The 238,793-nt window shown below is 52.6% G+C and overlaps 4 protein-coding genes, 2 long non-coding RNA genes and 1 other non-coding gene across 11 annotated transcripts; 5 read left to right on the top strand and 2 right to left on the bottom strand.

Moving 5' to 3' along the window:
* Positions 1–7,315: 7,315 nt before the first annotated feature.
* On the bottom strand, positions 7,316–30,212 carry C37H17orf75 (chromosome 37 C17orf75 homolog). Its single transcript, XM_032967363.2, has 10 exons — positions 29,941–30,212; positions 25,492–25,560; positions 18,690–18,815; positions 17,887–18,120; positions 16,483–16,540; positions 15,861–15,980; positions 12,836–12,900; positions 11,646–11,770; positions 10,912–11,015; positions 7,316–9,768 (listed from the first exon to the last, which is right to left on the bottom strand). The coding sequence occupies exons 1-10, from the start codon at positions 30,126–30,128 to the stop codon at positions 9,544–9,546; spliced, it is 1,314 nt and encodes a 437-aa protein (XP_032823254.2). The 5' UTR covers positions 30,129–30,212; the 3' UTR covers positions 7,316–9,543.
* On the top strand, positions 30,189–47,904 carry LOC116949732 (uncharacterized). The gene is made up of 10 exons (XM_032967362.2): positions 30,189–30,385; positions 31,237–31,306; positions 33,464–33,798; positions 34,346–35,554; positions 36,347–36,614; positions 38,510–38,596; positions 43,649–43,696; positions 44,253–44,325; positions 45,425–45,525; positions 46,634–47,904. Exons 3-10 carry the CDS (start codon positions 33,515–33,517, stop codon positions 46,730–46,732), a joined length of 2,169 nt encoding a protein of 722 aa, XP_032823253.2. The 5' UTR covers positions 30,189–30,385; positions 31,237–31,306; positions 33,464–33,514; the 3' UTR covers positions 46,733–47,904.
* Positions 47,905–50,209: 2,305 nt separating this feature from the next.
* RAB11FIP4 (RAB11 family interacting protein 4) lies at positions 50,210–122,536 on the top strand. 4 transcript variants are annotated; one of them, XM_076072311.1, is made up of 14 exons: positions 50,210–51,427; positions 76,765–77,041; positions 86,294–89,665; positions 107,586–107,741; positions 108,330–108,470; positions 109,554–109,589; positions 111,015–111,114; positions 111,955–112,058; positions 113,172–113,312; positions 114,085–114,166; positions 114,804–114,941; positions 115,877–116,035; positions 116,433–116,576; positions 117,174–122,536. In XM_076072311.1, exons 3-14 carry the CDS (start codon positions 86,421–86,423, stop codon positions 117,288–117,290), a joined length of 4,563 nt encoding a protein of 1,520 aa, XP_075928426.1. In that variant the 5' UTR covers positions 50,210–51,427; positions 76,765–77,041; positions 86,294–86,420; the 3' UTR covers positions 117,291–122,536. The 4 variants fall into 4 exon arrangements, with proteins under 4 accessions (XP_075928426.1, XP_032823255.2, XP_032823257.2 ...); XM_032967364.2 differs by lacking the exon at positions 76,765–77,041; XM_076072312.1 differs by lacking the exons at positions 50,210–51,427; positions 76,765–77,041 and adding an exon at positions 77,137–77,227.
* Positions 122,537–126,053: 3,517 nt separating this feature from the next.
* TRNAT-CGU (transfer RNA threonine (anticodon CGU)) lies at positions 126,054–126,125 on the top strand. Its single transcript has one exon. It is a non-coding gene; the product is annotated as a tRNA-Thr (tRNA).
* A 14,132-nt stretch (positions 126,126–140,257) lies between these two features.
* On the top strand, positions 140,258–163,370 carry LOC142930170 (uncharacterized). Its single transcript, XR_012946228.1, has 3 exons — positions 140,258–140,656; positions 161,659–161,986; positions 162,279–163,370. It is a non-coding gene; the product is annotated as an uncharacterized LOC142930170 (long non-coding RNA).
* Positions 163,371–172,146: 8,776 nt separating this feature from the next.
* Positions 172,147–236,819, bottom strand: LOC116949737 (uncharacterized). 2 transcript variants are annotated; one of them, XM_032967367.2, is made up of 20 exons: positions 236,453–236,819; positions 211,135–211,247; positions 199,552–199,779; positions 198,544–198,758; positions 197,515–197,757; positions 196,195–196,824; positions 195,634–195,759; positions 192,626–192,719; positions 190,943–191,016; positions 190,350–190,444; positions 186,780–187,406; positions 186,532–186,597; positions 186,340–186,404; positions 184,735–184,906; positions 184,238–184,474; positions 183,840–183,924; positions 182,857–182,972; positions 181,465–181,632; positions 181,138–181,230; positions 172,147–180,121 (listed from the first exon to the last, which is right to left on the bottom strand). In XM_032967367.2, exons 1-20 carry the CDS (start codon positions 236,525–236,527, stop codon positions 180,002–180,004), a joined length of 3,642 nt encoding a protein of 1,213 aa, XP_032823258.2. In that variant the 5' UTR covers positions 236,528–236,819; the 3' UTR covers positions 172,147–180,001. The 2 variants fall into 2 exon arrangements, with proteins under 2 accessions (XP_032823258.2, XP_032823259.2); XM_032967368.2 differs by lacking the exon at positions 236,453–236,819 and adding an exon at positions 217,545–218,214.
* Positions 220,102–225,344, top strand: LOC142930171 (uncharacterized). The gene is made up of 2 exons (XR_012946229.1): positions 220,102–220,450; positions 221,256–225,344. It is a non-coding gene; the product is annotated as an uncharacterized LOC142930171 (long non-coding RNA).
* Positions 236,820–238,793: the final 1,974 nt, after the last annotated feature.

Genomic DNA, 238,793 nt, shown 5'->3' with positions numbered 1-238,793 from the left:
CAGGGTCTGGTCCGTCGTAGCTAATTCCCGTGTAGTGTAGATAGCCTGGTGGTCCACCACCATAAGTTGTTAATGTGTTAAGGGGTAGTCCCCTGTGTGTTCGTTTAATAAATGTGTTGCCTCCAAGAAGTGCGTCTGCGACTCAGTTGAACTCACTACACATATATAAGAGACCCAATCCATACTTAAAGATTAAGGAAAACCCCATTCATTTTTTCCATAGACCGTCTTTTTTTAGATCCACGCAAGTAGATAATGCTAACGTTGACATGCAAATTGTCGACAGCTCTTACAAGGTCCTTTTTTCTCCCTCCCCATCGATGGGGTGTGGCCTATGTGCATCGTCTCCACCAAGTCATTTCACTGACTTATCAGAAACTTTTGTGGTTGTTCAGCCAATTAAAAAAAAAGTTATCTTTTGAATTTCAAACAACAATTCTCTCTGTCAGGCAGATATATAAGACATTTCTTGGTAGGAAAAGCCACAGACAGACGCGTGTTTTCTTGCTTGGTGTACACCACAGTAGTATATTCAGTCTTTTTTCATCTTTTCTAAAACAACAGCCTTTTTAAAGGCCATTTCAACAATACCTCCTAAAAGCTATTTTCTAAAAGCCTTTTTAAAGAGTTAGGGTTATTTTATCTTACGTGCTTTTCTATGTTTTATTTTGTCTACTCAAAGCTGCCTTTAGGTATAAGTAGACTAAAATACTACCACTTGATTGTGTTTTCCAACAACAGTATTTGAAGGGTGTTGTCATTATTAATATATATTAATAAAAAAAGAAGTATTGAGATATACTATAAATATATTTATATAAATAGCATACTAGTTGACTTAAAACTTTTGGTTAAAAAAATTGATAAAAAAACTATGTTTCGATCGCAACACAAGTGATCGTCATCAGGTGGAAACCACTAAAGGCAAGCCGTTTTTAAAGGTTTAAAATGGGCGTAACCCAGGTGTCCTGGTATCAGAACAAAGTGGGCGGGGCACAAGTGCCCTGCAGCCTGCACAAGCGAAGATGGTTTTGTTCATGTGAAATCGGGATTAGGAGAGGAGGAGCCGCATGAGACGTGGAGAAACTAGCAACTTGTGATATGCCCAATGCATCATTGTTTTAATACGGTTGGCTCACACGAAATTGATTTCTCTAAGACCAGGGTATTTTGCAAGCCCACTGTCTATCAACAAATATTCATTCATGAAGCCATCCATATATACAGACAGAGACAATTTCAACCGAGAGGATGGATACAAACACGGCAATCATTGGAAGGACGTTATCAACCAGTTTAAGTCATAACTGGCTGTGATGTTTCCATCTTGTCACCTTCCGATGTTATTTTTATTTTACCAAAGATGGGTTAAGCAATTCCAGTTCCTGCGGTGTCGCCCCTGCACTGGGCGTACCACAAGTTGCTAGTTTCTCCACGTCTCATGCGGCTCCCCCTCTCCTAATCCCGATTTCACATTAACAAAACCATCTCCGTTTGCGCAGGCTGCAGGGCACTTGTGCCCCGCCCACTTCGTTCTGATACCAGGACGCCTGCGCTACGCCCATTTTACACCTTTAAAAACAGCTTGCCTTTAGTGGTTCCCCCCCCCCCTTTTTTCCACCTGATGACGATCGCTTGTGTTGCGATCAAAACGTCAGTTTTCTTTTAAACCTATTTACGTGACTTTACCGAAAGACCCAGAGAATAGCATACTAGTTCTGAAATATGGACCACAAACGTTGGATAGTGGTGCTTCCAAAAGGAAAGACAAAAAAGAAGAGGAAAGAGAGGCAGTTTTATTTCAAAGTGTTCCACTCATTGCCAACTTATTTCAAACACCCTCTGATAACTAATAATGATGACAGCAGCACTTGCCAGCTGTGAGGAAGGAACTAGCACTAGTTCAGTTTTTAGTAATGTTGTCACTCCCCCAGAGCCATCCTTTTAAGGCGAACCCTCAACAGCTAATGGTATACAAGAACCATCATTTCCACCTCAGGAGCAGTTGGGGCAGTTCACAATAATAAAATCAGCAACCAAAGCACTTCCAGTGACATTGTTAAGTCAGTGCTTATTGAACGAGCAGTCTCCTTCCAAAACCGCAGTGAAAAATACCCAGATTCAGTCCGAGATCGAGCACTTGGTGGAAAGACTAGAAGTTTCAACAATGATCTTTTGAACTGTAAATTGCCAAATGGGCAGGTTTCTAGACAGTGGCTACTGTAGTCACCCTCAACAGGTTGTGTGCATTGTTTTGCATGCGACTGTTCTCCAGCAAGCTCGGTGGCTTTAGTCAGGGGTTAGTTACTGGAACCACTGAAAGAACAGGGGAACACGAAAAGAGTGCAGAACGCAGATCATGCGTGCTTGCCTTGCACCAGCGGACAAAGGGCAGTGCCATAGATGCAGATGTTACGCAGCAACTTGATGGGGTACGTAAATACTATTATAATCTAAGGTATAGGGTAGTGTATAACAACGCAGTGTATTATTCCATGTTGGGGTGTGTGTATGGCAGTTTATAATAAAAAGATTAGTTGAAGGCATAACAAGTTTTTGCGACATAGAAGTGTAATGTATAATGACTTATTGTTCGTAGCTCAGTTTAGTGGAGAATATATTGAGTAAATTGATTATATTTACGTAGTTTATATTTAGTTCTTTCACATCGGTTTATTGTATGATAGTTGGGTAGTTACAGTTCTTTAGCGTCAATATACTAAATGCCTCTGTTGATATGTAAACTCTGACTTTAACATAGCTACTTCTGTGACCAGTAACAGTGAGGGAAATTAAGTATTTGATCCCCTGCTGATTTTGTACGTTTGCCCACTGACGAAGAAATGATCAGTCTATAATTTTAATGGTAGGTTTATTTGAACAGTGAGAGACAGAATAACAACGAAAAAATCCAGAAAAACGCATGTCAAAAATGTTATAAATTGATTTGCATTTTAATGAGGGAAATAAGTATTTGACCCCCTCTCAATCAGAAAGATTTCTGGCTCCCAGGTGTCTTTAATACAGGTAACGAGCTGAGATTAGGAGCACATTCTTAAAGGGAGTGCTCCTAATCTCAGCTTGTTACCTGTGTAAAAGACACCTGTCCACAGAAGCAATCAATCAGATTCCAAACTCTCCACCATGGCCAAGACCAAAGAGCTCTCCAAGGATGTCAGGGACAAGATTGTAGACCTACACAAGGCTGGAATGGGCTACAAGACCATTGCCAAGCAGCTTGGTGAGAAGGTGACAACAGTTGGTGCGATTATTCACAAATGGAAGAAACACAAAAGAACTGTCAATCTCCCTCGGCCTGGGGCTCCATGCAAGATCTCACCTTGTGGAGTTGCAATGATCATGAGAACGGTGAGGAATCAGCCCAGAACTACACGGGAGGATCTTGTCAACGATCTCAAGGCAGCTGGGACCATAGTCACCAAGAAAACAATTGGTAACACTACGCCGTGAAGGACTGAAATCCTGCAGCGCCCGCAAGGTCCCCCTGCTCAAGAAAGCACATATACATGCCCGTCTGAAGTTTGCCAATGAACATCTGAATGATTCAGAGGACAACTGTGTGAAAGTGTTGTGGTCAGATGAGACCAAAATGGAGCTCTTTGGCATCAACTCAACTCGCCGTGTTTGGAGGAGGAATGCTGCCTATGACCCCAAGAACACCATCCCCACCGTCAAACATGGAGGTGGAAAGATTATGCTTTGGGAGTGTTTTTCTGCTAAGGGGACAGGACAACTTCACCGCATCAAAGGGACGATGGACAGGGCCATGTACCTTCAAATCTTGGGTGAGAACCTCCTTCCCTCAGCCAGGGCATTGAAAATGGGTCGTGGATGGGTATTCCAGCATGACAATGACTCAAAACAGACGGCCAAGGCAACAAAGGAGTGGCTCAAGAAGAAGCACATTAAGGTCCTAGAGTGGCCTAGCCAGTCTCCAGACCTTAATCCCATAGAAAATCTGTGGACGGAGGTGAAGGTTCGAGTTGCCAAACGTCAGCCTCGAAACCTTAATGACTTGGAGAAGATCTGCACAGAGGAGTGGGACAAAATCCCTCCTGAGATGTGTGCAAACCTGGTGGCCAACTACAAGAAACGTCTGACCTCTGTGATTGCCAACAAGGGTTTTGCAACCAAGTACTAAGTCATGTTTTGCAGAGGGGTCAAATACTTATTTCCCTAATTAAAATCAATTTATAACATTTTTGACATGCGTTTTTCTGGATTTTTTTGTTGTTATTCTGTCCCTCACTGTTCAAATAAACCTACCATTAAAATTACAGACTGATCATTTCTTTGTCAGTGGGCAAATGTACAAAATCAGCAGGGAATCAAATGCTTTTTTCCCTCACTGTACATGCTAATTCCTCACATTAACATCATGCTAATCTCCCAGTTACATGATAATTTCTGACTTTAACATCCTGCTAATCTCTCACATTAATATAGCTACTTCAACGCTAAATTCTTCTGTTGATATGTAAACTCATTTGTCAAGGCGCTCAGCTCCTCCCACCCAGCTTAAAATACGCTGCCAAGCTTAGCAGTGTTCATTGGAGCGCTGTCTTTCCGACAGCTGTTTCTTCACCTGAGGACGGCTGCTTGTGTTGTGGCCGAAACGTCGTGATAATTTTATTCTATTGTTTTATTTTCATGATTTTCCTTCGACGTGACTTTACCGAAAGAACCAAGAAGATGAATCCCTGCAGTCGCGAAAAGCTTTAAATCCAGTCAACCAGGCGATAATGAGAAAAGAGATACTCAAATTGAGGCTGCAGGACTGTGCTAAATTGGACACCTTAGAGATGGTGTTCATGGCACATTTCTGGGATGTAATACTTGACCGGTTCCACGCTACAAGCATGCGCCTACAGAAAAGTGACATTGACATCTCTGTAGCAGCACAGATTTTGTCTTTGTTAAGGGATTTTGTGGCTGGACAGCGAGACCAGTTTGAGGCTTTTGAAAGGACAGCCTTAAATGTGACAGGTGGCTCTCAGTCATATAAGCACGATATTCAGTGAAAGAGGAAACGCAAAACATTTGCAGATGAGAGCTCAGAGCCAGGTGTGACACTTGAGGGGAGGGAGAAGTTCAAAATAGAAACATTTTGTGGCAATTGATAAACTAGTGGCATGCTTTGAACATTCGCTTGGACGCTTCCAAGCGTTTGACCAGTCACTTTGGAGTTCCATTTGTCAGAACAGGTGTCTAACAGTGATGTCATAGTGCAAAAGGTAAATGCACTCTCCGCTGCATATCCATCAGACCTGGACATGAACTATGGCAACGAACTCATCCAATTCAATATTTAATGTCTGACTCTGAGGGTGAGAAGTGCCCAACTAAATTGCTTGAGACGTTGCGGGGACTTAATTTGCAGTCAGTGTTCCCCAATGTTTTCGTGGCACTTCGGATTTTTCTAACTTTGCCAGTGACAAACTGCCAGGGTGAGCAGACATTTAGGCAGAATAAAAATGAGCTGCGGAGTAGCATGCTGCTAAACGCGTCCCAGCTCATTGTCACTAATGTCAATAGTCAGACCTTGTCAGACAGCGAGATTTTGACGATCCTAGTGGATGATTTTGCGAGGAGGAAGGCAAGACACCAATATAGGAAAGCAGGGGGGGGGCCTCCAAAAGACACGTGCCCAGGGGCCTCACGGCACCATGATCCAGCCCTGCAGGTACCCGGGAAGCAGTGGTAGTTCTGGTTGCTTCCTTTCGGGCTGTCTCCATAGCCAAAGGTGTTCAATGTTTGGGTCGTTGCGGTGGCTCGCCTAAAAAAAGTAAGAGGTCACCACATCTCTACCCCAACTAAAAAAAGCGAACGCGAAGCCAACTCGGAGGAGGAGTTGCCAATCTATGTAAGAGGTGTGGTCAGGATTGTGCAGAACAACTGCTTTCTTCTGAATGCGCCGAAGTGCAATTTGTGTCCAACGCAAGAATGAGACATCCTCAGTCAAATTTTCATGTCACCACCACCTCATCAGTTGTACACGGTTGCACACTTAACAGGCGAGGTCATTAACATCTCGCCACCGCACGGTGCTTATCCGAGGCCTTACTCCGCTTTACGTTCCCCTGTCGCTTGCTCCCCACACGGTGCCAACTTGCGACCTCTTTTAGACCTTGGGCTCCATCCTGGAGACTTCACTTGGGCTCGGCATCGTCTCCAGCCAACTCAGACCCTCCTTGGTGTCCTATCTCCGAACTCAGCGATACCCAAGTTTGCATCGGGGACGCGTTCCTGAAATGTGTGACGACGAATATTTAAATGATGCAAATCAAAGCAATTCATCCACGAGAGCTAAACAAAGACAACGGAGGGGTAACGGTGAAGCTGCGTGTTAATGTGCACATCTTCATCCTGGACGTACCCACAACGTTACAGCGCACCTCTGATTAGCACGGTTGGCTACGTACGGTGCGAAAGAAGTTCAACATACAAGCGTCAAATTACTTAAAATACTGTACTCCCACTCGTGTACAATAGTCAACCTTAACACAAATTATACGGGGTACAATAAGATAAGAGTTCACTATTTAAACAATCAAAATACCGCACGTAAATAATAGTGAACTCTCCAGCAGGGTCCACTTCTTTACGCGCGGCGCAAGTTAGTTTGTGTAGAGGGTCGGTGGTCTCGGGGAAGGCCGAGACGCGGTGGATACGAGAAAGGACGGCCGATGCTGGCGGTTGACAACTAAAATCGGGTGGCGGTATTAATGAGGTGACGACATATTTGCCGAATGACGTGAAAGGGGAAAGACTTAAATCGGGGTATTTTTTTTCGCATTCCCTTCTTACACGAACAATCGCATTCACTCACTGCACCCGTTTGACGCGAGTTGTCCTGCGGCGAGATGAGGTTGCGTCCGACCGACGCTTACCCGGCCCTCGCTTGACAAGAAGCTCGCAATTCTGCCAGCCGCCACGGACCAAGCACCGCTGTTCGCCGCCTTCTGTGAAGCTTTACACCTCTTGTAGCTTTGTCTGCAATTACCCACAACCCCGTCGTTACTTAGCGTTGACTGCCGATAGTTGTTTTGTTTTAAACATTATGGGGTTATCTGCGGTTCTAATCACTCAATTTCTCCCCCAGCAACAAGTGAAAAAAGTTATTCAACGTAAACGTCTCCTTTTAAGGCCGTGTTATTGCCAAATGTGTTTGAGATTATTTCTGCATCTTGCACCGCTGCCAACCCCGAAAGCACCAAACGATTTGTTTGAATGCGAGCAGAGTCCGACGCAAGCACACCAACTGGGGTCTCCACAAAGACGCACGCAGGCGCTGTTGTTATTCCACGGAATAAATTACTTTATTCGGAATGGTAGTTAAGACTACCAATTATTACATCGGCAAACAAAACCCATTGCTACAGCTGTGTGGACAGGGAGCTAATTAACAATTTACAGCGACATTCGCGCCGGCACTTTGACCTCAATTACAGCAAATAAAACAGCGTGGAGATTACCTTGAAATATAAAATCCTGGTAAAGTCAGTCGTCTAAAACAATGAAAAACAAAGTACACTCTAGTACATAAATTAACCAAACATTTCAATTTGTATTTAGTAATATCGATTTTACGCGGGTCATTATTTTAACCGTGCCGTGTAGCGTCTTTGTGTCCGTTGCGAACATTTCTGAAGGTCGGTGATCACGTTTAGTTACATTCCCACAACAAGCTCTGGGCAGTCGTCTTGGAAACGTGCACCAGGAAGATGTTTCTGTTTTGATTTTAAATTAATAAACAAAAACCCTCCCTTGGAAAATTAAAGCAGCGTGTTGACTTTTTGCCCAAACAGTTGAGTCGCGTGAACATACATTTTATCAGCATCATCTTTTCGTGCAAAGGAATGAACTCGACAACGTATACCACAATACACCCAGTTAACCAACCACACTTTTCACCACAGAATGGAATTTAAAAAACCAAAGCAAACGATAAGCATTTAAAAATCAAACGTGCCAAACGGAATCATTTCGTATGCTTGGCCAATGCTTTCTTAAATTTCTCCTCGGTACTACTCTCTGCCTTTCCCCATCTCGCCTCCGTCCAAACGGAATGCCGTGTTAGTGGTTACGTAACTTTCAAAGCGGGTTACCCCTATCCCGTTCCCGAGATGTCTGTAAAGTTGCAGGGTGGGTGTCCCGTTCACCGCTGCTGAATCTCAGAACGCGCGAGCGGCTGAGCGTTAATTTTATTAAGAGCGACGTTGTTTTTAAATACATTGTCCTCACCGCAGAGAACCGCAGTGACACCGCACTCTATGATAGCTGGCGCCAAACTCTGCCGCACGCCCTCCCCCACATCGCCTTGTGGGAGCCTCGGTACATCTTCCGACCTGAAGACGTACCGATAAGGTTATTTTATTTATTATTTTATAAATAATAGTTCAAGGGTTAACTCGGCAGCAGTGTTTCACTTGCATTCAATTAAATGACAACACCGGACGTGGTGAATCTGCCACAAGCTGGACCGAAATGTAGTGAGTGTAGCAGTGTCTACAAGGCACTGGTGCGCCCGTCGCAAACTCCCCAATGCCTCCGTGCCTCGAACGTAGTGCCGGGACACCGCCCAATGGGCCAAGCGCAGCCCAGTGTGGTGACCTCCAATCCTTGGGGCACAGCGGTGGTGAGATTTTTAACACCTTGTCAGGTTTACAGGAGTTCATGGGTTCAATTCCAACCCTGACACCTGTATATTTGGAGTTTGCGTGTCTCTTTCCCCAGTTTTACCCTCCACATTTAGAATCAATGCACGTTTAAGAGTATTTGGCTGCTCTAATTTTCCACATCATGATAAGCCACTTCGAGTATTTGCCTGCTGCTTTAAATGTCCACGCAATAAGCCACTTCGTTGAGCCATACTTTGTGGCCATATAAGAATGTAAACAACGAAATTATTTATTTTGTTTAATGTGCATCTATAGAGTATTTGGCTGCTATAAATTTCCACATGAGCCACTTTGCCGAGCTATCATTTGTGAGCAGAAATGGCAAGGGCCATGTCGATACCCGACTGCTTTAATCAGTCTGGTGAATTGAGAGGAGCATTTGATAACGGCTAATTAAATTAAGTTTTAGCCACAACATTTGACGTCCTGCGTTTGCGCCGAACATTATAACGGTGGTAATTAAAAAGAACCATCCGAATTAAACGCTGAACGTGTGTGGAGATGGGCAGAGCTCGGGATGCGCTTGACGTGGGATACGGAGTGCAGTCTGCTTCTGTTCCAGTTTGGTCGTTGTCCTCCTCGTCGGGGTCTCACAAAGGTCTTCACGAGGGTCTCACGGGGTCTCACGGGGTCTCACGGGGTTTCCACGGGGTCTCACGGAGTCTCACGGGGTCTCCACGGGGTCTCACGGGGTTCCCACGGGGGTATCGCCGGGGTCTCACGGGGTCTCTCCGAGGGCCCGCCGGGGTCTCACGGGGTATCGCCGGGGTCTCACGGGGTCTCACGGGGTCTCACAGGGTCTCACAGGGTCTCACAGGGTCTCACAGGGTCTCACAGGGTCTCACAGGGTCTCCCCATTCTCGCGCGTGAACTCGGCGAGCACGCACAGCACGCTGAGCGCCGCGGGCCGTGACGCCGGCACGAGGCCCGGCCCCAGCGCGGGACAGGACAGTAGCACCCCGCCGTTCCCGCACGCGCGCACAAACTGCAGGCAGCGGTAGAGCGCGTAGTGGTCGCTCTCCGCCTGATTCAGCAGCCGCTGGAAGCTGTTCATGTCCTGGATGGCCTGATCAGGTCAGCGGAGCCAGCAGTCATGGATGAATGAACGAAAGGATAAAAAAAATCGTTAATATGTGCCCCGGAACAAAGCACGTCCAGCCATCGAGTGACGTGCAGGTGAGGGTTGATGGATTGTAGAGAGACCATTGGTGTGACACGTGTGTCAGGTGCCTGAAGGAGGTAGTACAGCAGCGAGGTTGTATACAGATTATGTATGACAGATTGTATAGGTTTTATCTGCTCAAGTCGATTTTCAGCTAAAATCCAGGGCAATTTTTTTTTATAAAGTCCCGACTCAGTGCGGCTTCCCTGTGTAAAATTACGATCACTTGAAGAACTTCACTAATTACAATGCCTCCTCTGTGTTAGCTCACTGTTGACGTGGTACCAACCGCCATAATCCACACGACTGAACACAGCGGTCTACAGGTAATCCCCTCACCTTAGCGGCCCCACACATACCCTCTACATACCTAGAAATCTTTCTTTGCTAACGGCTGTCAGAATCAGAATATGTATTAATACTGGAAGATGTCCAGTAGGGGTGGGTCAGAACGTTAGAAAAAATAATACAAAAACATGATAGTGGTGCAAGTTATAAGAAAGCTAAACAAACCAACCAAACACATAAAAATAAAATGAAATCATCCCCATTCTACCAGGCAAAGCCCACTGAGGTATTAACTTATTTTTCAGAAGCGACCTAGCCACAAACGATAGCTCAATAAAGTGGCCCATCATTTTGACATTTATAGCACCAAAATCTAAATCATCTCAATGCATGTTTCTAAATGTGGAGGGAAAACCGGAGGACCCGGAGGAAAATCCACACGACCACAGGGAGAACATGCAAACTACAAATATAAAGGAGGCAGGGTCGGGATCGAACCCCCGACCTCCTACATAGCCAGGGTAGGAAGATAACATCACACCACCGTGGTGCCCCTTTAATAAATAAATATGAATGTTAAAATAAAAAATTGCATCATCAATTCCCAAGAATTAAATTTACAAATCACATTTGCCAATGTGGCTGTAATTCCAGCTCGCAGGCCGCCGCAGATACAAAGTGTGAACGCGAGTGCGCTGCGAGCGAAACGCTACGCAGGCGCGATCCCCACGCGTCGCCGCCGCATCCGTGGTCACGCACCTTGAGTTTGAAGTTCTCCAGGATCTGGCGCAGGACAAAGGCGCTGCCGGTCTCCGCTGCCCGCGTCAGGGCGTCTGCCCACGTGTTGCAGAACCTATTGCTGGCTTCGCAGTGTGGGGCAAAAGATACATGGGACCGGAGCGGCAGACTTCACAACACAATTCACTGACCGAACAAACAATGAAATTGATGTTGACACCCAAATAATCTACCAGAACAGCATTCTCTTCCCTTGCCACCTGCTGCCACAATGTAGGGCACCCGGGTGCCGAGATGTTAACTACTTTGCCAGGTATACAGGAGGTCGTGGGTTCGGTCCCGACCCTGACGCCTGTATATTTGGAGTTTGTATTTCTATCTCCCCATGGTCATGTGGATTTTTCTCCGGGTCCATCCGGTTTTCCCTCCGCATTTAGAATCAACATGCGTTCAGAGTATTTGGTTGCTTTAAATTTCAATATAAGTCACTTCATTGGGCTATCATTTGTGATGGGCAGGTCGCTTGTGAAAAAGAGCTATACAGCTCAGTGGGCCTTACCTGGTAAAAGTTCAATAGTTTTAAATAGCAAAATATATAAGGTGAGACCTCTTGGCAGGCATCTCCAGCCGAGATTCCAGCCCCCCACACAATGTTCAGTCTGCACGAGTCTCGGCAAAGTCGGTTTTGGGAATTGTTGAATCAGCCAGGGCGGAAGAGACGGGGGGTGGTGGTGAGGTGGGGGGAGCGCACTCACTGCCGTTCCTCACGCTCGGGGAGTCGCTGCTGCAGTCGACCGTCACCGTGCTGTTGCCCGCCGACTGGGGCCACGCAGAAGGGGACCCCGGCATCAGCCCTTCGAGCCGGCTTGTCTGCACAAACCTGGCGGAGAGCCGACGGAAAAAGAGAGGGAGTCTCCCTCGATTTCCTCCGTAACGAAGGATCCGTGGTGCAGCGGTGGCGCCGTGGTTTAGCATGCTGCGACACCTGGCGACCCCGAGTTTGATTCCTGGCCAGGGCTAACATCGGCGGCATGGTGGCGGGAGTTAACTACCTTGCCTGGTATGCAGGTCGTGGGTTCAATTCTGACCCTGACGCCTGCTGTATAATTGGAGTTTGCATGTTCTCTCCGTGGTTCCGTGGATTTTTGTCCAGGTCCTCTGATTTTTCCCTCCACATTCATAAGTCTGCGCTTAGAGAACTTAGCTGCTATAAATTTCCACATGATAAGCCCCTTCATTGAGCTATCATTTGTGGCCAGGTCGCTTCTGAAAAAGAGCTACATAGCTCAGTAGGCTTTACCTGGTAAAATAAAAAAGTTTAGTTTAGTTTTAGAGTGGCATCTGAACCAGTCCTGAGCAGTCCCCAACCCGCGCTGACCAGCGTGGTGAAGTATGGTTAAGCAACTGCCGTAGCCGATATGGAGTGAATTCACATTCGCTATAAAATATTTAATTAAAGTAACCAGCATAACATACCTGTCAACCCCTTATCAGTGCCTACTTTATTACAGACCAATTCAGACCTTATTGGTCACCCCGTGAACTTAAAAATCTCAACATTCATCCTACAAATTCCATCACAAGGGAGAAACACAAAAAAGAATAATTATTTTTTGCCTGTATTGAAACAGCTATACGCCGTATGGACCTGAAAAATCTATTTCGCTGTACAAGAATATGGGGTAAACCGTATGGGTTGACAAGTATGTAATAATTATTTGTGTTTTAAGCCCGGCTCGGGGTCAACTCGGCCCATCACCGCCTTTTCGTCAATTATGGCTATTCCATGCATAAACCGGCTTCTGCCACGGCAATGTGGAATTTCCACCACTGCCTCAGGCCCATCACGGGTGATAAGCGCCACCCGTGTGAGGGTGAGGAGCCAGCAGAACTTTTGAACGTTTGATGAAAATTGAATGGTCACATCTGCATCGACAGTGCCCACCTGGATATGTCTTGGCTGAGTTTTTCATTGGCTCCGACTACGTCCACTGGTGCGTGACTCAGAGCCTGTGGAACAGACGCCAGCGGACGGAGGCACCGAGTATTACAAATAAACATTCAGAAGCAACGAACACAATCAATACGCAAGCCGTTGGGAGACCTTTCTGTTTGACATCGAGTGAGGTCTCCATCTAATTCATTCTATTTGCTCAAAACAAATCTATTTTTACACATTTCTTGTGCTGTTTTGTCCAGCATCTTAAAAACATACCAACTGATATTAGTTTACAAATTGTTCAGCGTTCAATATTTCGTAGACTGTCATAGAGTGATGGATGACTGATTTTCATTTTCTCTCCAATTATATAAAATGTTGTCCTAAATAGCTTGTGCAACTTGGAAATGATCTTGAAGGAATTGTGCCATTGTATATTAAATTGAACATAGTAATCAGCAATGAGTGAATGATTAAAGAGGAAATAAACACGACAACCTCTGCAAATGCATAGAGATTTGGGCAGAAATAGATGTGGAATCGTAAAAGGTGTGAAGAATAACAATTGGAGTTTTGTCTTTTCACGACAAACACAGAGAGGTACAGTGAGGGAAAGAAGTATTTGATACCCTGCTGATTTTGTACGTTTGCCCACTGACAAATAAATGATCAGTCTATAATTTTAATGGTAGGTTTATTTGAACAGTGAGAGAGAATAACAACAAGAAAATCCAGAAGAACGCATGTAAAAAAAATTGTAAATTGATTTGCATTTTAATGAGGGAAATAAGTATTTGACACCCTCTCAATCAGAATGATTTCTGGCTCCCAGGTGTCTTTTATACAGGTAACGAGCTGAGATTAGGAGCACACTCTTAAAGGGAGTGCTCCTAATCTCAACTTGTTACCTGTATAAAAGACACCTGTCCACAGAAGCAATCAATCAATCAGGTTCCAAACTCTCCACCATGGCCAAGACCAAAGAGCTCTCCAAGGATGTCAGGGACAAGATTGTAGACCTACACAAGGCTGGAATGGGCTACAAGACCATTGACAAGCAGCTTGGTGAGAAGGTGAGTATTTGACCCCTCTGCAAAACATGACTTAGTACTTGGTGGCAAAACCCTTGTTGGCAATCACAGAAGTCAGACGTTTCTTGTAGTTGGCCACCAGGTTTGCACACATCTCAGGAGGGATTTTGTCCCACTCCTCTTTGCAGATCTTCTCTAAGTCATTCAGGTTTCGAGGCTGACGTTTGGAAACTCGAACCTTCAGCTCCCTCCACAGATTTTCTATGGGATTAAGGTCTGGAGACTGGCTAGGCCACTCCAGGATCTTAACGTGCTTCTTCTTGAGCCACTCCTTTGTTGCCTTGGCCGTGTGTTTTGGGTCATTGTCATGATGGAATACCCATCCACGACCCATTTTCAATGCCCTGGCTAAGGGAAGGAGGTTCTCACCCAAGATTTGACGGTACATGGCCCCGTCCATCGTCCCTTTGATGCGGTGAAGTTGTCCTGTCCCCTTAGCAGAAAAACACCCCCAAACCATAATCTTTCCACCTCCATGTTTGACGGTGGGGATGGTGTTCTTGGGGTCATAGGCAGCATTCCTCCTCCTCCAAACACGGCGAGTTGAGTTGATGCCAAAGAGCTCCATTTTGGTCTCATCTGACCACAACACTTTCACCCAGTTGTCCTCTGAATCATTCAGATGTTCATTGGCAAACTTCAGACGGGCATGTATATGTGCTTTCTTGAGCAGGGGGACCTTGCGGGCGCTGCAGGATTTCAGTCCTTCACGGCGTAGTGTGTTACCAATTGTTTTCTTGGTGACTATGGTCCCAGCTGCCTTGAGATTGTTGACAAGATCCTCCCGTGTAGTTCTGGGCTGATTCCTCACCGTTCTCATGATCATTGCAACTCCACAAGGTGAGATCTTGCATGGAGCCCCAGGCCGAGGGAGATTGACAGTTCTTTTGTGTTTCTTCCATTTGCGAATAATCGCACCAACTGTTGTCACCTTCTCACCAAGCTGCTTGGCAATGGTCTTGTAGCCCATTCCAGCCTTGTGTAGGTCTACAATCTTGTCCCTGACATCCTTGGAGAGCTCTTTGGTCTTGGCCATGGTGGAGAGTTTGGAATCTGATTGACTGATTGCTTCTGTGGACAGGTGCCTTTTATACAGGTAACAAGCTGAGACTAGGAGCACTCCCTTTAAGAGTGTGCTCCTAATCTCAGCTCGTTACCTGTATAAAAGACACCTGGGAGCCAGAAATCTTTCTGATTGAGAGGGGGTCAAATACTTATTTCCCTCATTAAAATGCAAATCAATTTATAACATTTTTCACATGCGTGTTTCTGGATTTTGTTGTTGTTATTCTCTCTCATTGTTCAAATAAACCTACCATTAAAATTATAGACTGTTCATTTCTTTGTCAGTGGGCAAACGTACAAAATCAGCAGGGGATCAAATACTTTTTTCCCGCACTGTACATTAGTGCAACTGCACACGTTTCTGACAAACGTCCTGTGCTTTTAGGCGTCATCGATTCGAAAGGCATTGCCCCAAATGCGTACGTAAAATATAAACAAAATGACACAGTCCAAACATCCAAGCAGAACCCTGTTAAAAAGTCTTGAGACTCATTGAAGAAGTCGTGAGTAAATCAATGTCTTGGATTTTTATAATCAACTGTGGTGTCCCCTGCCAGAGTAACGTGGAATTTCTACCACTGGGTCAGAGCCAGTGTGAGATTATGGCTGCCTGCGTGTGATCTATTTTTAGGCTGGTAAGGTGTGCGTATTGTATACGTGTGTTGAGATGATTATCGGTAACACTTGGTGTGCATGTGCGCTAACACAGTGTGTACGTGTGTTAAGATAATGATCAGTAAACACTGGGGGTGTGTGTTAAGACGTACGCTGTGTATGTGTTGCAACGATAGGTGACGCTGGATGTGTGTGTACGTTAAACGTATGTGTTGAGACGATGATTGGTAATGCCTGGGGTGTGTGTACGCAAGACGCACGGCATGTAGCAGCATGGCGATGTGCCCGTTGAGGGTGCGCAGCACGCGGTGGATGTAGAGAACCGCGTCCTCAAGCCAGCCGCCCAGGTATGCTGCTCCGCGCCAGCCTTCCGTGCCCACCTACAGAGAAAACAATCTCCGTGCGTGTCAAGCATCTCAATGCGACTGCACCTCGACACTCTCGCTACACAGGAGTGGGGGACACGTTGAGAGGGGACGATTGGTTGGGAAGGAGAGGGTAGAAATTACCAATCAGCACAGTTGTTTACGTACGGCGTGAAAGAAGTTCAACATACATACATGCATGTGACAATTCATAGATTGAATGATGTCGAATTAGTTCACATGAACCCTACCGACACTGGAGGAGCTACACCTCCGATGAGCACGGTTGGCTATGCATGGCGCAAAAGAAGTTCAACATACATTACCACAGTGTTAAAGGACTAATGGATTCCTGAGACGTGATCCAGAATCGTGACAATCCATCAACTTGCAAAGAGTGTGCATGCTTACACGCCGAGGTTGTGTGGGTATAACAGAGGCGTCATTAGTCGTCAATGGATGCTGTTCTACATAGGTGAACTACACACAAGTGGAGTTTGTGACTTGTAGCACCTACCTCGGCATCCAGGTACGCCAGCAATCCAGCCGCGTACTTGTCAAGCTCTGGCCTGAACGTAAGGGAGTGTTAAGGTCCTATAACATCGGTCTGGGGTTTATCCTAAACTATTTTTAATTTTACCAGATAAAGCCCACTGAGCTATGTAGCTCTTTTTCAGAAGCAACCTGGCCACAAATATCTTAATGAAGTGGCTTATCACGTGGAAATTTAAAGCAGCAAAATACTCGAAACGCGCGACGTTGTTTCTAAATGTGGAGGGCAAAACCGGAGGACCCGGAGAAGAATTCACGCGACCACAAGGAGAACACGCAAAATCCAAATACACAAGTGTCGGGGTCGGGAACCCATGACCTTCTGCGCACCAGGTGAGGGAGATAACATCTCCTCGCCACCGTGGTGCTCACACAGCCAACTTGGCTTGTTGTCAAGCCATGATAACTTCAAAAGTGCTTCTGTGGTGTCATTTACCAGGGTTGTTTGTGGACGGGACTCCTAAAGCGAACGGGATAAGTAGAGATTTGAAACGTAGAACTTTTTTGTTTATCTTTGTTTCACTCCCACCCCACCGCACCCCAGTGTTATATAAATTTGGTTTTCAGGATCATGGAATGTCAGGGAACGGCCGTTTGAAGTGGATATAGCAAAAGGACTTGAGATCCCTTAAAGTGATCTCTTGTCCACACGAGTGGTGCTGCACTTTGCCATATTTCGTGCTATGGAGATGTTTATTTGCAATCCAAAGCAAAAAGTTACACTTTTAATTATCAGAGATGGAATTTAGCTAAATTCTAACATTTAGCCAGAGTGGAAAAGTTATGACTTTTTTTTGTGTGTGCAGTCATTGCCACTGAGCTGAGACCATCAAGTCCCTACATTTTTTGCATTCTGACCACAAGTGGTTAATGCAGACATGATTCCTTGCAAAACGTTTCAGTTTGGTGTTGTAACATCTTAACACCTATTTGTTGCTATAAAAAAGGGGAAAACCTATTCTCATATTTTGGTACTGGCAAAGGAGGTCCCATGATGTAGCTGCTTGGCCCGAGCTCGCATATCTCTGATAGTGCATTGTCTTTGTGCTGTACGCTTTTTGGCGTCCTCTGGTCTAACACCGTTTTGAGATTTATCTCAAAAGAAAGCTGTCTCTGGTGTAGACCAATCAGTTTCAAAGACAATGCATATATTATCAGAGTATGTTTTTTGTTTGCATTCTGACCACAAGTATTGTGGTTAATGCAGACATGATTCTCATTTCAGAACCCGTTTTAATCAGTGGCATCTTAAACCAATATTCTTCAACCAAGATTTGAACCCAGGATTCTCAACGTGTCCGCTCGGCGTCTGTGATCCCCGAAACACTCTGCCGCCACTTAACAAAGTACACATTCTAGCGGAGGATATAACTCGAGGCCCTGCTCTGTCAGACCCAAAAAACAAATGACGTAATCAGCAGCCGTGGCTCCATTGGAGCCCTCCTCCCTGCCGCTTCCTCCATCCTCCCCGGGCTCCCCGGGCTCCACACTCTCTGCACTCTCCGCACTCTCCACACTCTCCACACTCTCCACACTCTCCGCCACCACCGGTAATGGTTGCTGCAGCAGGCAGTAGTAGCAGGCCGTGCTGTCGTCGGCTGACCTGCACAGGCAACAGGGTCACACACACGACTCGAATAATCCCATTTCCAAGATGTAATTGTTCCTTCAGCATATGTCTGTGTATGCTTCACGTTTGGTTTTGTATTCGCTTACAAACAGTGGCAGTGGAATGTGAGCCTGTTTGGTTGTTGCATTTGCAGTCGCTTTCCTCATTTAACAGCAGCTCAAATGTGTGTTGGGCACCCCGCGACACGTAGCATGGGAGTTAATAAGGGCACCACTGTGTTGAGATGTTAACTTCCTCGCCTGGTATGCAGGAGGTCGTGGGTTCGATACAGACCCTGTCACCTGTATATTTGGAGTCTGCATGTTCTCCCAGTGGCCCTCCGGTTTTTCCCTACACATTTAGAATCATAAATGTCCACGTGATGATAAGCCACTTCGTTGAGCTGTCATTTGTGGCCAGGTCACTTCTGAAAAAGAGCTAAATAGCTCAGTGGGTCTTACCGGGTAAAATGGAAAATTATAATATAATAGGTGTGTTGTGTTTTGGATTGAATATTCCTGTTTAAGGTTTAGATCTGTGCGTGTGGCTGCGGCTGGCCGTACGCGAGGTTGAGAGTGGCGACGCTGCCGATGCTGCCATAGAGAGCGCCCTTCTCCAGGCGCCTGGCGATGAAGCTGCGGAGCTCTGCCTCACGCTCAGCCGCCAGGTCGCTCGCGACCACCGTCAGCCTGTCCCACAGCCACGGTCACAACACAACTACTCACAACCACTGTCAACCTGTCCACAACCACTCACAGCCACTGTCAACCTGTCCACAACCACTCACAGCCACTGTCAACCTGTCCACAACCACTCACAACCACCTTCATCCTGCCCATAACTACTGTCAACCTGTCCACAACCACTCACAACCACTGTCAACCTGTCCACAACCACTCACAGCCACTGTCAACCTGTCCACAACCACTCACAACCACTGTCAACCTGTCCACAACCACTCACAACCACTGTCAACCTGTCCACAACCACGGTCACAACACAACTATTCACAGCCACTGTCAACCTGTCCACAACTACTCACAGCCACTGTCAACCTGTCCACAACTACTCACAACCACTGTCAACCTGTCCACAACTACTCACAACCACTGTCAACCTGGCCACAACCACTCACAGCCACTGTCAACCTGTCCACAACTACTCACAGCCACTGTCAACCTGTCCACAACTACTCACAACCACTGTCAACCTGTCCACAACCACTCACAGCCACTGTAAACCTGTCCACAACTACTCACAGCCACTGTCAACCTGTCCACAACTACTCACAGCCACTGTCAACCTATCCACAACTACTCACAACCACTGTCAACCTGTCCACAACCACTCACAGCCACTGTCAACCTGTCCACAACTACTCACAGCCACTGTCAACCTGTTCACAACTACTCACAACCACTGTCAACCTGTCCACAACCACGGTCACAACACAACTATTCACAGCCACTGTCAACCTGTCCACAACTACTCACAGCCACTGTCAACCTATCCACAACTACTCACAACCACTGTCAACCTGTCCACAACTACTCACAACCACTGTCAACCTGTCCACAACCACTCACAGCCACTGTCAACCTGTCCACAACTACTCACAGCCACTGTCAACCTGTCCACAACTACTCACAACCACTGTCAACCTGTCCACAACCACTCACAGCCACTGTAAACCTGTCCACAACTACTCACAACCACCTTCATCCTGTCCACAACTACTCACAACCACTGTCAACCTGTCCACAACCACTCACAACCACTGTCAACCTGTCCACAACCACTCACAACCACTGTCAACCGGTCCCACAACAACGGTCACAACACAACCACTCACAACCACTGTCAACCTGTCCACAACTACTCACAGCCACTGTCAACCTGTCCACAACCACTCACAACCACTGTCAACCTGTCCACAACCACTCACAGCCACTGTCAACCTGTCCACAACCACTCACAACCACCTTCATCCTGCCCATAACTACTGTCAACCTGTCCACAACCACTTACAACCACTGTCAACCTGTCCACAACCACTCACAGCCACTGTCAACCTGTCCACAACCACTCACAACCACTGTCAACCTGTCCACAACCACTCACAACCACTGTCAACCTGTCCACAACCACGGTCACAACACAACTATTCACAGCCACTGTCAACCTGTCCACAACTACTCACAGCCACTGTCAACCTGTCCACAACTACTCACAACCACTGTCAACCTGTCCACAACTACTCACAACCACTGTCAACCTGGCCACAACCACTCACAGCCACTGTCAACCTGTCCACAACTACTCACAGCCACTGTCAACCTGTCCACAACTACTCACAACCACTGTCAACCTGTCCACAACCACTCACAGCCACTGTAAACCTGTCCACAACTACTCACAGCCACTGTCAACCTGTCCACAACTACTCACAGCCACTGTCAACCTATCCACAACTACTCACAACCACTGTCAACCTGTCCACAACCACTCACAGCCACTGTCAACCTGTCCACAACTACTCACAGCCACTGTCAACCTGTTCACAACTACTCACAACCACTGTCAACCTGTCCACAACCACGGTCACAACACAACTATTCACAGCCACTGTCAACCTGTCCACAACTACTCACAGCCACTGTCAACCTATCCACAACTACTCACAACCACTGTCAACCTGTCCACAACTACTCACAACCACTGTCAACCTGTCCACAACCACTCACAGCCACTGTCAACCTGTCCACAACTACTCACAGCCACTGTCAACCTGTCCACAACTACTCACAACCACTGTCAACCTGTCCACAACCACTCACAGCCACTGTAAACCTGTCCACAACTACTCACAACCACCGTCATCCTGTCCACAACTACTCACAACCACTGTCAACCTGTCCACAACCACTCACAACCACTGTCAACCTGTCCACAACCACTCACAACCACTGTCAACCGGTCCCACAACAACGGTCACAACACAACCACTCACAACCACTGTCAACCTGTCCACAACTACTCACAGCCACTGTCAACCTGTCCACAACCACTCACAACCACTGTCAACCTGTCCACAACCACTCACAGCCACTGTCAACCTGTCCACAACCATTGTCAACCTGTCCACAACCACTCACAGCCACTGTCAGCCTATCCACAACAAAGGTCACAGCACAACCACTTACAACCACCGTTAGTCATCCTGTCCACAACCACCTTCAGTCAGCCTGTCCACAACCACGGTCACAGTACAACCACTCACAACCACCGTTAACCTGCCCACAACCACGGTTACAGCACAACCACTCACAACTACCTTCAGTCAGCCTGTCCACAACCACGGTCACAGCACAACCACTCATAACCACCGTCAGTCAGCCTGTCCACAACCACGGTCACAGCACAACCACTCATAACCACCGTCAGCCTATCCACAACCACGGTCACAGCACAACCACTCACAACCACCTTCAGTCAGCCTGTCCACAACAAAGGTCACAGCACAACCACTCACAACCACCTTCAGTCAGCCTGTCCACAACCACGATCACAGCACAACCACTCACAATCACCTTCAGTCAGCCTGTCCACAACCACGATCACAGCACAACCACTCACAACCACCTTCAGTCAGCCTGTCCACAACCACGATCACAGCACAACCACTCATAACCACCTTCAGTCAGCCTGTCCACAACCACGGTCACAACACAACTACTCACAACCACTGTCAACCTGTCCACAACCACTCACGGCCACTGTCAACCTGTCCACCACTCACAACCACCTTCATCCTGCCCATAACTATTGTCAACCTGTCCACAACCACTCACAACCACTGTCAACCTGTCCACAACCACTCACAGCCACTGTCAACCTGTCCACAACCACTCACAACCACTGTCAACCTGTCCACAACTACTGACAGCCACTGTCAACCTGTCCACAGCCACTCACAGCCACTGTCAACCTGTCCACAACCACTCACAACCACTGTCAACCTGTCCACAACCACTCACAACCACTGTCAACCTGTCCACAACCACTGTCAACCTGTCCACAACCACTCACAACCACTGTCAACCTGTCCACAACCACTCACAACCACTGTCAACCTGTCCACAACCACTCACAACCACTGTCAACCTGTCCACAACCACTCACAGCCACTGTCAACCTGTCCACAACCACTCACAACCACTGTCAACCTGTCCACAACCACTGTCAACCTGTCCACAACCACTCACAACCACTGTCAACCTGTCCACAACCACTCACAACCACTGTCAACCTGTCCACAACCACTCACAACCACTGTCAACCTGTCCACAACCACTCACAGCCACTGTCAACCTGTCCACAACTACTCACAACCACTGTCAACCTGTCCACAACCACGGTCACAACACAACTACTCACAGCCACTGTCAACCTGTCCACAACTACTCACAGCCACTGTCAACCTGTCCACAACCACTCACAGCCACTGTCAACCTGTCCACAACCACTCACAACCACTGTCAACCTGTCCACAACCACTCACAGCCACTGTCAACCTGTCCACAACTACTCACAACCACTGTCAACCTGTCCACAACCACTCACAACCACTGTCAACCTGTCCACAACCACTCACAACCACTGTCAACCTGTCCACAACCACTCACAACCACTGTCAACCTGTCCACAACCACTCACAACCACTGTCAACCTGTCCACAACCACTCACAACCACTGTCAACCTGTCCACAACTACTGACAGCCACTGTCAACCTGTCCACAGCCACTCACAGCCACTGTCAACCTGTCCACAACCACTCACAACCACTGTCAACCTGTCCACAACCACTCACAACCACTGTCAACCTGTCCACAACCACTCACAACCACTGTCAACCTGTCCACAACCACTCACAACCACTGTCAACCTGTCCACAACCACTCACAACCACTGTCAACCTGTCCACAACTACTCACAACCACTGTCAACCTGTCCACAACCACGGTCACAACACAACTACTCACAGCCACTGTCAACCTGTCCACAACTACTCACAGCCACTGTCAACCTGTCCACAACTACTCACAACCACTGTCAACCTGTCCACAACCACTCACAGCCACTGCCAACCTGTCCACAACTACTCACAGCCACTGTCAACCTGTCCACAACTACTCACAACCACTGTCAACCTGTCCACAACCACTCACAACCACTGTCAACCTGTCCACAACCACTCACAACCACTGTCAACCTGTCCACAACTACTCACAAACAATAAAGGAAGTATATGCCTCTCTCAGACTAGGTTATCCTATTATACATCTTGGAGTAATAAGATGGCCTGCGAGTCATAATCATCTCTACCGCCATCACTGCTCCATTATAACCATCGCTTAAAAATGTTAACTGTCATCCCTGCAAGACACAAGCCTCCGATTAGCACGGTTGGCTACGTACGGTGCGGAAGAAGTTCCACATACATATGCAGTGTCGGTGTGTGTCTCTTCTGCTCGTTCTATCTTCTCGACGCTCGAGGCTTGTGTGTGCGTGCGGGTGGCGTGCATCGCACACACACTCAGTCGGAGATGAGGTAGTCGCAGGAGGCACCGTCTTCCCCTTTTATTGTCGTTGAGTTGACGCCACCACTCGGTTCCCCCCCTCTCTCTCACGACCACGCTGCCGCACGACCCGTCCCAGACACGACCACGCTGCCGCACGACCCGTCCCACACACGACCACGCTGCCGCACGACCCGTCCCAGACACGACCCTGTCCGCGTTGCACTGACGGCGTCGACCGGGACAGCCAACCACTGTCCGGCCGCGCAATGATCGGGCGAAGGCAGCAGCGAAGAGGGCGGCGACGATGACAGCGACGAGTCCAATCCCAGAACCGGCAGCCCAGAGCTCTCGCTCTCTGCCGCTTTTATTCCCTTCGGCGCGGCTTGGCTCCGCCCTAGCCGCGCCTCCCTTCTGGAACCCTCCAGAGGGGTCCAGGGGCTTCCCCACAAGGTCTACCATGACCCTTGCCCCAGTTCCTCCACCCTGCCGGCACACCCGCATATATGCTCAGCGGGGTGTGCGCTAAGTGCTCACCTGTAGTTGCGGCTGCTGTACAACAGTCAGTGCTATGTTACTGCACATACAAGCTGAAGCAGATGCAATGTATTTCAATAACATTTAGAGATTAATGCAATTAATAGAGAGCTTAATAAATCAATTACTTTTTTGATTTAAAGCTTTCGTGACTGCAGGGATTCATATTCTTGGTTCTTTCGGTAAAGTCACGTAGAAGGGAAACAATAAAATAATAAAAATATAAAACAATAAAATTCTCACGACGTTTCGACTGCAACACAAGCAATAATCATCGGGTGTGAAAACCACGGCAAGAAAATTTCAAAAAAGTGGCTGTTATTTTTAACGTTAGCACCACGGAGAGCGATTTGGCAGTTATTCAGATGGACGAGTCCATCTATGGTCAGAAAAGAGGAGGGGGGAGACGAAAATAATGGATGTGGTCTGAAAGCCACCGTAAGCGTGAACAATCAATTAAGACCTGAAATGGTTTATCAAATCCTTCCAATGATTGCTAAGCCAGAATCCATCGTCTCGGTTGAAATTGTCTGTGTTTGTATATGTGGATAGCCTCATGAACAAATCTCTCATGATAGCCAGATGGCTTGCAAATAACCTCTGTCTTGAAGAAGTCAATGTCATGTGAGCCTACTGAATTATAACAGTGATCTGCCACGGCCGAGGTGTTGGTCCTACCGTGTTTCAGGTCTGCTTTGTGTTCTCGAATGCGGTCCGAAACATGTCGTTTGGTTTCTCCAATGTAACTACTACCATCTCTACCGCCATCAATGACTGTATACTTTATGGTTCTTTCGGTAAAGTCACCTAGAAAGAAAATAGATTAAATAATAGAACACGTTTCGATTGCAATACAAGCAATCATCATCAGGTACGAATGAATGAGAAAAAAACACACCTAGTAAACTCAAAAATATAATGCAATACAGCACAGAGAGTTGGCTGTCATAACAGTCAACACCCTACCTGGTTGATTACGTTCTTCCAAAGATTGCTAAATTTGAGAGAGACAAAAGACAGACACGGAGACACAATAGCAGAGGGAGACACATAAGCAGAGGGAGACACACAGAGAGAGACACACATACAGGCACACAGAGAAACAACGCCTCTGTGTCGAGGCCTTAAATAGAGAGAGAGGGGGGCAGAGAGAAAGTAATTCCTGCAGTCACGAAAGCTCCAAATCAAGTTTAATGACTGCATACTGAAGGAAACTCTTAGAAGAGGCAACTACGAAAACATTCTCACCGTAAGTCTTGGTTAGAAGCCTCCTGCTGCTGCAGTGTGTCCGTAATTGAGGCTTGTCGTGACTTGGCCCTGTTAGATACAGGGAGACACCACAAACACACACACACTTAGCATACTATATAAAACTATTTTTTTTATTTTAACCGGTAAAGCTCACTGAGCTGTGTAGCTCTTTGTCAGAAGCAACCTGGCCACATATAATAGCTCAACGCAGTGGTTTACCATGTGGAAATTTACATCAGCTAAATACTCTAAACACATATTTATAAATGTGGAGGGAAACACACTGGAAGAACCGGTTGAAACATCCACACGTCCACTGGAAGAGACATGCAAAGTCCAAATATACTGTAGAGGCGTCAGGGTCGGGTTTGAACCAACCCCTCCTGCATACCAGGCGAGGTAGTTAACATATCATCCCCGCAGCGCCATTACAATTATAACATCATTAACACATATTCTTGGTTCTTTCGGTAAAGTCACGTAGAAGAGAAACAATAAAATAATAAAAATATAAAACAATAAAATTCTCACGACGTTTCGACTGCAACACAAGCACTCATCATCAGGTGTGAAAACCACAGTAATAAAATTGGAAAAAAGTGGCGTTTTTTTTCTAAAATTTTGGGGTTTGCGTCTCTCTTTCTCTCATCATCACAGTGGCTATGAGATGTTAACTACCTCGCCTGGTATACAAGAGGTCCTGGGTTCGATCCCGACCTTGACAATGCCTGCTGTATACATGGAGTTTGCATGTCTCTCTTTCTCTCATCATCACGGTGGCTCGGAGATGTTAACTACTTCTCCTGGTATACAGGAGGTCGTGGGTCCGATCCCTACCCTGACACCTGCTGCTGTATTCGTGGAGTTTGCGTGTCTCTCTCTCATCATCATCACGGTGGCTATGAGATGTTAACTACCTCGCCTGGTACACAGGAGGTCGTGGGTCCGATTCCTACCCTGACACCTGCTGTATTTGTGGAGTTTGCGTGTCTCTCTCTCTCATCATCATCATCACGGTGGCTATGAGATGTTAACTACCTCGCCTGGTGTACAGGAGGTCGTGGATCCGACCCCTACCCTGACACCTGCTGCTGCTGTATATTTGGAGTTTCCGTGTCTCTCTCTCATCATCATCACGGTGGCTCGGAGATGTTAACTACCTCGCCTGGTGTACAGAAGGTCGTGGGTTCGATCCCTACCCTGACACCTGCTGTATATTTGGAGTGTGCGTGTCTCTCTTTCTCTCATCATCATCACGGTGGCTATGAGATGTTAACTACCTCGCCTGGTGTACAGGAGGTCGTGGGTCCGATCCCTACCCTGACACCTGCTGCTGCTGCTGTATTTGTGGAGTTTGCGTGTCTCTCTCTCTCTGTGGTCACGTGGATTTTTCTCCGGGTCGTTCGGTGTTCCCCTCCACGTTTAGGAACATGGGACGGGTGTTCGCAAGCTCACCCCCGTACAGCAATCGGCGTCAATGTGAACCCGGGAGAAGTTAAAACTTCAGTGCTGCGTCGTCTTCATCACAACCGAGCGCCGGTCTCGTGAACGCAGAGCCGGGCCGGGACCCCGCAGCCCAGCACGGGCAAAGGATTCAGGCAACACCGAAGGCTTCATTCCGACTGAACTCTCGGTCCCGTGTGGAGGCCCCAGGCGAGGGGCTACACTCTCCCTCTCGCCTCCCTGGCTCCCGGATCGTGTGCCGATCCTTCGCCCCCTGTCCCCCTCTGGGTCGCCGTGGATTTTCCAGACTCTCCCACTGCCCCTTCACATCCCCTGCGGTCTCCTCTCTGACTTCTCGGTACTTCTCTCTCGCTGCCCCCCCCCTCTTCTCCTCCTGCCCCCCTTCTCCTCCTGCCCCCCCTTCTCCTCCTGCCCCCCTCCTCTTCCTGCCCCCCCTCCTCCTCCTGCCCCTCCTCCTCCTGCCCCTCCTCCTCCTGCCCCTCCTCCTGCCCCTCCTTCTCCTCCTGCCCCCCCTTCTCCTGCCCCCCTTCTCCTCCTGGCCCCCCCTTCTCCTCCTGCCCCCCCTTCTCCTCCTGCCCCCCCTCCTCCTGCCCCCCCTTCTCCTCCTGCCCCCCCTTCTCCTCCTGCCCCCCCTCCTCCTGCCCCCCCTTCTCCTCCTGCCCCCCCTCCTCCTGCCCCCCCCCTCCTCCTGCCCCCCCTTCTCCTCCTGGCCCCCCCTTCTCCTCCTGCCCCCCCTTCTCCTCCTGGCCCCCCCTTCTCCTGCCCCCCTTCTCCTCCTGCCCCCCTTCTCCTCCTGCCCCCCTTCTCCTCCTGCCCCCCCTTCTCCTGCCCCCCCCGTCTCCTCCTGCCCCCCCTTCTCCTCCTGCCCCCCTTCTCCTCCTGCCCCCCCCCCGTCTCCTCCTGCCCCCCCTTCTCCTCCTGCCCCCCCTTCTCCTCCTGGTCCCCCTTCTCCTGCCCCCTCTTCTCCTCCTGCCCCCCCCTCTCCTCCTGCCCCCCTTCTCCTCCTGCCCCCCCCTCTCCTGCCCCCCCTTCTCCTGCCCCCCCCGTCTCCCCTTGGTCCTGTGACCTCCCCCCGTCTCTGTCCCCGTTCCGACCCCCGTGGTCTCCCTGAACTTCCCTCCCAGGCTCCGTCTGGTCTCCCGTCTCTCCCTGGTACCACCCCCCCCCCCCACCAATACCACTCGCCACTACGTGACGGTGGCGTCACCACGGCGCCTGTGCCAGGCTAGGTGCACTTTAAGGCCACGTGAAGTGTCGAAAGCTCGCTGACAGGTGTCGGGACAGACGCAACAGGTGTCATGGGTTGAATGACCGAGATGACCGATAGATGCACACCACCTGTGACCCCTACTGTGCCAACCTGCTGTGCTTTATCCACCCGGCGCTCCACTCGTTGTTGTGAGCGTCGCTCCTTCGCCCTCCGTTGTTGTTGGAGGGCGACTGCCTCCAACTGCCCAGTAGCCTCAAGGTGCACCTAGCCTGGCACTAGCCCAGTAGCGTCCTTCACGAGCCTCCTCCACGGAGGCCGATCTTGACACCGCTGGTACCAGTCATCGGCAAGTCCACTCAGCTCCACGTCCTCCTGTACCACATCACTCCATCTCTTCTCTATCCCGTGCCTCCTGTACCACATCACTCCATCTCTCCTCTAGCCCCGTGCCTCCTGTACCACATCACTCCATCTCTTCTCTAGCCCGTGCCTCCTGTACCACATCACTCCATCTCTTCTCTAGTCCGTGCCTCCTGTACCACATCACTCCATCTCTTCTCTATCCCGTGCCTCCTGTACCACATCACTCCATCTCTTCTCTAGCCCGTGCCTCCTGTATCACATCACTCCATATCTTCTCTAGCCCGTGCCTCCTGTATCACATCACTCCATCTCTACTCTAGCCCCGTGCCTCCTGTACCACATCACTCCATCTCTACTCTAGCCCCGTGCCTCCTGTACCACATCACTCCATCTCTACTCTAGCCCCGTGCGTCCTGTACCACATCACTCCATCTCTACTCTAGCCCCGTGCCTCCTGTACCACGTCATTCCATCTCTTCTCTAGCCCATGCCTCCTGTACCACATCATTCCATCTCTTCTCTAGCCCGTGCCTGGTGTACCACATCTACTCCATCTCTTCTCTAGCCCCGTGCCTCCTGTACCACATCACTCCATCTCTTCTCTAGCCACGTGCCTCCTGTACCACATCACTCCATCTCTTCTCTAGCCCGTGCCTCCTGTATCACATCACTCCATCTCTTCTCTAGCCCGTGCCTCCTGTACCACATCACTCCATCTCTTCTCTATCCCGTGCCTCCTGTACCACATCACTCCATCTCTTCTCTAGCCCGTGCCTCCTGTATCACATCACTCCATCTCTACTCTAGCCCCGTGCCTCCTGTACCACATCACTCCATCTCTACTCTAGCCCCGTGCCTCCTGTACCACGTCATTCCATCTCTTCTCTAGCCCATGCCTCCTGTACCACATCACTCCATCTCTTCTCTAGCCACGTGCCTCCTGTACCACATCACTCCATCTCTTCTCTAGCCCGTGCCTCCTGTATCACATCACTCCATCTCTTCTCTAGCCCGTGCCTCCTGTACCACATCAGCTCCATCTCTTCTCTAGCCCGTGCCGTTTAAGCCCCCCTCTATCCGGCCAAACAGAGAAGCTGCTTGGGCATGCGGTGGCTGGGCATGCCGTGGGTTGGCATGCGAGCCACCTGACCCTGCCAACGCAGCCTCGCCCTGCCGGAGGAGCTCACCGATGGGAATGTTGTCACAGATCTGTCTAAGGATTTGTGAGCTCCTCACACAATGCGACCTGCTGGTTAAACCCATGATGGATCGTAGGCAGGGCCAGCCTGAATGTTTCTAACCGGCGACGCTGTTCCTTGAGGGGGGTCCACCCCCACACGTACCCCCCCCACCCCCCCACGTACCCCCCCCACCCCCCCACGTACCCCCCCATGTACCCCCCCACGTACCCGCATCCCCGCGCCGCGTAGAGCGTGAAGGAGCGCGGCGAGGAGGAGGCGGCGGCGGCGGCCTCCCCCGCCGCCGCCTCCTCCGCCTCCTCCTCGTCGTCGTCGTAGTCCCGGGCCGCGCTGCCTTCGCCCTCCTTGAAGAACGACTCCTCTTCCGTGGACTCCGCGAACAGTGCCGCCGCCTCCATTGCTGCTGCTGCTGCTATCGTTGCTGTTATCTTCGGTGTTGTCTACGGAGAGATGCATAAAACCCGACGGCTCCGCGGGGCACGGCTGTGGCCGTGGTGGTGCCGGCCTGGGTGCTGCTGGGGGAGCTGAAGGCGCAGCCCTGCAACGTGCTCGCTCACGCCCCCTGCTGGCGCGGGGCCGCAGAGATTTCAAGCGACTCGTCTGGTCGACAAGGATTGGTCTATACTCTTTGGTTCTATGGGGTAAAGTCACGTAGGTAAAACAAAAAAAATAACAAAAATCACGACGTTTCGGCCACAACACAAGCGGCCTTCATCAGGTGAAGGGACGAGACTGTCTGGAGGACAGATCTAGAAAGGATTTGTCTGTCGGTGGGTGGGTGCGATCCCGACCCGCAGACGATGCCCACTCTAGTTATGGGTGTCAATACATAAGAGGAGGTGTTACCCTTTCTGGCAATAAAACAGTTGCGTTAAGATGTTAATAACACTAATCTGAAACCTTCTGCAAGGAATCGTGTCAGCATTGACCACAATACTTGTGGTGAACATGGAAACAAAAAACATAATCTTTGAAACGGATTGGTCCACACCAGAGACAGCGTTCTTTAGAATTTCCTTGCTGTGGGTTTCACACCTGATGATGATTGCTTGTGTTGCAGTCGAAACGGCGTGAGAATTTTATGGTTTTATATTTTTATTCTTTTATTGTTTCCCTTCTACGTGGTGACTTTACCGAAAGAACCAAGAATATGAATCCCTGCAGTCACGAAAGCTTTAAATAAAAATCTTAAACACCTGTTTTATTGCCAGAAATGGTAAAACCTCGTCTTATGTATTTGTGGAGTGGATTTTTCTCCGGGTCCGCTGGTTTTTACCCTCCACATTTAGAATCAACGTCACCGCGCGTTTTGAATGTTTGGCTGCTAGAAATGTCCACTTGATGATGAGCCACTGCGTTGAGCTATCATTTGTGGCCAGGTCACTTCTGAAAAAGAGCTCTATAGCTCAGTGGGCCCTTGGTAGAAAACGTTTAGAGTGGAGAGTTGGGGAAGCTTCTGCGGATTTCCTTTGTGGTTGACTGCCGCGGATTTCTCACCGGAAACAGCCTCGCGGACAGGAAGCTGCGAGGCCCACGTGGAGCTGGGGCCTGGCGAGGTAGCGACTACATCACAGAGGTAGCGACTACAACACAGACTAGAACACAGAGACTACATCACAGAGACTACAACACAGAGACTACAGCACAGATACTACATCACAGCGACTACAGCACAGAGACTACAGCACAGAGACTACATCACAGAGACAGAGACTACATCACAGAGACTACAGCACAGAGACAGCGACTTCATCACAGACTACAACACAGAGACTACATCACAGAGACTACATCACAGAGACTACATCACAGAGACTACAGCACAGAAACTACAGCACAGAGACTACAGCACAGAGACAGAGACTACATCACAGAGACTACAGCACAGATACAGAGACTACATCACAGCGACTACAGCACAGAGACTACAGCACAGAGACTACATCACAGAGACAGAGACTACATCACAGAGATTACAACACAGAGACTACATCACAGAGACAGAGACTACATCACAGAGACTACAGCACAGAAACTACAGCACAGAGACTACAGCACAGAGACAGAGACTACATCACAGAGACTACAGCACAGAGACTACAGCACAGAGACAGAGACTACAGCACAGAGACTACAACACAGACAGCGACTACAGCACAGAGACTACAGCACAGAGACTACAGCACAGAGACTACAACACAGAGACTACATCACAGAGACTACAGCACAGAGACAGAGACTACAGCACAGAGACTACAACACAGAGACTACAGCACAGAGACTGCAACACAGAGACTACAACACAGAGACAGAGACTACATCACAGAGACTACAGCACAGAGACTACAGCACAGAGACTACAACACAGAGACTACAACACAGAGACAGAGACTACATCACAGACAGAGACTACATCACAGAGACAGAGACTACAGCACAGAGACTACAACACAGAGACTACAGCACAGAGACTACAGCACAGAGACTACAGCACAGAGACAAAGACTACATCACAGAGACAAAGACTACATCACAGAGACTACAGCACAGAGACAAAGACTACATCACAGATACTACAGCACAGAGACTACAGCACAGAGACTACAGCACAGAGACTACATCACAGAGACTACAGCACAGAGACTACAACACAGAGACAGCGACTACAGCACAGAGACTACAACACAGAGGCTACATCACAGACAGAGACTACAGCACAGAGACAGTGACTACAGCACAGAGACTACAACACAGAGACTACATCACAGACAGAGACTATAGCACAGAGACAGAGACTACAGCACAGAGACAGAGACTACAACACAGAGACAGCGACTACAGCAAAGAGACAGAGACTACATCACTGAGACAGCGACTACAGCACAGAGACAGAGACTACAACACAGAGACAGCGACTACAGCACAGAGACAGCGGGGTCAGCAGCAGAAGTAATCAGGAGCTGCTGTATCATAGCAGTCACAGCAGCAATAGCATCAGCGAGATGATAATGATGTTACAGCCGGAGCTGTCACATTAACACCAGAAGCGGCAGTCGTTTCGAGGTCATGGTTCGAGTCTTCTAAGATCCCTGAAGACTGCGGCTCGCGACATCCCATTGCATCGCGTGAATCCGAATCGGAACTAATCGATGCGTACACGCGATCCTGCGAGTGGATCGATATCGATCGACGATCTTCCCCGTGCATCGTTCGTGACAGTGACCTGACAGCGCATGAGGCAGCTTCGTGCCCGGGGGCCTGCGGACTGCTTCGCGACTCTTATTTATTAAGGGCCGCCACCGCATCGCATTCACCACCGCAGTGCATCGCGGCTCTTGACAATACTGCGTTGTTTTTTTGTTACCGTATTCGACGAAAATAAACCCCCGGATCTTATTGTGGTTTGCTGACCCCTGCGGTAGCCTAAAGTAGCAAAATCAGCAGCAGTTGTATCGCCACCAAAACGACGGAAGATACCTCGTAGAACCTTAACAGACTGCAGGGGGCAAGTGTTGCTCGCGAGCACCTACGAAGGACGGAACAGTGCACGAAGGGGGGTGGGGTGATGTTTGCACATCGCACCAGGTACTCATTTGAGACGGAGTCGACCTAGGGGAGGCCCAGAACCGCTTCAGATAGTCGTCACAGGCGTTGGCCGTGAGCCGGAATCGAACTCGGGTATCTGAGTTCGTAGCGCTTGCGCACTTAACCACTGCACTACCGCCCCCCGCAGCAGCACCAGCATCATCATCATCAGCGTGATCGTCACCAGCAGGGCACCGTGATGTCGTGGGACTGCCCGCTGGACCCAGCTCTCGTCGGGACGTTCCCTCGGCCGCCGATCCGCCTCAAGATTTCCTTTGAGTACGCGCCGCCCGAGGCCGCGGGCGAGAGGCTGTGCTGGCTGGCGCTGGAGCCGGGCCGCTGCCGCGTGGTGGCCGACCTCGCGTGCCTCATCCGCCAGCGCTTCGGGCTCGGCGGGCGCGTGGGGCTGTCGCTGTTCGTGCAGGGCTGCCTGCTGCCGCCCGCCGAGCACGTGGGTCTCGTGCGCGACGGAGACACGGTCCAGTGAGTAGCCGCGGTGGCGTTCAACTCATTTGTCGAGCGTTGCGGGACACTTTGGCCGATAAGACATCATCGGTGTGAGAGGGGTTCCGCCAAACACACACACACCGCCTGCAAGGGGAGGCTGCTTAACACATTTGGTCTGCGGGCCCCTTGCAATGATAAACACTGGAGTAGTGGTTTGCATGCGTGTATGTATGCATGGGACCTTTTTGCCAGTATCAAAATTGATGGGGGGGGGGGGGGAAATAAGAATAGGCTTTAGCCCTTCTGGCAATAAAGCAGACGTGGAGATGTTCAAACAAAATAATTAGGTAATTAACAAGCTTTTCAATGTACACTTTTATTTGCACTCAAAAGTAGAAAATCTATTATTTTGACCACAGAATTAATCAAATTTGATGTGCTCAATAAAAGTGGGTGGCTTGCATAAAGGAGATTAAACATCCCAATACCGGCACCACCTCATATGTAGTATTCTGTTGCCACTGTTTTATTGGTGGGCTGCTTATCCTCGTTTCTGAGTTCGTGTGTGTTGTGTTTTTTCAAGTGTGCGGCAGACCGAACTTCTGGACTTGTGCCCATCTAGTGGTGAGAGCCAATCGCTGCCATTTTGCAAGAAAAGGAAGAGCTGCCACGGTGAAGGTGACAGCGATGGAAGCGGCTCTGTCCACAACAACGTCAGAAAGCGTAAACAGAGAAAGAAACAGGAAACGGAGTTTCCCACGGACCAAGAGGACCCACAAGAAAACCACGTGACTTCAATCACACCAGCAAAGAAGAGAAAGAAGAAGAAAGCTGAAGAAGTTAATGATGATGATACAGTCAATGCCAGAAAGGCATTTGAGACAAGTAAAGTCAAAGCGAAATTGGATAAATTGAAGAAAGGCCACGGGAAAGCTGTGAGTTCCAGCAGTGAGAAGGATGAGCATGAAGATGGTTCTGAGCACGAGAATTCAATGACGAAGGTTCGCCGGAAAAATAAAGTTTCCCGGAAATCTGAAACCAGAGTGCAGGCAAATGATCAAAAGGAGAAAAGGAAAGCATTTGATTCCCAACAAAACGGTTCTGCTTTGTTTACAAAGGAAAGAAAACGGACTTCCTCAAAATCTGCAGCAAGCACAAAATCCAAGGTTGCAGTAAGAGTGAACAAGCAGAAGTCGGACAGCAGCTTGTCTTTGAGCTCAGGTGATGATGGCGACGATGGTGTCCAAAGTGATAAATCAGGCAGTGGATCTAAAGCCGCAAAAAATAAAACGGTAGATGCTGGACGTGCAAGACAAGGCAAAGCGAAACGAAAGGTCACCGACGGTGGGACGCATGCAACTGTGCAGATTCCCCCTCAACAACGGGTGCCCGGGAAACCAGTGGAAGAAACTGACTCCAGCTCCGACAGTGATGAGAATGACAAGGGAAATAAACGAAACAGTCGTGCCGACAATGCGGTTCGCCCACATTCGGCACCAAAATCTGCAGCAGCTCCTTCGGCCGTCGCCAAGAGCAGCATTGCAGAGAAGTCCTCGAAGGGGGACGGCTCGGCCGAATCGGACAGCAGCAGCAGTGACGATGCGTCGAGTGGAAAGGAAGCTGAACCCGCAGTGGGGCCGACGCCCGTGAATGTGTCGGGGAGGAGAGAGGGGAAGAACACGCAGGGCGGAAATTCACCCTATGAAGTAGAGGATGATGCCCAGGGAGCCACGTCTGGACTGGGAAGGGGTCAGAGGAAGTGGAATGGAGCAGGGAACCGTGGAATTGGAAGGTGCCGTGGCTTTTTACTTAAAACAAAAACATCCTAATATTAACATATAACCTCTAAATACGAAGGGACTTTCTAGATGCTGTACAAAGCAACCCACAGAAGCAAATAGAAAGCAAAGACAATGTACGTGTTATGAGTCGCTAGAATAAGGCTAGTATTGCTTACTCTTAGTGTGCATTTTGTGGCTTTTTAAGTGTTTTTCTATTATTTGGTTCTTTCAGTAAAGTCACAGAGATAGAAAAATAATAATAATTATTATTATTTTGAACTCCTGCAGTCACGAAAGTTTTAAGTCAATATGTTTTTCTGCATAACTGTTTGCAGAGACACCAGCGTAGCCTCGAGTGTGGTACGTGTAGGTGTTTAATGTCCAGGCAGGTGGCACTGACTCAACGCTCGGCTCGCATTCACACGGCTGCGAGGTCACTTGCTGGTCGGGAATTAGTTTAGCTCTTGTACGCCCCTCTGCGTCAGTAAAATATGGATCACCTTATGAAAAGGCATCATTGTGATTCGGAGAGTGGCTCTCGCCTTGGGAATTTTGACTTTCCACCACTGGCTACCTAGTGAGAGAGAGTGCCATGTTAATACTTGTTTCAGAATCAGACTATTTATTTATACTGGAGGAATCCGATGAGTTAGAACGCTCTTTTTCTCAGATGTGCAGTAGGTCGACAGATTTCCAGTAGTTGGAGCATGCGTACACTTTGAAACGCGTACTTAACTGGACTGTATTCACTTTGAAACGCGTACTTAACTGGACTTAACTAGACTGTATTCTTTCGAATGCAGGAGTCATGGACCGTTTCCTGGCACTCCGTACCCGAGCCGGTATGAAGATGGGACATCTGGGGCGCCCAACGATGAGCCTCTCCGCGGGCGAGGGAGAGGCTGGAGGGGGAGTCGGGGCCGAGGGGCAGTGGGGGAGAGTGCTGCTCAGAGCCGCAGTCACTTGCGTTTCGACGAGTTTTCCCCAGAGCCGGAAGTGTTGCCCAGCGAGGAGCTGAGCAGAGAGAGTGGAGCTGGAGACACCTACACCAACGCCTCCACTGTAGTGCAGGTGCCGCCATAATTTACAAACACTGCATAACGTGGCCACTCTTTAACCTTCGTTGTTAAGGTTGCGGAAACACCGACCATCAACCAACAGCGAAATGCTGAAAACTCCGAAAAATTCAACAGAAGCATTGAAGCAATCCACCACCCAAGAACTAAATGTCCGGACTAACTACTTTGGATATAAATATATAAGTTCTTTATCGTCCAGCATTCAATGCAAGGATGAAAATAATTTCCTAGGTTCTTGATACATGCATCAAATCACACGTGTGAGAATTGATTATTAAAAAATAAATCATTTAAGATGATCGCAGATCATTTGATAATAGTAGTACAAACACAATGATACAAACTAGACAGGAAAAAACAAAACAACCCCAACGGGACAAGAAGCAAAAAACAAATTAATAGATGATTGAATAGAATTGCAAACCCCAATAATGTTAATTCATTTAGTCGGAGGTTGTATCCATTAGATGCCTATAGTATTAATAAATAACACAACTAAACTAAACAAAGCCACTGGAGGTTGTTTGGCATAGTTCAGGGGTCGGCAACCAAAATAACAAGCAGAGCAATTTTTTTTATTTGGTAAAAAAAAAGCTCAGTATATCAAGAGCCGCAATGCAATGTGAGTACCAGACGGTGGCCGTTCATAAATAACGTCACGAAACAGCAGTCCTTAAAGAGCCGCATGCGACTTTGGAGCTGCAGGTTGCCGACCCCTGGTACAGTGTGACGCACGGCATGATGATAAACAGACATGGGGGAGGTGTGCTTTGGAGGTCCAGAGGACCCAATGGAGCGAGCCATTAAAAGAGAGCTTAGCTCAATGGGCCTCGCCTGAGATATACTGACTGACTGTCATAGAGAGAAGGAGGTGGAGATGCCTGGGGATGCGAGTCAAGGATGGGCCAATAAAAAAAAACCCAGCTTTATGCGTATAGCTTGTTGTCCTTCCCCCACACCTCCAATTGGCACGGTTGGCTGCGTACGGTGCGAAAGAAGTTCAATATACAGTCTGTTCTCATGTAATGCGGTAGTTGTGTTCCTGAAGAACATACACTCATGCAAATGCTTTATTGGAAAGCTTGTGCTGATTTGGTGTTCCTGTTGCCAGGATGTTACAGGGAAGCTGAGGCATACATTCTGCCCAGCAAAGTGTGTTCATGATGGAGGTGTTTATTTTTTCCAGTTGTTATGGAGTTTGGCAGTCGTGCAAGGCTGCCCACTTTAATTGCAATGAAGCAAAACGTGCTGTACATACTATTAGTTGAATTGTTGCTGCCTTGGTATGATTTTCTTTGGTGAAGTATATAAATTGTTCACATTTTGATAGGCCAGCCTTGAAAATATATTTTGGTTATGAGCAGATCTGTTTCCTTTAGCTCTTAAAGTAACACTTAAGGCCATTTTTGGCACAGCTCTGGATTTTGTAATCATGCGGAGGGGATGGGTAAGGAAGGGTTGTGGTGGTAATGGGTTCGGGACCTAGCCCACCGGAAACCAGAGGCAGCAGTGGTGTAAATATAAATGTGCCGTTAAATCCGAGTTCAACCCACGACATTTACAATTCGAGTACTGTGATGTTTTGCCGGTAATTACAATCAGCCTCGTCAAGCGACATACAGAATTGTGGAGAATTCCTCCTGTTTTGGTGTTAGACTCACAAAGCGGTGTTAGACTCACAAATAGCAATTTAATAGTAGTCTAGCATGTTTGCAAATTCAAATATAAAGATTCTATATTAAAGTCCACACAGTTGTCCGTATTGACCGAGTCCTCCTGTTCGGAGATAACCTAAAGGTATTTGAGCTGCGTGTCAAAGCGGGTAGCAAGGTGCTTCGGGCCGTCGCGAGCACGGTCACCTCCGTGTGGTCTGTGTGCACCGTCCAGAATGCCGTGGAGGTGGTCAAGAGGGATTACTCTGCACTTCCTACCTTGGATGGACCTCCACGGGCAGGGGACCACATCGCTTTCAAGGTGATGGCAATAAATATACTTCAGTAAACCCTTGTTAATTTGACACATGGGGAGCTGGCCTTGCAGAATTATCCAATATTCCGAATTATGTACAATGGTACTCCCCAGTGCCTCTTGCCATAATACTTTTTTTTTCCAAATTCGTTTTCCCAAACTCTTCACACACGTTCTAGATTTAAAGCTTTCGTGACTGCAAGGATCCATACTCTTTGGTTCTATTCGGTAAAGTCACGTAAAAAAACAACAACAAAATTCACGACGTTTCGGCCACAACACAAGTGGCCTTCATCAGGTGAAGGGAGCAGACTGTCTAGAGGACAGCGCTGGAGTGAACACAGCCAAGCTCAGACCGCGACCTTTAAGCTGTGTGAGAGGAAGCAGAGCGCCTTGACAAAGGAATTAGCATAAAAATTAGCATTTAATTGGCGGACTTAGCATGATGAACGATGTAAAGGGGGGGAGCAAGTACAGACCGGCGAGGGGGGGAGGGGGAAGTTTACATATTGATGGTGTGAAAAGAGAATTTAAGCAGCTGCGAAAGTTTGGGATACCACTACTTGAAAAAAATATACTGTACCATTGAATATTAGTTTAATGTTTGGTTTGATTCAGAACATCTTTCCAATGGTTGCTTAATTTGAAAAGATGTTCTGAATCAAACCAAACATTAAACTAATTTTCAATGGTACAGTATATTTTTTCAAGTAGTGGTATCCCAAACTTTCGCAGCTGCTTAAATTCCCTTTTCACACCATCAATATGTAAACTCCCCCCCCTCCCCCCCTCGCCGGTCTGCACTTGCTCCCCCCCTATACATCGTTCATCATGCTAAGTCCGCCAATTAAATGCTAATTTTTATGCTAATTCCTTTGTCAAGGCGCTCTGCTTCCTCTCACACAGCTTAAAGGTCGCGGTCTGAGCTTGGCTGTGTTCACTCCAGCGCTGTCCTCTAGACAGTCTGCTCCCTTCACCTGATGAAGGCCACTTGTGTTGTGGCCGAAACGTCGTGAATGTTTTTGTTGTTGGTTTTTTTACGTGTATTCACACACCATACGCATTGACACACACCCTGCATCGATTCTATCAAAAACTTTGGATTTGTCTTGCAGACTAATGCATTTATACTTCAGTCCCTTTCTATTACTTCTTGATGTCGTATTCTATGGTTCTTTCGGTAAAGTCACGTAGGTAGAAAAAATAATAACAATAAAATAATAAAAATAAAGTGAATACAAATATCACGACGTTTCAATCGCAACGCAAGCGGTCGTCATCAGGAACAGGGAGGTTAGCCTCAGAGGGCAAGCTGTTTATAAAGGTTTAGAGGTGGGCGGGGCAGCTAATGTTAATGTAGGAGAGGGCTCCGACACCGGCAGTAGGTCTACACCAATGAAAGAGCTGTTTATAAAGGTTTGGAGAGGGCGGGGCAGTTAATGTTAATGTGGGAGAGGGCTCTGACACGGGCAGTAGGTCTACACCAATTAAAGCATTGCACCTCGCTTCAAACACCCACACTGCTGGTGGTGGAGGTTGACAAGAAAACACAAATCAAGTCATGACCCAAAGTGGTTGATGACATCTTTCTAATGATTGCTCTGGCTATATCCTTCCTCTCGGTTGAAATTGTCTCTGTGTCTGTATATATGTGTAGTGTCTTGGAGGTCGTGATTTCTCTCATCAGCTCCGCACTCGAGGCTCCGCACCCGGCAGCTCCCGCTCTCGTTAGCTCCGCACTCAGCAGCGCTCACACGGAGCTCGCACACAGCTTCCCTCAGAGGCTTGCACCCAGCAACGCTCACACAGAGGCTTGCACACAGCTTCCCTCAAACACAGAGGCTTGCACACAGCTGCGCTCACACAGAGGCTTGCACACAGTAGCGCTCACACAGAGGCTCGCACCCAGTAGCACTAACACAGAGGCTTGCACACAGCAGCGCTCACACAGAGGCTCGCACACACAAGCGCTCACACAGAGCTCGCACACAGCAGCGCTCACACAGAGGCTTCCACACCGCAGCGCTCACACAGAGGCTCGCACACAGCAACACTCACACAGAGCTTGCACCCAGCAGCACTCACACAGAGGTTTGCACCCAGCAGCACTCACACAGAGACTCGCACACAGCAGCACTCACACAGAGGCTCGCACAGCAGCGCTCACACAGAGGCTCGCACCCAGCAACACTCACACAGAGCTCGCACACAGCAACACTCACACAGAGCTTGCACCCAGCAGCACTCACACAGAGGTTTGCACCCAGCAGCACTCACACAGAGACTCGCACACAGCAGCGCTCACACAGAGGCTCGCACCCAGCAACACTCACACAGAGACTCGCACACGGCAGCGCTCACACAGAGGCTCGCACAGCAGCGCTCACACAGAGGCTCGCACCCAGCAACGCTCACACAGAGCTTGCACACAGCAGCACTCACACAGAGGTTTGCACCCAGCAGCGCTCATACAGAGACTCGCACACAGCAGCGCTCACACAGAGGCTCGCACAGCAGCGCTCACACAGAGGCTCGCACCCAGCAACGCTCACACAGAGGCTCGCACACAGCAACGCTCACACAGAGGTTTGCACACAGCAGCGCTCACACAGCTCGCACACAGCAGCGCTCACACAGAGGCTCGCACACAGCAGCGCTCACACAGAGGCTCGCACCCAGCAGCGCTAACACAGAGGCTCGCACACAGCAGCGCTCACACAGAGGCTCGCACATACAAGCGCTCACACAGAGGCTTCCACACCGCAGCGCTCACACAGAGGCTTGCACACAGCTGCGCTCACACAGAGGCTCGCAGACAGCTTCGCTCACTCTGCGCCGCTGCCCACGCCTCCGTTCCCTCAGACCCACTCGTCCGATCCTGGCGGGGGGATCAACCATTACCCGCCCGGTGACTCGTGAGGGTTGAGGTCCGTCCCTGGCTTGAGCGGCAGCGGCGAGATGTCTTCACCTTGGTCCCAGGAACCCGAACTCCCGCTCCGCTCTCACGTGCCTCCTTATATCCTCCTCCCAATTATCCAGGTCCTCCCTTGTGTCTCTTTAGGGCCAGGCAGGCTGGCGCCTGTCAGGCCATCAATCACTCCTTATCTCACGTCTCCCTGGCAACACCTCCGGTGTCAGCGTGCGACCCCGGGCCGACCCTGTCTGCCCCCGATTCTCCCCTTAATGAGGTGGAGGTTTGCTAGTGCAACCTCACGTTGCACACGCGCACCTGCCTGCCCTCGGTTGCCCTCGGCCAACAGTGTGCACCGCGTATTTTACCACACTACACATGGATGGCTTCATGAACTAATCTTTGTTGATAGCCAGTAGGCTTGCAAAGTACCAGATGACTTGATTTGTGTCATCAACCACTTTGGGTCATGACTTGATTTGTGTTTTCTTGTCAACCTCCACCACCAGCAGTGTGGGTGTGTGGAGTGAGGTGCAATGCTTTGATTGGTGTAGACCTACTGACGGTGTCGGAGCCCTCTCCCACACTAACATTAGCTGCCCCGCCCATCTCTAAACCTTTATAAACAGCTCTTTGATTGGTGTAGACCTACTGCCGGTGTCGGAGCCCTCTCCTACATTAACATTTGCTGCCCCGCCCTCTCCAAACCTTTATAAACAGCTCTTTGATTGGTGTAGACCTACTGACGGTGTCGGAGACCTCTCCTACATTAACATTAGCTGCCCCGCCCATCTCTAAACCTTTATAAACAGCTTGCCCTCTGAGGCTAACCTCCCTGTTCCTGATGACGGCCGCTTGTGTTGCGATCAAAACGTCGTGATATTTTTATTCACTTTATTTATTATTATTTTATTGTTATTATTTTTTCTATCTACGTGACTTTACCGAAAGAACCATAGAATATGAATTGATGTCGGTGTAGATGACCGAAGCGATGGGTCTGCGCTAACGCTCACCACGTGGGCCGCCACCAGACTGAGTCGTTGTTTTGGTCGTGGTGCACGGTGTCACTCCACGTGTATGCTGACATTGGACCATTCGGTACGGCAATTTGTCTCATGGCGAATTACTCATACTGTATATATGCCGAAAGAGCAGCCGTGCCATATTATCCCAAATTATGAATGATCAAATACCGAAATTACGAGGTTTTACTGTATGTAATACACACCGCAATAAAATTTGTGGAAGTATTCATTGGCTCCGTTCTACACTTATCTAAAAATCGGTTCGCCACGTCCGTCAATAGATGGTAACGATGTCTGCCCACCACAGGAGGTCAGAAATCTTGGTGTTCGGTTTGACCGGACACCGTCCTTTGAGGCAGGTGTACCTCGGCTGGTTAGAACTTTGTTCTTCCACCTTAGAAATATTTCCCACGCTGTGCCGATTCCTGTCACCGAATGGTTTGGAAAAGTCTCGTTCGTACTGTTGTGTTCGCCCAACTGGATAACTGCAACGCGTTACTGTTCGAGATTCCGAATTAGGTGGCGGGTAGACTCCAGCTCGTTCAGAACGCAGCTGCTAGAGTCCGTACGCGCACACCGTTTCGCGAGCAAATCATCACACACCTGCTCTCTTGTCTGTGCATTGGCTAGCAGTCAAGTATCGAGTGGACTGTAAGATCATGCTGCTGACATACAAGGCACTCAATGGGTTCGCCCCATAATATTTACAGCAACTGATCCATCTTTATACATCAGTGATGTGCCTGAGATCTTCGCATTGCCTTTTTCTAAGGTTAAGGCTCTGTCTCTGGGGTGATCGGGATTTTGCCAGTGCAGCTCCCAGGCTTTGGAACGCTTTTGCCTTTGCGATATGTTTAAGTCTGTCTTGAAAACTGGCCTCTTTAAACTGGTCTTTTACCCCCTTGTTCTGCCCATTCACCCTGCAGGTTCTGTTAATTTCCTGCTTTCCATATACTGCGCATTAGTTACAAATATATATAATTATTATTATGATTAAGTGCAACTGCAAATAAAGACGCAGTACAAAAGAGCGGGACATCAATTGAAATGAAAATGTCGTGAATGTTGAAGCCGATACATTCCTGTGATGTTTTTTTTAAACTTTGTATTCTCTTCTAGATGTTGGAAATGAATGAGAATTACTCCCCGGAAGTCTCTGACTACAAAGTGAGTTCCACTCCACGTTATCATGGTGTTATCACGGAGCCTGGCGATTTCATGGGACCCCCTGCCAGTGCAGTCCACAGTGTGTGAATGTGCAGGTGGCGGTGACTTTAGGTGGGATTGATTGTACCTTTAAAGTGGTCTGTGCAAATCAGTAGGCAAGTAGGTTGCTTCTGCGTGTACAATATAGGATATGCATTCATATACACGAGTTGAGTTTACTTTAAAGTTGTCTGTAGAAAGCAACACATCAAGTAGGTTCGCTTCTGTGCGTGCTTTTCAAAAATAAACCGTCAAAGTCATAGACGTGTGTTTAATTTGTCTACGCCAGCATTCACCCGCATGCAAAAGCAAAAAAAATATAGAACAGAACGGACCGAAATATTTGAAAGGGGGACCCCTCGTAAGGAGCCGTCTTGAAACTCCATGGGATGAGGCCTTTTTGAGCAGAGGGGTTTGGTGTTGCTGTGACGCCACCGCCGCCGCCATTCGTTTTAATTTCCACGTCGCGGCGACCGCGTTGTGTCTATTTTCACGTCACGTTTTGTGCCCCACGCAGGAGGGAGAGGTGCTGAGGTTCGACCCCATCTCCCGCGAATTGGAGATTATGGTCAAGTCGGACCCATCGACAGGTAAGGCCAGCGCTCCGCTACGTGAGGAGATGCCATCGCCACCGTCTCGCCACCTCGGCAACGGATGTGGCGATTTCGCTGGAAAAAACTCGCACGCCGAACATTGCGTGCAGTGGCACCTCTGCAGAGCAGAGAGAAGGCCGAGGGTCGTATCGGCATGGTATACTGACAGTTTCTGTCGGGATTTATTTGGTACAAAACGTTAGAGATGCAAATTGTATATGTGCACAATGCAAAGAGTAAATTCTAAAATAAGCTCGCTATAAATATAATGGTATTCCAGCAGCTATGGCATTGCCATCTCTCCACAATGATATGGGAAGGTGGCCACATATACAAGGGCTCATCCTTGTACTACTTTTGTTTCTCAGGTTAACGATTTAAATCCCTTATCCTCCCCCTCCACAAATATTAACACCGATTTGCCAGGTGAGACACACCTGATCGGCATCTCTTCGTGCCTCCCGGTGTAGCCAGATGGTAACTCGCATGCAGTGGCATTCTCTTAATCACTCCACTGGGGAGAACATACAAACTACAAATATACAGCAGGTGTCAGGGTCGGGATTGAACTCACGACCTGCTGTATAACAGGCGAGGTAGTTAACATCTCGTCACTGCGACGCTCAAACAAAGTGGTTTGGTACTTTGTAGTGACATAGAACCGGTCACGTAGCAGCATAGCGCTGGCTGCTGGCGGGGAAGGGGATCTGCAGCTTACAGCAGCCCTGACTGACAGCAGGGCCACGTGATAGACCAGAGAGGGATCTAGGGGAAAGGTTACGGAAGGCGCACATCGAGAGCCCGCTAGTAGGTTCCAGAAGGGGGCGTGGCCGGGGGCGGAGCCCCGGGAGGGGACCTCGGGGCTGTCGTCGTGTGGAGTGGGATCCCCGTCGCGCTGCTGCTGGAGCCTTCACCGTCTCGGCGTCGCCTGTCAGGCAGCCTACCAGCTGTCCTGACTGGGCACCGTAGTTACCAAGTGTTAACTGTTAGGCCGTGTTCATACACAGAGTGCCTCATACCCTTAGTGTCTCTGAGTCAGTCACTACAGTTTTACAAAGATGGTCCCATGTTTTGTTTTTACCGTATGAATTTCCAGGCAAGCGGATGGGTGGAAAATTCGAGTTGGTGTATGAGAGTGATGCCGAGGGCAACTCTCCAAGGGCGGAGGATGCACCCTGCCTCACGCAGGAAACAAGAGTGAGAAGCGCATTCCACTCAGAATATTTATTTATACTGGAGGAATCCGATGAGATATAAAGTTATTTTTCATAGATGTCCAGTACAACCTCACAAAGATGACGACGGCGGCAAAGAGAATGGGGAAATTGTTGGAAGAAAGTGGGAATTTTTACATCAAAAACTTGGCCACTGCAAAATTTGGGTTTCACAAAAACATTGCAATGTGAATGCAGTGTCACGTTGAAATTGTGGTGTCCCTCTTCCCCACCAGCTGTAAATGGGTTGATGTTTTACGCGTAATATAATTAACCATCCTCTTATCAATTCACGGTTCAATGAAGACCTCCAATCTGCAGTGTTAGTCATGCGTTTTGTTTGGCCATACTTCACCGTGCTGATCAATGCGGGTTGGTGAAGAGGTGGGGGGGAGGTACCTAGGACCGGTACAGATATCATTCACCACTGATGTTAGTCGTGACGAGAATTCAACTTGGTTCGCCAGGTTCATACCACAATGTGAAAAACACTTGCTCAGCAACTCTCCCTGTATTCATAAGAGGTTTTTGGATTAGATCGTGTAAATGTATGTCGTTACAAGCCGCCACCACCCGACGCAGTCAACTAGTAAGGGTTGTCACGTAAACAGAACATGCCAATTCGTCACTAGTACAGCACACCGGTGTGTTGTAGAGTCAAGCCAGAATATTTACAAACTGTTTCTTACTCAGTTTGTAAATGTTGTGGCTTGGCTCTTCAACACACCGGTGTGCTGTACACTAGTGACGAGTTGGCATGTTCTGTTTACGTGACAACCCTTACTAGTTGGCTGTGACGGGTTTTAACGACACATTGATATATTTACGCGATCTAACCCAAAAACCTCGATTATGGATGATATTGGTCGCGAAAGCCTACGTGTTAAATCTCCCTGTATTATGTATATAAGCAGCATTCTTGAATTATTGTACTGTGTCCTTCGGAAAGACTTGCCCCACCATAGAATTGTGTAATTTCCACTTGGTTTTGGGTTTCCAACGACGATGAATGCTGTCCCGATGCTTGCTTGAACGTGGAGAGATACTACCTGAGTTTTTTGTACCGTAATAGAACAATTTTTTTTCCACAGATTACCATTAAGTGGACGTCGCTGATTGATCCCAGGCTGATCGTGGAGATTGTGCCGCCCCCCTCCGTGGCCCTCCCCTCATCATCTCCACAGCTGTGACCGGCCAAGGAGTTGGCCAGAGGTAGCCGGAGCTCTGTGCGGCCTGGTAGTCCCCGAGAGGTCCTGCCTCCACCTCCCCCATGCTGGCGAGATGTAACTACCTCGCCTGGTAAATAGGAGGTCGTGGCTTCCATCCCGACCCTGTGACGCCTGCTGTTTATTTGGAGTCTGTATGTTATCTCTTCGTGTATTTTTCTCTGGGTCCTCTGTTTTTTTGCCCCACATTTAGAATCAACGTGTTTAGAGTATTTGGCTACTGCTATACATTTACACATAAGCCACTTTGTTGAGCTGTCGTTTGTGGCTAGGTCGCTTCTGAAAAAGAGCTCTGAAGCTCAGTGAGCCTCAGCTGGTCAAATAAAAAAAAATATCTGTAGGGGAGCAATAAATTTGTTTTAATTTAATATACGCTCGTATATATGTTGGACTTATTTCGCACCGCACGTAGCCAACCGTGCTAATCGAAGGTGCGGGGGAAGGACGACAAACTAAACACAAAAAGCAGCTTGGCTTAGCATATGCTAGTCCCCTGCTAAATCTGTTGTTGATATTTTAATCGAGGGACGATATCGACGGCGTGCGTGTCTTCCTTTTTGGCCGCGACGTCACGACCGTTTCTGAAGGCAGCCCGAGCGAAAGTGTGCAAACCCTCCCCCCACTCCCTTTTTGAAAAGCAAGCCCCCACTCGGCCCGCCGAAGGGGGCCAACGCAGAGCTGGCTTGCAACCCCCCCTCCTCCGCGTAAGAACGTCTGGAAGCTGGGGTTCATTCGCTCAGTTTTGCAGGCCACATCAGTGATTTGTTTTAAGCGGTCTCGTGGGAAACTGAAGTGAGTTGACGTTGATGTGTTCGTTCAGTTCTGTATCTCACAGGAGCCCAGCGATGGTCGCTGTAGTTTCGTGGCGAAGGCTTCGCCTGTCATTGCGTTCAGGATCCTTGTGAGATGTGCCATGGAAGATTTTACGCACTGCCTTTGGACGTGATCATTTCAACGTGAAAATATTCTACAGCTGTGGTAAATTGGCTACAAGCGCAGGTGTTGGAGCAACAGTGCCGTGTCATTAGAATTTTACATGTGTGCAAAAACCAGTGAAAAAGTCAAAGCAGCATCGTGTTCACCTGGAATACCGTTTAGAATTTTTATATTTGAATAAATAAAAAAACAAACCATCACCGACGTCTTCATAACTTGCACACATTGTTTCAGTTATTAACACCTAACATCACGAATACAATGAGACGCTCCATTTTAAACGACCGGTGTTCACAATTGGATTGTGCCATTAAGAAGAGGGGTCTGCTGTTATCTTTCAGGAGCCTACCATTTAGAAGAGGGGTAAGCTAATGCAGTATCTGGCAATGGTTGCATAAAGGCTTCAACCAGACATAAATCGTGCTTAATATATAATTTTAATGTCAACCTTACATTGGTTCAAGAAAAAATATATACAATATTTTAATTTAGCACGAAATGTAACTGCATCCCAAGGTTTTGTACAAAAGTGCTGCACAACTGATGTTCTGCGGAAAATTTCCAGCAGGTGCGCTGCGGTATTTTTGTAATTGGAGGAAAGAACCTCAATGTCTGCAAGCTGGGACGGACGAACTCTCCTCCGTGCCGTTCAGTGGCCGATCCCACCGCCACCACCCAACCCCCAGTGGTCGCGGTGCCAAACGGGAGACAGCCGTCAGCCCCCACCCCCACCCCCGACCCTCTCAACTCTCTCGGTTACGCTTGCGCATATTCTTTGGGTCTTTCGGTAAAGGCACGTAGATAGGTTAAAAGAAAATCACCAAAAAAACCTACTAAAACACGCAGTTGGGAACGCAGCTTCGAGAGCAGGGCTCGGCAACTTTTCAAAGATGAAGAGGAGGAGGCGTTTTGTTTTTGCCTTTGACCAAAATAGTTCTGAGTGCCCCATCACACGCGGGTATACAGGAGACAACACGTGATGGAATAAACTGCGTCTATTTAGTTTGTCCCCCCCCCCTTCGTTATTCTTTAACGACACAGTTCTACATTTTGTTGTCACTAAGACATTACATAGTGACCCATTCCCTGTCATTTAAACAATTATATTTACGTTAAATTATTCTTTTTTTAAAAGGATGCCTGCAAGGGGCAGCCAAAGAGTCGCCGTAGAGCCGCTGCTTTCTGACCCCTGCTCTCGACCCATCCGGACCCACAGTGAGGACCGAGCAAACTCGACAAGCGAGAGTCGTGGAATACAAAGAGGGCCGAGAAGTAGTGATGTACAAGATGCGTAACGTGTGCTAAACGGGGACGAAAGGGGAGTCGTTCATATTTATCAGTCGTAGGCAACGGAGAAAAGGAATATATTTAATCTTGGACTTTAATAGGGGCAGGGAATCGGCAGCACGGACGGATTGGGGTGGAGGTTAGAGACGGTGGCAGCAGGAGGGAAGCAGCGACCTCCCACCGATGGGATGCTGGTTGAGAGCTTTGCTCCAAGTGCTGAATTGTGCCGTTATACAAATGTGGCCATCTGCTCGCGAGCCCGGGCCAACCTTGCATCACAGCGCCACCGGTCCGGCTTGACGCCTTTGCATCGGTGCACATGTGCCAAACGTGACGCGCGCCATGCACTGTCAGGCGGCAAGTGGCAGTGGCGGTCTCGTTCACGCGTCAGCTGCTCTCGGCTCTTGGAAGCGCACCCTGAATGAACCACCCCACGCAGCCTCTTAAGAGTCGCGGATCTTCACCCGTTTATAAAACTTGGCAATAGTTGAGACATTCGGGTACCCCGTGTGTGATCCAGCACTTCGGAGGCGAGGGGTTTTTGGTGGCTCACGTAGAAATTTGTGGAGCTCCCTACCCAGCTGTGCTGCCAGGAGATGGTAGCACAGCAAGTGGATTGGGTCATTCGCGTGACCCCCTCATCTCCGTCTGGAATGCTCTTCTGATATTAGGGAGCTACTGGGAGCTATGCACTTTTAAATCATCTAGATCTCCTCTACACACTACATTGTACTCTACACTAGGATATACACTACACTAATCTGCACTACTACACTTCTATACACTACACTTTTGGCTAACCATCGAACAAAGACGGTGTCATCGCATCGCGTACTTTCAGATGCGCTTCTGCGGCCGTCTGGAACACTTCCGATATCAGGAAGCCACTGAGAGCTGTGCACTTTTAAGTATTCTAGATTGAAGACTAATTTCTTTATAACTGCTTTTTGTGTGTAGTCCTTCCCCCGCGCCTCCGATTAGCACGGTTGGCTACGTACGGTACGAAAGAAGTTGCCTCCGGCAGGAAGCCAAACTCTCATTCATGGGAATGGCGAAGCAAGCATCCCAATGTGGCAAGACCCTTCTGAAAAAAAATGTCTTGAGAATCAATGGGTCACCCCTGGATAATCGTGCAATGTTATAAATGTTACACGGAGTAGAGCGGTGGTGCATTGGTTAGCGCACCGTGCTGCGAACCGAGCCACCCGATCTCGATTCCCAGGCGGGGCTAACATATGAGAGGCGAGTGATGTCAGGACCGGTCCATCCCCCACCTTCACCAACCCCCGCACTCACCAGCGGTGCTGAAGTATGGTGAACAAACCTCCACACGACCGACATTGGGTGGGGCGAGAGCGAGGCCCTCGTCCATCGGTGGATTGCGACTTTATTGATATACATTGTCGGGAGTTTGACACGTGGATATGCGTCACACAACTCGACGTCTGCGCGTGATAAGTGGCAGCCAAGGGATGGAACGCGTCCGAGAGGACGTAAAGCAGGGAGATGGAGCAGTGAAATCGATCCGTGTGTAGGTGCTAAGTGGTGCATTCCATTGCCGCACGGTCAGAGGCGTTCGGAGCGAGGAGGCCTTCATCCAGCAGCGGATTGATCATGGCTTGCTGATGATCACGATGGTGGTGGTGCCTCGGTGCGGCTCAATGAGCGCGGTGACATCATAATGCTCGGCTCAGCGCAGTCTGCAGATCCTCCCCGGCTCGCTGATGGCGATGTCTCCCTCCTCCTCCGCCTGCTTCTGCTCGACCGCATCCCTCTGCTCAGCCACGAGCGCTCCGCGTTAAGCATCGACGGTGACGACAAAGGCAACGGAATCTGAAGGGCGCGAAGCGGCCGTGCGGACAGCGGAGCTGGTGGGAGAGAAGGAGGCTGCTCCTGCTAACAACGTGAAATGGGGATGTGGCAGCGCTGCTGCTGCTGCTTGTGATGTGGCGAGAGAGAGAACGCGCGATTTCGTGTAGATGGACGCAACGGGCAACAGCAGACATGGCAGCCGAGTCATTGCTGCGTTTTGGGCTATGGTAACGCCAAAGCAGGCAGGCCGCGCGTTAGTTCACCTACAACACACGTGAACTCGTGGTTACGTCCTCGGCATCATTGTTATTGCTGCTGTTGCATTGCACATGGAGGTGGGGAGGGAGAGGATGTGGGGCTGGCGGACATGGTGACCCGTGCTGTGCGGAGGAGCCCCTGCGTGTAGCAAACATCCTCATCATCATCCTCACCATCCTCACCATCATCATCACCATCCTCACCATCATCATCACCATCATCCTCCTCCCTGCGGCTGCGGCTGAGCCGTGTGCGTGACACGGTGGGACGTGCAAGGCAGCCCACGGCACTCTCTCTTCATCCTCTCCGTCTACAGCATTCACATCCAGCCGAGGAGGAATCGACAGCGGAGGAGGGGGAGCGGAGGTGGGTGTCATTTTATTATTCCCGGTTCGACAATGGCAGTGGCTGTAAACAATAGCATCCACTGGTATGTGTGTGATTGTGTGGTGGGTTGATGACTGCTGTTCGTTGTGTGTGGTCCTGTTTGTGTTGCCTGCGCTGCGCTACAAGCCCAGCGACTCGAGTTTGATTCCCGCTCACGGCCAACACCAAGTGACTGTTGTCTGAACCGGGCCTGGGCTTCCCACTAGGTCTACTCGGCCTCAAATGAGTACCTGGTGTGATGGGTAAATATCGCCACGAGGGAGACAAAGACGGCCGGGGGTGGTGCTAGCCACCCACCCTCTCGTGTGCCGGGCCGGCCTGCATAGGTGCTCGCTAACAGCGCTTGCCCTAACAGTGTGTTAGAGCTATATGGGGGATCTTTGCTCTGCACAATACAGCAGCAGGATTGCCTGTTGTGTGTGTACCTTCATATGCATCTGTCCGCCTATCCAAACAATACAAATTATGAATGCATCGTGTGTGTGTGTGCATGCCTGGTACTGTGATATACAAATTAGGTGAAACGGTGGTGTGCGCTGTTTGCAATGGTGTATGTATGGCTATATCTAGCCACACTTGCCTCAACAGCCTGTTCACGGCTGTACGGGAGGTCCTTGTTGTCTTTGTAAACGTTTGAATGCAAGCCTTGTATCGATGCGTATGTACTGCAGTAACGGAATGCCTATGCACTTCTGTACTCGATGGTAGATCATTCCTGGACGGTTATGTGGGCTCTGCACGTTGGTGTGAGTACCTCGACTGCCTGGGTATGCAAATGCCCGCATTCGTGCGTGCATGCATGTGTGGCTTATGTCTGGACCATAACACACACAAAACAAAGAATCCCCCGTATTGCCTTAACAGATTGTTGGGCAATTGCTGATAGCGAGTAGCACCTAATGAAGGCCGGTACTGCACACGAGGGGGTGGGTGGCCAGGACCACACCCGACCGCCTTTGTATCCCCAGTGGCAATGTTTACACACCGCACCAGGTGCTAATTTGAGGCTGAGTCGACCTAGGGGAGGCCCAGGACCGGTTGAGAAAATCGTCGCTGGTGTTAACTGTGAGTGGGAATCGAACTCGGGACACCGGGTTCATAGTGCAGCGCTAACCGCTACACTACCACTCCCCATAACACGCACAACAGTACACACAACAGCACACACATAATTCACACACACACACCGTAACGTTACGCACAGTGTTCTGCGCTCGTCCTGTCTTTGACTCTGTAACCCAGGTCCCTCTTGGACACGGGGGCGAGCAGTCCCTGTACGCTTTTACCTCTGAGTCCAATGGATCGCATTGGTATGGAGACTTCCCACCCACTCTGTACGGTACTGTTTGTGTGTGTGCCTCGTGTGCTAGTGGCATCTTGAGGTGCTTGCTCACAGCACTTGCCCCAATAGTCTGTTAAGGCTATACGAAGGATCTGTGTATTTTGTGTCACCTTTGTATTTACAAAACGCATTTGCAGGCGTGCGTCAGCTGTTATAAATTTCGTTCATCTTCTACCCCTATGACGTGTTTTCCTGCGAGGGGCATTCAAAGCAATTGTGTTGCTGATCCCAGGCGGTTTGCATGGCTGAGCCTCATTCCCTGTCAATTATATAGCCGGGACAGGGTTACTGTTTCTGCAGAAGCGTGGCAAGAAGAGTAGGCCTAGGTCCTGCTATCCGAAACCCCAACCCTGATCATAAACCCTTACCCAAACCATATATCCTAACCAGAACCCCAAATCCTTCATCTTAAACCCAACCCCTGACTCCAATCATAAGCCATATCCCTAAACTCTAACCCTAAATTCCAACCCCTGATCCAAATCCCCTAACCGCCACTCGATCCTCTAATTCCAACTGCTAAACCCTAACCCCTAAACTATCATTATAACTCTCTCCCTAAACCCTAAACTCTCATTATAACCCTATCCCTAAACCCTAACCCCTCAACGCTCACCATAACTCTCTCCATGAAGCCAACCCCTAAACCCTAACCCCTAAACTCTCATTATAACTCTATCCCTAAACCCTAACCCCTCAACCCTCACCATAACTCTCTCCATAAAGCCAACCCCTAAACCCTAACCGCAAAACCCTCGCCATTTCTCTAACCCTAAAGCCAACTCCTAAACCGGGCTGTGATCCACTGGCGCAAGTTTAGGGCGACCATTGCCGGCAACATAAGTTGCTGAGCGATGAGACCCGGTCCCACGGGGCCTCAGGGTCCAGGCCCGCACGCGTCCACCCGGGCCGCCCTGGCAACCAGCGATGATGTCACAAGGTCACCATGGAAACGAGACGAGTGGTCGAAGATGCCCCTCGCTTAGTTCAACTTCAAAGCCGCGTTTTTTTGTTTTGGGGAAAAACACAGTGGAATTTAGTTTTTACAAGAACGGTAAATGTATTAGCGTAGCCTTAGCTCACTCAAATCTATGTTAATCTTGTTTTAATTGCTTCTCTCTGGCCCTGGGTGGTAGAAATGAGGGGCGGCGGGGGGGGATGGAGGGGGAGGGGCCGAGGCCTCGTGGCTCATGGAGTGTGAGGGACCTGGACCTGTGCCCCACGCTGTTGATACTGGAACAGCCCAGGGGGGGCCACTTGCCAACGGTCATGGAAACGGCTTGGTACGAGCACTGCCCCCCCCCCCCCCCGTGCGTGTGTGTGGGATATAACCGAAGCAAAATTCACGTGATTTTACGTGGATCCCCTGAAATTTCCCTAAATCGTTGTGAGCGTCTACACACCCGTACGCTTTGAAGTAATGTTTAAGACTTGTGGATAGACAACATTGGAGGTAAATACTCCTCGATGACCCTTGACCTTTGGTGTTCAGGATGTTGACTCTGTGACATCCTGTCGTCTTTCAACTCTCGCGAATGCGACGGTGCAGTTGACGTTCGTGAAATCAGGTTTTGGCACGTGGAACCCCAGTGCTCTTGAATATCTCTGAACCTGTGCTTTGTTGATGATCATAGAATGTTCCACGCAGTTCAGAAACTAGCGTCGCTCTGCAGTGAATGACATTGTGGGGTCTCAAGGTGCTCGACTTTATTTCGACCGTTCAAGCTGCCATCCGTTACACACTGCACGGTGACATATTTCATACGACATGCTACACAGGAATCTGAAATTGGAGGAGCTATTCGTTTCTAAATGGCACTTGCTCACCTGCTACTTCAGAGCTGGGCGGTGGTGGGTATGCACGTTGCCTGTAATCCAGCGCTGTGGAGGCAGCAGCGAGGCTTGGTGGATGACACACAAGTTGTGACACTCCCTTCCCGTTGGCGTCGAGGTATCATACCCACAGTGGTGAGATGTTGACTACTTTGCGTGGTATACAGGAAGTCACGGGTTTGATCCCGACCCCGACACCTGTATATTTGGAGTTTGTTTTTCTCCCCATGGTTGCTTGGATTTTTCTCCGGGTCCTCTGGTTTTTCTCTCCATATTTAGAATCAACTTGCGTTTAGAGTATTTGGCTGCTATACATTTCTCCACAATAAGCCACTTCGTTGAGCTATCATTTGTATCCAGGTCGCTTCTGAAAAAGAGCTGTGTAGCTCCGTGGGCCTTACTTGTTAAAATAAAAGCGCATTCCCTCGCTCGCCAGGAGAAGGCAGTACAGCAAGTGAACTAATCACCATCTGTTTCCATCTGTACAGGGATGGAGCGTTTCCTCCGAGCGCTCCGGTTTCCTCCCACACGTATAAGTGCTCATTAATTGGCTGAAAACATCTTAAAAATAAACCAATGCAGGACCCTCCTGAAAACGGGTGCTACGACTCGCTGTGGCTCTCCTGGATAATCAGTAAATTCGTTTTATGATTCCTGTACGCTCAAGCACACAATTATCACTGCATACTGTTCGAGCAATGCGCTTTCCGATGATGTCGGCACGTACAAACCGTCGGCTGTTGGATGTTCTGGCGTGTTTTTTTTCTCTCGAAATTGCACGGTGGTCAAAATGTTGTAAATTCAGAAAGGCGAACATTTCCCGGGGACAGTCCACGGCCAAGAGAATCGGAACCAGTATCTTTAATTATCCTGGAGAAGTCTGATGAGCTATGAAGCTCTTTTTCACAGATGTCCAGTTTAAACGTCTGGTCACCTTAATTTGTTCCTCCGATGTAACGCGTGGGAGATACAGAGCGTGACGGACGGACACTTGTAAATTGTATGTATACAGTACAGTATATAGATATAGTACGTCAGCTGTCCAAACAGTTTTCATTTTACATTGCGTCTCGCGGAGTAGTTCACTGATGATGGTACAGTACGAGCACGAGTGTGTGTTTTTTTATTGTGCTCATATTTTCACCCATGTCGAGTGATTGATTGCACACGGGAACAGCGTTTGTGTGACCGTTCATTAGCGCTGCGTGCCGTGCAGATTGCCTGGTCTGGGTGGTGAATCCCGAATTACCGTGCGGTCATGGACTGGAGAGGCGGTCAAACATCCGCGCAATGTCAACGTGTTGCGGTGCTTTCAGGAAAGAGAGCGCGGTTATTTTTGTCGTTGCTAATTGGTGTGAAAAGACGCTCCGCCAAGAAAAGCAACAATCTTTTCTCTTGTCATGGGTTTCTCGTCACGTACAGATTAGATGTCTTGTCGTTGCCTCCAGGCAAGGCGCAAACGGGGTCCCCATAGCGTGAGGGCACAGGCCCTGTCCATACGTGGGCTCCAAAGAGGCATCTGGCAGCAGCGAAACATTCTGAACCAGAGTATTTATTTTCCTGCAGGAGGAATCCGATGAGCTATAAAGCTCTTCTCTCACAGATTTTCAGTAGGGGCGGGTCAGAACGTTACAACAACAAACCTTACAAAAACACGATGGGATGCAAAGTACAAAAAAGCTAAACAAATCACCCAAGAACATACGAGTACAACTCAACGATTCCCCCTCCTACCAGGGCAAAGCCCATTGAGGTATTAACTTATTTTTCAGAAGCGACCTGGCCACAAATTATCGCTCAATAAAGTGGCTTGTTACGTGTACATTTATAGCAGCAAAATAATCTAAATAATCTCCCAATTCATGACGGTGCTGAACTGATGAGGCCTAATGAGGGCGAAAGTGGTTTTACAGTTGTCGCTGCTTCTGCTGCCTGTTGTTGGTTGGCCACATTTTCCCAACTAAGTCAGTGGGTCTAACCCAATGCTTCCCAGCCACCGTCCCTCCATGGCACCGCACGCTGCCGGGGCCACAAGGGGGTATCGTAACAGGTAAAAACACTTCATGGGACCTCCCTTGCCAGTTCCAAAATATGATTATATGTTTTCCCCTTTTTTCTGGCAACAAAACAGCTGTGTTACGTTGTTAAAACACCAAACTGAAACCTTTTACAAGGAATCATGTCTGCATTAACCACAATACTTGTGGTCAGAATGCAAATATTTTGGTACTGGCAAAGGAGGTCCCATGATGTAGATGCTCACCCCGAGCTCTTATTAATTTGATAGTGGCATTGTCTTTGGGCTGTACGCCTTTTGGCATCCTCTGGTCTAACACCGTTTGAGATGAGGCTCAAAAGAAAGCTGTCTCTGGTGTGGACCAATCTGTTTCAAAGACAATGCATATGTTATCAGAGTGTTTTTGGTTTACATTCTTACCACAAGTATTGTGGTTAATGCAAACATGATTCCTTGTAAAAGGTTTCAGTTTGGTGTTTTAACAATTTAACACAGCTGTTTTGTTGCCAGAAAAAAGGGGAAAAAACCTATCATCAGGTAAGAACACCGTTTTAATGCCAGACCCAGGTCTGGGATTAAAACAGGTGTGAAGATGTTCAAACACCGAATAGATTGCTGATTCAAAGGCGTCAAGTTGGCATCAACCACACTTACTTGGGGTAAAACATGCAAATAAACATGCTCTGATAATTTAATGTATGGATTGTATTTGAAACTGATTGGCCTACACCTGAGACAGCCTTCGATACGGCCCTGTCTCAACCATCAATGACCAGAGTACGGCAAAAAGGCGAACAGTATAAAGGCAATGCAAGTATCAAAGTATGAATTGATAGATCTTGACTTAAAGCTTTCGTGACTGCACGAATTCATATTCTCTGGATCTTTCGGTAAAGCCACGTAGATAGATAAAATAAAAAATAAAAATAAAAAAAAACATACAATAAAAAATTATAAGAAAGAATATTGATAGCTCGGGGTGAGAAGTTATACACAGTCGCCCACCTGTGTGTGAAATGATCTGGAATCTGGGACCTCTTTAATGCTCCCGCTGAATGTCACCTCGCCCATGAGTGGTAGTTTTGCTGGTGGTGGTGTGGGTAACTGCAGTTCTTCTTAACCTCTTTCATGCCATGGCACCGCAACAATTCGAGCCGGCTCGTATTCGCGGCCACGCTGAACCTAAACACCGCTGTGGGCCTGGGTGGGTGGGTGAGTGGCGAATGTGTTGTAGCCAAGAGATTGATCCCAATCCCTCACTTCTACTGATCTCTATATCTCATCTGATTCCTCCAGTATAAATAAAGATTCTGAAGTGGCAGTCCCAAAATACGTGACGAGAATTCGCTCTAGCTGCACGAGTGTATTCATGTCTGTCTTTATACCAGTGTACATCTGTGTGCATGTCTCCGTGTCTGTCTCCATCTCTGTATCTCTACGAGTGTCTCCGTGTTTATGTGCCTCTGTGTATGTGGTGACAGGTACAGTAGAACCCCCTCTTAACGACCACCCCTGTTAACGACTAATCGCTTAACAACAGGCCTCCATAGAGCCCAATGTGTTCGCTTACCGACCATTCCTCTGTTAACGATGGGCTGTTGTAGGTAAAGTACATATGTGCAGAGAGTTCAACTGAGTTGCAGATGCACTTCGTAGAGGCAACACATTTATTAAAACCAACACACAGGGTACTACCCCTTAACACATTAACAACCTATAGTGGTGGACCACCAGGCTAACTGCTCTAATTACACTGGAGTTGGCTACGACGGATCGGAACTTGGCCTGGGTCCCGGTCTACGTGTTGGTGACTCTTGTAGGACATAGAACGTCAAACGTCGATTCTTCAGGATGAACAACAGCAGCCGGTCCCTCTCGGGGACCCGGCTTATATCCTCTGTGGCGGGGCTAGCTCCGCCCTTAGCCACGACCACCTTCTAGAATCTTCTAGCAGGTTCTCGGCCCTGACACGTGACCACCCCTAGCCCCCACCTGGGGGCCCTGTGTAGACTTTACCGGTCATGTGTCCTTCGGGGTCAACCAGAGTGCCATGGCCCTTAGCAACCCCATTCCCATGGCCGGCACTCTCACACCCTATCCTGTAGGGGTCGGCACTGCACGCAGAGCGTGGTGCCATCCAGCACTGCCAGTCAGTGCTCACCGAGCCCCTCTAGGGCCGGTACTGCACCCACATCGTAGTGGTGTCTGCGATGTCACTACATCCCACGCCGTGCCTATCTAGGGCCGGCATGACACAGTGACATCTGCGATGTCACTACCTATGCATTAATGCAGTGGTTAACCGTGTTTCTTTTAATATTATCTGTAAAACGTCTCCACTCGGGAGACAATGGCGGCCGAGTGTGGTGCTGGCCACCCACCCCTTGGTGTGCCGTGTCGACCTTCATAGGTGCTCGTGAACAGCACTTGCCCCAATAGTCTGTTAAGGCTATGTGGGGGGATCTTAGTCTTTGTATATCGTCACATCTCTTTGTCTATATATCTGTGTATCTCTGTGTGTGTCTCCGTGTTTCTGTGAGCTGCACTGTAATACCATCACTCTGTGAGCTGCATCAGCACCACCTTGTCAGCTGCACACTAACACCTCCATGCACGCCCCCTGATGCACACCGTTGTTGCTAACGTGACTCCCACAACGTGTAAGATTACCCCGTTTCTTGGCAAGGGTTTCGACTCGTTGCTCTTTAGAATTCGCGAGCCATCACTGTTTAACAACACAACCGGGCATGGGTACGATAAAACTACGTGGCTACTCAGGTGGGTCTTGAGTTTGGAAAGTTTCAGAACCCCGTCTTTCCTACGGCTGCTGATGTAGATGCAGAGCAACAACAACGATTTCACATTCAGGTGGTCAAGCCACAGATAACCGCGTCAGGAGCAAGCAAAGTGAATCATCACTGTGATGTCGCCATCGAAGATGTGGATCGCACCATTGTGTCGTTATGCGTTGTACGGTCTGTTCTGGATGACCACAGTCGCACACGACTATAGAGTTTGTGCGGCGAGGTTTCGGGTGAACCACGAGCTCCACAGAAGATCCAAACTAGGGATGTTCTACGTTGGCTCTTTCACAACAAGGTGTTGGTTTAGGAGTTCTATGGAACTCCATTCAGCTCTCCAAGCTTCATTGGAGTTGAACTCGCATTGTTGAAGGTGAAGTGCATGGGTCCAAAAGGGCCTGCGGCGTGACTTCAAGCGATGACGAGGAACGTAATTGAGGTCCTGGTGAATGCGAAGGGGCGACTGTTTTCCTCGATTTGCAGGACTTTCTGGAGGGTTGCAGCCTTGCAGTGGATGGGTGGGGGAGAGATGTGGAGACAGCATGGGCAGCCAGGGTGTTGGGGTCGACTTGAGGGTTCCAGTGATGCACCGCATTGCAGTGTTCGGTTGGACATCAACACGACGAGTGGTGACTACTTCTGGTCCATACTGGTGCACAGTACTCGGCTACAGAGTGCACAGGGGCCATCGTTAATGTCCCGAGCACTGGTGCTGATTTAGATGATAGGAAATATATATGTGATGTTGAAAGGAGAGGCTCCTCTCTGTTAACAAGTCAACACAATTGGATTTTTGTTGTCATACGTTGGCTCTTTTCTGGCACTAATCTGCCACCCAAAGCTTCATTGCATTAAAATGCAAGCTCAAGATAAAATTTTACAAACTATCTAAGGTGTAGATTGTATCTATAGTCGTAGATATATTAGCATTTTTGGCTATGTACGGTGTGAGAGAAGTTCTGCATACAAAAGCAAAGTTGTGGCTGTGAGTTAAGCTGTTGAATGCAAGTGCAAAGGGGAGGTGTTGTTGAGTTGTTACTTGAATGTAGTGATGATCGAGTCGAGTGTGCAGATTGCTTCGGGGACAATGAAAATAAGAATCAGTTTGACTCTTTCTGGCAATAAAACAGGTGTTAAGATGGTCAAACACCAAATAGATACCTTTGTCTAAAAGGTCCCACGATATGCTTCGGAGAGGTGGTCCCAGACGGTGTGGTGCTGCAAGTCAGGGTCTGGGTTGGAGCACGCGATGGAATTATTGCCGAGTGTTGGGTTTGAGAACAAAGGGACGGTGTGGACTCACACTCAGAGGGCGATGCGGTGGCGAGATTTGAGCGACCTCGCCTGGTATGCAGGAGGTCGTGGGTTCGATCCCGACCCAGATACCTGTTGTATATTTGGAGTTTGCTTGTTTTTCTCATTATCGTGTGGATTTTTCTCCAGGTCCTCTGGCTTTATTTATTTATAAACATGCGTTTAGAGTATTTGACTACTGCTATAAATGTCCACGTGATACAGTAAGCCACTTTGTTGAGCTATCAATCGTGGCCAGGTCGCTTCTGAAAAAGAGCTATATAGCTCAGCGGGCATTACCTGGTAAAAAAAATAAAAATGTAAAGGGATGTGATGAAGGTGCCGCTGCTCCTCATCACACACGTTGCGGTGCTGTCATTCACCCACACTGGGTCCCCTCCCCGCGACCATCTCCCCACGGTGCTTATTCCACCCGTGCCGACATCGGCTAGAATCCCGCGGACTTTGGGAATACCATGGCTACTTGGGCCCCCCAATTCATACGCGATCGTTTCACAGCGGAGTTCTGCGGTAAAGCAGCACGGACGGATCGATGGCACCATGGTTAATGCCGCATGGTGCCACGGATCCAGCGCCTCCTGTTTGATTCACGGTCACGGCTGACAACGGTGGTGAGCGATGATATAAATGGGTCCTGGGCTGCCACTCGTTCAACAACCCCTCCTGACCAGTGTGGTGAAGTATGAGAACAAGAAGATCCGCGAAACAGCAGCAGTGCGAGTTCGGTGTGATAGGTTCCCAATGAAGGGGGAGAATTGGTGTCACTGCCCCACCCAGATGGGGACCACGTGTGTGGACATGGAGGTTTTATATGGGGAGGGGAAAGGGGTAGGTAAGGGGGAAGATAACTGACACATTGGGGAAAGGAAAGGGACGGGAGGAGGTTCGTGCCAGTGTTTTCACGCAAATGCTCTCTCTCTCTCTCAGTCAGGATTTCTGCGTCGGTAAATGGTCTAAAATAAAATCTCAACGTTCAAGAAGATTGGAAGGCCTTTGGTGTCTCTTATTTCAGTCATATTGCGCTTTGGCGGGCATAACACAACAACAACAAAAAACCGCAATGTCCTGTAATGTATAAATAGCGATGCTTTACTCAGAAATTGATTACGATTGTGGATGCATCCGGGCACGTCGGCGTTTCACGACGAGCGAAGCCTCCTCGTCCCATTTCCCGTGTGCACCGCAGCACCGGCCGTGGGGAGAGTCGGCGCCGCTCGGCACGATCGCAAGGGGTGCTCGTGAAATGGTGAATTCACATCTAAGAAATTTTGATCCTTTTTGCAATGGCACTTCGGTTATCATCTTGGAAACCAAATTTCCTCCAGTAGCCGACTAATTGGACGTCGCCGTCATCAATAATAACAATGGTGGCAAGCCAGGTATGTAGCACGTCTGAGAGAACGTCAAATAAAGAGATGGAGTGATGAAATCGTTTTATGTGCAGGCGCCTTAGTGTATTTTTACATCGCAGGATCATGGATGCCGGCGGCGGCTTAGGGGGACCATCCTGCAGTGGAAGATGATGACGATGATGATCATCACCAGCCATGGGATCTTCACAGTGCTGCTTCTAACACAGGCCTGTGCAGTGGCGTTCAAGTGCATTTGGGTGCCGCGGTGGCGAGATGTTAACTGCCTCGCCTTGTATACAGGAGGTCGTGGGTTCCATGTCGACTCTGGCGCCTGTATATTTGGAGTTTGCGTGTTCTCCCCGTGATCACGTGGATTTTTCTCCGGGTCCTCCGGTTTTCCCCACCATATTTATAAACATGCGTTTAGAGCATTTGGCTGCCATAAATGTCCACGTGATAAGCCACTTCGTTGAGCTATCATTTGTGGCCAGGGCGTTTCTTAAAAATAGCTCTATAGCACGGTGAGCCTTACCTGGTAAAATAAAAAAAATAGTATTGCAGTGTAGACCTTTAGAATTTGGATTACAAAGCCAACAGATATCTAGAATCAGAATTGGAATTTGTAGCCAATGCTATAAAGCTATTTTTTCACAGATGTCCAGTAGGAGCACAGTGTCAGAATGTCACAACAACATTTCCAGTGATGGCTCTTAACCAGCGATGGGAATTCCCCACTCCAAAGTTTGTGCTTTTCTTTCCATAGGACGGACGCTGCACACTTCCCACAAGGTGGTACGAATTTTATAGACCCCCCCCCGCCCACCAAAAGATGATGGGCCGAGTTGATCCTGGACCTGGATAAAAACTTACGTCAGCCTTCCCTGTTGCGAGTTGGGCAGTCTGCCATAGCGCCGCCTGGCTGGGTGAAGTCTAAAGTGATTTCCTGCTGAAATGAGCATTGAGGCAACGATGCTCATGTCCTGTTCACAGCCCTGCAGATCCAGTGGTGGAAATTCCACATTCTGTGGTGGGGGCCAGTCTCCCTATTAGACAGCCGCCACCGTTGACTTCCCCACAAAGTGGTAGTCATTTTTTTTAATCAACCCTGGATAGACGATGTGCCGAGTCAACAACCGACCCAGAATGTGAGCTCGCAGCCTTCCGCTGCGCCACCTTAGCCAAACTGAAATAACTTCATAGGACGCTTGCCGAACGGGGGGGGGGGGGCAGCTTTGCTTTTTGTGGCCATTGTCACAGTCGCCTGATGAGGCTGGTTGTTGAAATTGCCGTCGAAACGTCGTTACTCGAATTGTAAATATTGTGGGTTTACTCACCAAAACACCGGTGCGCTGAAACAGTAACTAATTGGCACGTTTTGTTTACGTGACAAACCTGACGAATTGACTGTCAGGTGATGGCGGGTTTTAATGACACATTTATATTTTCGCGATCTAAAAAAAAAAACAACCTCTTATGGATAGTTAGAGGTTTACTTATTAAGCCTTAGAAGTCGACGTTATGACGAGGCGTGATTTCTCCGAGTCGTCGGGTTCATGATTTACGTGGTGACTCGTGACGGCTTTTGACTTTGCTCGCTAATTCGACGGCCCTCGTGCACCGTTCCAGTCACAGCTGTTCCTCGCTTCCCCGTGTGAGTCTCGGTGTCCGCTACGCGTAACTAGACTATATATTTAATTTAACCAGGTAAGGCGGCTCGCTGAGCTATATAGCTCTTTTTTTCAGAAACGGCCGGGCCAAATATGATTGCTCAACAAAGTGGCTTATTACGTGGAAATGTATAGCAGTAGTCAAATACTCTAAACGCGTGATGTTAATTCTAAATGTGAAGGGAAAAAACAGACAACCCGGAAAAAATCCACGAGACCACGGGGAAAGAGACACGCAAACTCCACAGATCCAGCAGGCGTCAGGGTCGGGATCAAACCCACGACCTCCTGTATACCAGGCGAGGTAGTTAACATCTCATAGCCACCGTGATGATGATGAGAGAGAGAGAGAGACACGCAAACTCCACAGATCCAGCAGGCTTCAGGGTCGGGATCAAACCCACGACCTCCTGTATACCAGGCGAGGTAGTTAACATCTCATAGCCACCGTGATGATGATGAGAGAGAGAGAGAGACGCAAACTCCACATATCCAGCAGGCTTCAGGGTCGGGATCAAACCCACGACCTCCTGTATACCAGGCGAGGTAGTTAACATCTCATAGCCACCGTGATGATGATGAGAGAGAGAGAGAGATACGCAAACTCCACAGATCCAGCAGGCTTCAGGGTCGGGATCAAACCCACGACCTCCTGTATACCAGGCGAGGTAGTTAACATATCATAGCCACCGTGATGATGATGAGAGAGAGAGAGAGACACGCAAACCCCACAGATCCAGCAGGCTTCAGGGTCGGGATCAAACCCACGACCTCCTGTATACCAGGCGAGGTAGTTAACATCTCAGCCACCGTGATGATGATGAGAGAGAGAGAGAGACACGCAAACTCCACAGATCCAGCAGGCTTCAGGGTCGGGATCGAACCCACGACCTCCTGTATACCAGGCGAGGTAGTTAACATTTCCTAGCCACTGATGATGATGAGAGAGAGAGAGACACGCAAACTCCACAGATCCAGCAGGCGTCAGGGTCGGGATCAAACCCACGACCTCCTGTATACCAAGCGAGGTAGTTAATATCTCCTAGCCACTGTGATGATGATGATGGTGAGAGAGAGAGACACGCAAACTCCACAGATCCAGCAGGCTTCAGGGTTGGGATCGAAGCCACGACCTCCTGTATACCAGGTGAGGTAATTAACATCTCCTAGCCACTGATGATGATGAGAGAGAGACACGCAAACTCCACAGATCCAGCAGGCTTCAGGGTCGGGATCGAACCCACGATCTCCTGTATACCGGGCGAGGTAGTTAACATCTCCTAGCCACCGGTAGCCCCCACACACAACCTGTGGGGCCGTCTGAGGGCGGTGCTGGTCTTGTCGTGCCCTCCAGTCAGAGAGCAAGAGGCTGCGCTCCCTATGACTGGACATGTACAGTACAGCTCTTTTGTCAATCCACTGCTGGATGACGGTCTCTGCACTTTGTGTGCGGTTGCGTGCGTGTGGTTTTTTGACCATACCTCACCATGCTGGTCAGTGTGTGTTTTTTTTTCTCGCGAAGGCAGGGAGCATGTACGTGGGTGGGACCACAGCCGTGCAGGATGATGAATGCTGCCCACCACGTAGTCACACAGCCTGTAACAACCCGTGACGCACAGCGGTCACCCATCCGTAGTTGTCTTTCTCCCCGCACCTCCGATTAGCTCGGTTGCCTATGTGCTGTGCGAAAGAAGTTCAACATACAGTGTGTTCTCCTTTTAACTTGGCGGTAGTTCCTGAAGAACACCTTTTTTGTGGAAAAATCGCGTTGTAATAAATTAATATATAATGTGGGGGTAAGGCACAGCCCGCGATAGCACGTGAGATGCGTACGCAGGCCGAACAAAGACCGAGGTGCTTGGGTAGCATCTAGAAGCATCCAGCAGCATCCCCCAGTGCCTTGTGTGATGCTACGCCGAGGCGGCCGTACGACCGCGCATTCCTACTCGCGCGACGTAGTTCTGTTCACTCAATTGCGTTATATCCAATTCGCATCCGTGTTATAAAAAAATGTGTTTCCCCATACATTAATCGCGCTATAACCAATTGGCGTTATGAAAATGCAGCGTTGAAGGAGAACAGACGCCAGCCACGTGCATCGGAGTGCTCCCCAGGCTCATCTCCCGCTTAGCTGCCAGAGAGCTGAAGAGACCGGCGCACTTCAGGTGGTTTGGCCATTGGCTGCAATGGAGTTACAATCTGGAGAATGCGGGCGCTGACAAGACGGATGGATGGTGTGTAGCTGCCGTCAGGCAGCAGCAGCAGCAGCGTCGTTATCGTCCTCGTTCACTCGTCGAGCGTGGCCTCGGTGACTCCAGGAGGAGGGCTCTGTACACGTTTGTTCTGTGCAATTCTAGAGCCGTGGGTGTCGTCTGATGAGGCTGCCACTCAGAAGTTGGTCTAGAGCGGTGCTTCTCCACCTCTCTCACTCCACGGCACCGCTCACTGTCGAGCGCTTCATCATGGCTGATGATGATGATGATGCGTGTGTTGGGAGCGGTAGTGTAGCGGTTAGCATGCTGCGCTATGAACACGGCCACCCGAATTAGATTCCTGATCGCGGCTAACACCAGTGACGATTATCTGAACCAGTCTTGGGCCTCCCAAAGTCGACTCAGCCTCAAATGGTTTCGATGTGTAAAAACATTGCCACTTAGGGAGACAAAGGCGGACGGGCGGGCGTGTTGTTGGACACCCACCCGCTCGTGTGCTCTTCTGGGCATTCATAGGTGCTCGCAAATAGCACTTGCCCCAACAATCTGTTAAGGCTATACGAGGGATATTTGTATTTGTGTTGGCACAGTAGGGAGCACAGATGGGTGCTCCCTCCTGGATCTGTTCCGTAACCTCCTGCCAGCAGCGAGCCGCCTTCCACACTTCACGTGATGCCATCCAGGTGCACCTAGCCTGGCACGAGCACCGCGGTGACGTCAGCGCCACTTGTTGTCGAACGGCACCCGTTGTTGTTGTTGTTGTTGTTGTTGTCGTCGTCGTCGCGTCACAGCCGTTGCGAGGCACTGACCTGGGGGAAGCTGAGGCCAGAAGCACATTGGTTGGGGTTTCTCACTGTCCTCGTTTCCCCCCCCCCCCCCCCAAGATCATTCTCGCTTTGAGATCGCGCCGTCTTGGGACAGTAACTGTCACGGTTGTCGTCAGTTGCATAATAACCCCTCCACCACCACCACCCGCACCGAGAACACTGCGTGGTCACCCACGCGTCTCCTCTCTTGCGGTGTTGAGAGATCGTCTTCTCCTTCTTCTTTGTCATCCCGAAGTAAGTCTCGTTTTTTTTTAACCTCAGATGACCAACCCTAAGAGTCCAAACATTACGCATTGGGGCGCCACGGTGGCTATGAGATGTTAACTACATCGCCTGGTACACAGGAGGTCGTGGGTTCGATCCCGACCCTAGCGCCTGCTGCTGTATATTTGGAGTCTGCGTGTCTCTCTCCCCCGTGGTCATGTGGATTTTTCCCCGAGTCCTCCGGTTTTTCCCTCCACATTTAGAAACACGCGTTTCGAGTATTTTGCTGCTATACATTTCCACTTGAAGCTAAGCCACTTCATTGGGCTGTCATTTGTGGCCAGGTCTCTTCTGAAAAGGAGCTACTTAGCTCAGTGGGCCTTACCTGGTAAAATAAAATAAATAAAAATCTAAATCCCCCTGATAATGCGCATGGCTATCATTTAGAATAAGGCCATTAAGCATTGTTTTAGAGGATTTGTAATTATCGACGTTTAGGGCTATTGCCTGAAAGCACATGCATTATGTATGTTGAACTCCTTTCGTACCATACGTAGCCGACCATGAATAATAATCGGAGGTGTGGGGAAGAAGGGTCATTGCCCGAAACGTCACTGATGTGAGTTTGTTGTCATTATTTATTGCTTGTGCGTCACTGCCAACGCAGCAACAGCATCACAACCACCACCAAATAATGGGTTTAGATGAATATGGAGTATTTATGGACTAAGTAACGGTTCGACTCGTAACACGGAACGCAACATCGCCATCCCGACAGTTTTGTTGAACCACCGGATGCTCGTCCACCCTGGGTCCACTTGTGGTGTGCCAGGCCCCCGGCTTAAAGTTGTGGGGAGGACGGAAGCCGGGTTCGGAACCGGCCGTGTCAGCCGGTTCTATTAATACTGCATGAGGAATCCAATGAGCTACAAAGTTATTTTTTTACAGACGTCCAATAGGGGCGGGTCAGAAAGTTACAACAACAAACAACACAAAAACACGATAGGAGAGTGCAAAGTCGAGGAAAAGGTATTGATGGTAAGGGATGCCATCCACTCCAGGATACCACCCACTGGTGGTATCCTGGAAACGGGGCCTGGCGTTCAGCAGCCGTAGGTGCGCAGTCCTGCCATTGTTACAGAGGCAACACGGTACGCCTCATGGATCTTACTCATTTGTAATAGCAATAGTAATGCCGTTTGGTTTTCTAGGCAGTGCGATCGTCGTTCATGCAATTGGCATCTCTCACAATCGCCGAGGAACCACAGGCAAGCTGGAAGGTCGTCGTCACGTGGTGAGCCGGCGCCATCAACAATATTTCCAGAGCTCTGCAGTCCACTATATGGTAAAGATATTTTCAGCCAATTTAATGAGTGTTTATGCATTAGTTACAAGCTGACAGTGGGGTATTAGACATTGAGCTGCGCAACGTGCAGAGATGTTTCACTCTCAATCATCACCGACTTGAACATAATTATTGATCGGGGTGACAAAACCGAGTCTCATTCAACAACAAAACCCCACTCGAAGATAATATCACAGAAGACAATTGCACAGTTTCACTTTCTCCCATCACGTTTAACAATGATATTGTTATCCATAATAAAAGAATACATCTGCTAGGCACAGCAATCTCCTCTGACCCATCGTGGAGTGGCTTCTGTTAGTGATCTGACTAAGGGGGCATCAGAGAAGTTTGGCTTTCTTTTCCGTGCCAAAACCTCATTCACTCTGAACAAAATAACGACTGCTGCCAAACAAAGCACAGCAAATTCTACCGGACGTAAACTTTAAAGGTGTTGGGAAATCGTCCTGTCCTACCCGGCGTGGAGCACCCCATTCCCACCTCATTGCACTCAGTTTAATTTAACGTGCCGTGGTGGCGCGATGTTTATTGCCCCGCCTGGTATATCGGATGTCGTGGATTCGATCCCGACCCTGACACCTGCATATTGGAGTTTGCGGTGTCTCTCTCCCCGTGGTTGCGTGGATTTTTCTCCGGGTCCTCCGATTTTTCCCTTCTACTCTTCAACACACCGGTGTGCTGAACTCGCAATGAATTGCCGTGTTTTGTTTACATGACAAATCTTAGTCATTGGCCGTGTCGGGTGGTGGCATATTTAATGAAACAATAATATTTACGTGATCTAATCCAAAAAAACCCCTCTACCTTGAAAGTGCTGTTGGTTTCTGGCCACTTGAATTTTCGGACCTTTGGGCTTGTGATTAAAAACCCCGCCACTGTAATGGCCCGACGTTTGCTAATGGCCTGGCATTTACTTTGTGGCTTGGCCACCTGATAATGGCTTTGGCATTTGCCTATGGGCGGCCAAACCACAGGCGTTTCGTTTTATCCGGTCTCAAGCAGCGATCCCAGAATCCCCCGTGCTGTGTGTCTGCGGTCAGTGCGCAGGCCTTGCATCAACTGAACGCACAATAATGTGCACGTGTACTATTGATTTAATGTTGCTCCTTTTTCCTGGCAAGAGACATCGATTGTAAATAGTTTTGAACAAGAGCTGCTATTGTAGGTGGCTCCTTAGTTATGGCAATGTCAGGTGGCTGTACACAATAGTAGGTATCAATAGCACAAGTGTAGGCTCCTCTATGCAGTCGTTGGTGCATCGGGGTTGTAGGCCGCCTGGTGTTGTATTTTTCCCGACTCTCACACCTTTATATTTGGAGTTTGTATATCTTCCTCTCTTCCCGTGGTTGCGTTAGAAACGTGCCTTGAGAGTATCTGGCTGCTCTAAATGTCCACTTGATGATACGCCACTTTGTTGAGCTATCATTTATGGCCAGGTCGCTTCTGAAGAAGAGCTACATCGCTTAATGGGCCTTGCCAACAAAATAAAAAAGTGTTGTTTTAATAAAATATTATATGGAAAGCGGTGTAGCATTGGTAATAGTGTTTTTGGATGATGCCTCTCTGTTTAACCCAGCAGCAGGGCAATAATTTTGGAAATTACAGTTTTATGGCAGGGCATACTGCATCCGTTGGGTGACTGCTCTTGAATGATAACAAAGTTGTACTACCTTTATCAACCCTGGAGGGATGATGAGCTGAATCGACCCCCAACGGAGATTTTAACTCGTTCATCTGTGATTGTGAATCTTGCACTCTAACCGAAGCGAAAACTGGAACAAATATTTAAATGGACCTTTGCAGGCTGAAATGAAGCCCTGTTTTAGGCTAATGGTGCGAACGCAACCTGCACAAATGAGACGATCAAGAAGGATACAAGAGAACACAGATTGTTTAATTGATATGAGCCATAACAATTTGTCAACTCGTTGAGGATTTAATGACACGCCAAATATAATACAGTGCACAATGGCTGTGTTACTTTTTTCCCCTCCCTTAAGAGCCATTGGCTAAAACCTTAAGCTTATTACGCTGGCTAGGTTTTAAAATTTTAATGGGTTGTATTCGCTGGAGAGAGATATCTGCGCGGCCTAGTATTTTGCAGGTTGACCTCGGCGGTTAATTTGCTCGACGTCGTCCGATTTACCCCGCGGCTCTGAGCGGTGCCATGCGCAGGCGCTCGCGCCGTGTCCGTGGGGCCCGGAGTGTCCGCGTGGGGACATCCGCCGCGTTCATGACGCTGTTCCTCTGCCCAGGGACCTCGATCTCTCCCTTTCGCAGTGTGCGCATCCTGAAATTACTGGCGAGTTTCTGAAGTGTAGCTCATTAAACTGGGCCGTGGTGATGAAGGGAAAGGGCAAAGGACGAGAGATTTATTTTCATTTCTATTTTAATGTCTAACGAGATGGCAATCGGTGATGCTGAAAGCCGGTAGTTGTAGTGTACACCGACAATTAGAATGAATCTCGTTTGTATTTCACGTTGCACAGAATAGGATCATAACTCATTCCCAAGGCACCTGACGATGAGCATCTTCTTAGTACATCATAACGCCACGCTCGATACTCAACACGACTTTCTGCCATCGATCACACGCATCTTCGTCTTCTCATCTGCTATGCTCATTTTTAGAACTCAGAATCAAAATATTTATTTACACTGCAAGAATCCGATGAGCTATAAAGCTCTTTTCCACAGAAGTCCAGTAGGGGCGGATCAGAAAGTTACTACAATAAGCAATACAAAACATGAGTGCAAAGTATAGGAAAGGTGAGCAAATCACTAAAAACATGTTTATATTACCAGGTAAAGCCCTCTGAGCGATCAGCTTCTGTTTCAGAAGCGACCTGGCCACAAATGATAGCTCAGCGAAGAGACTTACCACGTGGAAATTTCTCGGAGCCAAATACTCTAAATAATCTAAACGCACGTTTATAAATGTGGAGGTTAATATCCAGAGGACCCGGAGAATTAAGAAGAATTAGTTTAGAAGCGGCAATGTTTTGACGCCTGACATGAATACCAAAGAAGGGTGCACGACCGAAGTTGCGAGGGAAGACGTTCTGTGACGTTTGTGCTAATTTGGGAACATCTCCTCTTGGTGTCAGCCAGAATGGACTCGAGGCGACGAGAGTCCCGCCAATGGCAGCGTTTGGGCTGTGGTGTATGGGGTAATGTATTCAAATTGGATAAGCGAGGTTCAGGTCGACGGGTGACGATTATTGAAATTGATAACTCGTTGAGTTCGCCGGGAACCAAGCAATACAATGTTTCTATTGCAGTCGCGACGTGCTCCCAATCCCCTCGCTCTCTCTCTCTCTCTGCATTACCCCAGCGGCAGTGTTTTGAATAAGCTGCGATGCGTTAATGGGATGGATGGCCGTCGAGAATGGCGTTTGTTGCATTCGTCTGTCCGAGGGACAATTCTCGCCACACGCTTCTTTCTCAGTTCAACAATTTATCTTCATCCATGTCGAAATTACATTTGTTGCCGGCCGCGCACGCCTGATAATTGTGAAAAACATTCTGCGTGCCCGTCGGGAAATATAGGATCGTCTGTGTGTGGGTACATATGTGTTTTTGAGAGCGGTAGTGTAGCGGGATAGCGCGCTGCGCTACGAGCCTGGCGACCCAAGTTTGATTCCTGCTCACGGCCAACACCATTGACGATTATCTGAAGCGGTCCTGGGCCTCCTCTAGATCGACTCTGACTCAAATGAGTACCTGGTGCGGTGTGTAAACATCCACCGGGGAGAAGGCGGCCGGGCATCGTGCTGGCCACCCACCTCCTCGTGTGCTGTGCTGGCCTTCATAAGTGCTCGCTAATAGAACTTTGCCCCAACAGTCTGTGAAGGCTATACGGGGATATTTGTCTTTGGGTACGAGTGTGTTCCGCGTGACACCATAGAGCACTCTGGTTAAGAAGCGCTCTCTGCATCACGTGGTTCAATTGTTTGTTTGCAGTAGCGTGGCACATGAATAGCGTGAGGACTTGATCTGTATTTGAATTTAGAAGACTGCTGTCCAGGGTCCTGCCCTGTCCAGGGTCCGGCCCTGTCCCTCTCCCTGGTCCAGGCAGCTCTGGAAATTGGACTTCTGTAGGCAAAAGACGCTTCTGGTAGATTGGCAGGGATACAATAAATGATCCCACAGCATCTGAATCGTTCACGGCAAGATTGAGAGCAATCACGATCCAGTCTTGGTAGCAAGATGTTATCTCCCTCGCCTGGTATACAGGAGGTCGTGGGTTCGACCCTGACCAGTCATGCCTGTATATTTGGAGTTTGCGTGTCTCTCTCTCTCTCTCTCCCCCCCCCCATGGTAGCGTGGATTTTTTTTCCGGGTCCTCCGGTTTTTCCCTCCACATTTCGAATCCACATCACCCACGCGTTTAGAGTATTTGGCTGCTGCTATAAATTTCCACATGATGATAAGCAACTTGGTTGAGCTATCATTTGTGGTCAGGTCGCTTCTGGAAAAGAGCTGCATAGCTCAGTGGGCCTTACCTGGTACATAACAAAAATATTTTCAGTTGGTTCAGATAAGAAGCATTGCCATTACCCGCTGGCTGGAAAAACTCGTAAGTCGTCGGCGTCCTGTAGAAGGAAAGATATAGGTCATGCCGTCTGATTAGAATACCCAGGAGGAGTGTGCAGCTCATGAAGGATACATACAAAGGCCCTAGAAGGAGCAACGGTGTCGTGCCATGCGCTAGAGTCCAGGGGTCGGCGACCTGCGGCCCTGGAGCCGCGTGCGGTGACTCGTTATAGACCGAAGTGTGGCTTTTGAAATTCGAAAAAAAGTGTTTTTTCTTGAATTAAAGCTTTCGTGACTGCAGGAATTCATATTATTTGGGTCTTTCGGTAAAGTCACGTAGATAGGTTCAATTTAATAAAAATAAAATAAACAAAAAATTACGACGTTTCGATCGCAACACAAGCGGTCGTCAGGGCTCACATGAAATTGATTTCTATCAGACAAAGATACTTTGCAAGCCCACTGGCTATCTACAAAGATTCGTTCATGAAGCCATCCATCAAAACACTACACCATAGGGCCCATTGCATCTCCGACCAGCACCACCTAGCCAGTGAGCTGGAGCACGTACACCAAACCCTCAGGATGAATGGACATTCTGACCGTACAATCCACAAAGCTGTCTCCCCAGCCATGGGTAGACAACCATCTGAGGACCCAATCAAAACCATCACCTTTGCCATACATAGCAGGGGTTACCAAAAAGATTTCCAAAATCTTAAACAAACACAAGATCCAGGTTCGTTTCAACACAGTGCAAAAAATCCGTGATTTGATCCCATCTGTAATGGATGTGATTCCTGACATGCAATATCCTGGTGTCTACAGTGGATAGCGCACGCAGGGGATCTGACTGGAATGAGCTGCAGAGTAATCGCGCAGTGTTTAGCTTCGCTGCGGTCGGAGGCCTCGATGGGACCACGTATGAACGCACCGTACGTTGAACTGCCTTCGCACCGTACGTAGCCTACCGTGCTCATCGGAGGTGCGGGGACACAATAAGTTGAGGACCGTGGTGGAGGAGTGGGGGGGAGGAGATGGTGCCGGTGCTGGGTAAGAAATTGGATGTGGTGCCCTCGTGCAAATGTTTTCTCGAGAGCAAACAACGGCAGGTCGCAGCCAGAAAGCTCGTAGCGCAGCGTGCTAACCGTTGCACCACCGCTCCTCACGCATACACACATGCCCGTTCACAAACACACATGTCGCATACACCAACAGCACGCACGTATCCACGCACACGTACACACGTGCACGCTCGCATCCCTCGTTCAGTTGCTGACACGTGCTTTTAGCGCAATCCTCTCCTTATACAATTTACTTTCAAGTGCAAATCATAACGAGCCTAACGCAGCAGCACTCTCATCATTTGCTGCGGTCGAGCCAAGAATCGTCACGTGGCGGTGGAGCGTCCCCCCTCGCCTCTCGGCAGCCCCAGTTGTGAGCCACGGAGTGGTTTCGGCTGCAAAATATTCACAGCTCTGTGGCTCACAGTTCTCTGGGAATTTGAACGTGGTATTCAGAGCGAGTTTGCATCGGGAGTCATTAACGTCAGCGTTAGTATGATTAATGTTCTTATTTTTTGTTGTTAATATCACCAAGCCGTGCTTATTAAACGGAACATTAGAGGCGAGGCGTCCCATGAGAATTAAGTTGCGTTTGAACGATCGCCAATTAACAAATTATTATCTTGCCAGAGCAGTGGAGACATTGTAAAGGGGATGTGGGGGGGTAAACCCCGAGTTCAAGTCCCCGTCACGGTGGATAGCAGTGATGAATAGCTGACGTGGTCCTGGGCCTCCCCGAGGTCGACTCAGCCTGATGTGGTGCGGTGTGTGAAACATGAGCACTGGGGGGAGACAAAGGCGGTCGGGCGTGCTGCTGGCCACTCACCCCCTCATGTGCCGTGCCAGCTCTCATAGGTGCTTGCTAACAGCAGCACTTGCCCCAACTGCCTGATAAATACTATGCGGGGGATCTTTGTCTTTGTAGGGGTCATTGCCATCGTGGGTGGCGTGTATATACGTATGCCACTTATGTTATGGGTCACTGGTAGGCTGGAGCAGGCGGCACGTGACTCGTAGCCACATCCCATCGCGAGGGGTGGTATACTGGATGTGGTGTGCCAGGCTGCTCATCCGGAATAGGCCCGGCTGTTAATACAACCAAGCCCTGGCCATCGTAGTGGCTTCAGTGGGGGCCCTGCGGTCTGGTCTATGGGTGGACGATGCATCAAGCCACCGATTCTCTAGGCTCGCGATATGCGCTTCATATTGCTTGGGCAAGATTTTCCTTGTTCACATTCATATATGTTGTTTGTAAACTAAACAATTTTTTTTATTTTACCAAGTAAGTCCCACTGAGCTATGTAGCTCTTTTTCAGAAGCGACCTGGCCACAAATTATAGCTCAACAAAGTGGCTTGTCACCATCATCATGTGAGAAAGTAGAGCAGCCAAATACTCTAAACACACGTTGATTCTAAATGTGGAGGAAAAGACTGGAGGACCCGGAAAAGAATCCACACAACCACGGGGAGAGAGACACGCAAACTCCACAAATGCAGCAGGCGTCAGGGTCGGGATCGAGCCCACACCTCCTGTATACCAGGCAAGGTAGTTGACATCGCGCGATGCGAACTATGTGAACCCTGCAGTCACTAGAGACCGCTTTATTGAGAATTGTCAAAAAAAGATTCTGCAAAACTGCAATCCCAACAGCCAGGGTTAATTGTCAATTAGTAAGATATTTTGCTTTGTTTATTGGCCTTGCAGGCTGGCAATTAACCAGCAGCATGTGTTCGCCCGCGAGTGAACTCTGGACCGCTTTGAGCGGGCTTGCTAAACAAACACCGTACTTCACCAGATGTTATTGGTCAGAGCGCTCTCAGTCAACAATGGGAGCCCTGATCGAGGAAACACAAGTCGAGATCGAGTCTTCTACGCAGCCACTTGGGTTCCATCTTCAGACCCGTCACAACACAACATCAGTGGCGGCTGAAATAAAATATAGAGATCACATTGGTCTACCACACGCGATCTGAGTTTTGCGAGAGGACACCCAGAGAACTGAGGCTGGCCTGGGAATTCTCGAGGTCAACTCAGAACCTAAAGAGTACCCAACGGGGTGTTGTGACGTTGTGCAACGTCGTCGCTGGTGGTGGCTGTCAACCTCCTCTCTTGTGTACGCCGTCTTGTTCCGAAGCTAAACGGGGATCTTGCTCTTTGGTTCTGCTCGGGGCCAGAGTTCCACGAAAGGTTTAAACCTTCCACCACCCTCCCTCAGCGATTCCATGAGGCGGCTCATTTTTTTAGGTCACGAGTCAATTCTCAAGAAGTCGATGTTTACGGCTTGGTTATTCTCGATCCCTTGTCCCCGTGCCGTCCGTCTTGTTCCGTGGCGGAGCGATCTCGTGTGCAAGTGGTGCAACTACACCGGTGCCCCAGGGGGGAGGTGCAATATGGGGAGGGGGGGACATTGGACAGGGGGCCCCCGATTTAATTGCTTGCCCCGGGGCCCATGCCAACCCACGGTGCTATGCCACTCATCTCATTCGTAGAGTCTACGGTCTCTAATAGCTACAAATATACTATGAGCATGAAATACGCGTTTAAACCCATTAATAACGAATAGTCGATTCTCAATCACACGACTCGATGCCTTTCTTGTGAGAGGAAAAATCAACGTGAATCGAGGCTGTGGTGTAGCCGTGCGATTTGGGCTCCGAAGCGGGAACGTGGAATTTCCACGCCGTGGCTCTCGCTGCGCCGAGCCGGCGTCGGGGCGACCGCCGGTGTCCTTGCTCTGTCCGAGCAACGGACCCCGGGACCTCGTTTTTACTCCGGCAGCGGTGAACGCGCTGCCGCTGCCGCCGCCTTCACGGTCGGTCCTGCAAGCAAGCCAAGGGTTAAAACGCGTCGCCAGCCCCACCGTCGGCAGCACCGCCACCGTCGCCGCCTGCACCGCCTCGACTCGCCCAACGAGTGGCGAGCCCGGGCGTGGACTTTGGCCGCCGTCACGTGCCGTGCCGTGAACCTGGGGCGTGTGCGAGCGCCGCCCGCGGAGGTGGAGGCAGACGTCGCGTGGCGTGCTCGGGATACACCCTCGGCGCGTTCATAGACGCAGGTACGACGGGGCCACCCACCCGCCCGCCCGCCCACTCATTCACAGCGCTTGGGCAGTACGTTGTCTGGCCCTTGACGTTAAGGGTTGGGGGGGGGTGCTGTGTGTGAAGTAGAAGGGAATTCACTAAGGCAGGTGAGAGACTGCTCGGCGTCGCGGCTGACTGGAGGATGACACACAAGGTGGCTTGTACGTACGTATGTATGTACGTTGAACTTCTTTCTTACAGTACGTAGCTAACCGTGCATATTCGGAGGCTTCTGCAGAAGGTCAAGTAGCATGTCCCGTGGTTCTCTCACGTGTAGCCCTATCTCTCTTGGCAGTCCACTACCCGATGAAGGGCATCTGCACACCGTGCCAGTCGTGAGGGTTGCTTGAACCATACTTCACCACGCTGGTCAGTGGGCGTTGGCGTAGGTGGGGAACATCGATCGACGTGAGAGCATAGAAGTAGCGTACAACTGTTGTTTTGCTGCACTACCCTCTGCTGCCCACAACGTACCACCGGTTCTACGCATCGTGGTCACTGTCCAGGCTCAAAACCTCCTGCCCAGCATCTGAGATCTGACGAGCTTGGGTGCAATCGGAGTGATTTGGTCATTGGTGATACAGCACATACATTCATTTAATGCTTGCAAACATTACCATAGTCGGCATCGTTCATTTAATGCTTGCAAACATTACCATAGTCGGCATCGTTTACAGTGCGATGCACATATGTTTTGCATGCATGATGCACGGTGTGAGCTGTCTGCATGTTAAATGATTTAATCAAGACAGACTCGCGTCTGTTTCGCCAAGTGAAATAAAATAAGGGCTTGTTTAAACTATTTTTTATTTTACCAGGGAAGGGCCCACTGAGCTACATAGCTATTTATCTGAAGCGACCTGACCTTAAAAGAAGCTCAACGAAGTGGCTTATCACGTGTAATTGTATAGCTGTAGCCAAACACTCTAAACGCGTGGTGTTTATTCTAAATGTGGAGCAAAAAAACAGAGCACCCAGACAAAAATCCACACGACTACGGGGAGCACAAGAAGCGCTTCTGCGGCCGTCTGGAACTCTCTTCCTTCTGATAGTATGAAGACACCGGAGCTATGCACGTTGTAATCACCTATATTGAAACTCATTTCTTTAAAACTGCTTTTTGTGTTTGGTTTGTTCTTCCCCGCACCTAAGATTAGCAGGGTTAGCTACGTACGGTGCAAAATACTTTTACATACATACAAGATACAAACTTTTGATTTAAAGCTTTCGTGACTGCAGTGATTCATATTCTTGGTTCTTTCGGTAAAGTCACGTTGAAGGGAAACAGCAAAATAATAAAATATATATAAAGAACCAAGAATAAGATACAAACTCCAAATATACAAGGCGCCAGGGTCAGGATCGAACCCACGACCGCCTGTAATACCGGGCGAGGTAGTTAACATCTCGCCGTAAGCCTCTGGGGTCTTCCGGACCGAAATGTCCATCCGTGCGTGTTTATAGCAACCAAAACCTGAAACAGATTTCATCAGCAGGGCAGTCGGATGACTTCGTCCCATCAACCACCACACTGCAGGTCACCTCACGTCCACTTCTTCCCTCCCACTGCTCCACTTTGCAAGTCATTCTCCCATCAGCGTCTCTCTTTCCAAGTTATTATAACTTCGTTTAAGTCAAGAAGCGCTTTAATCCGAATGTATTACACCTTCAATAGTGCTGTTTGTTGCTGACCGCTTGGCGGTTTTGGATTTAGTTTTTGTCGGGTCTGTACTTTTGGGTTTTCACTTACTTTGGCTGAATTCCTCTCGCAGAGTATAACAGACATCAGTTTGAAAAGTAACCTCAACCCAAGGCATTGAAGTGATGCTTTGTAGCAAACAGTAGAACGAGTTGTTTAATCCATTGTGTTTGTCGGAGTCGAGTGGCGTATAAGGAATTAATGATTCGCACTCGCGGGTAATCTGCTGACTCCGTGCCGCTACTGGACATCTATGAAAAAGAGCTTTATAGCTCATCGAATTCCTCCCGTTTCAATTAGTATTGAGGATTCCTTGAGCAAGGTCATCGCGACCCGTCTCTTTTTTCCCATATTGTTTATACTGCTTCTAGTCTCCTCACCTCGTGTGTTATGATTGTGCTCCCTACAGGATCTTCAGTGTCACGGCACAGCGGTGGGGGGTAGGTGGGGGGGGTTAGGGAGGGGTGGGGTGGAGCTAATTCATTTCAGACGCTGAGAACAGGCGCCCTGCAAGCACTGTGGCTCTTCGTGTGCGGTGAAGTGCTCCGCTTGATATTTTATTCCTGAATTTAAAAATGATTTGTATTTCTCAGGTTAAAAACAAGTTGTTCAAGGAGTGGGACATTTTGGGGCCTAAACGTTGCTCGGAATTGAAGATGGGAGGGAGTCGATGGGAAAACGACGAGATCGCTTGAAGAGTTTTTGCTTGCCGAGCAATTTTTGCGGAGCGTATCTCGCTCGTTCAGCGAGGCGCGTGTCGGTCGTGGTAGCTGTTACTGAAAGGAGAGGAAGAGCCGCACTAATGAGCATGATGGTAGCTACAGTGAGGGAAAAAAGTATTTGATCCCCTGCTGATTTTGTACGTTTGCCCACTGACAAAGAAATGATCAGTCTGCAATTTTAATGGTAGGTTTATTTGAACAGTGAGAGACAGAATAACAACAACAAAATCCAGAATAACGCATGTCAAAAATGTTATAAATTGATTTGCATTTTAATGGGGGAAATAAGTATTTGACACCCTCTCAATCAGAATGATTTCTGGCTCCCAGGTGTCTTTTATACAGGTAACGAGCTGAGATTAGGAGCATACTCTTAAAGGGAGTGCTCCTAATCTCAACTTGTTACCTGTATAAAAGACACCTGTCCACAAAAGCAATCAATCAATCAGGTTCCAAACTCTCCACCATGGCCAAGACCAAAGAGCTCTCCAAGGATGTCAGGGACAAGATTGTAGACCTACACAAGGCTGGAATGGGCTACAAGACCATTGACAAGCAGCTTGGTGAGAAGGTGACAACAGTTGGTGCGATTATTCGCAAATGGAAGAAACACAAAAGAACTGTCAATCTCCCTCAGCCTGGGGCTCCATGCAAGATCTCACCTCGTGGAGTTGCAATGATCATGAGAACGGTGAGGAATTAGCCCAGAACTACACGGGAGGATCTTGTCAACGATCTCAAGGCAGCTGGGACCATAGTCACCAAGAAAACAATTGGTAACACACTACGCCGTGAAGAACTGAAATCCTGCAGCGCCCGCAAGGTCCCCCTGCTCGAGAAAGCACATATACATACCCGTCTGAAGTTTGCAAATGAACATCTGAATGATTCAGAGGACAACTGGGTGAAAGTATTGTGGTCAGATGAGACCAAAATGGAGCGCTATGGCATCAACTCAACTCGCCGTGTTTGGAGGAGGAGGAATGCTGCCTATGACCCCAAGAACACCATCACCACCGTCAAACATGGAGGTGGAAACATTATGCTTTGGGGGTGTTTTTCTGCTAAGGGGACAGGACAACTTCACCACATCAAAGGGACGATGGACGGGGCCATGTACCGTCAAATCTTGGGAGAGAACCTCCTTCCCTCAGCCAGGGCATTGAAAATGGGTCGTGGTTGGTATTCCAACATGACAATTACCCAAAACACATGGCCAAGGCAACAAAGGAGTGGCTCAAGAAGAAGCACATTAAGGTCCTGGAGCGGCCTAGCCAGTCTCCAGACCTTAATCCCATAGAAAATCTGTGGAGGGAGCTGAAGGTTCGAGTTGCCAAACGTCAGCCTCGAAACCTTAATGACTTGGAGAAGATCTGCAAAGAGGAGTGGGACAAAATCCCTCCTGAGATGTGTGCAAACCTGGTGGCCAACTACAAGAAACGTCTGACCTCTGTGATTGCCAACAAGGGTTTTGCCACCCAGGGGTCAAATACTTATTTCCCTCATTAAAATGCAAATCAATTTATAACATTTTTGACATGCGTTTTTCTGGATTTTGTTGTTGTTATTCTGTCTCTCACTGTTCAAATAAACCTACCATTAAAATTATAGATTGATCATTTCTTTGTCAGTGGGCAAACGTACAAAATCAGCAGGGGATCAAATACTTTTTCCCCTCACTGTATAGCAGAGACACGGAGAGGAGACAGATCGACGATGAGAGAGAGTGGTCTGAGTGGATCATTGAGATGAGGAATCATCTGTTGGGATGGACATCTCCCAGAGCCACGTTTGAGCTTGAGAGATGAGAGCAAAATAGGAGCGCGAGTCTGTGGCGTAGTCGTGTGGATGCAATGGGCCTTGGCACGAGGAAGTCAAGATGTTACTGCCTTTAGACTTTTCGGTATGCGTATCTATAAATTCGCATTATTATGACTGTATTATTATGAGACTCCCGTGGTAAATTTCCACCCTCTTCTCGGCTCGACGCCCGGGTCGCCTCTGGCCCAATGTGGGCCAGGCCACCGGTAGCGAGGGCAGCATCTTTGAGCGGGCCTGCTTCGTGAGACAGCGTCAGGGCGCAAAGTGGGGGCCCTACCGTGATGCCGGGTGGCAGCGGCCCGGGGGGTTTTCGAGTGACATCGCTGAGGCTGGGGAGTCGCCGTCACGTGTGTGAGGGATCGGCACCGCGTTAATGTGCGAGCGAGCACCACGAATTCTTCTCAATCATTCGCTGGGAGGCCGGTCAATGATCGGCACAGCACGTGAACGGCACTAACAGAGGCCGGATCCCTTTCGAAACGGTCTCACTGTTTTGAACCTCTCACTCGTTATTTATTACCGCAAATCTTTGCTGCGGCTTTAACGACCAGTGGCAAAAAATATATATACGTGTTGTAATCGCAGGAATAAAATCAATGCTTCTTTGTTTTTACGTCATTTGGAAAATGCATCGATCGGTTGTGCCATTTTTTATCCCCGATGGCTCTTGGAGTGAAACTGCTCTCGCGTGGATTTTAAAGTCGCCGTGACCTTGCCAAGACAGGAACGGGGCATTGCTCACCTCCGTTGGTGGCACTGAGTCGGTAGTAGAAATTCCACGTTCCCATGGCCAGGTGTCAGTTTATCCGTAGGACAAGCACAGTCGATTTCCCACTTGGCATGTAACGCTGCATCGACTCATCAGTTGAAATCAATTAGATTCCTCAAGATTGAAATGTGTCTTGTGTAAGCATCATGTTTTCCAAATCCATACGTTCGTTCGGTTCACGTGACCCCTGTAACCAATAGAGGAGCTCCATTGACATTAATATTAAAGAAAGGTTTTGTTGAATAAATGATTACAGCAACTCGGGCGGATTTTGGTGAATCATTGCATCCCGATTCCTTGGTACAACATTCCATTAACCCCCAGAGGGATCACGGCCCGCTGAGTTAATCGCTCACCGGATGTTGGACTCACATCCTTGCCACTGAGAGCCAAGCGCTGTGAGCACGGTGCCCTGATTGCGCCACTCACGTGCCCTGATTGCTGGTGGAGGGGCAAGCGGAGCCGCGTTTCTCGTCGAGTTTCGTGGGACGTCGTGGGTTGGCGTTTGAGAAGATTGCTGTTCTGTTGCTCTCAATAGAACGGCGGATAATGTTGCGAGTGCCGCCTTCTCTCAGCCTCGCGTGATTTATTTGTGCGATCCTCGTGTTCTTCAGCAATGGGGGAAATTAAGATGATTATGATTTTTCCGCTCTCCCAAATATACTTGCTGACAGCTGAGAATGATCCGTCATGGTTTGCTGGCGTTCATTATTGCTTTGTGTGAAAAATAAATATATATGTGTAACATGCCCACGTTGTGTGCTATACGACACGAGTTCCCAGAGGCAATTTCACCCTGGTGGCGTCTTATGAAACACCTAAAATAGCCAAACGTGCTTAAATTAAATGCCTACTCAATGCTCCAAGGACATTTCTGTACAAGTGCGTTGAGTCTTTGGAAAAATGTCGCTCTGTTGTATAAATGTAACTCATAGGAAAAATAATCATACATTCCAGCCACTCTCTACCATCAATGGTTGAAGGCCACCCCATGCCATGTCAGTCATGGGTTTTTGTTTTAACCAAGTTTCACCACACTGACCAGTGCAGGTTGGTGAAGGAAGGAGGGCAGCACTGGTTCTGATATCACTCGCCACACTGATGTTGGCCATGGTGGGGAATGGAACCCAGGTTGCCCGGGTTCATAGTGCAGCATGCTAACCACTGCACCCACTGCTCCACCCTTCGCATATCGTATTTTAAACATCGAAAACTCTACAGCTTCAGGTCCCAACTTAAACCACCCTCCCAACAGGCTAAACACACTGAACACACCACTTAGTGGGAAGTGAGGAGTAGTTCTGTATAGACATGGGTACTCACCATGGGAACAGGGGATTTCCACCACTGGCTTAGGGCACCCAGCGAGCAAAGTGCATCGCTGGCCAGGACTGCGTCTCGCTCTCTGTGAAGGCCTGGCCTACATGGGCCCGGGCGGCCTCGGCTCCTGTGAGGCTCAGCCGGCATCGCCCGCCTGTAAACCTGGTGAACCTGATTTCTCAAGTGTAGCCGAGTTGACGGTCTCGGCCTGGTCACCACAAAACTCGTCAAAATTAACATTTCGATTTGGCCCTATGTTGGCAAAATTCCAGCCCCTTAAAAATGTAAAAGTGTCAGGTTTGATTGCCATACTAAGAACAGCGAGAACTGGTGATATAACGTGTGTTGTGCGCCTAGTGTAGATAATGAGGCCTGGTGTAAAGGGCCTTCAGAACTAGTTCTCTTGCATCCTGTTCCCGACTGTTCTCTGCCACGGGGTGGTGCATTGATTGTGGGGAGAGTTTCGGATTTTAACCGCTTCACATGGCTCTAGTAGCTGCTACATTACGGAATGTTAATAATTCTTGAATGTTAGAACTAAGGTCCGAAATTGTGATGCTGATGATGATGTTAAACTGACAGTGCGATGGGAATGATCTTTTATTGAAATCCAAACTTCTTCGCTGAGGGGCTCTCAGCAATAGAGAGAGCAGCCCAAGCCCAACGTGAGCGGTTTCATGACTAAAAAACCAGTCATGGATTCCACTGTCTCTCTTAATTTTCGGAGCCTGGAGCCATGACCGATCACAACAGCGGCGGGCAGCAGCGTGCACCATCAGCTGTCGTCTTAGAGTAAACTTTGTCAAGATCAAATGCTCGTGCAGCAGAGAATCTAAACAGCTCTTGTTTTCCAAATTAAAGTTCCATTCGGAAGTACTTTGTTGTCCTCCTCGGCTAGAGCTGCGCTCGAGTTATTTTGAGATGTTTTTGTTCCTTGTGGCGAGTTGAACACGGGGCTTGGATTTGAAAGTGGGAACGGTCCGTGCCACGCCGAGCATCCCCGCGGTGTTTGATGCCCCTTGCTCAGTAACGCCAAGGTAGCACGGCGGCATCTGTCGACCGGACCGCACTCTTCTGGTGAGACTCGGAGAAGTCTAAACCAATCTTGGGATTTTCTGCTGAAACAAATACACCCATGTGTGAACACACGTGATGCGCTGTTTTAGTTTGCATTGGGTTTTTTTTTTGGTGAAACAGACCTTGTGGGCTTATTCCTGGTGTTGTTACCATTCACAATCTGCTGAAGGGGGCCCAGGGTTTTTGTGCCTTTTGGAGAAGCCAAAGTCGAAGCTCCCTCTCCGGCCTGAGACACAACCCAAGAGCCAGCAAACAAACGCGCGCAGAAACGAACCATAGTTTGTACACAAGGAACAAAGCCGCTGCCCGAGCCGTCGACTATTATATTCCAATCCTCCTTTAACGCAGCTGCTGTGCGTGCGTGCAGCGACGTTGCTTGTGTGCGACGACGGGGCTCATTTCCCATTATACTCGTTGACATTAACATGCCATTCTCTCCCTTTAACGCAGCTGTTGTGCGTGCGTGCGTGTGTACGGCGACGGGACTCCTTTCCATCTCTGACCCCACCTACTTACCCTTGGGTGACACCCACCTCAAACCTCTATATAACCTCTTGTTGCAGCAGCAGCTCTTTCCTGTTCAGCAGTTCTACTGCTGTATCTTTCCACCTGATGACGTTTCCTTGTGTTGCGATCGAAACGTCGTGATGTATTATTTATTTTTCTACCTAAGTGACTTTACCTAAAGAACCAAAGAGTGTTATACAGTACATATGTCCTCGATTGCAGCTCGTCCTACAGACGGGGTGATGTGACACATGACGTCCGACCCTTGTCAGACATCCACTGCTCACCAGACACTGGCCATCAAATCATCAGATATTCACCATTCACTTGACACCACTAACCAGGCACTCACCACTCACCAGATATTCGCCGCTATCCTGATACCCGCCACTCACCAGCCATCAACTCACCACCCACCATACACCACGTGCTCAGCATTCCATTGGCTCTCTACATTTCCCACTTAACACAAGGATCCTTCTGCTGCCTGCCCCATGCACCTGAACCGAACACGCAGATTGGTCAAGTGTTTAGTTTGGATTTTGAATCTGGCCAATTAGGGGGCATCCATTGTTGGTCAGGTGACCTCAATCGATAACTGACCGACAACAGGAAGTATTGTGATTGGTCAGTTAATAGCATGGTTATGCTTTGCTGTACTGTATATCGATTTCCCAATCGTAGGAGCAGACAGACAAAATCCATGCACAGCAGAGGCATTGTAATTTAGTGTCAGCTCTTTAAATTGTATTTCGTTACCACTTGACAGGGAAAACCATTTACCACGAATTATTATTTAATTTTCTACGATTTTCTACGATTCGGAATTTGTGAGCGTGCCCATTGTGTAATTGTTACATCAGGTGGCCTGCAGAGAGATGCTCTCGGGCTTTCCCCTTGTGGCCAGAGGGAGGGTGGCCTTTGGGTGGCTCTGGCTGGCAGTAAGTTGGGAATCATCTGGCCCACGACAGCCCTGTCCTGTGCACATGGCCACAGTGGCCACAGAAGCTTGGCCAGCGACCTGGGTGCAAGCCCCAGCCATGGCCAACATGAGTGATGAATATCTTGGGACCAGTCCTGGGCCTCCCCTAGGTCGACCCAGTCTCATGGTGTGTGAGTATCAGTACTGGAAAGACAAAGGTGACCCGGGGTGTTTGGGGCCGCACCCCACCCCCTCTCGAGTGCCGTCCTGGACTCGGTAGATGCTCGCTCCAGCAGTGCTTGCCTCTGTCGTCTGTAAGAGTGAATGGGGATGTTTGTTGCTTTGTTGACCAGTGGCGGATCCCCGCGTGTGCCTGTGTCCGCTCGGCAGGGTTCACACCACACGTCTCTACGCACGTGCCGCTCAAAAAGTGGACATAGGAGGGCAGCTTCAAGGATTCACACGCTGCTGAGTTATCCTTCGGCAGTGGCCACTGGGGAGCTCTGAAAGAAAGGCAATGGAAGGCAGCGGGGCCGTGAGTGGGGCGTTCAGCTCAGACCTGGTTGTCTCACTTGAGGCAGCACCGCAGGTCATCGACGGAGGGCATCAGCATGAAGACAAAGTGGGTCGTGGGGACTTTGGTTCGCCCCTTCTGATGAAGTCTCAAGACCTTCAAAATGTGTTCGAGCTTGGGCTGGGCAGACGCTTTGACAGCTTTATTTCGACAAATGAAAACCCGTCGGAATATTTGGGCCTGGATTTCGATGGATTTGCCGCCACCACAAATCAACAATCCGCAGAACTCTCGGTTGAGCAGTTGGTGAGCGGGAAATATGACGCCGACCTGTTGGGACTCGACCTCGATAACGTCATGCCAAGCAAAAGCGCTCCGAGCCAAAACCCAGACAACTTTTGGGGCCTCATATCCCAGAAGGATTCAGACTCAATGTTCGGCCCTAAGGATTCGGACTCAACGTTCAGCCCAAAGGATTCGGACTCAACATTCAGCCCAAATGGCCCAGATCCCTGGGTCATGAGCACGAATGCTGAACTGTCCGCTGTGAGCCTCGAGCAAGCATCACATGACCTCCTAGGTCTGAGCCTGATTGAGTCCGCGGAGGTCACCTCAGATTTCTCTGTCCTGGCTGGGACACAACCCTCACTTGGCCTGGAGTTTGACTTCCTCCCACACGGCGAGAGCGTCACGGATGCACCACCCTTTCACGAGTTTGGCACAGGAGGCGGCCAGGCCAGGCCGGAGAATGCCATGGATTTGAGCGGGGAGGACCTCACCGTGGTGAGCCAGCTGAGCGAGCTGACCAACACCGACTTGCCCGCCATGTCTGCCTTCACCGCGAGTGACGACTTGCTCTCGTCCAGCAGCCTGGGCCTGGACGACGAGTTGGAAATGGCGCCCGGCAGCCCAGACCGCTCCGCCACTCGACCCCCATCGGACTTGGGCTTTGACATCCTCCCCCTCGACGGTGCCGCGGCGGCGGAAGGGAAGGCTCATGCAGGCTTGGAGTTTGGCGAAAGCAACCGCAACAACAACAACAGCAGCGGCGGCAGCACGGGAGAAGTTGAGCCCAAGGAGGACAGTAGAGATGCGATAGCATGCAGAGCAACATCAAGCGACCTTCTGGGTCTGAGCAATGAAGTGGTTATGCAGAATAACTTGGATGATGAGCCAACGAACACAGGTCTGCACACGATGCCTGTCGCTGCCTTGAGTGATGATGCGCTTCTATCAAAGCTCCCGGTCTCGGACGATTTCTTTGATGCGATTCTCACCCAGTCCAGTCCCTTGCCAGGTATAGATTTAGTGAGTACTCTACCTGATGAGGGCGAAGTAGAGGAGTTTCCTTTTCCCGACGTGGAGTGGAAGAATGATGATGGCCTTGTGGAAATAGCCACCTTGGAAGGGAGCAGTGGATATGAAATCATTGACGGAGACGAGTTGGAGTGTGTCGGTAACGAGCTTATGAACGATGGCTTTGCCATGCAGTCTGCAGCCTCAGTCATGAATGACGATATGCCCTTGGGGAGTGGCCTAGACCTGAACGCGTCTTCTGATGGACCGCTCGTTGAACCCAGCCCCTTCTGGGCTCTGGGTTTTGACGGTGGTCTGCACGGTGGGGAAGCCGCGCAGGAGCCGCCATCTGCCGATGCCGAGCAGCCGGAGGCACGAGCCGTTGTTCCAGCAGCTGACACAGAGGGCGGTGACGGCGGCGAGGGGATCGCGGGCAGAGCCGGCTGGGATGAGGCTCCGGTTCCGAGTGTAGCGCCCGCGGGGAAAGCGAACGTGAATGACGACGAGGATGACGACGAGGAGTCCACTGCCGCCGCATCCACTGCTGTCGATGCAGCTAGTGGCAACTGGCCCACGCGGAGCGACGCGGACTGGGATGAGTCTCCTCACGCGAACCCTCTCGATGGCAGCACGTCATTCAGCGTGGACCACGATACAGCCCCTCGCGACGACGACGCGCCCGATGGTACGCCACCTCCTCCCGATGCTGACGACGTAGAAGCGGCCGAGGAGGAGGTGGAGGTGGGAGACGATGATGTAGCTGGCTCTCATTCCGCTGCAGATTCGAGCAAAGGGAAGGCGCCAAACGAGAGCGTGAATAGCGAACTGACAATAGCAGGATGGGCACTGTGGGAATCCACCGACAACACAAATGATGGCGCCTCATTGCTGACCAGTGGCTTTGGCCCGGAATTTTCTGACGTGATGCCAGCCCCACCCGGCTGGTCATTCAGCTCGGATACTGACGGCACGCCCTTGCCGGGGCAACTGACTCCCATCGAGGAGGACGATGGCGATGACGAGGAGGAGGAGGCCGTAGAAACGGAGGATGGCGATGGCAGCATCACGGACGTAGCCCGGTCGCGTCACGCCCCGGGCGAGAGCGGAGAGGCGCCAACGGAGGGGAATGCTAACGGAGGGCCCTTGCACGGCGGGCCGGCCGCAGGACTTCTCGCTGCCGAGGTGTTGTCCAGTGTTGTCGAGCCAGACGGGGCCATGGGCGTGACACCCGGCCAGTGCAGGGAGTCTCCCAACATGGACATCGCCCCTTGTGATGCAGAGTCAGCAGAGCTGCTGCCCCTTCCTCGAGAGGAAGACCGTGTCTCGCAGGAGTTGTCCTTTCCCATCGAGGAGTTGGTGGAGGAGGCAGTGGAGGAGGTGGAGGTGGTGGAGGAGGAGGAAGAAGAGGAGGAGGATCGGAAGAACGATGGTAATGAAATCGCGCAAGCGTCTGTCTCGGAGGAGGAGACAGTCAGTCGTGGTGACAGTGAGGCCGAGCCCGGGGATCTCGCATGGGCGTCGGCAAATGGCGCGGGCCCTCAAGCCGGCCCCGTGGAGGGGAGGCCGCTGGGTGCGCTCCCGTCGAGTGGCCCGGCAGACCCGGAGCCGCCCTTTCCTGGCTCGGAGGAGGCGGAGGAGGATGAGGAGGGGGACGACGAGGACGACGAGGAGGGGGAGGATGACGTTGCGGAAGCGGACGGCTCTGAGGAGGTATCGGACGCAAGCGGTGAGGGCCTCGCGTGTGCGATGGAGACCGGTGCCACGTCGAGCCCCGAGCCGGCGGGAGTGGGTGGCGATGACGCCGCGCTGTCGTCCAGCGGCCTGGGCGAGCTGGAGCTGTCCTCGCTCGGCGCCATCTCCCCCGTGGCGGCCGGGAGCACGTCCGGGGTGAGCAGTGGCGAGGACCGGGAGAGCGGATTCAGCAGCCCCTGCCTGCCCGAGCGCTGGAAGGGGTGGGTCCTCACCTCCAACCCCTTATCTCTACCCTGTGTATCTCATCTCTACCCTGTGTGTATCTCATCTCTACCCTGCGTGTATCTCATCTCTACCCTGCGTGTATCTCATCTCTACCCTGCGTGTATCTCATCTCTACCCTGCGTGTATCTCATCTCTACCCTGCGTGTATCTCATCTTTACACTGTGTGTATCTCATCTCTACCCTGCGTGTATCTCATCTCTACCCTGTGTGTATCTCATCTCTACCCTGCGTGTATCTCATCTCTACCCTGCGTGTATCTCATCTCTACACTGTGTGTATCTCATCTCTACCCTGCGTGTCTCTCATCTCTACCCTACGTGTCTCTCATCTCTACCCTGCGTGTATCTCATCTCTACCCTGTGTGTATCTCATCTCTACCCTGTGTGTATCTCATCTCTACCCTGCGTGTATCTCATCTCTACCCTGCGTGTATCTCATCTCTACCCTGCGTGTATCTCATCTCTACCCTGCGTGTATCTCATCTTTACACTGTGTGTATCTCATCTCTACCCTGCGTGTATCTCATCTCTACCCTGCGTGTATCTCATCTCTACCCTGCGTGTATCTCATCTCTACCCTGCGTGTATCTCATCTCTACACTGTGTGTATCTCATCTCTACCCTGCGTGTATCTCATCTCTACACTGTGTGTATCTCATCTCTACCCTGCGTGTATCTCATCTCTACCCTCCGTGTATCGCATCGCTACCCTGTGTGTATCTCATCTCTACCCTGTGTGTATCTCATCTCTACCCTGCGTGTATCTCATCTCTACCCTGCGTGTATCTCATCTCTACCCTGCGTGTATCTCATCTCTACACTGTGTGTATCTCATCTCTACCCTGCGTGTATCTCATCTCTACCCTCCGTGTATCGCATCGCTACCCTGTGTGTATCTCATCTCTACCCTGTGTGTATCTCATCTCTACCCTGCGTGTATCTCATCTCTACCCTGCGTGTATCTCATCTCTACCCTGCGTGTATCTCATCTCTACACTGTGTGTATCTCATCTCTACCCTGCGTGTATCTCATCTCTACACTGTGTGTATCTCATCTCTACCCTGCGTGTATCTCATCTCTACCCTCCGTGTATCTCATCGCTACCCTGTGTGTATCTCATCTCTACCCTGTGTGTATCTCATCTCTACCCTGCGTGTATCTCATCTCTACCCTGCATGTATCTCATCTCTACCCTGTGTGTATCTCATCTCTACCCTGTGTATCTCATCGCTACCCTCCGTGTATCTCATCACTACCCTGTGTGTATCTCATCTCTACCCTACATGTATCTCATCTCTACCCTGTGTGTATCTCATCTCTACCCTCCATGTATCTCATCTCTACCCTGCGTGTAACTCATCTCTACCCTACATGTATCTCATCTCTACCCTGCGTGTAACTCATCTCTACCCTGCGTGTATCTCATCTCTACCCTGCGTGTATCTCATCTCTACCCTGCGTGTATCTCATCTCTACCCTGCGTGTATCTCATCTGTACCCTGCGTGTAACTCATCTCTACCCTTCGTGTATCTCATCTCTACCCTGCGTATATCTCATCTCTACCCTGCGTGTATCTCATCAGTACCCTGCGTGTATCTCATCTCTACCCTGCGTGTATCTCATCTCTACCCTGCGTGTATCTCATCTGTACCCTGTGTGTATCTCATCTCTACCCTGCGTGTATCTCATCTCTACCCTGCGTGTAACTCATCTCTACCCTGCGTGTATCTCATCTCTACCCTGCGTGTAACTCATCTCTACCCTGCGTGTATCTCATCTCTACCCTGCGTGTATCTCATCTCTACCCTGTGTGTATCTCATCTCTACCCTGCGTGTATCTCATCTGTACCCTGCGTGTAACTGATTCTCTACCCTGCGTGTATCTCATCTCTACCCTGTGTGTATCTCATCTCTACCCTGCGTGTAACTCATCTCTACCCTGCGTGTATCTCATCTCTACCCTGTGTGTATCTCATCAGTACCCTGCGTGTATCTCATCTCTACCCTGCGTGTATCTCATCTCTACCCTGCGTGTAACTCTTCTCTACCCTGCGTATATCTCTTCTCTACCCTGCGTATATCTCATCTCTACCCTGCGTGTATCTCATCTCTACCCTGCGTGTATCTCATCTCTACCCTGTGTGTATCTCATCTCTACCCTGTGTGTATCTCATCTCTACCCTACATGTATCTCATCTCTACCCTGCGTGTATCTCATCTCTACCCTGTGTGTATCTCATCTCTACCCTCCGTGTATCTCATCTCTACCCTGCGTGTAACTCATCTCTACCCTGTGTGTATCTCATCGCTACCCTGCTTGTATCTCATCTCTACCCTACATGTATCTCATCTCTACCCTGTGTGTATCTCATCTCTACCCTCCGTGTATCTCATCTCTACCCTGCGTGTAACTCATCTCTACCCTGTGTGTATCTCATCGCTACCTGCTTGTATCTCATCTCTACCCTACATGTATCTCATCTCTACCCTGTGTGTATCTCATCTCTACCCTCCGTGTATCTCATCTCTACCCTGCGTGTATCTCATCTCTACCCTACATGTATCTCATCTCTACCCTGCGTGTAACTCATCTCTACCCTGCATGTATCTCATCTCTACCCTGCGTGTATCTCATCTCTACCCTGCGTGTATCTCATCTCTACCCTGCGTGTATCTCATCTGTACCCTGCGTGTAACTCATCTCTACCCTTCATGTATCTCATCTCTACCCTGCGTGTATCTCATCTCTACCCTGCGTGTATCTCATCAGTACCCTGCGTGTATCTCATCTCTATCCTGCGTGTATCTCATCTCTACCCTGCGTGTATCTCATCTGTACCCTGTGTGTATCTCATCTCTACCCTGCGTGTATCTCATCTCTACCCTGCGTGTAACTCATCTCTACCCTGCGTGTATCTCATCTCTACCCTGCGTGTAACTCATCTCTACCCTGCGTGTATCTCATCTCTACCCTGCGTGTATCTCATCTCTACCCTGTGTGTATCTCATCTCTACCCTGCGTGTATCTCATCTGTACCCTGCGTGTAACTGATCTCTACCCTGCGTGTATCTCATCTCTACCCTGTGTGTATCTCATCTCTACCCTGCGTGTAACTCATCTCTACCCTGCGTGTATCTCATCTCTACCCTGCGTGTATCTCATCAGTACCCTGCGTGTATCTCATCTCTACCCTGCGTGTATCTCATCTCTACCCTGCGTGTAACTCTTCTCTACCCTGCGTATATCTCATCTCTACCCTGCGTGTATCTCATCTCTACCCTGCATGTATCTCATCTCTACCCTGCGTGTATCTCATCTGTACCCTGCGTGTAACTCATCTCTACCCTGCGTGTATCTCATCTCTACCCTGCGTGTATCTCATCTCTACCCTACATGTATCTCATCTCTACCCTGCGTGTATCTCATCTCTACCCTGCATGTATCTCATCTCTACCCTGCGTGTATCTCATCTGTACCCTGCGTGTATCTCATCTCTACCCTGCGTGTAACTCATCTCTACCCTGCGTGTATCTCATCTGTACCCTGCGTGTAACTCATCTCTACCCTCCGTGTATCTCATCTCTACCCTGTGTGTAACTCATCTCTACCCTGTGTGTATCTCATCTCTACCCTGCGTGTATCTCATCTCTACCCTGCGTGTATCTCATCTCTACCCTGTGTGTAACTCATCTCTACCCTGTGTGTATCTCATCTCTACCCTGCGTGTATCTCATCTCTACCCTGTGTGTATCTCATCTCTACCCTGCGTGTATCTCATCTGTACCCTGCGTGTAACTGATCTCTACCCTGCGTGTATCTCATCTCTACCCTGCGTGTAACTCATCTCTACCCTGCGTGTATCTCATCTCTACCCTGTGTGTATCTCATCTCTACCCTGCGTGTAACTCATCTCTACCCTGCGTGTATCTCATCTCTACCCTGTGTGTATCTCATCTCTACCCTGCGTGTAACTCATCTCTACCCTGCGTGTATCTCATCTCTACCCTGCGTGTATCTCATCAGTACCCTGCGTGTATCTCATCTCTACCCTGCGTGTATCTCATCTCTACCCTGCGTGTAACTCTTCTCTACCCTGCGTATATCTCATCTCTACCCTGCGTGTATCTCATCTCTACCCTGCATGTATCTCATCTCTACCCTGCGTGTATCTCATCTGTACCCTGCGTGTAACTCATCTGTACCCTGCGTGTAACTCATCTCTACCCTCCGTGTATCTCATCTCTACCCTGTGTGTAACTCATCTCTACCCTGTGTGTATCTCATCTCTACCCTGCGTGTATCTCATCTCTACCCTGCGTGTATCTCATCTGTACCCTGCGTGTATCTCATCTCTACCCTGCGTGTAACTCATCTCTACCCTGCGTGTATCTCATCTGTACCCTGCGTGTAACTCATCTCTACCCTCCGTGTATCTCATCTCTACCCTGCGTGTAACTGATCTCTACCCTGCGTGTATCTCATCTCTACCCTGCGTGTAACTCATCTCTACCCTGCGTGTATCTCATCTCTACCCTGTGTGTATCTCATCTCTACCCTGCGTGTAACTCATCTCTACCCTGCGTGTATCTCATCTCTACCCTGTGTGTATCTCATCTCTACCCTGCGTGTAACTCATCTCTACCCTGCGTGTATCTCATCTCTACCCTGCCTGTATCTCATCAGTACCCTGCGTGTATCTCATCTCTACCCTGCGTGTATCTCATCTCTACCCTGCGTGTAACTCTTCTCTACCCTGCGTATATCTCATCTCTACCCTGCGTGTATCTCATCTCTACCCTGCATGTATCTCATCTCTACCCTGCGTGTATCTCATCTGTACCCTGCGTGTAACTCATCTCTACCCTGCGTGTATCTCATCTCTACCCTGCGTGTATCTCATCTCTACCCTACATGTATCTCATCTCTACCCTGCGTGTATCTCATCTCTACCCTGCATGTATCTCATCTCTACCCTGCGTGTATCTCATCTGTACCCTGCGTGTATCTCATCTCTACCCTGCGTGTAACTCATCTCTACCCTGCGTGTATCTCATCTGTACCCTGCGTGTAACTCATCTCTACCCTCCGTGTATCTCATCTCTACCCTGTGTGTAACTCATCTCTACCCTGTGTGTATCTCATCTCTACCCTGCGTGTATCTCATCTCTACCCTGCGTGTATCTCATCTCTACCCTGTGTGTAACTCATCTCTACCCTGTGTGTATCTCATCTCTACCCTGCGTGTATCTCATCTCTACCCTGTGTGTATCTCATCTCTACCCTGCGTGTATCTCATCTGTACCCTGCGTGTAACTGATCTCTACCCTGCGTGTATCTCATCTCTACCCTGTGTGTATCTCATCTCTACCCTGCGTGTAACTCATCTCTACCCTGCGTGTATCTCATCTCTACCCTGTGTGTATCTCATCAGTACCCTGCGTGTATCTCATCTCTACCCTGCGTGTATCTCATCTCTACCCTGCGTGTAACTCTTCTCTACCCTGCGTATATTTCAGCTCTACCCTGCGTGTATCTCATCTCTACCCTGCGTGTATCTCATCTCTACCCTGCGTGTATCTCATCTGTACCCTTCGTGTATCTCATCTGTACCCTTCGTGTAACTCATCTCTACCCTGCGTGTATCTCATCTCTACCCTGCGTGTATCTCATCTCTACCCTACATGTATCTCATCTCTACCCTGCGTGTATCTCATCTCTACCCTGTGTGTATCTCATCTCTACCCTGTATGTATCTCATCTCTACCCTGTGTGTATCTCATCTCTACCCTACATGTATCTCATCTCTACCCTGCGTGTATCTCATCTCTACCCTGTGTGTATCTCATCTCTACCCTGTGTGTATCTAATCTCTACCCTCCGTGTATCTCATCTCTACCCTGCGTGTAACTCATCTCTACCCTGTGTGTATCTCATCGCTACCCTGCTTGTATCTCATCTCTACCCTACATGTATCTCATCTCTACCCTGCGTGTATCTCATCTCTACCCTGCGTGTATCTCATCTCTACCCTGCGTGTATCTCATCTCTACCCTGCGTGTATCTCATCTCTACCCTGCGTGTAACTCATCTCTACCCTGCGTGTATCTCATCTGTACCCTGCGTGTAAGTCATCTCTACCCTCCGTGTATCTCATCTCTACCCTGCATGTAACTCATCTCTACCCTGCGTGTATCTCATCTGTACCCTGCGTGTAACTCATCTCTACCCTCCGTGTATCTCATTTCTACCCTGTGTGTAACTCATCTCTACCCTGTGTGTATCTCATCTCTACCCTGCGTGTATCTCATCTCTACCCTGCGTGTAACTCATCTCTACCCTGCGTGTATCTCATCTCTACCCTGCGTGTATCTCATCTCTACCCTGCGTGTATCTCATCTCTACCCTGCGTGTATCTCATCTGTACCCTGCGTGTAACTGATCTCTACCCTGCGGGTATCTCATCTCTACCCTGTGTGTATCTCATCTCTACCCTCCGTGTATCTCATCTCTACCCTGCGTGTAACTCATCTCTACCCTGCGTGTATCTCATCGCTACCCTGCTTGTATCTCATCTCTACCCTACATGTATCTCATCTCTACCCTGCGTGTATCTCATCTCTACCCTGCGTGTATCTCATCTCTACCCTGCGTGTATCTCATCTGTACCCTGCGTGTATCTCATCTCTACCCTGCGTGTAACTCATCTCTACCCTGCGTGTATCTCATCTGTACCCTGCGTGTAACTCATCTCTACCCTCCGTGTATCTCATCTCTACCCTGTGTGTAACTCATCTCTACCCTGTGTGTATCTCATCTCTACCCTGCGTGTATCTCATCTCTACCCTGCGTGTATCTCATCTCTACCCTGCGTGTAACTCATCTCTACCCTGCGTGTATCTCATCTCTACCCTGCGTGTATCTCATCTCTACCCTGCGTGTATCTCATCTCTACCCTGCGTGTATCTCATCTCTACCCTGCGTGTATCTCATCTCTACCCTGCGTGTATCTCATCTCTACCCTGCGTGTAACTCATCTCTACCCTGCGTGTATCTCATCTCTACCCAGCGTGTATCTCATCTCTACCCTGCGTGTATCTCATCTCTACCCTTCGTGTATCTCATCTGTACCCTGCGTGTAACTCATCTCTACCCTGCGTGTATCTCATCTCTACCCTGCGTGTATCTCATCTCTACCCTGTATCTCATCTCTACCCTGCGTGTATCTCATCTCCTGCCTGTGTGTAACTGTACTCTGCATATGTCATCTCTACCCTGTGCATGCCACACAGGTCATAATTGGCATTCGCTAAAGCAACTTTGCCAGGGGTCGATGTTGCTAGCGGCGAGACCGTTGTGTGTTTTTTGGGCACAGCGCGGTGCATCGATTCCTTTCGCGTCCCCCCGGGGCGCATTCCTGCCTCCCATCTTTTGAATTTGTCCACCGAGCCGTGGAAACGCGTACACTCCCCGCGCTCGTCGTCACAATGTCGCCTGGCAGTGGGGTCTTGGCGTTGATGAATGAACTTTAATGCACCCCAACAGCGGTTTTCGTCTGCTGTGGGGATGGAGCGGTAGAGGCCAGTTCCTGTGCAGGGAGCTTGTCTCACCTCGATTCCTCGAGCACCTTTGCTCAAGGCACTCGACAAAGCTTCCAGGAGCGGTGACTCAGAATGGAACGGTGTAGATGGCAGGGGCGGTGCTAACAGGATTGAGAAATGAGTGACACCAGGATTGAGGAATGAGTGACAGCAGTGACAGAGGGGCACTTGGGGATCACAGAAGGGGTAGGGGAGGCACGGGAAGGAGTGGAGGGGGCGAGGGGAGGGAAGAGAATGGGGAACAGAGAAGGGGTCAGACATGGAGAGAGGAATGGAAGGAGGTTGATGAGGGGGGTTGCTTAATATACATGGGCAGTGTTGAGTCTACGGGCAGTGCAGAGTCCTACGGGCAGTGCTGAGTCCTACGGGCAGTGCTGAGTCTACGGGCAGTGCTGAGTCTACGGGCAGTGCTGAGTCTACGGGCAGTGCTGAGTCTACGGGCAGTGCTGAGTCTACGGGCAGTGTTGAGTCTACGGGCAGTGTTGAGTCTACGGGCAGTGTTGAGTCTCTGGGCAGTGTTGAGTCTACGGGCAGTGTTGAGTCTCTGGGCAGTGTTGAGTCTCTGGGCAGTGTTGAGTCTCTGGGCAGTGTTGAGTCTCTGGGCAATGTTGAGTCTCTGGGCAGTGTTGAGTCTCTGGGCAGTGTTGAGTCTACGGGAAGTGCTGAGTCTACGGGCAGTGCTGAGTGTACGGGCAGTGTTGAGTCTACGGGCAGTGCTGAATCTACGGGCAGTGTTGAGTCTACAAGAAGTGTTGAGTCTACGGGAAGTGCTGGGTCTACGGGCAGTGCTGAGTCTCTGGGCAGTGTTGAGTCTATGGGCAGTTCTAGATTTAAAGCTTTCGTGACTGCAAGGATCCATACTCTTTGGTTCTATTCGGTAAAGTCACGTAGGTAAAAATTAAAACAACAAAAATCACGACGTTTCGGCCACAACACAAGCGGCCTTCATCAGGTGAAGGGATCAGGCTGTCTCGAGGACAGCGCTGGAGTGAAACACAGCCACGCTCAGACCGCGACCTTTAAGCTGTGTGCGAGGAAACAAGGTGCCTTGACAAAGGAATTAGCATAAAAATTAGCATTTGATTGGCTGACTTAGCATAGAGGTAGTGTACATGCGGGTGTACATGCCGGTTGGCGCGGGGGGGGGAGGGGGAGTTTACCTATTGATGGTGTGAAAAGGGAATTTAAGAGCTGCGAAAGTTTGGGGTACCACTACTTGAAAAATATACTGTACCATTGAAAATTAGTTTAATGTTTGGTTCGATTTAGAACATCTTTCCAATGGTTGCTTAATTTGAAACCATCTTCTCGGTTGAAATTGTGTCTGTGTTTGTAGATCTGAATTGCCTCGTGAACAAATCTCTAATAAAAACCCGTGGGTTTGCAAAGAACCTTGGTATCGGAGAAAATTATATCGTGATCACCCACAGCGTTGTAACAATGATCAGCTACGGCAGAAGAATTCGTTTTGCCGTGTTTCAAATCTGATTTGTGCTCGCGAATTCGGTCAGAGACATGTCGCTTTGTCTCCCCGATATAGCAATCACCGCAGGTACAACTCAATTTGTAAACCCCGGGGTACTGTAAGTCAGGAATGACATCCTTCACGGATGGGATCAGATCACGAATTTTGTGTACTGTATTGATCCGGACCTGGATCTTGTGTTTGTTTAGAATTTTGGAAATCTTTTTAGTAACGCCTGCTATATATGGTAGTGTGATGGTTTTGACTGGAGTATCAAGTGGTTGTTTCTGTATGGAGGGAGAAACAGCTTGGTGGATGGTACGGTCAGAGTATCCATTCATTTTGAGGGCCAAGTGTACATGTTTTAATTCACTGGTCAGGTGGTATTGGTCCGAAATGCAATGAGCCCTATGGTATAAAGTTTTGATGAGAGAATTATTTTGGGCTGGGTGGTGGTGGGAATCAGGTTTCAAGTAGGAATCTGTGTGGGTGGGTTTCCTGTAGACAGAATGCCCCAATGAGCCATCAGGTCTCCTCTCAAACAGAACATCTAAGAATGATAGCTTGCCATCTTTCTCCACTTCCATGGTGAATTTGATGGCGGGATGTCTGGAATTGATGTGGTGTAGGAAAAGGTTCAGAGCTGGGAGGCCATGTGGCCAAATGACAAAAGTGTCATCCACATATCTCTTCCACAGGGAAGGTCTGAGGGTGGAAGTCTGGATGGCGTCTGATTCAAATTTCTCCATGAAAATATTGGCTATAACTGGTTACAAGGGGGATCCCATGGGGGTACCCTTATTTTGTTTGTAGAAGGAGCCATTCCAAGTAAAGTTGGTATTGTTGAGGCAGTGCCTAACCAGTGCAGGTGTATCGGGGTCTAGTCCATGTTGGACCAAATTTTCAATTATTTCAATGGTATCAGGTACTGGGACCTTGGTGAACAAAGCTGACAAGGATATCGTCAGGGGACAGTACAACGTCTTTGACCATAGAGACCAATTGGGCTGAGTTAAGTACTGCTGAGGCGGTCTTGCCAGTGAAAGGCAGCAAGGTATTTGACAGAAAACGGGCTAGTCTATAGGTAGGGGAGTTGATCGTGGATACGATGGGTCGTAGTTGGGTGCCTTCTTTATGAATCTTGGGAAGACCATAGAATCTAGGGGGTCTTGCAGCAGAAGTTTTTAGGGAGGGACGTTTAGTTGGGTCGATTAGGGAGGTCGAACTTGTGATGATCTTGTTGGTTTTTATCGCTAGGCTATTGGTAGGGTCATTTTTAATTTTTGAGTAACTTCCATCGTTGAGCAGATTCTGGATTTTGTTGTTGTATGAATCTGTATCCATAATTACAGTAGCGTTGCCTTTATCGGCTGAGAGGATGACTATATCACTTCTGTTTTTTAATGGGCAGTGCTGAGTCTACGGGCAGTGTTGAATCTACGGGCAGTGTTGAGTCTCTCAGCAGTGTTGAGTCTACGGGCAGTGCTGAGTCTGCGGGCAGTGCTGAGTCTCTGGGCAGTGTTGAGTCTATGGGCAGTGCTGAGTCTATGGGCAGTGTTGAGTCTATGGGCAGTGCTGAGTCTATGGGCAGTTTTGCTCAATGTATGGGAGAAGTTGATTCCAGTAGAGGTGTGCAGGGAGGGGGAAGGATCGTAAACAAAATTGAGCACTAGGAGAGGAGAGACACATATTATTTGGGTCGTTTGGTAAAGCCACGTAGATAGAAAAATATAAAAAATATATAAATATCACGATGTTTTGATCGCAACACATGCAATCGTCATCAGGTGAAAAAATATAGTGGGAGAGTTGTTGAGGCAGGAAAATATATAGCGGGATAGCTGCTGAGGCAGGATGTTATATCGGTGTGAGATGGGTGTAGCCCAAGGGTAAGTGGGCGGGGCTAGATATGGAATTTGCATGTCAATGTAAGATCGGGAGCTGCTGAAGCAGGATGTTATATAGGTTTGAGATGGGTGTAGCCCAAGGGTAAGTGGGCGGGGCTAGAGATGGGTGTAGCCCAAGGGTAAGTGGGCGGGGCTAGAGATGGGTGTAGCCCAAGGGTAAGTGGGCGGGGCTAGAGATGGGTGTAACCCAAGGGTAAGTGGGCGGGGCTAGAGATGGGTGTAGCCCAAGGGCAAGTGGGCGGGGCTAGAGATGGGTGTAGCCCAAGGGCAAGTGGGCGGGGCTAGAGATGGAATTTGCGTGTAAATGTAAGATCGGAGAGCTGATATACCTCCACGACTATGACGCTGTGGAGGTGGCAATTGTATTTTGAGAGATTAGCATGTCAATCTGTTCATGTAAGATAAGCATTCTCAATGCAAGAAAACCGGGCGCAACCGAAGCTGTGGAGGTGGCCATTGCATTGTGAGAGAATAGCATGTCAATGTAAGACATCCATCGCAACGGTAGCTGTGTTAGTGAGACATTTAGCCTGTTAAAAAACGAGAGCCACCGCCACATCGAGGGAAAGGAGCAGCGGTGGCTGTGTTAGTGAGACATTTAGCCTGTTAATGTAAAGACTTTTAACCTGGTAATGTAACTCAGAGAGTCGGAAATAACTGCTAACATCTGCAGGTAGGATGGAAACATCACCGCCAGTTATGACTTAAACTGGTTAATCTCGGTAGAAATTGTGTCTGTGTTTATTTATTTGGATAGCTTCATGAACGAATCTTTGTTGATAGCCAGTGGTTTTGTAGAGTACCTTCGGCTTGGAAAAATCAATTTTGTGTGTGCCCACAGCGTTAAAACAATGATCAGCCACGGCCAAGGTATTGGTCCTACCGTATTCCAGATCTGCCTTATGTTCACGAACATGGTCCGAGACATGTCGCTTAGTTTCCCCAATGTAACTTCTGCCGCAGACACAGCTTGGTTTGTAGACACCGGGGTATTGCATGTCAGGGATCACATCCTTCATAGATGGGATCAGATCACACATTTTATATACTGTGTTGAATCGAACCTGGATCTTGTGTTTTGCTCATGATTTTGGAAATCTTTTTGGTAACGCCTGCTATGTATGGCAAGGTGATGGTTTTGATTGGGTCCTCAGATGGTTCTTTCCCAACGGTTGGGGTGATCGCTTTCTGGACTGTGTAGTCCGAATATCCATTCATCTTGAGGGCTTCATTTACATGCTCAAGTTCACTGGCTAGGTGGTGATGGTCAGAAATACGAGCTCTATGGTGTAGAGTTTTGATGAGGGAATGATTCTGGGTTGGATGGTGGTGGGAGTCGGTTTTAGGTCGGCATCCGTATCGGTGGCTTTCCTGTAGAAGTGTCCCATTGAGCCATCTGGTTTCTTTTCGAATAAAACATCCACGAATGGTAACTTGCCATCCTTTTCCACCTGCATGGTGAATTTGATGGCTGGGTGTATGGAATTGATGTGGTTGAAGAATTGGCCCAGCGCTGGTAGGCCATGTGGCCAGATGACGAACGTGTCATCTAAGTATCTCTCCCACAAGGAAGGACGTAGGGTGGATGCCTGGATGGCATGTCTCAAATTTTTCCATGAAAACATTGGCTACAACTGGAGATAAGGGAGAATCCATTGGGGTACCTTCAACTTGTTTGTAGAAAGTTCCATTCCAGGTGAAGTACGTGTTGGTGAGGCAGTGTCTCACCAGGGCCGGTACATCAGTATTCTGTCCTTGTTGGACCAAATCTTCAATGATTGCAATGGTGTCAGGCACAAGAACTTTGGTAAACAAAGATACTACATCGAAACTGACAAGCAAATTGCCAGGAGGTAGTGAGATGTCCTTAATTAAAGATACCAAGTGAGCTGAGTTAAGTACAGCTGAGGTGGTCTTACCAGTGGATGGTTATAAGGTCTCAGATATAAATCGGGCCACTTTGTAGGTGGGTGGGTGAGTCAATAGTGGAGATGATAGGATGGAGTGGTGTACCTTCTTTATGGATTTTTGGTAAGCCATAAAAACTGGGTGGTCTAGCAGCAGAGGGTTTTAGAGAAAGCCGCTTGTTTGGTTCGATTAAATATGTCGAATCAGTGATTATATTATTGGTTTTCGTAACCAGGTGGTTGGTAGGATTTCTATTGATTTTGGTATAGCTGCCATCATTAAATAGGTCATGAATTTTGTTATTATAAGTGATTTTGTCCATAACGACAATGGCATTGCCCTTGTCAGCTGAGAGGATGACTGTCATCTCTCTTATTTAGTTGAGAAAGCTCAAAGCGCTCATCCTTGCTGATGTTGCTAATAGGTGTCTTAGCGTTTTTGAGGATTGCAGCGATTTCTCATCTTGCCACGTCTGCAGGAATGTCCCAAACTCTTAAGGGCTAAGTCGACCTGGGCAATGATATCATCAACAGGGAGACGATTGGGAACGGAGAGGGCGAGAGGAGGGGACATGGAAGGAGATGAAAGAGACAAGATTATGTGGGGCAATGCCATGGAGAGACTTAAAGACGAGAGTCCGGTATTTTAAAAGATAGCGGTGTAGTGAACGGGAAGCCAGTGGAGTTGAAGAACGAGGAGTGGCGAAGTGTGATAATTAAAGGGGAGATTGGAAATAACTAGTGCAGACGTATTTGGAAATTGATGGAGGGCAGTGGGGGCAGGGAGACCAGGAAGAAGATAATTACAGTGGTCTAGACCGGGTTAAGATCAGCGAACGAACTAGGAATTTTAGAGCAGAAATGTAACGGATGAAAGTGGCAGATGCGAGTCGTAGCGGAGCTGTGAGGGGAGAATCAAAGGTGACACCAAGATTGAGGGCAGAGGAAAGAGGAGAGGGGGAGAGAGAGGAGGGAAGGAGATGGTTCAGATGGGAGGAGAAGAGCAAGGGGCTGGAAAGAAACTGATTGATGTTTTGGAAGGATGAGAAAATGAGAGTGATACACGGTCCAGGACTGGATCGCAGCCAGACAGGAAGGGGATATGAGGGCAACGGTCCAGGGGTAAATGAAGGAAAGGATAATAATATTTGGGTATCATCAGTCAAGAAATTCTGAGGAATGCAGAAAAAGGAGATGATAGATTCAAGAGGCACAATATCAAAGAGAGAAAAGAAAGGGCCCCAGAACCGAACCGTGCGGAACACCGACCCTAAGAGGGGAGGGAGGGGATACGGAGTGACTGAAGGAGACTGAGGATGTGCGAGAAGTAAGGTGAGTCTTGAGCCAGGATAGGGGGGGTTGCCAGAGATGCCGAGGTCAGAAAGAAGAGTGGGGTGATCAACAGCGTCAAAGGCAGAGGAAAGGTCAGGAAAATTCAGATTGATTCTTGCATCGCGGCGCTGGGAGAGGAGGGTGTCTGCTTGGGGAGGCCTTCATCCAGCAGTAGATTGACCACGGCCTATTAATTGTTTGTAAAATGCTGCACGCACGCCGTGCAGAGCAAGAGGCAATCATCCATACGGCACGACCTGTACATGTTTCTACCTCTAGCCCCGATGTGTTGGATTTCCCAGTGCCACTAAACCCTCAAGCTTGAACTGGAGAGCTGTTGACCCACGTCAGGTGTTCATAGTGATTTCAAAATCAACGTCAATAAGCTGAAGTCAATTTTGCCATACGATGTCAGCAGACATTATTCTGAATCTGGCCAAGGTGGCGAGATGTTAACTACCTCGCCTGGAATGCAGGAGGTCCTGGATTTGATCCCAATTCTGACGCCTGTATTTGTGGAGTTTGTGGTGTCTCTCACCCCGTGGTCGTGTGGATTTTTGTCATTAAATCCGGCAGCCACTCGACACAGCCAATGAGTAAGGTTTGTCACGTCAAAAAAACGTACAATGAGTTACCACTTCAGCACAACGGTGTGTTGGAGACTAAACTTACAACGCATACAACTCAACTACCGTGAGGTTTCACTGGTGATTACAACAACCAGCTTCATCAGGCGATTTTGCTAGAGTTGGCGAATTGTACGATGGCTTCTTTAAACAGAGTGACCGAGCAGTCTCTTAACAGCATTCTCACCTCTCAGTTTAACACAGGAGGCTTTTGCGACCAATATTTTTCATAATAAATGTTTATTATGAATTCTCACCTCTGTCTGTCACTGGACGGACTGTCTACTTAAACTTCGGGAACGCGTGCATTTTAACTCCTGTTCCGAGACGTCTGCAAATTACAGGGTGGGTGTCTTGTTCACTGCTGAATCTCAGAATGTGCGAGTAGTTAGTGTTAATGTTATTTTAGAGAAGCATAGTGCCGCTGTTTGTACTCACCGCAGATAACTTTAGAGACACGACTGCAACTTTATGACAGCTGGCACCAAACTGTGCCACATGCCCTCCAGCATCGCCTTGTACTTCCAATTCCGTTCCGACTTACATCATCGGAACGGAATGATATGTCATCGGAACAGAATCTATGATGTATGTCTACGTACACATAAGTCATCGGAATGGGATCTGAAGAAAAACTGATGACGTACACGTCGCACACGTCCATACGTCATCGGAATGGGAAAGGGTTAATCCTGTCCGTGAGCAGGGTAGCGTTTTTGGAAGGACGTTTACATTGTATGTCCTTCCTATCCCATTTGCTGCAAAGAATGTATATTTTAATAAATCTCATTTCACCAAATTAAGTTCAAGATTCAGGTTTATTTGATATAACCGGGTGAGAACTCAAGAGACCAGGATTGTCTTATTTGCATGATCAACCTGGGGCATTCGTCTGCCAGTATGGGGAGAAGATGATTGCTCTGTAGAATCCCAATTTTGGTCATTTGGCAAATGTATTTACCCTGACAGCCGGCACACAATGTCCTTCTCTTGCAGATGATGTCGGGGGATCTTTAACATCCACCGTGAAGCGGATGGCACGTTGTGCCATCACGGCATGAGACGTTGCGATAATTACCAGGGCAGCCATTGAATTCTAACCGTGAGCCTCTGCATGAAGCAGCGAATGCATTACCGCTGATTCCACGTCTTCGCTGTTGCGACGTTACCGCTCTTAATAGCAAAATAATAATAGCAAAGTGAATTGGAATGGCGATGTGTGTTTTACATGCGGTACTTACCACGGTATCCCGAGCTAATGACCCACTCGTGTAGGACGCAAATGTCTCAAATTCCGTGGCATCGCCGTGGTGACCGATGAGGGCCCGGGCGCGATCTCGCCGCCGGTGTGAAACGGATTGAGCGTGGCGCCCTCGCACAGAGAAGCGGGTGGGGGGGGGGCTGTTCTCGGTCCCCCCCCCACCCAAGCAAACAACGCGGTCAGTCTCATTAAGAACATTGTAAATCCGCGAGTACGCGGTCCGCCGGATATTAACCCCGTCGTGTTAATTCATGGAAGAGGACTAATATGAAGAGGCTTGCTAATGTACAATTTGGGAAGTCCAGTCCTTTTCGGTCGCTTGGCTGTCAAATGTTGGTCTTGCTCTGCGCGTGCGAGTGTGGTGGATATTAGACTGTCACGGTTGCCGCGTGTAATTTCGCATTTTGCGCATCCCCTCGTGCCAGACCATCGTGTGCAAATTGTCATAATTTTGTGCTCTCGCCGTAGCGTTAGGGGGGTTTCATTCTCCAGCCCCGTTGCGCTCGCCACTTAATTTCGGTGCTGCCGACTGCCAGCAGCGTTAATGAATTTGCTCGTCGTTTTTAGAAAATTCTCAATGTGAGGTAGAGAAGCGCGTCATAATAAGACGGTGGGATCTTGAGGACACAGGCTGCCCATCATCCGTTCCCCACTTACCACCGGCCAGCAGATTTGGACGATTTATTCAGGAGTCTGAGCAGGGTCACGTCATGAGTTGGGTCCAAAATAAATATTAGAAATTGCATCGCAGCGATCTCCTGGTTTGCCTCCAACCCCTTCCACCAAAAACTGCACGATGCTCTTTTATTTATTTTCAGGATGAAAAAAAAATCCCCTAAAAGCCACGCGGTAATAATCTTACGTCGAAGGGATTATTACCGATGAATAGATAGCACGCGCACGACTGCACTGAGCCATGGTTTCGCATGGAAATGAAACGAACGGTGACGGTCACTCCGCGGTGGACACACGAGGCGAACCGCGAGAGGCCGTGATGGCGAGTCGGGAATTTTTACACGCTCTCGCCTCGGTGCTTGCTCTCCAATGTCGACCCCCTGGTTCCGGATCTCCCTTCCCCTACCCGTCCGTGCTGTTGACTCCCCGCCCCTGTTATAATTCTAGGCTCAAGCCTTCCGCTCCTCCTGCCTATGACTGACGGTGTTTTTCTGTCCATGTATGTATGGTCAACTTCTTTCGCGCCATGCGTAGCCAACCACGTTAATCAGAGGTGCGGGGGAAGGACAATAAACGAAACACGCGAAACCATTCTAAAGAATTTCTTTTCAATCTATGAAATGAACACGCTGACTGTTTCTGTACGGTGTCTGAAGATGCAGTCACATTGAGTTGCTACGTACATTCGAATTGAATTATGTTGACACTCTATTGACCATCCTAAGCCAGTGGGGAGGTTCACTCTTTCCTCTAGCAGGGGTCACTGGAAGGGCTCTCTTCCTGTGACCTTTATTTCCACACTGGGGGGGGGGGACATTCCCACGATGCCTGACTGCAGAATACACATTTGGCCAAATTATGTGTGAAGTCATTTGTGAATGGACCGAACCAATCAACTCGCCACACTCGAGGAGTCAGTTTCAGGCTCTCAGTGGTGCTGGCTCGGCGTCGATGAACCCTGAGCCACTCAGCCACCACTGCATGACAGTTACACTGGCGCGGTACGGTGCTGAGCTGTGCTGAGTGGTACCGAGCGGTGCCGAGTGGTGTTGAGCGGTACCTAGCGGTACCTAGTTGCACCGAGCAGTAGCGAGCGGTGCGGTGTTCCCCGGCGTGAGCAGCACCCCCCAGCGCTCAGTGTCCCACGCGGGGCCCAGCGAGGAGGAGCACTTTGAGGACTACGGCGAAGGCGACGAGAGCGACTTCGTGTCCGAGCCACACAGCGAGCGCCAGGGCGGCGCCTTCCTGGATGCGCCTGCCGGCTCCGTGCCCACCAGGTACCCCCGCGTCACTCCCCCCGTGTCACCCCCCCCACCACCCCGCGTCATCCCACCGCGTCACCCCCCTGCATCACCCCCCCGTGGCCGCGATCCGCAGGGCCTCCGGTGCGAGGCTTCGCCCCTGCGCACTCTTCGCTGTTGTCTAGATCAAGCGCCGATCTGCTAATCGAGCGACCGCGTGTGGATTCTTCGTGATTGTGGATCAATCCACGCTGCCATGGTGATTTTTCTCTGCCGCGGCTTCCTCTGCTCTCCCCTGCTGCTTGTCCCCGTTTCCTGCCTGGCGCCTCCTTGCCTTCCTCCCTGCTCTCACCTCACCTGGCTTCCCGTCACCTCTTCTTATCTCATCCCCTTTTCTCTCCTTCTCTTTTTACATCTCAATCTGCATCTCCATTCCTCTACACGCATCTGCTCGGGTACTCTTGGCCTCTTCCCACATCCGCTATCTCGCTCGCACCCCCGCTCCTCGCCTCTCTCCTCTCCTCAAACTCTCCTCTACCCTCACCCCTGCTCTTCCCTCCTCTCCTCGCCTCTCGCTCTCCTCCGCCGTCCCTCGCCGCCGCTTCCTCCCCGCTCGGGCCTCAGCCCGTCGGAGCGCTCGCAGCGCCGCTGGCTGGGCCTCTTCCCGCCCAGCCCGGGCCTGGCACTCTACTGCAGCCAGTGCAGCCGCCGCGTGGACCTCCTGCGCCAGCTCGACGCGCGCCTACGCCACCTCGAGGCGCACAGGTACCGCCCTCCCCGTGGCCAGTACCCACCTCAGGTCCCACCGGCCCCACCGGCCCCACCGGCCCCACCGGCCCCACCGGCCCCATCGCCTTCCCCTGACCCCACAAGAAGGAGCCACAGTGCGACCCAACAGCAGTGCCCGGCAAAATTATCCTGATCGATCGGTTGGAATAAGCGGCGTTTTTCGTGGATGGCTTAGGCCCCCAGTAAAGGAATGAAATAATGAAGTGGTGTTTTCTGTCTGATTGCTCCTCTCTAAGCCGCTCCAGCCCATGGACACCAGTGCAGGTTCATCGCTTGGCGTGCGCTGGTGGTTTGGGTGGTGCAGTGGGAGGGCGATGGGGAAGTTCGCCCCCCCCCCCGCCGCCTCCTCCCCATAGACGGCGAAGCACTCAGCAGTGATCTCCAGCTGTAACTTTTACAATATTCAATCGGCCAAGTGGAGTTGCGGCTGGAATTTAAAGTGGTCCTGGCTTCTCTACTCGGCACGTTGGGGTCTCGGCGTGAGCGGCACTCCTCCACGGCTCGTTAGCTCCACGCTCGCCACTAATTGGCCGGCCTAGTGCCGTCTCGTGTCCTGCTCCAATTAGACCACCCTTGCCTGGCTGTGGAGATGCTGCAAGTGTTGCTCATCTGTGAGCAAATGTAAAAGAATCAAAACATCTGTAGAGTCTCCTCCTGGGTCCAACGCCACACCCGGCCGCCTTTATCTCCCGAGTGGCGATGTTTTTACTTATAGCATTGGGTACTCAACAAAGAATCCCCGTATAACCGTTAACAGACCTTTGGGGCAAGTGCTGCTCACGAGCACTTATAAAAGCCGGCACGGCACACGAGAGGGTGAGTGGCGGCACGTGTCGGCCTGCGACGGGAGGGATCGTTCCGTGCCGATCGGCCCTGTGTCTGAGCGAGAGCCGCGTCCTGCGTTCGCCTCTTTACTCCGGAGGGGAGGGGGGGGGGCCTTTAACCGTTGTGACATTGGGACCGAAGAGCAGACCAGCGACCGTTGGCTTGCGGTCGGCCCTTGTTCAGCTCCTCCCGGCTGCACCCACTGATTTGCGGTGCCTTTGTTCTCTTTTTCAGCCCCAATCGGAGGATATCTACGAATGCATTTGCCAGGTGAGAGGACTGCTTCTGGGTTTTAGCACGCGAAAGCGCGCGCTTCCGACACAGAAGTTTAGAAGCCGACGAAGTTAAGACGCGGAAGCCGATGAGGTTAAGACGCGGAAGCCGGCGAGGTTAAGACGCGGAAACCGATGAGGTTAAGACGCGGAAACCGATGAGGTTAAGATGCGGAAGCCGACGAGGTTAAGACACGGAAGCAGACGAGGTTAAAACGCGGAAACCGATGAGGTTAAGACGCGGAAGCCGACGAGGTTAAGACGTGTAAGCAGCACTTTGAGAGGAGGCTCACGGACCTCGAACATTGATTGGCCTCAGCTTTCAATCCTCGCATTAATGCTGGATGATTTCAAAACTTGAGTCCTTGCGCTCCACATTTGGGCTAATATTCCCCTTTCAGTGGCACATGGAGTCACACTGCAGGTTGGAATGGCAATGCGTTGTGTACGTTGCTTCATTCCATCGCAGGGGCACACCATTCGCATGGTCAAACCCTGGCGGCTGAGTTCAGCCATCAGGACAAGCTGCAGAGACTCGCACGCAGCTGCTGAGTAAGCGGGTTATCCTTCCCGCTCTTCTGTGTCCAAACTGAATGGGACGATTAGAGAATCGGTGATGATGTTGACCATGATGGTCTGATGGTTATGATGATGTTGTTGATGATACTGACTTTGATGATGATCACAACGATGACGTCAATAATGATGATGGTGATGTTAAAGGAGTGCTGCGGTGGTGAGATCTTATCTCCCTCGCCTGGTACACAGGAGGTCGTGGGTTCGAATCCTACCTTGACACCTGCTGTATATTTGGAGGTTGCATGGCTCTCTCCCCGTGGTCGTGTGGATTTTTCTCCAGGTGCTCCGGGTTTTCCCTCCATATTTAGAATCAACACGCGTTTCGAGTATTTGGCTGCTATACATTTCCACGTGATAAGCCACCTTGTTGAACTATCATTTGTGGTCAGGTCATTTCTGAAAAAGAGCTACATAGCTCAGTGCACCTTATAGTTTATGTTTTTTATACACACGGCACACACACGGCCCCTAACAGCCTCGTTGACCTCCCCCACTGCACTCACCAAAGCGTCTCCACTCCACTTTGTCTCTTCCACTTAGGTGGAGTTGCTCCATTCCGCTTCACCACCCCCCCCCCCCCCCGCGCTTAACTCCACCCAACCCTGTCTGACCGCACGCTGCGCCTTCCCCTGGTTTTTATTTCCTTCAATAAAATACTTCTGGTGACAAAAATAAACTGATATGGCCAATAGAAGCAAATGGGAATCGGAGCAAAGAATGACCAAAGAGAAATGATGGGGGAAAAAGACGACAAATAAAGCGCACTACGTGAGATGTTAATCCGGTGGACAACGTGTGAAGGCGGTGCCGCCGACGATCCCCGACGCTGACGAATCCCCCACAGGCAGCTGCTGAACCACAGCTCGCTGAGCAGCGCGGCGGGCAGCACAGAGGACCTCTACACGGAGAGCCTGGACCTGGGCGGCCCCGACATCGGGGAGAAGGTGAGCGCCACGCACACCCTCGTGACCTCGTGACCTCGTGGCCTCGTGACCTCGCGGCCCTCGCGGCCCTCGCGGCCCAGTGGCCCAGCGGCCCTCACGGCCCAGCTGCCCTCACGGCCTTCACGACGCGACGGCCCCAACGACCCTCATCGGCATTCCTGACCCTGGGTGGCACCAGAATTTTACAAATCGGGGGTGGAGGATGCGTGGGCTAAATGAGGTTGCGGTGGGAGGGGATGGAGGGGGTGGGAGGGGAGTGGGGGGACCGGGTCTCGGGGCTGAGGCGGCACCACAAATGTTAATAGAAGCAGGAATGGAGCGATGTATGCTGCACGGAGGAGCTGCAGTCGATTGGGTACGTGGAAGCTGCACTGAACAGCTCCTGCATCGAACAGCTGCACTGAGGGGATACGTGGAAGCTGCAATGAACACGCAACCGACGAGGCTTTTAATCCTCGCCTCAGAATCAGTTTCATCTCGTACCCACCCCCTTGGCTACAGCATCTCTCCCCCGAGCGATGCTGCCTTGAGCTTAATTCGTATGATACAAACTAGACGCATTGTCTACGTGCGGTTGGCTACATACGGTGTGAAAGACGTTCGATTGCTGGTGGGTCGCTTGAAGTCATCTCCCCGACAGGCTGCCAAACGGGGGTCATGGCACCTCGCCCGTCGCCACCGCCTCGGGGAACGCGATTGCTATAATTGTTCTCATTATGAACATCTTCATCATTGTCATCATCACTCATCATGTTCACCGCCGTCGTCGGCACTGCCCAGTCACGCCTGCTCCTCCTCGTCGTGGTTGTCGATGATGACACCCCGCGTGCCGTGTGCCAGGTGAGCATGCTGGAGAAGAAGGTGCTGGAGCTGGAGAATGACACGGTGGCCAACTGCGACCTGCAGAGCAAGCTCAAGCAGGAGAACCTGCACCTAGTGCACAGGTGCGCGCCGCGCCGTGCACGCACGCACGCACTCACTGACTCACGCACTCATGCACTCACGTACTCACTCACGCACTCTCATGCACTCATTCACACACTCATTCATGCACGCACGTACTCACTCACACACTCACGCACTCTCTCACGCACTCTCTCACGCACTCACCGACTCACGCACTCACGTACTCACTCACGCACTCACACACTCACTCACACACTCACGCACTCTCTCACGCACTCTCTCACACACTCACCGACTCATGCACTCACGCACTCACGCACTCACTCACGCACTCACTCACGCACTCTCTCACGCACTCTCTCACGCACTCTCTCACACACTCACCGACTCATGCACTCACGTACTCACTCACGCACTCACGCACTCACTCACGCACTCTCTCACGCACTCTCTCACGCACTCTCTCACACACTCACCGACTCATGCACTCACGTACTCACTCACGCACTCACGCACTCACTCACGCACTCTCTCACGCACTCTCTCACGCACTCTCTCACACACTCACCGACTCATGCACTCACGTACTCACTCACGCACTCACGCACTCACTCACGCACTCTCTCACACACTCACCGACTCATGCACTCACGTACTCACGCACTCACTCACGCACTCTCTCACGCACTCTCTCACGCACTCACTCACGCACTCACTCACGCACTCTCTCACGCACTCACTCACGCACTCACTCACGCACTGACGCACTCATGCACTCTCTCACGCACTCACTCACGTACTCACTCACGCACTCTCTCACGTACTCACTCACGCACTCTCTCACGCACTCACTCACGCACTCACTCACGCACTCACGCACTCTCTCACGCACTCATGCACTCACACACTCATTCATGCACGCACGTACTCGCTCACACACTCACGCACTCTCTTACGCACTCACACACACACTCACTCACCGACTCACGCACTCGCTCACGCAGTCACTCATGCACTCACGTACTCACTCACGCACTCGCTCACTCTCTCACGCACTCACGCACTCACTCATGCATTCACTCACACACTCACTCATGCACGCGGCGGTGGCTGCGGTGGTGGCGGCTAATCCCGTGGTACGTTTGCGGCAGGATCCACGAGCTGGAGGAGCAGCTCAAGGACACCGAGGTGCGTGGCGAGGAGCGGCTGGAGGAGGATGCACGGCGTCACCGCGAGCAGACGACACGGCTCGCTCGCGAGAAGAATGCCCAGATGGAGACGCTCGCCAACAGGTGCCGCTCACTCGCTCGCTCGTCGCTATGCGGGGGGGCCATCGATTCCTCCATCGTCGTCGTCGTCGACAGTACAGCAGCAACCGTGATCTATGCGCTGCTGGATGAAAGCCTCCCCAAGCCATCGCCATCCTTAGTGGTCCCTTCTAGCACCTGCGCACGAGACGATTTCATTGATACATCTCCGCGGTTTACGTCCATTCTGTTATGTTTCCCTCAATTGTCTGCCACTCTATTGTTAGCTTTGGTCGCTGGTCACTTCACTCCCAGAGACGTGTCCTCCCCAGACCTGCTTAATTTTCCGTCACTTTGACGTCTCTGGCTTTCTCTCATCCGTGTGTTCCTCTTCCTGTCTCAGTGGAATTCCAAGCATGCACCTCTCTGTGGTTCGGTCACGCTACTGTTCATTTAGATGTACACGTTCACGTTTAAAAATCTGGCATTGAAGGCAACTCCGCACGGTGCGGCATCTGAGCAGCTTCAGTACGAGCACCCCCCCCCCCACCCCCTCCGCGCCCACCGCGAAGATCCTGGGTCTTGGTGGAGTCCTCGCGCGTCCGGTCACAGTTAGAGTACGTCCATAGCCCTGGCTATGTCATGACACAGTGCATTGTGGAAGCCACGCATGCAGTGCATTATGGTAGTCACGCAGTGCATTGTGGGCGCTACGCTGCGCAGCGCGGGGCCATGTTTGCGCCGGGCGCTGCCCGCATCGCAAGCTTGTGCCGCCACCGTGGCCATAAGTGCCGTGTGTGTGTGTGCGTGTGCCCAGGCTGCTCCTGGTGGAGGAGGAAAACGAGGCGTTTCAGACCACGGTGCCGCGACTGAAGACGCAGATAGAGAAACTTGAAGAGGTGAGCTCTCGTTTGCCGCTTCATTGCTGCGGTGGGCAACGATGTAAATATACCGGCTGCCGGTGAAATCACGCGGTTAAAAACAGTTTTAAGAGTCCCACCCCCAAAAATACAATGGCGATTGCTTTCTCCGCAGAGAACTCCCCTTTCGTCATTTACCAGCTCACAATTAACTCGCCTCCGATTCTCACGCTTGGATACGTACGGTGCAAAAGAAGTTCAACATGCAAACTGTGCATAACCACACACCATCTGCTTCACAGTGCGCATTAAAGATGCCGTGACGTTGTTGGGGGGAAAAATGTGTTGGCGACGTCTCGATCTAAATTTGGCGAATGGCGAAAAAAATAGCCGAAAGATAAGTTAATTAGGTAGAACCGCACAGGAACATCGCCCCTCTCTGATCGACCTTACCCGCCTGTGAAACAAAACGCCTTTGTGATAGCCGAGCACGAATACGAGGGCGCCAACACCGTGCAGTGCTTACCGATTTCATTTGAAGGATTGTCTCCGGGACATCAGTAACCTCGCAGTGAATGCTGCTGGGGTAGAGACGATCATTTTTCTCAATCCCTCGCCCCGTATCTGCTCACCCCCCCCCCCACCCGCTCCCACCCCACCACCGTGGCGTCTCCAGGAGAAGACGCGTCTGGAGGAGCGTCTGGAGGACCTCGTGCTGCGCGTGAAGGACGAGATGGACTTGAGCAAGAAGCTCTCGGACAAGATGAAGCGCGACCGGCACGAGTTCCAGAAGGAGAGGGAAGCCACGCAGGAGGTTTGCCGTCGTCCGCCGCGTGACCACGCCTCCCTCCCACAATCCCCCTGACTGGCGGCAGCTAACGAGCTAAATGGGGCGCACGCAGAGCCGGGGAGTCTCCGCCTCTGGCCCCTCGTCACTCGACGAGGGGCACCACGTGACGACGTGACGAGGGGCGCCACGTGACGAGGGGCATCACGTGACGAGGGGCGCCACGTGACGACGTGACGAGAGTTGAGATTAGGGGCGCGACGACGGTGGTGCCGCGCTACCTCCCCTGCGTCCGGCGTGCACGCGACTGATGATGTTGCAGGGCCCACCGGCACATGGGGGCTTTATTCTGCAGCCCCATAGAAAATAGTTACTGCTCCATTGTCCAGGGTAATGTGGGGAGAGGGGTGACTCAGATAAAACTAACAGATGGGTGAAGCAAAGCGCTTGTAACTTGTAAGAAACACTGCATGATTTCTTAGTTTAAACTTACTGAGTCACGAGCAGAAGCAGCTAACAATGGAGCCACCGTGAACATCAGGGGAGGGAAATTGGTGTGGAACGTAGACTTTTCTATTCGTATAATTTTTTTCACAGGCACGGTTAATTCGCCCACGGATTGAGTCACGACAGTGAAAGAACTCCGCTCCAGAGCGTCCCCTACTGTGTAGAGCTCGTACGTCCGATGAGCCAAGCGATCGATCACCGATTGTTGGCTCTCGTCAAATAACACGACAATAGTTGGGGGGTGGGAGGGGGGAAGTCTCCCCTCTGTTCCTACGCATGCCGCTGGGCGGGAGGTGACGGACGGGGCTTGGTGACGTCATCGGTCGTGTTACACGAGCTGTCAGCTGTCGGGTGTGGGCAGCCATTGTTGTAAAGGGGCCACAAAATAAGCGACCACGCAAATCAATATTTGGTTGTATTTTTTCCCCCTCCCTCTCCCGTGCGGCGCACCGCAGCTGATCGAGGACCTTCGGCGTGAGCTGGAGCACCTGCAGCTCTTCCGCCTGGAGATGGAGCGTGGCGGGCGAGGGCGCAGCGCCTCCTCGGGCCTGCAGGAGTACAACACGCGCACGCGCGAGGCCGAGCTCGAACAGGAAGTGCGCAGGGTCAAGATGGTGAGGGCTTCATACAGGGGGCCCCTCACACGGGGCGGGGGGGGGGGCTCACGCGGGCCTCCCGCAGCGGGCCTCACACAGGCCTCAAGTGGGGGGGCCCACACAGGACCTCACGTGGGCCACCATTGGGCACAATGGGGGAGGGGGGGGGGAGTGTTTGCACCATTAAATACCGGCCTGATCAAGCAAGCCGGGTGGCTCAAGAATCAAAGAGATCCTGAGTTCATATATTTGGGTGCGAGCGGCCTGTGATTAAACTGGGGTCACAAGTGAAGGAAGCCCAGAATAATAAGTGTTCCATCTCTCCTCGCTCATGTTCCTCTCGACCCGCATGCGGAGTTTGGCCCTGGGAGACCGCTCGTTGTAATGGAAGTCTGTCCTGGTCCTTCCTGCACAGGAAAACCGCAAGCTGAAGGAGTCTAACGATGAGCTTAACGGGCAGATCATCAGCCTGAGCCTCCAGGAGGCCAAGAACCTCTTCTCGGCCGCCACCAAGTCTCATTCGCTCGCCGCCGAGATTGACTCGGCCTCACGGGACGAGGTACGGGAAGGAGGACTCGTGACACGCACGCACTCACACACTCGGGCACACGCACGCACACACGCATGCACTCATGCACACTCACGCACACATGCAGGCGTTTACACATGACATGCAGCTTCCTGTGGAGACGTTTTGCCACTTGCAGATCCTGTTCAGCTCAGTGTGTAATGAATGGTAGGCGTTGATTAAAATTAATTATGCTCATGATACACGCCTGAAATTGGTTTTCTCATGTGTTGTGTACAATTGGTCCATGTGGCTCTGCAGCCACTAGAGGTGCTACATTTTCCGAATGGAAAAAAAGGATTTTAATGATTCAGGGTCACGATTCAAACAAAAGGGTACAACCAAGATAAATACATGAATCTATTCTTTCATCGATTCGCCCCTTCAAATCGTGATAATTCATCACCGGGGTGGTAACGCATTAAATGTCTTCCAGTCCCTACCACTGACGAGGAGGCTAAAAGCGGAATTTTTTTTATGTTATCGTCGTCTTTATTTTCTCTCCTGCCGCATTCTCATCAGCCCAACCTCATCGCGCTCGCTCTCAATCTCACCGTCACTAACGGTCAACCTTTGTGTGCCCGGCAGCTGATGGTCGCTTTCAAAGAGCTGGAGGACATCAACGCGCACCTGCGACAATACATGGACAAGATCATCCTGGCCATCCTGGACCACAACCCCTCCATCCTGGAGATAAAGTCGTAGCCCAGCGGGGGCGGGCGGCAACCGCCAGGCACCCACGTGCCCCGGACGGAGCGATGCCCGCGCATGGGCCAGGGATAGTTTTGATTGTAGTGGCACTCACGATCTCTTCTGCGATCCCGTAGGCGGCTGCGGTGCAATAAATTTCGCCACCTAAATTCACGAGAGCGGAGAGAAGGCGTAGTGTTTGTTTTGGTGCGACATTGCGGGTAGAGGCCTCCACAGTCGGGACGTGACTTTATTCCCAGTGCTTTGGCCTCTCCGTATGGGACCGCAAATTCACAAAATCTTTCCTGGATTGTGCCATCTGGACATATTGAAAAGACCGCTATTTAAAATGAAAATTTATTTGGTCTGACAAATGATTAATTTATTAAATTGATTGTGGCTTGTTGGGTGTAATAGGGGTGGGGGGAGCACGTGAGCATGATTGTGCGTGGTTTTCTCAAAGAAATAGTCAAAAATGTGTGTTACGTTTTGCTGAAGGCGATGGCTCGGCACGGTAATGGGGGGCCTCGCGAGGGCACATTCACTGCACGCCCACCAGCTGTTGCCGCATCATCAACCCGTTTTACAAAACCCGACTCCTGAAATTAGATTTTGATTCGGCTATTTATCCCCAATGTAACAGCTCGGGCCAACGTTCAGAAATTCAGTGGAGCCGTATCTCGTAAGGCACTTTATTATTTTGCACTCCGCCCCCCCCCCCCCCTCCGTCAGTGTCTGTGAGAGTTCCCAGGCCACCCCTCTTGCTTTGCTGTTCGTCTCTGTGCCCCGGTTTCGGTAAAAAAACTTGGCTTGGTGCAGCTCTCACAGCTGCTGCGGCGAGAACGGGAGATGGGGGACCTCGGCTTTATTTAAAATCAATGTCGGCGGTGACATGGGGCCTCTTCTCGTGGTAGCCCATCTGCCTGCTCGTTACAGAGGTCCGCGGTTCGAATCCAGCTCCCCCCCCCCCTCCTTGATTAATACTGCGGTGTGGTATTAACTGTAAAAATACGCGCTGCCTGCGTCATGGTGACCGTTAAAGATCCCGTGGTGTCATTCGCAAGAGTGGACCCATCGTGTGCCGGCGGCGAGGGCCAAATTTGCCAAAAAGTAAAAAAAAAATACCCACAAATTACGACTCGGTTGGAATATATATATACACGGCGATCATCGCACCAAACGGCAAAAATATGGGCAGGACCCTCCTAAATCAAGAGGCAAGTCTCAGTGAGGCTTTCCTGGGTTAAATAAGCATTGTATGAGAGACAATAAATACATGTCTGATGTTGCCACCATGCTGCCGTGAGACCCGCTATTTTAATTGGGCTTCGTTTTTGTGTATTTGTCTTCATGAACGGCGCAGGACCATCAGTGGCGCTGTTTTCATGCGACGGATAGAACAGCGAAGAGTGATGGAGAACCACTGCACGTAATGTTAAATCGTGTAAATAGCCGGCATGGTTTTGGAATCGTGGATGGTCTGAGCGATGAAAATTGGTGAACGCCAAAGTGAACGCTCATCGATTACTATATATTTCACATCACAAATAGTTCCGTTTAGGCTCATGGGCAGATTCCTTCCTCGACTAAGTCTATTTGATCTTCTTTGGCTGTTGGTAACTTAAGCCCGAGCAGCTAGGGACCTATGAGGCAATGATCTGAAATTGAAAATATTTGTATAACGATGCTCGTTTATTTAATCCATGAAACAATCGGTGAGGCTTACGACTCGTTTTAAGGAGGGTCCTGCCATTGGGATATTTGGCCAATTCCATCAACGAGTGTTTGTTTGACTTGTGATGGGAAACCGGGAGTACCCGGAGAAAAACCCCATGCAAACGATTGAATGACATCGAAATCTCCGCACAGATGGAATAAACCCACTTGCTGTACTGTGACATCTCCCAGCCCCTTTGCAGCCCGACAGATTCGGAAGTTCCACAAATGTACACGACCCACCGACCCTCATCTCCGAAGTGCTCTATCGCGGGTGTGCGGTGCCTGTCGGCTCACTCCCTCACAGCCGACAGTGCCCCCCCCCCCTAGTACAGCTGGGCCGTCGCCTGTAGCACAGCTGTTGTAAGCCACCGGCTTTGGCTTCATCGCCACTCAAGGAGGCCACCGCTCCCTCGCCCCTGGGAATTTTAAGGCCAGTGGGGTTGCACGTCACACGCCTTCGTCGCGGCTCGGTGTAGGGAACGCGGGATCCTCGTTTACGGAGGATGTCTGCGTTGACTTTGGAAACACGCAGTTGTCCTCGCGTCTAGCATGACCAGTGGTGGCGGCGGTGGCGGCAGCAGCAGCATAATTACTCCTGTTTAGATGACTGTATATTGTGGTGGTCTGCTGTGTAAGATTCGGATGGCGCTGAGTACCAGTGATATTCACTGCCAGGGCACTTTCTGCTTGGAGGGAAGAACAAAAACCTAACTCCTGAAAAAAACCCCGAGAAATTTCGTTTAAATGTACTGCTTTTTTTTTACAATCATGTTTAATATTACTGTAAACATTGCCACGGCCGGCTTCCAGATCTCGCGAAACTTGAATAATTAACTTTCCATCCACATGGAGACAACCTCACAACTGCACGCAATGCAACCGCAGGGCTCCTCGCTGTATCGGTAAATGTTTTATCTGCTTGATATTGCACAGACATAACTATTCTGATTCCGTAGCAGAGAGATTATGTTACCCACATCTTACCGCACCACAAGGAACGTGCCAGTCGGTTTACTGGAGGGGGACCTTCCTGCTGTCTCGGGGACAACACCACTTTAGGTGCTGTCCTCGTTTAAAGGGAGGTGGTGTTCTCGGGGGGGGGAAACGTGATTTTAAAACCTGATAACCCACATGCTGATGGGCCCACAATGTATTTAACGATTCAGTCACTCCCCCCCCCCCCCCCCGCCTAAATCTGCACTCTCAACAGAACTGTACTCTGGACAAATTACTTTTGTGGGTTTTCGAGCGGTTTTTACTTTTCCAGGACACCCCTGGGTGGGTGGAAGTGCACGTCACTGTCAGGTTGGGCGACCTCTCTCCCCGGGATACGTGTGAACAGCTGACAGATGTAGTCACAACAGAAAGCGTGCCCTTGATCCGTAACAAGCTTTGTGCGAGTGCACCTGCCCTGCCTTGGAGTCACGGGTTGACATTCAGAAACGAGCGCATTCACAAAAGGGGACGACGGTTGCTTTGCGCGCTCCAAGGTGAGCTCTGGTTGTAGCTGCGGCGTTCTAAGGTGGCGGGAATCTCCGACACGCTCCGCTTGCCCGGGGGAAGAGGAGCGTTCACCGGAACGCCATGCCAAGCCAATGGGTTGATCCTGCCCACGATTTGAACTCGTACTCATTGTAGGTAGGAGCAACGTTGCTTGAATAATGTGAGGTCATTGGACCTTAAAGCATAAAATATAAGAAAAACCACTTGTCAATTTTCCAATCTGTAAATTTTATACATATACACTTAAAATATTTCGTCTATTGTATGAGCATTGCACACGCGCACACACACATTGTGTTCAGGATACTTATTACGTTTTGTTTGTTGCACATTTGTGTAAATGTTTGCTTGGATTACCTGAGCCTATTCAAATGCGCAGTTCAGATATTTATAAGGAAAAAAAATACAGAAAATGTACAAAAATGATTTAGCGTAGCAAAAATGTAGAGGCACAATGTGAAAAAAAACTACTTTTTATAATGCCTTGCATCATGAGCTTCTGTTGAATTCCAGTGCACTCGGTGATCGCGATTGTTAATTTTGTTCTGTGGTTTAATTTAAAATGTGCTTGTTATCCTTCACATAAAATGTAAGTTATATCTCAATAATCCGCACGGTAATATATGTCCAAGAGAATCGCTAATGACACATGGAGTATTAATGTTAAGAAACTCGGTCCCATTGCTCTAGGATTAGTCGCTCTGTAGGACAATATCTGTGGACACTGAGTGGCGATGTCTTTCGCCCCAGGGAGTGCTTATTTTATCGACCCCCAGAGAAACGACGACGATTGGCGTGGGTCCGAGATGATCCTGGCTGAAATTTCAACGTGAAATTACCATGGATGGGGTCGCCCTTCGGCTTCCGCTGGGCTCTGTCCCAGATTCTTTAAAAAAAAAATCATTGATCAACATTGCGCTTATTCTTGGGTCTTTCGGTAAAGTCACGTGACTTTACCGAAAGATCCAGGAATATGAATTCCTGCAGCCACGAAAGCTTTAAGTCAAGATTCAACATTGTGCTGTTTTCGCCCGTGTTAATTTGGCTAAGGGCATCTCTTGAAGCGTTTGTAAACCATTCGCCGAGACGTGTATTACACGTGCAGTCCGCTGTCGACGGCACACGGCCGAGACGTCGGCCGTAGGTCTCGCGCGATGAGACGGAATGTTGTCGATCTGTCTGTCAGCTCGAGATTGCTGACATCCTCCTATGTCGGGCGTGTTTCGCCCCCCACTTTATCACGACTTGTTCTGACGAAGAAAGGCCTCGATCACGTGCGCGCGCACACTGTCACAGGTCCATAAGTTTTGAGCTGACAGCCATCAAACCGCAAAGTTTCCCATTTATCAAATAAACCGAGGCATGTTTTGAATCGCATTGTATTATTATTTTTTCACCGTAACCTTGCAGGGTACTTGTGCTAAAGATTGGAGTATTTTATTTAAATAATATATATATTTGGAAACAACACTACAAATAACAACACTATTTAAATGTGTAATTGGACATTAGCCAATAACTAATTTCGGTGGCATACATTCACACAACGCACACATATATTTGGAATGGCCTGCATCAAACAAAATCGTCCCATCCTCAAAACTTGTCCCTGCCGCGAAATTAAACTTCGTGCGAAGCGAACAGACTGTTGCCGGCACCGACTGTTGCCGGCTCCGACTGTTGCCGGCTCCGACTGTTGCCCGCACCGACTGTTGCCCGCACCGACTGTTGCCGGCTCCGACTGTTGCCGGTTAATTTTGCCAATGGAAGTTGCATCCCCACGTTATTGATAATACGCACGATGTCAAAATAACTGCGTAGATGGGTTGTTGTTGTTGTTTCTTCTCATTCACAAAGGCAAGTATGGTTAGAGACACGCGGCGTAACACCCAAACGATGAACAATAACTCCGATAGCTGTCGAGGTGCGCTCACAACGTTATGGATCTTTAGTTTTGCCATTTCTATTTAAAGAGGGGGGGGGGGATCACGTGAATGCCGTTGCCTGGTGAATCGCAAATAAATCAGTTGTGCCTATTTCACAGCGCTTGCGTGGTATTATTATTATCCTGCTCTCGTGAGCCGTGACTGGTTTTTGTGGTCCACATGTTCACCCACGCGGTGGTCATGCTGCCGCTCGTTGCACAGCTTTCGCGGTTCAAAAGAAACCGGCCGCCTTGGTTAATGCTGCGCCTCGGTTTAGTACGGTTGGCTACGCACGGTGCGAAAGAAGTTCAACACAAGCACGCATGCATAATTGTGTTTGTGTCCGCACATTCTTTCTTGAGAACTGCCTTTAGTGTTTAGTTTGTCCTTCTTCCCCGCGCCTCCGATTAGCACGGTTGGCTACGTACGGCGCGAAAGAAGTTCAACATGCATACTGTGCATAACCACACGCCGTCTGCTCCACAGCGCGCGTTCAAGATCCCGTGACGTTGTTGTTGTGGGGGGGGGGGGGGGTGTTGGACACGTGCCGGCGTCACGAAAAGTCACAGTTGCCAGAGCGGGGATGAAGTCGTTCGATCGGGGCAACCATTGTTGCTGATACCACAAAGTACAATAGCGATCCCAAGCCTGCAGTGAAGCGAGAGACCTGGTCAAGCAAGCATTGTGCTCAGTGAATCAATCGCCTCTCATCAGCAGCCCCATCATCATCATCATCCCTGGCAGTAGCGTTACTCCGAGTTGGGTTCCCCTTCACAACCAGCACGAAATATGGTTTCAATGACAGTGTGAAAGAACAACAACATAATGCGGTTTACATTCATTTTGATGGAAATGCTTTAACATAGAACTCCGTTTCTGGGATATTTATTTCACCCGATACGCGTCAATTATATTGCAAAAGAGGTAACGAGGGAGCTGCTAGTGACTGCGTTTTGTGAATACGGAGGGTCCCTACAGCGTTAAATGTTCGAGACCGTGAGCGTCACGATGCGATTAGGGGCCGTCCATAAATGACGTCACGCGATTTTGGACCCCCCCCTGCTCATCACACGGCGTCACAAAAAGTCAGACCCCCCCACAAATATGACGTCACAAAGCTCTGACCCCCCCCCCCCCCAAAAAAAAAAACATGCTTCTAATCGCTTTAAACTATTGTCATTGTAGTGCGTATTTAATGTGGCGCTGCACTCTGATGTTGTAGGAGAAAACATTTATTAAAAAGTCTATTTCATTAAGTAGAACGTGCTGTCTATATTTTTGATGTGACGTCACATTTGTCAACCCCCCCTCTCGTCACACATCGTCACAAATGTCTGACCCCCCCCCCCCCCCCAGGTGCGTGACGTCATTTATGGACGACCCCTTAGCCAAAAGGAGCCGCGATATATAATAGTCTCGGTGTGACCGTGCAAGACAAATCAAATCCTGTGCGCCCCACCTCACTGATTGCCACACCTCCCCGGGCTGATCAGTGTCGTCACTAGGCCGCTGATCCCCCCCGTGCGTGACGATGACGACGACACGTGGGCCCGAGTCGTATGATACGAAGTTGTCCTCGTTGTGTGCTGGTGATGTTGCTCGGTATGTCGATGATCAAGTCAAAGCGCTCGTGCGATGTCAATTAGACGAAGCGATGCCGCCGCTATCGCTGGCTGGCGTTCTCCGCATTCCGCGTCACAGATTTGTTGGCACGCAAACCGACACTGCCAGTTTGGGTGTCCGTCTTATTGATAGATGTGCACCACCAGCCAGTCGTACACAGAATTTCAGGGAACTTAGCATGAAACTAGCCCATTGTTTTTGTTTTACCAGGTAAGGCCCACCGAGCCACGAGCTTCTTTTTCAGAAACGACCTTTCCACAAACGATAGCTCAACGAGGTGGCTGAGCGTCATAGCGTGGAAACGTCGAGCAGCCAAATGCTCGAAACGCGTAACGTTGATTCTTAATGTGGAGATACAAAGCGGAGGACTTGGAGAAAATCCACGCCAGCACGGGGAGAGACACAACAGCAGCAGGCGTCAGGGTCAGGATCGAACCCCCGACCTCCTGTACACCAGGCGAGGTAGTTAACATCTCCTAGCCACTGTGATGATGATGATGAGAGAGACACGCAAACTCCAAATATGCAGCAGGCGTCAGAGTCGGGATCGAACCCCGATCTCTTGTACACCAGGCGAGGTAGTTAACATCTCCTAGCCACCGTGATGATGATGAGAGAGACGCACACACCACGGCATCCTGTATACCAGGCGAGGGAGTTAACATCTCCTAGCCACCGTGATGATGATGAGGGAGACGCACACACCACGACCTCCTGTACACCAGGCGAGGTAGTTAACATCTCCTAGCCACCGTGATGATGATGAGAGAGACGCACACACCACGGCATCCTGTATACCAGGCGAGGGAGTTAACATCTCCTAGTCACCGTGATGATGATGAGAGTGACGCACACACCACGACCTCCTGTACACCAGGCGAGGTAGTTAGCATCTCCTAGCCACCGTGATGATAATGATGAGAGAGAGACGCACACACCACGACCTCCTGTACACCAGGCGAGGTAGTTAACATCTCCTAGCCACCGCGGCTTCAACAGAGCCAATGTTCGAAGTTAGAACAGAGACAACGAGCCATGATCTATCCACTGCTAGAGTCACAACCACGATTCCAGTATCGCAGGTCGGTATCTCCCTCACCACACACACGTGGGGTGGGTTGGGGGGGAGGGCTGTGTCGCTGAACACAAACTATTCAAATGTTTAACGCGTAAGCCTTGAACGCCCATTCTTTTGTCAACTCTGGGCGTTTGCGGTGATTTGGTAACGTCCACGTTTGAGTTGAACAGGGCCCCGTATTTTAGAAGATGGAGTGCTGTCTTGCCAATAATAACCTGGTACACAACAGCATGTGTTTGTTTACGAGCCTGGCTCTGCTGATGAGACCCAGAAGGTGCGAATCGGATCCAGCTTTGCCTGACAGCACAGTTTGACTTCTAAGTTGACATTTGCTGATTGACTAAATTTTTATTTGTACTGCGCGTTGAACTTCTTTCGCACCGTACGTAGCCAACCATGCTAATCGGAGTTCAGAATCAGAATATGTATACTGGAGGAATCCGATGAGCTATAAAGGTCTTTTCACAGATATCCAGTAGTTCAGAGTTGCGGGGGAATGACAACACACTAAAGACAAAAATCAGTTCTAAAGACTTGAGTTTTCAAAAGTATTCGTGGCGATACGTAACGTGGAGTTTATGTCACTCATCGATATCTTCACGAGTTCACGAGCCGTGATCAATCCACTGTTGGATGAAGGCAAGCGGCCGCCTGCGCTTCGTGTGGACGCAGCCGCTGCCTCATCGCCTTGCAACGTCGCGAGTTCGATTCCGACTGTCGCGTAACAGACTAATTTTTATTTTTTTTATAATTAAATCTACCAACATTAAAACGTAGCACGTTCCCGTACATGACCCGCAGTCGAATCCCGTCAAATCGGCGCCGTGTGTGTGCCGTGCACACGAAATACGTTCAATTGTTTAACCGCGGACACTGGGGGAGGCTGTTGTATTTTTACATAGGGGCCGTGGAGGCGCCAGTGGACGTGGAGGCGCGGTGGCCAAGTGGTAAGGCGTCGGTCTCGTAAACCGAAGATCGCGGGTTCGAACCCCGTCCGTGCCTGTGATGCTGATTTTTTACTCCACAACAAATGGCGTCATCGTGCCAACAACGCCGCGAAAACGTGGGAATCGGCTCATAAAAAAAAAAATCCGAGCCGTGAACATTGACTTTGCCGCTGAAAATCGCCCGGACAGCGGTGTGCACAGCGGTGCTCGGGGGAGCCCGCGGTGCCCTCTGCGCGACACTGCCCCGCTGCCGCTGGGCGGCGTCCTTCGCACGGCCCCGACACACGCGGGCTCGTTGCACTCTCAAGCAATTGGCTCAATCCACTGCTGGACGAAGGCCTCCCACCCTCCCACACGCTCTGTCAATCTTGGGGGCTACTTGGCCCCTAGCCCCCATTCTTCACCGCATCGCGCGCTTTCTGATGCGGCGCTTCTGCGGCCGTCTGGAACGCTCTGCCGCACAATATCAAGAAGCCACTGGGAGCTATGCACTTCTAAATCAGCTGGAGTGACAAACTCGACTCGTGAGAACTGCGTTTTGCGTTTAGTTTATTGTCCCCCCCACCGCCGCACCTCCGTACGGTGCGAAAGAAGTTCAACATAAATTGTGATTTAAAGCTTTCGTGACTGCAGTAATTTATATTCTTAGCTCTTTCGGTAAAGTCACGTTGAAGGGAAACAATAAAATAAGAAAATATATATAAAACAATACAAATTCTCACGACGTTTGTGTTATGGTCGAAACGTCGTGAGAATTTTTATTGTTTAATATAAATTTTATTATTTTATTGTTTCCCTTCAACGTGACTTTACCGAAAGCGCTAAGAATATAGTCCAACATAGTTAACGGAGGACGGGGTTAGCTGACATAACCAGTTCGCGTATGATATCACTCGCGCACTGATGTTAGCCGTGGCAGGGAATCGAACTTAAGCATCAGGTGGCAACCAATAGTGCAAAATGAGAGATGTAGGTTTGGGGTGATAGAGGTTGGTAGAACAGGCACTGCTGCTGCTGGGCAAAGACGAGCTGGAGTTTTATTGACAGATGCAAGAGTGACGGATGCCAATTCAAGGACAATTGCACAGGAATATCTGTGCAAGGAGAAAGACAATGACTTGAGATTCGCGGACGACTGTAGTTCTGATGGGATTAAAGCTGCGTGGTACTGCAGGAAAGTATCCATACGATGAATCAGTCAGTAAAGGATGCAGGGCTGAGGATTAAAGTGGACAAGACAAAGACGGCGGTGTTCGGAAGGACATTGAGAAGGAAGTAATAATTAAAGAAAGCAGCAAGATTGTGAATGTATAGTGAGTCCAAATGAGTCGCAGACGTTGTCTTGGGAGCAACACATTTATCAACAGCAACACAACATAATGTAACCTACACACGGGTGTTGAACGCCCATCGAAGCACTCTACGACAGAACTAGACACGGTCCCGCTTATACCGGTCCGGACCACAAGCTGGGTCCCGGTCCGCGTGGCTAGAGGCTTCTTCAACCCGACGTGGATCTTCTCTCACCAACCGACAAGAACGATATAATGGGGCCCCTCACGGGCCCCCATTATATCGGCCCGGGGTGGGGCTGGCTCCGCCTCTCACCCCGCCCACCTTCTCGATCTCTCCCGAGAGCTCTTCTATACCACGTGACCACCCCGCGGCCCCCTTCCACCGTTGGCCCCCCTCCAATATCATCCGGTCACGTGTCGGCAAGTCAACCAGCGTATCATGCCCCAACGTAACCCTGGCTGGCTGACACCCTCTCTCGCTCCCTCACAGGGAGCCCGCACCGCACACTGTACGTGGTGTCCCCGCGCTAACCAGCGCTCACCCAAGCCCCGCTAGGGCTGGTACTACGCCCAGTAACTGGGCTGCACATAATTACAACATATTATCCGCCGTGGCCTCGCAGGCCCGGCACCATACAGTGACTTTCCCAGTCACTACATCACCCCCCCCCCCCCCCCCCCGTAGCATTCAGCCGTCCTGACTGCCAACTCCCTCGTAAGTAAGCAACCGACGAATATATGAAATAACAACAAGCAAAGTGTGCTCCAACAATAACATAACAGCGTGATAAATACCCAAACCCAACTGTACAAATTTACACCAGTGCGTCGTACAAGATCCCCGTAGTCAACATCTCCCTCCCACAACGTGTAACAATGCCCGTGAGCTCGATGGCGAGCAGGATCAGCCAAATACTCGCCATGACCATGGGAGTGTGCAAAGTGAGAAGATCGTGTGAATCGAGTCCACGATGCCGGGCCTCCAGGTGGGTTGGGCTCAGCCGCCCTGGAAGCCCCGGGGGGAATAAGAAATCGACCTGACGAAGCCGGCTCCTCACGAAGAGCAGTCGGCCGGGTCGTCGGGTCCTCCACGTCCGGAGCACGCGAGGCCGACGCGAGCGGCCGCGGGCGAGGCATCAATTGCGCAGCGCCTGGGGGCGGAACAGAGACACTCTCCTGAGGACTAGCATCGGCAGACGCACGCCTCAGCTTGTCGGGCACACCCGACACTCGGCCCCTGCAATATGGAGATGAAACAAACTCACACGGAGCGATAAACGGCTGTAGACGAGAGGGGTACACAACCCAACTCCGCTTACCAAACCGAATCTGGACACATTGCGGACGCACGACCCGAACTACATCAACCGGCCCTCTCCAGGGTTGCAGCAATTTGGGAGATGTGCCCACCGGCACCTGCGGACAATGTAACCAGGCCCTGTCCCCTGGCAACCAATCGCACAGGGAAACACGGGCTCCTTGGAGCCACTCGTTGGCCAACTGTCTGGCCCAGGAGTTAACACCGGCAGCTTCCCGCGCTTCGGAAAGTTTTGCAAGAGTGAAGCGAACCGAATAAAAAATTTTGGACACTTTCACGGCGGGCACGGCTTGTAACTACACGTCGATGGGAGGACCATATTCCCTCCCATACATCAAAAAGAAGGGAGAGTAGCCAGTGGACGTATGAGGGGTCATCCTATAGGCGGCGAGAACCGCAGGAATATGCAAGTCCCAATCGACCTGTGACTCGCTGAGCAGGTGATTCAACATGGAGGTCAAAGTCCGGTGTAGGCGTACGACCATGGCCGGCCAGTAAAAAATCCTATCTAAGCGCGGCCAGCGTCTTTTGCACCCCGAGATGTAACAACTGCTTATGCACGGCTCATACAACCTCGCCACGCAGGGCGGTAGGGACAACAATAGCATAACGGCGCAATCCACCGTCCCAGTACATGAGCAGCTCACCCCGCAGGACAAACGAGGTGACACCTTGTGGAGCCGCATTTTCGGCGGTCTCCCTGACACACCGGCGCAAATTAAGGAGAGATGCATCCTCTGCCTGCAGGCGTCCCCACACCTCGTAGTCCAACACTGACTACGGCATCACCGGTGGGCCGGGACGTCGCTCGACCCGCCCATTGTGTCCACGGCAGATGCAGAAGTTAGTCAACTCGGCCGGTCTACAACGACCAGAACTCGAAAAACAAGCACACTCCCTGCCTACGGATAATCACGATAGGGCGTCGGCGTTCGTATGGCAAGAACCTTTATGATACATAACTTGGAACGAAAAATTCTGCAGGATTTCAAGTCAGCGTGACAATTGACCTGAGGGCTGATCCACACGTAGCACGTATTGGAGTGCCGCATGATCGGAGCACTCCTCGAAATGTCTACCGTACAAGTAGGGCCGGTATTGTTGCACAAAAACCACAATGGCCAAAAGCTCCCGGCGCGTTACGCAGTACCGCTGCTCGGCAGGAGACAGCACCCTGCTACCATACGCGACCACGTGCTCCATGCCATTGACAACCTGGGATAACACTGCTCCGATGCTGGTATTACTGGTATCCGTGTCCAACACGAATGGCAATTAAAAGTCGTGATAACGCAGGGGAGGGGCGTTAACCTGCCCATCACGAATGGAGCGGAACGCAGCTTCTTCCTCCTCCTCCCAATTAAATTTTTGGCCCTTAGCTGTCAATGCATGGAGAGGTTTTGCAATAGATGCGAATCCCGCGACAAATTGGTGATAGTAAGAAGCAAAGCCGATAAAGCTGCGCACCTCGCTGGCCGCGGTGGAGGTCGGCCACGTCCGAATGCAAGAAGTTTTCTCCGGGTCTGTCACGATGCCTGATTCGCTAACTATATGGCCCAAGTATCGAACCGATTATTGGAGTAGATGACATTTCTAGGGCTTGAATTTCAGGTCGGCCGCACGCATTTTAACGAAAACAGCCTGCAGGCGATCCAAATGTTCATCAAACGTGCGACCGAAGGCAATAACGTAGTCCAAATATATTAGGCACGAATCCTATTGGAGGCCTGCTAAAACCAATTCCATTAGACGCGGAGTGGAGCCCCATCTGAAGCCAATTAAATGGGGCCGATATCAAATTAACTTTTTCTAAAAATGTCGGAAAATTCCCGCAGGAGTGCTCTCAGCTTCCCCATTTGTCCCACGAATAAATCGTTGCATTCAGCACAAAGTTCATCTATCTAGCCCTCATCCACATCCCGAGGTCCATGAGTGCGAACACCGACCCTGACATTCCCCACAACATCCTTCTCCGGACGCGCTGGAGACGCATGCGCAATCACGGAATCCTCCTGAATGACCGTTGTGTCCGACCTGGCATTAAGGACTTGTCTGAAAGATTTTGGTGCCGGGACACCAACGTCTGAGCCGCTACGAGCGACATCCCCCGACTAAGCTTATTTGAGGGACCCAACACAATACCGGCCCCCGCAGCGTGCACATCGAGCGGTTTACGCAATTAAAGGGGCACCAACATTTGTGCACCGGGCGGAATCTGCACCGTTCAGCACGCAAGCGCTTGCACCGTAGCGTTAGCAGAATACATGCGGGTCGGAGACGGGCGTTAACCTGCCATCCCGATGGCAATTCCAAACAGCCCTGGTCGACACAAATTTTCAGGGACATCTTGCCGAGGAAAGCAGTCCTGAGTAAGCACGGAACAGCTAGGGCCGTAGAAACCAAAACATGGCCCGACAATTTGACATTAGCAATGCGCAATTCAACAGTTATTCAACTGATTATCCCCAATGATCCGCCGTTGGCGGCGAAACACAGAGCATCCACCGGCTCCAAAACACGACACCGGGGGGGCAAAATGTTGTAAATGAGGTCGGAAATAATGGTTGAAGACGAGCTGTTGTCAACTATCATGCGAATCTCAATGAACCCAAGAACAGCCGACAATCCCGCGGCCGCCGCAACCACTTGATGTGCCAGCTCTGTCCACTGATCCGGTCGGAACGGCCGCGCGTCGCGAACATGCATCGATTCCCCCCGAAACCGCACGTGACCCCGACCCAAATTGGACCCCCCCAATGGGTGAAGTGAACCCCGGGGCCAAGTGTGGAGTGCGCCGCGACTCGCCTGAGTAAGCAGGGAGTCGTAGGAAGGTGGACGTCCCGGGGACCGCCATCGAGGAACCCGGCAGCCCGATTGGACGTGCCCCAGTAGGCCGCAGTTGTAGCAGACGACCCGTCCACTGCTGGACTGGGATGATGCAGACCTCGCCCGCCGCCAGTCGTCCCGCCGCCGATTGCTGTCACCCCGATGATTGCCGTTCCGCTGGTGCAGCGAGCATGCAGGGACAGGCTCTTCATCCGTGTGGGCCCCAGGCCCCGTGGAGGACGTAGCACACGCCACCAACACACTGCAGGGTCTGCTGCACCTGGATGCACCTGGCGATTTTAAGTGAAGACACCTCGTCATTCTTGGCGGGGAGTACAGTATGGAGGTCCTTCGCGACTCCCAACATCTTCTCAAGAACCAAGGCGTCAAGGCCGTCGTGGTCCATCTTAGGGAACACAGCCTTCGCCAGTGCCAAGAGCGGACTGCGGAAAGCGAGAGGCGACTCACCCTCCCCTTTACGTCTTATGGCGAACTTCTGGTGGGTGTTCAGCGGAGGCTCGAAAACAGCGGCCATCTGGTCAAATGCTTGCGTGAGGGTGGACCTCTCGGACGGCGGGATGGCGAGGAATGCTGCCAAGGCATCGTCGTCGAGAGCGAGAGGTAGCACTTTCAGCGCGTCCGTCTCCGTCCATCCCGCCAAGTCGGCATTGGTGAAAAATCGCCGCTTAAATGCCACCCAGTCGCCGCTGGCGACAACAAATTCTTTAATGAAGGGCAGTCGATGGCGGTAAATTGGCGGTCGCGAGCGTGGGCTGCGTCGATGGCATTCCCGCCTTCGGTGAAATGGCGGCCGAGTCACTCCGTCTGGCCAACTCTGCCGCTCCCTCCTTCGCCGTCGAGGACAGGGAACAAATCTCGGCGAGGATCGAGGATGCCGCCTGAAGGAGGTCAGCAAGACGACTGTGCGCATCCTTGACGAGTGCCTCCAACAATGGTGAGGCACCGCTCGCCCCGACTGCACTCTGCTCTGCTAGCAGCGCCTCTGCTCCTTCTTCGATGGCCTTGAGCGGAATCAGCTCCTCGTCATCTTCGTTGTCCGACGCCCGTACATGAACTCTGCGACGCGTAGACATGACTGTCTAAAGCTAGCTGTAACTTAGCAAGTTGGCCACTTCTGACACCAGTTGTAGTGAGTCCAACTGAGTCGCAGACGTCTTGGGAGCAACACTTTCATTAACAGCAACACAATATAATGTAACCTAAACTCGGGTGTTGAACGTCCATCGAACCACGCTACGGCAGAACTAGACACGGTCCCACTATCCTGGTCTGGACAACAAGCTGGGTCCCGGACCGCGTGGCTAGAGGCTTCTTTAACCCGACGTGGATCTTCTCTCACCAACCGACAAGAACCCCGGGCCCCTCACGGGGCCCCCATTATATCGGCCCGGGCTGGGGCTGGCTCCGCCTCTCACCCCGCCCACCTTCTCGATTTCTCTAGCTCTTTCTCGAAGGCTCCCAAGAGCTCTTCTATACCACGTGACCACTCCACGGCCCCCTTCCACCATTGGCTCCCCTCCAATATCATCCGGTCACGTGCCGGCAGGTCCACCAGCGTATCATGCCCCAACGTAACCTTGGCTGGCTGACACTCCCTCTCGCTCCCTCACAGGGAGCCCGCACCGCACACTGTACGTGGTGTCTCCGCGCTAACCAGCGCTCACCCAAGCCACGCTAGGGCTGGTACTACGCCCAGTAACCGGGCTGCACATAATGACAACATATTATCTGCCGTGGCCTCGCAGGCCTGGCACCACACAGTGACATTCCCAATCACTACAAATGTAATGGATTTTTTTATACTTGGGAAGTCTACTGACATGGGACAACGTCTCCATGGAAGACAGGAGTGCGAGGATCGCAAAGGCAAAAATGGTCATGTCAGGATTCAATAACATCTGGGAGGAGCAAGCAAATCAGCTACGAGACCAAACTCAACATCTTTAGAGCATGCGTGTTCAGTGCAGCTTTGTATGTCTGCGAGACTTGGACGTTGAAAAAGACTGACAGAGATCAGATGTTGGCACTCAAAATGTATTGCTACAGAAGGATACTGCATGTAAACTGGACCCAAAGAGGGACTAACGTAGAAGTGAGAAAATATTTGCACATCAAAGAAGACGACCTGATGATGCAGCCACTATTTTGACACACATGTAGGATGGACAACAACAGGACAATTAAAAGTGTTGTTTGGAAAAATGGAAGTAATCGGAAAGAGAAGAAGACCTCACAGAGAATGGCTTAACGACGATGACGTAAGAGATTGGTGCAGAGGAAATCAAATGACGAAATGTGCAGTGGACACCTCCGGGCTATCTGCCCATGGGCCGTGATGATGACAGAGAGTGAGTTGAAAATGAATTAAAATGAAGAGTCTGCACTGCGCCCAAGAGGCCCCTGTGTTTGCAGGAACATTGGTGCCAGCCCTGTCCAAGGTCTGTTTTACACACACACACGTATACAGCACTCACAGCTTATGTGAATTGCATTGTTAGTGTCACTGGGTAGATGGTCAGTCGTTGTGAACAGCAGTAGCTAAACATTCCTCGTTGTTGTGTTTTAGGGTAATGTGCTCAGTGGGTTCAGCCGTTCAAAGGTTTTGATGCTTGGATTACGTGAAATTATTAGTACAGTCAGATTTTTGTGTTTCGCGATACAAGACAGATTTGCTATGTTTACAGGGCTCAAACAGTACTGTACTGTAAAAATTCAGGCATACAACAGGGTTCTTCGGTTTTGTCCATAGTCGTTCAGCAGCACAGGAAGAGACTCTCATGGTACAATTTTCCCCACCAGCAGTGCCTCTAGGGGCCGGAATTATCGCAACAATTCGTGTCGGTCAGTCCCGGCACCATCAATATTCAGAATCAGAATATGTTTTAATACTGGAAGAATCCGATGAGCTATAAAGCTCTTGTTTTCACATATGTCCAGTAGGGATGGGCAGACTGTTACAACAACAAACAATACAAAAACACGATAGGAGTGCAAAGTATAGGAAAGGTAAACAAATAACTTTAACAAAGATATGTAGAAATACAACTAAGCTAGATTTGATCTTAGCAGAGTCCCAGCATGTAACCCCATTCTTGGCAGGAGGCCCTGTACCTATTTGGCACCATTTGCCCTCAGCCCCTCTCTCCCCAGTAAGCGTTCAACATTGGTACAAAAAAATATCTGAAATAATATTACAGCTATTTAAGATATTCAAACACCAAACAGACACCTATTTAATAGACATCGTCTGCATTAACCGCACATACCTGTGGTAAAACAGGCAAACACACATGCTTTGATCATTTAATGTACGCCATTGTCCTTGAAAGTGGTTTGTTTACATTAGAGACAGTCTCATTTATGGCTCTGTCTCATCGGTGCTAGCGAGCAAATGAACGCCAAAAGGCAAACAGCAAACGCCAAAGCATGTTGGGCCAACGTTGGTATGTGGTAGGTACCATTGGGCCAACGTTGGGCAAATATTGGTATATGTTTGGTTCCATTGGGCCAAGGTTGGGCCAATGTTGGTATGTGGTTGGTACCATCGACAAAAGCATAAGATGGCAAGTCTACAAGGAACGTTATTGCACACTTGATAACTGCCCAAGAAACCTCTGAATTCTCCCGTCCATTCTCAGTGGAGGAAGTAGATGCCGGTATTGCCCAGTTTAAATGCGGGAAAGCCTCAGGTCTTGACGCTATTTATCCAAAATTCATCAAGAACTTGGGACCAAGAGCAAGAAAATGGCTAGCCACATTCTTCACTGACATCCATTTCACAAGCATCGTTCCCAAGGAGTAGAAAGAGGCAAGGATAATAGCCATTCTGAAACCAGGCAAGGACGCATCGGACGCTCAAAACTACCACCCTATCTCCCTACTCAGCGTCTGCTACAAACTAATGGAGCGGTTTCTGCTCAAAAGGCTGATGCCCACGCTTGAGGAAATAGTTCCCCAGGAACAAGCAGAATTTAGAACTGGTCGAAATTCTTCCAACCAGGTGCTTGCCTTAACAAGTCACATAGAAGCCGGTTTTGAACGCCAGCTCAAAACAGCAACAACTTTCATCTACCTCTCTTCAGCTTACGATACCGTATGGCGGAAGGGACTCCTGCTGAAGCTTGCGAAAGCCGTGCCTTGCCGCCCGACAATTAGACTAATCACCGAAATGCTAAGCAACCGATGGTTCACCGTCCACCTTGGTGAAGCTGCCGGCAGCCCACGATGATTGAACAATGGACTTCCACAGGGATCAGTTCTGGCACCAGCGCTGTTCAATCGCTATACTAGCGACATTCCAGCGACAACTTGCTGTATGTTCACATATGCAGATGATATGGCATTTGCAACCCAAGCACAAAATATGGAGGACACTGAGGCAGTCCTCGAAAAAGATCTGAAGACTCTGGAAGAATACTTCAAGAATTGGTGTCTTAAGCCAAACCCATCGAAGAGCGTCGTCTCCGCCTTCCACCTGAACAACAGACAAGCTTAGAAAACGTTGAACGTTAACTTCTGCGGGGCGAAGCAAAGGCATGGTGAACACCCTCGGTATCTAGGCTTTACCCTGGATCGGACACTTAACCACCATCACCACTTCAAACAAGCTAAAGGTAAAACGAAAGCTCGAGTGAATATTATTCAGAAACTTGCAGGAACGAACTGGGGAAGCGATGCCAGCACGTTAAAGATATCGACGCAGGCCCTTGTTCACTCCACCTCGGAGTACTGTGCACCGGTGTGGGGTGCAAGCCCTCACGCGAACTTTGTCGATGCTGAAATTAACAACGCGCTTCATATCATCAGCGGTTTCCTAAAGTTTACTCCGCTCCTGTGCTGGCGAATATCGCTCCGGCCAACTTCCGACGCGATGATGCGACGACACGGGAGTACAACAAGATAATGAAAAACTTCACTCTGTCGCTCTATCAAGATCTAAAGGAACCCCCAGACTCAAAGATAAAATCCAGGAAACCATTCTGGATACGTGCTTCCGCTCTAGCAGCCGAAACTAAAGACACCGCCACTCGGTGATCTGTATCATGGGCGGCTATGGACGTGGCAAACAAATACATCATTCACGATCCGACGGTGGAAAAAACCGGTATTCTCTCTTCCACGACGACTATCGACCACACTGAACCACGCTCGAACACGACACGGCAGATGAGTGTACACGTTCCATAAATGGAAGATCAAAGAATCGCCGAACCGCAACTGTGGAGAAGTCCAAACCATCAAGCACATCACCGATGAATGCTCCATCCATGCACATCCTGGCGGTATCGCTGAAATCCACACATCAGTGGACTGGATGAGGAACCTTTGCATTAATTTATGGCGATCATTAAAAAAAACTGTTGCCTTTCACAATGCCATACGAAAGAAGAAGACCATCGGGCCTATGTTGGGCTAATCTTGGTATATGGTTTGAACCATTGGGCCAAGGTGGGGCAATGTTGGGCCAACATTGGTATGTGGTTGTTACTATTGGGCCAACGTTAGCCCAATGTTGGTATGTGGTTGGAACCATAAGGACCAACGTTGGGCCAATGTTGGGCCAATGTTGGTATGTGATTGGAACCATTGGGCCAACGTTGGGCCAATGTTGGGCCAATGTTGGTATGTGGTTGGAACCATTGGGCCAACGTTGGGCCAATGTTGGGCCAATGTTGGTATGTGGTTGGAACCATTGGGCCAATACTGGTCAAAGTTGACCCAACAATCCATCCCTCATCTCCTACAGTAGTTCAGCTAACCTTACATTTGGGTCTTCGAGTAGTTTGTATCTTGAAGCATGAATGGGGCTTCCGTGATGGTATTTTAGAGGCAAAGATGGAGTACAATTTAGAGAAGACAAAGGGTCTGAAGGGATATGGTGTGAGAGGGAAAAAATTGCTGAAACCTTACTGGATGGCCACCGGGGCTTGCCAGGTGTTGTAGGCATGGGTCCCGAGTTCAGCAGGAGATGGTCATTACAAGTTCCATTGTGAGATACATTGGTTCCGTTCATCATTCCACTCCCATTGTCTCGTTGTGCCCTTTCATTTGTAATGTTTGGCCACGTGTTCTGTCTTGTTCCATCTCACTTGCGGCATTGCCCTTACACTATGATGAAGCCTGTGTATCTCGGAAGACAATTCTTTTGTGCCTGACGAGGTCAGCTGTGGGGTTTGCAGTGCCTGGAATGACTTAGTAGGCCAATCCTTGAGTGGCAATCCTTGCCACATACATTGCAAGTGAATGCGATGACAGCTCCAGGGGTGTTTATTGGTTTTTATTTACGTAACTCCCCTTGGTCTGCCACGCGGTGTGTCTTTTCTCCTCTCCTGAGGCCTGTTTGCACAGCCGGCTGCCAGCTGAGTCGGTCGCCGGCAGTTTGCTCCCGGTCCCATGGGTTGATGTCACAGCTTTTCGTGTCCCATTTGCAGACACCTTTGAAGCGCAGCCACTGGGCGACCAGTGGCTCGTGTGCCTGATGCCAGCTTGCCGTACATCCTTGGGTGTTCTGCCATCCTGCATGCGGCGCATGTACCCAAGCCATCTCAGGCACATTTGAATGAGTACATGCTGAGAATGTTGGCCATGTTGAGGACTGATGTGTTGGGAATGCGATCTTGCCATCTGATACCGAAGATGCGCCTGAGACAGCGGAAGTGGAATGTGTTTCGTCGATATTCTTGTCGGGCGTATGTTGTCCACGACTCGGACCTATAGAGCAGGGTGCTAAGGACACAGGCCCGGTACACCTGTACTTTGGAGTTGAGCGTTAGGGATTTGTTCTCCCACACTCTTTTGGTCAACCTGAACATAGCTGTAGACGCCCTCTCAATGCGCTTGTCAATCTCTGTGACAAGGGATACGTTGCAGGTGATGGTGGAACCCAAGTAGGTGGAGGTCCTCGACGGCTTCCAGGGTGTAGCTGCCAATGTTTTTGGAAGGGGTGTTTCTGACACCCTGGCCCATGACATTGGTCCTTTTCAGGCTGATTGTCAGGCCAAAGTTGTTGCAGGCATTGGCAAGCTGGTCGATGAGTGTCTGCAGACCTTGTTCTGTGTGAGATGTCAGCGCAGCATCATCAGCGAATAGGAGTTCTCTGATGAGGACTTTGCGGACTTTGGTTTTGGATCTAAGGCAGCCAAGGTTGGAGAGTTTGCCATCAGATCTTGTACGGAGAAAGACTCCCCTCTTTTGCTTTAATTTGCATATAACGTTAATCAATTACGGTATAATCGTTTTTAATACGCTATTAAATGCATCTACTATACTGTATTTAGAGAACTTTATGGGCAGCGGTAGTGTAGTGGTTAGAGCTACGCTGCACTACGCTGCGCTACGAACCCAGCGACCCGAGTTCTATTCCCGCTCACGGCCAACTCACGGCCAACACCAGTGACGATTATCTGAATCGGTGCTGGGCCTCCCCCTAGGAAGACTCAGCCTCGAATGAGAACCTGGTGTGTAATCATCGCCACTGGGGAGGCAGAGGCTGTCGGGCGTAGCGATGGCTACCCACCCATTCGTGTGCCGTGTCGGCCTTCATAGGTACTCGCTAACAGCACCTGCCCCAACAGTCTGTTCAGGCTACACGGGGGAAATCTGTCTTTGTTGTCTAAACATAAGAGTCGATTATAATTTATCAATGACTGCAGCCTTTTGTCAATCTACTGCTGAATGAGGAACCCCCCATGTTGTACGGGTCGTGGGGGATTCATATGACCATACTTCACCTCGCTCGTCAGTTCTAGTTTTCGAAGGCAGGTAGCGTAGAAATACAGTCCAACAATGTTTCTGTACTGTTGCAATGCTCGTATAGCTCGGCTTTGTGTGCTTACCAAGGCTGAACATGGCACAGTGAGGGCCACAGGTAAGGATGTCAACAGTGCAGAAAGGAGCCCGTGATGGCGAGGTGCGGTGGCCCCTTGACCTTGGCAATAAGCAACGGTCACCATCGACATGGGGGGGGAGGTTAGTTACGGCCAGACTGTGCTCCGCCATGGGAACGTGGAATTGATTCTACAGCACTGGTCCGGAACGGCGGTTGTTTGAGAGCAAGCGCTGATTGGTGGATTGACTTTTACAGGTCCGTGCGACGGACACGTGGTTTTTACACTAACGTCGATTTCATGCGAGCGACGACGACGCTGATGATGCTGGGGTGATGCCCGTGACGATGTGGCCGTGTAACGAGGTGGCGGCGAGCGGGCTGGAGTGGTGGGGATCGTGAGCGGTGGGAAGCCGATGCACGTGGTGACGTAATGGCTGCTGCTGCGGCTGCGGCTGCTGCGTTTTTCCCGCGAAAAAAAAAAGTTTGCACGCGTCGGTGGGCGGGGCCAGACGGCGGCGCCGACCACTGAGACGACGCCGCGGGCCGTGACGTCACAGGGATTCTTGGAATCCCGCGCTGTGGCTCCGCCCCCCACCCCCCAGTGTCGGTGGTGTGGGGCGTGGGGGATAGGGTGGGGGGGGGCACGTGGTGGAGACGCGGCCCCGTGTCCACAGTTCTTCAATTCGCGAGGTTCACTTTTCTTTGTTTGGCTGCTGCGGTGGTGGTGGCGGTGGCGCGTTGGCCGCATCCCTCCCCCCGCTTGTTGGACGACTCCCCCCTCCCCGCCCCCCCCCACCCCGTGTGTGTTGTGAACGAGGAGGAGGAGGAGGCGGCGTGTGACGCGGCCTCCCCGGGGTTAATGGGGACGGCGGGGGGACGGCGGGCGGGTGGGTGGGTGTGTGGTGGGGGAGCTCGAGACAATTTAAATGTGAGGTGGATCGCGTTGGCAGCCGCGTTCCAAGTGCAGGCAGAACCCATGCCTCCCCTCCGCCGTCTCGATCCACCACCCCCACCCCGTCGCTCGCCTCTAAAACTCGAGGACAAGACAGCACCCGTGCGCTGCACGCTCCACCCGAAGGCTCACCGCCGCTGTAGGGGGAAGAAGGGCGGCGGTGCTTTGCCTCTTCACGAAGCGCGTGAAATCAATGCCCACGGCGGCATGGCGCTGTGCGGTGCGTGCACCTAGACGGATCGACAGGTTGGTGGCTCGGTGTTGGGGCTGTGTGGCAGCCTCAGCCGCTGCCGCCGCTGCTTCTGTGTCTGGACGTGCCCCGCTTCTTGAAGCCTCTGCCAGCGAGGTGAGTGTGAGCACAATGCCCCACGCGTGTCCCTCGTGTATGCGAAGGCATCTGGGATGCTGGCTAGGCAAGTGTGTTCAACTGAGTGAGTGGGTGGGTGAGTGTTCAGCTGAGTGAGTGGGTGGGTGAGTGCTCAGCTGGGTGGCTGGGTGAGTGGGTGAGTGCTCAGCTGAGTAAGTGGGTGGGTGAGTGCTCAGCTCGGTGAGTGGGTGGGTGTTCAGCTGGGTGAGTGGGTGGGTGAGATCTCAGCTTAGTGAGTGGGTGAATTCTCAGCTGTTTGAGTGGGTGGGTGAGTGCTCAGCTAGGTGAGTGGGTGAATGCTCAGCTGGATGAGTGGGTGGGTGAGTGCTCAGCTGGGTGAGTGGGTGAGTTTTCAGCTATCTGAGTGGGTGAGTGAATGCTCAGCTGTCTGAGTGGGTGAGTGAATGCTCGGCTGGGTAAGTGGGTGGGTGAGTGCTCAGCTGGATGAGTGGGTGGGTGAGTTCTCAGCTGGGTGGGTGGGTGAGTGTTCAGCTGGGTAAGTGGGTGGGTGAGTGCTCAGCTGGGTGGGTGGGTGAGTGTTCAGCTGGGTGAGTGGGTGGGTGAGTGTTCAGCTGGGTGAGTGGGTGGGTGAGTGTTCAGCTGGGTGAGTGGGTGGGTGAGTGTTCAGCTGGGTGAGTGGGTGAGTGAGTGCTCAGCTGGGTAAGTGGGTGGGTGAGTGCTCAGCTGGGTGAGTGGGTGGGTGAGTGCTCAGCTGGGTGAGTGGGTGGGGTGAGTGCGCAGCTGGGTGAGTGATGTTGGCAGGTAGTAGCGAATCTCTTGCACCCGTTGGGTTCTGTGCAAGTCGCGTGAAGCGCCGAGTGCCATATCAAGGCTGCTCTAAATTCCACAATATTAGCTCCGAGGGTGAGTGGCCGTTGATCCACCCGCAGACGACACACGGAGTCGCGTCACCGCTCACATGGCATGCGCGCGCGCGCGTGCGTGGCTAACCCTTTGTTGCGCCAACGCATCACACACGCGGGCGCTTGAACGGTTTCCCGTCCAGCGGTGGACAAGACAAAAGGGCCGTGCTTTAAACGAGGCCACGAACCGCGCACGAAACAACGAAGCGAACAACAAAGCACAGGCGCGTCGCCGTCTCTGGGCGGCGTGACACGCGCACGCGGGGTGGTGCGCGCGCGCCCACCACCCCCGGAGCCCCACCACTTCCCCGAGCCGCGGGTTCACGGGCGGCGCGGAATTCCTAGAAAGAGCTCGGGTCACGCGCTCGATGCGCACAGCAGCGCGGGCAGTGCCACGGCGTTGGCGGCACGCATTCCTATAGGGCAGCAGCAACAGCGGCAGCAGCAGCAGTAGCAGCAGCATAACCAGCAGCAGCAGCATCGCCAGCAGTAGCAGCAGCATAACCAGCAGCAGCAGCATCGCCAGCAGTAGCAGCATAACCAGCAGCAGCAGCATAACCAGCAGCAGCAGCTTAACCAGCAGCAGCAGCATCGCCAGCAGGAGCGGTAGTATTGGCAGCAGTAGCAGCGGCAGTATCAGCGGAAATACCGACAGCAGTAGCTGCAGTAGCAGCAGTACCAGCAGCAGTAGTAACGACAGCGGCAGTAGCAGCAGCAGTAGCAACAGCAGCAGTCCCAGCAGCAGCGGCAGTACCGACAGCAGTAGCTACAGCAGCAGCAGTACCAGCAGCAGTAGTAACGACAGCGGCAGTACCAGCAGCAGTAGCAACGTTATCAGCAGTAGCGGCAGCAGCAGCAGCGGCAGCAGAGAGGGGGCTTGCAGCCCACGACACACTCCAGCAAGTAAGCCTCATTCATTACAACCGCTATTGTATCGACGATGCGTATACAATGGTGTTTGTGCTGAAGCGTGCTCAACTTCATTCAATGTCATTCGCTCCGTTTCTAGAAAGCGCTCTCTCGTACAGGGCTGTAACGTGTGGCCGTGTAGATCGCCAGACGCGTCGGTGGGGGGGGGTCTTGCTGATGTGTGATTTCACAGGCTTTGTGTGTTTTATCCGAATGTGCTTTCGACATTTGAGGATTTTTTTTCCGCTACATTCATCATTGCGTTGCGTTGATCACCACTCAGCAGGCTTGCACCACCACTAGCACCACCACCAGCACCACCAGCACCACCATCAGCACCAGCACCACCACCAGCACCACCATCACCACCACCAGCACCACCACCAGCACCACCATCAGCACCACCAGCACCACCATCAGCACCACCACCAGCACCACCATAAGCACCACCACCAGCACCACCATCAGCACCATCGCGAGCACCGCTATTATGACATCACCAGAATTGTATTCGCCGGTTCACGTCGTCATCACCTGCAAGCAGCGTTGTTGTAGCCATTGTCATCTCCACCACCACCTTGGGAGCTTTCACCACTAACCTTGCAGTCGCGACACTCACCACTCAGCGACCACTTTGATCACCCGTAATTAACGCGACTGCCACCAATCCTCGTCTTCGTCAACGAGATTGCTCATTACCGGCACCACCATCAACAGCCACCAATACAATCCTCATCGTCAGCATCGGCGGTGCTGGCGGGGTTAGCGGATTGTGTGCGCGAGACAGACAGCCACCTTCATCGGGAGGCAGTGGAGTAAGTAGGTGTCCCTCCTATCCGTGCCGAGTGTTGTCCGCCCCATGCCGTGAGGTTCTCTCCAGGGACTTGGCTCACCTCCCACCTACACAATAAAGGAACTTGCCAAACGCCTGAACTCGTGAAAAGCAAAACGCGTCGAGAGACTCTGACGTTGCTGAGTGAATAAAGAATTTGTCACTGTCGTCATCGTCATATTGTAATCATCGTCGGCATCATCATTGCCATTATCATTGTCATCAGAACCACTGCGATCACGATTACTCGTCACGACCGTCGTCATGATCGCCGTCGCTGTCACGCAATCTGGCGGATGTCCACCACGGGTCGACGTGGAGAGGAGGTGGAGCCCTGGCGGCCACGATGCGCGCGTCTGGTGCCGGGGTTTCACGGTGCCAGCCGAGCCCCACAGCGGATCCACTGGCCCGTAAAGTCCCGACGCCCGGCGCCGCTCACGCACGCAGGCGCAGGCGAGGCTCTCAGCTGCTGCTGCTGCCCGCATTCCACAGCGACTACGTCACTCGGACGAGCTTCACAGGCGACCTCGCGAACACACGAGGAGGAGGAGGCACACATCGTACGGGAGTTGAAGTGGGTTTCTTTTCACTGCGTATGCTCCTCGGTTATTCCCCTCGTGGTAACGGGGGCAGCGTCTGCCCGGCCTCACCCACCGCTCGCAGCCTCACTGGGTCCCCCGGCGTTCCGCGGTGGCGAGATGTTAACTACCTCGCCAGGTTTACAGGAGGTCGGGGGTTCGATCCCGTGGTCGCGTGGGGTTTTCTCCGGATCACCCGGGGTTTTCCCTCCACATTTAGAATCAACATTGCGTTTCCACGTGATAAGCCACTTTGCTGAGCTTATCATTTGTGGCCAGGTCGCTTCTGAACAAGAGCCGTATAGTCCAGTGGGCCTTGCCTGGTAAAATTAAAATAGCACAGTAACAATGTGAGGACCGCCACACATTGTAAACCATTGGGGTTGGCAACACGATTGGGTGTTGTCACATCCGCTGTGTATTGTCAGGGGGTCCCACTGAAGGCCACCAGGGGCCACCGGTGGCTCGCGGGCCTTGCAGCAGCGAAGAGCGCGGTGACTGAGAAGTTCGTTCCATTGACGGAGTCGTCTGTGGTTTCCATCGCGAGTCTCGCGGTCACGGGGAACTCCTCTGAATGGACTTGCTCCTCCCTGCATCTATGACCTCCTTCAGCCATCAAGATCATTGAGATCAAGGTCATTAAGATCCTCACATTGGGCATTGACCGCTGTCCCACGGTCCAAGCTTCACGCGTGGGGGTGGTGACGGCGCCATTGCAAATGCGGCACCTAAACTCTGGAGGTCAGGGGGACTTCAAAGACACTGCACAGCTTCAGATCTCGACTAAAAAACGTGTCCGATTAAAGTGGCTTTCTCTTTAGTTATTTTCCAACGTCTTTCTCACTTCTTCTTTCCTCGGTTGATGTTAAACTATTTCCGCCTTTCCATGCAAAGCGCTACGAGAACGATTGTTCAAGGGCGCTTCATGAATTTAATGACTTGCTCAGGAGTCGCGAGACAGAAACCCTGGACCTTGGGAGGAGCTGGCGATGTGCGCGTCAGCCTCGCGAGGAGTTGCACGTCCAGGGAGTTGTTCTAAATTTATCCGCGCGAGTGTCGTCGAAGAGGGCGAGAGAGAGATCCACCGTGCTCCAGTTGACCAATGGTGGGGCATTCCACGTTCCGATGGCGGGAGCCATTCCGTAAACTGACTTGGGTGGACTTTACTGTGTCGAGTCCAAAAGAGATGGCATGGCCGAGTCAAACCCCCCACCCCCCAGTGAGTCGAGCGATGTACATAGCAAGGCAGTATATATGCTGTACTGTACATGATAAGTTAAGCAGAGTGGAAGGCGGCACGTAAAGATGAATGGATCGCGTGTGTGTGGTCATTCAGGCTTCACTGGCAGAAATCTGAGACGCTTGGCAGATTTGAATGTTAATTTTTTTCCCCTTCTACGAAATTATTCTGCAAGGCGGCTGTCAGAATAATAAAATCGAGGGCGGAGCGGGGAGAGTCCGGCGCAATAATGCGCAGAGCCAGAGAAGCATCAGTGCGAGCCACACTCACGTGAGACTCAGTCACGTGGGACTCACTCGCTCACAAAGACAAAGAAACCCCGTGGAGGCGAAAGAGACTGTTGGGGCAAGTGCTGTTAGCCTTTGAAGACCCGCACGCACACGAGAGGGTGGGTGGCCAGCACCACGCCCGACCGCCTTTGTCTCCCTTGTGGCGATGTTTTACGCATCGCACCAGGTACTCCTTTGAGGCTGGGTCGACCTAGGGGAGGAGACCCAGGACAGGTTCACACTTTCTCAACTTGTGATTTGGTCGTGAGCGTGAATCGAACTCGGCTCGCCGAGTCCGAATGGCGCTGACCACCACTGAAACTTCCGCACCCCCAGGCTCCCTCGCTCCCAGAGACACGGGGACTCCTCTTCGTCTGTGAGCGAGGCGACGCGGTCACACAAAGGAGCCCCGCAGCACCAGATTGGGATTTTAGGCTGAGTCAACCTCGGAGCAGCCACCACGCCAGATTGAGCTTACAGCAACCACCATCGGCAGGAGTCGATGAGTTCGAATCTCAGTAGGCACAGCCTCGCACACGAGCAATGCTGGAGACCCCGGGGCGTTCTGGGGTTGTGTCTCAGGGCTTGCGCAGGGCAACGTCAGAGCTCTGACGTTGCCCTGCGATGGGCCGGTGGAGGGCGACACTCGCAACGGAGTGGGCAGCCAAAGCGAGCGGAGAAAAAAGAACCACGTTCTAGACAGGGCGTCCACTGCGGAGATGGAGCGATGAGTTCATGCCACGTGCAGGAGGAGCGAGAGAGATTGCAGCATCAGGAGGGATCAGCGACGGTTTGGGGCGGGGGTTTATCACCCAGCAGCGGATAGAGCTTAGCCGATGCTCGCGATGACCGCCGGAGATTGAACCGCAGAGCGCGGCGTGCGCAGGGCGGTGTCGGGGTGCCTCTGCGCTGAGTCACCCGCCGGGTGCGGGGTGGAGGGGGGAACTGGGGGTGGTGGTGGATGGGAGGGGGGACGCATTCCCACCGCCAGCATCACGAGCAAAAAACAACCACCGCTAGCAACCACCACCAACCTGTACACCACCATCATCATCACTATCACTACCATCATCGGCACCACCCAATCGACCACCACTACTATCACTACCATCATCGGCACCACCCAATCGACCACCACTACCATCACTACCCATACCAATCGCCACCACCAAATCATCGCCACTCCCGTCCATGCAACCACCACCAGCGGCGTCACGGGCAGCCGTGGTGGGCTGCGAGAGGGATTCTGAGTCTAAACATAAATGTGCGTCGCTGGGGAGCGCGCGGGGCGGGGGGGGGCGAGGCGAGGCGAGGGAGGCGGGGCGAGGGGGGCGCGCTATTCCCGGGAGCAGCGCCGCTCCGGAATGCGCCACTCTCTGTAAGGGGACCCTCGCTGCGGAACCGGGGGGGGGGGTGATGGGGGGGTGATGGGGGGGTGATGGGGGGGGGTCGTGATGGGGAGGGGGGTGATGGGGGGGGTGATGGGGGGGTCTTGATGGGGGGCGGTGATGGGGATTCCACCAGGCTCCATGTACAGCGTCTCTCCTGGTGAGATGGAGGTTAGGGAGGGTTGGTGGATTATGTGGAAGGTATGGGAGCATGCAGGAGAGTGGGGGGCAGTGCTGGGGGAGAGTTGGGGGAGCATGCAGGAGAGTGGGGGGCAGTGCTGGGGGAGGGACGGGAGGGAGGGAGGGGGCTCTCGTGGTGCAGTGGAAATGCCCGCTCGCCGCTTGGCTCTCTGCCCAGACGCTGCACAGCCGCCGGTCCGTGCTGTGGCGCACACAGGGTTTCAATTAGAGCCACGGTGGTTTAATATTTAATTTTATCTCTCTCTCTCTATAGCTGACACCGCTGCAGTGCGAATACCAGAGCGAGGCATTGTAACCCATTACAGTAATTCATACATTGACACACAAAGACAAAGCTCCCTCGTTTTAGCCTCGATATACTGTAGGGGCAAGTGCTGTTCGCGAGTAGCAGCACCTATTAAGGCCGGCACGTGACACGAGGGGGTAGGTGGCCAACATCACGCCCGGCCGCCTTTGTCTCCCGAGTGGCTATGATTTTAAACACCGCACCAGGTACTCATTTTAGGCTGAGTCAACCCAGGGGATAATCGTCACTGGTGTTGGCCTTGAGCGGGAATCGAACAAGGGGCGTCAGAATCGTAGCGCAGCCCTAACCCGCTAAACTACAACGCCGACACACATTGACACACACCGACACACATTGACACACATTTCTTTATTAACGTGATCGTGTTCGCGATGCGCGTGGTCCCGGCCGCCGCTCCTCACACCATGCCCCGAGCGGTGCCTCTCTGCTGCTGCTGTGCAATAAAAACACACAGAACCCACACACACACGTTAACACACAACAACAACCGCCATTCGCCACTAAGTGGCGGTGACGTTACCACGACGCTTGTGCCAGGCCATGTACACCTTGAGGCCACGTGAAGTGTCGAACGCCCGCTGGCAGGAGGTCACGGGGCAGACCCAGGTGCCACGGGTCGACTGACTGAGATGACTGGCTGATGTACCACCTGTGCCCCCTACTAGCCAACCTGCTGTGCTTTAGCCACCCGGCGCTCCACTCGTTGTTGTGAGCGTCGCTCCTCCGCCCTCCGTTGTTGTTGGAGGGCGACTGCCTCCAACTGCCCAGTAGCGTCCTTCATGAGCCTCCTCTACAGAGGCCGATCTTGACACCGCTGGTACCAGTCGTCGGCAAGTCCACTCAGCTCCACGTCCTCCTGTACCACATCACTCCATCTCTTCTCTAGCCCGTGCCGCGCCCGTTTAGCCCCCTCGATCCGGCCGAAAAAAAGCTGTTTCGGCATGCGGTGGCTGGGCATGCAGGCTACATGACCCAGCCAACGCAGCCTTGCCTGCCGGAGGAGCTCACTGATGGGACCTTGCCCAGATCTTTCAGGGATTTGTAAGCTCCTCACACAATCCAGCCTGGGTAAACCCAGGATGGATCGTAGGCAGGCTAGCCTAAATGTTTCTAACCGACGAAGATGCTCCATTAAGGGGGTCCACGTTTCGCAAGCGTAGAGAAGGGAGGGAATGACCGTGGCCGAGAAGACCTGAAGCTTAGTGTGGAGCGACAGACCAGGTAGCTTCCACATAGCGTTACGCAACCGATGAAAATATATTGCCGCTCGACTGATTCAGAGTGAGACCTCTGCTGTTAAACTGGAACCGGTCATAAGCACACTGCCCAGGTATGGGAAACTCTCCACTCTCTCCACAACTGCCCCATCACCGATTGAGAGTTGTGGGGGTGGAGTGTCCGATGGTACAAAATACCCAGGCAGGTGCTTAGTTTTGGTGGGGCTGATGGTAAGGCCCCATCTCTTAGTGGCACGCTCCAGTCTCAGCAGCAGCGTCTCCAACTCCTCCTCTGAAGGAGCAGCTATTACCAAATCATCGGCATGCATAACGTGGTTGAGCAATAGGGAGCCATCCCTTGACCGCACACGGGCATCGATCAGCCTCCCATTATATCTGTACCAAATGGAGATTCCCCCGGTACAGCTATTGAACGCTTCACGAACTACGTGGTCAAAATAGATGTTAAATAACGTGGGAGTCAGAGGACATCCTTGTCGCACCCCAAGGTGTACAGGGAATGGCTCTGCTTCCCGGCCACGTAGTTTTACCCGGGCCCGCTCACCATCATGAAGGTTCTTAATGATCGTGAGCAGGGGGTCAGGGACTCCAAAAGCACGAAGAACAACCCAGAGCCCAGGCCTACTGATGGTATTATAGGCCTTGACCAGGTCAATAAAGCAGAGATGTGGGTCTTGTTGGAATTCCCTACACCTCTGCTGTAGCAGACGGACATAAATTATGGCATCTGTGCAGGACCGCCCTTTCCTGAAACCGCATTGGGGCTCCGCAAGCCTCTCCTCAGCGTGCCTGGCAAGGCGATGTTGAATAATCCTTGCCAGGACCTTTCCCGGCACACTGAGGAGTGAGATGCCCCTGTAGTTGTTACAGTCTGTGCGGTCCCCCTTCTTAAAGAGGGGGACCACCAGGGCATCCTTCCAATCCTGCAGAACCTGTCCAGTGGTCCAGACTGTTGTTATGATGTCATATAGGGCAGTCTGTGCACAAACGCCACCCTCCCTCAGCATTTCGCTTGGGAGATCATCTCTGCCCGGTGCCTTTCCTGGTCTCAGACTCCGGATCGCCTTCAGTACTTTCTCAACAGATGGCACCTCAGCCAGCCACTCACAGGGGGTGACTTCTTCCAATATTTGAGGCACCGCAGCCTCAGCAGGGTCATCCCCACTTTTTGCCACGATGTTTTCCTGGCTGAGGGATTTCCCCTCTCCCAGGACCTCACAGAAATGCTCAGCAAATCTGCAAACCTGTTCCTGGGGGTCGGAGATTGGATCACCGTTTTTCCCCTAATGATGGTAATAGGTGTGGTGCTGCAGGTTACTTTTTTGATGGAGTTAAATAGAGATTTGTGATCACGGGTCACTGAGGCAGACTCCATCTCCTCAGCAACCCGCGACCACCACCCATCCTTGTAGCGCCTCACGGCTCTCCGAACCTCCGAGCGAAGGCTGCGGTAAGCCTCTTCATTCTCTGACGTGGGATTCTGTAGCCGATGACAGTGGGCCTGTCGCTTTTTCTCAACTATCCTGAACACCTCCTCTGTCAGCCAGGGGCTCTGGGGAGGTCTGGACCGCGTACCCAAAGCAGCCATTGCAGTTGCATGAGTCACAGTCCTAAACCTCGCCCATTTACCCTCGACATCAGGAGTGGGGGACGATGCCAACCCCAGCTGCAAGCGATGATGAAATTCTCGCTTGCAACTTTCATCATATAACTGAGACCAGGCCACTTTAGGTTGGAATGGGGTCCTGGGTGTACACCCACCACCGGAATGGAAGAATAGCAGGCGCATCTTACAGATGACAAGTCGATGGTCAGAGGGCAGATCAGCTCCACGGTAGGTCCTGGTGTCAAGGACATGGGCTCGCATCTGCTGGTACATCACTATGTAGTCCAGCAGATGTTCTTGCTTGGACCCAGCATGCATCCATGATGTTGTGTGGATGCGCCGATGCTGGAACAGCGTGTTGGTAATTACAAGCCCATGGGCTCCACAAAAATCTAGCAGCCTCCTACCGTTGTTATTGAGCTGATCTGGCACATGCCCTCCAATCACTCCAGACCAGGTGCCAGCATCATGCAGACATACACATACATGCACGCACGTTGACACAGTGACATACATTTGCATTAAAATCCATGTGCTGGATGTCATTACATTACACCTCGTGTGATTACTGAATTACACCTCGCATGATTACTGATTACATTACACTTCGTGTGATTACTGATTACACCTCGTGTAATTACTGATTACATTACACTTCGTGTGATCACTGATTACACCTCGTGTAATTACTGATTACATTCCACCTCGTGTGATAACTATTTACATTGCACCTCAAAGGGATTACTGACTATACCTGATTACATAACATCTCGTGTGATCACCGATTACATACCACCTCGTGTGATTACTGATTACATTACACATCACAGGGATTACTGATTATATTACACCTTAGGGATTACTGATTGCATTACACATCGCGGGGATTACTGATTACATTAGAGCTCGTGTGATCACTCATTACATTACACATCACAGGGATTACTGATTACATTACACCCCAAGGGGATATAAAAAAAAATCTCAATATTTTTTCAGAGGATGACCATCGCTGAGAGCCTGGGTTCGATCCCGGGGTTCAGCCGCCTCCGAGTGCTCCGGGTTCGCAAGCCGTTGCCGAGTAACGGAGCACAATCCCAGCTGTAAGAAGTAAAACAGCACTGTGCCGTGCCGCAAACTTCAAGTCAAATTTATTCCGCTTAACACGTGGCGTCTTTCTGGCATAAATCTGCTACCTAAAGCGCCATCACATCGTTAAACATAACAACAAAAATATTAAACATTTACATTCTTTGGGTCTTTCGGTAAAGCCACGTAGATAGAAAAATAATTAATAAATAACAGAAATAACCACAATGTCACGACGTTTCGACCGCAGCACAAGCAACCGTCATCAGGTGAGAGCTACTGAAGCCGGAAAAATTATATGGACATTTTTTAAAATAAACAATTCTCTACAGTTAAAAATAGAGCAGACCGTGTCAATAAGCGCAGTAACTTGGGGGGCGGACAGCACTGGAGGGCAATGCCCCCCCCCCCACAACGTCAAACTGGGCACATTTATTAATTTATTTTCAGTAGTTACAATTAAGATTAAAAGTAAATCAATGATATGCACCCACGATTCGCCATGTGAGGGGGCGAAGCGAACTCCCCCCCCCGCCCCAATAGAGACGTCAAACTCCGCCGATGGCAGTAACTGTGTAGCTTGAGAGGGGTGTCCGCAGTAGTTCTGCGGTATCTCCTTCCGCCGTGCGCCGTTCTCCACGCCGCTCGGTGAGGGTTTCCGAGTGGGCGCTTCACGCCATGGGCACAACTCCGGCAGCACAAATGGGAATGACGTTGAAAGCGGCAACAAAGAAAAAGAGACATCCCACCACCACCACCGCCACCGCCGCCAACAACAACAACAACACGATTCCCTGCGTAGTGCTGGCGAAGTAATGAAAATGTATTGATGTGAGCAGGCCTCATGTGGGCTGGCAACCTCGTGGCCCGAGCCGCCAGCGGTTTGAGACGCTGAGTCGCCGTGACCCCGGCCGCACGTGGCAGGTCCGCAGAGCGGCGGCGTCTCACAACGGGTGCCGAGGGGTGGACGACGGGTGGACGATGGCTCTCCTCATTGTCCACCTTCTCCGTGCACCAGCGGGGAGATGGAGGGGGGCCGGAGATGTTGAGCTAAAAAAATTAATTCAAAGAGAGAGAGAGAGAGAAATAAAAATCTATCTGTAAACTTGTAGATGTGGGCCAAGCAGGTTGTCTGTGTATGGGGTGGGGGGGTGTAAGGATTAGCGAGGGTGCGCGACGAACCCAGTGAACCTGAGTTCGATTCCCACTCGCGGCCAACGCCAGTGACGATTATCTGAAGCGGTCCTGAGTGGACTCAGCCTCCCCAAGTAAGCGCCTTTGCGTGGTGCTTGTTCCACAAAAGTCTGTTAAGACTATGAGGGGGATCTTTGTCTTGTGTGCGCGCGCGCGCGTGTGTAATGCATTCCAAGTCGTGGCATTTTTGATTGAAGCCCTCCTGGCATGATTGAGGGCATTCCACTGTAGCCTCATGCCAGCTCAGCTGTTTCGCGAAGTCTCCCACTTAAATAGGATGTTTTTTTAAAATATATTTATTTAAAAAAAAACATTGGAGGCCTTGGCTTCATCACCCTTCGCGATCCAAATAAATAATTAAACGGAATGCCATTAATATTATTGTTGAATAGATCAGCGGCTGGTTTTCAAAAGAACAAACTAAACAATCCAATCTGCAAACCAACAGCTCACGTCCAACAATCGTCACAGAGCCTTCAACGACGCTCAGGGGCGAGACTCGGAGGGCATTTTGCCAACTCAGAACCACCGTTTGGCTCTGGGAACTAAAGCCTCGTGTACTCTAAACTAGAAACTATATATTTGTATTTTATCGGGTAAGACCCAATGAGCTCTATGGCTTTCTTTCAGAAGCGATATGGCTATCACGAATAGCTCAACGAAGTGGCTTATCAGCATCATGTGGCAATGTATGCAAGCAGCCGCCAAATATTAAAAAAGTCTGATGTTGATTCTAAATGTGGAGGGAAAAACCGGAGGACCCGGAGAAAAATCCACGCGACTACGGAGAGAGTGAACATGCAAACTCCAAATATACAGGCATCGTCAGGATCGGGATCGGACCCACGACTTCCTGTATACCAGGCGAGGGAGATCACATCTCGCCACCGTGGCACACGCTTCACTCCTGTAGCATGCCACTCCGCTGACTCGAGCCGGAGTGAAGAAACCGAAGTATTCATTCTGGGAAGAGGGAAACACAATCACACTTGCTACACGAAACGACAGCCAGGATCAGTGTTTTCCGTTGGCAGTTTGTCAGCGGCGCAGATTTGGATGGTTGCACAATCAACAGCACTGGTCAAGCTAGCCACCGTTATTTGACGTTAATGTCCACAAGACACAATATTTAGTGCTAGATGTGCACGCATTTGCACATAATTGTAGTTCCTCCAGAATCTTTACCATTCGTGGTAGATTCCGATGCTACGTATATATCACCTGTTTTGCTGACTTGCAATACATGTTGGTGTACTTTGAGTGGCCCTGTATCCCACCCAGCCCTTGTGTTTGTGACGAACACCTCGTCTCAATGATACTCACATGCCTGCCCATCTACCGAAATACATGATGATGGTGATGATGGTGGTGGTGATGGTGGTGATGATGGTGATGATGGTGATGATGGTGGTGATGGTGGTGATGGTGGTGATGGTGGTGATGGTGGTGATGATGGTGATGATGGTGATGATGATGGTGGTGATGGTGGTGATGATGATGGTGGTGATGGTGATGGCGGTGATGGTGGTGATGATGATGGTGGTGATGGTGGTGGTGATGGTGGTGGTGATGGTGGTGGTGATGATGGTGGTGATGATCGTGGTGATGATGGTGATGATAATGATGGTGGTGATGATGGTGATGATAATGATGGTGGTGATGGTGGTGGTGATGATGATGATGGTGATGATGGTGGTGATGGTGATGATGGTGATGATGGTGGTGATGGTAATGATGGCGATGATGGTGGTGATGGTGATGATGATGGTGATGATGGTGGTGATAAGCCGCCACTTGGTCGAGCTATCATTTGTGGCTTCTGAAAAACAGCGAGATAACTCAGTGGGCCTTGGCACAATAACAAAACACTGCTTTTAGAGTTTCGTTTTAGGACTCCCCCTTTGGCGCTCACCCAGAAGGTATCGATTCGCCAAACGACACCGGGGGGTGTGGGGGGGGCTGGGGGGGGGCTGGGGGGGGGGAGGGACTGGGGGGGGGGGGGCCTTGATGTCAGGCACCGGGCACGCGCCGCTCTCCTTTCTGCTCCCTTCTGGCCTCGGCGTCGTGGACTCGCGGAGCGGCTGCCCGCAGCGACGTCACCGAAGCGCCCCGCGCGGACGTCGGTGGCGGTGATGCCAGTGGGGGGCTGTCGTGTCAAGCACACACGGAACGAGCGACTTCGTCACTCAGCAGAGACAAAGGCCCCCCCCCCCCCTTCCCCCGTATAGCCGTGAACACACCTTGGGGGGGCCAAGTGCTGCGAGCGAGTAGCACCTACGAAGGCCGGCACGGCGCACGAGAGGGTGAGTGGCCGGCATCAGCGCTCGGCAGCCTTCGTCTCCCTCCAGCCGATGTTTACACACCGCACCGGGTGCTCGGTTTGAGGCTGAGTCGACTTAGGGGAGGCCCAGCGTAGCGCTGTTACACAACACACACAACAGCCGCTCTCCACTCCTCTGCCGCCCTGCATCCAAATCCATTGCAGAGGTAGAGATTTACGTCATATAAAATAATGTTGACCAGATTTGAATTATGTTCAGCATATATTCATAGCATTCAAACAAATACATTGCATACATGTACTGCATATAACAATTACCTGCACGGCACTAACATGTTAATTATAATATATACCCCCCTTATAATGCGCTAGGTACGTATAGTATACATAACGCATTCACAAACAATAATAATCGTTAAATAATGTATCCAGAAGAGCTGCGACGAGTCGTATGATTCTTTTTTCAGGAGGGGCCTGCACTGGGTATTTATTTTTTTAGATGTTTTCAGTCAAATTACTGATGGGTTGCTGCATCTTCATCATCACGGTCCACGGGCAGATCGCCGGTAGGTGTCCACTGCCCGTTTCGTGTCTTGTTTCCACTTCCCTCCGTCTCGTGCCAACATGCTCACGCAGTGGCCACTTCTCTCTCGCACCGGTCTCTTACGCCGGAAACCCGAGCACTGCGAGAAGACCCACGCAGGGGGGCAACGCTCGATCCCCGTACAGACGGCACACAGACGGCGATTCGTCCACCGGCTGTGCTTGCCTTTGGGTCAGAGTTAAAGTGCCTCCCTGCTCATACGGGCAAGGCACGGTGAGTCTGGGGGGGGGGGGGGCTGGGTATGGAGGGGCGGTGTGGGGGGGGGCTTGGAGGGGCTGGGTGGGGGGGGCTTGGAGGGGCTGGTTGGGGGGGGCTTGGAGGGGCTGGGTGGGGCTTGGAGGGGTGGGGGGGCTTGGAGGGGCGGGGCGGGGTGGAGTGGGGGGCTTGGAGGGGCGGGGCGGGGTGGGGGGCTTGGATGGGCGGGGTGGGGGGAGCTTGGAGGGGCGGGGTGGGGGGGCTTGGAGGGGCGGGGTGGGGGGGCTTGGAGGGGCGGGGTGGGGTGGGGGGCTTGGAGGGGCGGGGTGGGGGGGGGCTTGGAGGGGCGGGGTGGGGGGGCTTGGAGGGGCGGGGCGGGGTGGGGGGGTGAGACCTCCCAGGGAGAACGGGAAAAGTCGCTTAACGGAGAGGGCCGAGAGCCGACAGCTCGAAATCCACTGCCTCACTGCCATCTGCGAGGCAATGAAGCAAAACATTTGAGGACATACCAGATAATGTAATGTACGCATGTTGTATGTATGTTGACCTTCTTTCGCACCGTACGTAGCCAACCGTGCTAATCGTTGGTGCGGAGTGAAGGACAACAAACTAATTTCTAAAAAGAAATTAGTTTGTCAGTCGAGATGATTTTAAAGCGCAGAGCTCACAGTGGCTTCCTGATATCAGAAGGAAGAACGTTCCAGACGGCCGCAGAAGCGCATCTGAAAGCGCGCGATGCGACGACACCGTCTTTGCCCGATGGTTAGCCAACAAATGCGCTGGACAGTGCACGCTTGGACGAGGCGAAGAGAGACAGAGTGGGGATCGCAGGCCATGCATCATCCATCCCTTGCTGCGACCCGAGGACAAACGTGGCCGCGGCGGCGAGACGGACCTACCGGGACTCGTAGTCACGGTGGGGGGTTGCCCTGCACATAGCAAGAACGCAGACTCTGGATTCCCCGTGCCAAAGGCGCAAATCCCCCCCCCCCCCCCCAGGGAACCGGCTCGGACGTGTCCGCGGATGCGCAGCAGGAAAGAGAAGGGACTTTCAGGGGCAAGTATGTGCGCCACTGAGCAAGCCATAATGCCCCTCAAAATCCTTAATGCTCCCTGCCACTCGCTCATCCCCGCCGCCTCGCGACCACGGGGGCAGCGAGAAGAGCGTGGCCCGTGCCAACCCAAGCCGCGCCATCACCAACACCAACACAGCACCACCATCACCAACAACACAGCACCACCATCACCAACACAGCATCATCAACACCAACACAGCAACACCAAAACCGCACCACCAGCACAGCACCACCAGCACTAACACAGTACCACCATCACCAACACAGCACCACCATCACCAACAACACAGCACCACCATCACCAACACAGCACCACCATCACCAACAACACACCATCACCAACAACACAGCATCACCAACACCAACACAGCATCACCAACACCAACACAGCACCACCAGCACAGCACCACCAGCACTAACACAGTACCACCATCACCAACACAGCACCACCATCACCAACACAGCACCACCATCACCAACAACACAGCACCACCATCACCAACACAGCACCACCATCACCAACAACACAGCATCACCAACACCAACACAGCATCACCAACACCAACACAGCATCACCAACACCAACACAGCACCACCAGCACAGCACCACCAGCACTAACACAGTACCACCATCACCAACACAGCACCACCATCACCAACACAGCACCACCATCACCAACAACACAGCATCACCAACACCAACACAGCATCACCAACACCAACACAGCACCACCATCACCAACACAGCATCACCAACACCAACACAGCATCACCATCACCAACAACACAGCATCACCAACACCAACACAGCATCACCAACACCAACACAGCACCACCATCACCAACAACACAGCATCACCAACACCAACACAGCACCACCAACACAGCACCACCAGCACTAACACAGTACCACCATCACCAACACAGCACCACCATCACTAACACAACACCACCATCACCAACACAGCACCACCATCATCAACACAGCACCACCATCATCAACACAGCACCACCATCACCAACAACACAGCACCACCATCATCAACACAGCACCACCATCATCAACACAGCACCACCATCACCAACAACACAGCACCACCATCATCAACACAGCACCACCATCATCAACACAGCACCACCAGCACCAACACACCACCACCATCACCAACACAGCACCACCATCATCAACACAGCACCACCAACACCAACACAGCACCACCATCATCAACACAGCACCACCATCACTAACACAGCACCACCATCACCAACAGAGCACCACCAACAACACAGCACCAACACAGCACCAACACAGCACCACCAACACAGCACCACCATCATCAACACAGCATCACCATCACCAACACAGCACCACCATCACCAACACAGCACCACCATCACCAACAACACAGCACCACCATCACCAACACAGCACCACCATCACCAACACAGCACCACCATCACCAACACAGCACCACCATCACCAACACAGTACCACCATCACCAACACAGCACCACCATCACCAACACAGCACCACCAGCACCAACACAGCACCACCATCACCAACACAACACCACCATCACTAACACAGCACCACCATCACCAACACATCACCACCATCACCAACACAGCACCACCATCACCAACACAGCACCACCATCACCAACACAGCACCACCATCATCAACACAGCACCACCATCACTAACACAGCACCACCAGCACCAACACAGCACCATCATCACTAACACAGCACCACCATCACCAACACAGCACCACCAGCACTAACACAGCACCACCATCACCAACACAGCACCACCATCACCAACACAGCACCACCATCACCAACACAGCACCACCATCACCAACACAGCACCACCATCACCAACACAGCACCACCAGCACCAACACACCACCATCACCAACACAGCACCACCATCACCAACACAGCACCACCATCACCAACACAACACCACCAACACAGCACCACCAGCACTAACACAACACCACCATCGCCAACACAGCACCACCATCACCAACACAGCACCACCATCACCAACACAGCACCCCCATCACTAACACAGCACCACCATCATCAACACAGCACCACCATCAACACACCACCAACACCAACACAGCACCACCATCACCAACACAGCACCACCATCACCAACAACACAGCATCACCAACACCAACACAGCATCACCAACACCAACACAGCACCACCATCACCAACAACACAGCATCACCAACACCAACACAGCATCACCATCACCAACAACACAGCATCACCAACACCAACACAGCATCACCAACACCAACACAGCACCACCATCACCAACAACACAGCATCACCAACACCAACACAGCACCACCAACACAGCACCACCAGCACTAACACAGCACCACCATCACCAACACAGCACCACCATCACCAACACAGCACCACCATCACCAACACAACACCACCATCACCAACACAGCACCACCATCACTAACACAGCACCACCATCCAACACCCAAGATCCCCCGTCTAGCCTTAACAGCCTGCTGGGGCAAGTGCTGTTTGCGAGCAGCACCTATGAACGCCGGCACGACACACGAGGGGGTGGGCAGACAACACCACGCCCGGCCGCCTTTGTCTCCCCTGTGGTGATGTTTATGCGCCGCACCAGGTACCCATTCGAGGCTGAGTCGACCGAGGGAAGACCCAGGACCGGTTTAGATAATCGTCACTGGTGTTGGCCGTGAGTGGGATCGCCGGGTTTGATGCGCAGAGTGCTAACTGCTTCGCTACCGTCCCCCACACCACCACCACACCACCGCAACACAACCAACACACCACCAACACACCACCACTACACCACCACTCACAATCAACACCACAACACAACCACCACCCCACCACCACCGACACACCAACACAACCACCACACCACCGCAACACAACCACCACACCACTACCAGCACCACCGCAACACAACCACCACACCACTACCAGCACCACCACAACACAAGCACCACACCACTACCAGCACCACCATACCACAACACAACCACCACACCACTACCAGCAGCACCGCAACACAACCACCACACCACTACCAGCAGCACCACAACACAACCACCACACCACTACCAGCACCACCGCAACACAACCACCACACCACTACCAGCAGCACCGCAACACAAGCACCACACCACTACCAGCACCACCATACCACCACAACACAACCACCACACCACTACCAGTATCACCACAACACCACCACCACACCACTACCATTTCCACCACAACACAACCACCACACCACAAACCAGCTCGCCGGTGCCCCACGACTGACGCGCCGTGCCACGACGGAATCACCACGACATCTCTCACGAGATCCCGGGAAGGAAGCGATGGCGAGGTGTGGCCGCATCAGTGGTGGCCTTGGCCGTGACGACCTCTTGACATTGAGCTTCCATTCACGTTGGATCCTCTGGGTTGCGAAGTCATGGCTTCATCTGTCTGTCGATGTACGGATGTCGAATGTCTTTCGCACCGTACGTAGCCAACCGCGCTCGTCGGCGATGTGGGGGAAGGTCAACAAACGTAACGCGAACAGCAGTTGTAAATAATTGAGTTTTCAATGTAGATGATTTAAAAGTGCATCAGAGCTCCCAGTGGCCTCCTAATATCGGAAGAGCGTTCCAGACGGCCACATCATCAAGATCACCATCATCGACGTCAACATCCCCCACTTCCTCATCATGCAGATACCTCTTCAACATCATCACCACTATCAGCATCATCACCATCATGTACTATGAACTTCTTTCGTACCGTACGTAGCCAAACCGTGCTAATCGGCGGTGCGGGCGGGGGGGGGGGGGAATGACACCAAACTAAACACAAACATCAGTTCTAAAGAGATGTGTTTGTCAATCTAGACGATGATGTAAAACTGCCTTAGCTCCCAGTGGCCTTCCTAACATCGGACTGCAGAGCGTTCCAGACGGCCGCAGAAGCGCCGCATCTGGAAGCGCCGCGCGATGACGCGGTGACTGCCGCCTTTGTTCGCGGCCAACTCGCACTCACCAACGGATCGTGCGCTTGGGTTTTTAGCTAAAGCCACCCCCCCCGATAAACACGGCACCCGAACGTGTCTCGTTCCCTTGGGGTAAGTTGGCTGGAGGGACGGGGGGGGGGATGAAGGGGGCCCGGGAGAGGGCCACGGGGGGTGGGGGGGGGACCGGGAGAGGAGCGCGAGGGGGCACGGGGTGGCACCCGGCGAGGGGTTGGGGGGCGCTTCGCACCCTCACGATCATCGGGGCTTCGTGCGGGGCTTCGTGCGGGGCTTCGTGCGGGGCTTTGTGCGGGGCTTCGTGCGAGGCTGCTGTGCGAGGCTGCTGTGCGAGCGAGCGACGCGGGGTCCCCCCCGCCCCGTCTGCCCACTGGCTGCCTTATTACAAATGTGCGGGGTAATTGCTCTCGGTTATAAAAAGAAAACCCACTTCCTCTGTCACCATCATCACCATCATCATCAGCAGCAGCAACGCCACCACCTCCTCCTGGCGCCTCCGCCACCCAGCGCGCGCCTCCCCCTCCACGCCCGCTGAGCCATCTCTCTCCTCGCTCTCAAATAACTCCACGACGCCCGTTACCCACTGCACGCGCCTGATGATTGCCAAACGCATCGCAGCCGATGTTACGTGATGCGGTGTGTCTTTGTGTGTCCCAGGGCTAGTAGGGAGCGGCGGTGTAGCGGTGTAGCTGCGCTATGAACCCAGCGGCCTGAGTTCGACTCCCGCTCACGGTCAAGACCAGTGACGATTATCTAAACCGGTCCTGGGCACTCCCTCCGTCGACTCAACTTCCAACGAGTGCCTGGTGCTTTGTGTAAACATCGCCACTGGAGAGACAAAGGCGGCCTGGCATGGTGCTGGCCACCCAGCCCCTCGTGTGCCGTTCTAGCCTTCATAGGTGCTCGCTAACAGCACTTGCCCCTCCAGTCTGTTAAGGCTATATGGGGGATCTTTTTATCTGTATGTGTGTGTTAACGTGTGTGTGTATTAACGTGTGTGTTAACGTGTGTGTTAACGTGTGTGTTAACGTGTGTGTGTGTTGAAAGATCTGGGCAAGGTCCCATCCGGCAGGCAAGGCTACGTTGGCTGGGTCATGTAGCCCGCATGCCCAGCCACCGCATGCCGAAACAGCTTTTGTTCGGCCGGATCGAGAGGGCTAAACGGGCGCGGCACGGGTTAGAGAAGAGATGGAGTGATGTGGTACAGGAGGACGTGGAGCTGAGTGGAGTTGCCGATGACTGGTACAAGCGGTGTCAAGATCGGCCTCTGTGGAGGAGGCTCGTGAAGGATGCTACTGGGCAGTTGGAGGCAGTCGCCCTCCAACAACAACGGAGGGCGGAGGAGCGACGCTCACAACAACGAGCAGAGCGCCGGGTGACTAAAGCACAGCAGGTTGGCACAGTAGGGGGCACAGGTGGTACATCAGTCAGTCATCTCAGTCATCTCAGTCAGTCGACCCGTGGCACCTGGGTCTGCCCCGTGACCTCCTGCCCGCGGACGTTCGACACTTCACGTGGCCTCAAGGCGCACATGGCCTGGCACAAGCGTCGTGGTGACGTCACCGCCACTTAGTGGCGAATGGCGGTTGTTGTTGTGTGTTAACGTGTGTATGTTAACGTGTGTGTGTTAACGTGTGTGTGTGGGTTCTGTGTTTTTTATTGCACAGCAGCAGCAGAGAGGCATCGCGCGGGGAATGGTGTGAGGAGCGGCGGCCAGGACCACGCGCATCGCGAACACGATCACGTTAATAAAGAAATGTGTGTCAATGTGTGTCAATGTGTGTCGGTGTGTGTCGGTGTGTGTCAATGTGTGTCGATGTGTCTCGTTAAACACGCCACCATCTAGTACATCGTCTGATGAGGCTGCGTACTCGAATTGTAAATGTTGTGGGGTTACTCTCCAACACACCGGCGTGCTGAACGAGTAAATAATTGGCACGTTTTGTTTACGTCACAAACCTTCCTTAATTGGCTGTTGTTGGGTGGTTGGCGGGTTTAACGACACAAGAAAAACCCTCTGTTGTGGATAATTTTGGTCGCGGAAGTGTACTACGTGTTAAACCGACGACGGAGTTTCTGTAACCCAAGAACTTCCACACTGCACGGCCTCCTTGTCAATCCACTGTTGGATGAGGTGGCTGTCCCCATGCTGTGTCTATCATGGGAGAGGCGGTGCGGGGTGTCGTTTCACCATACTTCACCACGTCAGTCAGTGCGCGCTTTGTCGTGACCGCTCAATTGGCCCAGGACCAAATTCAGACGTCACTCGCCACTGTGCTCGCCGTCGCCGGGAGTTAAACTCACGTCGCCCGGGTTCACAATAGCCCGCCGTGCTCTTCTGCTGGCCACCAAGCGTGCCAGCACCTCCGACGAGCACGCTTGGCTACGTACGGTGCGAAATAAGTTCAACGTACAGACGTACGCACGGCGCGAGAGAAGTTCAACGTACATAGGTACGCACGGCGCGAGAGAAGTTCAACGTACATACAGACACCAGGGCCCTGTGACGGCCGGCTCGTGCATGCGTGCTGCGCCCCTGCGTGTCGACGAGTTCGTGGTGGGGAGGAGGATGAAGGGGGTGAGGGCACTGACGCGAGCGTCTTGGTCCCTTCCCGGAGGAACTCCGTGACCCTCGCTTGAGTTTTGTTTGAGCTGCGATGCGAGGCTCAGATATGGAACGTCTGTGAGAATTGTGGCATGGATTTGCACTCGGAGCCGACCCGGAGCTTCCAAGAATTTTCTCTAAACGCAGCCAAAAATTTTTTTACAAAAAAATCCAAGACTGGAGTGGTCGGGTGTGGGGCTCCCCCACCCCCTCCCCTGAGGTATTCCGGATACTTTTGCCAAATTGGCAAGAGCGCGCGGGTGGAGTGGAGGCCGGAGAAGGAAGGCTCGCGCTCAGATGTGGAAGCCGCCTGACGAGTCCGGGCCGAGGCCTCCGTGGCTCGCGCTGGCGACAGCGCGGCGGCCTTCAGGCCCCCCCCCCCCCCCCCGGGAGTTGGGGGTCTTTCACCCCCGAGAGGCTCGAGGCGTCATCGCGACGGCGAGGGGAGGCGAAGGCATCGACTGGGTGTAGGAATTTCTTTGCACAATGACTCACCACCACCGTCGCCGCCGCCACCGCCACCACCGGCTTATGTGCCGACTCCTCCTCCGCCTACCCACTGTCTGTCTTGTCTGGCCATGAGTGCCGTGCATAAATTCCTGCCACGACTCGAACCTCGCACGCTAAATTCATCATTAAACATCGCATCATTTAATGCCGGTATTCTTCATCACCTTATTAAAAGGGTAATTCGCTGGTGGCGAGATGTTAACTGTCTCGGCTGGTATACAGGAGGTCGTGGGTTCCATCCGGACCCTGGCGCCTGCTGTATATTTGAAGTTTGAATGTCTCTCATCCCCGCGGTCGCGTGGATTTTTCTCTGGGTCCTCCGGTTTCCCCCTCCACATTTAGAATGAACGTCACGCGTTTAGAGTATTTGGCTGCTACAGTGAGGGAAAAAAGTATTTGATCCCCTGCTGATTTTGTACGTTTGCCCACTGACAAAGAAATGATCAGTCTATAATTTTAATGGTAGGTTTATTTGAACATAATAACAACAACAAAATCCAGAAAAACGCATGTCAAATTTTTTTTAAAGTGATTTGCATTTTAAAGAGGGAAATAAGTATTTCACCCCTCTGCAAAACATGACTTAGTACTTGGTGGCAAAACCCTTGTTGGCAATCACAGAGGTCAGACGTTTCTTGTAGTTGACCATCAGGTTTGCACACATCTCAGGAGGGATTTTGTCCCACTCCTCTTTGCAGATCTTCTCCAAGTCATTAAGGTTTCGAGGCTGACGTTTGGCAACTCGAAACTTCAGCTCCCTCCACAGATTTTCTATGGGATTAAGGTCTGGAGACTGGCTAGGCCACTCCAGGACCTTAATGTGCTTCTTCTTGAGCCACTCCTTTGGTGCCTTGGCCGTGTGTTTTGGGTCATTGTCATGCTGGAATACCCATCCACGACCCATTTTCAATGCCCTGGCTGAGGGAAGGAGGTTCTCACCCAAGATTTGACGGTACATGGCCCCGTCCATCGTCCCTTTGATGCGGTGAAGTTGTCCTGTCCCCTTAGCAGAAAAACACCCCCAAAGCATAATGTTTCCACCTCCATGTTTGACGGTGGGGATGGTGTTCTTGGGGTCATAGGCAACATTCCTCCTCCTCCAAACACGGCGAGTTGAGTTGATGCCAAAGAGCTCCATTTTGGTCTCATCTGACCACAACACTTTCACCCAGTTGTCCTCCGAATCATTCAGATGTTAATTGGCAAACTTCAGACGGGCATGTATATGTGCTTTCTTGAGCAGGGGGACCTTGCGGGCGCTGCAGGATGTCAGTCCTTCACGGCATAGTGTTATCAATTGTTTTCTTGGTGACTATGGTCCCAGCTGCCTTGAGATCATTGACAAGATCCTCCCGTGTAGTTCTGGGCTGATTCCTCACCGTTCTCATGATCATTGTAACTCCACGAGGTGAGATCTTGCATGGAACCCCTGGCCGAGGGAGATTGACAGTTCTTTTGTGTTTCTTCTATTTGCGAATAATCGCACCAACTGTTGTCACCTTCTCACCAAGCTGCTTGGCAATGGTCTTGTAGCCCATTCCAGCCTTGTGTAGGTCTACAATCTTGTCCCTGACATCCTTGGAGAGCTCTTTGGTCTTGGCCATGGTGAAGAGTTTGGAATCTGATTGATTGATTGCTTTTGTGGACAAGTGTCTTTTATACAGGTAACAATCTGAGATGAGGAGCACTCCCTTTAAGAGTGTGCTCCTAATCTCAGCTCGTTACCTGTATAAAAGACACCCGGGAGCCAGAAATCTTTCTGATTGAGAGGGGGTCAAATACTTATTTCCCTCATTAAAATGCAAATAAACTTATAACATTTTTGACATGCGTTTTTCTGGATTTTTTGATGTTGTTATTCTGTCTCTCACTGTTCAAATAAACCTACCATTAAAATTTTAGACTGATCATTTCTTTGTCAGTGGGCAAACGTACAAAATCAGCAGGGCATCAAATACTTTTTTCCCCTCACTGTATACGTTTCCACACGACGATGATAGAAGCCACTTCGTTGGGCTATCAATGGCGGGCAGATCGCGTCTGAAAAACAGCTAAACACCTGGTAAGATAAAAAAATAGCTGTAGTAATGGTTGTTTTGGCAACCGTCGCTATCCCGTGCGTACTCTATCTGTTATACGGTCACGGGATTGACAAACGTGCTAAATGAGTTTTAGAATTGTGCCAAGAATGCACGGCCACAGCCGACGTGGCCACCGCGCGATGTGTTGTACTTTGTTCAGATCTCTCAGGGGCCAGAGCCTATTTATATTTGACCAGGCAAGGCCCACTGATGCGATGTAGCTCTTTTTTCAGAAGCCACCTGGCCACAAATGATGGGCCAACGAAGTGGCTTATCGCGTGGAAATGTTTATAGCAGCCAAATACTCTAAACGCGTGTTTCTAAATTTGGATGGAAAAAAATAGAGGACCCAGAGAAAGATCCACGTGACCATGGGGTGAGAGACATGCAAACTCCAAATATACAGCAGGCGTCCGGGTCAGGATACAACCCACGACCTCATGCATACCAGGCGAGAAAGTTAACATCTCTCCAAACTCACCAGTCTTCTCCGCTCAAACACAAACTACAGACAGGTCGAGTGATGCATGACTGGTGGACCACTATCGATTCATAGGCTCACTCATCTACCCGTGGAATCGCGTTTGTGAGAATCTGTGTGATGCCAGGCATGGCTTCGCATCACCCCTCCAGCCACGATAAGCGCTACCATTCAGTAATAAAATATTGTGTTGTTTCTTTTTTCAAATCGCAACAATTGATTATATCGCAAGCTGTTGGTGGCGATTGAGGAAGTTCTTCTAGGGCAAATTCATGGGCCGGTGTTTTTTTTTCCACTCAGCCCATCATCCCTCCTCCATGGTCGCGAAAATGGGTACCACTGCGAAAACCCCACAATCGTTACTCTGTGGGGAAACTGCCCACCCCCCCCCCCTCCCGGCTGAAGCGTGCTGCGGAATGTCACCCGCGGAGCTTTGACCACACCGAGCCCAGGAGGCGGTGAGTCAGGCGCAAGTCTCGCGTGCGTGTGAGTGAATGAGTGTTGTGCCGTGAGTGTGCGCAAGGGGACGAGAGGAGAGTGGACGAGTCGAGGAGGGAGAGAGCGGAGTGTTGTTGCGTGACTCCGCATGAGTGCAGGGACTTGGCTCGGAGGATCGCGTGGGAGGGGGTGCAGAGCAGAGTGGGAGGGGGGGCTGGGGAGTGGGGTGCGGGAAACGTCAGCGGAGTGCCGGCTCGGAACTGAGCGAAGGCGACAGAGGATGTGTGTACAGTGTAGCAGTGGACAACAGTAGCGTCACTAGTGTGGAGGGAGGGAGTGCCTCGCTACCACCCGGTGGTCAAAGTTACGAGTTCCACCCCCCACCCCCCTTGACAGCCACCAAACTACGGAGCTGTAGTGGCTGCATTTTGTGAAGACGGGGGCGCCCCCACAGCGTTAAATGTTCGAGACCGTGAGCGGAGTAACGAGAAAGCCTGCGAAGCCGGCATGCGCGGCCATTGGTGGAGACGTCAGTCGCGCAGCACCTGGGGCAGAACAGAACCGCTCCGCTGAGGACCAACCTCAGCGGGTACACACCCTGGCTCGTCGGACACATTCAACACTCGGCCGCTGCGATATGGAGATGAAACGAATTGGCGCGGCGCGATAAACGGATTCAGGCGAGCGGGATGCACGAACCAACTCCGCCGACCCAAGTTGATCTGGACACACTACTGTGGTCAAACAACCCGAACAACATCGACTAGTAGGAATAGGTTTTACCCTTTTAACTGGCACAAAAACTGACACCTTTATTCAAGGCATCGTGTTTGCAATAACCACAACACAAGCAGTCAAAATGCAAACAAAAAAGACAACTCTGATAATAATATGAAACTGTCCTTGAATTTGATTGGTCCACACCCGAGACGGCTTTTCTTAGAGCCTAGTCTCCATTGGTGTTGGACCAGAAGACGCCAAAAGGCGTACAACTCAAAAACAGTGCACTATCAGAGTATTGAGGGCTCGGGGTGAGCATTTACATTATGAGACCTCCTTTGCCAGAAACAAGATATAGGAATAGGTTTTACCCTTTTAACTGGCACAAAAACTGACACCTTTATTCAAGGCATTATGTTTGCAATAACCACAACACAAGCAGTCAAAATGCAAACAAAAGAGACAACTCTGATAATATGCACTGTCCTTGAATTTGCTTGGTCCACACCCGAGACAGCTTTTCTTAGAGCCAACATCGACCAGGGTTGGAGTAACTTAGGCGATGTACTCATGGGCACCTGTCGACAGTGCAACCAGGCCTTGTCACCAGACGCCTATTCAAACAGAGAAGCACGCACTCCCTTAAGCCGTTCGTTTGCCAATTGTCGCGACTCGGAATTAACCCTGGAAGCTTCCCGTGCCTCGGAAATCTTTTGAAGAGTGAAGCGAAATCCTGGATTTAGACATTTTGGGCGTGGCTTGTAACTGCACATCGATGGGGGGATCGTATTCCCTTCCATATATATAAAAAAAAAACGGTGAGTAGCCGGTGGATGCGTGCGGGGCCATCCTGTAAGCGGTGAGGACCATAGGGATGTGTAAGTCCCAATCGAGTTGTGACGCACTGACCTGGTGGCTTAACATGGAGGTCAGAGTCCTATGTAGCCGTTCGACCATGCCATCCGTCTACGGGTGGTACGGTGACGTGCGCAATTTCTTCGTCCCCAACAAATCCCAGACCTCACGCAACATTTAGAAGATAAATTATTGCCCTGATCGATCAAAAGGAGTTCTAGAGCACCCTTGTCGATAACATAGCCATTGACGAATGCCTCAGTAATAGTCACAGCCGATTGATTACGGAGCGGCCAGGCGACAGGCCATCGTGAAAAATACTCGACCCCCACAAGCCGCGACCTAAGTCAGTCCGTGACTGACCGTATTAGAAGGTGCCAAAAACATTCCGTCCTTCGTAGCCTCCAAGTCGAGCGGCTTCCGCAAGCGGAGGGGAACTAACATCTGCGCGCCGGGAGGGAATTTCACCATCCGGCGCACAAGCGCTTGCACCATAGCATTGGCCGTGCACAACCGGGTGGGGGAAGGTAAAATTGCCATACGACGGCCGGATGGCAAATCCAAGCAGCCACGGTCAATACGGATTTTTAAGGGCATCCTACCCAGGAAATCGGTTCCAAGTAAACATGGAACAGCCAGGGATGTAGAAACAAGAATATGTCCCGACAATTAACATCACCGATGCGCACCTCGGCCGTTATCCGACCAATAATACCCAAAGAGCTGCCGTTAGCGGTGAAACTCGGTGCATCAACGGGGTCGAGTGCCTGATACTTAGGGGGCAAAATATTGTAGATTAATTTCGAGATGATGGTCGCCGACGCACCCGTGTCGACTAGCATCCTTATTTCTACACCCTTGATAAATCCAAGCACGGCAGACGAACCCACGGGCGCTGCCACCACACGATGGACCAGCTCCGACCACTGATCCGGTCGGAGCGGACGAACATCACGATGACTTATAGGACCCCCCCGTACCGATGCGCAACAGGGACGCGTACCGAGCCGCCTAGATGGGTGAGGTCAAGCCAGGGGTCGAGTGTGGAATGCATCGCGACTCACCTTAGGGTGTAGGGAGCAGTACGATGGCGGTGGTGCAGGGAGGCGCCACCGTGGTACGCGGCAGCCCGATGACACGTGCCCCGGCAGGCCGCAATTGAAGCAGATGACACGACCGCCGCCGGAACGAGACGACGACCTTGGCCGCCGCTGCTCGTCCGTCTGTCGCGCCACACCGTCACGCCGGTCGCCTCCATCCTGAGTCACCGCGCATGACGGAACGGGCTCCGCTCCATCAGGTGCCCCCTGCGCCGTGCAGGACGCGGCACACGTCACCTGCGCCCTGTCCCGTTGTAGATGTTGCTGGGCCTGGATGCACTTGGCGATCTTAAGGGACGAAATGTCATCTTCGGCTGCAAGAATGGTGTGGAGGACTTTCACCAAGGCCAGCAGTCTCTCGAGGACCAATGCGTCGATACCATCGTGGTCCATTTTCGGAAGGCAGCCTTTGCCAGCGCCAAAAGCGCGCTACAGAAGGCGAGGGTTGCCTCGATCTCACCCTTCCGTCGCGTGGCGAACTTGTGGCGCGTATTCGCCGGAGTCTCGTAGATTGACACCATCTGGTTAAAAGCTTGAAGAGTTTGCGCGCTCCGCGCCGGCGACAAAATGGCGGCCGAGTTACGGCTACGATGGACCGGACCCTCACTCGGGTCCCGTGCACGTGTTGGTGCATCTTCAGACGTAGTACACCATGCGCGGTGCCTGCGCTATCCCAGCGCTCACCAAGCCCCGCTAGGGCTGGTACTACACACACCTACGGGGTGTACGTGATGACGGTGCATCGCACGCCGTGCTCTGCTAGAGCCGGCCTTACTCAGCAACACACACGATGCTGTCCGCGGCGTAAGTACATTGCACGGCACGGCCCTCCCGGGCTGACACCCCACAGTGACATCAGTCACTACACATACATTGATATTATTTAAAAAATGTTGCTGCTATAAATGTCCAAATGATTGGGCCACTTTGTTGAGCTATCATTTGTCGTTTCTGAAAAAGAAGCTAATACCTCAGTGGGCTTTGCCTGGTAGGATGGGGATGATTTAGTTTCATTCGTATGTGTTTGAGTAATTTGTTTACCTTTCATGTACTTTGCACTCCTATCGTGTGTTTGTATTGTTTGTTGTTGTAACATTGTTACCCCGTGCCCGTACTTGACATCTGTGAAAAAGAGCTTTATAGCTCATCGGGTTCCTGCAACATGAATATTCTGATTGTTGCGCTCATGCAAATCAAATGCCCTCTGTGCATGCTTGATTGAAGATGGAAGGGTGACATGATGTCAGAGTAGTAACCACGGAAGAATGCTAAGTTACATAGCGCGTGACTCTTTGGGAAAGAAAAATAACCCAATGTGTGCAATGGGGTTTTGCGGATACGTTCACCGCGGTAGGGGAAACTATTTTCTGGATGACGTTATTAGCCTTAGTTCACATTCAAAACGACTTACACGGTCATTAAACTAATTTCTTGAGAACAGTTTTTGTGTGCGTTTAGTTTGTTGCCCTTCCCCGGTTGGCTATGTATGGTGGGAAAGAAGTTCAACTTACGTACAATACATACCGCTGGTTATGATGTTTTTTTTAAATATATATATAACTCACCATATTGTGAAATATTGTCGCACAGACATTCGAGTATCTCGGTCAAAATCGAACGCGTGAATGCCATTCACGTCATGGGAATAGCGAGTTTGTGCGAAACGCACATGCTCGTGGAAACCACAGCATCCACCGCGGGTTTATTGCCGAGTCCAATAAACAAACATAGCAACAGCATTACCACACTGAACAGCATTACCACACTGAACGGCATTACCACACTGAACAGCATTAGTGCACTGAACAGCATTACCGCACTGAACAGCATTACCACACTGAACAGCATTAGTGCACTGAACATCATTAGTGCACTGAACAGCATTACCACACTGAACAGCATTACCAAACTGAACAGCATTACCAAACTGAACAGCATTAGTGCACTGAACAGTATTACCAAACTGAACAGCATTAGTACACTAAACAGCATTACCACACTGAACAGCATTACCAAACTGAACAGCATTACCGCACTGAACAGCATTAGTGCACTGAACAGCATTAGTGCACTGAACAGCATTACCAAACTGAACAGCATTACCGCACTGAACAGCATTAGTGCACTGAACAGCATTAGTGCACTGAACAGCATTAGTACACTGAACAGCATTACCACACTGAACAGCATTAGCACACTGAACAACATAGTGCACTGAACAGAATTAGCATAATGAACAGCATTAGTACACTGAACAGAATTAGCATAATGAACAGCATTGCCGCACTGACTCTTATAGTGCCGCCCCTCTTCTACAATCCACACTCGGCGATTGCTCCGGATCACAATAATCGCCTCACGTTTGCGAAAGCAACAGAGGCAGCCAAGGCGGGCGGAGGCTCCCTGCCCGGGAGGACCGGCGCTGTCAGCAAGCGCCTCTTGGGGCCCAAATGAAACGCGGGCAGAGGACGTGGGCCAGGCAGCCTCGCCCTCGGCCGCGGCTACATTTCGTCGGCGGGGCTCTGTGGCAGTGGTAGGCGCTACGGGGCGGAGGAGCACGCTTGTTGAAGGGTGTGTTTGAGAGCGCACCAGGTACTCATCTGAGGCCGAGTCGATCGAGGGGAGGCCCAGGACCAGTTCAGTTAATCGTCACTGGAGCGGGAATCGAACTCGGGTCGCACTCCACACACACAACCACCACACACTCCACACACACACTCCACACACGCGAGATGTGAAACGTAATTGTTTTGCTTGATTTATTACGGAGTTCAAGGCGCGCCAAAAAGACTGCGTTCACCTGGACAGGAAAGCAAAGCCATTGAGGGCAGGCGAGCGCGGTTTGTACACGGGCCCCAACGCCACGACTCCCCCCCCCCCCCTCACCACGGGGCCCCCCTCGCCGCGGGGCGAGCACGGGGGTGGACTCGCAGCCGAGAGGGGATTCACCCCAACGCGAACGAGAGAACTCGACCCCCGTCGCGTCGCCACGGCCGCGCGCGCTGCGCGGCTCTCCGATTGGTTGGTGTCGCCACGCGGTGGTGGGCTCCGCACCGTCCTCTTGGTGACGACGACAACGAGGAGGTAACCCATCCTGGGAAATCAGTCCCGGTTTTTGTCAGTGACATTTCAGTACCCACGTGCTGGCTGGGTGTACCTTCAGAAAGTGAACTCTGCAGGGGTGCTGGGACGTGCCGCTGGGCACGATGCCCGAAATAATCCAGTTCAGTGAAAATGCTGCCGGCACGTTGAGCAAAAACGTTGGACGTCACGGAGCCGCACGTGCCGAGCGAGACAACAAACGACACGACATGATGACGACAACGACGGGAGAGCGACGTGGCGATGCATGGGTACAGCGACACACGAGTCATCCCGCACAGGCAATGGGGCGAGTTTACGCCACCTTCCTGGAAGCGTGTGTCCCATATGTTTATGTACAAGTCCGGTGCATGTGCGCCGTAGTGTAGTGGGGAGCGGTTGTATCGCAGTTAGCGCGCTGCGCTATGAACCTGCTAACCCGAGTTCGATTCCCGTTCACGGCCAACACCAGTGCATATCTAAACCGGTCCTGGGTCTTTCCTAGATCGACTCAGCCTCAAATGAGTACTTGGTGCAGTGTGCAAACATTGCCACTAGGGAGACAAAGGCGGCCAGGCGTGGTACTGGCCACTCACCCTCTCGTGTGCAATGCAGGTTTTCAAGGTGCTCACTTACAGCACTCGCCCCAACAGTCTAGAGCTATACGGGGGACCTTTGTCTTTGTGTGTACGTCCCGTGTGTGTGTGCATGCCCCATGTGTAAGTCCCTAAGTCGGGTGTGTGTGTGCGCTCGCTAATAGCACTTGCCTAACAGTCTGTTAAGGCTATATGGGGTTTTTTTGTCTTTGTCCGCGTAAGTCCCGTGTGAGTGTGTAAGTCCCGTGTGAGTGTGTAAGTCTAGTGAGTGTGTAAATCCAGTGTGAGTGTGTAAGTCCAGTGTAAGTCCAGTGTGAGTAAGTCCAGTGTGAGTGTGTAAATCCAGTGTGAGTAAGTCCAGTGTAAGTCCAGTGTGAGTGTGTAAATCTAGTGAGTGTTTAAGTCCAGTGCGAGTGTGTAAGTCCAGTGTGAGTGTGTAAGTCCAGTGTGAGTGTGTAAGTCCAGTGTGAGTAAGTCCAGTGTGAGTAAGTCCAGTGTGAGTGTGTAAATCCAGTGTGAGTAAGTCCAGTGTGAGTAAGTCCAGTGTGAGTGTGTAAGTCCCATGTGAGTGAGTGTGTAAGTCCAGTGTGAGTGTGTAAGTCCAGTGTGAGTGTGTAAGTCCCATGTGAGTGAGTGTGTAAGTCCAGTGTGAGTATGTAAGTCCCATGTGAGTGTAAGTCCAGTGTGAGTGTGTAAGTCTCATGTGAGTGAGTGTGTAAGTCCCATGTGAGTGAGTGTGTAAGTCCCATGTGAGTCAGTGTGTAAGTCCAGTGTGAGTGTGTAAGTCCCATGTGAGTGAGTGTGTAAGTCCAGTGTGAGTGTGTAAGTCTCATGTGAGTGAGTGTGTAAGTCCCATGTGAGTGAGTGTGTAAGTCCAGTGTGAGTGTGTAAGTCTCATGTGAGTGAGTGTGTAAGTCCCATGTGAGTGAGTGTGTAAGTCCAGTGTGAGTGTGTAAGTCTCATGTGAGTGAGTGTGTAAGTCCAGTGTGAGTGTGTAAGTCCCATGTGAGTGAGTGTGTAAGTCCCATGTGCGCGTGTGTGCGACTCCGCTGTCGGGACCGCTGCCCGCGAACTGCGCTGCAGGAAATCCACAGTGGCACCGACTTCATTTAAAATGTCGGACGCGTCCGCTTTTAAGTCTTTGGCAGCGGAAGCGCTGAGCTCCGCTGTTTTTTGTTGTGGGGCGACGGCTGCCGCGCCGCGGCTGGAACGCTCCTTGGGCAGGCGGCGGTGCTCATGGGCCAAGTGTGTCGACCGCTGTTTACCCGCGTCGTGGGGGAGACGTCCAAACTCCGGCGCCCTCGGAGTCCTGGCCGCCGTCACGCGCCGTCGCATCATTGCATGACTCCCCCAACCGCCCCCACCCCCTCGCTCGGATCGAGCCGACGGCGTCGTCGCCCGGTTCTCAAGCCAGGGGGTGCGCGGCGAATTTGGGGGTTTTGGCAAAAGCCAGAATTTGTGCCGGTGCGGTTGTTGTAAAAGTACAAAAAGAAAATTTGCCTCCGAAATTGTTCCTTGTTTTTTTAAAGGTGGATTTCAACTCCAGGGGGGGGGGGGGAATAAAACAGGAGCCTTAATTGAACCTCAAACAACAAAGACAGCAGCCGCCTTTTCAATTGTGACGTCTAGTGCCACGTGCCACCCACGCCGAGGAGCAGGGTGACACGTCACATCGCACGCGCGAGCCACCAACACGCGGGCCCCCGAGCAACGACGCCCAGAGACGGCGGATTCACGCGCGCGGTTGCCACCAGCCGCGGTTTCTCAGGATTGTCCCCTTGTCGAGGAGGTCGCCGTCCGAGGAAACCCGTGCCGGTTTCTGTCGGTCGTGTAACGGCGAACAAGCCGCGCGTGTGCACCCCTCCCCTCCCCACCCGGGACCCAGGCGGCCGTGTGTGCGACGCGAGAGTCTTAAGGCGGCCGAGACGCGCCATGCGATGCTGGCCCAGAGCACACCGTGTCCAAAAGCCTCGTGCGTTTAGATATCGGGGACGCGCGGCGTGCGGCGACACTCGGAAGTGAATTGGCAGAGGAGGCCGAGGGCCGTGAGCCCGGTGGCCACCGCGAGGGTCGTCCGGGGCGGACGGCACGGACGGCCTCGTCTCCGAGAGGGGCCGCAACAACAACAAGAGACGGGTTACGAACTAGTTTCGAAGCTTTTGTGACTGCAGGAATTACTCATTGGTTCTTTCGGTAAAGTCACGTGGTAAATATCATTATTAAATTGTATTTTCTACGTGACCAAAGAGTAACCAAAGAGTAACCAGGTTACGGTTTGACGTTTTGCGAATTAAAACAGGCGGCGTGGCCACAACCGGACGGAGCGTTGGCGACTTGGCGTGACGGAGCAAGGCTTGGATGAGCATGTTTCAGCGGAGGGAGACATCCGCGTAGCAGGTTTGTGACTCACTGGGCTCTGAGAGACGTTGCACACGGATAGACCCGGAATGTGATTTTTGCGTGACGGAAAATTCAGGGTCAATTATCGTGCCGCTTGGCTTCCAGAATCTCGATCCGTCATTTTTTTCTTAAAAAAACTAAACATGCTTTTTCCATAAAATAAACACTGTCATACCAGCAAAATCCTCGTGTGTGTGTGTGTGTGCGGTGTGTACTTTACATTGAATGTACAGGGCGTGGAAAGCGCTCGCCTGCTAATCATCAGGCATCCCAGCATACGGCATAGCATACAGTATGTACAGTCCGAACCCGACGCCACAATACGGATACATTGCATAAAACCATCAGTGATATCTTCCCCACACTTTCCACTTACAAAAGAAAATATCCAACGACCATAAACCCACAGAGATGAGCCGCTTCACGGCTCTACAGCAATTTGTCTTTTTGGTTCTCGATCAAAAATATATTTTTCCCAGTTTAAATAAATTTGTCAAATCAACAGATCCCAAAGATATTTGCGTGATTTCCCAACAACAACACCGTCTAACGTACACTTCGCTATGTAGTCATTAAACACAATCCCCCCCTTCCCCGTCAACACTGCACAAATAATCGCAGTAGCGAGGAAGATACACAAAACTAAACAGGGGCTTATACCACAAGCCACTGCATCGATGGCAAGGTCCCTGAAGTGGCAACATTACCGAGCAGCACTCTCATGCAACAAGCCTGGTACTGGAGAGAACCACGGTGGCTAGGAGATGTTAACTACCTCACCTGGTATACAGGAGGTCGCCGGTTCGATCCCGACCCTGACGATGCCTGCTGCTGTATATTTGGAGTTTGCGTGTCTCTCTCTCTCTCTCCCTGGTCGCGTGGATTTTTCTCCACGTCCTCCGGTTTTACCCTCCACATTTAGAATCAACATTACGCGTTTAGAGTATTTGGCTGCTATCAATTTCCACATGATGATAATCTACTTCGTTGAGCTGTCATTTGTGGCCAGGTCGCTTCTGAAAAAAAGAGCTATATAGCTCAGTGTGCCTTACCTGGTCAAATAAAAAAAGAGTTTTCGTTTAGTTTAGTGCTTCTGTAACAGTATCCCAACCCCAGTCTCTCGGAAGTTTGTGTAACTGACTGACATCGTTGTCGTTGCGATGTCGGTGAACCTGGGAAGTCACCATGAAGAAGTCAACGTGGACTCCACGTGAAGAAGGCAACGTGGACTCCACGTGAAGAAGTCAACGTGGACTCCACGTGAACAAGTCAACGTGGACTTCCACGTGAACAAGTCAACGTGGACTCCACGTGAAGAAGTCAACGTGGACTCCACGTGAAGAAGTCAACGTGGACGTCACCGTGAACGAGTCAACGTGGACTCCACGTGAAGAAGTCAACGTGGACTCCACGAGAAGAAGTCAACGTGGACTCCACGTGAACAAGTCAACGTGGACTCCACGTGAAAAAGTCTACGTGGACTCCACGTGAAGAAGTCAACGTGGACTCCACGTGAACAAGTCAACGTGGACTCCACGTGAACAAGTCAACGTGGACTCCACGTGAAGAAGTCAACGTGGACGTCACCGTGAAGAAGTCAACGTGGACTCCACGTGAAGTTAAACTTTATCAGAGGACAGGCCCTCGAGCCGCCGTTGGAAATTCCACGTGACATGGCGCACCCAACGGACGATTCCATTTTTTACCTCCCACAGTGGCACTCATTTTTTATCAACCCGAGGATCGATGACGGTCCGAGTGAGACAACTTTCCCGGCAACCGCACAGGTGAAACGCCGGATACGAGCGCGGAAAAAACCCCAAAGGCACCGCCAGCAACACCGCGACGACGCTGGCCGAGCGAGGCCCGCGGGGGTTCCGGTTCCAGCCAAAGCTGCGGCGGGGGTGGGGGCTACGGTGGTGCGGTCGTCGTGATCCAATGGAAACTTTACCAACCCCACCCCGAAATGCCAAAACTTTCTGTACGGACGACCCCGTAGCCGCGGTGCGCAGGGCTCTGCACACCTGTGGAGCAGCGTTTTCCACATTTTACACCGACTCCGACAGACTCCTTCGCATCACTTCCACAAAACCCTCGACATTCATTCACCTCGGTCGATTGGGGGCAGCCCCAAGGCTTGGGAGGGCGGCTCCCAGCGGGCACTAAAGGTCCAAGGTGAACCGTGCCTGTGGTTCATTCTTTTTTTCCGCTACCCGCCCTCTCTCTCGCCCCGCAAAACCTGGCGAGCGGAGCACGGGAACGACGTAGAGCTGTTAAAAACGTCTCCGAGAGAACTTGAGGGAACACCTGGCCCAGGCAGCAGCGGTGTTTTTTTTTTTTACGAGAACAGCTTCTGCGAACGTCCGCTTCACTCCCACAATTAAAACCGCAGGAACTTTGCGAAACGCGGCAAGCGGCCAGTGGCACGCCGGCGGCTTCCCGCACCAAAGCGGCCGAGCGGAGAGCGAGCACGGCGAGCCAACGCGCGGCGGGGCCATGTGACCTGGTGCACGATCCGTTGGCGCGTGGTGTCAGATTCTGAGCTCTCCATTTTTCACACCTCCTCCGTGACACCTCAATGGGGACCCGGTTTTAGTCGGAACGTCGGAACGGTCCAAGTTTCCCTCGCGGTCAACAAGCGGTCCTGTTTGCTGGCCGTTACAAGCTTCCGCTAAAACGCACGTTGTCAACACCTCGTCTAATATTGGATTTTGGTGCCACGGCGGTAAGATGTTATCTGCCTCGCTTGGTATACAGCAGGACGTGGGTTCAATTCAGACCCTGACACCTGTTCATTTGGAGTTTTCCTGTCTCTCTTCCCACGGCCACGTGGATTTTTCTCTGGGTCCTCCGGTTTTTCACCTCCACATTTAGAATCAACACCCATACATATTATTTGGCTGCTAGAAATATCCACATGATAAGCAATCACAATTTATTTGTGGCCAGGTTGCTTCTGAAAAAACTAGATATAGCTCAGTGGGCTTTACCTGGTAAAGTAAAAATAACAGTTCCGTTGAAAATTTGCGTTCCACTGCCGGACACTCGCCGGCCTTCCCCCCTACCCCGCCCCCCCCCCCCCCCCCCCCCCCCGAGACTCACGCATGCGGCGACTCGGAAGAAAATTCATCCCGGTCTCCGGCGGAAACGTCGTGAGCTCGACACGTGACGAAGCCCAGCGAGATGACGACCAAAGCGGACGGGATATGTCCATGAAGGGGGGGGGGGGGGAGAGAGAACTGAACGAATGACAATTCTGACGGGAGTGGGTGATAAACCGATACAAGGAGAACCACAGGTTTAGCGTCGTTGCGCTTGGAAATGCAAATGAGAACGGCGGCGACGAGGGTGGGGGGGGCGCAGACTCTGGGGGGTGCGAAATTAACGTCGCAAAAAAAACCCCAAAAATAACCAAAGCAAGCGTCCTCGCGGTGCAGCCCGACGACACCGCGGTGGGCGAGTCGCGATGGCAAGCCCCAGCGTCGGAGATTACAATCAAAATACAAAACAACAACAATCGATTCAGCGACAGCACGTAAATATATTATAACTTTTAGTTTGTTTGTTTGTTATAATCGTTTCCCTACCCAGCGCTGCGTGGTTTAGTGTTCCGGGCACAATGTACAGTGGCAGTGATGTATGTACAACGGACTCAAACCCGTGGCGTTGCAGACGTATTGGCGCTACGTTTGCAAAATTACGTCTTCGTCCCTATTTTTATATTGTTTTTCTTTTATACACACGTATGTATCGTCGTAAAAAAAAATCCTTAAAACTTTGCCAAAAAATCGCAAAGCTTATAAAAACGTGAATTGCTCTGTGCTGTTTGACTCTTCCCACGTGTGACATTCATTGTAGTCTGGCCCACGACCTCCCCCCACTTCCCCCCCCACCCCCCCCCCACAAACCTGCCTCAGTTTTGGGTGATGCCGTGTACAATAAATATTTTTTTACGAACGCGTTTGACGTTTTTTTTCTCAACGAAATTCTCTTTTTTCCCGTTTCGACGTTGGCTATGTTGGCTACGTTGGCGCCGCGGCCGCGGCCTCCGGCGGGCAGCCGGACAACGCGCTTTCGTCGCGAGGCTTTAAAAAACAAAAAGAAACAACATTTCCGTCCGATTGCTTTTTTGCCAGAAGAACAACAGCAGGAAAGGAAAAAAAAAAACCAAAGAGGGCCTTCGAAATTATTTATGGAGCCACGCGAAAACGACCGCGAGACCACAACGGGACGGGCGACGCCGCGAACGCGGTGAACAAAAAACCCCGACGGCCTTCGCGACGGCCTTCGCCAACTTGGGAGGACGGCCAAACACGCCACTCGGGTAGCCGCTACGAACGCCTCCCGGGTAAGAAACGAAACTTTCATCATCGGCGTTTAAGTTGGGTTGGTCGACCCGCGCGCCGGCACGCGGGGCCGGCGCGTCGCGTCGTCGTCGCGCCCTACCGGTGCCGGCCGGTGCGGTGCGGTGGGTGGGTGGGTGGCAGGGCGGGGGGGTGGCGGGGGGGTGGGCAGGGGCGGCCTCAGTGCAGCGCGAGGCGGCCGTGCACGCGGAAGCGGTAGAGGCACGTGTACTCCGGGTGGCCCCAGTTGCTGAACACGCGCAGCTCCACGATGCGGAACGCCGCGTCGCCGATCTCCTCCTGCCGGGCGGAGAGACGGCGACGGTGAACTCGGGGAAGCGAGCGGCGCGGTGAAGACGGCGCGGCAGTGCCGGGCTTGAGGGGCCGGTGCCCCCTACAGGCCGGTCGGTGGCACGAGGCTCGAGAAGTGAACTTTTGAGGTGGCTGCTCAGGGAAACAATGCCCCCTCCTCCCCCCCCCCCCCCCCATTATCCCCCCCCCACCACCACCACCAACCACTCCGCCTCATCCGACCATCCGTGTCAATTTGGGAAAACTTTGCCAATTACACCGCAGCACTTTTGTTAACGTTTCCAACTCGGTTCGCAAGCGTTCTCGGCAGCAGCTGTCTGTAGCGAGGGTGGCGGTGCGCACATCTCCCGTCACATGGCTCCAACGCCATCGGCGCTGGAGTGTAATGTCGCATTGCTGCCAGGGGAAAAGTGAAAAAAAAAAAATCGCTCGATTGAAACCCGGCCAATTTAATCATTTGGCGGGACCCCGGGGTCCCGCAAAAATCATGTCAATAATTATTATTATTTTTCAGTCCGCCCACTCGTGATCCCGACAGCAACGCGCCGCCCGCCCAGACTCGCGCCAACAAGCGCCAGCAGCAGCAGGCGGCGATCAACACGATGGGCGCCACCCCACCGGCCAAACGAAAGCCCCGGGGGGCGTCCGCCGCGATCGCGCGCGGCGACGACGCCCTCCGGTCAGCCGTCGATCCTCAGCTTCCATGCCAAGGCGAGCCCACCGCCCCCCAGGCAGTGAATTTAACGTGTTTATGTAATTTTTCAACTTTTTACGAAACTTAGTGCCCCGAGTAGCTCTCGACGAGGCCAATCAATTGACGCTAGTCTTGTTGTCGGTAAGGCAAGACTCGTGTCGCTACGCGGTTTTTCCCACCCCGGGGCAGCGATGGGACCCCGGGGTCCCGCCAATTGCTTCAACTGCACGCACGCGTGAAAGCATCCCAGGATCCGCGCTTACGCGGGACGTCCCCGTCTCGTTTCTCGATCTCCGAGACGGCCGCTCACCTGCACGGGGAAGGTCTGGATGGCCTCCCCGTCCTGGTCGTAGTCATAGCGTCCCAGCATCAGCCCTTCCTCCTGGTCCTCGCTCTCCAAGCCCTGGCGGCGGCAACAGCGGAAGCAGCGGCGCGCGTTACACAGCGATTGGCGCCGACGCGTGACGCGCGCGTGGAGGGGCGTCGCATTGACGTGCGCGTGGGAGCCGCGGGTAGCGGTACGGTGAGCGACTGAGCGGTGAACGCGAGTGGCGATTGAGCAGCGAGCGAGGACGCGCGAGTTAGCGGCGAGCGGCGAGCGGCGAGCGGGGCGCTCCGTCTCGGTGCGGGGACGTACGTAGACGGCGAAGTCGCGCGGCGCGCTGCTCACGGCGCCGGTCGGGGAGAGGGAGCGCGGCACGTGCTCGAGCGAGAACGCCGTGGGGCGGATCGTGGCCGAGAGCTGCACCACCACGTAGCCGTACGTGCCGCGGAACGGCCAGCAGTTCCCCGGGTTCACGTCCGGCTGGGGGAGTGCACACCACAGAGACGGAGAGACAGGAAGAGAATGGGGGGGGGGGGGCGGGGGCGGGAATGTTACATCAACCCTTTCCCGTTCCGATGACGTACGTCGTGTACGTCATCGGTGCGAGAGGGCGTGCCACGGTTTTGGCGCCAGCTATCGAAGAGTGCGGATCGGATCACGCGAGCGGGGTTCCTCCCCCGCCCCCGCCCCCCCCCCCGACGAGGGGAGGGGCTTGCGTGTCCCAACCGCGTGCAGGAGGGAGGCGTGAGCACAGCGGTAGCTAGCGGTAGCCCAGGGCCGTGCGTGTCGCCGTCTCTCTCACGGCACGCGACGATCCACCCGGCTCCCCCAGCCCCCCCCCCCCCCCCCCGACCCTTCCCAGCCAGGGCAACCCGAGACTGTTCTCACAATTCGAGGTGGCGAGTCCAGTCAAGGATCGGTGCTCGTTTGTGTTGCCCTTCTCACACGCGATCGTGCGCACCGCACGCCTCTCTGATGTCTAACTATTTATTGATTTTATTTTTTTATTTTACCAGGCTAGGCCCACTGAGGCTATACAGTTATTTTTCAGAAGCGGGCCTGGCCACAAATGACAGCTCAACGGAGTGGCTTATCATCATGTAGAAATTTATAGCAGGAAAATACTCTCAACACGTGATGTTGATTCTAAATGTGGAGGGAAAAGCCGGAGAGAGATGCGCAAACTCCAAATATACAGCAGGCATCGTCAGGGTCGGGATCGAACCCCCGACCTCCTGCATAACAGCCGAGGTGATTAACATCTCTCCACCATGGCACCCTGTAACGTCTGGCACGTCAAGTCGTGTTGGCCTCCACGTGCAAATCGGGATATCGTTTGTGTCAATCGCCAGGGAGGCGTTCTCACGCGCGCCGTTCAACTCGCTCATCGTCCACGCTCGTCCGCCCAGGAGAGCTTCAGGACTCTTTACAGAAGGTTCCTGCCAATTGTTCGCAGTAAGGGGACGATGTTGCTGCTGCTGATGCTCCTGCTGCCGTGTGCGATCCCAATAGAGTGTTTTGCAGTTGTTTTTCCGTAGCATTGGGATGTGGTTTGGCAGACACCGGTTTACATTGTGTTTAAAACCCAGAGAATGCCCATGCAGAACTGGGGGTGACCTTACAAACGCCACACAGGGAGGCGCCCGAGCCCGGGAATCGAACTCGGGACCTTCTTGTTGCGAGGCGCGAGCGTCACCGTCGCACCTGGATGATGACGCGAGGCGACTGCGACAGGTGCCAGATGGGGAGGCCGAAGAAGCTGACCATGGCCGTCTTGGTCTCGTACGTCTCTGTGCAGCGAGTGCTCAGGATGCTGCCGCCTAGCGCGGACACACGCGGACGGAGAGACGTGGACACGCGGAGAGCGAGACACGGACATGCAGAGACACACGGAGAGACGGACGCATCGAGACACGCAGAGAGAGGCACGGAGACGTGCAGAGGGGCAGAAGCAGACACGCAGACACACAGAGAGACACACGCGCACACAGAGGTACAGACACAGGCAGACTTGCGCAGACATGCAATGAGTGAAAGGGACGGAACATTGAGAGACACAGACATCGGGATGCAAGTCAGAGGCAACACAGACGTGGGACTCCGGAGAAGCGATCGCACGCGACACGCGGTGAACTCGCACCAGGACAAAGTATGGACGAACAAGAGGTGGGGATGGTGGTTCGGCGGGGGATCTCAGGGCACCACGCCTTCAACATCCAAGACCTGGGTTGAAATCCGAGTGACAATCGGTACCCGGACGGAATCTCTCGCACGCCTTATGTAGAGTAACCGTTCGAGATTCAAGACAAAAATCCCCCATACGGCGTGTAGCAGACTGTTGGGGCAAGTGCTCTTAGCCATCAGCTACGGGGGGCAGGCACGGCACACGAGGGGGTGGGGTGGCAACGCCCGTCCGCCTTTGTATCCCGAGCGGCCATGTTTACACATCGCGCCAGGTACTCATCGGAGGCCGAGCCCATCGAGGAGAGGCAAGGAACTGGTTCAAATAATCGTCAATGGTGTTGGTGACCGTTAGCGGGAATCGAACTCGGGTGGCTGGGGTCAGTAGCGCAGGGCACTACCACCCCGCCGGCTTCGGTGGTAGCACCCACACGGTTTGCGGTTGCTAGGCGCAGTCGCACACGAGGGGAGTGGGTGAAGGTGGCGTGGGGCGGGCGGAGCCGTACCGGCCGACTCGAGGGCGTAGTCCACCTGGCCGATGCGGTCCGCGCTGTACAGTCGCAGCGCGTCCTGCACCATGTGCTGCACGCGCTGCACGGTGACACAGGGGGACACAGGGGGACACAGGGGGACACAGGGGGACACAGGGGGACACAGGGGGACACGCGGGGACACAGGGGGACACACGGGGACACGCGGGGACACGCGGGGACACGGGGGGACACGCGGGGATGTACGTCACTTTGCCCGCTCTAGAATACGGGAGCTCAGCTCTGCAATTGGTGTACTTATGCACTTTACTTATTTTAGTTTTTTATCCATTTTATTGACTCGCTTACCTTTCCTAAACTTTGCACGCCTATCGTGAGTTTGCATTGTGTTTGTTGCTGCCGGCTCGGCTCACCTCCTCGGAGACGCCGTCGGCGGCGCCGCCGTGAATCCCCGCGGTGACGGTGGCGCCCGCGGCAACGACCGCGTCGGCCGCGTGATCGCGCACCGCCCGGCCCGGCTCGTCGTGCCGCACGAAGCGCTCGCTCAGCCAGCGCAGCAGTGCCGCCCGCGTCTCGCCGGCGTCGCCTTCGCCGGCGCCGTCTCCGCCGGCCAGCAGCGCCAGCAGGGACGCCTCCACGCCCGCGCGGACCTGGCCCGCGATGACGAAAAAGAGAACGAGCGACGGACGATTCGCAAAGCGAAGCGAGAGGCGGCCCCCACGTGGGGCCCCGGGGGGGGGGGGGGGGGGCATGGCGCCGTGATCCCCTCACGGGCCGCCGCCACGACGGCGTCAGTGGATGCAGCGTGACGCCGTGCGACGCCGTGCGACGCCGTGTGACGCCGTGCGATGCCGTGCGACGCCGCGCGACGCCGCGCGACGCCGCGCGACGCGCTTGCGGCAACGCGCACCGTGCGTTCCGTTGCGCCGGCAGCGTCTCCGCAGCAGCGCTCCGTGGCGGCGGCGATGCCGTCGGCGACGCGGGCGCTCAGGGCCTCGAGCCGCGACTCCAGGCGGACCACGTCCACCTCGAGGCGCGCCAGGGCCTCCGACAGGAGGCGGCGGCCGGCACCCTCGTCCCACCTGGGGGGCGGCAACGCAAACGCCGTGAAGTCACGCCGGCGAAGGCGGCAGCGGCGTGGTCGCAAACGCCTCTGTACAGTCATCTGGAAAACCGCGTTGGTGTAAGATGCCGACTACGTGTGGGAGAAGGCCTCTGTTGTCCTGCTCTGCACGCGTGACGTAATTTGTTCGCGATCGCTGGTTACTCTTGGAAACCGCACTGTGTACCATCGATGAGTTAAAAAAGCCCTTTAATAGCGCTCTAGGTTACAATGTCGATTTAAATGTTTTCGTCATTTTATATTGGCAGATTCATACGTGAATATTCACCGATGACTCGCACGCTTGATATAATTTCACGCATTTATAAAATCACCTCACGTACCCCCAGGGGCCCCCCGATACCCCCGGCTGAGAACCATTCGACTGGAGGAGGGCGCCAACCTGCACCTCGACATCACCGCGGCTCAAGGAGCACCGGGATAAATTGACAACACGTGGGCCTCTTATCCCATCCTTGCCGAGACAGTTAGGCGTCGTTTCGGGTAATGGTCCTTCTCAATGGCAGCGGGATGAACCTGGCGACAGGATTTTCGTGTCGGCGCCCCCGCGCGCACGCGCCTTGCGATGAAGCGTCGTGCTCCCGATGGGACATTGGCAAACTTTGCGGGGATTGTGCCGAATCTAATTTCTATCGAATGAAATCACAACAGGGGCAATCTGTCTTAGTCGTAAAACACAAAGCAGCTCCGACGAAGAGTTCCCTCTGCTCAGGTGTACGCACAAGAGAACTGTGGGCGGGGGGAGGGTCCTGCGAAGTTTTAGGTGTCTAAGGCGGGAGTGCTTCAGTGCCTGTCAAGAGTTGCCCTCTCGCCCTCCCTCTCCGCAGACGTTCCCACGAGGGGACTCGCAAACACCAACGAGCCGGCGCTCCTCTCCACTGGCGCCGCTCGGGGAATCGTCAGACACTTTCCACAATCCTATGGCAAGCCACCACGGGGTCTCTCCGTGAGACAGCCACTGTGGTACTGATATTCTATCTTCCCCAGAGGGATGATGGTGCTAAAGCTTTGAGCCCATGACATTATGTAATTGTGAGCTGAGCCTTGGTGCCTGTGCACCCATGCCGATGTGTTCTTGTTATAACGACATAGAAATAACTAGGCTCATATGCTCAGCAAGGTCCCACGCAAAAATCTATTTCAACCATTTTTTAAACTAAATGCATTTTTTATTTTACCAGGTAAGGTCCACTGAGCAATGTAGCCCTTTTTAAGAAGCAACTTGCAAATGTAAAGCAGCCACAAACGCGTGATGTTGATTCTAAATATGGAGGGGAAAAAAGCGGAAGACCCCAGCAGGTGTCAGGGTCATCACCGCGGTGATGAAATCTGCCGAAATTGCCCCCCAACTGGAGCAGAGACCACGACGTGCCGCTCCCGGCTCATCCGCACCTTTCGCTGTCTTGGCTCCCGTTCCTTTTCCAGTCCTGGAGCTGAATCTGCACCTTCTGAATTTCCTGTCGGCACACAGGGCAGAGCGCCGCCCGGTGAGGTTCCGCCGCTCGCCGTCGCCGCTTCCCGGTCGCCCCGCTCAGCCCGACGGCAAAAACCCGGCAAACCCACGTGGTGGTCACGGCGACTCACCAGGACGCTGCCCTCGATGGCGCTCAGCAGCCGCGTCACCTCCGTGTCTCGCTGCTCCACGCGAGTCTGAAACGAAAAGAAGCGCGCGTGCCGTGCATCAGCGACCGCGGCTCGGTACCCAAATCGGCGGACGCGGTGTCAAACGGGCGCGCCGAGTCCACCGTGGCCGCGACGCCCATTCTACGAAGCCCGATTCACGCGCGCTCGTAACCGCGAGGCCGCAGTCTCCGCCGCCGCCGCTCGCTCACCCCGAGGCTGCCGATGTCGTCGCGGTTCTGCCGGATGTCCGCGAGCAACGCGGCCAGGCCGCCCCCGACTCGCTCGTCCACCTTCGCGAGCAGCTCCTCCTCGCTCGCCCGCCGAGCCTCCTCGGCCCGCCCCCCTGCGGCGGCACCGGCGGCGATGGCGGCACCGGCGTCTCGGGAGCGCGCCGCCTTCCCGCTGGCCGACAGCGCGCTCACTTGCCGCCCCAGCAGCTGAATCCTGAGCCGCTGCCTCTCCGCCTCGTCCGTCTGCGCCGCCAGCGCCTTGGCCAGGCGCTTAACGTGATCGTCCAGGTGCCGGTAGCGCTGCTCCTCCGCCAACGCCGCAGCCGCCAGCGCCGCCGCAGCCCTGCCCTGCTCGCCGTCCGTCTCCGCCGCCGCGGCCGCCGCCCGCTGCTGCTCGGCGCGCAGTTCCAGGATGAGCCGCACGGCCTGCTGGGTGCTCTCGTGCTGCTCGGCTGCCGACGCTCGCAGCAACAGCAGCTCCCTCTCGAGGCGATCGACCCGGAGCGCGTGCTGCGCGCTGGCGCCGGGCGGCGCCGCGGGGTGCCCGTCGGTGGCAGCGGCGCCGCCGTCCGGCGTCCCCACGGAAGTCGAGGGTGCAAGCGTGGCCTAGGAGGAACAGCGACACGAGCGGCACGCGGGAGCACGATGTCGGTGAGACGGCGAGGCGTGACGGCGCCGGTGAGACGGAGAGGCGAGACGGAGAGGGGAGAGGGGAGACTGAGAGGGGAGAGGAGAGACAGAGAGGGGAGACTGAGAGGGGAGACAGAGAGGGGAGAGGGGAGACAGAGAGGGGAGACAGAGAGGGGAGACAGAGAGGGGAGACAGAGAGGGGAGACTGGGAGGGGAGAGGGGAGACTGAGAGGGGAGACAGAGAGGGGAGACAGAGAGGGGAGAGGGGAGACAGAGACAGAGAGGGGAGACAGAGAGGAGAGACGGAGAGGGGAGACGGAGAGGGGAGACAGAGAGGGGAGACAGAGAGGTGAGAGGGGAGACAGAGAGGGGAGACAGAGAGGGGAGACAGAGAGGGGAGACGGAGAGGGGAGACAGAGAGGGGAGACAGAGAGGGGAGACAGAGAGGGGAGACAGAGAGGGGAGACAGAGAGGGGAGACAGAGAGGGGAGAAAGAGAGGGGAGACAGAGAGGGGAGAGGGGAGACGGAGAGGGGAGACGGAGAGGGGAGACGGAGAGGGGAGACAGAGAGGGGAGAGGGGAGACAGAGACAGAGAGGGGAGACAGAGAGGGGAGACAGAGAGGTGAGAGGGGAGACAGAGAGGGGAGACAGAGAGGGAGAGGGGAGACAGAGAGGGGAGACGGAGAGGGGAGACAGAGAGGGGAGACAGAGAGGGGAGACAGAGAGGGGAGACAGAGAGGGGAGACAGAGAGGGGAGAAAGAGAGGAAAGACAGAGAGGGGAGAGGGGAGACGGAGAGGGGAGACAGAGAGGGGAGACGGAGAGGGGAGACAGAGAGGGGAGAGGGGAGACAGAGACAGAGAGGGGAGACAGAGAGGAGAGACGGAGAGGGGAGACGGAGAGGGGAGACAGAGAGGGGAGACAGAGAGGGGAGACGGAGAGGGGAGACAGAGAGGGGAGACAGAGAGGGGAAACGGAGAGGGGAGACAGAGAGGGGAGAAAGAGAGGGGAGACAGAGAGGGGAGAGGGGAGAGGGGAGACGGAGAGGGGAGACAGAGAGGGGAGACGGAGAGGGGAGACAGAGAGGGGAGACGGAGAGGGGAGACAGAGAGGGGAGACGGAGAGGGGAGACAGAGAGGGGAGACAGAGAGGGGAGACAGAGAGGGGAGACAGAGAGGGGAGACAGAGAGGGGAGACAGAGAGGGGAGACGGAGAGGGGAGAGGGGAAACAGAGAGGGGAGACAGAGAGGGGAGACGGAGAGGGGAGAGGGGAGACAGAGAGGGGAGACGGAGAGGGGAGACAGAGAGGGGAGACAGAGAGGGGAGAGGAGAGACAGAGAGGGGAGACAGAGAGGGGAGACAGAGAGGGGAGACGGAGAGGGGAGACGGAGAGGGGAGACGGAGAGGGGAGACAGAGAGGGGAGACAGAGAGGGGAGACGGAGAGGGGAAACGGAGAGGGGAAACGGAGAGGGGAGACAGAGAGGGGAGACAGAGAGGGGAGACAGAGAGGGGAGACGGAGAGGGGAGACAGAGAGGGGAGAGGGGAGACAGAGAGGGGAGACAGAGAGGGGAGACAGAGAGGGGAGAGGGGAGACAGAGAGGGGAGACAGAGAGGGGAGACGGAGAGGGGAGACGGAGAGGGGAGACGGAGAGGGGAGAGGGGAGACGGAGAGGGGAGACAGAGAGGGGAGACAGAGAGGGGAGACAGAGAGGGGAGACAGAGAGGGCAGACAGAGAGGGGAGACAGAGAGGGGAGACAGAGAGGGGAGACAGAGAGGGGAGACAGAGAGGGCAGACAGAGAGGGGAGACGGAGAGGGGAGACGGAGAGGGGAGACGGAGAGGGGAGACGGAGAGGGGAGACGGAGAGGGGAGACAGAGAGGGGAGACGGAGAGGGGAGACTGAGAGGGGAGACAGAGAGGGGAGAGGAGAGACGGAGAGGGGAGAGGGGAGACGGAGAGGGGAGACGGAGAGGGGAGACAGAGAGGGGAGACAGAGAGGGGAGACAGAGAGGGGAGAGGGGAGACAGAGAGGGGAGACGGAGAGGGGAGACAGAGAGGGGAGACAGAGAGGGGAAACGGAGAGGGGAGACAGAGAGGGGAGAAAGAGAGGGGAGACAGAGAGGGGAGACGGAGAGGGGAGACAGAGAGGGGAGACAGAGGGGAGACAGAGAGGAGAGACGGAGAGGGGAGACGGAGAGGGGAGACGGAGAGGGGACACAGAGACAGAGAGGGGAGACAGAGAGGGGAGACGGAGAGGGGAGACGGAGAGGGGAGACGGAGAGGGGAGAGGGGAGAGGGGAGACAGAGGGGAGACAGAGAGGGGAGACGGAGAGGGGAGACAGAAAGGGGAGACAGAGAGGGGAGACGGAGAGGGGAGAGGGGAGACAGAGAGGGGAGACGGAGAGGGGAGACAGAGAGGGGAGACAGAGAGGGGAGACAGAGAGGGGAGAGGGGAGACAGAGAGGGGAGAGGGGAGACAGAGAGGGGAGATGGAGAGGGGAGACAGAGAGGGGAGACAGAGAGGGGAAACGGAGAGGGGAGACAGAGAGGGGAGACAGAGAGTGGAGAAAGAGAGGGGAGACAGAGAGGGGAGAGGGGAGACGGAGAGGGGAGACAGAGAGGGGAGAGGGGAGACAGAGAGGAGAGACGGAGAGGGGAGACGGAGAGGGGAGACAGAGAGGGGAGACAGAGAGGGGAGACAGAGAGACAATACGGAAAAGCCGAAGTGAAAATTACAAATTGAATCCGTCTGGGTATCCAACTACAACTCGCGCGACGTCGCGAGCCCAAAGTGACAGCGACACGACGCAGACACGGAGACTGGGTGGGGGGGGGGCAGCACGACGGAGCAGCGCGATGCGCGACGGCGGACGCGAGGAGCGGAGAGCGACGCGGTACGACGGCGCTTCACGGGTACCTCCTGCGTCGGGGGGGGCAGCACGGGCAGCACGGCGCTTGCGGGGCCCGCGCTGGGCAGCAGCGACCCCAGCGCCACCCAGCACCACCAGCCGCCTGCTCACGGACGACGACAATGGCGCAAACTTAACAGGCTGCAGGCTTTCGCGACCAGCCTCACGAGTCGTCATTGGGTTTTTGCGCTAGATCGCGTACATTTTTTTTTTTACTTTCACTTCATCTTAGCATGCACTGTACATCGATTACGTATGAGGGGACGAAATCCCATACAAAGCCACTGCCAAGAAAATGAAAACCCGTTTCCCAAGCAAAATCAACAAATGATGATGATGCACAGCGAGGCGCCTTGCAGGGGCGCTCTGTTGACCGGCGTCACGTAAACGTGACGCAAGGTTGCTCCGCAAAGCCGGAAGCGACGCTCATTTACACGCAGCGTGCGCTGGCGACGGAGGCACCGCTATGCGGGCGGGCGCCATCGACTCGAATCCACGCCGAGTCAGTCCTGTGCAGCCGGCGCGGTCAGCGGCGATCGACACGCGACGGCACCGGCCATCGTGAGGGCGTCACGAGGGCATCGCGACGGCGTGAGCGTACCGTAGAAGAGCAGCAGGGGCAGGAGCAGCAGCAGTAGCAGCAGCAGGAGGCCGAGCAGGTGCCTACGGTAGTGCCTACACGGGGGGAGGGGAGGAGCGGTGGGGTTGAGCCTCGCGTAGGGGACGTCCGCACGCCTGGCAACGGTGACGGAGACGGTTCCATCGTCCCTGGCCACTGCTGCCACATCATCGGTGGTGATTGAGATCTCCACTGGTCCTGCCCCCCCCCGCCCCACCCAATAAGTTTGGTGGAGCAGCAGCCCCCTACAACCACCACAGCATGGCGGGCAGGGGAATGGGGTGGGAAGGAGGCTTCAGCCGGCACTTGACTTCAAGCAGGGGTGGGGAACCTTTTTTCTGCCAAGGGCCATTTGGATATTTATAACATCATTCGCGGGCCATACTAAATTATCAACTAAAAAATTAGCCGGTTATATTTGGTCAAACATTTTAATTAACTCACCCCTACTGTGATGGGCTGGAACTGTTTCTCTTTGGCGAGGCGTGATGTTAGCTGGTATTGACGATGTTGCTACTCGCAACTGCTTTCCAGGTTTGCTCCGAGATTTATTGAATTTCGAGTCCCGCCTGCGGTTGCCTTGGCAGGGCCAGAGACCAAATGATTTCGCGGGCCTCATACGGCCCGCGGGCTAGACGTTCCCCACCCGTGACTTAAAGAGATTTACCAAATTAGAACGTTACTCTGAATTTCGTATTCTTGGGTCTTTCGGTAGAGTCACGTAAATAGGTTCAAAGAAAATAACAAAAAAATAACAAAAAACTATGACGTTTCGATGGCAACGCAAGCAATCACTTCAAGTCAAGATTTACTCTGAAATTGCTTAATTGAGATTCCGCACGGCAACGGCCATCGGCCCTCCCTCTCCGCGTGCAGACAAATCGCCACTTCCAGACCAGGTGCTGAGCCACACTACTTTGTGGCCAAGGGGTCAGCCGTCATTGGGGGCGCCCATTTCCCACGTGCCGAGATGATGAGATCTATGAACGCACGACTCATCATTGTCATCAGTCGCCAACGAGTCGCCATTATTATTAGTCCCATTATTATTGCAACTGTGCTCGCAACGTTCGCCGACTTGGCCCATCATCACCGTCAACATCGTCTTCATCATCATCATCACTGTCGGTTTGGTGTCGATAAAAGAAATGGCCGATAATGATCAATATTATTATTGTTATTATTATCATTGTAAGTGTTAACGAATCGAACTCAGGAAGGGCAGATTCGTGGCACGGCGCGCCACCGCTCCGTGACGGTCCACGCGGAAAACAACGTCAGGAATATTCCCACGGCAAGAAGGTTGGAATGCGGCCGTGCGGCGGGGCCCTTATTCCAGGAAGCTCGACTCTGAAATAAAATCTTACAACTCATTTTGAATGCGAGGGCTCAATTCGAAGTTGGACTCGGATTGACGCACGGATTGCAGAGTTTTGCGTCGCAAAGCACTCTGGCAGGACGCTCGGCAGCGGAGAGCGACGCGCGTGGGTGTCCTTGTGTTTATGCTGTGTCGTGCCGCTGTGTTGTGATGCTGTGTGGTGTCGTCGTGTCATTGGTGTCGTGTCGTTATGCTGTTGTTGTTGTGGCGTTGCTACGTGGAGTCGTGTTGTGTCATATTGTTGTCGTTGTGTCGTGCCGTTGTCGTCGTGCCGAGGGAACCGCCACCTGGTGAGCAGGAAGACGTTGAGCAGGGACACGAGCGTCACCAGCTGGTACCACCCAGTGCCGAGCCACCAGAAGAGGGCAGACACGCAGCGCCCTGAGACACACGCACACACGCCCATGTGCACACACACGTCCACGCACACACACGCGCCCACACCACCTTAAATAGACAAAGACAAAGACAAAGATCCCCCATATAGCCTTAACAGACTGTAGGGGCAAGTGCTGTTAGCGAGCACCTATGAAGGCCGGAACGGTACACGAGGGGGTGGGTGGCCAGCACCACGCCCGACCGCCTTTGTCTCCCTAATGGCGATGTTTACACACCGCACCAGGTACTCATTTGAGGCTGAGTCGACCTAGGGGAGGCCTGGGACCGTTTCAGATAATCGTCACTGGTGTTGGCCGTGAGCGGGAATCGAACCCGGGTCGCCAGGTTCATAGCGCAGCGCGCTAACCGCTACACTACCGCTCCTTAAATAGACGCACACACACACACACACAAATGCCTTACACAGACAGCGCAAAAGACAAAGATCCCCCCCCCCGTATAGCATCAACAGACTGTTGGGGCAAATGCGGTTAACGAGCACCTATGAAGGCCGGCACAGCACACGAAGATGCCCAGCACCAAGCCCGACCGCCTTTGTCTCCCCAGTGGCAATGTTTTTACACACCGCACCAGAAACTCAGCTGACCTAGGGGAGGCCCAGGACCGGTTCAGATAATCGTCACCGGTGTTGGCCGTGAGCGGGAATCGAACTTGAGTCGCCGGGTTCGGAGCGCAGCGTAGCGCCAACCGCTACACTACCGCTCCCCGTTGCAGGGCACAGTGACGCGCGCACACAACGAGTGGACAGGGAGACACCCAAACCCCTTCATCGAGAGAGAGGGGGGGGGGTAGCGGTGTTCGTCCACTCGTGCCCTCGTTTACGCAGGGGGTGAATCCGACGAATGGGCGACAGGAGGAAGCGGACAAGCGAGAGAAGGGACCGAGAATCGTCATCCTCGCTCCGGTCTCGCGATGGGCCTGGTCTTGCCGCGCGGCGCCCAATGCGGAGAGCAACGCCGCGCCATTACGGCGCCAACCCCGCCCCTGCCGCCGCTGCCGGGATCGCAAACGGCGCAAACGGCACGGCCGCAGCGTCGCCGCGTTCCCCGTGTCGTCCGTCTCGGGGATTTCGTTGCCGGGCGGTGGGGGGGGGGGTAAAAAACTTCATTAAAGCGACGAAGAACTAATTAGGAAACGACCGGCATGAGGAAGGAGGAGGCGGCGTGTGGGGCCGCTCGCGCCGCCTCGGCGATCGCTGGACCGCCGTTGGCTCTCCGCTCACGTGTCACGTGTCACGCGTCACGCGCCACGCGTCCCGACAAGCTCGGCAGAGGAACAAAACAGACACTCCGTCGCGAGGGCGCACCGACCCCTCCCTCCGGACACACACACACAGTTGGCACCGGCACCGGCGCCAGCCACCGCCGCACAGGAGCGGCCGCCGCTGCCGCCGGCAACAGTTGCGTGCGGTGTGGGAGACCGCCTCCTTCGTCACTGCACGAAGGCCTCCCCCCCGTGCTGTGTCTCTTGTATGGGGGTTGTTCGGCCATACTTCACCACGTGGGTCGGTAAAGGGCGGGGGGGCCGGTCCACAACTGGATTAGATGTCATCGCCCGACACCGACATTAGTCGTAGCCAAGAACGGAATTTGATGGGTTCAGCGCACGCTCGGCTAACCGCCGCGCCACCGCTCCACCCCGCGATCGTTTTGCCCGAGCGGTGATTGTGTCCCCTGTCGAGGAAACCAACCAGCGTCTGGGCATCCCTGCCTGAGCCAGCGCTGTTACGTCAAACGACACCCGAGTTGCTTATATATTGACTTTCACCTAATTATATATTCGTATGGGGACAAACATCGACAACAGGTTTACAATGTGTGTGTGTATGTTGATCGTACATGCAATGTACATACATTGTATGTACGTTCAACATACTTCTCCTCCTGTCCCGTGACCAACAGCGGAGATGAGCGCCGCTCCGAGCTCATTCACACACGGGGGGACACTCAACCTCGTTTGTTGTACGTATGCACGTTGAACTTCTTTCGCACCTTACGTAGCTAACCGTGCTAATCGGAGGAGAGGGCGAAGGACACTAAACCGTCTTTCATCTCATATTGCCGTCTGTCATCATTATTGTTAATTCCAACAACACCTTGGACATAAAAAAAAATCACATTCTACTCCCTGCAAAGTATCTTTGATCATTTAACTGCCTGGAACCGTTTCCCCCCCCAGCCGTCCGTGCTGCCAACTCCCTACCCTTGTTCAAGTCCAGGCTCAAATGCCTTCTCCTCCTCTGCCTACGACTGACCGACTCTCTCCCTCTCGCGCTCTCTACAAAGTAAACACGCCTGTGCTCCGTACAGCGTCTTGATGCTGCGTCAACCCACAGACTGTAGACTATAACTGCTACTTTTATTTTAGGTAAGGCCCACTGAGCTACACAGCTCTTTTGCAGCAGTGACCTCGCCACAAATGGAAGTACAACACGGCGGCGTGTCATCGCGTGGAAATGTATAGCAGCCGAATACTCTAAACGCGTGGTGATGTTGGTTCTAAATGTGGAGGGAAAAACCGGAGGACCCGGAGAAAAATCCACGCGACCGGGGGGGAGAGGGAGACACGCAACTCCAAGTATACAGCAGGCGTCGGGGTCGGGATCGAACCCACGACCTCCTGCATATCAGAAGAGGTTAACATCTCGCCACTGCGGCGCCCTTACAGTGCGCCGTCGTTAGTGTCCACCTGCCACACTTGGGAGACGGTGCGTCTCCGAAGGAACCACGCCTCGACTGTCACTCGCGCCCACCACGCATGACGAACCGCGCGAGCGAGCGAGCGGGCGCATCGCGGCTCCGTGCAGCGTCTCGACGCGGCGTGCGCAACGCGTTTCTGCCGAACCCACCGTGAGCGGAAGCACGAGGTCGTCGTCGATTTCGTCATCGCGCATTACCTGGACTCGTCAGGAGGCGTCTCACGGAGGACCACGTCCACGACGACGCCGCCGACGCCCCCGACGCCACCGCCGAGTAGCGAGCGCTCGAGGTCGCCTCGCTGCGCTTCTCAATCTTGCAGCCGCCTGAGCGCCACACGCGGAGACACGCGGAGACGCACGGTGACGCGACGGAACGGAGCCGTCACGGCGCTCCGCTCGCACGACCTCAACCGCTCCTCGCTTCGCCACACGGTCAACACCGACCGGGTGGGCCGTCGCACAGCGGCACCAAGAGACGCTCGCAGAAAAAAAAACCTAAATTCATTGTGGGTATATGAAAAAAAGAAGGGCCATTGGTGAAAACGTCGCCTGTTCTATGCTTTTCCTTTTAAGGCCGCAGCGTTTGAAATGGGACGATTGTTTTGCTCTCGGTTCGAGGGCGACTCAGCCCATCAGCCTTCCTCCACCGTGGCAATCGGGAATTGCCACTGGTGACTCGCAGCCAGTCGCTCAGATGACAATCGATTGCAAGACACTTTGCGGAATTAGCAAACGCGAAGGAATAAAGGAGCTGGGTACCTTCCCCATCGGAGAACTCCGCCAGCGACGCCGCGCCGCCGTAGCCGCCGCCGCCGCCGTAGCCGCCGCCGCCGCCGTAGCCGCCGTAGCCGCCGTAGCGCGCGACCCCGGCTTGAAACGTCTCGTGGGCCGAGGACGAGCCCAGCTGCGTCGCCAAGGAACGCGACCGCCGCTCATCGTGGCCGCCACCGCTCACCGGCGCCTCCGCGGCCACGCCAGGCTGCTCGTGGTGCACGCAGCGGCCCTGCCAGGCCAGCGCCCGCGACCTCAGGGTCATGTAGCGATCGTCCTCCTCGGCGTCGGCGGCGTCGGCGGCGGCGTCGTCGAACGTCGGCGTCGTCGAGCGTGAAGAATCGGTTCGGCGACGCTGGCGCCGCGTCTTGGTGGTGGTCGTCACCGTGGTGGTGGTCGTCTGGGTCATCTCGGCTCGGGGGATCTTGGCGAACGAGGCGTCGCGGGGGAAGGCCGCCGCTTTGCTGGAGTCGTCCGAGCCGGCCTGCGAGACGCCGGCCTCGTCGCTCCAGAGCAGCTGCGCCAGCAGCAGCAGCAGCCAACGCAGCACGGCGCGTCTCGCCCGCGCGGCGCCCCGCGTCACCCACGAAGCGGCCCACGTGGCGGTCTCCACCAGGCCTGGCGGGGGGGAGACACGGCAGCGCAACGGCGGACGACGATGCTGACGAGCCTCTGCCCGAAACAACCAAAGCAGCCGATGGGAACTCTTTTACTGCAAGATCCAACCGCGTCTGTCTGGATCTCGCGCCGAGCTGAATTGGCTTCCGTATTGCGGAACGAACACCATTGTAAGGTCGCGCTTATTACACAAAGCGCTTGCCACAAATGTATGAATGTTGAACTTCTTTTACACCGTACGTAGCCAACCGCTCTAATCGTCAAGGAGCATAAACCACCACGCGAATACCGGTCATGCTCGCAGCAGCAGATTTTGGCGAGCCATCTAACAAAGACGGTCACCGCATCGCGCGCTTTCGCATGCGCTTCTGCGGGCGTCTGGAACGCTCTCCCCCTTCCAATGTTAGGAAGCCACTGGAGCTGTGCACTTTGAAATCATCTCGGTTGAAAACTAATTTCTTTAGAGGTGCTTTTTGTGTTTGGTTTGTTGTCCTTCCCCCGCACCTCCAATAAGCACGGTTGGACACGTACAACAAGCGAGGCCGAGCGCCCCCCGTCTCTCTCTCTCTTCCTTGAGGAGTGCGGCGTCAACCGAGATCCCAGCAAGATGACAGCGAGGCCACGGAGCGGACACGGGACGAGGGGTGGAACGCGCCAGCAAGAGAGTGCGTCACCCTTTAGGCCGCTCACCTTCGACCCGCTCGCCCCAGGAGTGAGCGGCCCACGTGTTGCCGGAGGAGGAGGAGTAGAGGGAGGAGGAGGATGATGAGGAAGAGCAGAAGGACTGCTCGTGTGCGTGGCGGCCGGAAGAGCCGTAGCCGTTGGTGGGCGTCGCCCGGGCGCCACGCAACGGGGCGGAGTCCGTCTCCGCCGCCGGCGTCGCCGAGGGCACGGCACCGTTAGCCAGACTCACCTCCGAGTCCATGGCGCCAGCTGCAGCGGCCAGAGAGAGAGAGAGAGCGAGGGAAGGGAGTGTGCCTTCAGGAGTAACTCAAATCTATCGAATGGGAAATGCAAAGCGACGTCGCCCCCTGGAGCCGAAGCTGGCAAGGCCCTCCTGAAATAACAACGGGGGCCTGGAGAATCGGCGAGCTCCGCCGGGTATAGCGGCGTGGTCAAAATCATTCGCGGGGCGCGGGGGGGGGGGAATGGATCGAATCGCTTTGTCCGGGTCGAGAGCGAGTGGGCCTGGACAGGACACGTCGCCCAAGAACAAAGGTAGATTCACAGCCGAGGGGATGGGACGCGTCCGAGGGCTGCACCCACCGAGCCGAGGAGATGGAGCGAGGAAATCGGCTCGCGAGCATGGCCGCCGGCGTTGCGTCGGGGCCAGAGCCAGGGCGGACCCCCCCCCACCGGTCGCCCACCGTGGAGTCGCACGGCCGCTGCGACATTGCCGCGGAACGCTTTTTGCCAACGCGCGCAAAGCGGCGCTTCCTCCGGGTCGCGATATCCCATTGAGGCGAAGCGTCACTCCACAAAGTGCCGCTGCGTCCCACGGGGTGTCCCCGGTGCCCCCCTCCCCCCATAACCCACCCCCCCGCCCCCTACAGGGGGAGTCAGACCTCGCACAAGCCAGCAACCCCATCTGTGACTCGGCACGGGGGGAATAAACCGGCAAGCAGAGCCGGTTTATTCAACGACGACCGTGGCCGTGCGATGTCAACGAACCGCGGTTGCGAGTCGCGATCGATGGAACGGCGAAGGTACCGTGCTCACCCCGGCTGTGGACGGAGGCGGAGGTCGTCTCCACCTTGGTGTAGGAGGAGAGGTCCGGGAGCGGGGATGATGAGGACAGGAGGAGGTCCGGGTGGTTTCCGGCGGAGATGGCGGCGCGGCGCTGCGGGGACCGGCGGGGCGACCCGGCCGCGGCGGCGGCGGCGTCCAGCCGCACGCGCGCCGCGTTCGTCACGGCGCCCGAGCTCCACGCGAACCTGCACCGCCGCCGCGGCCGGAGGTCGTCAGAGGCGCCAGGGGCACCGCGTTCGGAGGAAACGTCGGCACGAAAGCTGCGGAACGGCTCACCAGGAAATACGATCAACGTGCCCACAATCCATCGAAACGCACGAGGCTATTTTGAGAAAGCGCGCGAGCGACTCAAACGCAAGCAAGTTGGAGACGGGAGACGACTCGAGGCGGCACTACCCTTCCCTTCCCGTCGTCTTGTTTGTCGTGCACGCCGTAAGTCCCGGAGAGTTTTTTACGTTGCGTCTGGTCTGCAATCACTCCCTTCATTATCTCGAAGGGCACTGCGGAATCAACTATAAGTGAGGATGATGATGGTGGCGATGATGGTGATGCTGGTGATGATGACGATGGTAAAAAAAGGAGCAGTTCTGTCTGCAAAACCACAGAGATGAGCAACCGCCTCATTGCTCGTCGTTGCGTACGTTACGAACGCACGCAACGACAATCACGTGAACTCTGGACCGTGGACTCGACGGTTCCCCGACGGCGCGAGCCCATGTGCGCTAGGGCCTCGTGCCTCGAGCTCGGCGGGAGTCGCCCGGTACCGGTGGAGACTCCACGATCGAGACGGACATTCGTCTCAAACGCCGTCAGCGGCCGTTCTAAAGCCACTGCTGCTGCAGGCCCCTCCACGTGCTGCACCTGAGAGATCAAGGCCCAGGGAGGACGGTGTGACCGCCGTCCTCCTGTCTCCCTCGCGAGCGCCGGCGAGAGAGAGCCGCGACGAGACCACGACGCAACCGCGGCGGGCCGGCTCACTTGATTTCGCCGCTTTCCGATCCGTCCCGGGTTTTGCCGGCGCCGCCTCGGGAGGCCATCGCCGCCGCCTGCGATGCCGCGCCGCTGTCCCCGGCGAGGGAGGAGGCGGCGGAGTGGCCGTTACCGGTGCGCAGGCGCAGGCTGCGGCGCGACATCCGCGGGGAGTCGTACACGGGGTCCAGGGAGTTCCGGATCTCGTACTCCAGCGCCGCCCTCGAGTAGCTCGAGCTGAGCGCCGCACGGACAGATGCACGGGGGGTGGGGGGGGGTGGGGAGAGTTTAACAAGCAGCTTCGCGACGCCGGCACCAGCGGAGGTGGCTGTCGGGTGTGCGGGCGGTGAAGCAGGGTCCCATGCCAATCGCGCTCCGCCCCCGGCCGAGACAGAAATACGATCGCGATTCACTCCCGCGCCCTTCTGTTTGTCGGCACGCATTCGCTCGTCGGTCAGGCGATGCCGTCGGCTGACCGTGTCCGTCCAGTGCTCGCCGAGCGGCATTGGCTTCCGGTTGCTGAACGAATACGTTATCAGGTCGCACTCATCACACACACACACAGTGCTTGCCACAAATGAACCACAACACCTCGCTGACCTCGTCAAGGAGGATAAAAGCATCACGCGAAATCCGGTCATCCTCGCAGCAGCGGCTTTTGGCTAACCATCGAACAAAGACGGTGGTCACCGCATCGCGCGCTTTGGCCAACCGTGCTAAATCGGAGGTGCGGCCATCCTTGCCCCGCACCTCCGATTAGCAGGGTTGGCTTTGCACGGTGCGAACGAAGTTCAACATCCACACATATACATGTGCTCTCCGAGAACCTGTCAACGACTTCACTCTCGTTCACTTCATTCAAAGGTGCGTGGCCTTAGGGTCACAGGTCATCCAGCTTCACGCTGACCAACGCCACCCTCATGTGAACAAACGCAGAATGGCATGAACTTGCACGTAAGTTGCTGGAACTTATCGTGACGTGGTACAGCGCAGCCTTGGTTTGCACGCATCAGATCGAGCCGCCACCTCTCTCTTCTCTCCCAAGTTCCACCGTCTTGACCTGACCTGACCTGACCCCTCTTCCCCACCCTCTACCCTGACGCACTCACTCACTTTTCTAAGGCGTCTTGAGATGCGGCTTTCATTTAGAGGCCGTAAACATTTAAATTGTTGTCGTCGTCGACGTTGTTGTTGTCTTCAGGTGTCAAGTGTTGAGAAGAGTACTGCACACGAGGCACCGAACTGATTTTTGTGTTTAGTTTGTTGTACTTCACCCACTCCTCTGGGTACGGTGCGAAAGAGGTTCAACGTACATACGGTACATATATACCGAGTGACGGACGCCTCATTCGCAAAACTCGGAGCGGTTGGTTGTTTGCAAAAGGTCACGACGCCCGGATGTTACAGGAGGTCACAGGTCAAGCAGGGACGCACGAAGAGCCGCGCCGCACGCGTGGCGTACCCACGTTGGGCGCTGTAGCCCGAGCCCTTCCCGGCTTAGACCGCCATGCAGGGAGGACGCCGACGCTCGGCCGCACCCTCCGCACACGCGGCAAAGCCGATCAAATCAAGTTGGCAATTTAAAATTGTCAAAACGTTGCTCGGGCTTTTCAACGTTCCTCCTCCATCCTCTTCCGATTTTGCTGAGAGAGCAAAGTGAACGGCAAAATTTGTCCATCACGTGACAACTCGAATCGGTAGGCTCCGTCGGGTTGTGGAGTTGCTGAACTTAAATTTCGATTTAAAGCTTTCGTGACTGCAAGGATTAATCTTCTTTGGTTCTTTCGGTAAAGTCACGTAGAATGAGAATAAAATAATAAATTGATAAAATAAAATAACGCAATAATATTCTCACGACGTTTCGGCCACAATACAAGCGGCCTTCATCAGGTGAAGGGGACGAGACTGTCTGGAGGACAGCGCTGGAGACAGTCTCGTCCCCTTCACCTGATGAAGGCCGCTTGTGTTGTGGCCGAAACGTCGTGAGAATATTATTGTGTTATTTTGCTGAACTTAGCGTGACTGAACAGTGGCGATGTACCTACGCGACGATCGAACTCGGCAGAAGCTCATTACGAATCGTGATACTGGTCGAGAAAGCCTGCGTTAGAAACTTCACTCCGTGAGAAGCCAACGGTGACAAAAAATACCAAGACAAAGCAGAGGCGGCGCTCGGCACCGCCGCGTCTACACCGAGGGGCCGCGAGGCCGTAGGACTGGAGGGGCCCAGGCGCCGGGCTGCCAGGCGAGAAAAGAAATCGGACAAGGGCCCCCATTTAAACCAAACAATTTTTTTTATTTTACCAGGTAAGGACCCCTGAGCTATGGAGCTCTTTTTCAGCAGCAACCTGCCCACAAATGAGAGCCCACTCAAGTGGCTTCCACCGTGTGGAAATGTATAGCAGCCACGTCGATCCTAAATGTGTAGATAAAAAGCGGAGGAGCCGGAGATCAGTCCACACGACCACGGAGACAACATGCAAACCACAAATATACAGGCGTCAGGGTTGGGAACGAACCCACGACCTCCTGTATACTAGACGAGGCAATTAACATCTCGCCACCATGGCGTGCCTTTCATTCTTGCCACCAGGACCCATGCCACCCTCGCACCATCGCCAACTCACTCCGGGTGAAGCCCGCACGAGGCAACATTTCTTAAGAACTCCTTATCATTTCGATTTAAAGCTTTCGTGACTGCAAAGATTCATCTTCTTTGGTTCTTTCGGTAAAGTCACGTAGAATGAGAATAAAATAATAAATTGATAAAATAAAATAACACAATAAACGTCGTGAGAATATTATTGTGTTATTTTATTTTATCAATTTATTATTTTATTCTCATTCTACGTGACTTTAACGAAAGAACCAAAGAAGATAACTCCTTATCATGTTTAGTTTGTTGTCCATCCCACGCACCTCAGATTACCACGGTTGGCTACGTACGGTGCGAAAGAAGTTCGACGGACAAACGTACGACAACATCCACGCAAAATCACAAACCAAGTGTCTGGCCCGGCCAACACCGCCCGACCCCCGGCACGGCTGTACTGTACGCGATCCAGGACACCGCCGCCACGGCTGCCGCCACCCCCCCCCCCCCCCCACCTCGTGCGACCGTGCCAGCTCCGGCAACTGCTGCCATTCGCCGCTGAAGAAATAAAGGCCACGCGTATCGGCACGGGGGGGGGAGTGGGGAGCAGCGACCCCTCCCCTCAAGCAGGGACGGGATGAGATCGCCTCCTCTCTCACGCGCTCCCTCGGCTCCCTCTCCGCTAATCTGGGCCACGCGGCCTCATCCGCCCGCTCAGCCGATGATGGGGTCCGAGGTCGCGGGGTCAACGATTGTACGTATGTTGAACTTTATTCGCACTGCACGTAGCCAACCGTGCTCATCGGAGGTGAAACTCCTTCATGGTCAGTAAGGGTTCACGTCAACTAATACCACGTGATCATTAAATCTATACATTGTCACATGTACGTATGCATGTTGAACTTCTTTCGCACCATACGTAGCCCACCGTGGGGTGCTGGGGGGGGAAGGACAACTAAACAAAAAAGCAGTTCTTAAGAAATTAGTTTTCATTTTAGTTGGGGGCACGAGCGTACCCGTGCCTAACGCAGCAGGCGAGCTGCTTTCTGGGGGGGTTGAAGGGAATGACCAGAGACGCCTTCCCCCCTTCGGAACCTCCGTGGGGAAGGTGAAGGCACGGCTCCGCAGGCGCTAGCTGCCGACAGCACGGGCCTCCACTAGGGGGAGCGTGCAAGTGCCCTCTCAGACCGAGGTATTTGGCTTCCTCTTCGACTCTGGCCAGACGCTTCAGCCCACCGAACGACGCGACCTGCCGGGCGACTCGCCGCGGCACGGTCATCTGCACCGCTGGCTGGACGGAGGCGGTGGAGGGAGGCTTAAGAAACTAAAAACTAAACTAACACCCGAGAACCCGGTTCAACTCCGGGCACTGGCCACTCCCCCAGATCCACACCCAGGACCTCCGCGGTGTTGCCGAGCGCTCCGAGTAACCCGGACTCATTCCGTAATGCAGATGATCGTGATAGAAATTCTACATTCCGATGGCGGGGACCAGTCTGCACAGAGCACAACTGCCAAACATTTTATATGACGTTCAACACACATCAACAGCCCGCGTGGAAACAGACTCCACTTAATCTGCGACACTCGGATGCGTTGTTTCTGAGTGGTACCTTGCATGGTTCAGCACTGTGTCCCGATGTTTAACTCCAAAGCGCTGGGAACTTCTTCAGGAAGTGAATTAGGCTAAACTAAAACGTACATTTCTAAATGTGGAGGGAAAAACCAGAGCACCGGGAGAAAAATCCAGGTGACCAGGGCGAAATATGCAACAGGCGTCAGGTATCGAACCCACGTCCTATTGCATATCAGGCGAGGCAGCTAACATCTCGCCACCGCACCGCTGCTTCAACTCCCGCGCCGAGGCGGATCGCACCGAACGGTGCGCCTCTCGCCGTTACACCGCGGCAGGGTTCCGATATCTCCACGAGCTGCTCGGGAGCTGCCAAAGGGAGAGGAGCGTCGTCCGATGCCGACGATTTGAGCGACGGAGGCACCTGACGTTTGTCCGGGTCGAGAGCGAGTGCGCCTGGGGTAGGACACGTCGCTGCAAGAACAAAGGCAGATTCAAAGTCGAGGGGAGAGGACGCGTCCGTGGGTCACCGCCACCGGGGAGATGGAGCGACGAAATCAGCCTGCGAGCAGGGTCTGCGATCAATTGCTCCGTTGCAGAATCGCGAGATGGTGACGGCTTGGGAAAAATGGCGACACCCTCCATCCAGCAGTGGACGGATCACGGCAGAGGATGATGATGATGAGGGTTACATTCAAAGGTTGAATGCGTCAGCCCCATGAGTCTGAAAGATGGGTCACACGGTAACTATCGTGATGATGATGATGATGATCCAATAGGAATTAAAGCCAAGTGTAGAGTTGTGTTGCTATTAGGGAATTGCCCAATAGAAAACTGGCCACAACGATCAAAAAAGGCTTCCCTTAACCAGGAGAGAGAAGGAAAAAAACAGCGCTAAAAGTATTCACCCCGAGACGTCATCAAGCGGCGTGGCGCGCCGTGCGTGACATCGTCTCGTTTCCACAGCGAGGAGCGTCACGTCACCATCGCTCGTCAAATGCTCCCGAGGGGCCGGGCGAGCGTCGTGGAATCCACGCGTGCGCGAGCGAATCGTCGTCGCGGTCGCGGACGACGACAACGCTGCCGCCGAGACGAAGCGATCGATCGATCGCAGCGACGACGCTACGCGAAGCCGCGGGGACCGGCGGGGGAGAACGGCGTGGGACGGCCACACCGCCCCTCTCGGCCCGCTCCGGCCGACGCTCTCGGCCGGCGGCGCGTTCCCCCCTACACCATCGCCGCGCCGACCACGCTTGGACAATGCGCTCCCGAGGACACAATGGGCGCGGCAGCTGCGCCCGTCCTGTTTACGGTCGCTCGCATTCTCAACGATCCCCGCGGCGGAGATAACCGATTGTACGGCCGTGCCGCCGTCGCCGCCGCCGCGGCGCGCACGAGGCGCGCACGCACCGCCATCGACACAGGTGCCAGGGCCTCTCTTTCCATTGCTTTGTTGGGGGAGGAGCGAGAGCTCAGGGCGGCCAGAGGGAGAGCGTCGGGGCCCCGCGTGTCGACCGCCCCAGCAGCTGTGGGATCGGCCGGAGGGTGGAGAGGAGGTGCATGGTCTGCTCATACAGACTCGGGCGATCGCCAGTCTGTATCAGCAGACCCCGCACCTCCGATTAGCACGGTTGGATGTATACGGGGGCGAAATAAGTTCAACATACGTACGTATACGTCGGCACTTCTTAATTTCCCGCGTGTCTAATGGAGAGCGGCTACGAGAGATTCGGCGATGTAGCCATGCCGCTGCTCCGTGTGAGAATTGGTGAATGGCAAACCCAGCCAGCCACGCACCCACTCCCGTCACGTGTTTATAACCCCACCCCCCCACCATGCGCATAGTACAGCGACACGTGCCCCATCTCCAGACCCGTGCCAGGGTAACACAATGCCCGTGTGCCGAAAAAGACGGCGGTCGCCGGCATCGCCACGGTTTCAGACGCGCTTCTGCGGCCGTCGGGAACCCGCTTCCATTCCGACGTTAGGAAGCCACTCGGGGCTATGCACTTTTAAATCATCTACATTGAAAACTAATTTAATTGGAACTGCCTCTTGTGTTTGGTTCGTTGTTCTTTCTCCGCACCTCCGATTAGCGCGGTTGGCTACGTACGGTGCGAAATAAGTTCAACGTGCGTAGGCGGAGGAGTCAACTAACGAGCCACTGTTCTTTTGACCTCCGCAGCGTGAACCGCGAGGCCGCACGAGCGGCGCACGGCATCCGGCACTCGCAAGGACGCGAGGGCCCCGCGGTCCCCAACGCTGGCGACGGGGTGACCGTGGCGGGGAGGGACGGGGCTCCCGGACGGGGTCCCGGTCGCTCACGAGGTCACCCGCACCGCCCACCCCCACTGACTCCCACCCACGCACTCCAAATCTCGCCTCACCCATGAGAGCCCGCACTCCACCCCCCATCGGTTCTCCAACGAAGAGACACAGCCGATTAACAACGTTTGAGAGCCGTGGGGTTGGATGGGTGGGGGGGGTGGTGGGGCAGGGAGCGAGGTGGGGGGCGGGGCGCGAGGTTGGGGGCAGGGTGGGCGAATTTTTCGAATGACCGACCGTGCCCAGCTGCTCGGCATGTGGTCGGGCGCAGATGCGAGCTGGACACTGCTCAGGCTCTGTGTTGCTCCTGCAGCCGGACCACGTGTGAAAAAACCGCCGTGGCTTCTGGGTCACACTTGACAAACTCTGCTTGCGTGGTGAACAGAGGGTCCATCATCAATTGCCACGATCCATCCACTGCTGGATGAAGACTTCCCCAAGCCAATGCCATCTCCCACCAAAAAAAAAAAACCTGTATTATGGATGTCAATCATGTAAATCAAACCAAAGGCTCTTTGAGTCTCAGAGTTGGATGTTAACCAAATTCAGTGAAACACCAAATCGAATAAATTTTATTTTGCGTGCAGTCATCGGTGACCAGGTCAACACCGTGGACTCGCTTCAACTGAGAACCCGGTTCAACTCCGGGCAGTGGCCACTCCCAGATCCACACCTAGGACCTTCACGGTGCTGCTCAGTGCTCGAGTCATCCTGACGCAATCCGCAATGCATGCGACCGTGATCTAAATTCCACATTCGTATGGAGGGGGGACCAGTCTGCCCAAAGCACAAATGGCAAAAATGTTGTATTACGTTAAACACAAACCAAGAGCCCGTGTGGAACGGACACTGCCCGGACTCGGATGCGTTGTTTCTGAGTGGTTCGGCACTGTGCTGGGAACTTCTTTAACAAGTGAATTAAATGAACTAAAACTATCAAGTTTTTTATTTTACCAGGTAAGGCCCACGGAGCTGTAAATTTCTTTTTCAAAAGTAACCTGGTCACAAATGGTAGCTCTATGAAGTGGCTTACCGCGTGGAAATTTCTATACTCTAAACGCGTGATGATGTTGATTCTAAATGTGGAGGGAGAAAACAGAGGATCCGGAGAAAAATCCACGCGACCACGGGGAGAGAGACACCACAAACTCAAAATACACAAAAGGCGTCAGGGTGTGTATCGAACGCACGACCTCTTGCGGGGGACTTCTTCAAGAAGTTAATCAAACGAAACTAAATTTGATATTACCAGGTAAGGCCCACCGAGCTAGAAAGCTCTTTTTCAAAAGCGACCTGGCCATCACAAATGATAGTCCAATGAAGTGGCTTGTCACATGGACATTTATAGCAGCAGCCGAACACTCTATATAAACGCACGATTCTAAATTAAATTCATCAAGAAGCTCCTGGCACGTGCGAGTGTCCAACAGCTGTATTGGCACGACCGCCAGAAACTACGCGGGCAGTGTTCGCCCGCCCGCCCACCCACCGCGTGTTGAGAACGCGCTCGAGGCGCGCGTTACGCTGCCACGGGCGTCGGGCTCGCGCGCCCCGACGAGAGTCCACGGCGCTGCCCGCCGTCAGCGCCGCGAGGCGACGCGGCCAAAGTTTCCGTCGGTCGGGCGGCAGCCGCCGTTGATTTGCGACGCTCCAACGAATGTCGTGCGCGCGGCAACTCCGAGCGGTTTCCCAGAGAGACAACGGCGGAACCCCCCCCCCCCGGCACGTGGCGGCGCCGCGCAGCGCTGCCGACAAATAAATATTTCACGACGGCAGCGCGCAGCTGCGAGGATTAATTCACCGGCACCCCACCGGTCACCTCCTCCACGCGCAGGTGCTCCCCGGCTGCCGCCAGCCGCCCGCGCGAGCAGCGGCGAGCGCACAAAGCCGCCGCTTGTGCTCCCGCCGCTGGCACGGCGGCTTCACCAACGGCTGCGCGCGTCGCTTAAACCTGACCGCCGAGCCCCGTGGCGTCGGGGGGAGGTGGAGGGGGCTGGGCTGAAGACGGCTTAGCCCCACACTGCTGTCGAATGCTCGGACCCCCTTTCTAAATGATTAAATTCTTATTTATTCAGCAAGTCAATACAACGGAGGCCCAGCATTTGACGCGAGTGGAGCTGAAGCGATGGGCGCCGCTGCTTTGGCTCGCGTCCACAGCGGTCCTCCTCGCGGCGGCGGCGGCGGCGGCGTCCCCCGCAACGCGAGGTACAAGACAGGTAAAGGACGGAGTTTGACAAGAGATGTGAGCGCTTTGCTGGTTTCCCATTACGAGTACCGCATGTGACGTAAGTCCTTCAAGCGTTACACAGGCCTCCCCTCCCCGCGGCCGAGAATAACGTGGTCGAGAATGAACATGAGACCAGGGAGCAGCAAACACTGCAAGTCAACAGTTCCCGTGAACAATTCCCAACAATAAAACCAGCCGTGTACAGTGTGTAAATAAATGCACAGAGCGCTTAAGGGCCTGGGTTTAGCTGTGGTGTAAGGTGGTGGATAAGAGGCACCGACAATTATAATGAGCAGGCAATGAATCCAATTGCCCATTAAACACCGACGGGGATAGAGGTCGCTCGGACTCATGTCAGCGGTAGTTCTGTGATATCGGCTTCCGTGGGCCGTTCTCTAGCACCACGCTGGGCCACCTTTGTCTCCCCGGTGCTGACGGTTACGCATCAGGTGAGGCTCACGACTGGTTCGGACTTTCGCCGCAGGTATCGGTCGGTCGCGAGCGAGGACCGAACTCGAGTGGCCGGGTTCGTCGTGCAATGCGCTAACCACTGTACCACCACCCCCTGCCCCCCCACGCACTCAGCGTATCAAATCGTATCACAAACCCCTTGCAATGAATCCCAATTTTTTTGGAAACCTCTGCCAGAATCTCATGGTGGCAAGATGTCATCTGCCTCACCTGGTATACAGGAGGTCATGTTAATTTTTCTCCGGGTCCTCCGGTTTTTCCCTCCACATTTATAAACACGCATTTTGAGTATTTGGCTGCTATAAATTTCCACGTGATAAGCCACTTTGCTGAGCTATCATTTGTGGCCAGGTCACTTCTGAAAAAGAAGCGATATGGCTCAGTGGGCCTTACCTGGTAAAATAAAAATACTCGTTTATAGTAGTTCTATTTTATAGTTTCACTCACTGTACAAGGGCGAGCGTATCTCCAGCTCCTGTACAGAAACACTCGGCTAGACTCGCAAGCCGCCTGCCGGCTTGTAGCAATGGACAATTCAAATAGTTTAACTCAACACCCCGTCAGACCCAACCCACGGGTTCCAAGCAGGCACGGGCAGGGTCCGCACTGCGTGCAATTAAAACGTGCCCACTAATTATTTGTATAATTAGCATCTGAATTACACCCCTCAAAGTATTTGGCAACCTGAAACGCAACGACATTTCCCCTCCAGAGGATTGCGCTATCTCAAAGCGTAACCCCAGCGAGCGATGGCCCAGCCCTGAAAAAAAACTTCATTGTGAAACGACTTTGCGCCGCTTCCAGCGAATCTATCCCGGCGCTTAACACGGTGGGGGGTGGTGGGTGGTGGGTGGTGGGTGGGTGCCCACACTTCCCCCGGGTAAACATTTCACGGAGGTAACGAGAGCGCCGCACGCACGGCGCGCTGCGGCCGGGCGGCGGGCCACGGTCGACGGTTTGGCGAGATGACGATGGCACGGACACGTTTACGCCGGCCGACTTTTTCACAACAACCCGGCGCGCGCGCGCGCGCGCGGACACGCACGACTTCGCGTGGACACGCACGGACACGCGTGGGCGCGCATGGACGTGCAGGAATGCGCGTGGACGTGCGTGGACACGGCGCCGCGGGTCGCCTCGACACGTGCACTCCGCCGCCACTCGCCGGGAACGCCGAGGCTGTGGCAGGTGGCTAATCCAGCCACCCCAACGGCGCACGCAACAGTGACCACGCCCCCACCAATCACGGATGGCCGCAAGTAACGTCGTCGCTTGTTTGGCTTTTTGTATAAAGAGATGTATAAATAAATAAGAGGAAAAATAGCGATTGTGTTTCATAAGCAGAAGTTAGAGGCAATCTCCGCTCACCACTTCTCTCTCCGAGAGCCACGCTTCTCCCCAGACAACGCAATTATTTAACGGCAGGACCCTGTGCCAGTTCCCGGAGATTGCCCTCCGATTGGTGCGTCTGCAGCATATCGTTATTCGCCGACAGCCCGGGTTGAAGTGGGTGCTGACGTTCATTAAGAAGCTTGATTTGAAGCTTCCGTGACTGCAGGAATCCATACTCTTTGATTCTTTCGATAAAGTCACGTAGATAGAAAATGAATAGATCGCGACGTTTCGATCGAAACACAAGCAACCGTCATCAGCAGGAGAACTGCTGACGTAGGAGCCGACGTCAGCAGTTCTCCTGCTGTTTGTTTCACCTGATGACGGTTGCTTGTGTTGCGATCGAAACGTCACGTGATCTCTTAATTTTCTATCTACGTGACTTTACCAAAAGAACCCAAGAGTATGTTCATTAAGAACCCTAAACCGCTTTTCCTCTAAAGCCGCGGGGACGGACGCGTGACCAACCTTGTGGATTATTGTCACTCACTGGATGACATCGGTAGGTCACCGATAGATCAAAATTACTCAAAGTGAGGAGTAAGGAACCGAAAGCAAAGGTAAACAATCACGAAACCGCAGCTCCCTCTTAGACGAGCCCATATGCGTTGACAGCTCAATCGAACGAAAATTGAAAAGTGCGTAAAAGCAGCAATGTCACATGAATGCTTTAAAATGACACGGAGAGATAAGAGAACACACGGACGGGAGAACACGCGCAGGTTACAGACATCGCACCGCTGACACACAAGGCGACGGAGACCAGACCGGGTGCGTCGTCGCAGCTGGAAGGGGATGACGACGGCCGAGAATAACAATAAACAGGGCGGCAGTCAAAGGAACGGAACATGCCCCGTGGAGAAGGAGTGATGAGCTCAGCTCGCGTGCAGAGATGGCGATGGCTTGGCGAGGCCTTCAACCAGCAGTGGGTTGACCAAGACAACCGGTGACGGTGATGACGACGGTGACGATAGCGACGACGACGACGAGTGAGTTGGTGCGGGGACTTACCTGAGCGCGTAGGTGTACCCCGTGTTGTCGGGCGCGAACTCTGGCGGGGAGTACGTGTGAATGGGAGAGAAGTCCATCCCCGAACCACGTCCCGGGGGGCACGTCGCCGGCTCCTGGCACACAAAACCGCCGACGGCGACGCTCACTTCAGGTGGCCCCCCACCGACCGCCCTTCCCCCGACATCACTCTCACGGTCCGTTGTCACCGTTTGTTCGACGAGCGGCGGTGCAGGTACAACGGCATCGTCGTGCATGCAACCTCAGCGTCAACACCACACTGATCCCGAGTGAGCGCTGCGACTGGCAGACAGAACAAGTGCCGTGCGCTGCAGTTTAAATTAAGCCATTGAACAATGTTTTTATTTAAGCAGCTAAGGCTCACTGAGCTGTGTAGCTCTTTTTCAGAAGCAACCTGGCCACAAATGATAAATCAACAAAAGTGGATTATCAAGTGTAAATTAATATCAGCATGAGAGCTGGACTCTCCCGGCTGGAGTGTACATAGAACTTTTTCCACAAAGTATGTAGGCCACCCGCGCTAAATGGGAGGCACGGAGCGCTTCCCTTCGGGAGCGAGCTGCTGAGAACCGGGCAACTGGAGTGAAAGGACCGCGGTCAGAAACTGCGGTTGGAAAGATCGCTGGAGGAGATGGGCGAAGGCGTTTGTTTGTTGCCTCCGAGCCACGGAACGGCTCAACGCGCGGCTCTGTTGCCAAAGCGGGTCCCCCAGAATGTCGCGCGTCGTGAACACAGTCAGGCAGCGGCGTGAGCTGCGTGGTTCAAGCAGCGCCAAAGTGTAACGTTTTGGAAACCAAAAACGCTTCAGATCTTCAACAGCAGAGTTTATTCCGTCTGACTGGGTGAGAGCTCCAGAGATCAGGCGAGAGGTCCAGAAACCAGGCGAGAGGTCCAGAGACCGAGGTCACCGCCACACTCGATCGCAGCCGCGTTGGGGAGACCCCGGGGACTCCCTTCAAACCTCGCCGAGCGTCGCCGTCACCGTAGCGGGGGAGCGGAGGTTTAGAGTTCCAACTCACGCGATAGAATCTTCACACCGCCACCACTGCGGGCGTGCGTGTGGGTAAACTTTTACAACGCCAACTTTTGAACCTGTCGCCTGATTATAATTCATGATTAAGGGATGATGGGTTTTTGGATGGCTGGGATTTTTTACCCGGGTCCTCCGGTTTTTCCCTCCACATTTAGAAACAGGCATTGGGATTATTTAGATTATTTTGCTGATATAAATGTTCCAAAGCCACTTTGTTGAGCTATCATTTGTGGCCAGGTCGCTTGTGAAAAGTAAGTTAATACACCTCAGTGGGCTTTGCCTGCTAAGATGGGGGTGGTTTTGTTTTTATCTGTTTGTGTTCCGGTGATTTGTTCACCTTTCTTGTACTTTGCACTCCTATCGTGTTTTTGGTTTGTTTGTCGTTGTAACGTTCTTACCCCGTGCCCTTACTGGACACCAGTGAAAAAGAGCTTTGTAGCTCATCGGATTCCTCCATTTTAAATTAAAGATTATGATTATCATGGAACGCTAAGGAGTGTGAACCTGGGTTGGGGGAGTGGCCCACACCCCAGTGCCCACCGCCCCAGTGCCCACCGCCCCAGCGCCCACCGCCCCACCGCCCCAGCGCCCAGCGCCCACCGCCCCAGCGCCCACCACTCTGATTCTGAAAGATGGAAAATGCTTGCCTAATGCGTGTAACAGCTCCTCTTTGAGGGAACACTTCGCGTAACGAGGAACGCGCGCCGTTACAACGCGGTCAACGAGCAACAACTTTCTCAAGCTGCGTGGCCGAGCGCTACGGGGAACTCCGGGTCTACGTGTGAAACGATACGGTACGCGGTGGTGGCGTGCCCTCATCTTGGTCCTTTGTCCCGCCACGGAATGACCGCGGGCTGATTTTTAGAGCGCAAATGCGATTCATATTTGCGGAACTTTATATTTATTTATTCCCTGCTGTGTGCGCACAAGCAATTCCTCGTGTTAACGTGGCACTTGTCGGGAACGCCTGTGTGTCAGTGCAATTGTCAAGCAGCAGCAGCCGCTGCGTGCGTGCGTGCGTCACTAAACATCGTTAGTGGAGCGCCAAAACACACTTGGGATCCACGACCCTGCGATGACCCCGCGATGAGCCCACGGCGACGATCCCCCGATGATGCTGCCGCATGATAGGAACCTTACAATTTGGTGCCGTTACCCATCTGGCTATAAACCCACCCATGCGGTAAGCGAAAACTATGTTTGGAAACGAGTGAAGCAGCTCACCTTATAACATTTGCGCGCGCGTTAAAAGACAGATAACAGGGCGAAGAGACGTGTTACAATGCGATAGGCTTCATCGCAAATGCCAACCACATCACAATTGAGAGATATTGAATGCCCAGGGATGCAGGATTTAAGATACGTTTGTACGTACGGGGCAACACGAAGCCGCATCGTCTTCGATGACCGTGTTTCCAAGTTACAATCTGGCTCAGAGGGAACCCTCCCAGCTCAGCGAGGGTGGGTGATTAATCGCCACACACACACACACACAGGGGTCACCTGCGCCAAAATGGGTCATCCCCCCCCCTCGCCTGGAAAAAAAAACGCTGCAGAGCAAAATACCCACATTGTTCTCGGCCACTGCCATGCCGTGCGTCTTGCGTGAACGCGCTGGCGCGATGCCTACGCACGAGCTCGACAGGTGGTGGATACCGTGACGGAGTAGGTCGGGGGTGGAACGGTGGCAACGCAGTTGGCGAGCCGAGCCGTGGTCTCGACGACCCCCGCTCTATTCCCGGCCACGGATGACATCGGTGGCGGATGACATCGGTGGCGGATGATGTCCGAACCGGTCCCTGCGCACGCTCCGCAGCCCAGCTCCCCCACCCCCCGCTGCTGGTGAAGTATGGTCAAACAATACTCTCAGCGCAATACGAGGTGTGGGGAGGCCTACACGCGGCAGTGAATTGTAGAGTTGTAACTTAGCTCCCTCGCCTGGTACACAGGACATGTTCTCCCCATGGTTGCGTGGATTTTTCTCCGAGTCCTCCGGTTTGTCCCTCCACATTTAGAAACGTGCATTCAAATTATTTGGCCGCTATTAATTTGCACATAAGCCACTTCGTTGCACCATTATTTGTGGTGAGTTTGCTTCTGAAAAAAAGAGCTATTTAGCTCAGTGTGCCCAGCAAAATAAAAAAATATTTTTAAGTTAAAGTTACAATGTACCTATTGTAATGGCGTAATGGATACTGGTCTCACACACACGCGCACGAAACGCATATAGGGTGCACAGCAGACGCATAACGTGCAGCGTGCGGTCTACACAAGAACACGCCGAGTGCAGAGTCTGCGAACGATCAATAGGCTTCACTATCGATTACGATGCAGTGACGGGCACATTCCTCAATCGCTGGCAAGAGCGGCACCGTGCCGTTCCTCTGGCGGAGATATCCTGGTTGCAATCGTCTCTCAACAATAATAACAATACGGTTGAACACACGCGGAATGATTGGGCTGTGCACGGGGAACCGCAGCTCTCTGTCACGAGCTCGGTTTTCCCAAGTTTGCGCGGGAGTCCCGATGGGGGGCCCCCTAAGGCGTCCTCGGATTTCACCACAACGAGCGCCGAGCGGTGCCACCGATAAAACCACCGCAGGGTGGGGGGCCGCCAAGGGGCAGCACTCCCCCGCGGACAGCCCAGCCGGCGGACTCGGGAACGCGCTCGGGCAGGAGGGAGGGAGAGACACACGCTTGGGGATTCTGCTCCAGGCGATGGGGTGGAGCGGCGGCGCAGCGGTCGGCGCCCGCACCACGATCCCAGGCGACCCGAGTTTGATTACCGGCCACGGCTAACCATCAGTGGCAACCGATATCTGAACCCCATCCCCCCCTTCACACCGGTGTGGTGAAGTATAAAGGGGCGCCGCGGTGGTGAGATGTTAACTCCCTCGCCTGGTATGCAGGAGATTGTGGATTCGATCCCAACCCTGACACCTGCTGTATATTTGGAGTTTCGTGTCTCTCTCCATCTGGTCACGTAGATTTTTCTCCAGGTCCTCCGGCTTATCCCTCCACATTGGAAACGTGCGTTTAAGAGTATTTGGCTGTTCTAATTTCCACATAAGCCACTTAGTTGGGCAATCATTTGTGATGGCCAGGTTGCTTCTGAAAAAGAGCTACGTAGCTCAGTGGGGCCTTACCTGGTAAAATAAACGTAAAAAAATTGTCAAACATCCCCTACGATCGAAACGGCATGGGGAAAAGCCTTCATCTGTCATCGCGCCTCTAACGAGCGCGGTTTGCTCCGTGCGGCACAAAGGAAGTTCTGGCTGTAACTTCCCACTGCCCTTTGCTTCACCGGGCAGTGGCTACCCTCTGTGCGAGCTCCCGCGCCGGGTGGATAAAATCGCAAGCAGGAGGGAGAATGCCGAGGGCAGGGGGGGCATTCTCCTGCGGCGCGTTGGTGAGTCACTCGTCGAAAATAACACTCGGACAATTGCCAATTGCTCAAAACACAACCGAGACTAATCGTCAGGACCGCTGCCCGGGAGGGGAAACGCGTTAGCGGCCAGGGGACATTTTGGGAGAACGGCCCCTTCACTGTCCATTATCGGATCTGTGAGCCCGCACGCCCGCCCGCCCGCCCGCCCGCCCGCGTCACCCGGGGGTAAAGCCACGGCCACAGAGGACCCCAACAGCGGATTTAGCCGGGAGGCTGCGGCGTCCCTGAGCAGACCCCCTCCCTTGCCACCCCCCCTGGGCAGCGGTGGTGGTGGTGGCGGCGCCGGCGAAGCTAACAAAGTGGACGGAGCGTCAAGGGCCACCAGCGGGCAGGGTGGGCGTGATGGTAATTCTCGATGACCGTCGGGACGGTCGCACGCCCGGGAGTTGGTTCCTACGTTTGCGACGTCCGCGAGTCAGGCGCAAATGGTTTTTTTTTATTTTAAACCATCGGGCGAATGGCGCACACTTAAAATTTTACGGGAGTGTGAGGATACAACAAGAGACTATAAACAGTGAGGGTGGTAGAATCGATAGTGTGAAGTTTGCCAGGTTAATCAGTACATGGGCGGTAATGCCACCTGACCTTCGGCACACGCCTTAATTTAACTTAATTCCCACCGCCATAAAGTCTCCCTGCGCGCGGGTCGTGCACTCCCCATTCAGATTCTCGGCAGAGTTCTGCCACGCGCACGGAGTGTGCCTGATGAATGGAGCATCATACCGTGGATACATTTCGAAGCGCTTCACCGTTAATCATTCACCCTTAATCTCGTCCACGACATCCAAATGCCTCAAGTTGAAATACTTACGCCAAAGCTATTCCGCAAGGTGCATGCAGCAGATTGCATCAAATGGGAAGGGGGGGGGGTGAAATCAGCTCGCCCAATGACAAGTTGATTTTTTTGTCGACGATAAATGAAAACACAAAGCATTCTGTCCACCCCAATGCTGGACGACTGTGGCTTCCCCCTCGCCGTGCTCGTCACGGGAGTCGTCCCCCGTGAGGAGTGAAACTCGAAACATTTCCCACGTCGCCCAAGGCAACCCGAAACCGTCCTGCGGACACCACCACGAGGCCCACGAAGACAAAATGATGTTCCACCTCCCCCCCCCCCCCACCGGTGTGGCCTCCACAGACTGTTGGGGCCAGTGCTGTTGGCGAAGGCCGGAACGACGCACGAGGGGAGCGGGTTGCCAGCACCACGCCCGGCCGCCTTTGTCTCCCCAGTGGCGCCTACCGAGGTCCACGCGCGCGCCGTTACCGGCACCGCACCCCCGAGGTCACAAACGCACAGCCACCTCCCCCCCCGGCAGGGCGACTGATCACCAACGTTTCAAAACTCAATTCGTTCTTTTGTCAAATGTACACCGTCTCAATTGTGCAAATGCATATGCTCTGCGAGCCTAACCACACCATCGGCATAAGACAGGCACATCATTGGCACACATCGTTAAGCGACCGATGCTAAGACGCGTGGCCTCGCCGGGCGCGACGGTCGATTTTCAAATCGCTGGGGAGACCCAAAACAACTCCCTCGGTCAAGAGAGGCAGCGGCGCGTCAAGGCCACGGCTGAGCAGGCCCGGAGAGGCCAAGGGCTGTGGTCAAACAGCTCGGACCTATTCTAGAATTAAAAGCTTTCGTGACTGCAAGGATCCATACTCTTTGGTTCTATTCGGTAAAGTCACGTAGGACCTAGCCAAAGAGCCGGGGGGGGGGGGGCGGGGGGGGAGGAGGCGCGGCGTTTTGAAAAGGAGCTCGTAAATAATGCGGCTGACCGGCGAGGAATTCACCCGCGGGCAACGCGACAGGAATCCTGGCGGCCGCGCCGAGAGCGGCACGGCACGAGCACGCTGGGTCGCTCCGTCGGGGTATCGAGCTGCAGTGCAAGGCGCTGGGACCGTACGTACCTCGCCAGCTTCGCCTCCGGCTTCTCACGCTCCCCCCTCCTCCCCCCCCGCAGGCGGCTCGGCGATTGCTTTCTTCCCCTCTTCTTGCGTTCGTTGTCAAAAAAATTAAACTTTTGAAGCCCCGATGTAGGGGTCACGTGACAACAACAAAAATGCACCAAACCCAACAACAAAAAACCCGAAATCTCTGCCGCTCGGTCGCTCGGAACGGCGCTGCAAGAATTCGTGGGGGGGCACGCCGGAGGAGCCCCCGCGCGGGCACGTGCCGAGCGGGACCCGCAGGCCCGCGCAGTACGCGGCCCCGGGCCTCGTTAGACCCCGGGCCCCATCGCCGCTCGCGCAACAAGAGGGCCTACGCGCCCTCACAGCAGCCTCCACGTGCGATCGCTCCGGAGAAAGCTGGGAGCACGAGGCCCCCAACCCGAGGCCCCGTCGCACGGGTTCAAAATTCCAAAAAAAAATTCGTGCTACGGATTTTTTGTTTATAAATCTCCCTTTTTCTTTCTCTTCAGAGAAACGCTGCTAGCCTTGACGCTGTCCACGAGTGTAAGCAGACTCCCAGCGAGATGCACGGGCGCCAGGCGCCGACGCAGCTCCCGCTGATGCCGTGCACGCGGGGCTGGCGCGCAGAGCGCACGTCACTCCCTCCCCCCCCCCTTGTCTCTCTCCCTCCCCCTTGTCTCTCTCCCTCCCCCTTGTCTCTCTCCCTCCCCCTTGTCTCTCTCCCTCCCCCTTGTCTCTCTCCCTCCCCCTTGTCTCTCCCTCTCTCTCCCTCCCCCTTGTCTCTCTCTCCCTCCCCCTTGTCTCTCCCTCTCTCTCCCTCCCCCTTGTCTCTCTCTCTCTCTCCCTTGTCACTCCCTCCCCCTTGTCTCTCTTCCTCCCCCTTGTCTCTCCCCCTCCCCCTTGTCTCCCCCTCCCCCTTGTCTCCCCCCTCTCGCACAACAACACTGCCACAAGATGGCCACTGCTCGCACGGCTCAACCAGGGCTCTTACATCGGTCACGTGGGCCCCTCCTCCGTAACACGAGGCACGAATGCAGCGCACGCACGGACACGCGCACACGCACGGACACGCGCGCACGCTGCACACATCACCACGTGACCGCAGCCAGCGCCTCCCTCCCTCTAATCCGAGTGGCTCCCACCACATGTGGCCGGGCTTGGAAACGCCGTGGGGTTTGTGTAAACAAACACGGCGTTCTGCACGCCCAACGTCGCCGGAGATGATGAGATAGGCGGAAGGGGGACGCGATACGAGGCGGGGTCAGGGTGACACCCTGAGCAGTGATCGGTGACCTCGCCGAGGAATTCGGTCACCGGTGCGCCTGAAATTTGACTTCTCTCTGCGACCCACGGTGGCAATTGTGTGGTTATGTTTTCATTGCGATAGTCAAATGTCACCAGGTGCATGGACGCGATCTCATCCGGTGCTTTGCGATCATAGAAATGAGCTCGTGATTTTTTTAACCATCGGGGTGTGTTTACGCTTATCTTGTCGAGTTTGTTTCTCTGCTCTGCGACCAGCGCGGAGGGGCACTTTTAAGTCAAAACGAAAATGTTTTAGTCCATTAGCCTCCCGGTCGGTTCGTAACCGTCAAAGCTGAAAATTGATCGCGGAGTTCGCAAGTAAATCGAACGTTTGCCACCGAAATCCTGAGCTGTGAAGTGGCGCGTCGGTGAAGAGACATCCGCCATGAGCCGCTCGCACTGCCCCCGTCACCTAACGCCCAAAAGCTGCGCGAGGATTGATCCCGGAGGGCACTGGGTCAGCGGCGCTCGCGGGAAAACGTGGCCAGGGAACATTCGAAACGAGAAAACTGGGGACGCGACGCCGCTGCCGCAGCCAAAACTCGACGTGGACTTTGCGCCTTTTTGTGCCGACGAGCGGAGCGCGTTGGGCCCTCCCCAGCGACGCCGTCGCCCGGGGGATGCTCGGCAGGCCAGGCTCGGCCGGGGGATGTTCGGCAGGCCAGGCGGGGCCGGGGGATGCTCGGCAGGCCAGGCGGGGCCGGGGGATGTTCGGCAGGCCAGGCTCGGCCGGGGGCTGCTCGGCAGGCCAGGTAGGGCCCGGGGATGTTCGGCAGGCCAGGCGGGGCCGGGGGCTGCTCGGCAGGCCAGGCGGGGCCGCCGCCAGCAGAGAGGCACGCGGTGCCGCCTTCACCACTCAGCGGTCATGTTCCGCTCGTCCGCGAGCCCCTTGCACAATCCACTGTGGGGACGAAGGCCCCCCCCCACACCACACCGAGTCGCTGGTGTCGTGTTTCATTCTGACCGCGCTTCACCACGCCCACAGCGCGCTTGGGTGAAGGGGGCGAAGGGGACGAGGATCGCGACCGCTTTTAAAAAGATCACCGCCACTTGCTGTAGGCCGAACGGCGTGCCACTGCCCCCACCGACGTATCTCACGCCAAGCCGCACACACGTGTACGTCTCACTGCAGGCCCCCCCCCCTCTCAGCGTTCAGCCTCTTCATAACAACAACAACAATCCAAACCCTGCCACGCGGCGCTCTACCAACAGAGACCCTGGCGCCGACCCCCCCAAACTTGACGGGAATAATAAAGTATTAAAAAACAAATGAGTGTTTGCCGGGAGTGTTTGCCGGGAGTGTTTGCCGGGAATATTTTCAGAGTTATTCCGTAGCCATGGCGACCGGTATTGTTACCACGCCCTCGGCGCTCAAATCCGATTGGTCGCCACCGGTCACGAGGCGGAGGCCTCAACCCAACGCTCTCCACCCCCTCCCCTCTCTCTCTCACCCCCCTGCTGACCCATCGAAGTTAAAGACAAAGACTCCTGTATCATAGCTTCAACAGGCTTCTGGAGCACAAGAGGGGGTTGGTCGGCCAACACCACGTCTGGCCGCCTTTGTCTTCCTAGGCGGCGATGTTTACACACCGCACCAGGTACTCGTCTGAGGCTGAGTCGACCTAGGGGAAGCCTAGGACCGGTTGAGATAATCGTCACCGGTGTTGGCCGTGAGCGGGAATCAAACTCGGGTGGCCGGGTTCGTAGCGCCGTGCACGAACCGCGACGCTACCGCTCCCCAAGTGAACCATCACCCCCCACCCCACCCAGCCACGAACTAACTCGCCCAGCCAGGCAGGCAGCCACAGCAGCTGAGCCACTCCCATCGGAGTCCACACCCCGAGCCGTGCGGCCAAAGACCACACCCGGCCCTTCCCGTGGAATGTGACTCACTTTGAGCGGCTGGCACAGGAAGGCATGGGGGGGGGGAGAGAAAGACAACGTGAAAATCGTTCATAATTTACAGCAATAACTCGGCCACCACGCAGCGGCAAAGTGGCCGCTGTTCGGCTCGAGGCTTGCGCGGTCACAGGAAGCTGTTTTTGGGCACAGGGTCCAGTCTTGGCTACTCGCTGCCTAACAAAGTCTCAGCCGAGTTTTGGCGAGTGCACAATTTATTTGCGCGACTGTACTCAGAGATTTTAAACGGGGGCAGCAGTGGCCCAGCAAATGCATCGTGAGGGGAGCTGCGGGGGTTTTGGACGCGGTATATTCCAGACACGTTGAACAAGGCGGTAATTACGGGTGGATTACAACAATAACCGCCCGGCAGCTGTTTTTCCATGGTTTTAGAGCTTATTTGTCACAATTGCCGGTCATAATAGTGTAAAATTAGTATTTGTGTCACCGTGGATTCTAACACGGGGGTGTTTTCTCTGACGTTCCGTACTTCTGGTTTTTCAGGTCAGGGTCTCGGCTCGAATGCGCTTCGGGGCAGTCCACGTCGTCTTCCGTGCCGGTGGCCCCGAGGCAGCGGTCTAAATTCCACATTGAGACGGCGGAGGCCGGGTCCTCTCTCCATCACCGCAACAACAACAACAACCACTGTTGCCTTCCCACACGGCGTGGTCGATCCTATCCACCCCGGAACGACGCCGAGTCGAGCCAACCCAACGACTTCGACTGCGCGATCTCTGGCAACGTTTTCAGGCGGCCGGTTGTTACCGCATGCTGCGCCCGAAGTCTCGTGGCCACCTCAACAGCGACGAAGATGAACCGTCGAAGCAGCCGCCGCCCCGTACCTGGCGAGCCGCGACACGGCCGTGTAATCCGAAGCCAGCCGAGACGCGCCTCTACCCCTGAACCCCACGGGCCTTTTACTTTTTTTATTCCAGCTCTCTTAAGGCTGCGGCGTAAAATACACATTTGATCGGTGGAGGGGTGGCTTTGTGAAGACGTGGCGTCTTCGCTGCACCCAGCTGACACGACACGGACACACGGCACGGACACACGACACGCGATACGGACACGTGATCATCTGTGACACCGCCGATCTTGCCACTGGCTCCATTTGTCAACCGCACAAAGACCCCCCCTCGTATAGCCTTTTAAGAAATTGTTCGGCCAGGTGCTGTTGGCGTTAGAGAGCACCCATGAAGGGTGGCACGGCACACGTGGGGCTGCGTGGCCAGCACCACGCCTGACTTAGGGGAGGCCCAGGACTGGCTCAGATAATCACCGCAGGTGTTGGCCGTGAGCCGGAATGAAACTCGTTGGTTCGTAGCGCAGCGCTCTAACCGCCGCACAACACCATAATCGCCGTTATCACACCGGATATTTCCACTTCAGGTTACAACAGTGGTTCAAGGTTAACCATGAACTTTTAGATCTACGAACACGAGCCTGGTGAATGAAACCAACCCCAACGTTCAGGTTTTTTCGGGCGGACGAGCGCCCATGCCCACCAGCGGTCCCGAGGAGGGATCCTCTACGCCGGTGGTCCCCAACTTTTTTGGCACCAGGGACCGGTTTCGTGGAAGACAATTTTTTCACGGACCGGGGGTGGGGGGTTCATCATTGAGTCTTTCCCCCTTTTCAAAGAAGCTCTCCAGCGACGTTTGTTATTTACTCATTTTTGCTACTAGGGGTCAGCTTGTGGACTTACCAAAACTGTGACTGAGACAAGTGCGCAGTGCGGGAAAGAGGCGCGGACGGAAGTAGTAAATAAAACAATGGGCGGGCCACGTGCGGACTCACCGCTCTCACCTCCTGCTGTGCGGCCCGGGGGTTGGGGGCCCCTGCTCTACGCGACAGGTGTCGCCACCATTTTAGGTTCCCCACTTCCTGGCTCGTGACCGACCCGCGCCCATCTTAACGCTCCCCTCATACGAAAGACGCCGTGACATGTGATGAAGCACAACCCCTGCCAAGCCACGCCCTAGCCCCCAGTTGCCACAACATTGCTCCACGGACAGAAGCTCCCTTCTTCTTCACTCCGCTGCTCGGATATATGGAACTGCCTCCCTGAACACATTGTCGACGAGATTACCGATTCTGCTCTTCACGCCTTCGAACGGCGAGCACACACGTGGACGTCTCCTAACTTCACCGCACGCCTTGTAGGACTACGGAGTCTTTGAGCTGCAGTGAACCAATGATGATGCCGATCGGACGTACCAATGTCTGAGATGGCTAATTGTTCGAAATTGCACCCAATAAAAAATATATTAACGCGCCCCCTTGCACCGGCTCAAACGCGCTTCTTGCGCCGTGTGTCGCCGAGCTGCGCGGCCGGCAGAAATGTTCGTCGAGTGCAACGCCGCCGGCGCAGCCGGTCCCACGGGGAGCACGTGGCACAGCGGCACATGCGCCACTTGGCACCATCTTGGAGATGTCCAGCTTGCTTCTGCGTAGCCGTGACCTCACTCTCAAGCACAGGAGCGAGCAGCCAGACGCTGCCCCAGGCGATCCAAAAACTTGAGTTGATCCGTCATTCCCGCACAGCCATCCACGACATTTGGCGCAGCCGAGCCGTTGAACGGTCCTCGTACAGGGTGGTCCAGATGTCTTGTGACCCCCCCCCCATAAATTGACCCAAAAATGTTTTTCCCTCTGCTAATTCATTTCTGTTTGCACACCCATGAGTGTGCAAAAATATAAAGTCACAAGACATCTGGAACACTCTGTAGATCGGCCCGAATGGGAGCCTAGTATACAGGAGGTCGTTGATCCATTCCAACCTTGATCCTTGTGTGAACATGATCTCCCCGTGGTCATGTTAATTTTTCTCCGGGTCCTCCGGTTTTTCCCTGCACGTTTAAAACGTGCGTTTAGAGTATTTGGCCGCTATACATTTCCACGTGATAAGCCACTGCGTTGAGCTATCATTTGTGGCCAGGTCGCTTCTGAAAAAAAGCTCTATAGCTCAGCGGCCTTGCCTGGTAAAATAAAATAAGTAGTTAGTTGAGTATAAACGCTCCGTTAATCCGCTGCACTTAAGGTGCAGCACTCAACGCCGCATCTGAAGGCACGCGCTGAACGTTCGCAGGCGTTGAGTGGAAAGTTAATATAAATATTTGCTACGGTGCCCAATGTTAACAGCACAAACATCGGCGATTGCAAGATCAGTGAACAAATATCTCGTCAGAGGCTTTCGCTATCACGGTTCAGTTCCTCTACAGAGCTGCCGCCGCTGCCGTCGTCGACCTGTAACTTCCTCCCACCGCTGGGCAAAGGCCCCCCCCCCTCCCCCCATACTCTTCCAATCCTTCATCTCCTTTAGCTGCTCCTTTCCAGTTGCTCCGCCGAGCAATTTGGAAGCCACCTCACGCAGGATGTCCGTGTACGTACGTTGAACTTCTTTTGCACCGTACGTAGCCAACTGCGCTAATCGGAGGTGCGGGGGAAGGGCAACAAACTTATCACAGAAAGAAGTTCTGAAGAAATTAGTTTTCAATCTAGATTAGAAAAGTGCATAGCTCCGGTGGCTTCCTAATATCGGAAGGAAGGGCATTCCAGACGGCCGCGGAAGCGCATCAGAAAGCGCGCGATGCTGTGACCGTCTTTGATCGACGGCGAGCCAAAAGCCGCTGTGACAGTTTATGCTCCTTGACGAGCTGAGCGAGGTATCGTGGTTCATTTGTGGCAAGCACTTTGTGTGTGTAATGAGCGCGACCTTATCAGCAGTTCAGCAACTGGAAGCCAATGCAGCTCAGCGAGTACTGGACGGACACGGTCGGATCTCGCAGTACCCGTCACGACACGTGCCAAAGAATTTCGTACACGCCACAAACGCCCCACGAAGCGTTGAAACGACGATGTACCCCCGAGTCGGCCACGAACACGCAACCGCGCAATTACAGTCGTATCGTTGCTATTATCACCTGGGTCATTGTCAGGGCTCTCCAGAGAGCGGCGGAGAAGGCCACAATAATAGATCGGGTGAAAGCGCGAGTGTGCCAGTGTGCGGGTGAACGTGTCGGCCCGACTGCAGTCCGGCGGACACCAACACTCGTCACCGTGACGGACGTGAAGAGCGCAACGGTCGACGGGCGCGGCACCGTGCGGACGCTCGCGCCGGCAAGTTCAAAAAGACGCGCCCAGTCCCGAAAGCGTCTCGCTTCCCGGCGACCCCCTTCGCGAAGCCCACGGGCGGCGTGCCCCACTGCACTGCGAGTCGCCAAGGCGGCCGCGGTGGCCAGCGGGGAGCCTCTCGCGTTCAGGCCCGGGCCGCTCTCGGCAATCTCTTTGCCTCCAAGACAAACCGGGGCAGAAAAAAAACCACACCCTTCCCTGACTAAAGATCCCCCGTGTAGCCTTAACAGACTATTGGGGGGCAACCCCCCCCCCCCACCTAGCCACGCACACGTGGTCCCCGCCTGGGTGGGGCAGCCAACCCAATTCTCCCCCCTTCACTGGGCCCAACTCTGGCTGCTGTTCGCCAAGTTTCCGTTCCCCCCCCCCCGGCCCACCGTCATCCCTATTCTGCGATCGGCGTTTTGGAACCGGGCATGCGTCGAGTTGCAATGAAAACATCGGACGAAAAAAACAAACGGACCGTCGGGGCGAGTGCAGTCACAGCACACGCTGACGAAGGCCGGCACGGCACACGAGGAGGAGGTGGGCCGGTCAGCACCCCACGGGCACGGCCGTCTTTGTCTCCTCGGGTGCTCACTTGAGGCAGAGCCCACCTAGGGGAGGCCCCGTGACCGGTTCGAACATTCGCCATCGTCGTCGGCTGCGAGCGGGACTCGGAACTCGTGTCCCCGGATTTGTTGCAGTGCGCAAAACCCACTGCACCGCGGGCACCCGCAAATAAAAATAATTTGAACGTGCACTCTACGTAGAACGTGAAACATGATGAGGTTGTACAGGATAACTCCCCTTATACGTTATCTCGTATACCCATGACTCCCGCTATCCGTGGGAGCAGGAGGGTCAACAACATCTCCTTGTCACACCGTGGCCCTGTCCTTCCTATCGTCCACGATAAGAGAAGTAAACTCGAGGAAAAAATCCCACAGATGAGAGAACCGCGATACCGGTTGCCCATGAGAGGAGTTCTGCTTTTCGCCCCACGCAGGATTTCGCGACCAACATTATTATTGTTGTTGTTATTATCATTCACAATAGATTTTTGGATCAGATCGCGCGAGTAAAATGTGCGTTTGGTTAAACCCTCCTCCAGCCAACATTTTCAGCTTTTTCACACCTGTTTGATGATGATGATGGTTGTGACTACCAGTGAAACGTCCGCACCCAATTGTCAAACGTTGTGTGGATCGCTCTCCAACCACATTACCGTTGGTGCTGCTAAAGCAGAAATAAATTGGCCCGTTTGTTCATCACGTGACAACTTTATTTTTTGGCTGCGTCGGGTGGAGGAGGGCTTGTGACACAACATTTGACTTGCACCATTGGACCCAAAAATCTGTTCATCATCATCACGATTCATGGGCAGAGAGCCCATAGGTGTCCACTGCACTTTTCGCCATCTGTTTCCACTTTCTTCTGCCTTTTTGCCCATTTGCTCAAGTAGTGGCCACATCTTTCTGGCACCAATTTCTTACGTCGTCGTCGTCGTCAAGACGTTCTCTGCGAGGTCTTCCTCTCTTTCCGGTTACTTCCATTTTTTAAACATCAACAACAACAACACTTTTCATGTTCCTGTTGTTGTCTATCCTACACGTGTGTTCAAATTGTGCCACTTTCCCTCTCATCACTGCCTGTATAATCACGTCTATTGTACTCATTTTATTAATTGTGTTTGTTTTTTTTCCATCGGCCCTCCACTAAAATTTGGGCCCTGGACAAATGTCCCGTGTTGCTCCCCCCCCGCCCCGCCTCTCAAAATCGGGGCCTGGTTCCGGTGCTCGCAGTCGCCAACGATCCCCAGCCCGGCGATCCAAGCGCAACGACGGGCGGCGGATGCCGCTGCTGCGTTCGCACCGGCACGACCAAGAATAACGGCGCACGCCGCAACACTCGAGGCGCCAAAAATAAGCGTCGCCTCCAAACCCCCCCGCCCCTCCCCAATGCCGGTCGCGGCCTCGCGCCACCGGGAGAGACAATCTCATCCCGCAGCTGTCGCGGCGACCCCCTGGGTAACGCGCGGCAGCCTCCGCGGCAACGCGCATCGCCCATCCTCGAGGGGGGAGCCCGCGCGGGCAACGTGGCCGGCACGGTCGCGGCTCCGCCAGGCGGCCGGACACTCGAGGCCCGCTCTCTCCTCCGCCGCCGTAAAACGTCGCTGTCGTCGCCGCCGCAAGGCTTCGCTCTACCCGGGCAGGACTTGCGGCGAGGCTCGGGACTCGGCGTTTCCGAAGGGCCGTGCCGTGCCTTCCGCGGTGTCGGGCGACGGCGGCGCTGCTACGCGGTGAGCCATTGGCAGGCGACTGTCCGCCGTTGCGATGTTCGGCCAATGCCAGTTACACTGCACGTGCGCGTGTTGAGCTCGCTATACCACACAGTTCTCAGCGTACCACACAAGTGAACCATTTCTCCCCCAAAGTGCTCGGCGTAATAACGTGACAAAGACTAAGACAGCCTACGACCAATCCAGCAGTGGATTGAGCATGGTTGATTATGATGATGAGACTTCATAAAATGCCTACGACGGGATCACTCGGAATCTGCTCAGTCTTTTCAGATCATTGAAGCCAAGCAGCTTGGAGCCTGGATGGTGCTCAGATGGGTAACGACCATGCATCAATAAAGACGTCGTTAGGCTATGTTGTTAGCAGCGGGTAGTGCAGCAATATCCGCAAGTGCATGTTCCCCTTCCTTCGCCAACCCTGCACCGAGCGGCGTGGGACCAACGTCGTCAAACAAAGCACACGACCCTCCGGGCACGAGGATGGCCCCGTCCAGCAGTGGATCGGCGAGATCCGGTGCAACGCCCCGCCATAGGAACGTGGAAGTTCCAGTGGCTCAGGGCCGCCCACCAATGGAGATGGGCACCTCCTCTGGCGGGAATCGAGGCGAGCACCGGCACAACTCACCACCCCACCGAGCTCGTTACAGACCCCACACGAGAGCCTCCGGGGTTCGACCCCTGACCGCTAACCCCTAATTGGGGAAACCGTGGCCATCTCTGAGCCACTGCAGAACAGGGCACGGCAGATGGGGCAGTCACTTCCTTCACGGTTAGAATAAAAGTCGGCAAAGAGGCTGCCGCGGTCACCAGAGCCGGATGATCGATCGCGCGCTGCCCCCACCGCTGCATTTGAAGGTACCGTCACCGACATCCATCAAGTCGCCTCCACAGAGGCAAACGAATGCCTTAGCAACCTCGACAAGACAAAGATCCCCCGTACAGCCTTAACAGACTATTGGGGCAAGGGCTGTTGGCGAGCGCCTGTTAAGGCCGGCACCGCACACGAGGGGGTTCGGGTGGCCAGCACCACGCGCCCGGCCGTCTTTGTCTCCCCAGTGGCGATGTTTACATACCGCACCGGGCACTCATTTGAGGCCGACTCGACCTAGGGGGAAGCCCAGGACCGGATCAGATAATCGTCACCGGCGTTTGCCGCGAGCGGGAATCAAACTCGGGTGGCCGGGTTCGTAACGTGGCGCGCTAACCGCTAACCGCCACTCTCCGGCACCTCGACACGCTCACGCACGCTCACTGCTAGTTTCCCCTTGCCATAGGAAAGAAGAAGCAGACCCCCCAGGCTCACGAGAAACCACAGCCGCCTGCACTCGATTAGATGCGCTTTGCTGCGGGGCCGCGACCGGGCGTGGCGTGTTCGCTCTGGCTCAACCCGGCCCACTACCAAACAAAAACTAAACTATTTTACCAGGTAAGGCCCACTGAGCTATGTGGATTTTTTTCAGAAGCGACCAGGCAGCAAATTATAGCTCAACAAAGTGGCTTATCACGTGGGAATGAGAAAGTGCAAACTCCAAATATACATCAGGCATCAGGGTCTGGATCGAACCCACAGCCTCCTGTATACCAGGCAAGGTAGTTAACATCTCCTAGCCACCGTGGCACCCTAAAACCCCGGCGTCACTCCGCGCGGTGCTTGCCGGAGCCGCCGACGACAGCCAGAGCTCACCGATGGCGAGGAGCGTCGAGGAGCGTGGAACGAACACGAACGCGGCGTGACTCCTCTTAACCATCCGCAAGGCCCGAGAGCTCTTGTCTAACCACTACACTACCACCAGAGAGATACTCACAGCCATAGATATAAGATACAGTCATATAAAATACACAGCCAGAGAGATACACACAGCGAAAGAGATACACACAGCCAGAGAGATACATACAGATGTAGAAATACACACAGCCTTGGAAATACACACAGTGGTAGATAGACACACAGCCAGAGAAATACGTATGTACGTTGACCCTCTTTCGCACCGTACGTAGCCAACACACACCAACAGAGTCCGTGTCTGCCCTCAGCACCGATGTCTCGGTAACTCTGTGCAGCTGGTGGACTGGCCTCGCAAGCCACGCGTGAACCCAATCGCTCTGCCTTCATATTCTCTCGTCGCTTCCCCCGTGACAGCTGCCACCCCATGTCGCTATCATCCTGCGCCGAGGCCGATCAACACAAAATCCAAACATCCGTGCGATTATGATTCCGATCATAATCGGAGTCAGCTAGAGGCGGTGGCGAATCGATCCCGTCGCTCGACCTGGTATTGACAACGTTCCAACAACAAAAACACTCAACGCCTTCGTGAAAAACAGGGGTCGGCAAAAAACAAGCGAGAGGCGTTTTGGTTCGAGTTCGGCACAAAACTCTTCTGCATTCCAAGAGCCGCCAATTGCACGCGATTACACACGTACATACAGTACGTCGCGAAGCAGCCCGTCAAAGAGAGAGAGAGAGACGCGTGCGGCTCCCGAGTTGCAGGTTTCCGACCCCTGGCCAGGAATAACAACCTTGGTGGCGTCACAGGGAGACATAAAAAATATCATCGGTGCCTTTCCTTGTTCACGGCGTCATGCCCAGAGGGGTCAGAGAGACAGCGTGCACGATGAGAGTAGGAGATCCCACTGAACGCCATGGGGTCCCGATGAGAATCACATTTCTTAAATGTTTTCTGACGATCGGTTTTGTAAACAGGAAAAAAAGGGGGAAAAACCTATTATCATATTTTGGTACTGGCAAAGGAGGTCCCATGATGAAGGCATATGAATAGTTACACTATTAGCAGCCGTTGAGGAAGAGATCAACCATTGCGATGGTTCAACTATGGCACACTTCGTCTTCCTGGCCTCTCCTATGATGAAGGGCCATTGGCCCAAACGTCGCCTATGAAGTACTTCTCCTTTAAAGGCCACCGCGTTGTGATTGATGAATTGTGTCGAGATCGTTTTGCTGCCTGTGCTTACTCACCGCTGCCAAGGCAGCAGCAGTAGCAGCGGCAGCAGCACCACCGGATACTGCGTTGTGCTTACGACAAAACGTGGATAAAAATGGGACATCTTGTGCAGGCAAGTGCAGATTTTTAGGATCCGCCCGTAGCTCCCCAAGCACGTGGCGACTCAGACGACTGACACGGTGCCACCTCACCTGCATGGGCAAAGACAACTTTCTCAGAAACTCTGAACAGAGGCGCTGGTGGTGCAGCCCCTCGACGCCGAGCAGAGAGACGCCGACACCCTGCAACAGCAAAAATCATCGCGGGCCAAGGCGAACGGGCGACCGGCACGCGGACGGAACGGCCATCCAGCTCAGCTCACCTCAACCGCACGGCGGGCCGCACTCAGAGACACGGCGCGCGGGCCGGGAGGCGATCCCAGCGTGCCGACGGCGGGGGAGGCGACCGCGTTGCGGCGTTCACCGATCGGAGTCCCGCGTAACGAGCGGTGGAAGCCGGCGGGAGCTCACACGCACCGGGACCCCACCCAGGCCCCGGTGCGTCGTGCTAACTCCCCCCCCCGCCCCCCCCCCCCCCAAGGCGCTCGCTTCGCATCGAGAGAGAGCGAGAGACGATCGCCGTTTGAAATCGGCGAATTGGCGGGGAGGGGTGGACCGAATCTCGGCCGGGCAACGGATGGGGGCAGCGCCGTGCGGCTCACACCGTGCGGCTCACACCGTGCGGCTCACACCGTGCGGCTCACACCGTGCACTTAACGCGCTGATGCACCCCTGCTGTTGTACGCCGAGCTTCCTTCGCACCGCACGCAGCCCACCGTGCTAATCGGAGGTGCTGCTGCTGCTGTGTTGGCAAGGGTGCACAAGCACGACTGACAACGGAAATCTCGTCACGTTCGTCAATAATACTGCGGCCTTAACTGGAAAATACATCTTAGGCGATTTTGTGTGTGTGTGTGTGCAATGGCCCTATCTTTGTAACACAAGCGCAAGTGAAGGGCCATTTCTTGCACATGACCCGGCCCACATAAGTGTCTTGAGTTTACAGTTAACACACTGTGTGCGCTAATTTAAGTGTGTTGAGTTTACAGTTAACACACTGTGTGCGCTAATTTAAGTGTCTTGAGTTTACAGTTAACACACCGTGTGCGCTAATTTAACAGCTAAATGAAAGACACAATGGTAACCGGTATTGGGCAAATATCCCAATGCTGATAAAATCACCTGCAAATTATTCAATTGGGAGTGTACGCACAGCAGCAACATTGCACCCTCCTGCAGAAACTTTGTAAGACCACCTCCTGAAGAAGAGTCTTGAGACTTGCCAAGGCATTCATTCGTAAAACAAGCGCAGTAAGAGCAGTAACAATCAGTGCTTGTTACCTGCTGTGACGTAACCAAGGGAGGGAATAAAAACCCAAAGAGTGCGCAAAGAGGCGTGCAGGCTTGGAATTACATTGAGCGAGAGAACAAGGCACATGCAGATTAAAAATATATGTATATTTTTTTTATTTTACCAGATAAGGCCCACTGAGCAATTAGCTATTTTTCAGAAGTGACCTGGCCACAAATGATAGCTCAACGAAGTGGCTCATCATCACATGGAAATTTATAGCAACCAAATACTACATCTTTATAAATGTGGAGGGGAAAACCAGAGGACCCAGAAAAAAACCCACGGCACCACAGGGAGAGAGACACGCAAACTCCAAATATACAGCAGCAGCAAGCGCATTGGTTGGGATCAAACCCACGACCTCCTGCATACCAGGCGAGGGAGATAACATCTCCTAGCCACCGTGATGATGATGATGAGAGAGAGACACGCAAACTCCAAATATACAGCAGCAGGCGTCATGGCTGGAATCAAACCCACGACCTCCTGTACACCAGGTGAGGGAGATAACATCTCATAGCCACCGAGAAAGTACACGGGCCGAGATCACATTCAAGCCGATCAGAAACCCAAGTGGGCGTGAGAAGGCTTATGATGTGTGCCAACCGCAAGACACCTGCGCAAAGCCCCTTCCTCATTCCCATCGTAATGCAAAAGTTGCCACTCAAGTGCGTAAATCACAGTAGGCGGATCGTCTGCTGGCTGTGTCGGGTGGAGAAGTGTACACGACACACATTTTACTCGCGTGATCAGACCCAAATGTTCACTATGAATCGCGATAAAAGGTTGCGAAAGCCCTGACGCGTAAATGTGAACATTATTAATAAAATTGTTACTCCGAATCACAACAGTTACAAAAACAGTGCATGACTGTGTGATGTTCTCTAAACAAATAGAGTCATTATCCTCACTCGGCTGGACTGTCCCCATATACACAGTCTGGAACTCGCTCCCCCAGCCGTCCACGCTGTCGACTCCCTACCCCTGGTCAAGCCAAAGCTCAAGACCTCGTGCTTTTCGTCTGCCTCTCTCTATAGTGAATATTGTATGGGTCTCTGTGTGGGTCTATGGGTCTCTGTATGAGTCCATGGGTCTTCATGCAAATCTCTCGGTCTCAGTGTGCACCTAAGGATATGTGTGAGTACATGGGTCTCTATGCAAGTCCATGGGTCTCTATGCAAGTCCATGGGTCTCTATCCAAGTCCATGGGCCTCTATGCAAGTCCATGGGCCTCTATGCAAGTCCATGGGCCTCTATGCAAGTCCATGGGTCTCTATGCAAGTCCATGGGACTCTATGCAAGTCCATGGGACTCTATGCAAGTCCATGGGACTCTATGCAAGTCCATGGGACTCTATGCAAGTCCATGGGACTCTATGCAAGTCCATGGGTCTCTATGCAAGTCCATGGGTCTCTGTGCGAGTCCATGGGTCTGTGCGAGTCCATGGGTCTCTGTGCGAGTCTATGGGTCTCTGTGTGAGTCTATGGGTCTCTGTGTGAGTCTATGGGTCTCGATACAAGTCTATGCGCCTAGAAGTATCTGTGTGCGTTTATGGCTCTCTATAAAAGTCTATGGGTCTCTGTGTTTGTCTACGGATTTCTATGCAAATATATGGGTATCTGTCTGAGTTTATGGATTTATAGTTGTATATTGGTCTCTATGCAAGTCTAAAAGTCTCTGTGTAAGTCTATGGATCTCTGTGTGAGTTTATGAGTCTACGGGTCTATAGTTGTATATGGGTCTCTATGCAAGTCTAAAAGTCTTTGTGTAAGTCTATGAATCTCTGTGTGAGTTTAAGAGTCTACGGGTCTATAGTTGTATATGGGTCTCTATGCAAGTCTAAAAGTCTTTGTGTAAGTCTATGGATCTCTGTGTGAGTTTATGAGTCTACGGGTCTATAGTTGTATATGGGTCTCTATGCAAGTCTAAAAGTGTCTGTGTAAGTCTATGGATCTCTGTGTAAATTTATGAGTCTACGGGTCTGTAGTTGTATATGGGTCTCTATGCAAGTCTAAAAGTGTCTGTGTAAGTCTATGGATATCGGTGTGAGTTTATGAGTCTACGGGTCTATAGTTGTATATAGGTCTCTATGCAAGTCTAAAAGTGTATGTGTAAGTCTATGGATCTATGTGTGAGTTTATGAGTCTACAGGTCTGTAGTTGTATATGGGTCTCTATGCAAGTCTAAAAGTCTTTGTGTAAGTCTATGGATATCTGTGTGAGTTTATGAGTCTACGGGCCTATAGTTGTATATGGGTCTCTATGCAAGTCTAAAAGTCTTTGTGTAAGTCTATGGATCTCTGTGTGAGTTTATGAGTCTACGGGTCTATAGTTGTATATGGGTCTCTATGCAAGTCTAAAAGTGTCTGTGTAAGTCTATGGATCTCTGTGTGAGTTTATGAGTCTACAGGTCTATAGTTGTATATGGGTCTCTATGCAAGTCTAAAAGTCTCTGTCTGCGTCACTCTTTCTGTACGGAGATTCGATCGCATTTCCCAGCGATGTAAATCCACACGCTGTCATCAATGTCGCTGTGAAGATGACACGATGTTTGATTTTCAGGAGGCCACACACACGAGTGCAGCACACATCCTGCGTAACGTCATCGTCCCTCGATTGATGGCGATGCTCTGAGCCCGTAGGTGGACATTCCACGGTCGTATGGCAGGGGGAAAGTCCCTCCATCCACAGCACGCCTCCAATGATGTACGGGATACGTGCTCAGAAGTACCTATTGCTTCGTAATATCGGTAGATTCCCGTGACATAGCCGACTGCCGTGCACCACCAGCCACGCTCGTTCCGGCACGTCGCCTGACGAAGCTGCTTGCTGTAATCGCCAGCGAAAGGTCGCGGTAGTCGAATTGTCAATGTTGTTAGTGGGTTTAACTCTCCAACACAGGGTGCTGCTGAACTAGGAACTAATTGGCACGTTTTTATTTGCGTGACAAACCTTAGCGACTAGCTGCGTCGGGTGGTGGTGGCGGCGGCGGGTTAACGACACAATTATATTTACGCTTTCTAACACAAACACCTCAATAATGAATAACTCCACTGCTGGATGAATGCCTGCTAAGATTCGTATGCAGTATCGCTCACACACGCGACTCCCCACTGCTGCGTGGCATCGTGCTATGCATAGAGAATGTGACCCACTGATGGGGCAAGTGCTGTTAGCGAGCACCTATTAAAGCCGGCACAGCACACGAGGGCGATGGGGGGGGGCAGTGTCATGCCCGTCCGTCTTTGTCTCCCCAGATGTTTACACACACCGTACCAGTTACTACTTTAAGGCTGAGCCGACCTAGGGGAGGCTCAGCCCTACCGGGTTTACGGTAGGGCTCAACGATTTGGGGAAAAATCAAATTTTTCTGACAGATTTTGCGATTACCTTTTTAAAGTCAAGCTTCAGTTCAATATTCACTGTGTAATAGATGCAAAACACGTGATGGAGCATTACCACGTGATATCGTCAAAATATGAACTGCTCTATACATTATAATGCAAGGATGAGAACTTAAACGATATGAATTGCTTCCAACACGTATTTATTCAAATGCTTTAATTGAAATAGAACAATTGTTCAGTTAAATAAATAAAGTTATAATAATCATAAAAAAATAAAACAATAACAATACGAAAGTAATATAATTGTTTTAAAATCGCACAAAATTTGCAGAGTTTGAGATTTTCTAATCGCAGTTTTCAAATTGCGATTTCGATTTGAAATCGATTAATTGTCCAGCCACAGTTCACGGCGCAGTGCGCTCACCACTCGCGCCACCGCTCTCCACGACAAAACCAAGCGCTTGGTGCCAGGCTAGGTGCACCTCGCGAATCTAAAACATCGCGGAAAAGCAACAAGCAGACTCGAATCGGAAGCCGGGCTCGTTTCACGTGTTCCACACCTACAAAGTGTCACTCTCGCAAAGACAAAGATCCCCCGTATAGCCTTGCGCACACTGTTGGGGCAAGCGCTGCTGTTCGCAAACCCCCATGGACAGCCGGCAAGGGCGCACGAGGCGGTGTGGCCAGCACCACGCCGGGCCGCCTCTGTCTCCCCCCCCCGCCACGTGGCGATGTTTTACACGCAGCGCCAGGTACTCATTTGAGGCCGAGTTGACCTAGGGGGGAGGCCCTGGATCGGTTCAGATACCCGCCGCTGCCGCGATTGGTCGTGAGTGGGAATCGAACTCTGGTTTTGTAGCGGAGCGCGCTAACCGCTGCGCCACCGCTCCCCATACACAACACCCACACAAACACACACACACAAACAACACACACACCACACACACCACAAACAACACACACACCACAAACAACACAACACACACCACAACACACACACAAACAACACACACACCACAAACAACACACACCACAAACAACACACACACCACAAACAACACCCCACGTTGCTGCTGCTTGCTACGTTCCGCGCCCCGTACGAGCATCACGGGAGGATCTCATTCACGGAACGATTCCCAGTGGGAACTCCGCGCACGCCGAGGAGACCGAGCAACGGGATCGGCGTCTCCGTCGCACACACGAATGGTCACGGACAGCAGTGGCTGCCACTACTTCTGACGATGGTGGTGATGATGGTGGTGATGATGGTGATGATGGTGGTGGTGGTGATGATGATGATGGTGGTGGTGATGATGGTGGTGATGATGGTGGTGATGGTGGTGGTGATGGTGGTGATGATGGTGGTGGTGATGGTGGTGATGATGGTGGTGATGATGGTGGTGGTGATGATGGTGGTGATGATGATGGTGGTGATGATGATGGTGATGATGGTGATGCCCGTTCGACGTGGAACCGTTGGGCCCAACGTTGGTGCCAACGGCTCCAAGCCACACGGGAGCCCCGTGGGGTTGGCAAGCCGCGAACTCATTGTAAGTCTCCCGTGTGGAGTTTGGAGAGCTCTCACCTCTGTGCTGCTGCTGCTGTTGTTGACGATGTTGATGTTGTTGTTGTGAGTTTTTCTCCCGACCCTGAGCGCCATCACCAGCGCCAAACCAACCCCGGCCACCACCCACACGAGGCGAGTCGGCGAGCTGCCCTCCACCCCTTTCTGCCCTCGCTCGCCGAGGAAGACTCCGACGCGGCCGTGAGCTCCGTTCGCGTTCAATTTACATCGAACACGCAACGGTGCCGCCTCCTCCTCCCCCGCCTCGTCGTCGTCTTCCCTCGCTTCCAACTCCTAGCGAACGCCTCCCCCGTGCCGCTGGCGTGCCGTTGGCGACCCCTGCCGGACTCGGCTGCTCTCGGGCTGCCTCCGTGGGTCCACGTGGCGAGGCGGGGTGGGGTGGGGGGTGGCGACTTTCTCCGGGAGCGGCACGCGACGGTGATTTAAAACCAAACCGGGCAACCGGTGAACGTGCAAACGTTGGCGGTCAAAGTGTCGCCCCCAACGTGTCGCCCCCACGTGTCGCCCCCAACGTGTCCCAAGCGCGCGCCAAGGTTGAATGTTTACTGGGAAGTGTGAAAGCTCTCGCGGCATTGCGCTGTGCACAGAATTAGTTTCGTGTTGCTGCGTTGGCAGCGGTGGTCGTGGTGGCACAACCAACCATACACACACTTAGCACGCTCGACAGTAACACCCCTGGCCTTAAAATAAAATATATACAACACGCGACGTTTCGGGCAGTGGCCCTTCGTTTTATGCGCTGTGACTGGCCATTGCCCGAAACGTCGCCTGTAGTAACCAGTTTGTATTTTAGGGCGACGGTGCTATTGGCGCATGTGTCGAGTTCGTTATCTGCGCTGTGACACGGGAGTCTTCAGGTCTCCAAGAAGCCTTCATCCAGCAGCATGGGCAGCGAAACGTCGGACGTCATGGCGAACAAAACACGCGACGCAACCCGAGGGCTCTTCTCACAAGAGCTGTGAATCTCTTCGGCGGTACAATTCTCCACGACACGAATTGACGACTCTCTCTCTCTCCCTCCCTCGAGTGTTTCCTCGTGCGCTCTACTGTCTCGAGATTGCGCTTCGCTTTGCTCCCAGCACGGGGACACCCGTCGCGTCAACGTGAAACGTTCTTCAAGCGATGGCGGTGACGATGAGATCGCTGGCACGAAGAGTCTCCCGGTGAAGCGCCACAGTTGGTGAGTCCGTGACAATCCCCGTGCCGGCAGCCCTGGGACACCAACACTCCTCTCGTCCATTTCCCTTACCCACCATGACCGCCACCATCCCAACTTCCCTGCCCCTTCATCACACTCACCCGTCACTAACCACTCGCTGTCACTTTCATCGTCGTTTATTTCGCCCAGCAGCAGCAGCATCATCATAATCATCGCCATCACATTCATCATGCACTCCCACCCTTCTCATCAACCTGTCTCACCTCGCCACACTTCTGCCGTCACATCAGTGCAGCAGGGTGGCACGGAAGCAGCCTCACCACAACAAGTACCGCACGCCGCACGATATTCGCCCACTCTCCCAGAGAGAGAGGGGACGACTCAGCACCGCGAGGAGGAACTACGGACGAGCGGTAACACAGCAGCAGCCGCACGTCGAGCCGGTGGCCAAGATCTGCGGTCCTCTATATATGTGTCAAGGCGTTATTGCCAAATGAATGAGCGTTTACGTGTGGGAAGAAAACCGGAGCACCCGGGCGAGGAGGGAGGGAGGGAGGGGGCGACACTCTCCATCCAAAAATAACAAGCGGAGACATTTTTTTCCCAATTCGGTAAAACAAAAACTCCCCCCCCCCACCTCCCTGGACACCCACGGGGAAGGGAGTTTCACAACATCTCCGTGTGGTCCACCAACCCTCGCCGATGCCTCCACTTGCGTCGGAATTGCAGGCCACGTTCGTAGCTGCCACCGCCGCTCGCACTCCGTGTGAAGTTGTGCGCATTCTACCCCTGCTCCGTGAGGGTTTCCTCCGGGTCCTCCGCTTCCCTGCCACGGCTGAAACAGAAACCCCCACGACAGCAATGGAACCGGCATTGGTCAAAGATTCCAAATGCTGACGCCGTTGCCTGCAAATGACTCGGTGTGCACGAGGGCAACTTCGGCAACATCGCCCCCTGCTGCGAACACTTGGCAGGACCCTCCTGAAAGAAGAGTTGAGAGCCGGCGAGGCTTTCCTGGGTAAACAAGAGAGAAAACAACCACAATGTATTCCTACACTCCTATGAACAGGTATATATTTATATGATTAAAAAACCCATGCTAAATGAGCCGAGATGGATGTGGCTGGGTGGCAATTCCCGTAGCAGGAGCGTCCCGGACTGCCCCGGCCGGAGAGAAGCCGA

The sequence above is a fragment of the Petromyzon marinus genome, chromosome 37, assembly GCF_048934315.1.
Source record: "Petromyzon marinus isolate PM22_M1 ecotype Great Lakes invasive population chromosome 37, UKy_Petmar_22M1.pri1.0, whole genome shotgun sequence".
Lineage (NCBI taxonomy): Eukaryota > Metazoa > Chordata > Hyperoartia > Petromyzontiformes > Petromyzontidae > Petromyzon > Petromyzon marinus.
This window is presented reverse-complemented; position numbering and strand designations above follow the sequence as displayed.

Bases quoted from the DNA above. Each gene is read 5' to 3' on its own strand.
- LOC116949737 (XM_032967367.2), bottom strand. From the start codon at position 236,527: ATGGCGCTCAGGGTCGGGAGAAAAACTCACAACAACAACATCAACATC. The intron at 197,758-198,543 runs GTGAGCACGGTA...TGGCCGCTGCAG, and splicing joins CGCCTCCGTCCACAGCCGGG to CTGGCGCCATGGACTCGGAG. The intron at 182,973-183,839 runs GTACGGCTCCGC...TGTCCGCGCTAG, and splicing joins CTACGCCCTCGAGTCGGCCG to GCGGCAGCATCCTGAGCACT.
- RAB11FIP4 (XM_032967364.2), top strand. From the start codon at position 86,421: ATGGAAGGCAGCGGGGCCGTGAGTGGGGCGTTCAGCTCAGACCTGGTT. The intron at 89,666-107,585 runs GTGGGTCCTCAC...CGGCGTGAGCAG, and splicing joins CTGCCCGAGCGCTGGAAGGG to CACCCCCCAGCGCTCAGTGT. The intron at 114,942-115,876 runs GTTTGCCGTCGT...GGCGCACCGCAG, and splicing joins AGAGGGAAGCCACGCAGGAG to CTGATCGAGGACCTTCGGCG.
- LOC116949732 (XM_032967362.2), top strand. From the start codon at position 33,515: ATGTCGTGGGACTGCCCGCTGGACCCAGCTCTCGTCGGGACGTTCCCT. The intron at 35,555-36,346 runs GTGCCGTGGCTT...TTTCGAATGCAG, and splicing joins GGGAACCGTGGAATTGGAAG to GAGTCATGGACCGTTTCCTG. The intron at 43,697-44,252 runs GTGAGTTCCACT...TGCCCCACGCAG, and splicing joins CGGAAGTCTCTGACTACAAA to GAGGGAGAGGTGCTGAGGTT.
- C37H17orf75 (XM_032967363.2), bottom strand. From the start codon at position 30,128: ATGGAGGCGGCGGCACTGTTCGCGGAGTCCACGGAAGAGGAGTCGTTC. The intron at 25,561-29,940 runs GTACGTGGGGGG...TGTATCTAACAG, and splicing joins TACGCGGCGCGGGGATGCGG to GGCCAAGTCACGACAAGCCT. The intron at 9,769-10,911 runs GTGCGTGACCAC...TGACCTGATCAG, and splicing joins TGGAGAACTTCAAACTCAAG to GCCATCCAGGACATGAACAG.